The 288,358-nt window shown below is 35.9% G+C and overlaps 1 long non-coding RNA gene and 1 other non-coding gene across 3 annotated transcripts; both read left to right on the forward strand.

Annotated features, from left to right (window-relative positions):
- The first annotated feature begins 65,238 nt into the window (after window positions 1-65,238).
- Window positions 65,239-144,992, forward strand: LOC131506218 (uncharacterized). 2 transcript variants are annotated; one of them, XR_009258795.1, is made up of 4 exons: window positions 65,239-65,301; window positions 100,191-100,278; window positions 113,634-113,690; window positions 144,614-144,992. It is a non-coding gene; the product is annotated as an uncharacterized LOC131506218 (long non-coding RNA). The 2 variants fall into 2 exon arrangements; XR_009258796.1 differs by lacking the exon at window positions 113,634-113,690.
- A 45,654-nt stretch (window positions 144,993-190,646) lies between these two features.
- Window positions 190,647-190,749, forward strand: LOC131508243 (U6 spliceosomal RNA). The gene has a single exon (XR_009259942.1). It is a non-coding gene; the product is annotated as a U6 spliceosomal RNA (small nuclear RNA).
- Window positions 190,750-288,358: the final 97,609 nt, after the last annotated feature.

The raw sequence follows: 288,358 nt of genomic DNA on the forward strand, positions 1-288,358 counted from the left end.
TATCATACCAAGAACAAGCAGGTGCAGAGTATGCTACTCTCTTTCCAGCCTGTGTCTTATAATAACCTGTAGCTTCATTATAATATATTTACATGGTGGGTTTGATGTCCCCCTTCCCCCCTACCATGAGTGAAGATGGTCATGACTGCTCCAGCAAGAACCTTGTAGGGCCAAATACTCCCTCTCCTGACCAGTGTAAGGAGTCCTTCAGATGACTGGCAACAACTTCAGTTAGATATGGCGTTAGCTATGACCTATAACTTATGCAAACAACACAAGAAAAGACACCCCTAACACCACTATAGTTACCACCTCTCCCATCTTGAGAGTGTACTATCCTTTATCCTTAATAAATGGCTTTGTACTTGCTACTTTCTTTCTGGATGTCTTTATTTCAGCATGGGTCCTCATGTAAATCTTTCACAAGGAATTCAAGAACCGAGACCTTCATTCATACAATGCAGAATCTCCCATAGGGAACAGATAATTGATTGATCCCAGTCAAGATCAATCAAGTCTGGTCCAGATCAAGAGAACCACAGAGCAAACCTGTAGAATCTTAAGCAACAATAAATTTCTGTTTAAGCCATTAAATTTTAGAATGATTTATTATTCAGCAACGACTTTTGCTATACTCACTTAAGCAAGAAAAGATACTTAATTTTACATTCCAAGATATTTCAAGTTGGTTCCGATGCTTACCCTTAATGACCTACATTGGTCATAGGTTTTGTTGTTTTTGCTGTTAGTATTTGTCCTCAGACTGATATACTCTTATAAGATAACTGCTACTTTGGGACACCTTGGTGGCTCAGTCAGTTAAGCATCTGACTTAGGCTCAGGTCATGATCTCACGGTTTGTGAGTTTGAGCCCTGCGTTGGGCTCTGTACTGACAGCTCAGAGCCTGGAGCCTATTTTGGATTCTGTGTCTCCCTCTCTCTGTTCCTTCCCCACTTGCACTCTGTCTCTGTCTCTCATAAATAAATGAACACTAAAAAATTAAAAAATATAACTCCCACTTTTCAAAACATCGTTTCTTTATATACCACTTTTTAAGACAGGAAGAAACAATATTTCTTCTTCTCATTTCTATTTTGTTCAGGGAGAAAAAAAATCTATTCAGAAGTTCCTCAGTATATTTCTTAATGCCTTGTTGGTCAAGATTGAGTTAGTCACTCCAAATGCATTATGTATATAAATGAAATTGAAAGGAAATTGACAAGCTTACCTTACTATTATTTATTCCATGGACATATTGCCACTCAAACATAAATCAACATCTACAAATTAAAGAAGGTGGGGGTGCCTGGGTGGCTCTGGGCTCTTGATTCAGGTCATGATCCCAGAGTCATGGGATTGAGTCCCACATTGGGCTCTGTGCTGAGTGTGGAGCCTGCTTAAGATTCTCTTTCTCTTTCTGTCCCTCTCCCCCACTTGCACACACTCTCTCTAAAAAAATAAATTAAAGAAAAAAGGAAGAAAGAAAAGAAGAGAAGGAAAGAAGGTGAAAAAAGTTGATAGCTAAACAATGAAGAACAAAAGCAAAAACACTTTTATTTTATTTTTTATATATTAATTTTTTTCAGTGTTTATTTTTGAGATACAGTAAGAGACAGAGCATGAGTGAAGGAGGGGAAGAGAGAGAGGAAGACACAGAATCTGAAGCAGGCTCAGGCTCTGAGCTGTCATCAGAGAGCCAGACTTGGGGCTCAAATTTCAGGAACAGTGAGATCATGACCTCAGCCGAGGTCACTTGACTGACTGAGCCACCCAGGTGCCACCCCTACCCCAGAATAACTTAAAAAAAAGTTTCTGTTAATTATTCCATAGGCAGCTTATTTGAAAAAGCATAGAGAATAAAGAGAAAAGTAGTTTAAGGTGATCTTGGAGAAGAAGACAGGGTCAATTCATATAAGGTGCCATGGTAAAGAATTTAGATTTTTATTTTTTTTAATGTTTTATTTTATTTTTGATAGAAAGAGAATGAGTTGGGGAGGAATGGAGAGAGAAGGTGACAGAAGATCTGAAGCAGGCTCCATGCAGACAGCAGCAAGTCCGATTCAGGACTCGAACTCATGGACAGCGAGATCATGACCTGAGCTGAAGTCGATGGCTTAATACACTGAGTCACCTAGGCGCCCCAAGAATTTGGAGTTTTTAAGGGTGAGGAAAAGTTGTAGCAGCATTTCAGGTGACTGAGGAATGGATCTTAGGTGAATAATATAGGAGAGTAGGAACAAAGAAACCAACTGGGGAGAGTCCAAGTAAGAGAACAGGACCCGTGTGTTGTGGACCAGAGAAGTGCAAACAGAGAGTGGGAACGGATTCAGGATGATTCTGAAGAGAAGTGGTTGGATTCCTGGTGATTTTAGGGCCAGACTTGCTGACAAAGCACCTTCTGTGAAGGGAATAAGCCCTGAAGAGGGATTCCAATGTTTCAGCGTCGCTGGAGTTCACGGCCGGGTCATTTCCTAAAACAGATTATAATTGGTGCAAGGTTTGGAAGAGAGAAGGAATGTTTTGAATAGTATAAATTTAAAATATCTATTAGACATTCAAGTGGAGATGGTCAGAGAGCAATTAGATAAACACATCTATATCCTCTGAGGCTATAGGACTACAAATAGAGGTATGATCAAGAAATTCCATACTAGATATATATATATACTCCCCCAAAACTGAAAGCAGAGACTTGAACAGACATTTGCACACCAGTATTCATAGCAGCATTATTTGAAAGAGCCCAAAGGTAAAAACAACCCACAGGGACATCAGTGGATACATGGATAAACAAAATGTGGTATATACATACAATGGAATATTATTCAACTTTAAAAAGTATTGAAATGCTGATACGTGCTACAATATGGATAACCCTTGTAGTCATTATGCTAAGTAAAATAAACCACAAATTAGTCTATGATTTCACTTATATGAAGATCCTAGAATAGTTAAATTCACAGAGACAGAAAGGAGAAGAGTGATTAACAGGTTCTAGGAGGAGGGAGGGATGAGGAATTATTGTTTAATATAAAGTTTTACTTGGGGAAAGTGAAAAAGCTTTGTAGATGGATGGTGGTGACAATTGCTCAACAATATGAATGTACTGGATGACATTGAACTACACACTTAAAGTAATTAAAATGGTAAATTTTATGTGGGTGTATTTTAGCACAAAAACAAGTAATGGCACAAACTGACATGCGCAGTTTGTATTTGATACTGTTTCTGCCCCTTATTCTTTCTAAGTTGAAGCAACCTCTGTTACCACTAATAGACTCACCTTATTTTCTTTCCAAAAGGAGTCCCATGTTAAAATTTAATATTATTAGTATTATTAAAAGTAAAGTATATTTGATACAACATGGAGTCAAATAATACACCAAATAAGATAAAACTGTCAGAGTTCTTGAAATCTAAGACTTCTCCAGAAAAAAATAGCATTTGGATTGTTCTCTCTTGCTATATTCCTTCAGTGTTGATTCATCCAGTTACTGAGTCTTATCAATTCTATTTCCACCATATATGTTTATTCTGTATTTCTTTCTTTTTGTCAGGTTTTAAAACTTTTTACTTGCATATTTTTAAAGTGTGCATTCTGATAATTAAAATCATTTGAACAGAAAAATGGCACTGTAACTAAACTACATTTTATACCCCATGAGGCACCTCAGACCAGCCTGGTTTTGACTCTAAATTTCTCTGTCCATCACATTCAGCTTCTTCCTTCATCAATGACTGTGCAAACTGAAGTCTGCCTGCTTGTGGACCTCTAGATTTCTTTTCTAATCTCATTTGAGTTACAAGTCTCCATGAAACCATCGAAGTTATCTCATGGATGTCATGAGAATCACTAGTTTAAAGCCCTAAAATGGCTGCAACCACAAATGTGTAAATTCATCATAGTACCTATAATGCCTAACACAGCTCCAATCACATCCCAGTTGTTTAATAAATATCTGTTTAAATAAATGAATTAACATACCAGTCTATGGTCCCACTTCCTAGTTCTTGTTTAATTTTCCTTCACCTTTTCAAATTGAGTTTTATATGTGCTAGAAAAGAAACAAAAAGAAGGAAATGAAAAACGCATTACAGAAAAATAATAAGAACCCAGGTGAGCAGTAGAAATAAGTGGGATCTTGCTGAAAAATACTTCAGTGGAATCACACACTATAAAAACAGAACAAAACCTGAGAGTACATGAAGAGAAGCAGATTTTCCTCGATATGAAACATAATAGTACCACTTTACTCCACTCTGTCCTAATAACATTTTCCAGAGTTTTTTTTTTATTCAATTCTGGGCACCATGTTTGAAGAGAGGCATTGGCAAAATTCCTGAATTGAATGGAGTTGGATGTATTTGCTCAGCTCCAATTGAGTTTGACAAGCAGGAAAGTGATGTTTGCAGAGCAGACAAAGAATATTTGAAGTCCAGAAGAGTTGATTACACAGATGACCCCAAGAACTAAGGTGAATGAGGCTGGACATATGAGATGAACCTTTCTTTTGCACTTTCAAAACTGGAATATTTGATTGTGCTGGCAAAGTACTGTCATCTCCAATGGTCTTTAAAAATTCCTATTAAGATTCATAAGGTCCAGGAGGCTGGCGAGCAATTATTGGCATCTTGTTATCATTTTCCTGCCAATTCCTCAACTCTTACTCACCTGCCCGGCCATGTGTCCCCATTTAAAGTCCCATGCTTCTCTACTGAAAAATCAGTTAATAACTTGCCTTCCTGCATCCAGCCATTTGTAAACAACCTTATCTAACATTATTTATAATTCACTGGCACAGAAATGATAAGGTACTTGGATATTTTCTAAAGTAAAATTATGAGAACTTTAGTAATCTTATCAAGGTAACTGATAGGCTTAAACTTTCTGATAGACAGTATCTGATGTATTATGTTTGACTGGTGGGATACAAATTTGAAGAGACACATCAACAAATTAGAATGTGCCTGAACGTGTGTGTGTGTGGGAAATGTAACGTTGAAGTGTCTGGAAGACAAGGCATAAAAGAAATGACTGATCATTTGGGAATATTAACCTTTAAAAGGGTCATATCTAAGTAGCATTAATAGCAGTATTCAAATATTTGAATGGCTGTCCCATGGAGGAGTCAGTAAATCCACTGTAACTTCCAAGTAAGACACTAAGAATAATGGTTGAAATTTATAAAAAGAGATGAATTTGGCTCAAAATAAGGAAGGTGTTTTTAATAGTTCTCATTTTCCCAAAGTAAAACATTTAGCCTTAAGAAGGAGCTCACCAAAAGTTCCAAAATTTAAATATTGACCAGATGACCACATACGCAAAATTATGAAGAACAGATTTTGGAAGGATTAAGGGAGGGGTATTGGAGCATGCTTTATTATATATTTTATTCTTACTGTCACTCCATGAAGTAAATATTATTATTTCTATCTTATATAGAGAAAGCGAGACATAGGGAATTTAAGAAACTCGGTAAGTCTATACTGGTAGAAGAAGTTGGTTTTCAGTAGAATTGAGTTCTCTGTGACCATAAAGCCCTACCTTTAAACCCCATGTATACGGTACTGGAAAACAACAGAAAATACAGAAGGAATTTGTCAAAAGCAGTTTCTCTGAGTGGTAAAATTTGAAAACAAAAAACAAAAGAACAAACCAAAAAATAAATAAAACCCACACCTTTATTCCAGTATTTTTAGAAACTATCCATAAAAAACATTTATTATCTTTTTTAAACTTTTTTTTTTTTAACATTTATTCATTTTTGAAAGGCAGAGAGAGACAGAGTGCGAATGGAGGAGGGGCAGAGAGAGAGGGAGACACAGAAAAAGAAGCAGGCTCCAAGCTCTGAGCTGTCAGCACAGAGCCAGACTCGGGGCTTGAACTCACAGACCATGAGATCATGACCTGAGCCGAAGTCGGCCGCTTAACCGACTGAGCCACCCAGGCGCCCCTATTATCTTAAATAAAATTACGACTATTTTGTGCTTTAAAGCAAAATGGGAAAACTGTTTTCAATTAATCTCTTCTAATTGCACATCTTTTTCATTTCAGGAATCTCTCCTCCAGATACATAATTTTTAACTTTTATTATGAAATGATTTAAAACAAGAGAAAGACAGCAAGATGCAATAAAAAAAAAATTATAGCAAGAACTTCCTTGTTATCATTTTATCATATATGTCTTTTCTCTTTTCTGTGTGTGTGTGTTTATCTTCATAACTTCTCAAGTCCTACTCCAACACCACAGGATTCAGTGTAGCTTTTCATCTTTTCTTTTCTTTTTTCTTTTCCTTTCTCTTCCCTTCTCTTCTCTTCTCTTGTCTTCTCTTCTCTTCTCTTCTTTTCTTTTTAAAAAAAAATTTAATGTGCATTCACTTTTGAGAGAGAGAGAAAGGCAGAGTGTGAGCAGGGGAGGAACAGAGAGAGGGATACACAGAATCCAAAGCAGACTCCAGGCTCTGAGCAGTCAGCACAGAGCCCCATGAGGGGCTGGCTTTAACTCCCAAACTGTGAGATCACGACCTGAGCCGAAGCTGGATGCTTAAGCGACTGAGCCACCCAGGCACCCACCTTTCCATCTTTCTGTATTTATAACTCCTTTGTGCAACACTAAAAAATATGGCTCCCATTTTTAACAGCTATTTGCTTGCTCCATCATTCTGTATGTGACTAAATGCTGCTTCTTTAGTTCTAACCCACTGGCCATGACTATGCCAATTTCCCCCTCAGTCAGGGCCTTGTACCATCTATCCTACCAAAAAGAACAGTGCTTGCCAAATTCTCAAACTATCCAAGGTCTAGGAGGTAGTAAAGAAGAAAGGGAAGCCACTCCCAGTATACTCATTTTTTTTTAAATTTCATATATTCTGTTGTTTTAAAAATTATCTTTCAAAATGTGTAGTATTCATATGTTGGATCTTTGGCATTCAGTCTTTAAAAATAAAACTATCACCTCTCTTATGATTCTTACCTCTTTTTCCTTTTTGGCATTCTTACAACATTTTTCAAATGTATATTCTGTATCCATAATTTGATTTTCTGAAGTTTCAACTATGTTCTCTATTGGCTTCAATACTGGATTTTAATGTTGCTATTACATTGTAGCTAATTTGAAGGACTTCCTTACATCAATCAACAGGAATGAAACTTTTGTCCTTATATCTTATACTATTCTTCTCCAGTTTTGACTTTATCTCACTTGAAATCATGGGTCCTTATCACTATTAAGATGTCCAAGTAGATATTTTCCTTTTGTTCCTTTTATATTTGCAATCGTAATCAGAGGCATAATCTCTTTTTAGCATTTTTTTATTTTTCTCGTGTCTAGTAAATTGTATATTTCCCACGTCCTATTTATTTTCTGCCCTACCATTTATTGAAGAGCTTTCTCTAAATGTGATTTTTTTTTTTTAAGAGACAAAATGAGGATTACTTATCTCCGTTCATGATGCACTTGGGAATTCTAACATTTTCTCTTTCACATATGCTGCCGGAGAGTAGAGCAATTTGTAGAGCTTCACTCCCAATTTCCAGTGACTGGCAGGCATTCTTCTCATGAAGATCTGTTATTTTGATAGTAGAAAAAGAAACTTCATCTTCTTCGGTTGCCTGGAAATGACATTTAGCTCAGATGTACTAAGTGAAAAGTCACATTTTCTTGCACGCGCTATTTTTTGCATTTTCTCTGTCTCTGCTCCTGACTAGTTGTCTAGAGATAGCATTGGTGAGATGGCGAGGGATCACAGAGGCTTTTAGGAGCCCCACGGAGCACAGCTCTTCCCAATTCTAAGTGCATGGCTGACACACCGGCCACTTGGAAGGGACCACTGTAGTAATGTTTACAATATGATAAGATGTAAATACTACAAAGGACCGCTTATCTGTCTGGAAAGACAGTTGTAAAACATTCTCTGATGTCTATTTTTACCTCCTATTAAACCAAATGAATGTCTGTGTATAAGAAAGATTATCTTCTGAAATATACAAAGGGTGGTTCTCACTTAATCTTCATCAAATGACAGAACTGAATGTTTCTCACTAATTCAATAGCTTGATTGTGAATCTTAATTTTATGTGTCATTATAATCATGAAGACTTCCAAGAAAGAGCTGAGAGGGTAGAAAGTGGGAGTGAATTTAAGGAATTTTTTTTTTTCTAGAATTTCTAGTCTAGCATCATTTTTAACCTGAAAGTTTCATGAAAACAAATATTTCATGTTTTCCTTTCTAAAACTTATTTCCCAAGAAGAAATGATTTGTTCTATTTGTCCTTTTCAAAATGTTAATGTAAAGGGGCGCCTGGGTGGCTCAGACGGTTAAGCGTCCGACTTCAGCTCAGGTCATGATCACAGTCCATGAGTTGGAGCCCCGCATTGGGCTGTGTGCTGACAGCTCAGAGCCTGGAGCCTACTTCACATTCTGTGTCTCCCTCTCTCTCTGCCCCTTCCTTGTTCATGCTCTGTCTCTCTCTGTCTCAAAAATAAATAAACATTAAAAAAAATTAAAAAAAATAAAAAAACACAAAATGTTAATGTAAAAATGTCACCATGTAAACTAAGCATCCATTCGTAGGTACAAAGAAGCTGGTAATTGTAAACTATCTTGTACATCATATTATGCTATTTGTTTTCTTTTACTTTTTAATAGGTATAAGTTTCTAGATATTGAAGACAACTTAACGCCTATTTTTTTGTTAACTTTCAAGATATGATTAACACCAACAACCCTATTCCTTATAAAAAATACACAAATGTATTCATTATCAAATATTTACTGAATGTCTAATGTTATCCAGATTCTCATCTTAGTAATAGGTTAGGGATACAACAAAACTCTGACCTTCATAGAGTTATCATTCTGTTCAGGAGTTTTCAGTTTAGAGAATTATTTACCTTGTTTAATTTTGTGCAAATGGCTTAACGTTACTTTTTTTATCTACCTCTCACCAAAACCTGATTCTGCTGATAGCATTTTGTTACTGACAAAACTTTTCAGCATTTACATCCTACCTTGCTTTAGGCAAAGGCAATAAAGAAAGCATCAGCTGAATCACCTTAAAAATATGAAGGGATATCTCTGCCCAAAACTTTCTGTCATGTAACTTGCCTCTCCGTAAACATACCTCTTTTAAAATAAATCGACAGAGGGGCACCCAGGTGGCTCAGTCAGTTGAGCGTCCTACTTTGGCTAAGGTCATTATCTCCTGGTTCATGGGTTCCTGCCCTGCGTCTGGCTCTGTGCTGACAGTTCAGACCCTGGAGCTTGCTTCAGATTCTGTGTCTCCCTCTTTCTCTGCCCCTCCTCAGCTAATGCTCTATCTCTCTCTGTCTCTCAAAAATAAATGTTAAATAAAAATAAAATAAGATGAAATAAAATAAATAAAATAAAATGAAAGTACAGGTAGAATGTACACATATATCCACTTATTTACTTTTGCTTACATCAAAAAGGACAAGTATATATGCAAACCATAAATTTCAGCTTCTTCTTGATCTCACTGTTTTGCAAGGATCTTTGATTGTTGTCACTGAGCTTTGAGTCCTTTTCTGAAGTCTGCAATGTTCAACTGGCTATCATGCAGCAATCTTCATGCAGGTATTCTGTATTTCTGAAATAGTGTGTGTGTGTGTGTGTGTGTGTGTGTGTGTGTGTGTAATGACTGAAGCATACACACAGGGACAAAGTTTTTCATTTTCCTGTAGTTAATACTGTTGTCAAAGATTAGATGTATGTAAAATAAAACCACTATCTGATGTCACTCTGATTTAAGCACTTGAAACCTCTCCTTATAGGTGTGCCTGGGTATCTCAGTCAGTTGAGCATCTGACTCTTGATTTCCAGTCAGGTCATGATCCCAGGGCCATGGGGTCAAGCCCAGATCAGCATGGGGCCTGCTTGGGATTCTCTTTCTCCTTCTACCCATCTCCCCAGCTTGTGCACTCTCTCTCAAATATGTATATATATATATATATATATATATATATATATATATATGTATATATGTATACATATATACACACACACATATATATGTATACATACACACACACACACACACATATATATATATATATAAAACAAAAACAAAAGCAAAAAAGTAAAGTCCCTTATAAACATTAGAAAATCTAATGCATGTGATTCTATACAAAATAACTCAAAATATAAAAGAAGAAATCCCTAAGTGTCATGAAAGAAGAGAGAACCCAACAACAGATATGTGAGTTTGTGAGATCATAATGCAAGGCCACTAGTCAGCGTTAGAAAGGGTAGAGGAAAATGGTATGGGATGGAAATCTATGTTCTAAGGGAAGAGATTAGGCTTTATGACTATGATATACAGTGGAAATCAAGACTTAGGCATAGTGGGAACATACAATTCAACCAGACAGTGACATCTCTAAGGCATATGGCTGAACAAAGCAAAACAAAACAACAACCAAATCTGTAAGAACATATTCACAACTCGAGTCACATTTTGTTCTCCCATGGGAAAGAAATACCTGTCAAAAATGAGTTCACATTAAAAACTTACAAACCAGCATGAGTCAAAATTAGTAAGGCAATGAATAGGAAAATTACCACTGCAACTTGAAAATCATAAGAAAATGGAACAATATGAAAATGATTATAAAATACATCTTGCATTTTACCCCTTCCTCTAAGCATCATTTCTACAATCCATTCTTTTTTTTTTTTTTTTTTTTAATGTTTATGTTTTGAGAGAAAGAGAGAGAGAGAGCACGAGCATTTTGAGAGAAAGAGAGAGAGAGAGCACGAGCAGGGGAGGGGCAGAAAGAGAAGGGGGCAGAAGATCTGAAGCAGATTCTGCTGACAGCAGAGAGCCTGATGTGGGGCTCCAACTCATGAACTGTCGCTTCACTGACTGAGCCACCCAGGCGCCCCTTTATTACAATCTATTCTTTTTTTTTTTTTTTTAACATTTTTTTTTTAACTTTTATTTATTTTTGAGACAGAGAGAGACAGAGCATGAACGGGGGAGGAGCAGAGAGAGAGGAAGACACAGAATCTGAAACAGGCTCTGGGCTCTGAGCTGTCAGCACAGGGGCCCAATGCGGGGCTCGAACTCACAGACCGCGAGATCATGACCTGAGCTGAAGCCGGCCGCTTAACCGACTGAACCACCTAGGCGCCCCTACTACAATCTATTCTAAGCAACTATTCTCTCCTACCTCATTTTAGAAACAAACTCTAAATCAAGCTGCCACTTAATGGGAGCCACTTGACGGGGAGAAGTGTTCTCCCCATAGCAGGCAAAGAGAACATGCTCAAACTTAAGTCATTTAGCCCCTCTGCTCAGATTTCCCATTACTCGTCTAGTTCACAGTCCAAACCCACATCTTTGCAAGAGCTCAAGGGGTCCAACAGGATATGCTCCACACTGCTTGCATCCCCGATCTCGTCTCCCGTGGTCTTGACTTTGATTACATCCCTCAAGCCATATTGGCCTCCTTGCTGTTCCTTGAATATGTGAGGCATCTTTCCCCCTCAAAACTTCTGAGTTCACTTTCTGCTAGAAATATAGTCCATAGGATCTCCCTGAATTCCCCCAAATATCTACTAAATGTCCTCTTTGTTGTCAGCGTTCTATTGCTATCCAATCCAAAGCTGTAACCTGGCTCTCAACACTTTTGTTCCCTTTTTTGTTTTGTTTTTCTCCCAATAGGTATCACTGTCTAACATTCTGTATCTTATGCTTAATTATTTTTCCTACTGTCTGCCTCCTAAAATCTAAATTTAATGAAGGAAGGGGCACCTGGGTGTCAGTCGGTTGAATGTCTGACTCTGGCTCAGGTCATGATCTTGCGATTCGTGGGGTTGAGTCCTGCATCAGGCTCTGTGCTGACAGCTCAGAGCCTAGACCCTGCTTTGGATTCTCTGCCCCCCTCGCTGTCTGTCCCTCCCCCACTTCTGCTCTGTGTCTCTCTCTCAAAAATAAGTGATCATTAAATATTTTTTTTTAATTTTTTTTTAATGTTTATTTTTGAGACAAAGAGAGACAGAGCATGAACGGGGGAGGGTCAGATAGAGAGAGACACAGAATCTGAAACAGGCTCCAGGCTCCGAGCTGTCAGCACAGAGCCCGACGCGGGGCTCAAACTCACAGACCGAGAGATCGTGACCTGAGCCAAAGTCAGCCGCTTAACCGACTGAGCCACCCAGGTGCCCCATTAAAAAATTTTTTAAAAATAAGACAAAATAACTTTAATGAAAACAGAGTTTTATTTATTTTTTTTTTTTGTTTTAAATATGCTTTATTCACTGCTGTTTGGCAGTACAAAGAACAAAGCCCAAAACGGGTGTGTTCAATATATTCAATAAGTACACAATTGACTGTAATTATGCAAAACGTATAAAAATACAAAGTAAATATATCCACCAACAAGAAACAATTCAAAACAGTCATAAAACAGAATAGCAAAATAAAACTACCATAGCAAGCTTAAGGATAATCTTTTAGGAGAGGAAAATTGTCATTATGGACAAAGTTATATGTTTCTATTAAAGGAAATAAAATATATAAATAAATGGAAATGGATAAAAAATAAATGAGTAATCCCCATGAGTCCAAAGGGTCCACAAAGGAAGGGTCATTTTTATCCAAAATAATCTCTGAATTAAGTATAATTCCAATCAATACTCAGGATTTTTCCAGAGTTATTTCAATCAAACCTAAAACTAATATGGATGATAATAATACCAACAATGGTAAGAAATATTTCAATTAGACCAAAATAGGAAAGGAGTAGGAGGGACATGTAGGCCTGCTCTACCAAATAGCCTCTTGTAAATAAAATAGTATTTGAGAATGTGGTATTTTGGCAGAGATAGAAAACTAAAGCCACAGAAGAGGAGAGTGAACATATTAACATATTTCTTTTTGGAAATAAGTATATTTGGTAGGCAGAAGAGAGGTCCTCTGAATTTGCCGTGTCCTAATCTCTCTACTATGTGAATATGTTTCCCCATGGCAGAGAGGATTTTGTAGATGGGGTTAAGTTAAGGGTCTTGAGATGGGGAGATTGTTCTGGATTATCTGTGTGGGTCCAATGTAATCATAAGGATCCTCATAAGTAAAAGAGGGATGCAGAAGAGTTTGGGTAGGAGATGTGATGTTGGAAGCAAGACCCAGAATGATATATAAGTGCTGTTTGGAAGGAGCCAAAGAATGCAGGCTGCCTTTAGAACCTGGAATAGGCCAGAAAACAGATTCTCCCCCAAAGGCTCCAGAGGAAATGTATCTCCACTGACATACTGATTTTGGCCTCTGAGGCCCATTTTGGATTCCTGAACTTCAGAACTGAAAGATAACAAATTAGTGTTGTATTAATCACTAACTTTATGGAAGTTTGTCATAGGAGCAATAGGAAACTAATACAGTATATGATGAAAACCATTATGGTCAGTAGAAAAAGTTGAAACATTCAATAAATTACAGACTTTTTTTGTGAAAAGCAAGACTTTAATCATAAAATATCTTCATGACATCTGGGCAGAGTTTCTTAAGCAAGGCACAGAAAGTGTAATCCAAAACACTATATATTGAAAACCATAGCTATATTATAAAAAGATAACCTCTGTGCATCAAAAGCCACCACTTAGAAACATAAAAACCACAAACGGGCTGGAATAAAATGTATAAGTACAATTTACAAAAGATTTATTTTTTCAGACTATTAAAAAATGGCATAAAACTGAGCCAAAAGAACAAACCATAAAAACAGGAAATTCTCATTTAACATAAAGCAAATGGCCAATGGACGTGAAAAGTCATCCCAACTCAAAATTAATTGGAAACATCAGTTTTAAAGTTATGATAAAATAACATTCCATGATCACAAACTGATAAGTATGACAAATTGTTGAAGCAAACTTGTTTCATAGGATAAACCCACCTGATCATGATGTATTTTCTTTAAACGAAAATTATGCTTCCAGATGTCTTTTTGATATTCATTTTTATTGTACACTGTGGTGAAAGAACATACGAGGTCAAAGAACAAAGAAGGGTTTTTGTTTTTGGTTGAGACTATTGTGCACATTTCCTGGTTCTATGCCTGTGTAGTAACAATTATAAAATAAAAATTTATAGCTTCTTGATACAGGAATTACGCTGATATTGAAATAATATCCAAACTCTTTCTCCTCTGCACATCTTGTAAAGTCTAGGTTTCAGACTTTGTTAAAGCACGTCTACAGTAGTTTTTTTCTACGTTGTGGTCCTTACCTCTAAAACATGGACTTCTGTTGTCCCAGCCTAATTCCCAGTGGTATAAACAAGGTCTCTGTCTTCTGGTTAAACTGGAATCCCAGTATCTTCAGCAGTGCTCAACATTTAGGATTGTTTTTTTGTTTTTGTTTTTTTTTTTTTTTTTTTATCACCCTCAGTTTTAGAGCAACCACTCTTTGCTAAAACCTGCAAACACTAAGCCCAGCCTTTAGGCAACACATGGCAGGAGAAAACCCCTAACTCCCATAATTCTTTCTACTACTGCCCTTCTCTCTAGTATCAGGTGCCTCAGATTCTAGACACATCAGTAACCATGAATGCTGATTGCTGCCTCCTTTGGCAAGTGGACCCACTTTGTTCTGTTGAACTCCAGCCACCTGCACTGAAGTTGGAAACAAAAAATTACCAGGCAGAGAGGCAGGCAAATGTAGATTTTATTTCATGAGGCTCCTTATTTTGAGGGGTCATAGTCCTGTACTGCCTTTGTCCAATGACTAAGAACAATTGCCTTATATACTTGTTGGAATGTAACAGTCGATTATGATAGGGGGGACTAACTCCTTACCAGAATTTGCCAGAAGTCAATTTATTCACTTCTGAAAATTTTTATATACATTGTAAGGAAATATTTATTTATATTTAACATGTTTGAAGTTGAGTATTAAGCATGTGGAGATATAATAATGAACAGCACAGGCATGCTTTCTGTCCTAATGAAATTTACCAACTAGTAAATTCTATACAATTATAGAAACATATATATATATATATATATATATATATATATGTGTGTGTGTGTGTATCTATATACACACATATATATACACATATGTATTCATATAAATTTAGTCATTATTGAATTATTTTGCTATTCACTAAGGAGAAGCATCCATGCTTCCTATGATTATCTTTATATTCTTGAAGAGAATGAATGATGCCAAATATTCACCTGTCAAACTTCCTACCCAACAAAAGCCCTTAAAAGTAATAGGTCCAGAGAGAAGTGTTATTTTGTAATTAGTCAATTTATAGATACATACACTATTTTTCTAAATAAATCTTAATAATATATTTTTCAAATGGAGGATATGGCACATTTTTAATAAAATTATTTCAGCTTTCAATTTATCACTTATTCCCCGTAAATAATAACCAATAGCACCATTTCACCAATGCTGATAATCACACACACAATCTTTTAAACTATAGAATTTATATAATTAAATCCATAGCTTTTGCTTAGGAACGAAAGTTTCATTTCATGAGCCAGGCATACTGTTTGTTTATTTCACTGAATGGAAGTAGATTACGGACATTTCAACCACAGAAAAAATATCCAGTGTGATGCAGAAGAAATTAATCGTAAACATGATTTCTATATAAAGTATTTCCACAGAGAATATGGTAAGATTTGTAACTTTTAAAAAATAATATACATATTTCATCTAGGGAACAAAATCAAAATTAATTGAATGGGAACGTCCAACTTTAAGACTGCAACAGAATCATGACTTAATTAAAATAAAAATCTCATGGTGTCCTTCAAGTGACACTGTAAAGAAATATCAGTAGAGAGGAGTATGAAATTAATTAAACATCACAGTGAATAATAACTCACATATGCCTTTAGTAAAATAAGCTGGAGTTTAAGTTAAGAAGAAATCAGGCATTTTGCTTACCTATGGATAAAACAGACATTTAACATTTGGTATATATTGTGGGGATATTTTTATTGAAACTTACATAATTCTGTCTTTTTAATTCATACCTAATTGTTTTACTAATAGATTTAGAAATTTTATATTCCAGCGTTCGCCTTAATTATCCCCATATTTTACGCTGAGGAATATTTGAGAAAGAAGAGCTTGGAAACAACACAAAATCATACTGCAATCTTTCTTCTGAGTTTTGGTCCAGCGCAAGGTTATGTGACTAACTGTGTATGTCCTTCAAAATTTCCAACAATAGAATATAATTGGGCATCTTAATCAATGTTTAACCTTGGAAAAATTGGCTACTCCACTTACTAGCAACATAAACTTCAGCAAGTTCGTTCATCTTTCTGTGTTTTGTTTTCCTTATCAATACAAAATACATAATGTATTTACATTGTAGGACTCATGAAACTACAAAATAATAAGAATAATTAATAATAAAAATAATTAAAACATCTCATGTGTTTCTCTCGGTAATAGATATCCTCTCCACTACTCTTCCTTGTCTGAGAGGGTTCTCCTCTGTGAAAAGGAAAAAATTTGGACTAGAATCTCTCTCTCAATCTCTCTTTCTCTCACGGATGCACAACCTCCTTACACACACAACTACAACGCCATCACACACAATATATTTAGACATATTTAGATATGTTTCATATCTAATTTTAATTTCTTATTGCAAGCTTAAAGATCTACATTGCCACCTCTGTCTATATTGAGCCAATGATGTAAACTTAGACATGTTTTTGGCCACAGTCTTCTTGGCATTCAAATGTCATCTCTGAGACTCCAAGAGAGTTTTTATGCTATTGGCTTGGCATCTTCTCAAAGGAAACCCTCTGCTTCATCTAGTCTTTTCTCTTTAGCCCTCAGATCTGTCGTTCTCAATTCCCACTGCACATCCCTTGTTTTCTATGCCTGTAACATTCACCCCCTCCCCTCAAAGGAATTCAATTCTACTCTGCCTCAGGGTCCAGTTCAAATTCCATTTTGACTGACTGCTAGTACTTCCTGACAGAGATGCTCATTTAGACATTTTCTGATCACATCTCCTATTTCTTTGGACTGAAGTATAAGTCCCCTGAAATTAGTCCATGACTTAGGTTTCTTTGGTCTCGAGTAACAGGAATTAAACTCTATCCAACTTTAGCAAAAAAAAAAAAAAAAAAAAGGAAACCTATTGGGAGGTGTGTAGGTGTGTAGAATTTACTGGATAAGTGTCTAACTTGGATACAGGCTGGAAAACAGAACAGGCACTGCCTGACTCCCTTCCTGGTGTGAATGTTGTACTACGGCCTTGTTTATTTTTGTGTTTTGTTTGGTTTTCACCTGTCCTTCAATTTCTCTGCTGAAAAGTAAGTACTGGGGGCAGGTAGTGGGGGGTAGGAATAGTTCATTTAGCTGAGCTTGGATTACATTTTCTCTCTAGTGCTGTACCAGGATGATGAGACGAAATTCCTGGCCAATGTAGCCTCCAGCCCCTTTCAGACTTCTCAAAGAGTGGAGAACTCGGCCTCATTTACTTTTCCACAAAGACGACATGCAATATCAGGGAGAAAAATTCACCCCTCCCTAAAGTCTTTGGCTGTTAAGGGGGAAGAAAAAAAAAACAATACCAGCTACTTAAAACAAAACAAAAAAACAAAACAAAACAAAACAAAAACCTACTAAAGTTAAGAGACAGATTCTTTTTGTTTCACATACTATTTCAGCTATGCTATCATCTGAATGAGATGACTTCTCTGCAGTTATTGAGGAGTCCACCATTTAATATTAAGTGCACAGAGGGGCGCCTGGGTGGCTCAGTCAATTAAGCATCTGACTCTTGGGTTTGGCTCAGGTCACGATCTCACGGTTCATGAGCTCAAGCCCTGCACTGGGCTCTGCACTGACAGTGTGGAGCCTGCTTGGGATTCTCTCTCTCCCTCTCTCTGTCTCTGCTCCTCTCCTGCTTGTGCATGCATGCCCACTCTCCCTCTAAATAAATAAATAAATAAATAAATAAATAAATAAATAAACAAACATTAAAAATATATACCAAGTTCACAGAAAATGGTACACTAAGAGAACTCTGAAGGGAGGTGAAAGCAGGCAGAGGTGGAAAAACAACAGCTTTTATTGTTGCATTGTACCACATTACTTAAAGGAATTATTACCTAATATTGGTTAGCTACTACTCAACCAATTTGTTATTAACAAGTCACGGACCCTGTCTATTTGGAAAGTGTCGATTAGAAAGCTTATAATTAGTTCAGTTCACATCAACCCATTTTAGAATCAGGTGAGTAATCAGTAAGATCCTACTAGCCTAAGATATGATTTCATCTGCATCAATTTATCTGCATCTACCAACAATCACGTAAGCTGCCTTCTTACTTATTTAGTATAGAGAACTATTTCAATTTCTATGTAATGCCAAACATGTCACTTGGGTACTAGCCACATGTCACACCTCTAGCCAACTCCAGAAATTGCCACAGCAATTCCTCTTTTTCCTTTGCCAACAATTATGCTTCCTACTGAATCATTTTTATCAGGGTACAGTGCAGACTGAATAATGGACGCCCAAGTTGTCTGTCTTTTAATCTCCAGAAACTCCTTCTGTTACTTGATATGGCAAAAGAGACTTTGCAATATGATTGAGTTAAGGATTTAAAAATGGGGAAGTGTCCTGGATTATCCAGGTCGGCCCAATGCAATCACAGGGATTTCATAATAAGAAGGCCAGAGATGAGAGGCAGAGAAGAAGTGCTGATGGAAGCAGAGAGACATTAGAAGATGCCCTGCCACTGGTTTCAAAAATGGAGGAAGAGGCCAGGAGCCAAGGGATGCAGGGCAAACAGCACTACCTGTTGGAAAAGGTAAACAGATGGAGTCTCCCTTACAGACTACAGAAAGAATCAATCCTGCCAAGTTTTGGCTTTGTAAGACTCATTTCACCCTGCTGACTCCCAGAACTGTAAGAGATGTGTGTCCTTTGGGGACACCAAGCTTGTTACAGAAGAAATAGGAGACTAACACAGTGCACACACATGCTATTATCACTACATATTAAAAAACAAACACATAAAAACAATTTTTATAAAGGCTAAATTTCCCCCGCTTCCAACCCCCCAGTTTCTACATTCTTAAAAAAGTTTTTCTTAAAGTTTATTTATTTTTGAGAGAGATGGAGACAGAATGTGAGTGGGTGAGGGGCAGAGAGAGGGGGAGACACAGAATCCGAAGCAAGCTTCAGGCTCTGAGCTTTCAGCACAGAGCCTGACCTGGGGCTCGAACCCACGAGCTGTCAGATCATGACCAGAGCCCAGGTTGGACGCTCAACCAACTGAGTCCCCCAGGCACCTCATCAATTTCTACATTCTTAAAGGCAACAACAACAACAAAAACAACAACAACAATCTCTCCTCAAAAGAATATTCTGCTTTTGCTGTCTCCAATTCTTCTCCTAGCCATTGCCTCTTAAACACTCACCAATCACATTTTCACTCCCGTTACTTTTGCTAAGGTCAGCATTGGCTTGTCTATTGAGACATCCAGTGGCCCACACTTCACTTCTCATCCTATATGATCTGTCTGCAGAATTTGGCAGTTCTATATTTTTTTTGAAATTGGGCTTGGGGAAAAAATAGGCTTGTTTTTTTTTTTTTTAATTTTTTTTTCAACGTTTTTTATTTATTTTTGGGACAGAGAGAGACAGAGCATGAACGGGGGAGGCACAGAGAGAGAGGGAGACACAGAATCGGAAACAGGCTCCAGGCTCCGAGCCATCAGCCCAGAGCCTGATGCGGGGCTCGAACTCACGGACCGCGAGATCGTGACCTGGCTGAAGTCGGACGCTTAACCGACTGCGCCACCCAGGCGCCCCAAAAATAGGCTTGTTTTATTTATTACTTCACTTGTCAATTCTTCTTGATATCATTTGCTGATTCTTTCTATTCCTCCCAACGTCTTAATATTAGAGTATTTTAGAACCAGGGTTCTCATCTTTGCTATGCTTCTCCATATATTCTCCCTCTTTTGGTGATTATATGGAGTTTACTGGCTTCAGAGACCACCTCGATGCCTATATTACTTAGGATTTTCTTGCTCTACTTTGGGTTTCTCTTTTTTAATTCCAGGTTCATTTACAAAATTTCCTCCTTAAATATTGACCAATTATCTCAAGTTCAACATGTACAAACTTGAACTGATCTCCCACTTCTCCATTCTCCAAATGGATTTTCTAGTAGCTTTCCTGGTCTGTTGATAACAAACCCAACCAATCCCTTTCTCAGGCCAAAATAAATAAAATATCCTTCTGTCTTCTCTTTCTCTGGTATTCCACATCCAATTTGATAGAATTCCAATCCTTTATCACGTTTGTTCAATCCATCAACTTTTCTTTCCTATTATTATTTGTAGTAATGTCTTTCAACCTCTATTCGTGGGTCCCTATAGTTTATTTTCAGCAGCAACGAACCCTGCATCCCAAATTTTGTAATGTCCTCTTCTGTCAGAGTAAACCCTCAGTAGCCCAAAAATGTGTCCAAAGTGTCCTTTGGCCTCCATATCCTTCTGTACCTGAATTTATCTTGTATTACACCTCCTTCTATTTTAATTCAGCCCTACTGGCCTTGACCTTTGTGAGCACACAGCATGTTTCTGCCTTAGGGCCTTTGCACTGACTGCCAGTTTTTGTTTTTGTTTTTCTTGGAATGATACCCTCATCCACAGATAATCTACATTGCTCAGTTTCTTACCTCTTTAAAGCTTTTTGCTGGGTCTTATCTTGCCGAAAAGATTTATCCTGGCCATTGCATTATATATTGCTATCTGCCTTTTCAGTGTCCATGCAAGCAAGTCTTCATTAAAATATTTGTTGTATTAAATAATGCATACATCCAGAAACATAAATTTTACCACAGAAATTGTTACATTAGAGAAAATTATAGCTTACTCATTTGGAAAATATACCAAGTATGGTAATGCTGGAATGATTCAGAGGGACTAATCTAGAAAGTTCTGCATAACAACTTGAGCAGACTCATAGGAGCAAATTGACCCGTTCATAATCTTCTCTACCCAGAAGGCAATGAGAAGCGCATGCAGGAAGGAGCAAAGGAAATAAAAGCATTTCTATGGTGGAAATTTTCCTGTTTAAGTTAACAAAGGAGAAAAGTTAAAAAGCTAAAACCAGCTAAGTGGCAGGAGAATCAATTCTTTCCATGTTTGTGTAGCTTCAAAAGGACATCTAGTTACAATTGAAGAAATACAGCATCATTGAAACTCAAAATATTCTGTGATAATACTGACTTAGGGTAAGGATATTATATAAACATACAGAAACAGAAACACATTCTGGTTCTTCTCTCAGGTCTTGAACACTAAAAGACATGAATCGTTCTGCCATATACCTACTTTAAAAACTATCAAGTAAATAATAAGCATCTTAAATTGCCTGCAATTAGGCATTTACACAATAATCCATAATGACTCTAATGGAGTCTTTACATAGGATAGAGGAGTAATGCACAGTGTGTCGGTGATTAGGTATTTACATAATAGTATATAACAGCTCTGAAGAAACCATCACAGACTATCAACTAAATAAAGCAGGTTTTTGGAATCTATAATTTACTATTTACTAAATTTTGTCAACTCCAGTAAATACACGTAATAAGCATCCTTATCTTTTTTCTTTTGATACTAAGCACTCTGAAACTGTGCCAAAAGTCCACACTACAACTTATTCCCCAGCTAAGGGATTCTCCCCCTTACAAAAACACTCCTGGAGACAGAGTTCTAAATTTACTTTGTTCATGTCTTCATTTCCAATTCTTTTATTTAACACACTGCAGACATATAATCATAACTAGTGGTTCACCAGCCTTGGCAAGATCTCTTCTTGCTTAACCCGATACTTTATTCTCAGCTCTAATCTTACTTGAACTATCAGCAGTTAACACATTTGGTTCCTTCTCGATTCATTTTTATAACTGCTCCTTTAAAACTGTATTCTCATCAACCCTCCTGGCATCTCCTTCCAAATGCCATTTGCAGACTTCTCTCAACTGAGCTGCAAAGCACTAAGCACTAATTGTACAAATTAGTCCTACAAAGCACTAATTGTAAACTCTATCTTCAGGAGCCCAAAATATTTCATTTAAATCCTTTATGTTTGAACAGTTTATATTTTTGTAGCCCAAATTTGTATGCCCGAGCCCCAGATGTATGTAATAACTGCTTGCATGAAATCTTCACGTGAATATTTATTAGTGTGCTATAGGACTTAGGGATGATTTCTGTAGCAAAGAAGTCTAATAATATAAATTAGATATGCTCTTTTTTTATAATTATTTAAAGTCAACCTTACAACCAAATTAAATTCAATTAGATGTATTGTCTAAGCAACTTACTGACATATTTGAGACATGGAAAAATGATATTTAGTATTCTGAAATCCTGATTCTGATTCCAAGAAAAACTCATCTAGATTACATACCGAACTAAAATGCAAAAAAAACATTACACCTGGGAGTCACATTTCCATAGTCATAAATTAATCCAAGCTCTGATGTATTTGATGTTCTTTGACTTTTTCTATTCTCAAGTCTTTGTTAACACTGAATGGATATTCATATGCAGCCATATGTTTTCCAATACTTACAATGATTTGCTGATAATTCAACTTCTGAATATCTGTATACTTAGGAGACATGCCTTGAATAATTTTCTACATATTATCAGTCATATAGTATTGGCTTTCAAAATAGTTCATGAGGTTAAAATTGATGCTGTATTAGGTTCAACATGTACAAACACTTGATGATTTAATAACAATTACTTATTAACTGCCTAGAAAAACTGAATAGGCTTTTTCTATTTTTTATTTGTAAATGTATTTATTTATTTATTTATTTATTTATTTAGAAACAGAGCGTGAGCAGGGGAGGAGCAGAAAGAGAGGGAGACATAGAATCCCAAGTAGGCTCTGCACTATCAGCTCAGAGCCCAAATCAGGGTTCGATCCCACAAACCACGAGATCATGACTTGAGCCGAAATCAAGAGTTAGATGCTTAATCACCTGAGCCACCCAGGCACGCCCAGATGTATTTTTAAAGATCATGAAATGTGTATTGAATATACTTAAAATGTATTACACAATTATAGATAATTACTAAGACCTTTTCTTATACTGTGTTATTAAAGAAGTTAATGTTAAAAGGGGTAAAATACAAATCTTTTCTTTGTACCAAAATACTGCAGTTAAAGTATATTGTCATATCTCCTCAAGTTGTTGATCTTCTAAAATGTTGAGGTGATTTTACCCTTATAATGCACTGTTACCTCTTTTAAAATAGTTGTACTACTATTATGTTCAGTAACAGAGAAACTTAAGAAAAGTTAGATCATAAAATATTTATTTAATGTTTTCATGATAATGACCAGAAAAAAAGATGGGTTGAAAATCACACAAACCATAAATATGTGATTGGCTGCTTTAGAGTAACTGAATGAGACCACAATACCTCTGTGTTTTTCTTATTCTGAGTCATCATGCATTAGTGCCATGAAATATATTTACTGGGCTATTCCTAGCATTAAGACATAAATAAATAGAATAGAATGGAATAGAATAGGGTAGAGTAAAATGGCAAATATCCTAGTATATTGGTAAGATCAGCATCATTTTATATCATTTCTGTTTCATATGACTGTATATGTCCATCTCTGTTATTTGATCTAATATATTTTTCTTTGCTTCATAGGTCCTTAGTTTATAAATACATGCTTATAATTCCTGCCTTTTGAAGAACCATCAGGTAATTTAGTTCATATGACAGAGTGAAAACACTGATATTTGGTAAACAATACATAAATATTTAAAAATTGGCCATCATGATAGATATTTAAAATAGTAAGAGGAACTTTGCAAGAAACTACACAGCAGTAAACATCCATTGACCATGACTTTGACACATGCTCATGCTTAAAACAATTTTGCAAGGAGAATTCATTGATATGATTACATATCATATTAATAGATTATAGCAATTAAGTTTTAACTGCTTGAGACTGGAGTGTATCTCACTCTTTAGGCAAGCACATAGCTGCTAGTTAGGGAGTGAACAAAATTGACATTCTGTTAGAAAAATAAAAAGATTTGGGGCGCCTGGGTGGCGCAGTCGGTTGAGCGTCCGACTTCAGCCAGGTCACGATCTCGCGGTCCGTGAGTTCGAGCCCCGCGTCGGGCTCTGGGCTGATGGCTCGGAGCCTGGAGCCTGTTTCCGATTCTGTGTCTCCCTCTCTCTCTGTGCCTCCCCCGTTCATGCTCTGTCTCTCTCTGTCCCAAAAATAAATAAAAAACGTTGAAAAAAAAAATTTAAAAAAAAAAAAAAAAAAAGAAAAATAAAAAGATCTCCCATGGTTTGTTAAAAAGACAAAAGACAGTATTTGTCAAAAATATTTCAGCCCAATAGGTTTTTTGAAATTTATTAAAGTATAATTTACACAAATAAAATTTAGGAATTGGAAGTATATATTTTGATATGCTTTAAGATGTATATACACACATATATGTAATAATATAGGACATTACATCAATCTAAAAAGTTCCTTTCTGCATTTTTTTTTTTTTGCATTTAGTATCCTTTCCTCATTCTTGTCCCCAGGCAACCACTAATACAATTTCTAGATTTTCATATAAATGAAATCATATGCTATGTATTCTTTTGTGCCTATCTTCTTTAGTTAGCATCATTTTGAGATTTTTTTTTTTTGCTGCTGTTGCATTTATCTGTAGTTTACTCTGTTTAATTGGTCAGTAGTATTCAATGGTATGGACACACCAAAATTAATTAATTAATTCTCTAGTTGATAGCCATTTGGCTTATTTTCACATTCTTTCTAGTAAATAAATCTGTGATGAACATATGGGTACAAACATTGTTGTGGGCATGCTTTTGCTTATCTTTGGGAAACACCTAAATTTGTGTTTGATGGGTCATAGGGTAAATGTATATTTAACTTTATAAAAAAAACCCAAAAAACTACTAAACCATTTTCGAAAGGAACTGGATCATTTTGTACTCTTACAAATATACTGTACGAGTGCTTAAATTGCTCCTCCCCTTTTTTAAAGTTTATTTGTTTAGTTTTGAATAAAGAAAGAGAGACAGCAAGAACAATTAGGGGAGGGGCAGAGACAGTGGGAGAGAGAGAATCCTAAGCAGGCTCTGGGCTGCCAGTGCAGATCTCACGTGGGCTTGATCTCATGAACCGTGAGATCATGACCTGAGCAGAAATCAAGAGTTGGACACTTAAGAGACATCCAAGCACCCCGCTCCATACTTTCAACAATATTTGTTGTTGTCAAGACTAGACACATACATGCGCACACACAACATATATATACATACACATATATACAAACACATACATACACATGCACATATATACACACATATAAATATATATATGTATATAATTCTTTCAGCTTTTATTTATCTGGAAGGAAAAAATGGCTCTTTCAGCATGTTAAAAAATGTTGTCTTACTGGCTATTATTCAAACACATTTTTGTACCTCACACATTGTGTCTTTTTAAAAATTATTTACCTGCATTTTCATTTTTTTCTTACTATTGGTTCCTTTGCGGTGGGATTATAATGTGTCTGGATATGTGTTTTAGTCTTCTTCTGTTTGAAATTTGTAGGCTAAAATTTCAGAATGCATATACTACCTGATTTTAAGACTTACTTTAGAGCTATGGCAAGCAAGACAGTGCATCGCTCAATGCAACAGAAAATAAAACCAGAAGTAGACTCACATATTTATGGTAAGTTGAATATCAATAATGTTGGATGAAGAAAAGCCTTTTCAATAAATGTTGCTGAAAAAATTGGACAGCCATATGCAGAATAAAGAACATCGATTCATAACTTACATTAATTCAAATTGATCATTAATTCAAGTAAAAGTTCAAAACTCATCAAGGAAACAAATTAAAATATTTTTTCAGCCGTAGACTACTCAAATATTTCTATAGTTTGACACCAAAAGCATAAGCCATAAAAGAAAAAAAAAAAAGCTTGACAATTGGACTTCATCAAGATTAAAAAACTTATGCTCTTCAAAAGATACCGTTAAAATGATAAAAACAAAAAAACAGACTGAGAGAAAAAAAATTACACAACAAAAATGTAATAAATGAGATGTACAGAATATATGTTTGTATACATTTATATACTCAATAAGCAAAGAAAAGCTAAATAAAGATGGACAAAAGTTTTGAAGAGATGCCTTCATAAAGAATATGTACAGAAAACCAATAAGAACATGAAAACATACTCTCTTATAACTAAATGATTAGTCATTAGGGAAATGAAAATTCAAATCTAAATTTGATGCATACTTATATTATTGGAAGGATAAAAAATATGTAATACCAAAGCTGACAAGGTTATCAATCAACTGAATTTTTTTTTAAGTTTTAATTTAAACTTCAGTTAGTTCATATACGGTGTTACATTAGTTTCAGGTGCATGGTAAAAGAAACAATCAACAAAACTAAAAGCCATCCTACGGACTAGGTGAAGATATTTGCAACTGAAAATCTTATATGTTGTTGGAGGAGATGCAAAATGGCCAATCACACTGCAAAAATCTTTGGCAGTTCTTATGAAGTTATACATACTCTTTCCATACAGCCAGTCCAACCTAGTCTTGGGCATTTAGCCAAAATAACTGAAAAATTATGAAGACACTAAAACCTCTACACAAATGTTTATAGCCACATTACATATAGTATAATAACTAATAATAACTAATATAATAATAACAAATACAATAATAACTTATGTCCTTCATTTATTGAATGATTAAACTAACTGTGGTATATTCATTACATGCAATACTTCTCAGCTATAACAGGAAAGTATTGATCTGCAACAGAATTAAGTATATGTTAAATGTATTAGGCTAAGTGAAAGAAGTCAGATTCAAAAGGACTAATTCTGTATGATATCATATGGTATTTTAAAACAGGCAAAATTATACTGAGAGAAAACAGATCAGAGGTTGCTTGGTACAGATGATAACTGAACAGGATTGATTAAAAGGGACAAGAAGTAATATCTTGGGGATGATGAATCTATTATGTATCTTGATTATGATGGTGGTAACGTGATTGTGTTCATTTGTCCAGATTCATAAAAGTATCCTTAAAATGGTGGGTTCCACTAATGTGAGCTGTACTTAAGTAAACCTGACCAAAAGAAATATAATAAACATTTGGTCTAATAGGTGATTTACTACGTGACGATAAGAAACGTGGGTGATTGCTTTTTTTTCCTTTTTAAGATTTTTTTAACGTTTATTTTTGAGACAGAGCACGCTCAAGAGTGGGGGAAGGGCAGAGAGAGAGGGAGACAGAGAATCTATAGCAGGCTCTGCACTGCCAGCACAAAGCCCAATGGGGGGCTCAAACCCATGAACCATGAGATCATGACCGGAGCTGAAGTTGGATGCTCAACGGGCTGAGCCACCCAGGCGCCCCGATATGTGGGTGGTTTCAATTACAAAAGTACACAGTGTGGGTAGAGATGGAGAGTAACAGGGGCTGTGGTGCCTGGAGGAGCCACAGGAAGGCACCAAGTACCGAGCTGAGAAAAAAAATATATCAAGGAAAGAAGTGATGCCACCATCAGTCAGGTGTCACACCACACACTGACATCACTAATATGGCTGCGCTGAACGTTATTTTTCATAGCTCCATCCTCAATCTGTCTTCCACAATTTTCTCTTGCTAGATGGGAACTATGATCCTTCTAAAGCCTTATTCCCAGTTAGTCTGCTTCCAAAGTACTGGGCATGTTAGTCTTTTCTGTTTCTCAGCATCAGGATCAGGAGGTACTTGAATCAGTCTGTTGTGGCCAGTAGTGTCTGAGAATGATAGCTTGATGTGAGAGCGGTGTTGTTTGTTTGTTTGTTTGTTTTTGTGGTTTTTTGTTTGTTTGTTTTTTTCTTTTCTATCCAGATGCACCCTGTACCCAATTGCAGAAATCACATTGCTCCCCACCTCTCCCCTCTTTCATTCTTCTCTTTTGTTTTACTTCATAGACCAAGGAACTGCTCTCAGTCAAGATGAGGGTGCCACAGCTATATATCTAAAACACCCATGGGGCGCCTGGGTGGCTCAGTTGGTTAAGCGTCCGACTTCAGCTCAGGTCACGATCTCACGGTCCGTGAGTTCGAGCCCCGCGTCGGGCTCTGGGCTGATGATGGCCCAGAGCCTGGAGCCTGCTTCCGATTCTGTGTCTCCCTCTCTCTCTGCCCTTCCCCCGTTCATGCTCTGTCTCTCTCTGTCTCAAAAAATAAAATAAACGTTAAAAAAATTTTTTTTAAAACACCTTACAAGATATATGTGGGATAGCAGGAAGAAGAGTCATAATTCTAGAAGTTTTTATGTAATCCTTTAATCCTTTCTGACTCTGACATTTGTCTACTGGAAAGGCTCTGGGGAGGGCAGCTAGTTTGTGCCTTGGTGTTGGAGAATGTTGTTGATATCCCTGCTATATATGCTGGCTGAGCTGAATTCCCTTTGTTTCCTTTAGAAAGATAAACACCATTTGACATAACCTTACATTTCTCTGCCTGGTTATTCTGAAAAATCTGTATTTGCTATTGGCATTTGCCAAAAGAATGGGTGTACAATCTTCTTCTGAAAATTATTATACCTCCTACATCTGTTGCCCTCCATAATTATTGGAAATTTTACAGTGAATTAAGGTGGTCAAACAAAGCTCAGAGATTTTGCCTTCCAGGGTTTTTGAGGATCGGCAATAAAATATATATGTGCTCATAAATAAAATATGAAAGAAAATATGAAAGACACCTGTTACACTGCCTCTTGCTAATTTTTTTTTTAATTTTGAATAGTTGCATAAACATTATGAAACATCACAAAAAGCACAAAATTGTGAGCCAGATGGCTCTAGAACTATCAGCAACTCCCGTCACTAGTTTCATTACAGTTTTGGAGTTTTTGTATTCTCACTTCTAAAGTAAATAATTATGTTCCCCTTAAATAATTACATTTGATTTAAATAGTAATTGAGATACTGCCTGCAAAACGCATAGTGGACTTCCCAGTACTTATGTACCTGACAAGTACCATTTTCCTTACTTTTACAATAAGCAATGCTACTTTTAGTAATTTAACTCTTGGGAAGAGGAAAACCTTAGGAAAAAGTTGAATTTGAACTCATCGTAATTTTACACGTGCACTTTGCTCATACTGCATTAGAATAAAAATGGTGTGTTTCACTCATTTCTTTGTAGCTTTCATAGCTAATATTTTTAGTAAAATCATCCTTGTTAATTTAAGCATTCTTTAACTTGTATTGAATTTTGCAACCACAGGTGGGTAGAAACTTTGTTCCCTTGTCCCTTTGAACTTAAAACACAAAAACAAATATTCTGATATTATTGGAAGGGGAAACATCACCAGGGATGCAAAAGCAACCCTGAGCTTCCACTGAAGGTATACAGGGTGGTCCATAAGATTTTCATTGCACAGACTTGTAAGATTGCTCTGATTTTTGTTAGAAGAACCCCACTAAATTGAGAAATGCTAGGTTCATCGTACACACTCAAAACCATAATTATTCATCTCCCCTTCTCCTGCCCTCCTAGAATCTATCTGACACTCATTAAGTTTGGGCCACCAACTCAGTCATCAGTTACAGAAACATTATTTCCTACAAAATCATCTCATTCGTTTAAATATACGAGCACAGGAATAAATTCATTTCATTTCTGAGGTCCTCAGTGTGAAATGGAGTTTATGAAAATGTAGCCCTGATGTTAGGTCAGAGAATCTAGTTAACTGAATAACTACTACACTCACATTCCCATTTCAATACAATGATTCAAATTTATTATGATATTTTAGCATTTCACTTTCTAGTCTTAATGACTCTAAAAAATAATTTGGAGGACTCTGCAATAAGTGTGGTAAATGTTACTGTCTGTATAACCAGGAAGTGTTCACACGTTTTGTGTCAACAAGGATGAACTTCACTCGCATGATAAGAAAGCGACTAATGAAATGCAGGTGACACTGGTAAGATTAATGACATTATCTTGCAAACTCAAGCAACGCCTTAAGCTTGAAAATATATGACTCTCAAGGTAGCCCTTAATTACTAAAATTTTAAAACTTGTCACCCTAATCAAATCAAATTCTTTTGTACAGAAAGTATTTTGTGCTGATATTTGAACTTCCAAAAATAGAATTTGTCAAGATATATGCATTTTTGCAATACCACCATTCTATATAAATTCTATAAATTGCTTCAGTACAGGTCTTTTTCATAAAGACATTGTCAAAGCAACCTTAATAGGACTTGCAAAGTTCAACTTTTAAAAAATTTTCCAAACTGCAGGATTAAATAAAATGGATTTATCTGTGGGAATATTAAGATATTAGCCCACACATCGGCTTATGTAAGATGCTATTTAAGTCAGATTTACTGTCTGAAATGATTATATTTCTTATGGTGTGTCAAGTTAGAATTTTTAAATATTCTATATTCTGGTCTTCTACATCTGATAAAAGATGTCTGGATAATAATTGAATCTCAAATTCTTCAGAAGTGTTAAGATATAATATCACAGATAGTTCTAAGGCTAAAACTATCTCCTAACGTTTACATACTAAATTGTTAAAGGTATGACACATTTCACTCATCTTTATAAAAAAAAAATGCTACTGATAAACTCAGATAGTGTGTGAACTGAATTGAAAAGACAGCAGATTCATAGTATAAGCTGCCAAGAACAGGGTTTTCCAGGATGGCGATAGACATCTCCACCACCAATTTAAACTGGAAACCAGTCAGGGAAAGGGAATGCAGCCACAGGAGTCAATCATTGAGGTAGAGGGAAGGAATAAAGACCAGCTCAGAGCTGCCAGTGAGCTGTGCTATGGACCCCTCTGGTCCCTGCCGTGTGCTCAATGGAGGTGGGCCAAATGGTGAGCTCCTCCAAGGCTACCGTGGTTACACGGAGAATACGTCTAGACTTGTGCAAACACATCAGTATTGGTAGACTATTTTTGAGTTATTTCCTTCCATCAGCTCTGTTATTTACTTCCATAGAGTTTTTATTCTTTTGATCGCATTACAGGCCTTTTTAAAATCGTACTAGGAGGACTTGAGGTAGCAACCTCGAATGAAGCTTTTGTAGGAGCCACAGTGGGGGAAGACCCAGGATTCCTTACTTGAGTCTGGAAAAGAAGTAACAGCATCAGAAAACGCGTGGAGATGACCGAGTTCAGTGGACTAAGGCTGTCGTGAAGGTATTGGGAAGAGAATACGTGACCTGATGGCTTGAGTAGGGATGTCATGGAAGCCACAGAGAGCCTATCCCTAGACTGTGAAAAAGCACCCTGGATAGCAAAATAGGATACTTCAAAGGAAGTCTTATTTACTTGTGTTTTGAGAAAAATCCTTACCTTATGTAGGCATTGATTGCATTCTAATGATTGTATTACAGATGAATAAAATATGATCTCTATTTGAAAATTATACTGTAGACACAAACCCTAAAACTCCACACACTTGTCACGTCAAATTTGGAGTGTTTGTCGTGCACACAGCACAAAACTTCATTCTTTCAAAGTCTGTTAGTGAAATATGTGCATTTTTTTCAAAGTGCTGTGTCAGTCTCCACCTTCATTTATGTCAAGATTCAGTTTTCCTCACTCCAGTTCATTCGTGTGAGGAGAATCCACATCCTACATGTGTTTTTCTCTATTAATTAAATCCAAAATATCCTGATTTTTGTGGTAGGGCTTAATTATCAGTCAGATTTAGCATGTGTTACTTTCTTCGGGTACAATAATGGAAGGGTGGTACAGAGAAAAAATAGTTTTCGGTCATTTCTTCTGTTTCCTAGAATGACACTTAAACATTACCCTCCACTATAAATACTATACTTCGAAAGTAATTTAAGTAAATTAACATATTCAGAGAAAATTGAAAAGATTTGTAAGAAAGTTTAAAATGTTCCCATATGAGGAATCAATGAAGGAATCAGACAGTAAACTGAAAAAAAAAGGAATTCCCAGGGTGAATTCTTTCTTTTCTTTCGTAAAAGAAAGCACCAAATATATAAAAAACGTATTTATCTTTCTGTCTTTTCTTCATGGTTCCAACATAACAATATCTGTGAGACAAACTGTTAAACTTCACTGTGACAGAGTTAGTCACCTAATTTCATAATTGCCTTTGACGGTTTGCACATAAATCTGTAGTACTGGATTTTTGTATTTATTTGACGGGGTGTGTGTGTATATGATCCATTATGATGAGTTATGACTTTCCTGAGGTTGGGAACTTCATCTTGCACAGGTATATAAAAGAATCAGTGCTGGAGATTGATACGGCATCCTCCTCCTTGTCCTCCACACCATCATTATCATAACCGTCAACATCATTATCATCATCATTATCATAAACACTAATAACACACTCCTTGTATGATGGGTACGTGGTAGTCCTTCACATGCAGCACCTCGGAAGCTTATACAATCCTGCAAGGAAACACCACTATGACTATAAAGAAATTGAGCTTAGGTATGTTTAATCTAAGTTCCCAAAAGCTACATAACCATAGTTTGAGTATAGGGTAGTGACAAAGTCCAGGGTTAAGTAAAGTCCAACCCAAATTTGGTCTACAAAGCCGGATGATCAGTAAGGGTATATTATTAAAAACTAATGAGTGAAATATTTAATAGATTTAAAAAATGCACATTGTTTCAATTGTGTGCTTTGGGGCACCTGGGTGACTCAGTCAGTTAGACATCCAACTCTGGATTTTGGCTCAGGTCATGGTCTCACAGTTCATGAGTTCGAGCCCTGCATCAGGCTCCGCACTGACAACGCAGAGCTTGCTTGGGATTCTCTCTCTCCTCTCTCTCTGACCCTCCTCTGTTCCCTCTGTCTCTCCCCCCACCTTTGTCTCTCTCTGTCTTCAAATAACTAAAACTTAAAAAAAAATGTGTGCTTTAACCAATGAGGCTTACACTCAATGATGATATATTATCACCACTATTTCCTTCATTATGATTTCTCTTATCCCTTATGTGAATCTGTGTACTTCATTTCTCTATATTGCCCCTCCATTTGTGTTGATGTTGGTAATATATTCCTCCTTTTTATACAACCTCAATATAAATGAATCAAACACATGTAGAACCAATAAATTTGCTGATTTAATATTTTCAAGCTACTAGAGTTAACTTGGACTTCCTCCAAAGACCTAGCTGTATGTAGGACTTAATATGTAGGTTTAGTACACAAAATGTGGCAACAGAGTGCCTTTTCCTGGATATGTCATGGCACACCTTTCTTGTCTCTTTCTGTCCATTTTAGAGTCAAATGTGTGCTGAAATTACAAATCTTTTGTAATTACAAATTATATATATGTGTCTCTCTCCTTCCCCTCCTCTCAATGTCTAGACAGATAAGAAAGTTCAAATACTTTGCCTAAATTAACTCAGATGGATTACTGAGATATAGACGTGTTCCCAAAGATCCTCAAGGCTACATTTTTTTTTCTTTACATTATAGTATGTTAAGAGTTTATGAACAGACAATAAAAATTGACCATTTCATGGTTCTCATTATTCACAGAAAACATTATTTTGTTTACTTCTAAATCCTATTAATTTTTACTCAGTTGTTGGTCTTCAACACAGCCCTGCGGGGTATGTACTAACCTTATTTCTTCTCCTTTCAAGCCAATATTCTCCTCAACTTATGAAATCTATGAATTTTTAGCATGTTATCAATATCAACAAGATAAGGAACATTTTTTTTCCGTATCTCTGTTCTTCAACTTTGTCACTGTCTTTGTAAGACATTCCTTGGAACGATTATACAAATAAATTTAGGAGAATTTTGTTTTGTTTTGTTTTATATGTTGAAGATAAGCTTCAAAATTTCATGTGTATGTAATAAGATTAGAATAAAAAACAATGACAGACGCCTTGTTTTAGTCATAGTTATAAACCATTGCTTCTATTTTAATGTGAGGATAATTTCATATGGGATTTGTCTCTTTCAAATATTAGGTCCAACTTTTTTTTTTTTTCCTCTCCGGATAACCCACAACATTTATATTTTTATTTCCTAGGAGAGATATAATGAAAAGTAAAAAAAAAAAAAAAAATATGGTCTTATTTGAACAATAAGTACACACTGTGCCAGCTGGGACTGTCTGCAGGGAGACAAAGTGGGTCAGCATATTGTCCCATCAGCGCCTCTGTTCTCCAGCAAACCCACCTGGCTCGCCAGCCACGGAAACAGACTAGATGGGCCTTTGGTAACAAACTCTATTACTAGACAGACAACTGTTCCTTTCTGAGGCCTTGTTAAGTTTTAGTTTCAAAGGTAATATCACCGCCTTCAGCAAACCTCTTTTAGAGGACTCTTTCGCTGATGAGATACTTAATCAGGAGGCAGGATTGTACAGTGGGGAGATAATGGGATCTAGAATTAGGCGGGCTTGGTTGTAAGTCCTGATTGGTACACTTACATTCTCAGGGTAGCTACCACGCTACTTTACAACCGTCGTCTCTTAATGAATGGCAGGCATCTGGCGTGCACTGTGTAAAGGCTTGACATGAATTACCTCATGTATTTTATATACATAATGCAATAAAAGCTGTAGTATCTCTCCCATTTTACACGTGAAACAAACAAACAAACGGAAAACTGAGTGGTTGATACGATTGTCCAAAAGCCAACTGTTCTCAAAGACCTAAGGAGGGATTTAAACTCTGACACCCAGACTCTAGTTTCATCTTTAATAGAAATACCGTTGGCATATATACAACTTCACTGGTTTAACAGAAGCACAAACAAAAATTGGCTTGCCACGATTGCGTGGACAGCTAGATACATGGATAAATGCATAGATGGATGTGATTTAAACATTTTACATCTTTCTTTCCCTTAAGATGATTTAGAACTAATAGTAAAGCCCATGACAAAAGTATTATCTCCATTGAAATAACCTTATCTTGTGACCTTCATAAAAATAGTAGTTAATTTCAGCTCAATTAGACCCTTTTATCGGTATTACAAATTAAGACATATATTAATCAACTATAAGAAAATATTTGAAAACATTTTTCAAGGGACATCTATTCTACATCTTTATATCAAAATGATAAAATAATAATCAAGCCAATGAAAATTACAAAATATTTTCTAATCTCTAACATAATAAAGTAGACAATAAAATATTCACAGAAGTGAAAGAGAGATGTCCATAGAAGTCTGAAATTCAAAACTTAGTTTGCTAGACTATACTGCTGGATTGGCCTATAAGCATAGCTCCTGATGGTAAAAAGGCTAATTCAAGTTCCTTGTCTCATGAAATAAATCAACATATTCATATTCTGAAAAGTTATACCAGGAATGATGTTAGCTGTTCATAATTTTATGAGAATACTTATTAGTGATTCTTAGGAAATCAGTTTTCCATTGAAACAATATCCTGTTTAAATTTTCATGAACAAATTTGTATCTATTGAAATAGTTCCAGTCTTTAAAAAAAGTTATGATTTTTACTTGCAGTTGGATTTGTATTTTGAAAATGCATGCTGATTGATATTATTAAGATTCATCATTCCGGAACTCTTTTCAAAATAAGTATGTTCAACTACAATTCTATATAATTTTTGGCTGGGTAACAAATTTATGTCATTGAGTTTTTTTCCAAATTTATACTATTATGTGCTTGGCTTCATTGCTGACATTTTTGGCAATGGAAATGATTATTCTTCCTTTAGTATTTTATGAAAAAGTGAAAATAATTGTCTTCATTTTTGTGCTCAAAGTGTGATGCAGATTTATTTCCTAAAAGCACCTGACTTGCTTTTATCTATGGAATAGTTCTAGGAGGAGAATGGAGAATTGAGATAAATATTTTTGACTAAAATGACAAAGAGCCCATGTACCTGAAATTTCAAATTATTAGAAGCTTTGTTTTTTTTTCTGACTATGCATAATACCACCAATTATATAATTATTTGCCTTTATAAAATGCCTTCTCATTTTTATGGTTTATGCAAAATAAAACTCATGAATTATCTTTTAAAACATAAATACTACTTAAATCCTTGAGAGCAGGTGGTTTAATATTCTCGTTCATCACATTTTATAAATCTTTTATTGTGAGTTACATAACTTCTTTAAGTTCTCAAGACCAATGAATGGTTCATTAGTTAATTTAATATATATTGATGATTTATATATTTAAAAGAAATTTACATGATAATATAATTTATGAAGAACACTAATAGGTTTAATAATACAATAATATGGCCCTGATATTCTAAGGTCTCCACTAGTTTACTAATATTTTGATGGTAAAAGAAAAAAAAGGCAGATAACAAGTTATCTGGATAGCAATTGGCCTTGGCAAACACAGTCTCTTAAAAATGTTTCATAATTTTGATTGCCGTAAATACCTGAAAATATTATTGTTAATTCCATCTTCTTAAGTGTCTGTTTTCCTTGAGCTCTTCCCGTGTTCAAATGTCTTAATTCAGTAGATTTTCATGTTTATGACACTGTTTTACAAGGTGTTCCTGTAGGGCCAGAGACATCCTAGCACTTTCCTTGGGTATGGGTCTAAAGACCAACCCTCTCTAGATACATTTACATCCCTATGCCAGAAAGAATGTCTCTTTCTGTTAAGACAAATCAATTGGAGATAAATCAACTATTAGAAAAATATTTAGAGGGGCGCCTGGGTGGCGCAGTCGGTTAAGCGTCCAACTTCAGCCAGGTCACGATCTCGCGGTCCGTGAGTTCGAGCCCCGCGTCAGGCTCTGGGCTGACGGCTCGGAGCCTGGAGCCTGTTTCCGAGTCTGTGTCTCCCTCTCTCTCTGCCCCTCCCCTGTTCATGCTCTGTCTCTCTCTGTCCCAAAAATAAAAATAAAAAAAAATAAAAAAAAAAAAAAAACACTTAAATTTAAAAAAAAAAAAAAAAAAAAAAAAAAAAAAAAAAAAAAAAAAAAAAGAAAAATATTTAGAGATTCATGATATAAGAAAAGAGCTAAGGAAAGATGAAATTTGAAAACATTTTGAACCTACACACACATTGTCTGTGCAGAGGAATGGGATACAGATTCAGTAATATAGATAAATTCTAGAAATATATTTAAAGTAGAATGGCCACTGTGTGTGAGGCTAAAACCAGATGTGATTTTCCTAAATCTGAAGGCTCCTGTAAACCCTTTGCTGAATTTTAGTTATTCAGCAAATTGACAAGGTTAGGTAAGTTGGACAGCTCCTGTTGATGATTATTGTTGCTTTAGTGAATTAGTATCATTCAACAGATGTCTCTGTCATCTGGAGGGCTCTAGCTTTCCTTTCATTTTCAGATGCTCTCCTCATCCCCCATCTATTCTTTGGTTCCAGCGACTTAACATAAATATTACCCCACACAGAGGCTACCTTAACTACATTGGCTCCCTAGAATTAGATTCTTTTTCCATGTGTCACTTACTTATTGGTATAGATTGTATTCTTTGCCCCCGTTAAAGTGCCTTATTGAAATCAGACTCATTTTAACTTGCTTTGGTCATTGAAATAGGAATGGAAATGACACGTATCAGATTTAAGAGCTACTTCTGATTTTTATCTCTGGTTTTTCCCCCTTATGCATTGTTGCTGGCAACATTTCAGATAGGATTTGCTGCTTTAGCCTAGGTCCTGGAACAAAGGATACGTGGGAGCAAAACCATAGCTTCCCCACAATGACATATGATATGAGTGAATTAAACTGTTAGGGCTATAACCCTCTGAGATTCTATGACTGTTTGTTACAGCAATGTAATTTAACTAAAGCTGAATGACATCCGTTGTCTCAATTTATTAATTCTCACTGGATTTTTATTGCTACAAAGTAACCCACACCATTTAACCCATAATTTTAGCTGTACTTTGCTTGTGATTGTTGAGTTTTATGTACTATTTGTCACAACAATGTGATTTGTTTTATATATTCAACATTAAGTCTAGGTGAACAATGTGATATTCCAAAGGTCACCAAATTACAATTTTATAGAGCTGGGACTTGAATCTAAATCTTGGTAATGCTAACATTGTGAGATTTGCTCTGTCATACATATAGAAGATGTTCAAGTGTTAACTGAATGAAGGAATGAAGGAATTAACAAAAGAATGAGTGATTATATCATTTAAAGGCTATTGCACTAGAAACACAGAAAAGAGGAATGTACTACCTGTATTCCTAATTACAATTAAATACTTTGGGACGCCTGGATGGCTGAGTTGGTTAAGTGCAACTCCTGATTTCAGCTCAGGTCATGATATCACCGTTTATGGACATGGTTCACACTGACAGCAAGGGGACTGCTTGGGATTCTCTCTCTCTTCTTTTTGCCCCTCTCCTGCTCATGCACGCTTTCTCTTTCTCAAAATAAATAAATTATTAAAAATAAAAAAAAATAAATTCCTCATAATCTATGAGGGGGGAGACAGAAAATAAAATTGCATTTACAATAAAATTCTAGAAGGACAATGATAGCAATATGAGCAGGGTTCTAAGGGAAACCTGTTCCAATGGCTAGATGATTTCACACATTATCTCATTTTTTTAGTCTTCCCAATAATTTCAAGGAGTCAGGTATGCACCACTTTTCCTTAGGAGTTCAAAATGATAAATGTTTTGTTTGCTAGTCATTTTTATTAAAGAGTTCAGCTGTAAATATGTCCAAACCTAAATTTAATTTACTGAAGGAAATCATGTTCAGTTTTTCACTACATATAGCCTGCTAGAGTCCTTTGATGAATAGATTCTGAGGTTTGGGTAATTCAAAATGTTTTATATACTCAATTCATTTTTCCATGGTAACTTTTAACATAGTCTCAGGCACACTGGGCGAACTGCTTTGTTCCCTGCCCTGGCAACTTGCATTCTGAGTCAATTCAAGGTGAAGGCCAGCCACGAACACGAGTCTACTCCAAATAGATGAAAAAGTACTTTGCAAATGGTTGAGTGTTATTCTAAAGTCACTTTGTATTTTTATTAGTCCTGGTCTGAGAGCCCAGAATTATGAACAAGTCATGATATGGTAGAAGGCAGAGTAGAATAAAACAGATTTGCCTCTCTTACAAGATCTAACCAGTCCCAGTTATTTAGATTCTTAAATCTCAGTTACCCATCATAATTTTAAGGGCAAAATATGACAAAGACATAGTGTTCTTCTGTATTTTTATGTACCTTAATGGAATTATGTTAATATTAAATAGTATTTTTTTGTAAATGTGGTATAAAAACTATGCTTTTATTTGCATACATAATGAAATTTCACTAACGTAGCCAATAGAATAATTTATCGTGTCCTTAATTTATTTCAGTGAGTGAATGACAACCTTTTCCCCTTAGGACAACTCAAGTAGCAAATTGATGGTGTGCAATGCATTTCATGGATCAAGAGATAGTATGAGTCATATAACCACTACTGTCAGAAAACCTTCCCTGGAGAGTTAATTTATATTCACTGCACCAATGTTCCTATTGCTTTGAGTTGGCAAGAGTAGACTTACATTTTTTTCCTCCAATATATTCTCCCTCCGTGAATTCAAAGTCAAAACTGTTTCTAAGTATGTGCAGATATTTGTTCTTGAAAAGGTACATTTAGAAAAAAAAAATGGTAGCAGGCAATACAAATTTAATAAAATTAAAATATTGTTTCTATATTTGAAGTTATGCCATTTCAAGTCAACAATACATTGGGAACTTATTGGATTTTTTAGAAAAGGACTATCTCTTAAAACGATAGATTACATAAATTCAAGTAATTTTTTCAGGTTTATAAATTACTCCTAGGAAATAAAATATATGCTTTTTTGAAAAGACACTAACTGTTAAAGTTTTTTATTAGGCTGCAAAGGATGTTTGCTAACTTGAATACGAATTGCAATGCTTATACAAGAGCCTGGTATTATTAGTAATCATCTCTCATATTTACATAAAACTTTATAGTTTATAAAGATCTTATCCCTATATTACTTGAGTTCACCTTAACTGAAACTTTGTGTATGGGTACATGTTAAACATGTATTTCAACATGAAGTGAACTCTTCTTTTTTCATAAAGAGAAAACTATTGGTCTGTTTGTCTAGTTTCTCAGAGTTTGAAAATGATCTCACTATTAATTCCTGGTCTATTTTCAGGAGTCTCAGATAGTTCATTTATTTGATTTTCCAATACATAAAAACTGTGGGAAATAGGAAATAATAATGGCAATAATAATAATAATAACAACAATATGATGTTTGGGGCATCTGGGTGGCTCAGTAGGTTAAGCATCCAACTCTTGGTTCCAGCTGAGGCCATGATTTCTTGGTTTTGTGAGTTCAAGCCCCACATCGGGCTCTGCGAGGGCAGCACAGAACCTGTTTGGGATTCTCTATCTCCCTCTTTCTCTCTCTCTCTCTCTGTCTCTCTGCCCCTCCCCCACTCGTGCTGTCTCTGTCTCTCTCAAAATAAATAAATAAACTTAAAAAAATAATATGATGTTTACTACAGGTGCAATGTTAAGAACTACTATACATATTAAAAATGTGTGAGATACAGCTAAGTACCATTATTTATCCATTCAATGAATGAAGACTCTGAAACTAGGAGGTCACAAACTGTTCAAATCTCATAGCTAATGAAAGCAGAAATGCAATTAGAATTCCTTTCCTCCTATCACTATATGATAAAATTGTTACATGCTTCTCTGTAAATTAATAAAAATGAAAAGAAAAAAAAAATAAAACGATAATCAAGATATCCTAAAACCCCACAGTATATTTGTTAGAGGCATTTTCTTTTAGGATAGCTAAGGAGCACATTAGATTTTTCCTGAAATCAGGATGTTTATACTTGAGATCATCATTCTTAGTTCTTTTGACTTCTGTACAATCTAGGACTCGTTCCTTATCAGATTTAAATGGCTTTAATGGGCCTACTGTGGCAGTGTTACAATCTTAATGGTGTTAAGAGTTCAGGGAGAGCTTTCCAGGCAAGTTAGACTGGGCTCAATTATTCATAAAGCTTTTCAAGGAAAAACATTAAGTTTAAATGACTTCAAAGAAACAAATATTTTATGGAAGTTAGTATTTCTTGTGTTTATAACATTTTATCAGAATATTGTAGAGAAGAGATCTTCCTATGCAATTAATGGTTTAGTTCGCCTATAACTAGATTGCTTTCTGGAGGGTAAAGCAAGACCAAGGCAATAAAAACATAAGAGACTGACGTGCCATTTGGGTTATACAAATATTAAAAGTCCCAAGAATATTTTTTTCAACGAATTACTGGTTTCTTATGATAAAAACAATACCTATTGCAAAGAATTTAGAAAAGTTAGAAAAGTAGAATAAATTATTCAAAATGTCAGTCCTGAAATACAAATAGTTATGAACACATGGTTGGTTGCCTCTAGTTTTTGTCCTTGCCATTTAAAGAAAATGGTTAGTATAAAAGAAATAATAATCTGTCTTATATTTTTGATTGTGAGTTTTAATACCAGCTTCTCATACTTCATTAAATGTTGTTTTAAAAATATATTGATGGTTTCATGCTAGTGTATTCCATGGATAAAGTATCATATATTTACTACAATTTCTTACTATTGGACATTTCAGTTGTTCTCAAACAACTGTACCCTTAAAATTTTGTTTATTTTTATTTTCTAATATTTTACAGTCCACTTCCGAAGCTAAAATCTATGCACTTTTCAGCCTCCTGATTCATAGAAGAAAATAGCTCTCCCGAAAGATGGCATTTATTTACAAATAACATTAATCTTTTAAGTAATACTATCCATATTACATAAAACCTTTTAACTCCTGGCAACCTTCTGAGAGATATAACCTTCTTCCTTTCAGCCAATCCAACACCAACCTACAAAATCTATGACCTCCATTAACTTTAGTATTGTTTATCCAGATCTGTATTTTACCGTGTTCTCACTTGCACAGCCATGAACATATACTCCTCACAACCAGATGGAAGATGATTAGCCTGATTGTTGTCATTAGAGAAACTGAGGTTCCGAGTTTAACTTTTCCTAAGGTTGTTGCATGGTAGTATATAGAGCTAAAACTGTATCGATGACTTTGCCCAGCCCCCCTCTCCCCATGATATTTGGGCTGTCTCAAACTGCATCTTCCAACGACTAGGGTTCACACACAAAGACTACTGAAAATGTATTCCTGTGTGGCTCTGTATCATTCTTGTTAAGAATACCATTTGTCACCACTCTGTTGGTAATCTCATCCAGTCCCCTGTAATGAGACATAAAAGTATCTATACAGCCTCTACTCCCTAGGCTTTCTTATAAACCTCATACGGTTATATCTTAATTAGCCTACCTACTTAGATATATCTTATAGTCATTTTAAACTTCATGTGTCCAAAACCAAATACCAGATCTTCTGTTAAGAAACCTCTTTTTCTTCTCTTTATTTTAGTTAATAACTACTTTATCCTTTTGGCTCTTCAGGCCAAAAACTAGAGTCAAGAGCTTTTGACTCTTTTTTTTTTTTCCCTCCACACTGAATAGCCAATTTATCCCTCAATTATGTTGGCATTATCTTCAAAATATATCCATAATCCAGTCCCTCCTTACCGCCTTCCATCCTATCATCCTGGTCCAAAACTCCATTGGTTCTTACACAGATTTCTACCCCTGAGCAGTATTTCTTTATTGAGCTATCGTTAGTATATTCTCAGTAGCCTGAGTGATTTTTATAAAAAAGAAGAAAACATTCTGTGGCACAAAACCTTATATGACTTCTGGGAAGGCTATGCGTGACTATAAACGCTGACTCTCCTTACCCGTCCTTTCTCCTGTGACTCATCCCCGTCATCTTGTGTTAAAGCCAAATGGGCCTCTTTTCTCTTTTCATATAAAGAGCATGAGACTTTTAAGGGATCTGAGTAAATATCTAAAGTGTTCTCTTCCCTTTATTCTCCAATTACCCTTGTTTATTTCCTTCAAAGAACATGTAAGTCTCTGTAATTACCATGTTTACTCATTCATCTGTTCACTTTTCTATCCACCTTGGACAGCCAAGATTAAGTCCAAGTGTGTGGCATTTTTCCTTATTAGTATAAGGTAAAGGGAGGGCAGTGCAGTCAGCAGGCTTCCATAACAGTTAGAATTCTGATCCACTTCTGTAACCCAAATGATGATCTCCTATAATCAAATTTAGGCACGTGCAAAAGCCAATGGGAGAAGTTGAGGTAATATGGGTCTTTTGATTTATATTCATTTTCAGTGGCCATAAGTGCCGGAAAAATTATATACAGGTGTGCTTAGGTTCAGTTTTACTTATTTATACAAACTATGAAATTAGATTTCTACCGGGCACTTCCATTGAACATTTTACAATGCTACCTTCTCAAGGGGCTGTTTTAGGTCATCCTTATCATGCCATTTTATTATTATGAAATTATATATATATACACATACACATACACATACATTCATACACACATACTTTCCCCATAATAACTTGCTGATGTTTGGCAAGTTTAATCAGACCTACCTGTTATTAAACTGCTCCTAGTTTTTGTTTCGTTTTGGAGCAGAGACTTGTTTTTCTTAGGTTTCTTTCACTGATATCGTTTATATAGTACTGCAAGAATATTAGTTTCCCTGACCTATATTCCTAACTAAAATGTAAGTTGAAATGACATATATTTGTCTGTGTGGTTCACTAATTTATTGCCAATGTATAACACATTATCTGGCACATTGTAGGTACTCGTTAATTTCATTTATTCAACAAATATTTAGTGAATGTCGACTGTGACAGGAACTGCCTCAGGTTTTGGGGACACAATAGTCAGTAAACCAGAAAAAGCAGTTTCACATAATGGACCTTAAGTTCCGGTAGGGGAGATGGAAAACAAGCAAAAATTAAAAAAATAAAAATAAAGATATGACACATTAGATTATGAGATATGCTAAGGGGAAAAACATAGCAGGAATGAGCATAAAGAATGTTGGAGGAGGGGTTCAATTTCAAATAAGGTCTTATTTTCCCTGAGAATGTGAAGCATAAGTAAAGACCTGAAAAGTAAAGACCTTGAACAAGCCCAAACAAACTTGGGGTGGGCTGGGGTGAGAAGGAAATGTGGCAAGAGAAAATGAAAACAAGGGGTCCAGCTAGATATCCAAGAGCGGATACCCCTCTTGCATGCTTCTGTCTCTGGTAATCTTATTGGCCTCCTGCATCTGTCAACTGCCCGTGTAGCACAATTGATAAATGCCTCCCCTTTTTTCTTCCTTAAGCCCCTACAATCCCACCCGTAAAAGGTCAGAACTAGGGTTCAGGACTCAGCCTCTGGAGATGAATCCGCTGGGCCGGGACTGGTACAGAATTAACAGTCTTTTCTGATTCCCTGAGTGAGTGTCGCTTGTCTCTTCCTAGGCACCTAGCATTTGCTGTAACAGGGGAGAGTACAGCAAATGTACTGAGTATGGCGAATGTGCACAATCCATACCCAAGAAGTGGATATGACCGGGTGTATTCTAAGATTAGCAATGAGGGACTAAGGCTGGAGCATAGTTAGCAAGGAACGGAGCAGGAGACGTCATTTACAAAATTTGGCTTGTATTCTAGAAGTGATGGGAAACCGTTGGAGAGTTTGAGCAGGGATAACAGGACTGGACTACATATACATTTGCATTGACTGGATAAATAGATCAAATCACATAATTTCAACTGCATAATAAAGGACTAGTTAAGGATAATTAATTAATAACAAACCAGCACTAGAACCTAAGTCTGATTCCCATTGTTATCCTTATGCCACTTTGACTAGTATTTTCCTTTATCTTCTTTTAATACACACCACATCCCCAAATCTCCAGGGACAAAACAAATTAATTTATATTTTATTGTTGTATAAATGTCACATGCTTTCAAAGCATGAGCATTTACAGACAGAGATTTTATCTTTTAAAAATATCTCAATGTCTTCTTCAAGTAAATAATCTTCCTAAATATTGCTATTTGCCCTTTAAAAATAGATTTACTTTTATGTAAGAAAGATTATGTAAGAAAGATTTCTGTATGTCAGAAATATGTACAGTATGAATAAGAAGACAGTGTAATAGAATTCAAAGCAAGGAAAATTCTCTTTCTTAAGGCTGCCGGAAAACCCCAGTCCATGTTAGGCTTCAAAACTAGCCTTTGGAGACTAAGAATTATTGACCCCTATTTCTGAGAAGTAGCATTTAATTGGACTCTCCTTACTAACTCCATTTCCTGGAATGAACAGAGGCCCTTGTCCTCAGCTCTAAACCATTGAACATTATCAAAATGAAATGTTATTACTTAGGCACCTCTTGCAAGCATTCTGTTCGCCTTTATTGGTGCTGTAGTTCATATTTAAATCTTTTTATCTGTCATTTTCATTTCTCGGACAGGGCAATCTAATGTGTTTGCTCTTAACTCTACAAGCAGCATAAAGCAAGTTTAGTAAGCAGTAAAACTATATTTGCCAAGGAAGATAGTGGATGAGGATGTCGAGTCGTATTCGCATGCACTATGCATGCCAGGACATATGGTTGAGAAGATAAAAGTAAATTCTATTGTACCTTAATCATTAAATCCCACATTTGTCACTGAGCACACAGGGCAAAATGCACTGAAAACCCTTGGGTCAAAAAAAAAAAAAAAAAAAAAAAAAAAAAAAAACCTTGGGTCATTGCAAATGGAAAGATTCCTAAAACCATAATTCTACCTTTTTGAACAATATAATCATGAGTTTTAGCATCTCTTTAAGCGGATTTATAAACCAAGGTCTTTTCAGTCTGGTCTACTTGCTTTCCTGATTACCAACTGATGTGGCCTGAATATTTGTTTTCCTCTCAATTCGTATGTTGAAAACCTAATCCCTAAGGTGATAGTATCAGGAAATGGGGTCTTTCGGAAGTAACTATATGATGAGGGTCGATACCTTAATGATGGAATTGGTGCTCCTGTGAAAGAGACTCCAGAGTGCTCCTTGCCCTTTCTGAACCGTGAGGACATAAGATGGTGGTCTATGAGCCAGGAAGTTGGCTCTTACCAGACAATAAATCTGCCAGGACCTTGATCTTGATCTTGAACTAGCTTTCACAACCATGAGAACTAAATGTCTGTTGTCTCGTATCAACTTTTTGTTCATTTATTCAATCATTCTTTCATTCAAAAGTGTTTATAGAACACGATCATATAATCATTAGGATATTGAATTGATTATACTACATATATTCCTTATTTTGTTAATGCGTAACTTGTTTGGGTGTTCAAATGTTAAACCAAACTTATACATTATCTTTTTGCTTTTTTGATCATCTCTGTTTGCCTGTATGCATTCTGTTTTATTAGCTACCCTCCTAATTCTACACTGCCTTTATTATTTTGACATAATTCTAAACTTGATTTGTGAATTTTTAAGATTTTTGCGCCTATCTTCCTTAAGGATACTGACAGTTAATTACTTTTTTCTTTTTAGTATTTTCCCCAGAAAGATTACAGCAGCTTCCCAAAAAGAGATACAGCATATACATGCTTTTTATTTTTTCTGAAATTGTTGATGTAATATTAGAATTTTTTTTTCTCTTTTTATGTTTGGTAGAATTTTGAATTGGAGTTTTTTTCATAGAATATTTGTCTTTATTTATTTATTTACTTGTTTATTTATTTAAAGTATTTTTTTAAGTTTATTTATTTATTTATTTATTTATTTAGAGAAAGCACACAAGCAGGGGAGGGGAAGAGAGAAGGAAAGACAGAATCCCAAGCAGGCTCAGCACCATCAGTGGAGAGCCCGATGTGGGGCTCGAACTCACCAAACTTGATTTCATGACCTGAGCAGAAATAGGGTCAGATGCCTAACCGACAGCGCCACCCACATCCCTAGAATGCTTTTAATTTAAGATTAAACTACTCTATAAGATCTACATATGTTGAATTTGAATGCCACTATTTATGTCAGACTTGGTAAATGTAATTTGTCTATTTCATTTAAAGATTTCAAAATTATTGTCATAAGCGTTTAAAAATATATTTTATTTTCTTTTTAACGTCTAAAACATCTTAGATGCTTTCTATTGTATTCTTGGTATTGAGTTTTAAAAGTTTTATTTTCTTTGATCAGTTTTGTGAGAACTCTTTCAGCCTCTTGGTTCTCTCATCTGGAAAGTGAGGTAAAATAGTAATCATTTCACGGGAATGGTACCATGATTAAATATTATTTCGCATGGAAACACCAAAGTTCTGGAACTTACCAAGTTTTCAGTATAGGTTAGCTGATGACTACTATTCTGTTATTATTAATTCTTCATATTTTTATAATCTTACTAGGACCTGCTACAGGGTAAGACAAAGACCACACAATAAAAGAATGCAGACAGGTGACTGGGTGGCTCAGTTGGTTGAGAGTCTGACTCTCGATTTTGGCTCAGGTCACGATCCCAGGGACATGGGATTGAACCCTGTGTAGTGCTCTGTGCTGAGTGTGGAGCCTGTTTAAGATTCTCTCCCCCTCCCTCTCTGTCTGTGTCTTTCCCCTTCCCCATCCTCTGTCCCTCTCTCACATTCACACCCTTTCTCCCTAGGGTGGGGGAAAAAAACACAAAAAACACAAAAAAACAAAACACAAAATGTTGGTTGCAAATCAGAAAGAAGGTGCAGACAATTCACAGGAGCTCCAGTGCCTTAGACGGTTGTTTGTTAGAAAGCTCTTCAGCTACTGGACAACTATTCCATATTGAGCCCAAAGTAACTGAGATGAGGCAGCAGAGTTTTGATGAGCCGAGGGGGTACAAAACCCCACTGCAGGCAGTTAGTGATGAAGAGTATCTGCCTTCCCTCTACTTCTTTCCTACTATAGAGAGGTAGGGAGCAGAAAATGCTTGGGTGGCCTAGTCGGTTAAGTGTCTGACTCTTGATTTAAGCTCAGGTCATGATCTCACGGGCGCGAGATTGAGCCTCGCATCAGGCTCCACAGTATGCATGCTCTCTCTCCCTCAAATAAAACAATAAATAAATAATAAAATAATATAAAGTAAAATAAATATAATTTAGTCTCATAACCCACCCAAATACAGAGAACAGGACTCTTGCCCTTAATAAAAAGTAAGTAAAGAGTTATAGAATCTGATTAAGACTTACTGTATGCGAAATGTATATTTCTAATATAATATGTATGTTAGCTATGCAATTAATTAGATAGCTAAATAGAAAGATGATAAATAGATACAGATAAGTACACACAAATAATACACATTTACACATACATATTTGGGGAGGTTAGGGCAATTGCATGAGCAGAAGGGATAAATGTATTAATGTTGGTTATTGTACCTAAACCTTAAAATAATAATGAAGGATTATCATCATTCAATTTCAAAATGGGTGTTTCTGTCTTCTAAGTAGTGATTGAAATTCCAAGTATCTTCTATATAATAGCTCCCCCAGATCCTAGAAAACAATTTTTTTCTTCTGGTTACTAAATACTGATTTTATTCATCTATATTAAAAACACATTGGTGTCAATCCAAAGTCTAATGCAATCATGGCCTTCAGCTCAAAGTCCTAAATTACCATGTGGCAGAGGGACCTTTTTTCTTCTAAATGTTTATATCCTAAAATTACTGAATTCTATTTCTTTTTTTTTTTCTGTTTGCAAATTTTCTAATTCTAGTCTGTGTACATAGATTTCTTGTAATACATGTCGAAAAGTAAAAGTAAAAGCCAATGGCCGCTATCTAACTACATCTCTTAGAGCTATATGCTCTGTGTAGCATCTTCCAAGTCATGACAGGTAACAGTTTTAATAAATATTGTTATCACTGCATATAACGGTTTTCCATCTCTTGAGTCTCCAATATATTTCCTTGCTGTCTTCTACTCTATTACAAAGCCAAGGTCACCTATGTTAGAAGTAATTTTTATAGCCTCACATTGCCTATTTCTGTATTAAAATGACATCAGAGCAGTAAAACACAAGCCCTGTAATCTTTGTGGCTTAAGTCAACAGAAGTGCATTTTCTACTCACCTAAAGAGCCAAAGAGTGTTTCTGGTCAGTAGGTTACTTTCTTCCGAGCAGTGATTCAGGATCTTTGGTTACTCTCCTATCAAGGCTCTATACTTTCATAGGTATAGTGATTTTCTGTGAAAGAGCAGGTGAGAGGAAACTATACATGGGAAGTAACTGGCCATACTAGATGTGGTACACATTACTTCCACTCACATTCCATTGGCTAGAACTCAGTGGTGGGACCATTCAGCTCCAGGACCATATTTAAAAATAAAGGAGGGTGCTGAGAAGAGCAGATTTGTTATTTGTGCAAGGCAAAGACAAGGCATGTTCAGTGAACCACTGGCTGGTCCCTTCCACAATAAGCTAATAAGTCCTAGACATTTATTTTGACAAGTATAAGTTTACCCTGATATCACCTAGAATGTAATACCTATAAAGGAAGGAATCATACCTGACTTTTACATAATTATAATCCTCGCATTTGGCTTAGGCTATAAATGTGATAAAAACCATTTAATTAATGATAATCCAGTAGGTAGTTGGAAATAGATTTTTTTAAAATAGCCCTTAGTGAGGAAACTTAAGAAAAGTGGTTATTATTTGAAGTAATTGCCTGAGAGGAAGAGGGTGAGTACTAAGGCTTTGTGAAAATATACAAGTTCATGAGACTAAAGCCATCATTAAGAGTACGGTGATAGATCACTGATATGGAATTAAGAATTTATCTATATTAGGAGAGATGTTCATAAGAAGAGGGGAGGAGGGGAATGAACAGTAATCAATGTTAAAGGAAACCACAATCAATGTATTTACTTCCACATAGAGTTCTGTGTGCATACTAAAAACTAATCACACTTATGATTCATTCATTTTACTTATTTTCATTGTTTTACATACTTTCTTCCAATACATTATTAACATCTTCAGAAGTTATGACAGTCCTTTACTCTCTCTCTCTCTCTTTCAAAATAAATAAATTAAAAAAAGGGGGTGCTTGGGTGGTTCACTCGGTTGAGCATCTGACTCTTGATTTCAGCTCAGGTCATAATCTCACTTTTTGTGATTTTGAGCCCTGCATCAGGCTCCTTGCATTGATGGTGCAGAGCCTGCTTAGGATTCTCTCTCTCTCCCTCTCTCTCTCTGCCTTTCTCCTGCTCATGCTCTCTCTTTCTTTTTTTTTCAACGTTTTTTTTTTTTTTTTATTTATTTATTTTTGGACAGAGAGAGACAGAGCATGAACGGGGGAGGGGCAGAGAGAGAGGGAGACACAGAATCGGAAACAGGCTCCAGGCTCCGAGCCATCAGCCCAGAGCCTGACGCGGGGCTCGAACTCACGGACCGCGAGATCGTGACCTGGCTGAAGTCGGACGCTTAACCGACTGCGCCACCCAGGCGCCCCTCATGCTCTCTCTTTCTCTCTTCCTCTCTCTCTGGCTCTCTCCTGCTCGTGCTCTCTCTCTCTCTCTTTCCCTCTCCCTCTCTCTCTCCCTTTCAAAATAAGTAAATAAACTTAAAAAAATATGACAATCCTTTAAAAACATCACCGCCTCATAATGGCTATTTCTGATCTTCGTATATAGTGTATATCTAGGGAACAATTTAAATTGAATGAGGGTTTTTAAAATATCTCTTTAAAATGGAAAAGAAATTTAATGCAAATGTAGAATTCACATTTTGTGAGAACCAATACTTAAAGGATGAGCAAGTATTAGTTTAATTGCCGTTAATGCTATAATTTTATCACATTTTGGAGAAAGCAATTTTTAAATACTAAAAGATGAAAAGTAACTGACATGATACAACACGAACTTGACATTTTTCCACATTCCAAAGTTCAGAAAATAAGTCTCACTGAGAAGCACAAAAGACAACACATGGCATACTGTAAAGCATCACAATGAACAAGGATATTGTAATGCACTGATTAAGCATCAGTCCCCTTATTAATGTGAGAGGGAGCAGTAATTTCAGAGCCTTAGTAATGTTTATCACAGGGAGAGTTTGTTGTGACATTTTTGTCATATATATTTTAGTGCTTCTTGGCAGAAAACACATTGTTTTATATAGCAAATTCTTTAGAAGATGACTTCAACTTGAGGTGAAATGAAAAATGTACCTGGAGTTCATAATGTCGGCCATGTAATTAGTTCCCTGCTTCTGGCATTGTAGGATGTGAAATTATGGCTCCTATATCTGCTGAATCAGCGTTTCTAGCCCAATCTTAGTATTATTATTACTAATCCTTTTCTCTTTCCTTGGCGGGTCACAGTCCCATGAGGCTTCTCAATCAAGAGTCTCAATAAAAGACTGAACAGCTCCATATGGCTGTGCGGTGGTGAATATAGAATGGGCTATTGGTAAGAACATTCAGGGAGAGGAACACTAATAGATTCTATGCCTTTAAAGGTATAATTTCAAGTGATAATTAGAAGGAACTACAAGAAGAGAGTATGGAAACACATTCTATTTGCAATCTCTCCTAAAATAGAAAAATATCATCCAGGTTTTTGGGGAAAGGAAATAAAACACCAAAAATCATCTTGACTTTATTTGCATCTTAATATCAAAATCTTGCCAGCAACTAAAATCAAGTTCTTAATATAGATGTTTCAAAAGTCAAAACCAAAAAATGTTCTAATAGTGTTAAGTTTTATTGCAATCAAACAGACGTAGGTTTGAATTTTGTTACCTACTTGGCACATGAACATGAACAAAATCCTTGGTATTTATATTTTTACTTTTCTTACCTGTAAAATAGAAGTGTAATAAATAATTTGCAGTATTTTAAATTAATATAATATTTATACTACTCAGGATGTTTAGCGGCTAAACATTTTGGAACTAGATTTTTTTTTTTTTTTGAGATTTTAAAATTCAAATGGGACTGGAAATTATTCAGTAAATCTTAGATGCCATAAGATATGTTTTTATCATTTGTGAATGAGACGGTTTCTTGTCAGCTCCTTTGCTCCTAAGAACACCTAATCGGAATCTCTTTTTGCAGGCAGTGATCCCTGCATTGAGTGTTTGCATTTTGATCCACACATTTGAATTGAATATCTATTTGATGCAGACCCAATTTCTTGAATCCTAGTGGGAAAAAAAAAAAGTTCGAGTTTGAAATCCTCCAGTTCTCTTAATTGTAATTAGGAAAAGGAGGTGTTTGAAGAGACAATCTTTTAAAATTTGCCTAAAACAAGCTAAATGAAAGGAGAGATAAATTATGAAACCACCATGACAAAAAGAACCAAAAAAAAAGGCAAAAAAAACCCTACTGATCCCACAGTAAATATGTACATGCAGCATATCTCAATGCTTATTAATAAGCTAGAACAGTATCTTTAAAAAATCTAAACAAATATTTTTGAGTTATATCCATCCCTGCAAGTTTCTGGGTTTGTTTGTTTGTTTGTTTGTTTTTGATTTTGTTTCGTTTTTTTATTGTTTATGTTGTTATTCTTCTTCTAACCCAAGTCTTTCTTGTAAGCACACATCTGCTTTTTTTCTTTTCCCTAATTTTAGTGTATCTGTTTAATTTTGTCTTCTTAATTTATTAAGGGGAACCACCTTTTTCTCATTTGTACTAAGTCACTAATGGTGTGATACGGGTCGAAAAGATCACTTGAATGATTATCTAGAATCTCATGCTTTAGATAAGCCAGTCTATTTTTCTGCATTAAAAAAGTATGCATGTATTACCATGATTTTTCCTATGGCCCTAAGTTGGATGGTGAGATTAGAAATACAAATCTCCTAGAAGAAAAAAAAAGTTGGGGCTCCTGGGTGGCTCAGTTGGTTAAGCCTCTGATTTCGGCTCAAGTCATGATCTCACAGCTCATGAGTTCAAGACCCATGTCAGGCTCTGTGCTGACAGCTCCGAGCCTGGAACCTGCTTTGGATATTGTGTCTCCCTCTTTCTCTGCCCCTCTCCCACTCACGCTCTGTCTCTCTCTCTCAAAAATAAATAAACGTTAACAAAAGTAAATGAAGGAAGGAAAAAAAAAAGTTGGCTTAACATAAATATATGCCAAATACGTGGCAATGTTCATATAAAAATTGTACTATTGGCAGGTAGGAAGAAAGTAGATGGCTAAACAGGAGTTTTGCATTTTTAGTCTTGCAAAGAGAACCTCTCTCTGGCCAAAAAATGTCGGACCCTGACTGTATTTATCATTTTAAGTGGCATTCAGAAATATTTGGATAAGGTCTCTCAATGTTTCACCAAAATATCAAAAGAAAAAAAATTATGGAAATTAAAAACATCTTTATTATAAACATTAGTTTGCAACCCATCACCAGAATACTTTTGAGGTTTAATTTTGAAGAAATTGAGAAAAATGTATAAGGAGATAAAATGAGCTACACCTGTAGTACTCTTCCCTCACCAAACAAAATAGTTCCTCCTGCATTAGAGACTGTACGATAATATTCAGACCTTACTCCATTGTCTAGCTCATCTTTTGAAATACAGTTTTTCTTTTGCTTATATGAAAATGCTTTTAAGATGAAGAGAATTCTGATTCTTCTTCCTATTTTAATTCAAGTCTTTTCCCCCGATACTATTCTATACTTATTGGAGACTACTGGCAAACACCAACCATCGTGAAAAACAATAAAAAATCCTGATGAGGGAGCATAAGGCAAGCTGAGGGCAATAGCAGGCTAATAGCACCCACCCCACCCCACCCTCACCCCAGGTGGGATATGTGTGATACTCCTCAGACACTCCTGGCTGCCCAAAGACAGGGGAAAGGAAAGAAAGAAAATGGTTGACTGATAGAGATCACAGTCATGGAGGACAGGAGTCTCCTTCAGATAACAGATAGTTTAGTAAACTGCAAGGAAAAGGCAATCTTATCTATAGCCTAATCTCCAGAAAGCTATAGACTCCATTTCCTGGAGCCCTAATATCACCCTTGTCAAGATGTAAGGGGGTTTAAGTGCTTGGCATGGTGGTGTGAAAAACTAAGGCAAATGAAAAATTAAATCCCCTTACTGCCTACAGCCCATTGACAAAAGTCCTTGAAAGAGCCAGAGTGACCTCCCTCTAGGAGCTCACCTGCTTTGATGATGATACCTTTCTAGGGAGTCTTGGCTTAACATTATCCTGACCCCCAGGAACCTATAAGTCTACTTTAACATATAAAAATTCCTTTGGAAACTTCCAGTTCACCCAAGATATATGCTGGCCATCATACTCCAAGCTTATGGCCCCTTGATATACATCTGAAGGGTCTCGTGACTAAAGTTTTACTAAATGGCAATAAATGAAATTTTCCTAACAACAGCTAGCTCCTCAAAGTCCTGGAAACCTTGCTTCCAAAATTCCTTAGAGACTTATACTGTCCCTAGCCCTCTCCCAACCTGAGGTTATATAATCAGTTATCCGTCACAACCCCACAGTGCAGCTGTGCAGTTTCTACCCATGTTTCCTGTCCCCATGCTTGAATAAAATCATCTTTTTGCACCAAATATGTCTTTAAGAATTCTTTCTTGGTTGTTGGCTCTGAATCCCCATCACCCCCAAACCCCATCAAACTTGTCGAAAAGGCAAAGCTGAGTTTATAAGACTTAGTGAAGGAAGGGAGAACTATGTTGACATTTTTAGTCATGTCTCATAACAGAGAAATTAGGGAAGGATATTTGTTGCATTTTTGAGCCAGGGTAGTCTTACAAATTGGGGAATTAGTTGAGCAACAAGACATTTTATGACATAATAGTTTTGGATTAGTCATTTCAGTGAGGCAAGGGTCTTGAACTGAACCATCATGACCAAGCTGTTAGTACTGAGAAGAAGGCTATTTTAATTATTTCACTATTTTAACTTCTAGAAGCAGTATTTTCTGGGGATTTAGCTCAGTTGCTTTTTTCTTGGTCCTGTATTGTTTAGCATGTAAACAGAAAAACTCATTTGGTCCTTGTTTTAGTCTGTTTGGATTGCTAAAATAGAATACCATAAACTGGGTACCTTCTAAACAAGAAACATTTATTTTGCATAGTTCAGCAGGCTGGGAAGTTCAAGACAATGGCTTCCACAGATTTTGGGTCTGGTGAGAACCCACTTCCTAGATAGCTTTTCAAATATGTCTTTGGTTGAATAACTGAGAACCAAAGAATTGGAATAATTTCTGTAAGCAAAATGTTTTATAGAGTGAGAATTGGGGGAAACATTTATTCAGGGTTGTTTTGTTTTGCAGGTGAGTGAACGTCTACCCAGTTAGCTCATTATGATGGTTAATTTTAAGTGTCAGCTTGACTGGGCTATGGGGTGGAATGCCCAGATATTTTGTTTAAACTCAGGGTGTGTCTGTGAGGGTGTTTCTGGATGAGATTAACATGTGAATGAATACACTGTACTCCCCTACCTGGGTAGACCTCATCCAATCCCCAGAAGGACAGAATAAAACAAAAAGGCTAAATAAGGGAGAATTCAACCTCTGCCTGATTGTATTTGTGTTCTGATATCAGTCTTTTCCTGCCTTCAAACTCAAATTCAGACTAAAACTTAACACCATTGGTTCTTCTGTTTCTCAGATATTTGGACTCAGACTGGAAATATATCATTAATTCATTTGGGTCTCCAGTTTTTCAACTGCTGATCTTGGGACTTCCTAGCCTCCATAATTGCATGAACCAATTTCTAATAGTAGATCTCTCTCTCTCTCTCTCTCTCTCTCTCTCTCTCTCTCTCTCTCCCTTTGTTTAGACAGATATAGACAGGTGTAGAAGTTAATAAGGTGTCTGTATATCTATATCTATATCTATATGATACCTTATATCTATAGTTTGCTCTATATAACCTATTGGTTCTATTTTTCTGGAGAACCTAGACTAATATAAATTTGGTTCCAAAAATGGGGTGAAATCTGTTTTAGTCAGCTTAGGCTTCCATAAACACACACACACACACACACACACACAAGCAAACAAATAAAACTCCCATAGAGTGAGTAGCTTAAATAACAGAAATTTGTTTCTCTCAATTCTGGAAGCTGGGAAGTCCAAGATCAAGGTATTGACAGATTCAATTCCAGGTGATGACTCTCTTCAGTGACTTACAGAAAGCCATCTTTCTGAGTACTTTGTGCTCACATAAAGGAGAGAAGGAGGAAGAGAGAGAGAGACTTCTTCTTCTTCTTCTTCTTCTTCTTCTTCTTCTTCTTCTTCTAATGCTTCTTCTTGAGAGAGAGACAGAGCATGAGCAGAGGAGGAGCAGAGAGAGAGGGAGACACAGAATCTGAAGCAGGCTCTGAGCTGTCAGCACAGAGTCCAAGTGGCTCAAACTTATGAGATCATGAGATCATGACCTGAGCCAAAGTCAGATGCCTAATCAACTGAGGCACCAGGGGCCCCTGTGTTTCTTCCCATCATAAGGGCTCCACCCTCATGATCTCATCTAAAGTTAATTACCTCTGAGAGACCTCATCTCCAATACCATCACACTGAGAAATAGGGCTTCAACATAGAATTTGGGAAGGACACAATTACATCTATAGCACTCATATAAGGGACTTTATAGTATGTGTACTAAATATATATAGAACTTATATACAAAGTAAAGGCACAAAATATTTTCATAGTGTCTGAAGAAAGTCAATTAAGCAGACATGCTTCATTTAAATCTGAAAGCTACATGCACCTGATTGACTCAGTTGATTAAGCATCCAACTCTTGATTTCAGCTCAGGTCGTGATCTCCTGGTCATGAGATAGAGCCCCATGTTGGGCTCTGCACTGACAGTCCAGAATCTGCTTAGGATCCTCTCTCTCCCTCTCTCTCTGCCCTCCCCGACTCTCACTCTGTCTCTCTCAAAATAAATAAACATTAAAAAATTAAAATATATATACATATATATATATATATACCTGAAAGCTATGAGAAAGAAAGATCTCCTTTATCTCATAGGCACTCTGGCCTCTTCACCTCCTCTTCTTTTACCTCTTCCATCACCCTCTTCCTCAACATCATTTTCTTTTCTTTTCTGTGACAGCTTGCATATGATTCCCAAGAGACTTAATCCATGAAAAATATTTTTGACTTGTTTAATTACCAGAGGAATGAAATTGATTTTTCAAATTAATCTTTGACATCCAAGCTACAAGTTTTAAGTAGCTAGGCATCCCTCAGACGGAATGCATTTAGATCTAGTGGCATCCTTAGTCAAATCACCAGTGGTTTTAGATATGAAATCAGATATGCCACTTAGACAAAAGAATATAAGATCTAAGAAATTAATAATATATATGCCTCATAGAAGGTGCACATTAACTTTCCTTCTAGTTGTAGATGTGAGAATAAATTCTAATAGCAGAAGATTATAGATTTCAAAGTTCTTGGCAGTGATCAGGGCCAGGGCCACACAAGGCATGAGCAAACTACAAAAACTGAGTCAATGGGGCGCCTGGGTGGCGCAGTCGGTTAAGCGTCCGACTTCAGCCAGGTCATGATCTCGCGGTCCGCGAGTTCGAGCCCCGCGTCAGGCTCTGGGCTGATGGCTCGGAGCCTGGAGCCTGTTTCCGATTCTGTGTCTCCCTCTCTCTCTGCCCCTCCCCCGTTCATGCTCTGTCTCTCTCTGTCCCAAAAATAAATAAAAAACGTTGAAAAAAAAAATTAAAAACAAAAACAAAAACTGAGTCAAAACCTTCAAAAGAGTTTAATTCCTATCTAGTAAATTCTTACATTTCTTAGATGCAATCCTGTCAAATTAACTCATTTCACAACTGAAGTAGCAGACCAGAGATATAAAGTGACTTAAAGTGTAACAACAAAGTAGTGAATAAAATGAGATTAAAATCGAGGTCAAAAGGATCAGAGATAATAAATCTCATTCTAGTACACCATATATGATGCTTAACATGTTTTTAACCAAAGCACATATATGTGTGTAGTCAATTGCATGTTAATGATATATATATATATATATATATATATATATATATATATATATATATGATTCAGATGGATTAGGGATTTAAATGTTAAAAAAAAATTCAAACTAAACAAAATTTAGAAACTTATCCTGTAATTGGGAGAGTGTTCTACTCATAGAAGTATTGGAACTATTTATGATTTGATGAATTAAACCATATTTTAAAGCTTTTAGGTAATAAAATAAAATCAATATAAATAAGAATTCAGAAATATTTAAATAAATATAACAAAAGTAATTGGGAAAAAAAGAGTTTGTAAATAGTTGCAGAAGGGAAGGTTAATAATTAAACAAGAATTCCAGGGGCACCTGGGTGGCTCAGTTGGTTAAGTGTCTGACTTGGCTCAGGTCACGATTTCATAATTTATGAGATTTAGCCCTGGGTCGGGCTCTGTGCTGACAGCTAGGAGCCTAGAACCTGCTTCAGATTCTGTGTCTCCCTCTCTCTCTGCAGCTCCCTGGCTTCCACTCTGTCTCTTTCTCTCTTTCTCTCAAAAGTAAATAAACATTCAAAAATTCAAAAAAAAAATGATTCTCCAAAAATTCTGATGACAACAACAACAGAGGAGTACAAACACCATTTTTAAAACTGGGCAAATGGGGTTTCCTGGTTGGTTCTGTCGGTTAAACATCTGACTTCGGCTCAGGTCTTTATCTCATGGTTAGGGAGTTCAAGCCCCACACTGGGATCTCTGTTGTTAGCACATATCTTGCTTCAGATCCCTGTGTCCTCCTCTTTCTCTTCCCCTCCCCCAATGGTTTTCTCTCTCTCTCTCTCTCTCTCTCTCTCTCAAAAATAAACTTAAAAAAATAAAAATAAATAAAAACTGGGCAAATGATATTACTATTCAATTGTCATTAGAATGTCAACTGGTCGGTAACCATATGAAAAAGTGTTCTCACTTGATAATATTTTTGGAAAAGCCAAAAAATGATATCAAAAAATGACTCATCAGATTGGCACAAAATGTATTCAAAATATTCGGTATTGAAAGCATCCCAACTTCATCATTTCTTTCCAATAACAAGCACTATTCTGATTTTTAACAAGAAGTGTTTGGTCTTTTGCCTGTATTTAATCTTAATATAAATGAAGCCTTCTTTGTATACTTATTTTGCTAAATATTGTTAATTAAATGTATTCATGTTGGTGCATGTGCTATATATTCTTTTGGATTTTTTAATGCTATTTTAATTATTGACCTATTTTAATAATGCTAGTTATTTGGGTTACTTCCAATTTTTTGTTCTAAGTATAATTGCTATAAACTTTCTTATACTTGTCTTTTTGTGCAAAAATGCATAGATTTCTGCTGGACGTATTCATGTGAATGAATCCATGAGTCATAGATCATGCATATATTGAGTTTTAATGTTTTCTAAAGTAATTCTAACAATTTTCACTCTCAAGAACTGCATATGAAATACCTTAATGTGTCATCATGTCCTTTCCAACACTTGAAATTTAAAAAATAATTAGCAATTCTGTTATGTATGTGAGGGTACTTAATTTTCATTTTAATTAACATTTTACTGATTACTAGAGAAACTGATCATGGTTTCATAATTTATTGTTCATTTGGTTAGATTCTTTTATAAAAATGCTTGATCAAGTCTCTTAGTGAACTTTCTATTGAATTGCCTTCTTATCTGTTCTATGTATTTATATCCCTATCTACCTACTTACCTACCAATCTATATATCTTTATGTTTATATATATATATATATATATATATAGTGTTTAATATTCCTGCATTTTTTCTTGTATGTGTATTTGCATTGTATCTTTAAATACTTGTATTTACTTGTATTTGACTCTCTACAATAAGTTGTTTAATGAGTAGAAGTTTGTATTTGTAAAGTGCCACAACCCCAATGGATCCTTCGGTCCACTTTCCCTTACTTGGAAGCAAAGTATGCCTGCAGCCTAACTCTAGCCAAGACAAGGAATCGTGTTACAGGAAAGTTGCAGCAGGAAGAGGTAACAGTCATAATCCGTTTTCATGAAAATGGCTTAATTTGCAAACTTTACAAAGTGATATGACCATATGAAATATTGCTAGTGCCTTTCTCATGACTTGGAGTGGGTCCATATGAAGGGTCCTGATGTTTGTGCTCATTGGTTCCTGATTAATCTGTCTCTTCTATACAAGGAATGCATTTTGTTATTGTCTGTCGCCTCTAGCAGAGTATACTCCAGAGGAGGATAAATATTCACTTTCTTTTTTCTACCATTGCATCCTCAAAGTCTAGAACGGTATCAGGCACAGAAGAAGGCTTCTTAAATGTTGGTTGGAAGAATAAGGAAATGTAATAAACAAGAAAAATAGGTATCAAAAACAGAACCTGATGGAGGTAGAAATTAACAACATGAAGGATTTTATATCTAAGATTGATCAAGGAGAAACTGGTTACACTTTAAGGTTTTTGATAATTTTATTTTTATTTATTAAAGATATTTATTTCATTATTTTTCTCCTCAGTAAAAATGAGTGAATATCTCTGAAAGCTAAGCTCTTTTTTAATGCCATATTTCATTTTTCAATTCTTTGTCCCACAACCTAGAAGCTATGATATCCTGATTCTCCATCTCTTCCACTGGCAAAATATTTTAAGAATACCTGAAATCTTTTACAGGGCATTGCAATGGAAATTAAAAGACTTGCTTATAAGCAAGTATATCTTAAAAAGTTGCAATAAGTGCCTGGTACATGTTGAGTCTTCAATACATGGTATTTAATTGGATATGTTAACTGGACAAATGGGCCAAATACATTCAAGTGGAGATAGATGCTCATCTCAAAATAAAGTTTAAAGTCAATGGTAGAGTTTAAAGCTCTTCCATCTGAAATACTATTGCAGGAAGATTTTCCTTAAGGATATTAAGAAAAGAAGAGGAAAAAAAGTAAGTTAACTTCAGGTTTGATAATTTATTTCCTGAAGCGGCCAGAAATAAAATACCACAAGTTAATTTAATACACTCTCTGATCTATTTTCAGGCAGCTAGAGTCAGGTCACAAGAGAGTGAGGCAGAAAGAGAAAAAATCATTCAGACCAACTTGTCTTTCTGTCTGAGGGATGGATTTGAGGAAATCAGCTGAGCATAGTTTTCTTCTTGTAATCCTTTGGAGAAGAAATGGGAATGAAAAAAGGCAGGGATTGTGTAATGGGGGTTTTATTGAAACATGGTACTTGCCCTAACTGCAAATTAAGTACCGTTTGGAGCTGACGTATTGCCCTATTGATCCAGAAGTGGGGGGAAAATCATATGCTTCATGGGAAAATAAATTATGGATTTAAACTATCAGAAATGAATATTGTTCAGGCATTCAGTTTCAAATAATGCTAACTCTTTAGGAGTTGTCTTTATGGGGAGGAATAAACATTTCTATAATGAATTCAATAGTTTTTATTGAATTCATTTAAATAACAATGTGATTTACTTTAAAAGCTCTCCTGAATAAAGTTGAGATACGCTTTCTTATTGAGATAATATTTCTTATACCTAGCGCATGGAGTTGTAAATATCTTCTTTTTAGATTCCAGAAAGATGCTGTTAATAGGCAAGATATTGGCATAAAAATAGAGACTACATGAAAGACTGTAATGACCAGATAAACTGTTTTACAGCAAAACTACACGCAGAGCCTTTTATGAACCTATCTCTGACCCTCAGTTAGCTTCCTATAGTACCCATGATTATTTTGAAACATTGAGTATGATAATATTTTGTTTTGTTTTGTTTTAAAATGTTTTTTAATAATCAAAGAACTATATATGTCTTTGAATCACTCATTAATAAAATAATATTTAACAAATATTTGTTGAATGGCAATCTACTGCATATCTTTTCCACTTCATTCATTCATTCAACATATAATTTTTAAATGTCTACCACTTTCAAGCTTTGGTCTAGGACCCCAGTTCTACGCATGTTATACTGTTTTATTCCATCTTCTGCGTCTCTTAACCTTACTTCCCACCCTCATTCTCTTGTCTCTCCTTTCTTCATTTTACCTACCTTTTCCAAAACTCAAATTCATGCTTTAGTTAAGTTTGAGTTGCAGAAAAATCTAACCACAGAGACCTTAAATGTGCACACTGATTGAGTCTAGCTTTTCTATTTTGTATCTTTGGGTACTTTGAGTTTCCACAGATATTCTCAGATCTTATTATTTTCCTCAATAAACTGAAGTTTTAAAAAATAACAGCCTGGCATTGGTATGTTGAGCTAGAGGAGAACAGAAGCTGAGTAAATGTTATAAAATTTGTCTCTTTTGTTTTCCAGGCTTCTACAGCCATGCAGACCACAGCATGATTTAATATGTCAACAGATTACTGTGTCATGCTCTTTTATTGATGGACAATGGGGCATGGGGAAAAAAATGACCTCCATTCCAATGTCTGTATCGCTCTGTTCTCTCCTAACCATGGAGTAGGCCTGTGCCTAATTATCCAGGTCTTTATTTTGAGCCAGATTTTCTCCAAGACAATTAATTTTCACATGAAAGCTGACAGAGCTGTGGGAATGACAGTCTCAGAAGGATATCTAAGGGCAGTATACATAAAAAATAATTTTGCTTCCTTTTTATAAGAGAGTTTCACTTGGAAAGTTTCCTTATTCAGAAATACTTTCTTAAAACCCAGAATGTTTAGCCTAGGAGGAAACAATTTTTAACTCCGGAGAAGTGTTTAGTTGGCATTAAACAATTTGAAGAACAAAGATCTTTGGCTTAATGTCAACTAAATAAATACACATTCTTGCTAGATCATCCTCGGTCCCAAAATTTCATATACGTTTTTCTCATCCTTGAGGTCACCCAACTAATCATGACCTCAGGAACGAGGAACTCAGATAGCAGAAGGCAGTCACCATTTCTGTTGTCATTGCCTGTCTTTTTTCTTCCCTTCTAGGATCCTGATTGTTGCAGGAAAAGAAGGAAATAGAATCTGAGCCCCGTTTCTTTTGGGACCAACGTTGACTTCATTTCTTTTGCTTGCTTTGATTTTCCAAGGCTCACTCTCAGTTATTTTAGGGTCTCTGTAAGGTTATGCTATTATAAAATCCAGATATTTTTAAAAGGCAAAACAGGTCTTTATCTCACACTAGTCATCGCTGTGATGCTTTATGTGCAAATTTCATTGCAGACAGCAGTTCTATTGGACACATGTCCAGTTTGGATATAAGTATTTTTGTCTTGAATGGGAGACACTACACCAAGTTCTCAGCCTCCAGAGGTGGCATCATGGATTTCCACTGTTTCAGGAGCCTGCAGAAATCTAATCTTTCTTCCTGGCCTTCAGGAACAACTGAAATTTATCCTCCAAAATTTCTGCCAGTAAGCACATTGTACCCATCCCTCTTTCCAAACAAGCATCTACAGATCTAGCACTTCTCTTTCCCAGCATAATTCCCTTCAAAGAGCCTAGAATTCACTATCTAGGAACAACAGTGTCCTGAGGCAAAGGAACTAAGGTGTATGAGGACAAAAAAAGCTGCCCTTCATTTTGTCTTTCTCTAGCGTATCCAGGATGGAAATACAACTTTTTAACAGATTTTACCATTTTCTCAATATATTGGATTCATACAAAGTTGTTTGCAGTTCAGCTAAGTGCTATCCCTACTTACTGACGAGGGAACATAAGGCAAGCTGAGGGCAGCGCAAGCTAACAATCCCCCAACCCATCTGCCCCCCTACCACCCCACAAGTGGGATATGTGTGATATCTTGGCTGCCCAAGAACAAAGGAAAGGACAGAAAACAAATGGGTAAACTGATAGAGTCTCCATCAGTTTACAAACATTTTAGGAATCTTACAAGAAAAGGGCAATCTTATCAATAGCCTAATCTCCAAGAACTCCCTAATACCTTAATGATAATGCTTTGCTAGAGGGAAAAACAACCTTAGGTTGACAATAAGTAGGCTTCCAGTAATCTGTGAGTCTTTAGCATATGGAAAGCCCTTTAAGAAACTTCTTGACTGTCTCTCCCAACTCCATAGTATATAACCAGTCCCTCTTTACAACCCCAGGATAACCCTTTCTGCCCAAGGATCCTGTCCCAGTGCTTTAATAAAATCACTTTTTTTTTTTTTTTTTTTTTTTGCACCAAAAATGTCTCAACAATTCTTTCTTGGCCTTCAGCTCTGGACCCCCATGACTCCAAAACCCCATCACTTACCACTTTCAGCATTTCTTATCATTTAAATGCTTATCATTACCATTAATAGAATGCCTGCTCTGTACCCACCTGACTAAGCACTTTTTATTATGTATTTTAATCTTCATAACAACTCTATGAAATAAATATGATTATTATTTTCATTTCAAAGATAAACTAAAAAGAAGGGATTTTTAGTAGTTTATCTAAGATTACGTAACTAATAATTGATGGAGATGGGAACCTGTGCCCTTGTCCATTGAAATAGACTGCGTTCCTTTACCCTAATTTTTATCAACTTGTTGAGTTTTGAACTAAATTCTGAATCAAAGAACAAGACAAATCACACTCATTATTGAACTTTCGAATGAATATGCATATTCATTTTGTTACTGAATCATGACTGAAACACCCAGTGCAACAGTCCAAGCCAGACACAGACCACATACTTCCTAAATTAATAGAGCTAGAACAAGCAGCATCCTATTAAACCAACCTTATTTGGACTGTTCCTTTGCAAACAAGTCTTAAGAGAAAGATGATTCTTAGCTGTATTCACAGCAACATGATGCTCTAGGAACTTGCTGATTTTAAAGCCAATGGGGGGGTGGGGGTAGGGGGGCAAGAGAATCACAAAAGAAGGTTGTTCATCCTTCCTTACCTGGGAGCGTACCTTGTTGTCCCCTGTTGTAACCAGAAACGCAAGTTCATTAAACCCCTTCTTATTTTTGTTTCCTTCGATATAAGGATTTATGAAAAGTTTTAAAACCTTTGGACACCAACTCAGAAGGCTTTCATGTAAACGTTCTATTATCAAGCTTCCCAGCTGCATATTAAAACCTTTGGGTCCACAGAGGTGTATTTGTACTCCAGCTGCACTAAGTAACATCACTGGCAAATTTTGAGGTTTAATTAAAGAATACTTATCATAGCTGCATGGCACGGGAATGTTGGATGACAAAACCCTGGTGTTGTGAAATTAATTACATCACCGTAGTGGACTCTGTGCATGTGGAAAACTTGAACCCAAAGAAACAACTCATTAATCTTCACAAGCTCTTCTAAGGGAGGAGAATTATTTTGTGTGGGTGCGTTCACAACAAGCCTTCAAGAGGTAAGCCCTGAGGGATTTTTTTTCTTCCTTATAACAATTGTTTATGTTGCAGAAATGAAACCTAAGAAATACTAAATGTTAACAAATGCAAATAATTTTGGTAAGCGCCATTTTTTAAATCCTTGCAAAAAGGTCTTTTAAAACACTCTTAGGGATAACTTTTAGCTACTATTCGACACTTACTATGCACCTTCACACGCTGAGTCTTTACTTATCATTTTTAATAGCAAAACATTTCTAATGTTTGCTGCCAGTATCCCTATTTTGTAGATGGAGAAACTTAAAGCATATATTGGTCAAGCAACTACTTAAAGTTACTAAATTGGTCATGGTGAGTCAGATTATGAATCCAACCTCCATTCATTAAAACCCACTGCCTACATTATGAAGCAAAGTCAACAAGCAAACAAACCAGCAAAGTTTTCAAAAAAGACATGATGCAAGAGAAACTTGATGAGGTATTAATGAGTAGAGATTTAAAATGCTTGTGTTTCAGGGCACCTGGGTGGCTCAGTCAGTTAAGCATCTGACTTTGGTTCTGGTCATGATCTCATGCTTCATGGGTTCAAGCCCCACGTTGGGCTCTGTGCTGACAGCTCAGAACCTAAAACCTGCTTCGGATTCTGTGTCTCCCTCTCTCTCTGCACCCCCTCCCCTTGCTTGCTCTCTCTCAAAAATAAATAAACCTAAAATAAAATAAAAATAAAATGCTTGTGTTTCAGGTGATTGGCTTAAGGTTGAAATTATTTCACATTTATTCCCTTGAAAATCCTCAGTAATATTTACTTTAGACTATAGACATAACAAAATCACATTTATTGAAAAAGTTATGCACTGGGAATATATAATTCAAGTTTGAGGATTCTTTTAAGTAATAATATTATGTCATGAAAGCGGTGAGCCAGTATATTTTGGCAATGAGTTATGCTTTTTCACTAGCATATTGAATTACGGGAATTTAAACACAATGGGATCCTCATGTCTGCACAATTTTGAAGACACTGCTACTTGCTGGAGTCAGTATCGTCAATTTAGACCTAATATTCACAGCTGATGGATATTTGCCTCTCATCTTCTTTGTGCTCAGCATTTCCTTTAGTTACACTATATAGAATAGTTACCGTGTTCACCACTATTGATCTCAAAACCTTACTCTTTCAGACAAAAAGTTATTATGGTAGCCCATGACTTACAGTCGGTGTTGACATGCATCAGGCTTGCCCCAGGGTGTCCTCAGGAATTGTCTGATTTGTCCGTGTTTATACCTTACCTGTTATCAAATATTCATACTACTACTTCTGCTTTTATTTATAATAAATTAGAAAATACTATGCATGCAATCAAGACTCTCCATGACAGCATCCTCTCTAGACCTCTATCATAACATATAACATACTGTTAGAAAGTTTGGGTGTACTTTTTACCCTCCCATAATGCTCTGAGCTCTTTGAGAACAGCCAAAGTGTCTCATCAATGTTGTGTTCTTAGAGACTTACACAGGGCTTGTCATACCACAGGTATTCCTTCAATTGGAAATTAAACTCCACAAAATTTAAGTCTCCTATAACCTGGGCTATAGAGATAATGATAATTCCAATTCCATATTTTTCTGAAAGCCAGCATTTTCAAAGAAGATTACAATATTTCTTAGTGGTAGTCTGCCATTATTTATATTTATTTTTTATGCAAATGTGTTTTGAGAATATTACAAGCTTAAGGGAAAGTTCATCTTAAGAAATATCAGCCTGACAATCAGTTTCCAACCAGCGATGGCCCCTTAGTATGCTCTAATAAATGTTTACAAGGAGACTGCCATTGATCCCAAATTCTAATCAGTCCTTTACCATCCATTTCTATTGTTTTTTTTTTTTTTCCTTTTCTTTGGTCAGTTATAGTTCCAATAAACATTTCATTTATAACTTGTCAGAATCCCATTCTACTTATGGAATTTATATATGAGAATATAGAATCCTAAAGGATAGGGCCTTTGTCTTCTTCTTTGCTGCATGACTGAGAGTTTAAGGAACACACAGCACGTGTAAAATACTCAATTTAGTGCAGAATGTCTGGTCTTCTACTAGGTTTTTGCATTAAGATATTTCTGATATTCCCAACAAAACAGTAACTTATTTCAAAAATTCAAATTTAGTCATTCTGGTCAGGAAGGTTGTTCTATACTTCCTACAGCTCCTGTTCACTTCCTTTGTGACCTTATGCTATTTTGAGACTGACATCCTTCAACGTCATACTACTGGACCTCTTTTTTCCCAAACATGGGCATAGATACTTTTTTCAAACCTGTTTCCTAGATACAAACAACCTCAAGTCGCTACAAGCCTTTGAAATTGCCTTTTTAGTCTTTGCACCTTAAATACAATTTATTGAGTTGTTTCTGTGTGTTTACTCAGGACAGGGCATACAACCTTTATAATAAGAACTCGACACTTTTAAAATTGCTGATTCATTAAATATACTGCTCTTGCACCATGGAACTAACGTGTGCCACAAAAATACCAAGCCATAGTGAAGCCAAAAGTAATTACATTTCATGTGTGTATGTTGTGTGACCATATAGTATGATGATGCCTCTTGAGGTGGAGGACTAATCTCCCTAGAATTCTTTCTCTTGACCCTTAAGGTACTTCAAAATGTCCTGACGAAAAAGAAACAGAATTTGCAAAGCTGATGTAGCACTGCTTGCTTGGACCTATCACGGATGATTTGAAGCTAGAAGCTTGGTAGACATGCATAGCATTTAGTAGTTCAAAGTACAGGTTGAGAGCCAGGCAAAGAACACAGAAAAGGGGGCACATATTTGTTCATTTCTCATGTCTAAAAGGCTGTACGTGAAGAAACAAGGTTTTCGATGTAGCAGAATCATTGCCACAAACCGGGGAAGATAAGCCTACAAAGCGCAAATTCAAACTGCAGCACCCTGCCCCATCATCATCAGGATGGTACCTTTCCTGAATCCCTTCAGAAATGTGTGTCTGCCTCCAAGGTGGACTCTACCAGCCTGGCCAGCATCTTCCTTGCTGGGGTCAAATTGCAACAGCCGGCATCCAGAGTCCCACTTTTGCTAAGCCCCTACGTTTTATTGAAACGCGTCTATTTTTTGTAGCCCATGCATTTGCTTCAGGTCCATGGTCAAACAGACAGCAGCCCGTAAGTAATGGTTTTGTAATTAGTAGCAAGTTGGCAAGATCAGACTCCGTGCAATTTTAGTTGTAGTGCCACATGCCGGAGCCTCAGAACTTAAAAATAATAATCATATTGTATGACACAGAAACCTGCAGAATACACAGATCAAAGATGCTTAAAGACTATACTCACTATGGGGCCAATAATTCCTGTTACCTGTCCTGGCAACAACAGAAAGAAGCTTCAATCCTTCCATCTATATATTATCCCTTCAATTATTTGTAACAATTCACAACTAATGTAACAGATGTTAGGACAAAACTTGATTCAATTAACAGCATGCCCTTCCCTGTTTTGAATAATAACAATTCACTCTAGCCACACTTTCAGTTTGTGGAGGAAAACTTTATTCATTATAAGGGAAAGGGAATATAAGGAATTAAACAATTATAGTAAACATACAGAGGGAGAGAGATAGAGAAGAACCAAGAAGCCTTAATACATCAAATCGGGCAGTTACAACAGCCAACCTTCTGGCTGGGGAAACCCGGCAGTGAATAGCCCGGCTGGAGTCCCCATTGAGGCTCCTAGGCAGACTGTCCTCCCCTCAGGTGACACTTTCAACTAGCTATTCTCACCAGGAAAATATATATATATATATATATATATATATATATATATATATACTACCCTTGTGTTAGTCATGAAGTTTGCCTAAGTGCAGTCCCAAGCCAGTTGGTTTTTCTGTTTCTCTTATGGAATCACACAATCTTAGGAACCTGGGCCTCTGCATATTCCTCTTTCCTTCCCCATCCATTGTAGAGGGCCAGCCAGGTCTGGCTCAAGGAGGTGAGGCAAGTTAATTCCTGTTGGCATCAGGAACAGAGAGGCCAGTTCTGATCCCAAGGCTAGATATGCAGTACAAGCCAACTAAGCTCCCTATGATTTTGTATGTGCAACTCTGGGGAGAAATGCATGACAAGTCACATAAACGACTTCTATACAAAACATTCCTTCTCCTAAATTCTTAACCAAATGAGATAAGCAGAAGCCAAGCTGACAAATCTCCAAATATCACTTTTGTTTATCTACAGACTTTTATATATCTAAAGAAGTTAGATTCTTTTTTTAAATGTTTATTTATTTATTCTGACAAAGAGAGAGTGTGTTTGAACTGTGTGTTTAATCCCAGTTTATCAAAGATTCAACAAATTTGGTGACTAAGCGTGAGAAAGAGTTACTTACTTTGAAAAGGTGAGAGAATGAAAATTCCAGGATCAAGTTTCACAAGTAATTAGAGCAGGAGACCAGAAGAATCACAGAAGGAACCTACTGGTTTTGAAAGTTGCAAAAAAAAGAAACCAAGGCCCAGAAAAATCGAAGCACTTTCCATGTTATTGCTTTAAGAAACCTAGTGATTGCTTATTTGTGTCGTTTTATATAGAACTATTTTGCTTTTTTAAATTTTGTTTTCCACAAGGACACAGAAAATCATTTCATTTTAATTATTTAAGGAAGGCTTAGCATCGTCCACTAGATACTAATGAAATTTAGTCATATGTCACAGGCATTTAGATATTTTAAGGATTTCAGAAGAACCTGTTTTTAGGGGAGGGTGGGTTGATGGGTTTATCTTTTTTTTCTTGAATAATAGCTAAGTCCTATTTCAACATGTCAAGGATAGTTTTCCATGTCACTGAATGATCTACTCATTCTTTCTTATAGTTTCATATAATTTTATTTTATAGACATACCATATATTTTACCTAAATTATCTGGTGTATATTTTTGGATATATACAAAAACAAAGGCAGGGGGAGAAAAAAGATGAGCAGGTAATTTACCATAGAAGAAATACAAATGTTAGCACATGTGAGATAATATACAACCTACCTAGAATTGAACAAAATATAAATTAAAACAATGAATATTATTTTCACTTATTTGAACAACTATTTTTTAAAGCCATAAAATCCATTGTTAAGAAGAAGAGGAAGATATGTGTTCTCATAAGCTGATGCTAGCAATATCAAATTTTATGACCTTTCTGGAGGGTAGGGTTGTGAATTTTGTGATGCATATCAAAAACGTTGAGATATACACAGCATTCATCAGCCTACTACATAGTCCCTCAACAAATACGTGTTACTACACAACGACTATATAATAAATGTAAAAAATGATATTATTACTGCCCTAATGGATTTCAAAGTCCTATATAAAAAGAGCATGCACATACATAGCTATGAAAGTCTTAGAAAGTATTTTCACAAGAGGAGACACTTACGGAAAAGTCTCCAGTCTAGAAAAGAGCTTCCATTTCTTATGAAAATTAAAAAAAAAAAAAAAACAAAACAAAAAAAAAAAAAAAAAACAGAGTGATTGTCAACAGCTTAGCTAGGTGGAAAATGAAACATGAGCTCAGAAAAAGAGGTGAAAGTGAAAGCAAGTACAGTTTAAGGTGAAAAGTTTGGATTTTATTCTAAATGCTGTGTGTAGCTGAGGTCTTTCTTCTACTGGCCTCTTCTTGACTCTGAGTTATGACTGCCTCCTTCTAGGAATGAAAATAGTCTCTGACTTTGTTAAGGATCACCGACAGACACTGGCCTTTCCATATTAGATCCCATGACAGGAAGATCATGCAGGAATTTTCTGCTTTATTCCTGCCCATATAGCAAATTCTCTGTTGAAGTCATGGTCAGACCGCAATGTACCAACAGCGATTTCCATTTAGTACCTGTTTGCATTGCATCTTGGGAGATTTATTTTCTCTTACGAATTCATGTAGAGTGAAAAACTGAAGTGTACACAAATAGATGATTCTGAACAGATCGAAACAAGTCTGCAGCATATCAGATTTATGATGTTCTGGTCTGGCACTCATGGAGGTACATCACTGAGGATGACCTTTGTGAGAATCTGCTACTCCCTTCAAAACGTCTCCAGCTCTTGCACCGTTAGATCTGCCATAGCCCACATGTCAAAATCATGCCCAGTCTGCTTCCAGCAGATGACTGAGAGCCATGGGTGTACTAAGGTATGAGCAATCCTGCCAAAAGTGGGACCCATCTCATGAGCTATCTTGGCTCTGCAGTCCCATCAGCCTGGATGAGACTTCCTCAGAGCTGCCCTGCAGACCAAGGCTTCTCCTCCACAATCTCCCTTATTTCCCATGATCCTTTCACAGAGAGCATACCTGACTTGGAAAACTCCCTGTCTAAACCTGCTCCTTTTCCCCTTTTGCCTTCACAGGCATTTTCCCCCAAGAAGTAATTTGCCAAGTACTTTCTTCTTGGCATCTGCTTCTCAGAGGACCCAAACAGAAAACCTAGCTAACTTCTAGTGTAGACAATAATATCGAAGGTAAATGCTAAAAACAAGAGCGAGTCAGTCTTTCCTGGTTCTTTTTGACTGCTCATGTTACCACAGATGTTCACATGTGCATATAACATGTTTTCCAATTAAATCTCATCACATTTACTTAATGTAAATAGAATTTAAATATTCTTAATCCTAACTCTCCTAACTCTCATTCTTTCCTCTTCTCAAATGTACATATGGAAACTATGAGTGAAAGTTGGAAGAGTTTATGTTAGCCAAACAGCTATCATTTTTATAATTAAGGAAATACACTCATTTCTGCTAATTGATACACCTTTCTGACTATGCATGTACTTTACAAATCTATGCTACCCTTTTTATGTTGTGCCAATCATTTCCTTTTTATTTGCCGATATGCATGCAGCCAGGTATTTCTTTGATCCTTTGTATATTAAATAAAATACTCTTCAGTAAAAGCTGAACTATATAGTCCCAGAATATCACAGAGTTGGGGATCTCTAATATAATGGCCATTTTACATTTGTTCCAAACAATCAGAATGTTAGCAAATTGGAATGAAACAGATTTGTTGTGTAAAGAACCTATTTATTATATAAACAAAAGAGCATTTTTGTTATTATTAGGGCTCTGCATGTACCACTCAAGCTCAATTGTCCAAAGAGTAAGACCCACAGAGTCCAAAAGCGATGCCACTTGAACAAATAATTATTAATCCACTTTCATGTGCCAGCACCTTTTGTGGGAAGTGTGGGAGTGAGAAAGTAATCAAAGCTGTAGTCAAAGCGACTTACAATATGATAGTGAACATGTAAAGAAAAGAATAGGGTGTAATAAAAGCAATTATTGAATTTAAAAATCACCTTTGAAGCCCAGATTAAAGATCATTTGAGGATACTAGAGATAGTTTCCCGGAATGCTATGAAAAATATAGTTGCAGTCAAGTGGACTAATTCACACTGCAAGGTATGAGGGAGAAATGAAAAAAAAAAAAAAAAAAAAAGAAAAAAAAAGAAAAAAACAACAGAAAATGCCCTGACCTTTGTCAGACAATTCTCTAGTAAGGGGTGGGAAAGAATAACTATAAAATGGCGTGCCAACTTGTGAGGAGTAGAAGTTGGTAACTGTTTTGAGCGTTAGATCCCAGAATTTGTCCAATCCCTCCCTGACTTCGTTTTATGATATAGTTATAGCCCATAAAGATTAAGTGACTTTCCCAGGTCGTATAGTCTGTGTAAGGTTACGTTGATAATGGGACGTGTTTCTCCCATTTTATCCTGGGGCTTTTTTCTATCATTACCACGTGTAAGGGCCTAAAATGGCACTGTGTTTGCAACTTATTGTTTCCATAAGGATAATCTGTATGGCCTTGGAATATCATAGAGTGTATTCTTGGTTTATCAGATGAGCATCTAGAATCCAACGATAGATATTCCAAAACGAAACAATTCAGCCCCTCTCATTGGGTGATATACAAGATTTGCTCCTCTTTTAGCATTGCCTTTTCTCATTTCCCTGTTTGACTTGTCACTTGAGTTGATCCTCAATATTCCCCGGAGAAGCTAGGCATGAGAGAGGAGTCCATGTGCCACGATCTCTGTAAATCCAGATGCTAAAATATATAAAATTCCAATGTAAAAAAAAAGAGGGAGAGGCACCAGAATTAAGGACAAAAAAAAAAAAAAGATAAAAAGGTGATTTTTCATGTCCTTCCAAATGATATTCCCTTCATCTTCAGTTTACTCAGTGCAGTCACAATGGAAAGGGGATATAACTTAGAGAGTCAATTTGGCTTCTAAAATCTTTGTGAAATTTTCTAACTTTGAGTGGAATTTTGCATGATTCATACCACATTGGGAAGGTCGTGTAGTGATGAAATTTCCCAACTTTCCACCTTCAATAGTTATTGTCGTTATTTAAGCTATCCCTGGGGTCACAGAAGCTTCTGTGCCTGTTTCCCAGAATATATAACTCATTGGATTGAAAAAAACGGAGTCACTTTTCTCTCTCTCCATCTATAAATTGATAGGAAAAAAGCAGAGAGGAGCAATCTGGGAATAGGGATAAGAATATAAAGTAAGTTTTGCTAACTTTTAGCCAAGTACTCCAGCACTGGTCAAAATGAGTCATCTGAGCATTTGAAACAAATTGGTAACCTAGCTAATAGGTCATTTGTTTAAGATATAATTTTTTTTTTAATGTTTATTTATTTTTGAGACAGAGACAGCATGAACGGGGGAGGGTCAGAGAGAGAGGGAGACACAGAATCCGAAACAGGCTCCAGGCTCTGAGCTGTCAGCACAGAGCCCGATGCGGGGCTCGAACTCACGGACCGCGAGATCATGACCTGAGCCGAAGTCGGACGCTGAACCGACTGAGCCACTCAGGCGCCCCTAAGATATAATTTATCTGACTTCAAGGTAAGACTTTTTAGCTTATTTCTTTAATGCTCTTTAAGGTTCGAACACACGTTTTTGAAAGACTGGGTTATGTAAAAAATATGTAATGTGCATTATTAAAAAGAATTGGATAATTTTTGTAGAGAAATTCATTGTGGAATTTTGTAACTGAGAATTCTACTTCATCCTACTCGCCTGTGTTCTTTTAAATTACAGATGCATTCTACATACAAGGAGAGTCATCATCATTTGTCTGTTTGACCAAGGAGTAAGCACTGAAAGAATATGGCTATCACTGGTCAACGGCACAGTCTTCAGTGATGCAAATAAATATCTTTTTTTTAAGTTTTTATTTAAATTCCAGTTAGCTAACATATAGTGTAATATATTTTCAGGTGTACAATATAGTGATTCAACACTTCTATACAATACCCAGTGCTCATCACAAGTGCCCTCCTTAATCCCCATCACCTATTTCACCCTTCCCCCACCCCCACCTTCTCCCCTCTTATAACCATCAGTTTGTTCTATAGTTAAGAGTCTATTTCTGGGGGCGCCTGGGTGGCTCCGTCGATTAAGCATTAGCTTAAGACTTAAGACTTTGGCCCAGGTCGTGATCTCATGGTTCATGAGTTGAAACCCCACATCGGGCTCTGTGCTGACAGCTTGGAGCCTGGAGGCTACTTCGGATTCTGTGTCTGCCTCTCTCTCTGCCCCTCCCCTGCTCTCACTCTCTCTCTCAAAATAAATAAATAAACGTTGAAAAGAAATTTAAAGAGTCTATTTCTTCGTTTGCCTCTCTCTCTCTCTCTCTCTCTCTCTTTTTCCCCTTCCCCTATGTTCATCTGTTTTGTTTCTTAAATTCCACATATGAGTAAAATTATGTGGTATTTTTTTTTTCCTGACTGACTTATTCCACTTAGCATATTACTCTCTCCACTTAGCTCCACCCATGTTGTTGCAAATGGCAAGATCTCTTTTTATTCATGGCTGAGTAATATTCTATTTTTATAAATAAAAACTACAATGAGATATCACCTCACATACGTCAAAATGGCCAAAATCAATAATGCAAGAAATAACAGGTGTCGGTAAGGATATGGAGAAGGGAGAACCCTCTTGCACTGTTGGTGGGTATGCAAACTGGTGCAGCCACTCTGAAAAAACAGTAGGAAGGTTCCTCAAAAAGTGAAAAATAGAGGGGTACCTGGTGGATCAGTCAGTTAAGCGTCTGGCTCTTGATTTCGGCTCAGGTCATGATCTCCCAGTTTGTGGGTTTAGGCCTCACCTTGGGCTTTGCACGAACAGTCTGGAGCTTGCTTGGAATATTCTCTCTCTCTCTCTCTCTGCCCCTCCCCTGTTTGCAGTTTCTCTCTCTCAAAAATAAGTAAACACTAAAAAAAACCTTAAAAATAGAACTACCCTATGATACAGCAATTGTACTCCTAGATATTTCCCCAGAGAATACAAAAATACCAACTGAAAAATATTTATTCCTGCACCTTGATGTTTATAGTAACATCATCTTATAATAGCCAAATTATGGAAACAATCCAAGTGTCCAACAACTACATAGCTTAGTTTTTCCTTTTTCATCTTGACATATAATAAACATCTATATCTACATCACTTATGAATAGACATTGGTAGATTTAAATTCAAAAGATATGTCAGTCCAGTTACTACTGCAATTTTTGTTACAACATAAAATACTGAATTCTTACATTCATGTCATAGACATAATGAAATGGAAATAAAAGGGTATCTTCAGAGATTTGGGAATCCATTAGGCCACTCAAAATGTTAATATCAATATCTGAAAACAGTAATAATGGTACAAACATAGGAGGGTTAATCTACTGAGTGATTGGATACAGTGTAATTCTTTTATTTCCCCATTAACCAATCCAGTCACAGTCAATTATGACAAAAGTGGAGTTTGCTTTTAGCAGCCATACTCCTACAGGAAGAGACATGCCCTGATACTAAAAGTTAGTAACCTCGCTGCTATACGGCTTTATAGTTGGCAAGGCGCAATTTAACAAAAGTGATTTCTTCTGATCCTTTTAACAGCAGTATGTTTTAGCGATGAGCAAACGGAATTAGCTGTTGGTAGAACCGGGATGTAAACTTGTGTATTCTGAATCTGTGACCAGTATTATTTTCACTATAGCATGATGAAGGAAATAGAAATAAGTTGTGATGACAAATAGAAAGAAGATATATAGATTCACCGGGGCGTCTGGGTGGCTCAGTAGGTTGAGCGTCCAGCTTTGGCTCCAGTCATGATCTCACAGTTCATGAGTTCCAGCCACATTGCTTTTATGCTAACAGCTCAGAGCCTAGAGCCTGTTTCAGATTCTGTGTGTGTGTGTGTGTGTGTGTGTGTGTGTGTGTCTGACCCTCCCCTGCTCACACTATGTGTCTCTGTCTCTCTCAAAAATAAATAAAAATTAAAAAAATTTAAAAATATATATATAGATTCACCAAACCTAATTTAAATCATGAAAAAAATTATGACCACAGAACAAAAAGGAAGTGCCAATTAAAAGAAAAGATATACAAAATCTGATTTTGAGGTCCAGAAGAGAATGCCTACTTCAATCCATAAAGGTTATAAAATAATCACTAGAAGTTCACGTTGAGTAGATTACAAATTTTACTGATTCCACATCAAGATTCATATCTCATTGCCAGCACAGAAGAAAACACGAATATAGGCATTTATAAGTGCAGCATTAAAAGAAAGAAAAATAATTCAACAATTATTGAATATCTACCATGTCCTATGAACTAGAAATTTACATACAAATATTCATTTCATCTATAGCTTCTGAAAAGCAATTTTTAAAACAGTTACCCTATCTGGTCATCCATTATCATTCCCAACTTTGTGTTGAATAATATCGTGAGGATTATTTTCATAAAGGTACTATGTGTGCTTGGAATGAATATATACTCTGCAGTCCTTGGGTGTAATGCTCCCTTAACACATATCCAGTACTTTAGCATTGTCACTTGTGTTGTTTATATTGTTTTTACTTTACTGCTTTACCTTTCGTCACTCAGAGAATTGTTGTGAATTCTTTTATTTCTCCTTATAGTGTTCTCAATATTTGCTTTAAATGCAATCTAATTTTATCAGGATAGTTATATCTTTCTCATGAACGGAATGTTATAATTTTGTAGTATATATCACTCTAATAATGCTTTCTGCCTTAAGATTTAACATAGCCTAGATTTTTTTACTTTTTGACTTATTCTTCCATTCTTTTCCTTTCACTTATATTTTTTCCTTAGCTATTTTAAGGGTGTGTCTTGTATAAACATGTTTTACTACTTAATAAAGTGTAACAGGCTTGTTTCTAACTGATGAATTTAGTACAGTTACATTTAATGGAATTACTACTATATTACATTTACATCTCCCTATAATTTTTCTTTGAATTTTCCATTTGTCCCACTTGGTCTATGTTTATTTTTCTTTATTTTATTTATTGTTGATGAACTTAGAACTTTTAAAAGTTTTATTGAATTAATATATACATACAGAGAACTTCATATAATAATTGTAGAGCTTGATGTATTAACACAAAACAAATCTAGGTAATAAAAATCTCCGTCAAAAATAGAGAACTACTAGCAGCTTGAAGAACCTAGTAGTGTCTCTTTATAATCTCTTACCTCTCTTTCCTCCTTCCACAAAGATAACCACTCTACTGACTTCTGAGACTTTTATAAATTAAACTTGTCTGTGTTTGAATCATGGAGCAGGCACTCTTTTTGTCTGCTAAATATTGCTTTTACAACTTATTTTTATACTTGTGTAAAATTGTAATTAGCTTAGTGTCAGCGTTTGATGGAATCTAGTTATAATGTACTAGAATTTTTAACCCTACTAATGTTTATGGGTTTTTTTAGTTTACGTTTCTTGGTAAATATAAACACTGAATATATTTATAACATTCTTGTACATGGTTTCTGCTGCATAAGTACATGAATTTTCTAGGGTGGTGGTTCTTGACCAAGGGTGAAGCCACCTCCCAGGGGACACTTGGCAATGTCTGGTAACACTTATGTATGTGACAACTGGAGAGGGTGGTTACTACCAGCATGTAGTGGGTAGAAGATAAGGATATGGAAAAACATCCTCCAGTCACAAGATAGCCTCCCCAAACAAAAACTATTCTGCTCAAACTGTCAATCACTACATGGTTGAGAAATCTGCTTAAGGGGGAATACTTACGAAGTATTGTGATCTAGATTAAGTCGTCATACTTTACTCCTTTAGTTTGCCCTGATATTATTATATTTTGCATTTTTAGAAAAAGTTGCATCAGTGTTGATTTCCATTTAAAAAAATGGCTGGAAATTTTATTAGGATTGCACTGCACCCATAAATTGGTTTGTAAAAACTAGCTTTCTTTATATATTTTTTAAGATGTTTATTTATGTATGTTGAGAGAGAGAGAGAGAGAGAGCATGAGTGGGGGAGACAGAGAGGGAGAGAGAACATCACGCAGGTTCTGCCAGTGCCCCATAAAAAATAGACATCTTTAGAGGTGCCTGAATGGCTCAGTCAGTTAAGCATTGGACTGTTGGTTTCGGCTCAGGCCATGATCTCAGGGTTCGTGGGATAGAGCCTCGAACTGACACACCCAGAGCCCGCCTGGGGTATCCTTTCTCCCTCTCTCTCTGCTCCTCTGATTCTCTCTCTGTCTCTCTCTCTCTCAAATAAATAAATACATTTAAAAAAAAAAGTTTTATACATTATTTTTTACTGTAGAATTTTCATTTGCTCCCTGTTCTTTTTATTGATCTTATTTCTGTGTCAAAGTTTTCATTCTTGCCTTTTAATATTTTGAAGTCATTTGAAGGGATACTTTTTTGTTACCCATGGTTTTTCTTTGTGGTTATGCCTTTTGTCTCCTCTTATGCTTGGTTAGTTTTTCTACTGGGTTATGGTCACTGTGAATATAAAATTGTTGAGATAATTTGAGGTTCTGTATGATGTTATCTCCCTTAGAAGTTTAATTAAATTTGCTTTTGCCAGACTGGTAGCCTAAGGGCAATAATCACGTTAATCAAGTAAAGGATTAAGTATTTGAATTGGAGGGTTAGTCCCTGTGAGGACTGATCTGTTTCTAGCTTTCCCTCACTCTCCATGTCTAGGCCTTCTGAGACCAATTTAAATTTTGAGTTGTTACAGGGGATTTTCTCCATAACTGGATTAGTACTTCAATTTTTGTTCTCCCAATCCTGTAAGGAAAATATTTTGTGAATTTCCATATATTGTAAACACTTATTAAGTGGTTAGCTCTTATTAGAGCTTGTGTTAATATTAGTACCAGCCACTTCACAAGTACTTGTGGCTTACTCCTCCCTAATTAGATAAATTCTATGACTTTGGCTGCGAGACTATCTCCAGGCCCAGTTGAAGTTAAGACTGCTCGCAGATACATTATGTTCTCTGGAAAAGACTATCTCAATAACTGATAGGACTGACTCTGCGTTTGACAGACATCACAAATTTCAACTTTGAAAGGCTTGGGGGAGCAGGATCTGACAAGTGGAATGGGATGGAAGTCAGCTCTTTAACATTTTAAATGTACATAGTTATGTAAATGCACATAGTTATGTGTTAAAAAGCAACATTTTCTCTATTGAGTTCTCAGTGTTCAGAATAGAAACCAGAGCAAATTAAAATTATGTAATGAAGCAAAGATGTTTTTCTCAGCCAGGAAATCATTTGCCTTGTTTTCTTCCCCCATGATGATTCACATCAGAAGAAAAGATGTGAAACTGCTAATATGAAATTAGCCAATTAGAAACAGAATGTTGGAATCCATCAGTTTATGTGTTTCTTCCAGTTGCCTTCCTATTTGTTTTTTGTTTTTTTTTAATATTTTGGCATAGAAAAAGCTGTCATTTTCCTCCACTTGATTCAGTGTTATATTATCTCTCAAAAAATGGATTAAGCCAAATGTTGTCTCCTACCTACATCCTAGAAAAAAAAAAAAAAAAAAGCCAGTGGTAAAACCTTCTTTGTTCTAGTGATGATATATTTCCTTTGCATCTTTCCTATCTGCCATTTGAAGCAAATTTATTTTTCTTTATGATTTTTATAATGGTGGGTAGTCCAATTCTGCTAGTTATCCATGATTGCAGACTTTAAGAGAAGAAATTTTATATCTTAAAGTTTCCAGTTTAAATGTTTTCAGACCTTCAAGGTCTACATGCTTATATTGATATCATCTTGGTCACATGGGCCCATTTGGTATCATATGCTCATGTTGGTGTTCAGTTGCTTCATTTTCTGTATACAAAGATGTCACTTTGCCCTGAAGTATATATTACTTCCTACCAGTAGTTACTCCTTCATATCAGGGTTGAATTAGTTCTCCTAATTCAAGTTCTTCAAACTAATGAAATGGTAGTGTGGTGCTTATACAAAGGAGATATATACGGCATCTTGACACAAATATTCCATGTCTGTCACAGTCTACCATTTGGACTATCGGTGTTATAGTCATCTCTTTCTATGATATATCCTACGGTACACTGAAACTCACACTCCTCTTTAGAATATTCTCAATTCTATGTAACTGTTGTCCCATATATATCCTAAATTCAGTTTCACATTGCTAACTGGTTTCTACATTGTCCATTTGGATGAGTGATTGCTACCTCAAGATCACATAATAATTCAAAGTCATCATATTTCCCCCAGCCCATCTCCAACCAATTCAACTTTTTAAATTTTCTGTTTCTGGCAATTCTACCAATTTAACTGAATAATTAAAGTCAATAAACCTTATTGGGCATAGATATGTTTGAGGCACAAACCAATCTCGAAAAGAATGTATTATCTGTGACTCATGATGCAGGATGCAATTTTAAGTTACAGACTCAGCTTTTTGTCTAATTGATGGGCCTGGGAAATGAAAACATGCAATTCTTATTCTCCAGAGGATCTCTGGAATGTAGAACCTCCGATTTATCTTGTCACTGGACACAGGGTCTTTGAAAAATACATTAGTTTCAAAGAGTGTTTATGATGCCCATGAAAATGTTCGGGGTTCTTAAGATACAGTCATAATTAACCAGGCACACTGGCAATATTCATAAGTGAATAGAGTCCTGGCTACAAGACAAAAGTTGACCATTCTCTTTACTCACTAGTGATTGTAATGGTATACAAGAGTTGCAATGTGCTGTTAGATACATAATGAAATTTCCTTCTCTTAGGTACAGTGCTGTATTTAATACAGCCAGTACTACATTCACTGACCGATCAAGATTAATAGAATTGTCAGTATCAGATATTTCATAATTTTTCCTCTCCATCATGGCGTCACTTTCTGAATCCACTTGGAAATTACTTACGAGTTTGTACTCCTACGATGAACTTTATTTGTTTCACATATATTAAACACCGAGTGAATTCTTACTACCTACAAGGCTTCTGCTGCCAAGTGAAGTTTCTTTCAATTAGCACATCTGAATGTAAATGTGAAACATACTGAAAATTTAACAAATCCTTCAGGGATGATATCGAAATCATGAATTATTTCACCTCTAGCACATTCTGAAGAGATGCTATAAACTGGATTTGAAATCTAGGTCTCTTTTGAGACGTAAATCCAATCACAAAAATATGAAATAAGAACCACTTTTCCTCTTCGAGGGTTTAATACCGTGTGTTGTCCTGTCAAAAGAACACACTTGGAAGAAGAAATGACTAAATTTATATGCTAAAGGGAATTTCACAGTTTGTTTCTCTAAGTTTCAAATACTTCAACTTCCTTTTTTTCCTTTTTTTTTCTTTTTTTGTCTTTTTTTTCCTCTTGGTGGTCACAATCAGTGCAAAGCGCCAATAATAGTAAAGGCATTTGCACTGCTGCAAATTTTTAAGTGGAAACTCTTGCCAACAAACACCAGCTGTACTGTGATCTTTTACTGCTGTCTCATCTCGCTATTCAACAGCTTCTTTCTCCCTTTCTATCATAGCTTGGAAATATGTGGTGAGAATTGCAGATCTCAACACATACCAGAGAGTGTTTTAAAAATCATACAGTTGCCATGATAAAGAAATTTTCGATAAGCAACAACAGAGAAGAAAAACAAGTGCTGGCGGCATCAGTTTAATTACTTCCATATTCAAAGCACAAGCAGGGATTCTATCTGGATCTAATCTGTTCGAACAATGATCACTTCTGCCAGACGTTATTAAATGGTTGTGCAAGCTAACCAGCTCCATAAGATGTCGCTGCAGAGCTAAGTCCTCAAAGCACTCATAAATAGACCAAATAAATCTTAAAAGAATTTTGATAAGTTAAAAAAAAAAAAAATCAAGCTTTCTGAGAATTTTAATAAGCGATTGACTTTAAGACCCTTATTATAGAAACAACACAACTAATTTCCTTCTACTGATGCCTTATTTGGTTTTTCACTTAATGTTTAGACATTTATTTTACAATGGACAAGGCAAAACTTGCGTTTGCTTACTATGAAACAAGAGTATTTGTTCATTCATTATTTGGAATTATTTCATGTTAAATGAACCATATAATTTACAGTGAGACTTGAATTCTGTTATCACTTCAATCATCCAAGATTTCATTTCATTTCAAAAATTCCAAAGGGAAGAGAGGGCAAATAAACCATTAAAACTGTGGAAATCCAATGTGTCTGACTTACTTGACTGTCCTCAAGCAATATGATCGTGCATACTGACTAAAAGAAATGTAAAAACCACAGGCAGAGCACATACAATCTTTACTTCCAGGTTCAAAAGGTTTATGCTCTGGCATTCTCGAAGACCTAGTCCAGATCTTCTGACTGTGAGTCTCCTCAGCCTATGAGTTCTCGTTATACTTTAAGATATTTTGGGCTCTATCATTTCACATTTTCTCGCTAGTATCTTAGCTGTCTATGTGCTTGGCTTCGGTTACTCAAGCTTCTTGAGATTGGATATCCTGCCTTCTTCCTTCTTGTATAATAAAATGAACACTGCTTAAGCAGCAAAACAAAAACAAGTCTTAATGCATGCAGTAGCTTTACAGTTCAGATTTTTGTATCCTTACTAATCCCTGCAAAAGTGAGAGTCTGTTTTAGAACCATCTCCACTGTATCACTTAGAATTTGTTCCTAAAGTTACACAGAGACATGACTCAAATCTGATGACTCAAATTATAGCATCGTTCTATCCATGGAGAACTCTCATTGCGCATAGGAGGCACTGAATACAGTTTTCTCTTTTGCGGGATTCATAGCCATCACAAACAGCCCTTTCCTAAGCGTGTATGAATCTTATTTTTTGACACTTTGCTTACTCTCTGCTGAACTATAGAATACTTCTTCTCATCGTCCTATTTTGGGCTGCAACCAGCCTACTTTTGGGAATTTCGTAAATAAGCTTTCATAGGTTCTCCTCTATTGACTCTTCAAGGTTGTTTGACATCACCTCTACTCATCAGGATTCCTGGTTGGAAATCAAAGAAATATTCTCTATCTTAAGCAAAAATGGAATTCACCGAAGGAACGTCAGGAAGATCACAGGAAGATGAAGCTGTCCTGGGTGAAAAGAGCCACAGAAGAGCCAGGTAGAACAGGAGTCTTGTCAGGTTACTGGAACATCTACACTGCCTTTCACTGCCATCCCTGGACTCTGCCATTCCTCAGGACTGCCAGGCCCAGCAGTCATCCCAAATAATCTCTCAAGGACCCTCGGCTTTTCAGTAGTCTCTAAAAATGTCATGCCTTGAGTGGCAACATAGGCTTGGTTATGCTTAGGTAACTTGAGAGACTGAATGGAAAAGCCAACTCAATTTTCCATAAATGATGACGAGATAAGCCTGAGCTTCTGCTGCTGTGACACATACTTCCCAAAGTCCCCTACTGATTAGATACAAGGAAAAAGCAAAATAAGGGATCACTTGCTCTAAGAGGGTGAACAAATGAAATAGAATTTATGGTGACTGTGTGGCTCTCAGGCTAAACTTCCTGCTAATGGAGCAACTAGATATGGTGAATAAACACTAAATCAGACTTAAGAATATCTGTTACATAGACTGTCTTCTATAGCAAGTGTCCATTGCGGCATAGACGTAAAAGTCCATACTGGAATTCATAAAGGTTAGAAGTGACCTGGCCCTCCCCTCTTAGATTTTGGGAGCCATTACAAGTTTTCACACCCCGGATCTCTTGTCAAAGCTACTATTCGTGTGACTGTGCTCAAACTAGTTTCTACGAGGCAGGGGTGAAAAGGATATTATTCCCTTTAGAGGGTGTCTGCCTACACCTCAAACATCTGTATATTGATGAATGAGGCACAGAGCCATAACGTGAAAGTGGGATAAGAACAGGAATTCAAAATTAATTTTACCTCTTTAAATTCTTCTTGTACTTTATGCAGTTTGATCATTTGACTTCGATTTTTGCAGACATTATCTTTCACAGTACTTGACCTTTATTTGTAGATAAACTGCTTGTAAATATTTTCAAGTTATTGGGAGACTTCTGCTGGGAAAATGTATTATATTCCTACATAAATTATAGTGAGTATATAAATATTTAATGAGTTCTGAAGATTGAGATCTTCCAGAAGCACACGTTGGGGACTATGTAGGGCTTTGTTACCACTTGCTAAAGCTTCCAATTAAGAAATCCTTCCTTTGCCAGTGGGATTCAAAATAGTTGGTCTTTGGGGCGCCCGGGTGGCTCGGTTGGTTGAGCATCCGACTTCGGCTCAGGGCAGGATCTTGCGGTCCGTGGGTTCGAGCCCCGCCTCCGGCTCTGTGCTCACAGCTTGGAAACTGGAGCCTGTTTCAGATTCTGTGTCTCCCTCTCTCTCTGCCTCTCCCCCGCTGGTCCTCTCTCTCTCTCTCTCTCTCTCTCTCTCTCTCTCTCAATAAATAAATAAATAAACTTAAAAAAAATTAGTTGGTCTCCTTACTCCAGTTTTAACCAACTTCATCTGTCCCTCCATAGATTGGACAAAGATCGCTCAAAGAATAGAAGTCATTTTAAGTGATTTATTTGGTCTTCAATTTTCTCACTGGAAGACCTGCATGCAGAAAAACACTTCCAGGTCGCAGCGTTTCTAAGATGTTGCTATATATATTACTACGGAGGAAGAGAAAAATAATCATCTCACCAGTAAATAGAGGTAACACACAAATTCATTAGGTATTACATTTTTGCCTTTTATTTAAAGGCCTTAAAATTACTCGTTGATCTTCGATTATACAGCTCTTCTTCCTCTAAGAGAAAGGGGAGTATATGTTCCCTTCTTAAAAAGACTGGAGGGGATAATAATGTTACATTGTGTTCTCCTAAAGCAAAGGTTGAGTCATCTTAAAAATGTTTTTTTTCAAGATAAGAAATGATAGTTTAATGTTTCTTTATTCAGGATATTCACATTTCTACATTCCTTTTCCCACTACATGCATCATCCTTGTCACAAAATATAAGCTTGGCAAACTGGCTTTTTTCATATTATATTTCCTTTCAAATGAAAGAAAAAATGTCATAGACAGTTGATATAAAATATTAAGAAAAAATGGCCTTCTAATTGCAGGGGAGAATAGCAACACTAGCAAATATATGAGTTGAAATTATTAGTGCATGAAGCAGAGAGGTGATGCTGATCGGTTGACCGACCTCCAATTTCACACCGCCACAGTACATTCTTTGGTAAATTTAATGGAAGAAAGAACCAACCAACCAGAAGCAATCTAACATAGTGAAACACACGTCCGTTTAATAGATGTTGGTTCCTTAGAAAATGCTAATAACAATGCCACGTGTTGAGTTTTTGCAGAGTCAGGAGTTAACATGATTATTTTCCTGTTGGTCACCACATGCTGCCCTTGCCATCATCCTTGGTTCCTGCAGAAATAAAATGCCAAAGGGTTACCACAGGCTGACAGACAGAACATGCCAAATTATACACTGCATCACACCATATGCCAAACCACCGGTTAGGACACCGCAGCCCTGCCAAAAAAAAAAAAAAAAAAAAAAAAAAAAGTCTTCTGATTTTGAGGACTTTAGAGAAGACAGGTATTTTCTGATCTATCATCTGGAATTATTTTTGTGAAACTGATGATAAAATACAAATGACACGGCGTGAGTGCCAGTGGAATCCTAATTAGAAGAAACATGCAAAAGCCCAGCCCTGAAAAGCTCGCTAAGTTTGACGGGAGAGAGTCTGGATTCAGCTAGTGGCATTTGTTCTACTCTCATTTTTAATTAGCATCAAGGAGTTTAATTAGAAGTATAGCATATGAGAATCACAGGGAATGCAATAGCTAGAAGGGACCAAAGACTTCTCTGGTGCAGCTGCTTCATTTTTCCCAATGAGTCAGGGGACATGTGGGAGAAAGAGGAGACTTAGGGCATAGCAAATGCAGAGTCCAGACGGAAACATGCATGCTTGTTGGCCTGCTCGAAAAATACACACACACGTATAACACATCCATGAGACATGTATTCCCCCCCTCCCCCACCCCCCCCCTCCCGCCCAGGATTGTATTCTTCTTACGGATTGTGGTGAGATAACTACTGAGAAAGGAAATCACACAAATGACAAAGATCTTTATTAGTGTGTTTTGCTTTCTGTGTTTTCTCAGAACCCCTCCATAAATATGATGCACCAAAGCCAACTGATTCTCATTTATTTATTCAACAAATATTTCCGACCAACATTTATGCACCAGACTCGTACTGGGTAGGAAATAGAAAATTCAGGAGGGAAGAGAATGAGAATCTTCTGCACCATAGAAATAACTTTGAAACTTAGAACACGTCTAGGTATCTTATTACATGTTTTACTTTAAGTGTTATATCAGTTAAATTCAGTTCTACATCATGATATCAAGTTCCCCCCCAAAACTCCTGATGTGATAGTGTCAATGGGCCAATATGCTCTTAAGCAAAGAGCACTAACCCAGGAATCAGGAGTTCTGTATTCTAGTCCTTGCTCTGCCTGAACATTAGCTAAGGAAAAAAGAAAAAAAAAAAAAAAAAGTCAAATCTCTTAATATCAGTTTATTTGTCTAGAAAGTGAAATTGAATTACACAATTTTAAGTCTCTTAAATCTCCAATAGTTACTGTTTTTATGAATCTATTCATACCTAAATGGAGCAGAGCAGCCAAAGTGATATGGAAATGTGAGAGGTTTAAGGCAAGACTCCTTGATATGACTTATTAGGATTTTCAGGTTCAAATCTTTTGCCTGACAACTTCCTCTGCCCACATTTCTGGTCCTTTGAGAGTATCTGCTGAATAGTGTGCTCAGGAATATTTTCGGTTCAATTTCAGGTTTTGAATTCCATCTATTAAACCAAGTGATGTCTTGGATGAGAAGGTATCTAATAGAATTGCTTTCATATGAAGTTTTCAAATGGTAAACTCAATGAATTTGCCAGGTGGTCTTCAAACGAGGTAGAAAGAAGTAAAACTGGAAGGCGATTCCTCATGTATTTCTCATATTTCTAACTGATAGAGTAAAACCAAAGATGAAACTGTCTTCTGTACTAAAAAGAAAGGAGCCAGTTCAACAGAGTTTATTGATATCCTGCCATGTCACTCTACTTTAACCTTGTGGTACTCAACATGGCACTCTACTCAACGTTATGGTAGAGACAACCATTGTTAAGACCTATGTGGTAGAGACAATGATTGTTGCTATCCATATACAGTTACGATGTTTCAGACACTGTGCTCATTATATGTATTAACTTGTTTAATTCATGCAATCTTCTGAGTCTCTGATGCTTTCAGCAGATGGACGTGAAGCAGCAAGGAGTCATGAAAGAAATAGCTTTTCATTTTTTTTCTTGAAGTTTATTTATTTATTTCGAGGGAGAGAGCCTGGGCACAGGTGCCCACGAGCTGGAGAGGGGCAAAGGGAGAGACAGAGAGAGAGAGACAGAATCCCAAGTAGGCTCCATGTGGTCAGCACAGAGCCCAACACGGGGCTCGACATCACAAATGGAACCATGAGAGCGTGAGCTACATCAAAACCAAGAGTCGGATGCTCTTAACCGACTGAGACATCCAGGTGCCCCAGAAATAGCCTTTCAAACATCAGATATTTTGAGACATTCGACTCAGTTCATTTGATTCTGGTGTAAGCAATTCCCTGGAAATAGAGTGAATGTTTTTTTTTTTTTTTGTAGTATCTAGAGAAAAATACTGTATTAATAAGTCAATCAATATGTTCTGTGTACAAACGAAGCCATAGCCTGAATATGCTGAATAGGTTACCTCAAATGTTCAATCTCTAATATTTTTTGAAGCTATTATGTTAATTTCGTGTTATGGTTTTGGTTTGGGAGTAAACATGGTATCAAGAGAAAATATATTTATATTAATGATAAAAATAAATAAAAGTTGGAAGCATTCTTGTTTTTGTTGAAAGGACTGTACAGAGTTTGTTGGATTTATGACAACAAAGAAAGGAAATATACGAAAAACGCCTGATGTTTGTTACTATTAGGACATTTCGAGTTTAAAGAGTAAGAAAACAGGGGTGCCTGGGTGGCTCAGTCGGTTAAGTGACCGACTCTTGACTTCAGCTCGGGTCATGATCTCATGGTTCATGACTTTGAGCCCCTTGTAAGGCTCTCTGCTGACATTACAGACCCTGCTCGGGATTCTGTCTCTCTCTCTCTCTTTGCCCCTCCCCCACTTGCGCTCTGTCTCTCTGTCTCAAAATAAATAACAGTAAGCTTAAAAAAAAAAAAAAGAGTAGGAAAGCTGTTTAGAAACATGAAAATAATCCAGGAAAAATACTACTGAATAAAAGACTATAATAGAGACATTGAGAAAAACATTATGCTCAGGAATAATGCTTAAGTGACCCATATTATGTTTTTTTTTTAAAGAAGTACAACCTTAAAAGTTCCATAACTTAAGCTGCCTGCATTTAATTTAAAAGCCTTATGGAAAAATCAATTAGCATTCATTAAAAGCTGAGTTGACATTACAAAATTTGTGGGATAGCTGATTGAAGAATCTGCCACATGAAAAGCACAAAGAAGGAAGCAGAGGATTTTCTCCACCAAAAACCAATGTAACATGAGGGCATAAATATGACAAGAAGAGGGTAAAAACATAAAGAACTGTAAGGATGCAAAGGTAAAGAATATATATTATGGAGCCAGCAATTTTGAAAGCTAGAAATAAGGGAGATATATGTATGAAATTCTAAATTATTATGTAATAGAAAATTTCAAAAAAAATTTGTAATTTTTTTTTTTTAATTTTTGAGAGAGAGAGAGAGAGAGAGAGAGAGAGAGAGAGAGAGACTGTAAGCAGGGGAGGGGCAGAGAGTGGGAGACACAGAATCTGAAGCAGGCTCCAGGCTCCGAACTGTCAGCACAGAGCCCGATGCAGGCCACGAACCCACAAACTGTGAGATCGTGACCTGAGCTGACGTCGGACACTTAACCGACTGAGCCACCCAGGTGCCCCTCAAAATGGTTTCTAATACTAAAACTCAATCTCATCTCTAAAATTATTCTGAACACCGTACAGATGTAAATAAATTTTATTAAACAATAAGAAAGTAGGTGAATTAAGTTGTCATCAGAGCTTTTGGTTGTCAATTTTTTTCTGAGCCTACAAAGAAATAGCTATGATGATTATTTTGTTTCTCATGAAAATGGGAAATTGGGGGGTACCTGAGTGGCTCAGTTGGTTGAGCGTTCGACTTCAGCTCATGTCATGATCTTGCAGTTTACGGGTTGGAGCCTTACATCTGGCTTGCTGCTGTCAGCACAGAGCCAGCTTTGGATCCTCTATTCTCCTCTTCCTTCCCCTCCCCTGCTGGGCTTGCTCTTTCTCTCTCAAAAATAAATAAACATTAAAAAAAATTAAAAATGGAAAGTCGGTTAAAACTATTAATTATTGAGAATGCATATGTATCAACCAGCTTAGGCTGCCATAACAAAATACCATAGACTGAGTGGCTTAAACTCAAGAATTTATTTCTCACAGTTCTGCAGGCTGGAAAATCAAGATCAAGGTGCTGGTAAATTTGGTTTCTGATGAGAGTGCTCTTCCTAGTGTATAGACAGCAGCTTTCTTGCTACGTCTCCACGTGGCAAAGAGAGTGAGCTCTGGCGTCTCTTCTTTTTACAAGGGCACCCGCTCTATTGGATTAGGGTCCCACCTTATGACCTCATTTAAACCCTTCCTCATAGATATTTTATGATTCCAAATATAGACACATTGAGGGGGTATTTCTTTAACATATGAATTTTGAAGGGACACAATTCATTCCACCGCAACATAGAAATGTGCCATTGGTTCAGGTGCCTGGATATCACGTGCCTCATGCTCTCTTCTTCCATTTTTGCCATTAAGTCTTTTGGTACATGAGAAACACCGGAAGCATTTCATTTCACTTGAAAAACGAGCTATCAAAAGCAAGAATATGCAGGAGAAAACCAAGCTTGCCAGTTCAATTGTTTTCAACCTGATTTTGAAATCTGTCAATGTTTATTTTTCAATATGAAAAAGAAAATAAGACAGCCAAAAAACATTATTTTCTATTTTATCTTAAAGGGAATGGTGAAAGTAGATCGCCATGCTTCATGGTGAGATAAGAGCATGGTCTAATACGGCCCAGATAATAAAACATTCTGGTGGCAGCAGAACCTATGGAAATGCTGCTTCAGTATCATAATATAACATAAAATGACTTTGCCCATAAATGGGATATCTAACCTTGTTTAACGTAGACAAAATTTGACCCAAACTAGTCAGACAATTTTAAATAAAGCAAGCCATACCACTCGTAAAAAAGGTTCTCTGGGATCACCTTAGCTCAGAGAAAAAAAAAAAAAATTAATGCACGCAGACATCTAGAGGACATACCTATTTGAATATGCAGGGGAGAAATTTAACTTATTCACCAATTCCAACCGACTCACCACATCTTCTCTGGATTAATTTAAGTTTCAAATATGTCCATCCCAGTTTCTACTCTAGCTCTCTTAAAACCAGTTGTCAAAATAGCTGTCAGAGTGATCTATTAAAAATGGAAATCAGGTCACATGCCTCTTCTGCTCTAACCTTTCCAGTGACTTCTCATAAAATGCAAACTGTTGAACCTGATTTGTAAAACCCTACATGAACTGGTGTCTGCCTATTTCCATGTGTTCATGTCTTGTCACTCTTCCTTACCCACTATGCTCAGAAGGCCACACTGCACTTAGTGTCCTTGAATTCATCAAACTCATTTGGATTACACTCTTGGCTCAAGGACATTTGCAATGGATTTCCCATTAAAAATAAAAAAAAAAATCTCCTTTCTTCTTTCTGTCTTTAACTGATGACTTATCAGGCACATCTCAGCATAAATGTCATCTTTCATAGAGGCATTTCTGACCACCAAATCTGAAGTACCAATTAGACATCTTTATGCGATTGTACTATCTTAATTATCTGAGCAGAGGTTAGCACTTTCAGAAGGGTTATTTGTGTATTTATTATCTGTACTTGTCCACTTTGCTGTGGTAACAAACAATCTCAAATAATAATTGCTTGCAATAAAGTTTATTTTTCCACATCGTATTACATGTATGCTGCTGGAGGCTACAGTTACGTTCCACATTTAGTCTCTGTGCCAGTCTACGTTTAGGGTATAGATTTGTTTCACAAGTTATTACATTCCAGGCCTTAAATTAAAATCATTCTTCTTGTGCAAATATATGTATTCCTGTAACAGAAGGAGAGACTTGTGACATTTAAAACTTCTGCTTGGACATCCTGCATGCCATGTCTCCTCACATTCCATTGTCCAGAACAAGTCATGAGCAAGACCAAAATCAATGAGATTAGAGTATACGTGTATTATATATTTTTTTGTTCTTCTCATGAGGGTCAGGGACAAGTCTCATGACAACAACTGGGAATGTATAATCCTCTTAAAAGGAAGAGAAGAATGAAAAAGTACAAACAATAATACAATCTACAATATAATGTTTTAGCCACTTGAAACAGGGCCTTTTTTCTCTTGGTCATTGCTCTAATTCCTAAACCCAGCAGTATCTGACATCCATATTTGTTTAATAAATACACATCTGGGGAATAAATTATGAGTGAATACATGAATAGTCATGTGTTTCCATCATCCTGTGGTCCATCAACACTTCATTCCATTGCCAATTGGCTAGGAATCTATTAGTGGTTTCACGTTCTGCCTCATTGATAAAGAATCTTTTCCCCCATCTAGAGGGTGAAAATGAGTATCAGGAGCAGATTCTAGGATAAAGACATCAGCTAACCTTGTTGTCATTTTATTGTACTTTAAATGACAAATACAATGTGTTAAGCCATTATATATAGATGGGCATCAAAAATCTACTCTCTATTTTTTCCCCCATTAACTGGACGATCAGGATGACATTAACAGTCATGAATTACTAAGTTCTTACCATACGTCAGTCACTGTGCTAAGCAATTTTCATATGCTGTCTTTCATGTTGCCTTTATAACATTTGTTTGAGATGTATTATTCCCATTTGAGAGAAAAGTAAACCAAGTAAGCTAGTTGTACACAACTGATAATATGAAACAGGGCTGGGATTTAAACACAGATCTGATTAACTGAAAAAAAACCATCTTCGCTAATATTAACTACTTACCCCTAGGAAAAACTTAGTTTACGAAGCAAAAAGTAAAGGATATATTTTGCAAAGATGCTGATTATTTTAAACAAAGAAAATAATGACTATTTAACATTGACAAGAATTAAGAGTTCATTTCTAACATTTCCCTGTCATAGACAGCTGGACTTATTCATGAATATAGCCCCTGCTTACATAATTATGCTTAAAAACTACCCTGGGCCAACCAAGTTATAATCTATCATTTGTCAGGTCTTATGGCTTCAAGAAAACCTAACTGCCTCTGAATTATACATATTTAATTAGCTGTAAATTTAAGAGCCAAACACACACACACACACACACACACACACACACACAATAAAGCAAGAAGAAACTAAAGAAGAAAAAGATGAATACAAAGTATCCCAAAGAAATTTTCAAATATCACTTCAACATAGCAAAAACAAGGAAAAAATATGAATGTTTTTATTTGCTGCCTGGAAATAAGATGTAGTCTGGCTCAAAAATGATTTACTATTTAGCTTGTATAAAAATGAAAATCAATTTCTTTAGATAAGTTGTAAAAGAGTTTATATCGTAAACCAGAATGTCCTCAAATTTGTATTTTACACCTTTGAACAGAGACAGGCACACAACTTTTCTTGTGATTTCTAGGTGGCTTAGCTGTATGAAATTAAATTCCTGATTTCTCATTTCAGCAAGTTCTTTGTAATATGAATTAATAGGAAAAGCAAAGAGTTCCTCCTAAATCTTCTCTCTTGTGTTGAAATTCATATTGAAAGCAAAAGTTTTGCTGTCTAGATTAATGCGGGTCTCCTGAGAAGAAATCATGGATATACGAGTTACTGGGCTTGTGGTTAGTAATGGGAGTGGACCACTTTTGTTTGAACTATTAGATATCCAAGTACAAAAATATTCTGATACTGTCCAAGGGAAAGAAATCCATAATGCAGGTGTGTGTGTGTGTGTGTGTGCTTCCTGTTGTATATTGCTTTGTAATGATTTCAAATCTAATGGTTTATGACATTAGGCAAGTTGTTTTGGTCTAAGGGTGAATTTTAGAGGCCGTGTCAGGATGATATCAGCAGAACTGTTACGGCACCGGGTGCTTATCAGTAGGAACATGTAGTTACTATGATGTAGTGGGCATTTAAAGGTTAAACATTAAGAATTTCTGAGGACTTGCTGACAGTATTCAGTCGGAGTGAGGCTACATTTTGCTGATTTAAATAGCTCTCGGAAAAAAAAAAATAAATAAATAAATAAATAAATAGCTCTCGGAAGCGCATGAGACACTTGCACTTGCTGTGGCCAGTTTACTTTTGGTGGACAGTGGTGTTAAACCGTGCAGCAGTCTCAGAAGAGAAGGGATATCTGTTCTTGCCTCAGTGAGGCTACACGTTGTAGAGAGGGGTGCAATCGGTATCATGGCCTCCGGAACAAGAACCTGTAGAGCGAGCCACCTTGCCTGCCATCACCCGTGCCATTGTTCACTAGCGACACACCCTAGCAGCGAGGGACCTAAGCACCAGCAGCTGATACTCAGCTTTTCTTTTTTTTAATATCTATTTATTTATTTTGAGGAGAGAGAGAGAGAGAGAGAGAGAGAGAGAGAGAGAGAGAACATGACTGTGAGATCATGACCCAAGTAGAAATCAAGAGTCTGATGCTTAATTGACTGAGCTACCCAGGTGCCCCTATTTATTGGCTTATTAAGAGACTTTATCCTGTATGCTATTGGCTTGTAAAACATTATAAATTATAATTCCCACAGTGAACCTGGCAAAGACACATCTCAGTCTTGAGTATAATTTACCCTGAACAAAACACCCCCTTTATACTTCAGAAGTAACAATCACATGGTAATTTTCTGCTGATGTGGATGTTTAAGAATTTCATCTCAATTTTTCAACTATTTTTTATTTGCCTATATTTGTAAGCAAATCGGCACAAAATTCTTCCAAAAAATGTTAATATGCGTCTTTTAAAAGCAATTTTTTTTTTTCTAAATTGGGCTTTAGTCACGTATACACGAACAACTATTAAGAACGGGAGAAGAGGAAAACATTTTTAAGTCCCTGTTATAGACTGGGTGCTTTTGCATATTCTACATCATTTAATCTTCAAAAAAATCCTCAGGGGTAGGTATTTTTAGCTTGATTTTTTGCAGATGAAGAAAACGAGGCTCAAAGAAGTAGTGCTATGGGAATACAATAACACTAGTCTAATCAAGTCTCCGCATTTCCTCTTGATGAGTATTTTGATGGCCTTAGGAGAAATGAGTTGGTAACTTGCTTTTAGCCCTTGCTCCAAATCATCCGTGCCATAGCAACACAGCTTACTGCAAGGTGATCATAGATAGCAAAATTGTGTCTGTTTGATGTTGCAGAGAAAATAAATTTCCTAACCTCTCGAGATGATAGTGAAAATATTTTAGCTTCCTTTTAACAAAAAAAAATATGGTTTATAAGTATGACAAGAAACAAATGAGTAAGTAATAGTTATCTCAGAGTATTTAAATCAATTGGAAATACTTTAGACAGATTTTTGGGGAATATGTAACGGCAGTAACAGAAACGTGCATCAGCTCTTAAAAGCATTTACTTGTTTATAGCAGTCTTAGTAGAAGGTAATGCTTGGATTAAAATAAGATATTGAGCAAGACTTTGAAGTCCTATGAAGCCAGGCATGCCAAGGCCCTGGCATGTAAATGTGCTGTGGACAGAAGCAAGGAAGAGACTGCTTATCAGAAGGATCTTTTCACTTATAAAAGCAAAGTGAGACATTCTATTCTTCTATCTCCAGAAATGGAGTATGTGGGAAAGCTACAAATGTTTTTGGTTTTGTTTTTCAGTTTTCCCAGGCCTTCCAAATAATAGCAGCCTTAGTGATATCCCATTAAAATTGGGCTTTTGGGTTTTTAAGCACGGGCTATTCCTATACAACGAGCAATTGTTCTAACACAAAAGAGGGGCATGTTGGGATCTTAGGATTGTCGTATAGGCAAATATCATGCAAAACATATTAATCTGGTAAGACTAGCTAGACTCATATTCCAAAGTTCAATGTTAATATGAGAGGAATAGCCTCATGCTATACTGTTCTGGACTCAAAGACCTTTGATGACAATCATTTGAAAAATACTCAACTTATTCTCCATAACTTAGTTCATTTGCCTCTTTTTTGAAGTACATGCAGTTTTGTTTCTACTGAAGTTCACTTTCAATACCACTTTCATTCATTCATTCACTGGGGAATTGTGAACTGTGACAGGGATAAGTCCTAAATTTATTAATAAGTAAATTAATTAAAATATAAATGTATGTGTTTAAGCGCAGATGAGAGACAGAAATCATATGCTTTCTGAGTGTAGAAAGAGAAAGCATTGGCAAAGTGGGTGATTAAGAATGGCATCAGCAAGAACGTGGTATTTAGACTGAAATAAAAAGAGGTCAGATTTATACATGTAAAGCTGGCAGCTGAGGATCACGGAATAGTGATATCCAATTAACGAACGAGAGAGAGAGGAAGAGAGAGAAAACCAAGGAGAGGCTCAAGATCATACATGTTAAGAGGGTAGGAATAAGAAAAAAGAATTTGCAAAAGAGAAATAAAGGAAAAGTAAAATGGCAATATTTATTATCAGTTGAACTGACGTTTTAAAGAGAAAGTTTGAAGGGAAAGGTGATACAGATTGTAATTACTAGAGTGAAATGAAGAGAAATCTGGCAAGTTAAGGATGAAGAAAGCCTTTGACGTTCATTGATCAACGGAAATCGAGAAAACAGCTTTAGTGAAGTGGAAGAAGAAAGAAACCTTACCGCAAGAGGTTCAGAATAAGTCCACGGTGAGCCTGTAGAGTCAATAAATAAAGGTTTCACCTTTGAAAAATGTGGCCATGAAGTGAAGGATTGGTATAAGGCAGAAGCTTTAGACTAATAACTTGAGTGGTAGTAAAAGTATGGATTGAAGAGACTATGTTTTTTGAGTCGAGAAGACGCGTGAAAAAATTAGTCTTTGTTGAGTAAGGAACCATTACGGTGGGATACATAAAGATAGATTATATAAGAAAACAACAACAACAACAACATTTAAAGTCCAAGGAAAAGCTTGGTTTTCCTGTACTGGGAAAAGTTTTTCAGGTTAGTGAGAGAGAGATTAAAAACACTGCTGTAAAGTAGTGATGAGGCAGCTAATATTTTCCTAAGAACTTCTAATTTTATATATTGGCTAATTTTGCAACTTTCCCGGAGAATAGAAGGTCACGTGATGAACACAGAGGCACCAGGTGCCTGCTGCGATGGATCTGAGGGACAGCACATCGACTTGAAGGAAAAAGACAGGTGTTACTAAGCAGGGATTTCTACAGCAGAGCTGTTCTGAATGATGCAAAGGTACAAAATAGACGAATTGAGGAATGCTATAAAATGAGGAAAATCGCACCGCTGAGATGGTTGAGAAATCAAGATACAGCCTGTTGTCAATAAGGGTTGTCAGAGTGGCTGAGGATGATGAAATGGAAGTGGTAAAAAAAGGAACCTGTGAGTCGGGTGACAAAATCCTTTTTAAAAAAATGTTAGAGTGTGTCCGTAAATAGCTGATTCATAAAGTTTGGTGTGCTTTATAATCATTCTAGGAAATATTTAAACACCGAGCCATACCCTTGCAGATTAAAAGTTATCAGGTTTCAGGGAGAACTTGACCACTTATATTTTGATAGTCTCTTCCAATAATTAGTAGCCTAAATATTGAGATCATTATCTTAAATACATATATATATATATACACACATATATACATATATGCATAGAATAAATGATGAGGAAAGAAATGTTGAAAAAAGTGCAAATAATAGACAAAAAGTTAAAGTTTGTAGAAAGATTCCCAATGCTTTTCTTTTTCTTTTTTTAATTTTTTTTGTTTTTTTATTGTTTTATTATTATTTTTTATTTTGAGAAAGAGAGACAGAGAGTGAGCAGGGGAGGCACAGACAGAGAGGGAGACACAGAATCTGAAGCAGGCTGCAGGCTCCAGGCTCCAAGGTGTCAGAACAGAGTCCAACACGGGGCTCGAATCATGAACCGTGAGATCGTGACCTGAGCCGAAGTCAGATGTTCAACCGACTGAACCACCAAGGCGCCCCTTCAATTTGAGCAATTCTAAATGCATATCCCATCAAGTCAAAAATGCCCCTAATAGATGCCTAGTATGTGCTCAGAAGGCACCAAATGCTGTAGAATGGAAGTAGTGATTTATAATCCTTTCCCTCAGAAAGGTGAAGATGTCGTGAATATTTAAGTGAACAAAATTAAAAGAATAGAAGACCCAGGTAATGGGGACACTGGCCACTGGTTTCTGAAGTCTCACTCATGTGATTCTGGACACAGTGTGCTCTGAATTCTCTTAAAACACATAAAACCAATGCCGTGTAGTTCTTTGGAGTGGTCCAATTAATTAACTTAACATGTAGGTTCTTTCAAATTGGAAAATCATTCTAGGAGGACTAATTGACAATACCTCTTAGCATCCTAATAAATAGAGACCTTACCTAAATTTTAACATCTACAATTTTAGGATATTGCTTAACTACATATAATGATATATAAAATGCTCAAAAGATGTCTTTAGGGACGCCTGGGTGGCTCAGTCAGTTAAGCACACAACTCTTGGTTTTGGCTCAGGTCATGGTCTCACAGTTGGTGAGATCAGCACATCTGTGCTGACAGTGCAGAGCCTGCTTGGGATTCTCTTTTTCCTTCTCTCTCTGCCCCTCCCCTGCCTGCTCTCTGTCCTTCTCAAAATAAATAAGTAAACTTAAAAATTGTTTTAAAAAAATATATTTATTTATGCATAGGAAAGAGAAATTAAAAGATGGGAAATAAGTCTGATGCGTTAAAAACTTCAGTGATTCCTCTTAACCATTTTGGCTATACTATCTAGGCACTTTTACCTTTATGATCTGATTCCTCCATTAACAAATATTTAAAATTATATTTTACAATGATATTGGTATAAAGACAATATTATATATTAAAATATTTTCTTTGACTTAAAATTTCAGTTTCTTTGGATCTTAAAAGAACATAAAGGGACTCCTGGGTGGCTCAGTCAGTTGACCCTCTGACTCCTGTTAGGTCATGATCTCTCGGTTTGTGGGTTCAAGCCCCACGTTGGGCTCTATGCTGACAGTGCAGAGACTGCCTGGGATTCTCTCCCTCCATCTCTCTCTGCCCCTCCCCCACTTGTGTTTTCTCTCTCAAAAATAAATAATCTTAATTTTTTTTTTACTTTTTTTAATGTTTATTTATTTTTGAGAGAAAGAGACAGAGTGTGAGTGGGGCAGGGGCAGAGGGAGATACAGAATCCGAAGCAGGCTCCAGGCTCTGAGATGTCAGCACAGGTCCCAATGTGGGACTCGAACCCACAAACTGAGATCATGACCTGAGCTGAAGTCAGAAGCTTAACCGACTGAGCCACCCAGGTGCCCCTCCCAATGCTTCTTAAAAGCAAGGAAAGGGAAAAGTTTCTGAAGGGCCATGCAGTGTCCTAAAATGTGGCCTCATCCTTACATTTGGAGTAGCCCCGTATGGGTGTGATAGCTGAGGTTTTCCATCACCTGTATATAGTTCATCAAATCTCACTGCAAATTAAATTTCTCAGGGGCAGGGGTTGAATATTTCTTATTCTTATTTCAATTCTTAGAAAATTGCAGACTATCAACAAACATTAGTTTAGGGGAACTGCAGCCATCCATAGTGACTTCAACCAGACGTTGGTTGTGAATTGTGATTATTGGAGGAGTTAGGTCACTTATCTTGGTGCACTTAAAAGCAAAATCCTAAATTTTATTTTAGTAAGAGAATTCCTATTCAAAGTCACTACTGATTTCTTGTAACGAGGAAAGCAAAGCAATGGACGATGAACGTTTTTTGTATCGGTAAAATATCTAGAAGAGTCTGTTAGTTCACACCTTTAAAAAGAACATCCACTCAGGGTTCTTAAAATTATTTTTAATGTTTATTTTTGAGAGAGAGAGAGACAAAGCGTGAACAGAGGAGGGGCAGAGAGAGAGGGAGACACAGAATCCAAAGCAGGATCCAGGCTCTGAGCTGTCAGCATAGAGACCGAGGCAGGGCTCAAATACATGGACCTTGAGATCATGACCTGAGCCGGAACTGGACGCTTAACCAGCTGAGCCACCCAGGTGTCCCTATCCATTAATGGTTCTTGAATAACTTACTCAATATTAGTAAAATACCTCAAGTTGAGATATTATTTTGAGGCTTTTGCTTAAAGGTTGCTTCATGAAGAAGGAATGGATGTTTCTGAGTGAGGTTTTGTAATAAATGATTGTTTTTGTAGGTTGAGCAGAAAAGAGGAAATATGCTGAACATTTTAGGAGGTGGCAAAGCCCTGACTCTCAGATCTAAGAAGAAGCTGCTGGCAGTAGGTAAGGAGAGGGATGGGAAGGAGCAGGTATCAGACTGAAAGTTCTAGGCACAGGAATGGACACTTAACTTTAAGAAGCAGTGATGTCTGGCCTCCACTTTTGTACTTTCTTTTCAATGTTGTAAATTGCCTACATAGTATATGTATATATTTCCTCAAGTAGTTTTGAGTTACCAATGTCTTAGGGAATAAAGGAAAAGGTTGTGTCCATTTTCACAGGTAAAGAATGGACAAAATAACCACAAAAGCATGGCTGGATATAAAGGAAATGACTAGAAATAATGAAGAACCATTTGAGACAAAAATTCAGAGGAAGATGTGACAAGTAACCACTAAGACATATAAGCACTCCCTAGGGGTTCTCAGAATTATTCTGCAGGAAAGATCCTGATGTCACAGACTGGGACTTTATTTAATTTAGATATTAAGGGAAACGGTATGCAGAAACTTTGGGATGTGGAATCGCATTATTTAAATGCTACCTGAAATTACCACATAGACAATTTACAGAAATTCAAACACTGTAAATATCAAAATGAAGAAATCCAAGCACTACATGGAGTAAGCCAAACACAGTTCTAATGTGGAGGTTCATCTGACACTTTACTCATCCTCTATTTTTATTTTCCCCCAGTGGGTGACTTCCTAGAGGCTGTCTTCTATGACATGACATCTCTCTTCTCACACTGATTCCCCTCCTGTGGCAGAATCCCTACAAGGGTACCATCAGAAGAGTTTTAGAATTTCAGTGTAGTGACCAAAACAGATTAAAATATACATTAAAAAACACACTTCTATTTTAAACATTTCTTAATTGGGATAATGTGCTTCTGTGGCAAGCTACTAAAGTATACTTACTGTGTAATACAATGACTAATTAATCCTGAAAAATGTGTTAGGATGTAATTGTGAAGTTTTAGCAACTTAAATAAGCTTCTCAGATAACTTGTTCTAATGGGGGAGAATATCCCAGAAGAAGATCCTGTTAGTCATTAGGTGATAGGATTACATTGTTAAAATCATCTACTTATGTAGCTATGATTCTATCAACCTTTGTGTCTGCATGTATGTACGTGAATGGTTAAGCTAAATTACTTGGGTTTTTACCCAAATAATTTACCATTCAAAAAAGGCATGCAGTGACTATTTGTAATTTTGCTGATGCTGATGTTATTAAAAACACTAGAAACACTTGGAAAGTTATGCACTTTTTCTATTTATATTTCAACCTACACCCATGAATATATATATGGGTGTATATAAAATTTTAAAAGTTTTTTTCTCAAAAAAATAAAAATAGATCTACCCTATGACCCAGCAATAGCACTGCTAGGAATTTACCCAAGGGATACAGGAGTGCTGATGCACAGGGGCACTTGTACCCCAATGTTTATAGCAGCACTCTCAACAATAGCCAAATTATGGAAAGAGCTTAAATGTCCATCAACTGACGAATGGATAAAGAAATTGTGGTTTATATACACAATGGAATACTATGTGGCAATGAGAAAGAATGAAATATGGCCTTTTGTAGCAACGTGGATGGAACTGGAGAGTGTTATGCTAAGTGAAATAAGTCATACAGAGAAAGACAGATACCGTATGTTTTCACTCTTATGTGGATCCTGAGAAACTTAACAGAAGACCATGGGAGAGGGGAAGGGGAAAAAAAAAAGATAGGAGGGAGCCAAACTTAAGAGAGAGGTTCTTAAAAACTGAGAACAAACTGAAGGTTGATGGGGGTGGGAGGGAGGGGAAAGTTGAGTGATGGGTATTGAGGAGGGCACCTGTCGGGATGAGCACTGGGTGTTGTATGGAAACCAATTTGACAATAAATTTCATATTTAAAAATAAATAAATAAATAAATAAATAGTTTTTCTTTCTAGAATTTCTGTATGGGATACAGCCTTCTTGTGTTATTTTCTTTGTGTTGTTTTCTTTTGTTTATTTTATTTTATTTTAATATTTATTTTTAGAGAGAGAGAGTGGGAGAAAGTTGCAGGGGATGAAAGAGAGAAGGGAGAGAGAAAGAAAGAATCTTAAGCAGGCTCCACGCTTGGTGTGGTGCCTGACACAGGGCTCCATCCCACGACCCTGGGATCATGATCTGAGCTGAAATCAAGAATTGGATGCTCAACCAACTGAGCCAGCCAGGCGCCCCACCCTGTGCCATTTTCTAAACTCTGGAGACTCATTTGGATTTGTCTCACCTGTCTGACGTTACTGTGACTCCAGCATCTATTCAGCCTTCTCCCCATCCTCCCCCCAACCGCCATAGGGCAAAGTTGTTTTTTTTTTTTTTTTTACTTTTTTTGTTTCTTAAATGTTTCTTTATTTTTGAGAGAGACAGAGCACGACCTGGGAAGGGGCAGAGAGAGAGAGAGAGGGAGGCACAGAATCTGAAGCAGGCTCCAGGCTCTGAGCTGTTAGCACAGAGCCTGATGCAGGGCTCAAACTCACAGACTGTGAGATCATGACCTGAGTCAAATTCGAATACTTAACTGAGCCACCCAGATGCCCCAAAAGCTGTATTTTTTTATTTTAGGCTAATTTTTAAAAAGTAGAAATATAACTAAGGAGGGAACTAAGCAACATCAAGAAATTAAAATACACTAATGCTGCTTTGCATACATGCTCAATTTTTTATGACTGGACTCAAATGACTGGCCCTACAGAATTTTGTTTTAATGTGATCAATCATCTATTGTTAAATTTGTAATATTTCTCCCTATTTTGGCATCCAGTTACCATGAGTTACCCTTTGGATTCCTCAAATTCAGTTTTACTCATCAAATTTTGCTTGCCCTAGTGTCTTAATCCTTTAGTGCTTATTGATGTTACACTGATACAACAATCAAGTAATAAACTTATAACTTCTGTATTTGGGTATTTCAAAATACAGTTGAGTCACATACACCTACATTGTTCATTTATTCATTTAAAGATTAATTCAAATGTACTAATTTAATGCCTATCTTGTGCCAAAATTTGCATTGTATTTAGGGGCACCAAAACCAAATTCCTCTACTCTACATAATGGGAACTTCAAGAATGCAGTCATGAAATCCCAGTTAGAGTATATAAATAGAGAGCTGTCTTTTCATCTCCTTGTCTCAGTTTTGCACCAAGATACTAAGATTTTATATTCTGACCACCTGAACTATAACTTTCATAGTATATTGTCAACACTAAAAGTCACCTGCTGGTCTACGTGCCTTCTGTGGAAATATAATATTGAGGTTTCCTGTTGGGCCAAGATATTTTTATATATTATGTAGCTAGGTAGTTATATTTGTAGCCCCTCTGCCTGATTCTTGTAGCCCTTTGACTAATTCATTTAAGACACAAAATGCTAAAATTGCATTCTTTGTGGGACATAAAATGCCTACTCCAGACTCATAATCAGAACAGATCCAGCAGACTTCTAAAAATGATATGAAGTATATTTGGATGAAATTACTGCCTCCATGGCGCAACGTTATGACAGTATGTTTGTGGGTTTTTATTTTCTGTTTTTTCCTACCTTTAGTTTTTGGATTCATCTATGACCACAATAAGCCTAAACAACAATAAACTTCTTAATAACCACTAAGGAACTAAATAACTAGATCAATATCTCTGACAATGTGGGCTTGTACCTACAAAATTTATAAACACATATGGATTCAGGGAAGATAATTTTATTCAATATTGTTCCCATAAAATACCCAGAATTCCATCACTAGGCATTTATAAACTCTATTTTTCAATTGATAAAAATTTGTAATCGTTTTGGCCAGTAACTTCTCTCACCTGTGTGATGTGAATGCCAACTTGAAAGAAGCATAAGAAAACATTTTATTGGGGACTCCGAAAAAGATGATACATTATAACCTACTAAAAAAGAAAGCACCGAAACAATTCTCTGAACTTTTTTATTATAAGGGAAATATTGTGATGACATGTGAATTATTTCTAACGCTTGTTTATATACATGTGGAAATGAGAAGTGAGAAATTTGGAAATTAATCTGGGGTTTTTTTTTTTAGGTAGCTAATTCTAATTTCATCTTCAAAATGTACTTTGGAACATGATTCAATTTGTTTATCTGCAGGAATAAGTTAACTAGCTAGCTATATCTATACCACATCTCATATTTCTACTTTATTTTGTTTTCCCCATTTAAAAGTGGCACAATTATTTTAGAAAAAAATACTAAAAAAATTTAACAAGAGAACTTTGATAAAGTTCTACTGAGAAGAAAACATGAACTTTGTCAGTGATAATTTCACTGCAGTCCTTTATCTGTTCATTTTTATGCAGGTTAAGATAACCACATATATCTATATTTTTATGTTCAGATAATTTTCCTTCCAATCATGTAAGCTACTAGCTTATAAAAATAATTTTGATGGCAATATACCCTATTACATGAGAAAAACATAATTTACTTAATATCCAAATCGTAATGGGGTTTCATATATAAACTATCTCAGAGATGAGTAAATTATTTAATGATTAAACCCATGTTTTAATTATGAATATGTTAATATAAGACATGTACTCAAAATAAAAAAAAAAATGAATTCCTCAGTTAAGTATTTGAACCTAAATCTCCAATGAAAGCCAAAAAAAAAAAAAAGATACTTAGAAATAATGTATTTTATATGCTTTAATCCAATCAGGTAATAATTGTGTTAACTAACACTGTAGGTATTAGAATATTGTTATAAATTAATATCCAAACAAATTGTTGGTTTAGTGTAGTATATACAACATGTCTCCGTAATGTGGTTAACCAAAACAAAGATCCAAAAGTTCTAGCCACTTTGATTGGGCACATGAAGTTGAAATAATAGAACTTTACCTCACTGTGCTTCAATCACTTTCGGTTAAATAGGCATAACAGTAATGATACTTGCTGTCAACACCTTACCCCCCACCAGCACCAAAAAAAAAAAAAAAAAAAAAAAAAAAAAATACATAGAGATTTTGCCCGACATGCAAGCTACCTGGTTTTGTTTGGTCATTTTTTTCATGGATCCTGGTAGAAAACACGAGTGTCCTGTGTTAAAGTCAACGACTGCTTCATTACTCACAGCAATAGCTGGATTATTAACACTTTTGTGCTGGTTCTCTGAGCCCTAATTCCCACAGAACTATGCAAAGATGGCTTGATGACACTTGTCCAGTGTGTTGTATTATGAAAGAGGACCATGCTTTTAGGTAATTTGAATCTTTTATAAGCATTTGCTTCTTCTGCCCTGGAAGGAGATGTTATCTTTATTATCCTGGACAGTAAGCCTACCCATCTCATGCTCTGGAGGAAGGCACTATATCTTCCAAAGCTACACTCCTCAAATATCCTTAAAAGATAATTCAGAACGAAGGACAGTCCATCCCTTTAAGATAAGCACAAAAATAATGGACCCATAGAACACTACCTCTCAATGCTCACCTAGTAGGGTTTCGATGTATATATTCACACATTCATGTATGTGTGTATATACACTCATTTTTATATTTCATGTATATAAAGCATACAGTGACCTATTACCATTTATTATTATCCAATTCAGCATTCTCTGATTTTCTCTGTAGTACAAAGCATCCTAAAAGGTGTTGAAGATAAAATACCAAAAGTTCATTCAAAGAGGGTCACCTGGGTGGCTCAGTCGGTTAAGCGTCTGACTGCAGCTCAGGTCACGATCTCCCGGTTTGTGAGTTCGAGCCCCGCGGCGGGTCCTGTGTTGACAGCTCGGAGCCTGGAGCCTGCTTCAGATTCTGTATCTCCTTCTCTCTCTGCCCCGTCCCCCATTTGTGCTCTGTCTCTCTCTGTCAAACATAAATAAATATAAAAAAAATTAAAGTTCATTCAAAGAAATTGCATACTCAGGCTTTAGACAAATAACTACATAAACAGTTTTGAGTATATATTTTCAAAGGTAATGACCTAGGCTACGGTGGCCTATGGGAACCACTTATTTAATTTTAGATCTGAAACATGAGTGGAGCTAGGCAGCTGGCTTTGGGAACAGAGAACATTCTTAGCATAGAGATCAAAAGTTTCTAAAATGGAAAAGAACATGGCAGTCTCGAGAAATAAAAGCAAACAGATATGGCTTGCATATAGAAACCTGGAAAAAAGAGGTAGAGTATGAGGCAGGAGAATGGATTAGCTCACATCAGGCGAAAACTTTTTGGTCATGCTAGTATTTTGGTATTGCTTCTATGGGCAATGTAGTGGTATAAGCAAAATAAGGCATATTTCTCCTACCATGCCAAACAATCAAGACTGCAACTCAAATTTATTCACTCAATCACTATTCTTCATTCTGTACAGAAACCTGAGTGCAGAACAAACCCTCCTTGGTAGATTCAACCAAGTTGAAGTAATTGTGTTCTCCATGGGTAATGTAAGAGCAATTTTCAGACAAGTTTAAACCCAAGAAAATCAGAGAGAAGAAAGGAACTACAAAGTGTTGATTATTTCCTGGGATTACATATGAATTTTGTCATTAAAAGAAAAAAAAATGGATGTGGGGAGCCTGGGTGGCTCAGTCCGTTGAATGTCTGACTTTGGCTCAGATCATGATCTCTCAGTTGACAAGTTCAAGACCCGTGTTGGGCTCTGTGCTTCAGCTCAGAGCCTGGAGCTTGCTTTGGATTCTGTATCTCCCTCTCTCTCTTCCCCCACCCCCTCCCCCACCCCCGGTCATGCTCTGTCTCTCTCTGTCTCAAAAATAAACACTAAAAAAAAAAAAAAAAAAAAAAAAAAATTAAAAATGGATGTTACAAAGTTTTCTATGTGGAGTTAGTAAATTTTTGCAGAAATAAGCACAAAGGCTCTATTTTGGTGAAATACACACATGAGGAAAATGAGTTTTATCAACTACATTGTTCTTTCTAACCTCAAATTGAGAAATTAAAGGGCTATATTGCAAACAGCCTGTCCGAGCAAGTTCAGCATTGAATTAGGGCTTTGAAACATTTGCTGCCTGGAGTAGGCTGTTTTGAACTTGTTTCAAAGTCTCTAGAGGCCGAGGAAATTTTATTATGTAAATTTAGGCCCACAGAAACTAAATCCTTCCATACCCTCATTACTCTAGAGTAAGGGGGTGTAGAAGACGAATATATGCTTTTAATAAGCAAATAGATGTACTATAATCTTAATAGAGAGAATGAAGATCATATGTAATCTCACTGAGGTGAAATTTGGGCTTTTTCATATACCATAAGTCACTTTAAGAGCAGAGAGATTAGGTTATCATAATCTAAATTCACAGAAATGTAATTTTAAAAACATTATTCATACTTGATCTCTTCCCTCAGCTATAGTACATATCTCATGAATACTAGCCAGCTATTTTCTATAGACTTCTGCTACCTTAACCAAGACTGTTGTGATGATTACAAAAAGATAAGAGATAACTAGAAACCCATGATGAAATGTTAAAATATTGAGAATACATATTGGCTAAAATCTTCCCAAACAAAGAATTTGGTGGTGTCAATACTGTTAGAAAAATATACAACAAGAAAACTGTTCAATGCAAAATGTTAAATAATAACAGTGAGGGAGAAAAGCAGCCCGCTAGCCATACTGTAACAAAATGAAGCTGATAATTAAAACAAAACAAAACAACAAAACAGAACTTTCCAGAGTTTACTCATGTCGGAGACCTTGTATCCATATCCATGCTGCCTATGATCTCAGGAAATTCTCTGCAAAACGACAAACTTTACAACATGTAGGTACAATATCTTGAACTAGGGGCATCTGGGTGGCTCAGTCGGTTAAGCATCCAACGCTAGATTGTGCTCAGGTCATAATCCCAGGGTAATAGGATCGAGCACCATGGTAGGCTCAACGCTGAGCATGGAGCCTGCTCAAGATTCTCTCTCTCTATGGGGCACCTGGGTGGCTCAGTCAGTTAAGTATCTGATGCTTGGCTTTGGCTCAGGTTGTCATCTCATGGGTCCTGAGTTCAAGCCATGTGTCAGGCTCTGTGCTGACAGCAGGGATCCTGCTTGGGATCCACTCTCCATCTCTCTGCACCTCCCCTGCTCACTCTCCCTCTCTCCCAAAACAAATAAATAATTTCCTGAACTACATCCTATGGTTTACATGCTAACATTTTTATAGTATTGCAGAATATAATGTTGCAAAAACCAATCTTCTGACAATTGACATGTCAATAAGTCAGATACATATAATTGGTCTATAAAAGTACTAACAAAGAATTATAATTATTCATTCATTAGATAGTTATAGAGTTCTACTATTATGCTCGGCTCTAGAGGTATACAAAAATAAATGTCATGAAGTCTACCTTCAAAAAAGTTGTTAATAGGAAGGTAACATGCATAAACAAATAACCATGAAATCTAAATGAGAAAATGGCTACATTCGGGAGACTTCACTCACTTTTCTTAGTACTATGTCCTACATCAGGGAAGAAATCAGAATCATTCTTACTAGCACATAATTAAGGCATATTTTTAAGATAAGGCTGATTAATGTTACCAGGCTATAACTTCACATGCATCAAAAATATCAATTATCTTCTTGTTTTATTTGAGCCCTTTCAAATGATATTGTAACATGTTGCACTATACTTCCCATCTCTTCTATCCAGTTAGAGGCAACTATATAAAGTGTCTCTAACCCTTTCCAAAGTTCCATTTTCAGTCATTATTTCCACTGTAGTAAGCAGATTTTTAAGATAGCCCCCAAGATTAGTGGCCCCTTGTATACTTCCTTTCCTTTGGGTATATGCAGAATCTGTGCCTATGATGAAATATCATTCCTGTGATTTAGTTATTTACTAGTCTGTTGACTTTAAGTCATTTATAAGAGAGATGATCTGGGTGGGCCAGACTTAATCAGGTAAGCCCTTTTGAAAAAGGACTGGGTCCTTTCTGAAGTCAGACATTTCCAAAGTTTGAGAGGGGCCATCAAAGGGGTTATAGCACAAAGAACTGCGAGCAGCTTCCAGATGCTGAAGGTGGCCCCGGGCCAATAGTTAGCAAGTCAACCCAGGCTCTAGGCCTATAATTAAAGAAGCTAAAATTTGCCAACAGCTAAGTGAGCTTAAAAGAGTACCTGGACCTCTAAAAAGAAATACGGCCCAACTGAAAACCTGACTGCAGCTTTGTGAGACCCAGAGCAGAGAGTCTGTCCAGGCTTCTGCCCAATAAAAATGATGAAATAATAAAGATTGCTTTAATTTGCTGAGATTGTGGTCATTGGTTATATAGCTGTGTAAACAACAAAACCTGTTTCCTGCCCTAAAATCAAAAGGTGAAGCCACAGTTTGGCCCCTATTCCTAAAGCAGCTCCTTCAAACCGCCAGAAACTAGACCTTCTTAGCTCATTTCTCCCTTGATGATCCCTTTGTCAGTGTCCCCAAGCTGATTTTGTTTGTTTTGCAGACCAATTGTTCCTTAAGATCTCAGTTGAGAAGCTAAGTGTTAACCACTCTCTCTAAAGGCCACAAATGTCCTAATTTGCCCCACATTTTGATGGTCTTAAAGAGCTTTCTCCCTTGAGAATAAGTCAAGCTCTTCCCAGGAGGCTATGTAGCTCCCATAACATGGCAGCTGAGACTTATTATCACTGCCAGAAGGTCTTCATGGCAGCAAGGCGTCTATTTGTATTTTTGTTGTGCTCCTTTCATGTTGCTTGTGATTGTATAGCCCTGTTTAAACTTGCTGTGTAGTTTCATGTCTAACGTTTTGAGAGTCACTCACTTAAGTAGTGGTCTCTCACAATACATTATTAATGCTTTTATTTGTTGTTCTATGTTCTTTTTTTAAAATTAAAAAAAATAATGTTTATTTATTTTTGAGACAGAGAGACAGAGCATGAGCTGAGGAGGGTAGAGAGAGAGCAGGAGACACAGAAACCAAAGCAGGCTCTAGGCTCTGAGCTGTCAGCATAGAGCCCGATGTGGGGCTCAAACTCACAAACTAAGAGATCATGACCCGAGCTGAAGTCGGACACCCAACCAATTGAGCCACGCAGGCGCCCCTGTTCTATGTTCTTTTTATTGCTACTGTTTTTTTGCTGCACTAGTGACAAATCCAGGCCTACATTTTCTCTTTACAGAATCTTAATTTAGGAAGCAGAACTTAAGGAACTGAGAGTACTAAACAAGAGGAAGGAGAAGATGTAGGAAAAAAATTCCAGTCTTTCACTTATTTCTCATCAAATATTTTAAAAGGTCTAATCCAAGCTCCTTCCAAAAAACAGAGTCCTTTTTTCTAAGGACACCCTCCCCCCAGCCAGCCACACTGTCACATCTGGTTCTCCAAAGCCAGGACTCTACTCCAACTATGTGATTCTTACCCAAGTGCCTCTTTCTTTTCTCCCTCAGGGATCTCACAGCTTTTGTTGAGAAGTCTAGATCTTGCTAGATCTTTTTCTTCTTAAGACCAGTCTTTCCAGTCTTATCTCTTTCTGTTCAATTTTAGGCAGAATTCTGTGTCCCAGAATTACAGCAATCTGATATTTTTCTCAAAAGGAGAGTTGGGGCGCGTATGCAGAGAGATTTCTTTGGCAAAACGGTGATGTGTTTTTGCTTGTTTCTAGCCATAGAGTAGTAGAGATTGTTAATAAACTACTCAGGTTTTCTTTTAACTCTCCCGTCTGGGTAAATTGACTTAAAAATTCAAATTTGACATTCACAAATGTAGATTTAAAAAAAAAATGTCAAAAAAACAGTATGTAGCTCGAAGGATTCAGGTTTTGAGTCAATGTCTCTGATAAGTTCTTCAACACGGTGGGGCTGTCAGTAATGTTTTCATTCAGAAAGTGAGCAAAGTATTTCCCTTTGAATTAGATTTTCACACTGTAATGCTTAGAAACATGAATATATGGACTGTGCCCTCTAGGATATTGGTTGAGAGCCAGTTACCAGGAGGGACCACAGAGGAATTCTGGCTTGTTATTACATCCTTATTTAGGTAACCCAATTTACCATTGGTTTCTCCAGAAGTCTGAAACTACCAGAGACCTCCCTAACCTGACTTCAGTTGTGAGGTTTTAGTTTGTATTCTCCATGACATTATGTTGATAGGACCAATAGGAGTTTAGAATCTATAGAAGAGAGGAAAAGAAAGAAGATATCCCCAGAACTTATGTACAGCATGGTGATGATAATTACTATATTTGAAAGTTGTTAAGAGGGTATATCTTAAAAGTGCACACCATACACACAAAAAAGTGCCTATGTGGGTTGACAAATCTGTTAACTAAACTGATTATGATAGTCATTTTGCAAGTGACACATAGATCAGTATGTTGTACACTTTAAACTTATACAATATTATATGTCAGTTATATCTCAGGAAAGCTGGGAACAAAACAAAACAAAACAATAGCATGCAGAATGTTAATCAGCACAAATGGGAAGGATTTACTTTTTTCTTATTGTCTTCTAAAGGGTTTAACTAGTGGAAACAGATATCACATTCTGCATTTATAATAAAATACATGTTCGTAGATAGGAGGAAATATAACCCCCATGATATTGGTCAAAAAAGAAAAAAAAAATGAAATACCAAAAAGATTGGTCTAATTGTATACAAGGCAATCTAGATATTTTAAATGATGTTTTGTTGTGTTTAAGGCACTGACATTTATACATACAGGTACCTGCATATATGTGTTTTTAATGTGTGATCTATACATATATGTATACATATTTTATGTGTGTGTGATATTGCTCTGTCTATGCAAATTACACACAGGATGGCAAGATACTGTTTACAAAACAAGTAAGCCTGCTGGGTTTAATCACCACAAACAATAAGTCTCTCTGAACCTGCTGCTAGCAGCTTTTAGGTGTCCTTTATTAGTGGATATATAAAGACCCCTTTGAATTTTTAAAATCCATTGCTGCTGCTTTCCTTACAAGTGTTGTTACAGCAGTATTCTGACTTGACCTACATTCTCCAGATTCCTTTAATATTGTGAAGTTCCCTTTCTTACTACTAAAAAAAAATGCATCTGGGCAATGGAGTTGGTAGATTAGCAATTGCTTTTTCTTCCTAGGACTATGGCCAAATCCATGTTTTCCTTAAGCATCCCGTTCTGGGCAACACCTCTATGTCTGGGTGAAATAAATCTGCTAGCCTGCATTTCTCCTCAATTAGGTAGCTACATCCCACAAAGTGACCTGCTACTGTATCAGCCAGAATGTTTCTTTATGAATTCCAATCTCACTTTTCTCATAGTTCAAAGTGATTGTTTTTAATAGACTTATCATTTTATTTCTTGTGTAGTGACAGTACAGTGGCAACGATTGGTGTGTGTGTGTGTGTGTGTGTGTGTGTGTGTGTGTGTCTGAAATAAAACTCTTTCATTCACTGTTCAGTGTTTTCAACATTGCCCACAAATCGAAAGCAACCTGTGCTTGCAGCAGTAATCACTATTTCTAGAATCTGGCTCTGTTTGTGTGACTGCCTCTTCATTTTGGGCTCTAGCCAGTTCTTTCGTTAAAAAGTCTTCTTGTTTGGATTATCCTTCCATAAATAGATATACTTGCATCCTGTTTCCTAACCTACAGATGTCTAATTTTTACTCAGTAGTGAGTCTTTTAAGAAGTCTTTTTTCTTTCTTCCTGTCTTTAGCTGTTCCAGTTCAGATCACTACAACCAAGAACCCCCAAATCGGATAGTTGCCAGGTCTCTGTAAACAGGCAGCCAAGAATATGAAGAGCAAATTAATAGCCAGAAAAACCTGGATATATTTTCACTGCCAGATATTTCTCAGACTTGGGAAAGTTACTTATATCAACTTGCCTCATTGATCTCATTCATAAAGTAGGCACGGTGAATGCCTATCTTGTTTCAATTATGACATTATGAAAAGAAAATACATAATAAAAAGTTATAAATGGGAAGCATAATACAGCTAGAAAAAAGCTAGACAGTAGTAGAAGGCAAAGACCTTAGAATTATAGTGAGAAGACCTATAGAGAATTTGGAGCCCATTCTCTATAGGTCTGTTGTATTTTTGCCCCTTTTTGAGCAGAAATGATGACTCCATTTATACAAGAGAATCTTTCTAAGGATGTATATATAGCAAACAACCCTAGAAGATAGAGTATCTCCTTTTGAGAAAATAACAGGTTTGTTTAATGTTCAGTATAATAGAGATGTCTCCTTGTGGGAAAATCAGGCTTACTGCCCATTATAAAATATTTGGCTCCCCCTAAGATTGAGGCTTCTCTCCTATAACACAGTACATTGAAAGAATACGTGTCATCTGACCCTCTTCATGTCACTGTGGAAATTGGAACTCTGCAAAACTGCTGATACTCTGGCTACTGCTAGTGCTCTAAGTAATCCTTTTTTTTTCTCTGACCCAGGAGTCTCCAGACTTCCGCCAGCATCTATGAAAGTGTGGCAGGCCTACTTAATAGCTGGTAAACAGTTAAACTTCCAAACATTCAGCTCTTGGCTGACTGACCAGAAGGCCTAACCTCAACTGCAGTATTTATGATGACAATTAAAACAACTCACTTAAAATGATCAGATTTCAGGTTTTTCATATTATGGTACAGGGAACTTAGCCTAATACTTTCTTTTTTAAAAAAGTTTTTTAAATATTGTATTTATTTTTGAGAGAGACAGGCAGAGTAGCAGTGGGGAAGGGGCAGAGAGAGAGGGAGACACAGAGTCTGAAGCAGGCTCCATGTTCTGAGCTATCTGCACATAGCCTGATGCAGGGCTCAGACTTGTGAACCGCAAGATACGACCTGAGCCAAAGTTAGATGCTTAACCGACTGAGCCACCTAGACACCCTTAGCCTAATACTTTCTAAATTACATCAAGCATTAAAGACCATGGTCCCAGAAATGGAATGGCTGACAAATGGGGGAAGAGATGAAAAAAAAAATGGAGTTGTATTTATTGAACTTTATTTTTGATGGAGTAGTTGCAGTATCAGTTAGTACCTATGTGACCTAGGGAAGTAGGTCAGTATGTTAATAGTAATATTAATGCTAACATTAAAGATTTCTAATTTAATATCTCATACAGTTTATGATAAGAGCAAGATTCAGACTTAATCATATCACATATTTATTCATAAGATGGCACACAGAGTCACAAAAAGTATATTATGTATTTTATAACTTCCCTGAACTCTGCTTTTTTTTTTTGTTCTAATAGCACCTTGCATGAAAGTATTTCCAAAAAATTGCAAAGATATTTTAGTGGCACGATTCATCCTATAACATGATCAAGTTCAGATAGCAACAATGCTCAGAGTAGAAGGTGAAACAGAAGGAGGAAACTGAAAGAACAGATGATACCAATAAGAAAAATAGCAAAATGGCATATGTAAATCCAAGCCTATCAATACATTATTTAAACACCACAATAAGGCCAAGATTATGATATGGATAAAATGCCAGCTCCCAACTATGTATTGCCAAAAAGAAACCACTTTAAATATAAAAGTAGAAATAAGTTAAAAGTAAAAGTGCATCAGACTAACACAAATCAAAAGAAAGCTCAATTACTTATATAAAAGTCAAGGTAGATTTCAAAGCAAAGAATAATACTAGGAATAAAGAAAGTTGCTTCATAGTGATAAAGGGATAGAAAGTCAAGAAACCTCACCCAGAGGACTTAGCGATCCTAGATGCTTAGGTGGCTAACAACAGAACTTCAAAATGCATTAAGTAAAAATTGTAAAACTGAAAGTAGACATAAACAAATCTCTAATTATTACTGAAGACTTACACACTCTTCTCAGTAATTAGTATCACACATAAACAGAAAATCAGTTAGGATATGGCATCCCAAAACAGCGTTATCAGCAAAGACCCAATTATGACATTTTTAGGACTCTCCACTCAATAGCAGCAGAATATACATGCTCTTCACATGAACATAAAACATTTTCCGAGGTAGACTATATTTTGGCTCATACAGTAGGTCTCCATAACATCTAAAAGTATTCAACTAATAGAAAGTATGTTATCAGATCACAGTATGTCAATTCTCTGTAAACTGATTTATAGATGCAATGCAGTCTCAATCAAAATCCCAGCAGTCTTTGTGGAAAATAACAGCTAAATTGGTTCTGAAATTTTTATGGAAATACAAAGGAGCTGGAATCATCAAAAAAGGTCAAAAAGGGAAAAGATAGTTGGAAGACTTGTACCCTTTAACTTCAAGACTTATATAACTACAGCAATGAAAGAAGCGTGCTATTGGTGTAAAGATAATCAAAAATATCAATGGAATAGAAAAGAGAGCCCAGAAATAGACCCACACTCATATGATAAATTGATTTTTGACAGAAGTATCGAGTAATTCAATAGGAAATACATAATCTTTTCAAAAAGTGGTGCCAGAATCTTTGAATAGTCACACAGACAAAATGAATTTTAGCCCTTCCTTCACACAGTATAAAATATTAATTTAAATGATTAATAGATCTAAATATAAAAGCTAAAGTGTATTTCTAAATTCTAAAAAGATTTTTTAGTGTAAAATCTTCGTGACCTTAAGTTTGGCAAAGACTTCCTAAGTAGATACCAAAAGCACAAACTCTAAAACAATAAAAAATTAATAATAATAATGATTCATTGGATTTCCTAAAAGTTAAAACTTTTTCTTTTAAAAGGAAAACACTATTAAGTAAAAGAAAATCTCAGCTACAGATTGGGAAAAAAGTAATTGCAAAATACACATCTGGCAGGTTTTTTTTTTTTTTAATCTAGACTATTGTAGCAAACTCACAAGTGATAGTAAGACCAACGACCCAATTTAAAATAGCCAAAGATTTGAATGGTAACCTCACCAAAACTGAGGTTGACAAAACAGGTGAAGGTAGTCAAAGGTACAAACATCCAGTTCTAAGGTAAGTAGGTCCTGCAGATGTAATATACAACATGATGACTCTAGTTAGCAATATGCATTACAGATTTGAAAGTCCATAAGAGGAAATCTTTTAAAGTTCTCATCACAAACCACAACAACAACAACAACAACAACAACAAAAACCCTGTAACTGTGTGTTGTGATAAATGTTAACTGAACTTACAATAAACGTTACTGAACATTAAGTAAAAATTGATAAAACTGAAAGTAGACAAATAAATCTCCAATTATAATTGAAGACTTACACACTCTTTTCAGTAATTGATATTGCAAGAAAACAGAAAATCAGTTATATTTATATATATAAATGCATATATAAATATTTTATATTTATTTTATATTTATATTCATATATAATTTTTATTTATAAAATATTTATATATGCATTTATATAATATATAATATATTACATATATAATATACATTCATATAAAATATAAATATATATTATATATACATATTATAAATTATATAAATATTTTTATATAAATATTATCCATCGTGATTACATATATAATATATAAACATAATACAATAATATATATAATCACAATGTTGTATGCCTAAAACGAATACGATGTTATGTCAACTGTATCTCAATATTTAAAAAAAAATTAAAAACTTAAAAAATCTATATAGTCAGCAAACAATGACAAGAAAATGTATGCTATATTATTAGTTATTAAGGAATGCAAATTAAAGCCACATTGAATTTCTACCACACATTTAATATCTTGACTAAAATTTTAAAAATTGAACATATAGTGTTAGAAAGCATTTGGAATAACTGAAAACCTCATATGCTGCTAGCAGGAATATAAAATGGTACATTTGTAAACCTTTGGCAATTTCTTAAAAAGTTAAACACACTCCTGCCTTAATATCTAGAATGTCTAGCAGGTTTTATCCAAGAGAAATAAAAGCATATGTCCATAAAAAGTGTTTTGCATAATGCTCTTAGCATATTTGCAATAGTCTTAAAATGGGGGGGGGGGGTAAACAAAGACACAGCATCCATCAAAAGATAAAGGAATAACTAACTTTTGTTATATTCATACTGTAGAATATTATTTAACAATAAACAGAATGAACTATTGATATATGCAATGAGCATAGATTAACTTCAAAATAACTATACAGTGAAAGAAGACATACAAAGAAATGCTATATGATTCTATTTTTATGAAATTCTAGAATATTCAAAATGATCTACAGTGACAGAAGAAGATGAGTGATTATCTGGGGACGAGGATGTGTGAAAGAAGTGGGAAAATACTGAGAGGGGCTGGAGGAAATGATTACAAAGTGGCATCAGTGATGCTAATGAGGTACATTTATGCCAGTGATGTACAAGTTCATTATCATCATTGTACACTTTACATTGTACGCTTTCAATATGTACAATTTGTTGTAGCCAATTATATCTAAAGCTGTACCAAAGGGGAAAAATTATGTCTGTGGACATAAATTCTTGTCAGAATCAAGTATATCACATTCTGAAGTATATTGACTCCTGGGCTATCTAGATTCTCTTATACTGCTCATTCAAGAATGAAAGGAACTTATACATTGTTGGTGGGAATGTCAGTTGGTACAGCTACTATGGAAAACAGTACGGAGGTTCCTCAAAAAATTAAAAATAGAAATATTGGGGTTCCTGGGTGTCTCAGTCGGTGAAGCATCTGACTCATTTCGGCCCAGGTCATGATCTCATAGTTCACGATTTCAAGCCCTGCATCAGACTTTGCACTGACAGCATGGAGACTGCTTGGAATTATGTTTCCCTCTCTGCCCCTCTCATGTTCATGTGTTCCCTCTCTCGTGCTCTCTCTCAATAAATAAATAAATAAACATTAAAAAACTAGAAATATCATTTGATCCAATAATTCCACCACTGGGTATTTATAACCCCCCCCCCCAAAAAAAAAAAAACCACCAAAACCCTAACTAGAAAATATATATGCTCCCTTGGGGTGCCTGGGTGGCTCAGTCGGTTGAGCATCTGACTTTGGCTCAGGTCATGATCTCGTGATTTGTGAGTTTGAGCCCTGCATCGGGGTCTGTGCTGACAGCTCAGAGTCTGAAGCCTGCTTCAGATTCTGTGTCTTCCTCACTCTCTCTGCCCTGCCCCGACCATGCTGTCTCTCTCTGTCTCTCTCTCTCTCTCTCTTTCTCTCTCTCTCTCTCTCAAAAATAAATAAACATTAAAAAATTTGAAAAAAGAAAAAATTATATGCACCCTTATAATTCTTGCAGCATTATTTACAATAGCCAAGATGGAGAAGTAACCTAAGTGCTCATCAGTAGAAGAATAGATAAGGAAGATGTGGAACACACACACACACACACACACACACACACACACACACACACACAGAGGAATATTACACCACCATAAAAAGGATGAGTTCCTGTCATTTGCAACAACATGGATGGATCTAAAAGGTATTATGCTAAGTGAAATAAGTCAGACTGAAAAAGACAAATACCATACGATTTCACTCATATGTGGAATCCAAGCAAATGAATAATCAAACAAAAAACAGACACGGACCAATGAACACAGTGAACAAACTGATAGTTGCCAGAGGAAAGGGAAGTAGGGAGATGGGCAAAATGAGTGAAGGGGAGTGAGAGATGATAGCTTCCAGTTATGGAATAATTAAATCATAGGAATAAAAGGCACAGCATAAGGAATATAGCCGATGGCATTGTAATGTCACTGTATAGTGACAGATGGTAGGTATACTTGGGGTGAGCACAACATAATGTAAAACTTGTGGAATCATTATGTTGTACACCTGAAACTAATTTGACATTGTGTAGCATCTATACTCAAAAAAATCCCCCATATATATATATATATAGAGAGAGAGAGAGAGATAACAACAAATTGCAGTGCATGATCCCAAAGTAGAACATGGATTGGGAGAAAAAAAATGCTGTAAAAAACATTTTTAGGATAAGTGGAAAAATTTTAATATGGCCTGGATAATAATCTTGTATTACTAATTTTTAAAAAAAAAACCGCGAAGTATGTCCAATGTTATTCATGTAAATTAGCGGACGCTCTAGGGCTGTCTTGAGATCAAGAGAGCTGAAGCATTTGTAGAATTTTTGAGCCATCTCTAAAGTATGATATTCAAATTAGAAGCTTTCAATTGATATCTGACCACCCCTTGGATAAGTATTCTCTCTTACAAAAACTAACCATCCCTACTTTACAGATTAAACTTAGCAGGCACACGCGCATGTGTGAGCACACACACTAATATGTATATATCCATGTACAATAAATTATAAACAACAAGATCACTCATTACTTATTTTAGCCTTGCTTTTCACCTCAATAAAAGCAATGATATCATTTACATTGCTTTGAAGATCAAGAGACATATGTATATAAAGGAAAAAGCATGAATCATAGTAAGTATGCAGTACTTATTTAATGTAGACTAAACTTCTTTACTATAGCGAAGAAAAATCATCTCATGGAATATCCTCTTGCTGACTTTGCCAGTTCTAGGAGTTTCACCAGTTGTCAAGGGATTGCTTCTGTAACTTCAATGGGGACTATTAATAATCAGGAGAGGTATGAAAGTCTTTTTTCCCCAACTCCCATTCTCCTTTTCTCTGACTTGACAGAGAGAGAGTACTGCTTCTATTATACTATGTTCAAAAGGAGATAATAGAGGCCATTTATTTTTATAGCCTAGTGGTTTTCAGCCTGACTGAATATTAGAATCAAATGAGGACTTTTTAAAATGCCTGTAACTGTCCCCATCTTAGACCGTAGAATCTCCGAGGGTGTGGTCCAAGGATCAGGCTTTTAAAAAGCATCCTGAGCATTCTAATGTCTAGAAAAGAGTGAGAATGATCAAGTAACACAGTTTCTTAAGAACTTTACTACTTTACTAAATTAGTCCTCCAGAAACTCCATGAAATTAGAAATTCATTCCAGATATATATGTGTATAATATATATACATATAGAAGATATATACACACACACCTTTACCTAGAATAGCAAAGATACATGCATAGATGCCTACATTGTAAAAAGAACTTAGTCAAATAAAAAGTGAGATTTTTAAATGAGATTTTGAATCACTCTTTCCTGCCAGTAAATATTTTCCTGACATGTTCTTTCACTTTTGACTCTCTGCAAACTACCTATGTATTATAAAGAGTTGACATAGCCCATCTGATCACTTTTTGACTGTGTGCTTTAAAGCATTTATTAAATTTATTAAGCTGTGCTTACTGTGAGTACATCAAACCCCAAACTAAAATTAAATCAAGATGAATCAAACCTGGGGACTGGTAGCAGATGCTAGCCATCCCACTTAATTGTCTAACAGCATATGCAAAGAGACCATCTCCAAGGCAACTGAGACATAGAACCACCCAAAGATTTGAATTTGTTGATCGAAGTCAACACCTTGAATTGCACAATGAAGGAAAAAAAAAATAAAAAAGAAGCCATTCCACAGAATAGGCTACTGTCGGTTAGTGTGAAATACAGTAATCAAGACGTGTAGAATTACCATGGCGTGCTGAGGCTTAAAGCTCAGATTAATGCTGGGGCTTGTGCTATTGATAAACAGACTGAACCCTACCCAGGATGGCAAAAATACATAGATATAGATGTGTATGATATAGATATAGATATTCTTTTATATATATACATATACATATGTATGTGTATATAATATATATACGTGTGTGTATGTATGTATATGAGACAATTCTGCTATTTAAACTATCTACATCGAACTTTGGTCTAAAGACATTGTCCATTGTTCACTGGGTGTGAAGATATGTACTCTCAGTCTCAGCGAGGTGAATGACTGCTCTCAAAAGTTAGGAGCACTATGAATTTCCCTTATAAAGAGGTAAAAACAAGCAGAGTACTATTTAAAAATAAATCGCCAGTCACAACATAAGAGGAAGACAAGGTCCAGTTCATTATACAATGGAGAACTGCAAATGAAAGGATATACTGAGACACGATCATTACTTCAGTCTGCAAAGAAGAATGATTTACTTAAAATCCAACCTTTCAGCATTCCTCTCTATAAGAGATTGTCGTTAAACATGTAGTCTGCAACTTGGCTATAATATCCTGTACTTTATCATCGCCCGTTAGAGGCTGATGCAAACCACTTAAAAGTCTAGTTCCTTGAAATTCACAATCGTGTATTGAGCTCTTGATCCCGAGAGTTAATTTGGATTGGTTTCAGCTAGTGGAGCCTGAGTGGAACAGCCGGTTAAGTGTCTGACTCGATATCAGCTCAGGTCATGATTTCATAGTTCCTGTGATTAAGCACCATGTCAGGCTCTGCACTGATAGTATGGACCCTGCTTGAGATTCTCTCTCTCCATCTCTGTCCCTCTCTCTCTGCCCCCCACCCCAAAATAAATAAATAAACTGTAAAAAACATTAATGAATTGGTTTCAGCTACTTAATTCTCTCCCGGCCTAAGCTGGCCTCATTTATTCATCTGTGGTCAGCTCTTGGTCAGCTAAATAGATCTGTTTCTGGAGGTTGACTGAATGATGGCTGAGTAACAGGGGCCACTGGGCCACATGCTCTCTCTCATACAACAATCTAATATGGTCTCATCTACATGACAAAACGTTCCAAAAGCATCAGGTACAAATGCTTTCCAAGTTGACCCAGGCTTCCTACTTGCCAGTTTCCTTATGGCTGAGGCCAGTCACATGACCAGTGCAGATTCATGGGGTGGAGGAGACTCCATTTCTTTCTTTTTTTTTAATTTAATTTTTTATTTTTTTTAAATTTACATCCAAATTAGTTAGCATATAGTTAAACAATGATTTCAGGAGTAGATTCTTTAATGCCCCTCACCCATTTAGCCCATCCCCCCTCCCACAATCCTTCGAGTAACCCTCAGTTTGTTCTCCATATTTATGAGTCTCTTCTGTTTCATTCCCCTCCCTGTTTTTATATTATTTTTGTTTCCCTTCCCTTATGTTCATCTGTTTTGTCTCTTAAAGTCTTCATATGAGTGAAGTCATATGATTTGTGAGACTTCATTTCTTAACGAAAGAAAAATTGTGATCATTTACCATTCACATTATTTCCACGTGCAAATTATTTTATCTCCCGAGACTCAAAATTCCCATTCAGGCTTGGAGTCTAGGATCAAATGACACATTTCAAGTCCTGTTGCAGTGCTCTTCATCTAAGAAAACCTATGCACTTCCCACAATCTAAGTATATTAAATATCTCTCTCATCCCTGATAATCCTGCGCTTATATTTATTTTTCATTGCCCATGGTCGATTTTTTGTTATCTGAGTTTTCCTTCTAGACTGAGTGCAAGGGCAGGGTCAGTATTTCATATATGTCTGCATATACGATCCTAATCATTACTTTCATATGGGCATGTTCTATAAACATTTTTTTTGAATTCCAAATGAAGAAATGATTGAATAAATGAATGACAAAGTTCATAGCCTGATGATGGAAGAAGGTATTCTTTATATAATCTGAACTAGGCTATTTTTTGCAAGACTAATCTAAAGTTGAGCTTTATGGATTCACAAAGAGGCAAAAGTTCAACATGACAGTATCCAAATGAATCTCTAATAAGTGAGTATCATGTCATTTTTCAACCTTGGCTGTCACTGCCTGTTAACTCAGAAATTATACATAAACTCATAGGCATAAGAGGAAAGAATTGGGTCAATTCAGAAAATATCAAAGGTCCAACTTGCAACTTCTGATTTCTAGAGGTTTTCTATCGTCTTGATGTTATCTATCAGATCATTTTGGCCATTTGGTTTTGTACAAAGTGTAAACAAATACATGCGAGTAACAGTAAATCTTTTTATCTTTACACCTCTGATATTTGAAATCAGTAGAGTCCAAAAGACTTAGGTTTATTTAAAATCTAAAAAAGAGATTACAAACTTAAAAACAACTCTATATAGGTATTTTTATTGTAGAGCATTGATGGGCTTTGTTTTGTGCATCAATTTATATTTATTATTGCTACCAATGCTTTTACTGTATAAAGGCATCTTTATAAGTGGGCATATTTGTATTTCTCTGTGTTTCTTATTTCTGCATTCCTATATTATTTTGGTATTTCTATGGTGACATACAGGACTGTATATACATCTGCATAATAGAATTAAAGTATCTTTGTATACACTGTGTGTAAACGTGTTTCTTGTATATGTACGGGCTTGTCAAGGGATTGGGTGAGGTTCAGAAAATGACTTTATATGAGCACTTCAAAATTATATGGCTATAGTGTAGTTTGTAGCATGAGTCTACTTATGTGAGGAACATATATGTGGATGTACCTATAGACCCTCTATATCTGCCCTTAAAGCAACTATTTATCTCAGTTAAGACATCTGGCTACTGGAAATTTTTCAATTTTATTTATTTTAAAATTTAATTTAATTTATTTTATTTATTTCTAAAAGTATTAAGATAACTAGTGGAAAAAAAAATCTGGAGTCCGTCAGATTAGTGTTCTAATGGTTGCTTTACCATTTCTCAGTAGCCTCGAGTGAACTATTTACCAGATGTCAGTGAATTAGCACCACACATAAAATAGTTTTGTTAGATGGTTTCTAAATGCATACCTGCGGTGAATACTGGAACTACCACTAACTGTATACGCGACTTTGGACAAATTATATCCCTGAACTTCTATTTTTTTTTTCATTTGTGCAATGACTATACTAATACCTACTGACTCCAGTGTGTGACAATGACATAAAATAAAATCATGTAAGGATTGCGTGAAATGCATTAGCTTAAAGTAGGGCACAGTGTTTGGCATGTGAATGATGCTGAATAAATCTAAATAAGTACACTTCTTGTAAAGAGTAGTATAAAAGAGAGAATGTATATAAGGTTACAGTATTACTTTATTTGTATTGTTTGTACAAATACAAACAATATCCACTTTGGTACTGTACTAATCATAATTCATTTTTGTACTGTTCAGATTTTGTATTATACCGATTATTTTTGTTTGAACCAATACAAACAAAAGTCTACTATGGAATACCAGGAAATAAGAGATAAAGTCTTTTCAAAATATTCACCTTCAAAATTCATTAAAGAGATTTTTATTTTAATTTAACATGCACAGAGTGGTACATGTGTTACCAGTGATGAACCTACATTGACGCACACTAATATTATTTTTTTCATTTTTAAGTTTTGGATTTCTTCACACTTAACAAGATAAGTCCTTTCCATTTTCCCGCCTTATTTGCCAAGACTAGCTTCTCCACTACGGAAGATAAACAGTAAGGCACTCAGAATATTTACATTGATGAATTATCAGTTAATATTTCTTAAGTTTCCTTAAAAATTCTGTGTGTCAAAACAGCTAATTAGGAAACATAGATATTGACAGAGATGTATGATTTGTTGGTATAAGACATAAGCATATTGGATTAATTCCCAATTGGTAGCATACTTTGACTTTCTTCCTGGTATTTTTCAAACTCATTTGGGAAGATAGTCTAAGCACTTTTTCCCACTTCATATATAGTCTCCTTTTTCTGGTTCCATTTTAATTAGCCAGCTAGATTTTTTTAAGTGGATAATTTATACATCAAACTCTCATGGACTGTTTACCCTACTCTATTGTACTTTCCCATCTCCTTTAATGTACTCTCACAACAACTGGATTTTATTCATCATAGTAAGTACTATTTCTTTCCTTTCTTATTTATTTATTTATTTCTTTATTCATTCATTTATTTATTTATTTATTTATTTTTTGAGAGAGAGAGAGAGAAAGAGAGAGAGAGAGAGAGAGAGAGAGAGAGAGAGAATCCCAAGCAGGTTCCACACTGTCAGCACAGGGCCCAATGCTCCTCATGGGATTTGAAAGGTGCCATGCGACAAGGAATGTTAGCAGCCAGTAGAGGCTAAGAGACAGCAATAAACAAACAAACAAACAAACAAACAAACAAAACTTCCGTTCTTTTTTTAAGACAAGGCTGCTGAATTTGACCAGCGGCCTAAATGAACATGGAAACAAATTCTTCCAGTATATCTAGTTAAGAACCTAGCCTGATTGAAACCTTGATCTCAACCTTGTGATGCCCTTAGGGAGAGAACCTGGTTGAGCCCATGTAAGCTTTTGACCTATATAACTGTGAGATAACAAACATATGTTGGTTTAAGCTGCTAGTTTCTGGTAATCTGTTGCCTAACAATACAAAACGAATGCAGTCTAATTCAATCATTTTCAAGATTTTTGGAGCAGACCCTACTTTCCAAATGAAATCTTTGTAGATAGACAGTATATAAACCTTCTATAAATAGAATTTCTCAGATTAAAAAGGAGGCATATTTTACATGTCATCAAGGGCCCTCACTTTATCCCATATAGCGCCATCACGGAACCTCAGAAATCTTCAGAAGTCCAGGAGAATCCTTGACCACTAAAGTGAGTATTATTTGAGTCTGGAATACCAGAGCCAAAGAGTAAGGAGTTTCACATTAAGTTTCTTCCTCTGTTCCTGATACAAGATACAAATAACTCTCAATTAGCCTCCTGGATTTATCAAAGTCTAGATGCACAGCTTTTACCTATATCTTTAAAAAAATCTTCCTACATCCGAATTCTGGAAAGAGCCCTGTGTACTTCTTGAACTAAACAGAAAATAGCCTACTGCTAGTTCTAAACTTCTTTTGGGCTCTAATTGAAGGAAAGCATAAGAGAAAGTATGTGATGGCATATATCCCATTGCAGTGATTTCTTGCCAGCTGCAGATCATGCAAAAATAAAAATCTTCCCACACACTTCCAGAAAGCAATGGACCTTTTTATGAGTGAATTTCATCATTAAGAACAAAACAAAACAAAATACTGAACAGCTATGCTGTAGCAGAGAAGTCAACTCTTTGAACAAAGGATCCTCAAGAAAACAAATAGATTTCTTGAGAAAGCAACCAATTGTGAGAACTTAAAATTCTTTTCAATTGAAACACTGTGACATGCCTTCTAAGTGATATTCTGAGGAATGTCTGAGAAGGATCATCTATTTTTACACAAATTACTGGGTCAGTTATTAGCTTTTGACGTTTATTGGCAAATAGTCTCTATGCTGAATTCGTACATGCAGAATTTCTGTTTCCACGCACAACGTACTATTCTATTTCCTTTTCACTGAAAGATATTGGTCGAGCTTTTAAAACAGAAGTTCTTGGCAACAGATAATCAACTGAACATATTTTGGGGGATACTTTTCCTGTATGATAGAACATTGCGGCCGAGCAAAACACAGGGCTTGCTTTGGCAGAAGTATGGCTGGTACCTCTGTATGAATGTTTGTTCAGACTGTTTTTTGTTTGTTCATTTTTGGTTTTGTTTTTAAGTATTCCTAGTAGAGCTTCAAGCAGCGACTACTCATTTGTTTGGGATGTTTTTAATAAGATCCGTGTGAGTAATAGCGCTTCTAAATACATGATTTTTCTGTATGCTGTTAATATTTGAAGTAGATTAAATGCCGCATACTCATTTTGCTTGGTTTGGAAATACTAGGACAAAAAGCAAATGAACAAAAACCTTAAATAAATAAAAAAGACTGAGTATCCGGCCTAGTGCATTCTTCTGGGTTATCTGGTTCTATGTTTCTGTTATTGTCTTTGAATTCTACAACTCTAAGCTTTCGGGGAAACACACACACACACACACACACACACACACACACAAAACAAACAAAAAAAAACAACTGACAGCAATGTCAATTGTGTCACACAAATGAGTTTTATCCAGTGAATGTAGTTGATCCTTGCCCTGTGAATGTTGATCAGTTTTGCATCTAATTTGCAAATTCATTTTACCATTCCTGATTGCCTAACACATGAGTGATTCGAATTCTCCTTTGAATCAGTTGTAGTGTCTTATTGGTTTCTTCATTAATTAATATGTTCATGTCTCTTCTGTTGTTGCATAGCATTACCACAAACATAGCACAAAAACATGAATGAATTATTGCACAGTTTCTGCGCGTCAGCAGTCTGGGCATGGCTTAACTGGGTCCTCAGGTAATCACGATATGGCTCAGGTTGTGATCTTATCTAAAGCCCAGGGTCTTGTTGTAAGTTCCCTGGGTCACTTGCAGAGCTCAGTTTCTTGTGATTATAGGACTGAGACACCCCAAATCCTACAGACCTCGTGCTGCTCCCTGTCATGTGGCCCTCTCCACAACATGGCAGTTTGCTCCTTCAAGGCCAACAGGGAAAGGTCTTTGCTGCTTCCACTCCCTCTAATTTCCTCCATCCTAGTACTTGAGGTCTGCTTTTAAGAGGGTTCATCTAGTTAGGTCAGGCCTACCCAGAATGTGGAAGTCAGAGTGAAGAGTTATAACATGCACCAGAGCTCCAGAAAGAGAAAATAAAAAGACATTCTATTAAGAGGTAATGGCTGTGGGGCACCTGGGTGGCTCAGTCAATTGAGCATCTGACTCTTGATTTTGGCTCAGGTCATGATCCCAGGGTCATGGAATTGAGTCTCACGTTAGGCTCCATGGACCCTGCTTAGGATTTTCATTCTCTCTCTCTCTCTCTCTCTCTCTCTCTCTCTCTCTCTCTCTCTCCCTTTGCTCCTCTCCCGCACTTGTGCTTTCTCTCCCTCTCTAAAAAAGAAAAATAAAAAAGAGATAATGGTTGAAAATTCTCCAAGGCTGTTGAATGCACCAATGCTCAGGTCCAGTAAATTCCAAATGAGAAAAAAGGAAAAACATATTTTTCACATAATATTCCATATGGTAAAACTTAGGAACTCAAAAGAATATAAGATGGTTTGAAATTCAGCCAACAAAATATAAATTAACTACCACAAATAGATTTCAAAGTAACTTCTCTATATAAACAATGGAAGTCAGAAAACAGTGGAATAAAATCTTTAAGAGTCAAAAGTAATTTCTGGCAAACTAACTTTACACCAAGCAAAATTATCCTTTAAAAGTGAAGGTGAAATATGGGGGCACCTGGGTGGCTCAGTTGGTTAAGGGTCCATCTCTTGATTTCTGCTCAGGTCATGATGTCAGTTTGAGAGATAGAGCACTGTGTCAGGCTCTGGGCTTTCAGCACAGAGTCTGCTTGGGATTCTCTTTCTTCCTCTCTCTCTCTCTCTCTCTCTCTCTCTCTCTCTCTCCCTCCCCCGCCCTGCTCATGTGCACATGCACTCTCTCTCTTTCTCAAAATTAAGTAAATAAACATTAAAAAAATTTTAAAATGAAAGCGAAATAAGCACATTTTTGGACAAACATTAGCCAAAAAAAGTTAACCTCAACTAATGGTGACTAACAACAGTTCTAAAGGAGGTATTTCAAGAAAAAGGAAAATGACTCCCCAGTGTAGACTGAATTACAAAAAACATAAATGGATAAAAATAATAATAATTGGACAAATCTAAGCCATTGGAAATACAAAATTATAAAATGGCTAATTTAGAGTGATTTGGTATAAATAAACTAGAATTAATATACTGAACAGTGAAAGAATATATGCAGGGTAAGTCTTTTTTTTTTTAATTTTTTTCTTTTTAACATTTATTTATTTTTGAGACAGAGAGAGACAGAGCATGAACGGGGGAGGGTCAGAGAGAGGGGGAGACACAGAATCGGAAGCAGGCTCCAGGCTCTGAGCTGTCAGCACAGAGCCCGACGCGGGGCTCGAACCCACAGACTGTGAGATCATGACCTGAGCCGAAGTCGGCCGCCTAACCGACTGAGCCACCCAGGCGCCCCAATTAATTTTTTTTATGTTTACTTTTTTTTTGACAGAGAGAGAGAGACAGGACATGAATGGGGGGGAGGGGCAGAGAGAGAGGGAGACACAGAATCTGAAACAGGCTCCAGTCTCTGGGCTGTCAGCACAGAGCCGGATGCGGGGCTCGAACTCATAGACCGCAAGATCATGACCTGAGCCGAAGTCGGACGCTTAACTGACTGAGCCACCCAGGCACCCCTGATATCATAATTAAAAAGAAAAACATTATCAGAAATTAATGATATCACTACCTAGTGATTAAAAAGTTCAATTTACCAGGAAGTTACCATTTTAAACATGTATGTACCTAATAGTGTAACTTCAAAATATGTAAAAATAAATAAATAAATAAATAAATAAATAAATAAATAAACAGAGAAGAAATTGACAAATCTGTTACTAGAGAGATTTTATCACACCTCCCATGTTGATCTTATCTTACGACATAAAGCATGTCTTAATAAATCTCAAAGAAATGAAATAAAATCAACGTGACCCTTGTATACATCCTACCCTCCCCACTCCAACCATTCTCCAGGGTTTGGGGTGAGGCGAACAATGTTCATTATCAGTAATATATAAATTCAGGTAGATAAAAAGGAGGAGAGGAAATGGTGGGTGAGATATCTATTGCTTTGTGACACTCTGAAACTATGTCAAACTAATTATTCTGGTCCATGAGCCTCTCATAGTTCAACTCTGCTTTCCACCCTGGCCTCCACTGTAACCACTCCTTCTTGATGTTTCCTTGCTCTAGTCCTGTGATTTACTTGGAGTTCACAAGTATGCACCATATGTGTTAAAGTTTAGCTCATCTTCTGGACTCTTTCTCTCTTTTGAAATCCATTTCAAACATCGTATTTTATGGAAAAAAAATTCCTGAAACTTTTCTGAAAATGTATTTAACTTCTCACTTGAGTTCCTCAGCTGCTTGGTGCATTCTTTTTCTATTATAATATTCCAGTTGTTTGTTTACTTTCCCAGTTCTGTAGTGGGAGGAAAAAATATCTGATAAATGATCTTACAGAACAGGGACCGAGATGGTATCTTTCAAAACAAATCAACTCTTTCTTCATCTCCCATAGAACATGGTACCAACCACCTAATTCAAAATCACCAACCTTACCAAACCTTTCTTTTTACTCTGTTATATTTTTAATATGTAAAGTTTTATCATTGTGCTGCTCTAAAGTAGCATTTCTCAACTGGGGGTAAATTTTCCCTCTTTGGATATTTGGCAAAGTTTGAATACCTTTTTGGTTGTCACAACTGGAAGGATACTACCAGTATCTAATGAGTAGAGGCCGGGGATGTAGCTAAATATTGTATAATGGGGGCACCTGAGTGGCTCAGTCGGTTGAGCCTCCGATTTCCACTCAGGTCATGATCTCGTGGTCCGTGAGTTTGAGCCCCGCGTCAGGCTCTGTGCTGACAGCTCAGAGCCCGGAGCCTGCTTCGGATTCTGTGTCTCCCTCTCTCTCTGCCCCTCCCCTGCCCATGCTCTGTCTCACTCTGTCAAAAAAAAAAAAAAAAAAAAAAAAAAACATTAATTTTTTTAAACATTGTATAGTGGATAAGAGAAATCTCTACAAAAAAATATTATCCAGCCCAAAATGTCAGTCAATAGGGCTACTGTTGAGACACCCTTTTCTAGAGTGAAGGATATGCCTCCCTAAAGGCAGTATCCATATCTATATGTCTAAATAGAATATCTAAATCAATTTCTTTGAATGATTAAATGAATTTTATTTTTTCATTATATGCTATTTTTATATAGTTGTATAAATAAAAGTTCCATTTTCTTTTTCAAAGGACACTGAAACAGAATTTTCTCTAGAATATTGCATCTTTAATTTTCTAGATGTGTGTGACCTATATATATTCCACTGATTTTCACCTAATTTTAGTGCATTCCTTTTATAAAGGCTAAAATTTAGTTTTAAAAGTTAATTTGGAAATTAGCATCCAAGATGACTTCATTTGTTTCAAGACAGAAAAAGAAATACTTAAGGTGTCTTTCAGAGATTTTTTATAACATCACGTGAATGAAAATTAATTAGTACTTTGTTCCTACACCAGCCTTTCTTTTGTAAGCTCTAAGTAAGATACCATTTCTTCTACTAACCATGTAAAACAAATGAGACACAGTCTATTCCCAGTTTAGAAACAATAGAATGACAAAATAGAACACTCTTCCTCATTATCTACACCTGCATATATTTCTCTTTTTTTTAAGCTTTCTACATGTATTGCTGGCGGTGACACATGCAATGCAGAAAGGCTATGATGAAATTTAATAAGTTAAGAAAAACAAAAGTGAGAGAAAGATTAGGTTTTGCCTTATCCTTCTGTGATTTATGAGTCCTATTTATGAAAGAACTTGCAGATTTCCTGCAGCCCACAAAGCAGCAGACGTTCAACCTTTATGTATCTGAATGACATAGTGGTCATTTATACTACGAGGTAACATCCAATACTAATTTGCTTTTAACAAGATCACTTACTATGTATGAAATTCAGCAGATATATCCCTACTTTTGTGAAAAGTACAGTCACATAAGGGAAATAGACAAGTAAGCAGGCGACAAGTATACACTATGGTGAATGCAACGGGAAGACACCGAAAGGTTTGGAAGGTTTTATAGATATCCTGCCCAGTAGCCACAGACTCCTTATTCCTTGCTATTAGAGTCTGGCTTCTCTTCAGGAATTGAGGGACCATGTGCTGGGAGAAAGTGGTCCCCTCCCCAATTCCTGGAAGGAATGTTGATGAAGCAAAGCCCATAAAAAACACCCTTTACCCTTTTGCAAGTGACTGGCTCAGGTATAATCAGGTGACGTAACTGTGGCTATTGAGATAAATATAAAATTTGTTTTTGGGAACCTGGATAAAACTTATTCCTGATTAAAAAAAAAATACGGGGGGAAGGGATAAGGTCTCTTTCCCTTCCGCCAAGCGGGTTATGCTAGAGTGTGATAAGGAACTACAGCAGCATTTGCAAACATTAGGGCATCAGCCTGAATTTGAAAGTCAAAATGCAGAGGGAGGGGAGCCACAGAGATCCTGGCTCACGATGAGCTGGCTCTGCCTTACACAGGATTTCTTTTACCAATTTTTCTTTTAAAACTAATTGCAACAGTATTTTCTCTTTCTTACTGAGGAAGACATCTTAACTGATAAAGACACCTAAGCAAAGCCCACAGAGATCAAGTAAGGCTTCTCAAAGTAAATAACATCTGCTTACACCATGAAACCATTTGCAGATCCTGTTTAAGTTTCTTGTTCCCTGACCACTATCTGTGACAGAGATTCAGTAATCGGACCTGAATAAAGCACACACATTAGGGGTAGAGTGCAATGTTATCACCTAGGGAGTCTTTTTTCAAAATCAGAGACTCTACAGTATTAAAGTTTTGGAACCCAGAAGAACCAAGAGAAATACTAAATGACCACTCCATATGTATAATCACTCACTTAAAAGTCATTATTAAAAAAAATAATAATAAGAGTAGGGGCGCCTGGGTGGCTCAGTCAGTTAAGCGTCCGACTTCGGCTCAGGTCATGATGTCACAGTTCGTGAGTTCACCCCCCGCGTCGGGCTCTGTGCTGACAGCTCAGAGCCTGGAGCCTGCTTCGGATTCTGTGTCTCCCTCTCTCTCTCTCCCCCTCCCCTGCTCACACTCTGTTTGTCTGTCTGTCTCTCTTTCACAAATAAATAAACATTGACAAAAATTAACATTAAAAAAATAAGAGTAAACACTCGAAGATATTGAATTTCTCAAGATAGACAATAAAAATTGCTAACTCGCAAAGGTTATAAACATAAGAGACTTTACAGCTACTGCAAAGTGGTAATATTAGTAGCCCTAATATTCCACAACTGTGACAAGAAGCATCTAATAACATAGATTAGATAGATATAACAAATAACTAATAGATATAGATTAAATGTAGGTGATAGATATAGATATTGATGGTATAGATATAGAAATAGACATAGACATAGACATAGACATAGACATAGGTATAGATTAGATATAGATATAACTAAACTTTTGTGTACTGCCTAAAATGCACCTGCAATGATTGTATAACTTTATTTCCTGAAACTCTCCTAGTCATGAGGTGAGACTAGAAGATGCCAAAAGATTGTGTGCAATGAAAGAGATTTAGCTATAGTCGTGCCAACTGTGCTTGCAAAAATTACTCCGACGATTTAACCACCCTTTCTTTTACCCTAGCAAGGGACTATTTCATATTTCTTTTTGTAAGAATATTTGAAGGCAGAAAAAATAATACATCTTCGTCCTTCCTTGTACCTGCTCTTACAGCCTGACAGTATATGCATTGGGCTACTTTTACCAAAGCAGATGTTGTTACTCCTTGACCAACTAGTCTTTGTATTATACCTGTGGGGTCTAACTCCAGTTCCCAGCAAACCTGAAGTGACTAATGGTGGATGTTGTCCATTGATATTGCCACCAGTGTGCACAATTGATACATTGATAAAATAAGCATATATTTTGCCATATAAATCAGGATCCTTCTATGAGTGACATAGAAACTGTTCGTAATTTAACTGGAATAAGTGACATTGCCTAGGACTGTCCAAGGTCCTTCTTTCCTATCTGGGAAAGAAGCATCTATCACAAGGCCTTAGATAGTGCTGTCCTTTGACATCACTCTTTTTCAGTAAAAACACATATATTTTCATAACTGTATTCTGAAGTATTCAGCAAAATATATTTTAAATGCTAAATAGTTTTAGAAAATGAACTGATATATATGTAATAAATTTTATTGGCAGCTGGCATTTGAAAAGGTCAAGGTCGATTGGAGTTCCTAGGAAAGCTTTGTGGCAGAAATGGAATTTGAAATAGAACTTGTAGGATTCGTTGGGCTGGAAGGGTGGGAGAAGGATCAGTGATGGTGTGGAAACAATGTGAAGGGAGGGAAAAGGAATATTATCAGTATTATACCGATCAATTCAAACTGACTATTAATATGCATCACCTCCATAAAGTGGTAACCATTTAGCGATTTACAATGTGCACAAGCCTTTATGCCTGCCATTTGATATTTATTCAAATGGATTTAATTCTATCAATTCTTTTGGGTAGATGGGGAAGTTATAATCATTCTCATAATCATATTTAAAGAAATGGGGGAGGACGATAAGATATGTATCTAAAGTGACAGAAATTTAGTAACGTAGGCAAAAAAGAAAAAAAGATGTTTTATGATGGTAAATCTAGTGTTCCTTATACTTTGTAGCATCTCTTCTCTAATAATCAGAAGATAGTGCAATAATTATCTCTGCATGGCTGAGAAAAAAAATTGGAAATAATTCCACAGGTGCTATAAGACTGAAAAAGAAAAATGTAAAAACCATGGAAAGAAACCATGGAGGAGTCAGGAATAGAGCTGGGTGTGAGCCAGAGAGCAGCTTTTAAAAGTACAGGAGGCAAAAGGTAGGCCCTAATGTTCCATAATTGTGACATTAAGCTTCTAATAACAAATATATATATACATATATATGCATAAGTATATACATATATATGCAACACTTTTTGTGTGTGTATGCGTGTGTGTGTGTGTGTGTGTGTGTGTACATATGCATAAGCATACACAAAAGATGTTGGGTATAGAGGGTAAGAATATATTCAACTGTCAATTTAAATGAAGAACAATTGAGAATGCTGCTGTTTAATGTGGAAAATATTGTGGTCTAGTGGACCAGAGTCTAGACTGGGCTCTACTCCCAATTCAGTATTGAATCTGGCAGACCTTAAACAGATTGCAGAAGACTAGGAATTGAAAAGGCTTTTCTGGCTACTTGCCTACTTCTTTCTTCCATAGCCCTTGGTCTTTAACTGGATCTTGGAAAAACTGAAAATCTGCTCTCTAAAGTTATTAATCTCCCTTGAAAAAGTCTTGCGACACAAAGAATACAGATGGGAAAAGAGTCAAAAACTTCCCACAGAACAAATACAAGCATGTATAGGAAGGAGAAAGGCATATCAGCGAGTGGCTGTTATTAGTTTATAATTGAGAATAGCAAACTCTCTGCTGAATTTGTTAAAATGTAATGATAGGTTGCACTTGATTACGTGCCCTCATCCTTACTGGTTAGCTCATGATTGGACAGCACAAATCTCTTATTTTCAAATGCACAAGGAAATGATGATATTCCTTGCATGAGCAATTTTGTGCTTCATTGCTCTTAATTGCGTGCTTAAGCTTCACTCTTTGAAAGGCTGCAAAGTCTTGGAAAAAAAGGAGGTCAATATGTGAAATCTTGCAAAAATACAAAAAATCTGAAGAAGAGGAAAAAAGATATGCTGCTTGAAGGAGAAACTCATTTAAAAACACAGTCTATGCATTGAAATTAAGTACAAGCCTCGTCTATATGGGATTCAAAAGAATTTCATTACACAAAAAGAGTAGTTGAAATAAGTAACAAACTGCCAAAATCAACAATAAAAGCAAAGTGGTATAAATCAGCTCAAGAGGGAACTGAATCAATTTTAAAAAAGAAAGAAACCAGGGCCACTGCCTTGATTTTTATGGTAGGAAAAATACCTAAATCATCTTCTTCAGGTTATCACTGAATTTAAACTCTTCCTTACTATAGCTAATATCATTTATAATCATTTATTATATCATTTAATTTATTATATATGCTAAATAAAACTATAGCCTTCCTTTTACCTAATCTAAGTTCTCTGCAGGCAGAGACCCTGATTAATTTTTCATTGTTCTATCTTATACCTATGATTATGCTTAGCAAAGAGCAGATCCTATGCTGTTAGTTATTAAATGAACTATTGAAGAAATAACAGACTAGCTTACAACAACAAGGACCGCTATTACTGTTCCAACAATATCAAATCCAGAGCACTATGGCACAAGACAAAACTTAGTCTCTTTTTGTTTTGTTTTGTTTTTTAATTCTTGGGGGGGGGTGCGTGGGGAGGGACAGTGAGAAAGAGGGAGACATAGAATCCAAAGCAGGTGCCAGGTTCCCAGCTGTCAGCACAGAGCCCCGTGCAGGGCTGGAACTCCCCAGCGCTGGTACTAACCAAACCAGGAGATCATGACCTGAGCCAAAGTTCAACACTTAACTGACTGAGCCACCCAAAAGCCTCAACAAATCTTATTCTTGGAACCGTGATCTCTTTTATTTCTGGTGTGTCAGTTCTTGTTTACTTCTGCCCTCCATGTTTCTACAATAGTCACTCATTTATAACTTTCTTTTCATTTCTAAAAGAATTGAGGGTGGTACTTTTTATTTTTGTCTTCAATGCTTGCTGCCGTATTTCTTCTGTGAGTGGACGGAATAGACAGGCCAGCATTAGGTACCATGCTTCTACTGGAAGTATTTCTTAGGCTGTGTGATGCTCTCATTGCCTGACAGATTTAATGATCGTTCATAAGTTCCTTATTTGCTACCTACTTGAGCACTAGGGAGAAAAGAACTCCGTAAATCCTAGGGGAGTCTTTTTAAATCAGGCTATAATAAAGATCTATAAATGCACGTGTTGCCTGGATTCCTCTCATAGAATTCATTTTTAAAGTGATTTCAAAATGAGGTTGGTTTTATTTCACACTAATTAATTTCCAATTCTTTTTTTTCATTGTATATGCTTCCAGTTTTAATGAATCTAAATAGTAGGGAACTGCCTATATTTACTTGTAATATTTCCCAGTATAAATTCTATTACTCAATTTATTAACAATAAGTGCCACTTTACAGTGGAGAAAATTGTAGTCTGTGTTTGAGGTTGGGGTTGGGGTTGCATTTGGGGTTGGGTTATTTTGTTAAGGCATAAATTTTAGCAGTATTATGATTTTAGATACATGTTTGACTCTTCAGAAAACTGGACACTTTGTTTCCCTCCCTTCTGTCTTCTCTGCCTAAGACTTAAACAGCCTTCTTTTTTTTCTTTTTTCTTTTTTTTTTTTAGATTTAAATTGTCTACATTTGATTACACCACTGAAAAATCAGTTCTGTGAATATAATCCTTTCATGGTACTAACCACATTGGAAAATAAAATAATAAAAATAAACAAAAACTTAGTCACCCTTCTTTTTACTTCTTTTTATGAACACATTTCCCAGAAATAACAGCAGAGTAATTCTGGAAACCCAAAGACAGAAAGAATATCTCAATCACTTGTCCCTATAATATTTGTGTCACAGTTTGAATGGACGGTTGCAGTTCCTTTTTATTACAAACCAAACAAATTTGTTATACTACTTTGGTTTAGTGCTAAAACTTTTAGCAGAAAATTAACAATGAAGGTCTTCAGGGAACCTAAATTCTAAACTTGTTCACCAATTAAGTTACTGATATGCTCCTGGATAATCTCTTAGAGATACTATAATTACCCCCAAAACCAAGAGACATTATATACACTATATGTCAGGCAACCTGACAATAATAAATACACACACACACACACACACACACACAGAAAGAATTAAACAAATACTTTAATCACTAAAATACAACAAAAGGATAATCATATTTTTGACATGAGGTAAAATAACATATATAAGCCAACGATCCTTTGATGCACACCAAAAAAACACATAGACATCCAATAAATTAAACTGCGTCATACATAGATTTTATAGTGTTCCTTTTACTAACGGAATCTTAGTGTCACTCATTGTAGGTTAATGTTTAATCCAGGCTTCAATATGCTAAAGAATCAAACCCTCAAATAAACTCTCCAGTGCTTGGACCAACATATTAAATATCAAATCCTGGATTAGAACTACTATTTTAATAGTAATTACTCATATTTGGGGTGCCTGGGTGGCTCAGTCAGTTGAGCATCTGACTTCTGCTCACGTCATGATCTCGCGTTACTGAGTTCGAGCCCCGCGTCCGGCTCTGCGCTGACAGCTTAGAGCCTGGAGCCTGCTTCGGATTCTATGTCTCTCCATCTCTCAGCCCTTCCCCTGCTCATGCTCTGTGTCTCTCTGTCTCTCAATAATAAATAAACGTTAAAAAATAGTAATTACTCATGTTTTATTTCTCTTCATTATACTTATAGTGCTTCCATGCTAAGTAGCTCTTTTATGCTATAAGGTTCCAAATATTTAGAGAAGACAGGGATTTCAGAGAGGATTAATTTAAAGTTTTATTTTGTGTGTTTTTTTCTGTGCCCTTCCCCCACACAATCCATTCTCAAAGCTCTGCCCTTGATTGTTTGACAACTATTAATGGAATCACCTGGATTCCTTTAAGGGCAGGCTTCTAGTTGGGTTTCATTAATGAGAGAGAGGTCAGGTTTTCCTCCTCCAATCCAGGCTTGTTTCAGCTGTGGTTCTAACAGTGGCTGTGTGCTTCTATGATTATCCTTCATTGATGGAACATTCCTTCCACTATCGCCAGTTTTAAGAAAACTCAGCCCCCCTTGTCACTTTCCTAAAGTCTGCTCCCACATTTAAGATCTCTTCATTGAAATCCTTTCTATAGAACCATGTGAGTGGACAAGAACAGATGGAATTCTGGATACAGATTGATCATATATTAGTTGAACCCATGGATGATATCCTTGCTGGGGAAAGTGAAACAGTGATAATAATTACCATTGTTTGTGGCTACCTGGCTGCATAATTTGCAGCCCTTAATGAAAATGCCAACCCCCTTGTTTAAAATTCATTAACAATTTCAAGATAATAATAACAGAGCACTGGGGCGCCTGGGTGGCTCAGTCGGTTAAGCGTCCGGCTTCGGCTCGGGTCATGATCTCACGGTTCGTGGGTTCGAGCCCCGCGTCGGGCTCTGTGCTGACAGCTCAGAGCCTGGAGCCTACTTCGGATTCTGTGTCTGCCTCTCTCTCTCTGCCCCTCCCCTGTTCACGCTCTGTCTCTCAATAATAAAGGTTTAAAAATTAAAAACAAAATAACAGAGCACTAAAACAGGTGTTGACAAAGCTCTATGGAACTACACAGGCTGCAAGCCTTTGAAACTGACTCCAGGTAGGTACACTGGAGTGGAATACAAATGGAGAGCAAATAATCTTGTGATCAAATGCTGATTCAATCAAGTATGATCAACTTGAAAATTTTACTGATTGCAAAAAATTAGTGTAGAAGGTCTGTCTCTGTGCTGGAGGAATTTCCATAATAATAATAATAATAATAGTAATAATCCAGTAATTTAAGGGCCTTTAATTCTCAATTGCAGATAAAGGTGGGAAAGCAGAAAGCTTCCGTGATAGTCTTAAAACAATCTCATATGTCACAACTGCAAGAAAAGCATGCCGAAGATTTGGCTCTAAATTGAACTGTGTTAGGTTAAGAGTTTCAAGGCCAGTAAGAGACTTCCAAGTCTCTTAGGCTTGGGCTAGAATGCTGGTTGGGAATAATGGGATTTGAAGACTTGATTTGGGGGCATTTTTGTAGATACAAACAAAATTGGGAATCTTTCCCCAAAATATTTTTGAAATCTGTTTCTAAAAGAAAAAGTTCTTCTTCCATTCTCTTTTATAAAAATTCATTTCCTTTTATAAAAATCCATTATAAAATCTATTAATGATTTGACCCAGGGCAGTTGCTTGCAAGGGGTCCTTATTGTTCTAAAGATACTCCCCCAATATCTATCAGTGCCTCTGGACCCAAACGCTGGACTAAGAAATTTGGTGTCTACATAAGGAGATAGTCTATGTACCAAATAAAACAGCAAGATTTTACCACCTCTAAGTGTATTAAATCTAACAAGACCAATTTATCAAAACAATGGTTTTAATCCAGTGTTAACTCTTAGTATGTTGGCTGAAGCACTTGTGAGTGTACTTAAGAGTTTGACTCCTTAGCATGTTGAAGTCTGGGGTAAACAATATCATTCAGCCAAAAAAGCTAAGATTATAGACTTCTTGGCATGCTATACAGGAAAGAATCTGAAGGCTTAGTGAGATGGGCACATCGGAACAAATCTGAGTGTCCCCCAAATTAAGAAATCTGTTTTTGTCTGGACAGCCAGCATTCATGAAAAGATCTGTGAGTGTTCTCTGTAAGATGGAGATGAAAATGATCAACGATATCATGGGCTTGGACTCTGATTGAAATAGTAATAATTGCATCTCTGAATGGTAGAGGTCATTTGGCAGGGCGTCATGAACAGAAATCAGGTGGTTGTAATTACCCAATAAGCTTCATTGACCTAGTTTTAATCAGATTATTTCAACCAACTAGGCTCCACAATGGAACCTAACTGATCATAAGATCCCTAGCAATGAAAGAAATGGATAACTTATTAATGTGCTATTTTATATTTACAAGTAGGAAGCTATGTCTGGTGGGCAGAAACCCAACTTCAGGCTTCATAGAAAGGATTCAAATCTTCTCATGCAATATTAAGATCTAAACCAGTTCGTAGACATGGAACATAAATATTGAGGAAGGGAGAGGATTCCCTTTTAGGACAGATATCCATAGATATATACATTGACATCTGCTCCAAACTATATCCAGAAGAATTTGGGGCCATTTATAAACTGATTAGCTACTGGGAAACTGGAAATACAAAGATCCCTAAGATTATTAAATACTCGATTTGAATAGAGGCTGTGACCCATCATTTAGAGTGGAACTGACAGAGGTCATATGGTATATGGTCCAGTTGCCCCTCCTGTGGTTAAAGCCTGGCTTCCTGAGTGTGTAGTTAAAAGACACACACTGAATCACTAGCAAGATCCCTATAGCCCTTGTTAACATGGAAAAGACCAAATAGAAGTCATCAGAAAATACTTCACTTTATACCCTATCACCATCAAAACAGTAAGTGAAAATAAAATCAATAGCACATTTAATAGGAAAATGCAGTTGAATTGCTATTTCACATTTTAAAAATGTGAAAGGTCAGGATTGGTTGGTAATCTTTTCCTTTTGGCTGAGGAATGGTCATTAGATCTTAGAAAGTAACTGTGTATTATCATAAACTTGGTAAGATAGTACTACCCATCACTGAAGGTCAAGGTGTTATATCTTTATGGAAAAAAAATAGCACATTTCCTGATACCTCGCATGAAGCAACTTATCTGGGAAACGTTCTTTGCTTGTTTGCTTCTGTTTTCCAGTCCATTTTGTAAGAAACATTGAAAACAGCTCTCCTTCAGCAAGCAGGGATGGTTTTATACTTTATTCAAAGCTATGTCAAATCTGCTCTTTGTCATAATGTAATCTGCAGGGACCTTTGTTACCTTGTACAGGAGAAGCAAGTACCCTAGATATCTTAATGAGACACACACGAACTCTGAAGAATGGGAAATTAATCCATACAACTTTAGATGAAAGCGTTAGTATTAACTTTTCTAGGAGCCCAGTGGTCTCACAGGTTGTTCTTTCCAAAGGAAAACAGATTGTTCCCCTTTGCTCCAGGCATCACAAATAAAGAGGCTTGATGGGTATCTTTGGATTTTCTATGTAACATACAACATGTTTAGATTCACTCTCTGACCTACTTATCAGGTAAGCCATGAGGATGCTAGTTTTGAATAAACATGAGGAAGGAAAGGCTCTGCATCAGGTCCAGTCTATGATTCAAGCTGTTTTGCCCTTGCACTTCTAGCAGACAGACTGCTACTTGAAGAATCTATGGCAGATAAGGATGTTCCCTGAAGCCCCACTGGGAAAATCACAGTACCTACTTGTAGACTGTTGGAGCAAAGCCATGTCCTTTTCTGCCAATAACTATCTTTATCTAGAAACATATCAGGACCTATAACTCCTGTGGTAGAAATTCAATGCTTAATCTAGGACACCAAGTACATTAATATTTGCACTGCCCATCACACACTAGGTGGTATATGATACATCAAATCATTAAATTGTGCTTATACCACAGGATTTTATTAGTAAAATGAAACAGGGTATTTGACACCAGGCTCAAGCAGCTAAAAAAATCGTGATGAAGACTCATAAGTAGGCACCTCAGACTACTATAATAATTAGTTCTGATATTTTGCGGTCTCCTTTTAAATCAATACTTAACAGTTTTCTTTCTCTCTCTTCCTTCCTTCCTTCCTTCCTTCCTTCCTTCCTTCCTTCCTTCCTTCCTTCCTTTCTCTCTCTCTTTCTCTCTCTCTTTCTTTCTTTCTTTCTTTCTTTCTTTCTTTCTTTCTTTCTTTCTTTCTTATTTGAGAGACAGAGAGAGAGAGAGAGAGAGAGAGAGCAGGGGATTGGGTAGGGTAGGAGAATCTTAAGCAGACTCTACTCTCAGTGAAGAGCCTGATGTAGGGAATGATCCCACAATCCTGGGATCATGACCTGAATCGAAATCAAGAGTTGGACGCTCAACTGACCGAACCACCCAGGAATCCCACTAGTTTTCTTGAAACAGAAAAAGGATAAAGCATGGCATTACAGATGCTTCTACATGGTATACTGAATGACAGTAGTGAAGCACATTTTCTCAGAAGATAAAACGTAAACACAGGACATCTTGTTTTTCACTTTGTAAGTTAGATGCTTGAGGAATGGATTAGTACTACCTCCTAGGTAATGGTTGACAGAGTTGTGTAGCCATTCAGTGACTTATTTAGAACAAGTAGAATAAATAGAATAAACTTAACAGATTGGCAACAATGAGGTCTGAAAAATAAGTATGTAGATGAACTTCTTGGAATAGGCAACAGAAGAGGTCTTCCAATATAAATAATCAGTTAGACAAGAGGAACAATTCTCTGTATGCTAATCATTTTTACTCGTCTACTCTGGTGTTTGCTCAGTGAACCTACATACAAAGAAGCCATAACAATAGGGTTAGAGAATAAGATTTCATCACAATGTTTCTTTTTTTTTTAAATTTTTTTAATGTTTATTTATTTTTGAGACAAAGAGAGACAGAGCATGAATGGGAGAGAGTCAGAGAGAAGGAGACACAGAATCTGAAACAGGTTCCAGGCTCTGAGCTGTCAGCAAAGGGCCAGACGTGGGGCTCGAACTACAGACCGGGAGATCATGACCTGAGGCGAAGTCGGATGCTTAACCGACTGAGCCACCCAGGCGCCCCCATCACAATGTGTTTCAACCTAACTCAAATTGACCTGACTAGCCACCCTTGCTGGGTACCAAACTTGTAAATAGCAGAAAACGATACTGAGTTCTTGATTTTGCACGACTCCCAGATAGAACTGTTAACCAGCTTGGTAAGAAATGATTACAAGGTACCCCTTTATTCACTGAAGAGGCAGGTGTTTATCCTCTTGAGCATAACTAATCTAAGTATGTTTTTTCTTTCCACAACTCAAACAATTCTGCTAGCGTCATCATTTATTTACTTATTAATTGTTTCATTCATTACCACGTTAACCCTATACAACACTGCCTCTGATAAGAGAACTCATTTCACCATGATATTATTAGGCAATGGGTCCATACCCAGGCAACTGGTCTTACTATGTACCCTATACCCAGTAGCAGCCAACCTGATAGAACAGTGAAATGGCCTCTTGAAAGTTCGGTTATGAAACCAGATGGGAGACATTTTGAGAGGTTGGAGTGTTAACCAATAGAATATGGTATTATCTTAAACTAGCAGCCAACACATGATATTTGTTCCATAGTCAGAGTTGAGGGCAATGGGTATTAGGAAATGAAGGTAGGAACGGCCCCAATTATAAATACTTACCTATTTATGTTTATATTTTTGTTTTTGTTTTTGTTTGTCTGTTTGTTTGTTTGTTTTGGCTGCCTCAGCCATGACTTAGTGAGTTTGGAAGCTTCCACTTTCCAAAGGAGAAAAGCTTCCACCAGGTAACATATCTTTAATTTTATTAAACTGATTGCTGAAACTTTCCACTGGATACACTGGCCTTCTCATGGATCAAAAATGTAAACATGGGAGTTACTTTTCTGGCTAGAGTGATTGATTTTTGTCTTAGTCAGCTTGGGCTGCTGTATAACAAAATACCAGAGATGGAGTGGCTTAAATAACAAATATTTATTTCTCACCGTTCTGGAGGCTGTGAATTCTGAGCTCAGATTTCCAGTAAGACTGAACTTTTGTGGATTGTTGTCTTCCTTGCTTACAGAGAACCCCCTTTTTGCGGTGTGCTCACATGGCTAAGAGAGAGCTCTAGTTCCTTCATCCATGTATATGGGCCCCAAATATTCAGTCCACAACAGTCTTGGTTACCAAGAGAAAATTAGATTGCTGCTATACAAGGGGTGCAAAGTGACTCAATTAAGAGGATCTTATGGAAACAAAGATTTGTTACCCATTGAAGTAAAGGACCAGTCAAGCCAAAATGCTGCCAGACGATAAGGTGAATGTGAAATGATGGAAATGCCTTGTTTTATGCAAATCTGGGTTTTTTTGACTCATAAGTTTAAAGCATACAAGTCTGGATTTTTAAAGAAGTATGTCACCCAAAACAAAATACTGCAATGAAATGAATGCAGAAACATATAGGAGAATCGAGTTGTCTTCAGTTAAGTAAGACATTAGGCTATTTGCACAAATGTAAACTGGCAGGATTCCTTTCAATTCGATTTTCATTTTTGAGAATAAGGTTTTTTTTTTTTTTAAATCAAAATATGTAACATGAAGTGAGCTTATTTTTATTTCAAATTGACCAATACATATTTTAAGAATTAATCAATTTTATTTATCTTTTTAATTTTTTTTCATTTATTTATTTTTGAGAGACAGAGAGATGGAGCACAAGTGGGGAGGGTCAGAGAGAGAGGAAGACACAGAATCTGAAGCAGGCTGCAGGCTCTGAGCTGTAAGCACAGAGACCAACATGGGGTCCGAACTCACAAACCATAAGATCATGACCTGAGCCGAAGTTGGACGCCTAACCAACTGAGCCACCCAGGCGCCCCAAGAATTAATGAATTTTAATTTTAATACAATAAATAGTGATACATTTAATCCACATAAGCAAAAACTGCTCATATTCCTCAACCTTGTAAAGTGTGTGGGGTAGGTGTTTTTGTTGTTGTTGTTGTTTTGTGTTTTTTTTTTTTAATGCTTAAAGTATTTATTTTTAAAATATGTGAAGGAGGTCCTTAGAGAAAACACTTTGAGAACTGCTAATTAAAAAAAAAAAAATGAATATAATTTTGTTTCCTGACAAAATCCTCATTATGTAAGTATTTCCTACCCCTGGAATTTTTGAAATATATTTTTTAAAAATCCTTTACGTTTTATAGGGTAATCACACATACACAAAAATAAAATGTAATCTTAGCAGTGTTACAATAGATGTGAGACTAAAAGACTAACTTCGTTCAGAAAAAATCCTCAGAGTAACAGTTGAGAATCAGTTTGCAAAGTGAATGATAGTGCCTTTTTCTCCAAAGTTGGGATCATAAGGATACCACTAATATTAGTATCTATTAACTTTATTTCCATTTTATAATAAGGATGGCAGTAGAAAAAACATTGTGTCACAGCCACCAAGAGATCAACAGTAAATATGTCAGAATTTTAGCAGGAGAAAGAGGTAAAAGATACGAAAGACATTTTGTGATAACAGAAACCTTTTTTCAGGTGATGAAAATAATTTATATTCATCACCATTAATAGGAGTTATTACACATATTATACAGCAGAGAAGACTGTAGTTAAAAGAAGTAAGTTGCAAGCTCAAGGTCCAACACCAAGTGAATAATGGAGCCAGGAGTGAAAAACAATTAGATCCACGTCCAAGGTCTCTCCTTTTATCTTTACATCACACAATAATTTTGTCCTAACACATTAAAATTGCTCTGTTCACCCCTGGCATATACAATGTATATTTGAATATTCAAAAAAAAATTTTTCAACGTTTTTTATTTATTTTTGGGACAGAGAGAGACAGAGCATGAACGGGGGAGGGGCAGAGAGAGAGGGAGACACAGAATCGGAAACAGGCTCCAGGCTCCGAGCCATCAGCCCAGAGCCTGACGCGGGGCTCGAACTCACGGACCGCGAGATCGTGACCTGGCTGAAGTCGGACGCTTAACCGACTGTGCCACCCAGGCGCCCCTGAATATTTAAATTTTAATCTCTTTATTTCAATTCTATTCTACATGTATTGCAAAGAATGTGGATGGTGCATTGGTGTTAAATTTGTGTTAACGTGCACTGTGAACCTAAGCGAATGGAAAAATCAATAAATGCTAGTGACAACTACACACACACTCTATAAGGCTAGATCAGGCAATCTTTACACCATGCCAACCACACTGTGAGGGGAAAATCTAAGCTAATATATATGACTGAGTGCTTAGGGAACATGAAACAGATTATAGATTTTTAAAAAGGATTTTGACTTCCACGAACATTCAGTGGGCTATCACGGGGCATGTGGCTAATAATACAAGGCACATTCTTGCGTTAGTGTTAATAGGGTTGGACTGGATAGAGATAAGAACCATAGTGGCAACATAGACCCCCAGCTTTCCTAAAGGTCTTATAAAACTACTTTTAAATTCTGTATTTCAGGAATCCCTTCTCAAAATAGCCTTTCTCCATCTGCCTCCTGTCACTAATGCTTGGCACAAGTAAAAGAGCAGCGTCTTACACAATCATCCTGGGTGCGAGAAAGCATAGGTTTGGAAGAGAGACTTTGGAACTCAGGGTGTCTGGATTATACAAAGCTGCACCGCTTACAAACTGAGTGACTGGGCAACTTACTTCAACCATCTGTGTGTCAGTGTCCTTGTGGGCTGAAACAGGCATAGTGATGGTTTCGGTCTCATAGCTTTTATCTGATTAATGACAAACTAAATGACCCTGAGACAAGTTTAAAGGGCTTAAATTTTCATAGTAGCATGGATTCATTGTGGCAGATACTTTTCTGGGAGCAAGGTTTGCTCAGAGAAAATACAAGAGTCAGAAGTGGAAACTTTTATTTCTGAAGTAAGGAGAGAGGATAGGAACATACAGCACAGAATGAGTCCTGAAGAATAAAAGGGATTCAAAACTGCATACCTACCTCCGTGCATACATCCACGCATGGTTAATCAGCCGTCGCCCAACAAGCAACCACACAACTTCAGTGGCATGCAGTCGTACGTATTTATTTCTTGCACATTTGTGGCATTTAGACGGTCTTGATAGGGCCTTCTTGGGTTTTTCTACTTAGTTAGTTGGACTCTATCTTGTACCTGCAAATAAGCTGCGGTCCAGTTATTGTCCGGATTTGACTGGGATACCGTATCTGGAACACCAACATGGTTGCCTGCTCCTATGGCCAGATACCTAGCTGCAGTACACACTTTTCACGGTGATGTGCAAGAGAGGAAGCCCGATTTCCCAAGCGCTAGGTCGGCTCACATCTGCTAAGCCTGTCATTGGCCAAAGCAGATGTGGTACTTTGAGTAGTGGTCCCTAAAAACAGATGTCCACATTTCAGAACGGGTGAGTGTGAAGGTATTTGGTAAAAAGGTTTTGCAGATGTAACTGTTCAAAGAACTCAAGATGAGATCACTCCGGCTTGTTGTGGCTGGTGGGCCCTAAATCTAGAGACGAGTGTACTCAGAGAGAAGAGGGACAGACACAGACGCAGAGGAGTAAGCCCTGTGAAGATAGAGACAGAGACTGGAATGCTTGAAACAATTACCAACTGGAAGAGGCAAGGAAATGTTCTCCCGAGAAGCTCTGGGAGCAGTTGTAACCCTGCTGACAACCTTGATTTTGAACTTCTGCCATCCAGAACTTGACAGAATGAATGTCTGTTGTGTTAATCCACCAAATTTGTGGCAGTCGTTCTGACAGCCCTATCAAATTTACGTAACAGGTAACGCGGTTGAACTTAGATTCAAGTCGTTAGCAAAGTAAGCACTGTTCACTGTGAACAGGCACTGTAACATTGAATGGAAAAGGGCTGAATACAGACAGGTTTGAAGGACTAAGGTAAATGCACCACATCCGCCAGCACTCAGACTCTACTCTCAGGAAAATGAAGAAGCTTTATGACACTTTTGTTTTCTAAGTTCTATGAGACATTAAAAATAAATCACTGCCATGTACTCAGATGCTATATCACTTGATGCTACTTCGATTCATTACACGTCTAGTATAAGACTCAAAGGGACCCCCTATGATCTCTGCCTCCTAGTGATCAAGTGTTTATTTTAATCTTCTTTCTTCAAATGTAGGTGGGATCTGTGACTTGTTTCTAACCAACAGAATATGGCACAGGTCATGGGACTCCCACGACTCTGTTACCTAGAAGATTTCATCTTACCAGTAGACTAGCTCTAGAGATTTCTCCCTTGCTGGCTTTGAAGACGTACGCATCCATTTTTAGGAAACTCACACAGCAAGTTGCTAATGGAAGCCTCCAGGCCCTGAGAGAGGTCTCTACCTATCAGCCAGCAAGAGGCCAAGGAAGTTCTGTAGACACGTGGAAGTGAATTCTGCCAACAACCCAAGTAAGCTTGGAAATGGAATCTTCCCAGTTGAGGCTCCAGATGAGAACACTGTTTGATGAGGACACACATTGCAGCCTTATGATATCTAGAGCAGAGGGTCCAGCTAAGCTGAGCTGAGATTCCTAACTCACAGAAACAATGAGATAATGAATGTGTGCTATTTTAAGTTGCTAAGATTATAATGATGTATTAAGCAGCAATAAACAAATAATATAATATGAAAAGGGACATTTTCATACCCCATTAATCATAAATTAATCTCAATATTGAGGAAATGAATCCAACATAATCCACAGTTCTAAGATTTCTTTGTTTCTAAATCTGGCACAGGAATTTAAATAAAAGGGACAGTGATGAATTTTGAGCATGCTCAGCAAAGGAGTATTATAGTACAACAGTGGAAAACTGCATCCTGCGAAAAGAGGAGATTTATTTAGGGTAGTGAACAAAACAGGTGGAGAAAAATATTAGCTCTCTTCATAAATCTAGAGATTTTTTTCAGATGGAAGAGGGTAGTGGATTCATTTTGTACTGCTCTGGAGAGCAAAGCCATGGCTAATGAATTGAGATCATAAAAACACAATGAACTTTCTAAGGTAAATAAATGTAGACAATTAGAGAATAGGCTATGAGGTAGAATGGTGAGTTTTTTTGTTCCTGGAGAAATTTACGCAAAGATTGAATGATGAGAGATACATAGATAGATAGATAGATAGATAGATAGAAACATGATGGGTGTATAAATGGATGGTGAGACAGGCGGATAGTTGGATAGATGGAGATATAATATAAACAGAGTGATACATGGAGAGATGGAGGAGAGCGGTGTGGCTAAATGAGCAGATATAGCTATAATTAGAAATTATAAATTGACAGAAATTAGAGATGATATATAGATGATAGATACATAGATGGACAGATAGCTAGCTAGCTAACTAGATGCAGATAGATAGATTCATGACGCATACATGAAGTATATTGTCTACGTTTTTCTCAACCCTCTTCTTCCTTGACTCCTAACAAATTTCAAGTGTTTTCTTTCCTACTGATATCTTGCCTTGGGGATGAAAATACTGTAAGCAGTGTAAACTTCTTTGCTAAAAGCGTTATCAGAAATACACTATGTACCATGAGCAAAGGGGAGTGATAGCCTATTTATCAATCAATCCCATTCCCCTCAATGGTTGATATATTTCTTTTCTAGACTAATTTGTTTGTTGGATGGTGAGTGAATTACAAGCAGCACACGTTGGAATGCTTACTCTATCAAAACAGAAGTCAGCTGCTTTCTACAGCAATGGCTCATGCCAGCTGGCTAAAGAATGGCATTGGCTCCAGCTGTGTTTTCAAGCTACACATTTCATGTTTTACAGTCCAATCAGATGCACTGGCACTGAATGAAATGGGTCCAGAAAATACAAGAGAGGGTGAAATGAATAGGAAGAGGATAATGCTATGTAGTGAAATAAATTCTAGTCAGGATTCGAGTTAATCGGACACATTACACACAAATATTCACAGTGAATAATGTGAAAGCATTATTTCAGGTTCTATAAAGTCTTTCATATGCAGATTTAGTTAAATATACATATATTATATACATTCATGAGTAAGTTGTACAAGTTAGGAAAATGTATGAAGAGATGTCAGCTTTGGATTTGTCTTATTTGAATTTTAGCAAATTATCCTTGTATTTCTTTAGCACTTAAATAATCCATTCAAGGGGCGCCTGGGTGGCGCAGTCGGTTAAGCATCCGACTTCAGCCAGGTCACGATCTCGCGGTCCGTGAGTTCGAGCCCCGCGTCAGGCTCTGGGCTGATGGCTCAGAGCCTGGAGCCTGTTTCCGATTCTGTGTCTCCCTCTCTCTCTGCCCCTCCCCCGTTCATGCTATGTCTCTCTCTGTCCCAAAAATAAATAAAAAACGTTGAAAAAAAAATTAAAAAAAAAAATAATCCATTCAAATTTTAATTTTGTTTAATGTTATAAAAACAGAGTGACTTTTAGATTTCGAGTTAGTAACTGTTAATATAAAGTGTCTATGTCGACCAAATCTCAACCCTCTGAATACTCTAACATTTTCATGCATCTTTTCAAATATTGAGCACCTACTATGTGCCAGGAACTAGACTAAACATATTATAGAAGAACATGTTATAACCCTTACTTTTAGGAAATCACAAACTGAAAGGAGACACAGGAATAAATATTAATGATACATGGTAGGTGCTGGGATACAAGCTTTTCACTAAATGCAAAGCCTCAAAGAAAGGGAATAGTCAATTCTCTTTTGAGACTGGCAGTGTTGTTTAGAGAAAATAGTTTTACTGTGTCCTCTAGCGTGGGTAGGAATGACTAGGAAGAGAAAAGGAGAATGGCAGGAGGAGTTGCCAGGCCAGGGAGGCAACATGATGAATATTTAAAGGTCATGGTCATTTGGAGGAAGAGTGAGTAAAATGGTATATCTTCTTGCCCAGGGAGATCTTTTGATGCAGTTCAGAACGAAATGGAGAGAGGTGGAATATGAATGGGAAAGAGGAGAGAAAAAAAAAGGATGAAATGAAAGAAAAAAAAGGACATGTAAGTATGCTAAACTAGAAGGTGGCAAAACAAAATGAAGAGAACTAAAAGGGAAGGGGAACTGCCAGATGTACAGATGTGAAAAACATCATTCATCACTTTCAAGTAGTATTTTCTTTTTTCTTTTTTTTTTTTAACGTTTTTTTATTTATTTTTGAGACAGAGAGAGACAGAGCATGAATGGGGGAGGGGCAGAGAGAGAGAGGGAGACACAGAATCGGAAGCAGGCTCCAGGCTCTGAGCCATCAGCCCAGAGCCCGACGCGGGGCTCGAACTCATCGACCGCGAGATCGTGACCTGAGCCGAAGTCGGACGCCCAACCGACTGAACCACCCAGGCGCCACTCACGTAATATTTTCTGCAACCAAGATAAAAGAATTATATAGTCATATGTTTTGGGTTGTACCTATGTTTTAATGGTTTTTTTTTTTCAAAAATTAAAACTGAACCATGAAGAAAATGGCACCTAGTAATGCAATTTCTATGGGTTAATTTAATGGTATCCCTATTCATGTTCTAAGATTTTTAAGGGAATTTTTAACAGCTCTATTATTTATTGCTTATATTCATCCACCCATTCATTTACTTGACTATCACATAATTCATCTATTTATTCAAAGAGGTTTTATGAGCCTCTTTGAATCTAGGAAGAATGTCAGATGTTAGGGATAGGACAGTGAAAAGAATGGTCCAAGTTCTTGCCTTCTAATGAAACTGCCTTTTCTAACTAAAATGATATCAGACTTAATACGAAACTGCATATTAGAACACAAAATTTCAAATCATTTTGCTTGCCATTTAGAATTGTCATCACTTCTCGTAATTACTTTCATGGACACTGGCTCTTACTTCACCTCTGGAGAGTTCTGATTTGGCTACAATGATCATGTTTCATTTTTCTGAATGCAAATACAGATATTTGTATAAGGTGGTTTTGAACGTTTATTCTCTTTGTGATGTATTTTAGGCCACCTTGCCAAGGCCTTTAACTGAATAGAATTGTTATCCCTATATTTATCTAGTTATAATAATCAGTACCCTTAATTTTTATGCCAACTTTTCTCCAGAAGCTGCCACAGGAGGGTCATGGCAATTGAAAAGCTACAAAGAGGTGGGAATAATTACCGTGACCAACTTGTCATCAGAACAAATTCTATTAATCCTCAGAGAAAGTCCTGGCAATTCCGCCACATTTCTTTCCCACTGGGAGGGTAATGCTCTTCATCCTTTTTTCCTGCTCTCTCTAATTGCCGCCCCACATTTACTGTTGCGACTGCATTATTGGCCGGTGACCTGATAGTTTTCTCCCGCCTGCCAAATGGTTAGCAAACCACAAGCAGGCTGCTTCCTTTTCTGGAGGCAAAATTACCATACACAAACATCCGACTCAGGATAAGTAAATTACCTTGGTCAGTTGATTTACAATTTATCTGGGGCAAGGTTTTGATAGAGATATTAAAAGGGAAGTAAAATTGATGATACTGACAGAAAGCCCAGAATTCACTGCTTCTGCCAACAGCAGCCACTCTTCACACTCCACCAGGCAGGTTAACTCAGCCTTTTGGCTTATTGGATTTTTCCATTTCCAACAGTTTCATTTATGCTTTGGGCCTTAAATAACCTTCTTCTTAAGGCCCCATGTCCCCAGTAGAGTACAGCCTTGTGTATAAGAGAACAGCAGCTCCATAGTCCCCTGGGTGTGATTTGCAATCATATTATCCAGTCCCTTCCTTTGATTCCTCCTATTCTCCAGTAGGTGGTAGACAAGCAGTACTGTGACTACTTATTTAAGCTGCCAGAAAATGTGGGAATAGAAACCAGGGTATTTTTCCCCAGGCCAGGAATAGATCAGAATGCATTAGGTTGTTTGCTGCTTTATTCCTTGTTCTGGTCATCAGATCCTCTTTAAAAAGAAATGTATCAAGTCACATGCTTGTAAAGCATTACAAATGCTGGTGCAGTAGTATTATTCTAAACTAAACTAAATAAAATAAAAATAATGAAAGGACAATATAAATAGTTTTCTTAAGGTGGACTTTTTGGTTGTGAAAAATTTGGTATTTTGAGAAAATCAAGCAAAAGATAAACGATGCTATGTACCAGACTGCAGACCAGGTCCTTCTTCATATAGTATCTTTATTCAGTGTAGTTAACAACACGTGACAGACAGAAAATTCTTACTAAATTTACTTTAAATTTATCTTCTACATTTTCTCGCCAGGGTTTGAGAGCGAGGGTGGAGGGCTGGAGACAGAAAAAAGAGAAGGAAAAGAGAAGGAGAACGGTAGGACATGGCATATTTGGGAATGTGATCATGGACTGTCCTTAAAGTGTAAACTTTGGGGTATTACAACGGAGTATGAAACTTCCAAATTGTCCAGGTGACAGATCTTTTTCTCATGGGAATGTAATACGGTAACATTTTTCTTATTAAGAAGAATCAAACAGGGGTGCCTGGGTGGTTCAGTTGGCTAAGTGCCTCACTTTTGATCTTGGCTCAGGTCATGATCTCACAGTCCATGAGATTGAGCCCTGCATGGGGTTCTGTGCTGATAGCACAGAGCCTGCATGAGATTCTTCCTCTCCCTCACTCTCTGCCCCTCCCCTTCTCTCTCTGCCCCTCCCCCTCCCATTCTGTCTCTCTCTCTCTCTCTCTCTCAAAACAAATAAATAAACTTAAAAAAAAAGAGAAGAGCCAAATCAAATAATTACCTTTTTGGTTAACATACTACGTTGAAAAACTCTTGCTTGATATTGTTTGTTAAATCATCATGTAACTTTCAATTACTTGAGAATATAAGGAATTGTCTAAAAAGTAGAAGTCAAAGCTTTAAATACTATGCAAAAATGGAAGTTTGATAACTCTGTAAGTGTTCCCCTACATTGTGCTTTCTCTATAATCAATGTTAACTAAAAAGTATGGTTCCTTCTTGACAGAAGAATAATCATTATTATTTTATGTATGTATGTATGTATGCATGTATGTATGTATGTATGTGTGTGTGTATTTATTTATTTTAGAGAGAGAGAATCCCAAGCAGGCTCCATGGCTGCAACTCACGAAACTGTGAGATCATGACCTGAGCCAAGATCAAAAGTGAGGCACTTAACCAACTGAACCACCCAGGGACCCCCAGAATAATCACTATCGAAAGCAAAAGAGAAACCCAAAAATTGGCTTGGCTATGGTCATGTTCTGACTTCATTGTGTAAGTGTGCCATCGGTTCCAAATCTTCAACTCCACAGTCCTCATGTCACTTACTTGATTCCCATCTACTTCTTTGTATCCAAATTCAACCCCCCTGGTTGCCTATATCCTTAAACCCTATTTTTGCATATGGTTCCATTCCCCAGTTGAAACATCTAGACTTTATTTTTGGCCTTACAGGGCTTATAAGTTCACTTGAAATTATGCACTTAATGATGCCCTACTGTATTCAATTGTATTCATTTTATTTCTGTCCATGCTCTGTGACAAAATTGGACCTTGCTTGCCCTTACCATCTCATTTTACTTTTTCTCTTGATTTTTAACTGATATTCTGGAATGTGGTCTGACTTCATCTTCAGGGTTTGTGGTACCTCAAAAGCAAATTTGAGTGTACCAATCACTTGTTTATGTTCGCTATTCTGTGTCCACACTATTAATTCCATCTTTAAAATACACACTCCCAATCCCCAGCTTCCCCAGTATGACTTTAAAGCCACGATCCATATGGCACATATCAGGGCATAGAAATGAGAAAATAATCTTGCTTGAATTTAATTTTGGCAAATCAGATTTGAGACAGTAAGATTTCGAGACAGAGAATTTCCTTAAGATGTGCCTGATATTTAGTAAAAGCAAGGTATCCTTTAATAGCTTAGTGTCCATTTATCCTTCTTGTTCCAATGGACATTTAAGGTTTCCATCTTGACAGAGAGAAGAAAACTAATGCAGATGATTCAGAAGCAATGGCATCTGTGAAAACAGGATTACAGGTGGTAATGTTGAATTTACTGAGCTTTGTAATCATGGAAAACCTGCCAGTCAAGGAAACTCTCCCTCATTTTGTTCTTGGACATGGCTTGCTATTAAAAAACAAACAAACAAACAAACAAATCCACTCTTTTCCATATGACTCAGCTAAAATTCACAAATGTCCCCTTTGCTTATCTATGACAAAACCGGACATAGACCTACAAATTCGTAACTATCATCTCGTAAATGAATAGCTGAACTGCTTTGCTCCCACTAATTAATCAGAACTAAATGCTTATCACCTGACTTCAGTCAATATCCTCTACCATCTCCTACTCCTGAAATTGACCCATCCTCTGCCTGACCCACTGTAACAACCCTTCCATAATGGACCCTCTCAAAAACAGGCAGGTTTCCAGATGAGCTTTCAATGACCTTACCATTCAATCATGCCATCCTTGCTCATACCATTTCCCTAAATTTGGTTTCATAATCTTCAGTGACCTTTTTTATAAAACAGAAGATCTTTCTGTCTAATCTTTGCAATGCCAGCAGATCTCTTCATCAGAATATTCTCCCTATTGCAACAGACTCTCTCCCGTAGTGTAAAAGTTCCTGTCACCTATTTTGCAATAGGCCTTTTGAATACAATAAAGTCTTTCTTTATCTATATACGGAGGTTTTTTTTTTTTTTTTTTTTTTTTTTTTTTTTTTTTTTATTTAATAGTTCCTGGTGCTATGACTTGGATCAAGATTGAACCACACCTATGGATTCCTACCATCCCTACACAGGTTACGGTGCCTTGTGTGTCCTTTGAACTCCCTTGCTCCTAGGCAATTCAAGGATCCTTCAGTGAGTTCAATTCTCAAACCAGTTTTCCAGACATCTTTTTGTTTGAAATATGGCAAGAAATTACTTTTATTTTTTTCAGACAAAGAGACTATTCTTTTTTTTGCTCCTTCTCTGTGGACGCTGCTGTATATCCTAGGTTCCCCACATCTGGAGATCATACAGGTTATTCCCTCCTTTCCTTTGACCCCAGAGATTCCCTAGCAAAAGTTTTTTTTGTTTTTTTTTTTTGTTTTTTTTTTTTTTCTCTTTGGTTTAACTAGCTGTTAATCCCATAGGTCCCATAGGTAACTCTCACTCTCATTTTCCCTCTTCTCCTGGTGACTGTGTGCTTTGCTATTATAAGATTAATTCATTCTAATACCTCTGATAATGGTACTATTGTCCATCTTTTCTGCAGTTCCCTTGAATCTTAATATCTGACTCTTTTCAATGCCTCTATCTACTCCATCCCTTTATCCACCTTTGCTGGATGGTTCTTTTCCCACTCTAGCCCCTCAATTCCCTATAGTCATTTCAGTTTAACTCCCTTTCCTCTATTAGTGGCTCTCAACAGGCTTAAGGATCCCAAGAGCAACCATTAGAACAAATAGGCTAGATGTTTTACCCACTCAAAAGGACTTTGGAGACCCCAGGATGGCCCCCTAGTTTCTCCTCAGTCTTTGACCTGAAATTTAGTCTACATTCTCCATAAGATTATACATCGTGATGAATTAACTCTTAGAGGTTTCCTCCACAATTATTGGTGGGGAGCAAAATCAACGTGTCCCATTTCCAGAAACATTCCTCATAAAAATGCGGAAGTGGGGAAAAGATAGGGGTCAGATCTTTTATATAGACCAGTAAACTTTTTATTTTTGTGTTTATTCCTAAAACATAGTTAAAATTTTAGAGTTGAAGCTATAAGTTGTTATTTTTGTCTGTCTGTATGTGTATGTATACTTGCTTCAGATTCTGTGTCTCCCTCTATGCCCTTCCCTCACTCTCACTCTGTCTCTCAAAAATAAATAAATGTTTTTTTTTCTTTTTTTTAAGACAGGGAAAGAAAAGGAATTTATTTATTTATTTATTTATTTATTTATTTATTTATCTGAGAGAGAGAGAGAGAGAGAGAGAGCAGGGGAGGGGCAGAGAGAGAGAGAGGGAGAGAGAAAATCCCAAACAGGCTCTGTGTTGTCAATGTGGAGCCCAATGAGGGGCTCAATTCCACAAAGTGTGAGATCATGACCTGAGCTTAAATCCACGGTCGGGGGCTTAACTGACTGAGCCACCCAGATGCCCCAAAAATTTTATTTTAATAGTAATTACATTTTATAGTATGTCAGCTTGCATAAAGTTTTCAAGAATTTTTTTTAGTAATTTAAAACCTGAGACTTGTGCTAAATTAAGTATACACAGTACGCAATATGTTTTTGTTAAGAAAAAAAGGGTAATTTTTCATGAAGTAAAATAACTATTTTATTCCAGAATGAGAAAGAGAAACTTTAGAAAAATACTTAAATAGATATGGAAATTTGTGGAAATTTTTCAGAAAGAGGATTTTACTTGCCATGGTCAGCATTGGCTAAGGTTTGATGGGTTCGCTTGTAATATTTCTAAATGAGACTTAGCATAAAATATTGTACTCATAAAAAAAAGTAGAGTTTGGTTTTCTCTTCATTACAATGACAAAAATGTTTTTGACTACTGGTCTCCACTTAGTAAGAGTTTGTAAAAGACACTTCTTTACATTTTTAGTTATCTGCCTTGAAGGCAAAGATTCTGCACCTAATAGAAAAAAGAGATTTTCACACACTCCTGTCTTTGAGATTTCTAGAGGATCCTTGGAAAATCACAAAAGGTTTGTTCTTTCAGTTTGTGAAAAAGAGAGGTATTAAAATAACTTTATTTGATATGTCATGAGATGCATAGGAAGTGTTGTCATATCAGAAGAAATACTTCACCTTCCATTGGTTAAATATTTACCTATAGATTTAGGTAAAATATTATTAACATAAGTATTTCAGAAATTGAATAAAGTTCCTAGAGCTCTAACACAATCCTTGCTATCCATAATATTTTTAATTATCAGAGTCCTAATGATGATTTGCCTAATATTAAATAACAGTATAGCATTATCAGTCATAAGTACATTTATTTTTCAAAATGTACCATGCCACAGAAACAAATTTCCTTGTCAGTTGGCTTATTTTTGTACTGAACGTTTATCAGCAATTTAAAATCATTAGTAATCTACAGATAGTTTTATTTTGTTTTACTCTAATATGTCCAAGATTGTGGTTACAATCAGCCACAATCCAGAATTCAGTAAAAAAGGACTTTGTCAGAGATCCATGGTAAAGACTGTGCCAGGTATTTGTGAGCACAGTTTCTGATGTCACTGCTTAAATAATTGTAAGACCCTACCACTGAATGAAGTCAGGGTTCCGAGAATTCTAATTGAGAACCTGATGGATTCATTAGACTGCTAACCCAAGATGGTTGAAACAAGAATTAATTGCACAGGACTGAAAGAACTGATGAAGGATGATAATGGGTTTCATTTGGAATATCGCTGACACTTTAATGGCCAATTTTTTTGAAATAAGGAACCTCTTTCTCTTTTCTCTGAAGCTACCTATAACTCATAACAATTTAATATACTGTGATTTTGTAAATGGAAATGAAACATTTATGTTTTTTCTCCCTGCTAGATCCCCTCCAGAATTTGGAATCTCTTATATTCTTATCTACATGGGTTCGAGAAGAATCTGGCCTCCTGGTTAACAGAACATATTGGAAACATTGGTTATATAACCAAGGCTTTGAGTTCAATGTCATACTTAAGAAAGATAGTTGACTCAGGTATGACTAGACACTTCTAAAAAACTATGGTTGACTTCATGGAGCCAATGCTTATAAAGCCCTCTTGGGAAAACTGGCTCAGTCCTAGCCTGGAATGTTCACAACCTTACAGATGAAAAGGAAAGCAACTTCTTAGCAAATTCAGGAACCTTAAAATATTTTGAGGTCATTGTGAAGAAAGTAATTTACCCAAATTGATTGGTACCACAGGTTAAATCTTAGGATGAGTTTTTGGCTTGGCTTCCAAGCTTCAAGAGACTTTTAAAACTTGAATCTGAGATCCTTTATGAAAACATCTAGCAAAACAAATTTATAGAGGCCTATATATTAAATTACCATTCTTGCTGTACTTATCTAAATAATCAGGTTGAATCCTAATGAGATCAGCCTTGTTTTATTATCAAGAATAACCTTTCTTTGGCATTATCTTTGATCTAAAGGGAGGTGACTATACGGAGAAATTTTGTTTCAGTGAAAAACTATAGCACACTCTAGTGGATTACCAGATTCTGGCCCTATTCACTGTCTTGGAGCTATTTTGCCCCTCTTTGTCATGTGCGAGGAAATGATAGATATGAAAAACATTTTGTTACCTATCCATAAATTGGATCAAAATCTGTGATCTTGCACCCAGTGTCAATCTTTGACAAAAAGTCAATTCTTCCAGTTTCTTTCAGTGTCTATCATCCTTTGAACACACACACACACACACACACATATATATATATATATATATATATATATATATATATATTTTTTTTTTTTTTTTTCTCCTTCTCTTTTTAGTGAGAACTAAAATCTGACTACCTGAATCTTTACGGGAACTTCAGGTTGCCTGTAGGTTTACTTTTCTCCCAGATCTGAAGAAGTTCTGTGATATAAAGCTCAAAGACTTGATATATACCTCAGAGGACTCATCACTGAGGCCGGTCATGCATGGGCTGGACTTCTCCATAACTGCTGCTGGGCCACTGAGGAACTCTGGCAAAATGTTTAGGTCATTCATGCCCTTACATGAGAGGTAACTATGGCTGTGGAAAACATCACCAAGAGCAACCTCAGCTTTAAAAACTCAACAAGCATACTGAAAAATGGAAAAATTTTTAGTTCATGGACTTAAACTTTCATTTTCCTACATCACTGGGTAGTTGATATGTCTTTGGTTTTGCACTAGCGGTTGGTTTGAATAGAGAAGCCATATCAAAAATGTATTTCTTCAAATTCTAGAATCACCATCAAGGCTGTAAGATACCCACAGAATAAACAATACACAGAAATTTTAGGGAAACACCTACCAGTATCTCCCATTTTCCTCTGAGTATGTGTTCATTGACTTATGTAAAATTTAATTTTAATAAGTTAAACTCCTGTTTTGATGTGACTACACTGTATCAGAAGCTGCTTTTGTTGATACAAGAGTGGCGGGTTCATAGCTCCAACCTCTAAACTCTCCTGTTTTACCTTAACTCCTAAGAATTCAGAACTTCTATTGAGCATTAATTCATACCCCCTGATCTAGCCCAGCCACCCATTCAATAATCTGATACTATATAACAAATATGGAAACAAAGGTATTCTTATTAGCACACATAATTTTTTCATTGTTATTTTTTTTTTTCATTATAGACAAAATTCCTATATTGGTGCTACTTTGGGCTCTAAAATAAACTACTTTAAAAAAGGTTGTAATTGTCAGACTCTTTTGAGTAAGTCAAGAGCCCCCAGAATAAGAACTAGGTAAAGGCTATATTTTTCCTTTTGCATACCTGACTAGGAGTTGACATGCTGCATTGAAAATAAAACCTTGACTAAACTCTATTAAAGTGACAAATATTAATGAGCAACTAAGCACAAAACAACTGTTTCATTTTTTGATGTAAGCTTAGGGAAGTCCCTGCTCTCCGCCCATAAGTACTGTGACAAGCAATTTTCATAAGGGTGCAGTTCTGGGGCACCAAGCCAAATGAAACTTAGGACTTAGAACACCACTCAGAAGACTACTACTTTGTTGCTAAATTCTTGTATCCTGTTTGTAAACTGGAACCTGGATCATTTTTCTAATAAATCCTATAGAAATACAGTTTCATGCATGGAAAATAGTCTTTAACATCTCCTATGCCATTTAGCAAATCCTGAGATACAAATACAGATTCTGATATTTAAAATGTTGCCTATCTATCCGGAACTAAGACACCTGATTAGGTTTTTCAAAAACTATATAAACATTCTTGGATTGTATCCTGAATAGAATGCTTCAAATGCTGATTTCTGTAGTGTGTGGAATGCAATGAATTTATTCAGAAATATTTTAAAGATACCCAGACACCGGAAAAATAACAGGCCCAAGAAAGTTAAAGAGTTGACAGATGACCCAAATGCCATAAAATTATCCTAGCAGTCATGAAGGCATAAATTCAGAGTATATCTAGAAAAAACATTTTACCTATATTTTTAATTGATTGAGTTGGTTTTAGTCAAAAATCTAGCGATTTTTCCAATATATAAGTTAAATATTCTGTTTCTCAGACCTTGTTTGTACCTAGAGGGGCAGAGATAGAGGGAGACGGAGAATCCCAACCAGCCTCTACACTGTAAGCACAGAGCCCAAAACAGGGCTCGATCTCAGGAAACGTGAGATTATGATTTGAGCCAACATCAAGAATCAGACACTCAATGAACTAAGTCACTCAAGCCCCTAAGCCTTTAAGAGTTCTTACTGTTCTTTTGCAAACTATTACCCATTTTAAGAAAAAAAAAAAACATAATGTCAACATCTTATGATTTCTGAGGAAGTAAATTTTCAACTTTAGGGTTTTTTTTCTTATTCAGGCATTTAACTTACTCCATATTTTTTAAAAATTTTTTACCACTTATATTTCATATTCACAAGTTATATTATTTCAAAATGTTATATGTTTGTTCTCACTGGGTTTATGAATAAATATTAAAGATATTTTGTTAATTAAGTGAGATGAAAGTTTCTATTTCTATAAAATAAAAACCTTGTTTTAATTTTGTGTATGTTATTTCATATTTTATTATTCTATTGCAAGGATTAAGAAAAAAATACATTAGCTATCTTGAATATAGAGATGTTAATTATTCTAAAGTGTCAAAATTGCTACGAAATTTTCAAAATATTTTGTGCTAAAAGAATAGCAAATGCTATAATTTGAAGCTAGGGGGAATAATGTACATGAACACTGCTTATTTCTAAGTAAACATGATTAAAACAAATTTATGAATATTTTAACATTTGTAATGCAATGATGTTTTGATCTGTGAGCATATGTTGAACACACAAAAAACCTTCAGCACTTGATAAGGCAAATGTTTTCCTGCGAGACAATAGCTTTTCTTTTTATATATGCATTATTTATTATCAGATAAGTAAGATCAGCATGCTTTGAAGGGGCTCATCATAAAGTGTCAAGGCACTAGGTAACAAATCAATGGCTGTTTAAATGATTGTTTTTCCCTGAAGAACAATATATTTTGGGCTGAAGACCTAACTTCATTATGCCTCAGTACATACTGAGTGAAAAATACTATTTCCGTCATTAATGTGTTTATAAAAGCTTTTTGTTGTCTGCACTGAAAAGTCATTCGGTTGAATTTTTTTCTCGTGATATATTGTCTGGCAGTAAAAGCTAATGCACTCAGTAGCATTTGTAGACTTTCAAATTTTAACTAAATTTTTAAAGAGAGATACGTCTAACTATATTATTAATTATTATGAATTATCATACATCAATCAGAAATGGATATGAATTCAATTTTTTAAACTAAGCATACCAATCTCTCCTCATACATATTTTACACCGCTCAAGGAGAGATTTCAATAGTTTAATTTCCCCACAATGATCACTGCTACTTGAGATTTTCAAGCTCTGCTGAGTTTTCCTGTCTATTATTTTGTTTCTATAAAGATATTTCTAGAGAGAATAAATGAACAACTAATATTTGAACTATTGTTGATGTCATATTTGATTCTGTAATATAAATAATGTAAACTTTTAAAACTTTTTAGCTGATGAGTATTATTTATAAACACTCAAATGTATATACTCTTATTAGTCATTTGTAGCTACTCATCTACTTTAAAATATTTCAATATATATATTATTTATATATATACTGTATACAATTATACATTAATGTCCATGTTATCTTTAAAGTATTCCCTAGAGGGGTGCCTGGGTGGCGCAGTCGGTTAAGCGTCCGACTTCAGCCAGGTCACGATCTCGCGGTCCATGAGTTCGAGCCCCGCGTCAGGCTCTGGGCTGATGGCTCGGATCCTGGAGCCTGTTTCAGATTCTGTGTCTCCCTCTCTCTCTGCCCCTCCCCCGTTCATGCTCTGTCTCTCTGTCCCAAAAATAAATTAAAAACGTTGAAAAAAAAATTAAAAAAAATAAAAAAATAAAGTATTCCCTAGAAGCTATTAAAGTTTGCTGAAACCTTATGAGTAATCCACACAAAGATAGAAATTACTAGTTTCTGATTTTTATTTTTAATTGGAAAGAATATGTAGCATATTAAACAACATATATAAAAGATCAGATACATAATATTAAATATTACATCTCAAAGATATTTTCAGTCTTCCTAAGTTGAAGTCATGTAATGAACCATGCAATAATCGAGACTAACCCTTCTTAATTGTACCATATTCACACACAGTTCTTTGTGGTAGGGTTTCACGACCACAGTATCTTAGTCTCTCATCGGGTGCTTTGGTCACGTGCTTGGTATAGATGTTTTCTCAAACCACGACGCCTTAGGAAAGGGAAAAGCACACACCTGTAGCGGAAGCAAGTGTCATGGAGCATGTGGTTAATCACTGATATGAATGGTGCCTTTGCTGCCTCTGGTTCCTACCCCTATCTTGCTTTAAGTGTTACCGATGTGCAAATTAGAAAGCCCCAAAATACTGGCAGTGAAAACATGCCCTAAGGATACGGGCAGCTCTACCCAGTTGGCAATGAAAAAGGTGTTGTGACCAGAACTGGAACTAAAATTCATCTACTCTCTACAGGTGAGATGTAATTAAAGTTTCAATCGTTCTGTTTCAGTAGTTGTTCTTAATAATCTCTAAGACTGTTATTTGATTTCTACACACTTAGCCTGAGCACATTATGTTTGGAAACAGGGAGCTACCGCCACTGTATTTTCCCAGTTAGTTTGGAAATTCTGACTGCAACGAGCTGATCTAATGTTGCTTTTATAGCACTCCCTTCAATCTACATATCATAATTTCCAAAGAATATTATTTTAATTCATGTTTGGTTTGCCTAATATCTTTTTGCCATACTCTTGTGTTTTATTATAGATTTCCCTGTATTACCCATGTTAAGGATGCATCGGTTTTGATACACATCATCTTTTATTATATTAAAGGCTCAAATTTACCAATTATATTATTTTGGGAAGACCAAAAAACTTCTCCTATCGCAAACCAGAGAGTATAAACCCAACAAAAACATCAAAAAGCTATGTATTTTCAGTTTAATCTTCATATTGTAGTTCATTTTCTCAATTTTAAAAATTTGAGACATATTTTTATGTTGCATTTTTTCAGGTATTTGAATGCAGTAATAAGTACAAATATATATTTTTAGAATTCTTGTAGGATGATTAAGTGTCATCAGGTGGATAATGAAAAGCTACATAATTTATTCTCCATGGCATTTGAAAATTTATGATTTTTTAAATGATTGAAATAAATAAATTCTGGAAAGAAGAATAATCTTTGCAACAATCTTTATCCATTAGAAATCATGAAAATCATTGAATACTAAAAAAATATCTTGTGAATGAGTCAGATCTGTAGTTGAAGATTCAAGAATCATCACACATTTATTTATATAAAAAAATCTCACCTCTGACATTTTATGAAAAGGTAGAAAAACATTTAAAAAGATGATATGTATTTAGCATATAATATTTGTGAGGCAGTATTCTAAATATTGCACATATTACCTTATTTTATCTTCACAAAAATTCTAGAAGTCAAGCATCTTAAGTGACAATTTACACTTTAAAAACTGAGTTTCTGGAATGCTAAACACCATTTTCAGGGTTACTCAGAAACTAGTGAAGATAGAATGTTTTACCCATGTTCTGGGGCGCCTGGGTGGCTCAGTTGGTTAAGCGGCCGACTTTGGCTCAGGTCATGATCTCGCGGTCCATGAGTTCGAGCCCCACTTCGGGCTCTGTGCTGACAGCTCAGAGCCTGGAGCCTGTTTCAGATTCTGTGTCTCCCTCTCTCTCTGACCCTCCCCGTTCATGCTCTGTCTCTCTCTGTCTCAAAAATAAATGTTAAAAAAAATTGTTTAAAGAATGTTTTACCCATGTTCAGAAATCATCTAACTTGTAATTAACTAAGATATATACACTTTATCTCACAATTATATTATAAACTAAAATTTTTAGCATGTGATCTTACCCAATTTCCCCTCTGAAGTACATAAGGGGGCGCCTGGATGGCTCAGTCAGATAAGCGGACAATTTCAGCTCAGGTCATGATCCACAGTTCTTGGGTTCGAGTCCCACATCGGGCTCTGTGCTGACAGAGCCTGGAGCTTGCTTTGCATTCTGTGTCTCCCTGCCTGTCACTCCTCCCCCACTCACACTCTGGTCTCTCTCTCTCCCAAAAATAAACATTAAAAAATTAAAATAAATTACATCAGGAATGATCAAAGTGTTAGGCAGATAATTGGTGCTTCAAATAATAAATAAAACAAATACATTGTGCTTACTGAAAATGTCCAGGGTACGAACATCACGAAGGCAAGGACTTTTGTTTTGTTTTGTTTTCCCTGTGTTTTTCATATCCATTAAATAAAACTAAGTGCATATTAGGTACTTGATATACATTTTTTTTTTCAAGAATGAGTAAGGCCTAATTTCGAAGGACTCATTTGGAAACATCATTCTAAGTTTTTGAATCATTGACTTCTCCAAGTTTAAGAATTAAAATAACAAATATTACATATATCCACAGTTTGAGATATAGTCACACACTTAATCTCATTTATTCCTCACTAAGTATGTGAGAGCAAATACAGGATCAGCATGAAAGGGAAAAAGCTCAGTTTCAGAAAAGTAAAGTGAATTTCCTATGTCTCTTACACATAACACAACTGCACTCAACATAGTCTTGTGTGTCAAAATGTCTCTATTATCATCTTTCTTAAACTCAAAAGTTTAAATGTTGTATTTTTCAAATATACACTGAATATCTCCACTTCTGTCTAAAATATATTGGACTATCAGGATGCCTGGGTGGCTCAGTTGGTTGAGCTTCCGGCTCTTGATTTCAGTTCAGGTCATGATCTCGAAGTTTGTGAGTTTGAGCCGCGCATCTGGCTGCATGCTGACAGTGAGAATCTTTCTTGGGAGTCTCCCTCTCTCTCTCTCTCTGCCCCTCCCCTGCTTGTGAACTCTCTCTCTCAAAATCAATCAATCAATCAATCAATCAATAAAAATACATTGGACTGTTCTGCTAATTTCTTTTTTTTTGCAACTTGAATACCTTGATTAATCTCTAAAACTTCAAATATAGAGCCTGTTGATCATACATAAAAAACTGAACATTGACCAGTGTGTATTTGTCAAGAAGTATTTCCTAACTCTGTGGGTTTTTATTTCTTAGGCCACCTCAAAACAAAGTTTCGTTTCTTTATTTCCGATCCTAGAAGTTAACATATTCCAATCGCATAAGGGGCATTAAAGTTATATAAATAAAACTTAATATGTATGTGTGTGTTCTATAGATGTATATAATATAGATGTAGATATAGATGTAAAACACATATGTAACATATATGTATAAACCTATAATATATATGTGAATATATATATATACATATATATATGTATATATATATAATTTTAATGCCCAATTATATGTTTGCTATACTTACATGTTCAAATTTAGAGGAATAATTGAGACAACAATGTTGCTTACGATATACTTCTCCCTTCCTTATTTTTAATAAAGTGATCCTGAGATCTTAAAGTAAAGGATTCTTAACCCCTCTATAATCAAAGAAAGACAATTCATCAATCTAAAGACACCATTGCATTCTAAATCCTGAATATGATGGCCTAAAGAGGTATGGTGTCATTTGCTTAAGACCAAGTTTTTTAAAGCCAGGGAGACAAGGGTCCAAATTCTTTCATCCTCTTGATGTCTGTGGGTACATGAAAGCCCTTGATATCTCTGAGTATCATTTTATTATCAAAAGTAAAATAGACCTATGAATTCTCATTATTCAGGTTTGTTATATATTTTAAAACATCTGAGTGTTTCATTTGGAATTGGAGCTGAAAGTCTCGATTTATCATTTAGAGTATTCTTTGTATCAGATATACTTTGGTTAGTTTTTTCACTTCTCTTTATCCATTATCACGTTATTGTATCTCAGCTTCAACTTCACACTTTAATACCAGCTCTGTAATAAAGACTGGAATTTCTTGAAGAATTTCTCTTTGAAACTGAGCACAGTGTTAAACTTTGATGGTTGAAGGCACTGGAAAAACAACACAAAAAGAAGTAGGCTTCTCCTGCAGGTTCCACCTGCTGCATGATCAATCAGCAGCATGGATCTGAGGACATATGGTGGTGATCAGCTCCAGCCATGGTCTCTCATCAGTCTCAAAAACAAAAACAAAAACAAAAACAAAAACAAACAAACAAAAAAACCCAACCTGACTCACACTGATCACCACCTTTCTATGGTTCTCTCCGCAAGAACACATGGCTCTCTAGATCTCCTCTCCATAGTGAATCTCCTGTCCACTTGACTCTCTACATGGCTGCGTCCCTGGAATTCTGTCTCCTAAAGTCCTTCCAGTGTAGACACAGCAAACTTCAAACCATCACCTGCAAAGACACACAGAGTCTCTCTTCATACCCCACCAATGGCAGGAACTCACCTGCACTCCCAAGGATTATTTCCTGTTCCTCACCATCAGTGGGCTACCAAACACCCTAGTTGATGAGGTGTGAACACTGGTCTTTTGAAAGGCCCCCTCCTTCCAAGTTGTACCTTTAGGGTACACTCCCTCATCCCTGGGCAATTCTCTTAGAGAGTTATCTTTATTTCTAATTACCCTCCTATCAAAACTTAGTAATTCTTCACATTAAAACATTTCCTTTTAAGTCACTGATGACTTAAGTTCTGTGACTTGATTTGAACCAGACTAATACAATTATTCTTCAGATTTAACCACTTTTGCAACCCTCAGTTTTATTGCCTGTGACACGGGATGCTAAGGGATGAGATGCAGTCTCATTTATCTTTGCATTTATCTTTCCCCTAATAATTATTTAGGATTCATATAATTTTCATATTTCTCTTGCTCACTAATGCTAACCCTAATAAAAAAAATTCAAACATTTCCAAAATGTTGAATAAGAAATCTACCAGAAAGCATGTAGGATTCATAAGTAAGTGGTGCAAGTCAATATATGCTGCCTTCTCTCTGTCTCTGTTTCTGTCTCTGTCTCTGTCTCTGTCTCTCTCTCACACACGCATACACACAAATTAACTTTCTAAGGCCAAATTAAAGAAGGTCACATTGTTAGTCTTATTTTTTTCTCATTTCTGAGGATGGTTTTGCTATTTTTATAGAGACATGTTTATTAAGATCATGGCTAGGTTTGGAATGAGACTGAACTAGAAAGCAGATATACTATGCAAATCCTGATTTATATAAACTTTATGACAGATTATGTGAAGTATACTGATTTACATTATTCTTAGTCAAGATATTATTTTTCAAACCATGCTAGAATATATATATATATATATACATATATATATATATATATATATATATATATATATATACCCGTCCCAGGGCCTATATTTGTTAAAATGGGAATCAGTAGCTTAGCAATAACATATAATGTGAACAGGAAGTTGTCTGAAATATAGTAAGTGCTCAGTAAATAATAGCTGTCATTACTACTACTAAGTTATGTCATTTTCTTTTTTGGTTTATTTATATGTTTTATTCTTACATCCCATTCATTGTTGCTGGCTGTTTTTAATCCAAAACTTAGAGAGGAAGTTCTTGTAATTCAAGTCACATAAACCAAAGAATCAATAATAATTAATAATGTATTTAAATAATAACATTAGTTTCCTACTACCGCTATAGTAAGTTACCACAAACTTAAAGACTTAAAGCAATACAAATTTATCATTTTATGGTTTTATAAGTTAGAAGTCCAACTTGGGTCTTACTGAGCTAAAATAAAGTTGTTTACAGGGACTTATTTCTATCCGGATACTCTAGATGAGAATCTTTCCCCTTGTGGTTCACAGTTTCTGCAGTCTACATTGTTTGGCTGTGACCCTTTGCCCAACTGGGGAAGATTCTTCACTTTTAAAGACTCATATGAGCAGACTAACCTATCCAGATAATCCAGGATAATACTCACATCTCAAATTCAGTCCCTTTAATCCAATCTGCATACTCACCGGTTCTGTTAGGGCATGGACATCTTCGGGTGCCATTGTTCTGTGTACTACAAAAACCCGTAACTAATTTTTAAAGTATGTTTTTTGGATAATAGAAATCTTAGTTGAGTTTTGATTGCATATCGTATTAACTTTAATTTTTTTTAATGTGTATTTATTTTTGATTGAGAGAGAGACAGAGCGAGAGCAGGGAGGATCAGAGAGAAAGGGAGACAAAATCCAAAGCAGTCTCCACACTCTGCAGAGCCCGACATGGGGCTTGAACTCACAAACTGTGAGACCATGACCTGAGCCGAAGTCAGCAGCTCAACCGACTGAGCTTCCCAGGTGCCCCTTATATTCATTTTATTTTTTGAAATCCCAAACTCCATTTCAGCACATTTTTCTTAAAAAAACTGGCTGTTTAATTTCAGTCTATTACTGTATAGAACAACAACAAGGCATCAATAAAAAACAAGTTTCTGAACAAAGTATCTACATTTTTTAAAATTTAGATATTATTTCCTCTTCATGGTCAATTATGTTTCCTTGATACAGATCCTCATTTTCTTGCATTGTTTCAGGAAAAAAAATAAATAAATAAAGACAGCCTATTCTGCCTACTCTCTGTTTTTGTCTGCTTTCATCTTGTTCTCAAGTCAGTCCTTCCTCCATTGTGTTAGTAGCTACTTTCCTCTAATCAAATAGATTATCATGCTATGTTTTAAAATTTTTAATCCCATCTCTGGGTGTACTGGTTGAAATGAAAAGCTCATATTCATTAACATTACAAACAAGGTATTATTTCAAAATCTTGTCAAAATTTCCTGTCCAGACTCATCTGTAAACATTGACATCTCATATACTTTCTGTCTTTACATTCCTCACTTTTTTTTCTTTTCTTTTCTTTTCTTTTCTTTTCTTTTCTTTTCTTTTGTCTTTTCTTTTCTTTCTTTTCCTTTCTCTTCTATTCTCTTTTTTTTTTTTTTTTTTTATTTTCAGGCTCTCATGTGCCTTTCCAGTATAACATCAACAAATTTTACTCACCAACTCAGATGAAGTTCAAATATTTTTTTTTGGTAAAGTTCACTCCATTATTTTGAGCAGAAAAAACTACTCTCTTTTGTAAGCCTATAGTAGTTTACTCATACTTTTTCACATTATCAGATTCACATTGCTATTACCTGTTTATTTGTCTGTCTTCTATCTGGAAAGTGTGATTCCTTAAGTTAGAGACATGTTTCCTACAGTTATCTGTATCTCCTATATTTTTGCTTGTTTAATAAATATTATTAAATAACTAGCTACAAGAATAGGCTAAGAATTCACATAGGACTGAATAACAAGGCAAAATGTATTTAATATATGATATATGGAAAGATTATATTTTACCTAAGGAACAAAACATAGCATTTTTCTTTAGCATATATTTAGAAGAATTTATGAGCTCAAGTAGTTTTAATTGTAGACCAACATTGATGAGAAACAAAAAAAAATTAGAAAAAAAAAAACTATGTCAATTTCCATATTAGCAGGTATGTCTTTTTCCTTGACATGAATATGATATCTGTCTATATATATATATATATATAAAACTCAAGAATAAATACAAAAAGTTAAAGAATCATATAATCTCTTTTGTCTATGTAAAAAAAAATAGATGAATAGGTACTTTATATATAGTATGTGCTTTATAGTCAGTTAAATGTTACAAATGAATTCTGTTTTACCAACAGTCATCAATATGACTTCAACAGCATCACTATATATAACATATTTCGGGGTTATTGCTAATAATCACTAATCACTAATTTATATGTCACAGATAATTAGCATACACTCGCTCATTAGAAAAGATATAACTTCAGGATAAATTTAGTGCCTTGGCACAGAGAAGCATGACTCCTAAGTAAAATTATTCCAAATATGACAGCAAAGCTCTTTTCACTTCTCTGTTGAAAGTAAAAATTTGCTGATTTGAATTTGCCTTTTCACTACAGGAAGTAATTATGATAACCAGAGTAATAATAAAAACTTAAAACATTGTGATCATTCTGGGTATAGATGAGGCCAGAGATGTTTTAAACTGTGTAAATTTAAAGACTGTTAGACTGAGTAGCAGAAAGACATCTACCCTGGGAATCTAAGAATGTAGAGTTCATTGCTTTATTTCTCGGTTGAACATTAGTCAGATCTGCTAGTGGTTTTGGACAACTTATTAAAATTTTCTGGGTAAAATATGGAGGTTGGAGCAAATCATCTACAAATTTCCTTCTGGCATTATTAACTATATTATTCTTTCTAAGTCTGTAAAATCAGTTAGAATTAATCATCCACAGTAAAGAGGTGAATGTTTTCTTTTCTGAAAGGATGGCTAATTATACCCCCCAAAAAAGCATGCACTGCAGATTAAAGTAAATGACATGAGGAGCTAAGATTGTGGAATAGTAGCAGAATCCTAGGATTGCCTCACCCCTCAAACACTGCTGGATAAATATCAAATCATTTTGAATACCCAAGAAATTGGTCTAAAGAGTGACAACAAACTACACAACTAGAGGGAGAGAAGAGGCCACGTGTGGAAGGTAGGAGGTGCGGAGATGTGATTTGGCGGAAAAATGGATTGCTGGTGTGGTGGAGGGAAAGGAACCTTGGTTGACGGGACAGAGAGAGTAGGAGTGAGAGAGAGAGAGAGAGAGGAGACACAGGGGATCACACAAGTAAAATGCTTCCCTAAAGCCAATGACCAGGAAAACAAGAAGGGCTGATTTTCATGAGTTGTGAAAACTTTGAGTGGGGCTCAAAGATGAGTTTTAGGGGCACCTGGGTGGCTCAGTTAGTTAAGCGTCGGACTCTTGTTTTCAGCTCAGGTCATGATCTCACAGTTCAGTGAATTCAAGCCCCACATCGAGCTTTGTGCCGACAGTGCAGAGCCTACTTGGGATTCTTGTATCCCTCTCTCTCTCTGCCCCTCCCTTGCTCTCTCTTCCCTCTCTCTCTGTCTGTTTCTCTCAAAAATAAACAAATAAACTGAAAAAAAAATCTTTAAAAAATGTCAAAAAAAAAAAAGATGGAGTTTCAGATGTCCGCTCCATGGCTGGTGTGGAGTTTGGTAGACCCAGCAGTGCACCTGTAAAGAAGGAGGGCGGATAGCCCCAGTAGCAGACAGTACAATCTGAGGATCTCCTTGGACACATTGGGAGCAACAGTTCCCCTCATTGGAGGGCATCTGGCAGAGGTGGCATTGCCTCTCTGGGGACAAAAGAGCCAGCAGGTGCCATTTCCCTCCCCTGCCCCTCAGTGTAGGTGCAGAGATACCTGCTGAGGGCAGCTAAACTGGACACTGGCAAACCTGGATCAGTTCCAGCATGGCAAGACCGTCCCCCAGAGGACAAGCACCGGTCCTGCCATGCAAGATCCCTAAAGTCTGAACTTGTAAATTCAGGTAACCTGTCTGGGATAAAACACAGGTACGTTGCACTGCCAGGTAAGCAGGCAGTCAGACACAAAAAGAGCGGAAGCAGGGATCTGAGGGAAACCTGGGACACGTGGGGAAGACTGTAACCTCTTTGGGAGGACTTCCTGGACAGTGATGAACACAAACTCCCCTCTCTGGGGACTAGGGAGCTGCCTGGTGCCATTTTCCTCACCCACTCCTCAGCATAAACTAACTTCAGTAAGCAGAACAGTGCCAACAGTGGCGAACTAAAACACTTACGCCAAGCCCTGCCATCTTGTGCTCTGCGGGTGATGCTTTTCTCCGGCAAGTGTACCTGAGAACCAGCACAGTGGGTTTCTCCCTCAGAAGACCATCACAAACCTCTGTGCACACCACGTCTACTAAACACAGAGTTCTGCAAATCTTCAGCTCATCTGGAAACAGCATCAAATCTCTTTTAATCAGGAAGCCAAAGCATACCTTGTTAAAACTCACCACACTATGGCCAAGGTCCAAACACTCCCCATTCCGGGCAAGGGGAAACTCTGCAGAGCACTGACCCGAGGGAAAGAGCAGTCAAAACACAGCAACAGAGTGCACACAACATACACCAGAAACACTTCCTAAAGCTCCAGGCCCTGGACAGTATATGATCTACTCTTTATAAAGCCATTAGTCTCAGGAGCAGAAAACACAACAGGCTTTCCTAACACAGAGAAGAAGGCAGAGACCTAGACAAAAATGCCAATATGAAAATTCATCCCAAAAGAAAGGAGAAGGTCATAGCCAGGTATCTAACTAAAACAGATATAACTAATATGCCTGATCCAACATTTAAAGCAAAAATCATAAAGATACTAACTGGGCTTGAGAAAAGCATAGAAGACACAGGGGAGTCCCTTACCACAGAGATAAAAGACTTAAAACTAATCAGGCCAAAATGAAAAATCCAATGACAGATTCAAAACTGACTGAATGTGATGACCACGAGGATACAAGAAACAAAGGAATGAATAAGTGATATACAATACAGAAATTATGGAATATAATGAAGCTGAAAAGAAGAGAGAAAGAAAAATATTAGACCACAAATGTAGTCTTAGGTAACTAAGTGACTTCATAAAGCATAACAATATTCTTATCATAGGAGCCCATGAAGAAGAAAAGAGATAAAAGAGGTCAGAAGTTTTATTTGAGGAAATTATAGTTGAAAACTTCCCTAATCTGGAGAAAGAAATAGACATACAAATCCAGGAGATACAGAGAACTCCAAATAAAATCAACAAAAGCAAATAACACCAAGATATGCTGTAGTTAAATTTGCAAAATATAGAGATAAAGAAAAAAATCCTAAAAGTAGCAAGATAAAAAAATGTTGGTAATTTTCAAGGGAAGAAAAATAAGATTAGCCCCAGATATTTCCACATGAACATGACAGGCAAGAAAGGAGTTGCATGATATATTCAATGTGTTGAATGGAAAAAAAAATATACAGCCAGAATATTCTATGTAGCAGGACTGGATATACACACACATACACACACACACACACACACACACACACACATATATACACACACACACACACACACACACACACACACACACACACACATATATACACATATTACTCAGCCATGAAAAAGAATGAAATCTTGCCAACTGCAAAGACATGATGGAGGTAGAGTATATTATGCTAAATGAAATAAGTTACTCAAAGAAAGACAAATATCATATGGTTTCACTCATATGTGGAATTTAAGAAATAAAACACATAAACATAGGGTGCAAAAAGAGAGAGACAAACTATAAAAGACTCCTAACTATATAGAACAAACTTAGTGTTGATGGAGGGAGGTGGGCAGGAGGATGGGTTAAATGGGTGATGGGTACTAAGGAGGGTACTTGTGATTAACACTAGATATTATATATAAGTGATAAATCACTAAATTCTACTCCTGAAACTAATATTACACTATATGTTAAGTAAGTAAAATTTTAATAAATTCTTGAAACTATAAAAAAAGTTAAAAAAATAAAAATAACTGACTTTTCTCCAAATATAAATAAACAAGCAAACAAACAAATAAATAAATAAATAATGCATTTCTTTCTTCCTTCCTTTCTTCTTCCCTTTTTTCTTTCCATTCTTTCCTCACTTTTCCATCTCTCCTTTCTTTCTCTCTCTCCCTGCTTCTTTCTTTCCTTCAGAATTGGATAATTTAAAAAAAATAAGAATTTAAAGGGTATAAGAGAAAAACTAAATGCAGCTACATGAGTTAAGAATCATGAAAGAAGAAGAACAGAAAATGTTCACTACACTAAAATGTTCAATACAGGTTACTTCTGAGTAGCAAGATTATAGGAGTTTTTAATGGTCTTCTTTGTGTATTTTCTAAAGTGAATATATATTTTGTAACAAAAGAAAAGTTATGAAAAAAAGAGTAATGAAACAGGGAAAATCACATGGATAATTCTGTCAAAAGTCTTTCTTCAGTATAGTCATTTTATAGCAAAACCCTTAACAAAGACAACTGTGGAATATTTTTAAACCAAAAGCAAGAGTGAGAGTTTTGAAAATGACATAGCTCCCATTATTAAAATGAAGCATTTTGAATAATCATATGCTAATTATTGTTTTTCTATAACCAAATCAGAAAGGTCTCACAAAGATCTCTATGTAAATTTTGAAAGTTACAACCAAATATTGAAAAATATCCACTGCCAACATTTTCAATTTAATTAATGCTGAAGACAGTTTTTTAAACGGCATATGAACTCATTATGAAAACCAGGAACAAAATTTTAAGTTAATGTTTCATAAATATAATTTTATAGAGATCATTCATAATACTGGGGAAGAAAATTATTCTCTGGAATCCAACATATAAGTGGGTGGAGTTAACAAATTTAAAGCAGAAGCTGTAAACACAAATGTGCATAGAAATTAGGCAGCAAATAACCTGTAAAATGGTTAGGTGTATAATCCAGCACTGTGTGAGTGGCCAAGACTGAGTAGATGAGGAGAAACTAAGTTCACATAAAGAGTATGGTAACAACGTGATTCCAGATAATTTGTGCTCATGCAACTTAGTCTTTAGAGAAAGCTTAGATAAGAAATAAATTACAAAATATTTTGACCAAATTAATAATTGCAATAATTAATATTTTTATTTAAATATCCTTAAATAATTTATAATTCTTTTCACTTTTACCTATATTTACTACCACTTTGGAGTAAAAGTTTGAGGTCATAAAGAAAATAAAATTACTCGTGGCTTAAAGTAAAGGAAAGTAAAGGAACTTAAGAGACTTGATCAAAGTCAGGCCTGGGATTCAAAGCAAAGCTGCCAGACTCCCCTATTCATACACAGGCTGTTAAATCACACAACATTCCCTGGTTTGGACTCAGGATTTTACAAGTGTCTGCTGAATCAATATATGGAATAAAAGAAAACACACATACATACAAACTGTCATCATTGTTTAAAGATTGGCTTACACTGAACATAAAATGTCAATTACAGACCTGCTTCCCATAAAAAGACCTAGAATATTGTGTAGAGAAACTGATACTCATGAAGAGAAAGAGATACAGGGAGAAACCAAAAAATATATGTAGCTATGGAATGATTTTTCAAGTACTATAGGCAGGGAAAAATTTCTATGACATATTATATAATGATTTATTTTATATGTGATATAGATAATAAAAGTAAACATCCTAAATGGCATATTAAAGTTCAGGTTCGAATGGTATAGCGTATATTTATAATGCCAGTCATCAGTCCTAGCAGATGGACCCACTTAGTGTGCTGCAATGAGAAATTATAAGCTTGTGTTTTGAAAAGAAAGAAGGAAATGGGGAAAGGAGAGAGGTTTTTTCATTTCTTTTTTCCTGATGAACCTCACTAATATTATAGTTACCAGAATGCACATTTTAATATGTGTTGCCTCCTTGTATATATATTATGAATGTCTTTCTGCTTTTCAAAAATTCCTGTCTTCCAAGAGCTTGCAAGCCATGGAATAGTTCTCCCTGTATCTATATTCCTACAGATGGGAGTAATAAAAATTAGAATCTGATGAAAAAATTATCTTCTGAATTTACTGAAAGAAGCACTCTTACAAAGTAAAATGTTGGCCTTTAACAGAATCTCTAATATTCTAGCTGAACTATTGATTTGTTGAGAACTTGGGCAAGTTTATTCATTTTCCAAGACTCGGAGATGAGATCAAATATATCCTGAGGATAAAATGAAATATACATATTAGGCATTCAGCACAGGGAGGGGCCATAGTACATAATAAGTGTCAGGTAATGTGGAGTATGCTGTGACGACCCCACAAACTTCCTTCAAAAGGGAGTGACATTCACCCCAATTGCTGGCTCACATAACTCAATGGTCAGCCTTCCTCATGAATGTTTGCAGCTGAAAAGAGATGCTTCACCCAAGTCATGCCCCTTTCTGAAGGCGGCCATATTCTATGACTACTAGACTCAGGGATATAAAGGATGGTTCCTTGGCCCCACAAGGCAACACTGCAATGGGCTGTCCCAGGTAGGGTCAAGCTAAAGCTTTTTTTGAGACTACACTGCACCCCAATTTCATTTTCCACCCAATATCAGTTCTTCGTTTTCCTGATAGGTCTTGATCCTGAGAGCATTCCTCAAATAACTTCCTGGACAATAATCTCTGTCCTAGCACCTGCTTAGTTCCTGCTTCCCCAGGAAGTCAACCTCCAACGCGTATTATGCCTTTCACTTTTCTAGTTTCAAAATTGTGTATGTTAAAATAAATTTTTCAAAAATATTTTTTACACTGAGTACTTTTCTTTCTAACATCATGTCTTTAAGGCATGAAATACTATGCTTACTTCTTTATCTGAAAGTCTCATTTTATGACTTGAATTCTTTGGAATATGTGATACTTTACACACTTATTCTTTTAGGTCCATAAAGCAAGACTACAAGTACAAACTAGCCCCAAGGCTTTTTTTAAGGCTGGCTTGGGAAAATCAATTAGGTACTTACTGCCCTCAGAATATCCTACAGTATTCACTTAGAATTTAATAGTTCAGATGCATCCTGTCTTAGACTTCCTTTTCATAAGTCTCTATAACATTGCTTTTAAAAATATTTTATGCCACATTTATTCACTTTTATGATCCTAATTGGAAGCAAACTTCAAGACTCTGGTGTCAGTTTGGAAATGTACATTTTATCCAAATGCAAATTTATCTGAAAAAAAAAACAAAACAGAAAATGCGCTAAAATAGAATCACTCAATCACGTTAATTTTTTTCTAGGGAGTAGACACAAATGCAAGCAAAATCTCCACAGACCTTCAAAAAAGAAACTTGATTAAAATCATTGGTTCGACCAAGTATGTGGGCTCTCTTTACCTTAAAACCTGGCTGAAATGCCAACTTTTTAAAATCAAAACCATTTTTGTAGAACTTTTAATCTTTGTTTCTTTAACAGTAAACTGTATTCTTTCTTTGAGAGTTCTCCCAGAATTGTTAAGTATTCTCAAGATATGAATATCTTTCTTCCTAAAACCGGATCCTGAGCATTCTGCTTACTTGTGTTTGTGAATCTGAGAAACATGTTTCTGCCAGAACAATGTAAATAAATACATCCAACATTCAATTGCACATATTTCCTATTTGTTATTTAAAAACACTGTCCACCGTAGAATAGATTAAAATTTGAAAGTGTTCTAATTGTCAATATATAAGATTCTGTGTTTAATATATTTGTATGTTTTATAACTATAGACACTGTTCTATTTTCTGTGATTCAAACCTTTATCCTAATAAGAAGTTAATGCTGACAGAACGATATGCAATTTGTGTTTTCTGATTGATACAATTATTTCAAGAGCACTAGGCATATAAAAACTTCTTGACCACTGTTGATAGTAGTAACTTTTCCTCATTTCAAGAATATTCAATTAATTATTTACAAACTTTGTTAATAAATTTCCATTTGTACACTGTCAGAACAAGATTTTCTGTTGATTATGAACTAATGAGTTTGAGAAGAAAAAATATAAATATATTCATTTTGTTAATTTTTAAATTCTGAACTATAAAATTTCAGCAATTCTTTTTTTTTTCTTAATGCTTATTTATTTTTGAGGGGGAGAGACACATAGTGTGAGTGGAGGAGGGGCAGAAAGAGAGGGAGACAAAGAATCCGAAGCAGGTTCCAGGCTCTGAGCTGATAGCACAGAACCTGATGCAAGGCTTGTTATCAGGAACCATGAGATCATGACCTGAGCTGAAGTTGGATGCTTAACTTACTGAGCTACCCAAGCGATTAATTCTTATGTCTAAATGACAAAATGAGACTATGAATTAAAGACAGAATAAAACGTTCATTGCTTCTTAGAACTATGTTTTAACTTATAAATCATATTAAGGCTTGATAAATATAATTTAAAGAAATATATGGCAGACTAGATATCCAAAATAACATTTGCAAACAAAATTTTTAAGAAGGTTGATATTTTGCAGTGAGAATTGGTACACATTAGGGTTTGTAGTCTGAGAGAACACTATCTATGTTGTCCAAAAATCATCAAATAAAATATTTTAAGTGAACCTAAGTTTATGATGCTTTCAGATGATTGAAAGAAGTAATCTCTTTAGGCTTTAAGCATTGCCCACATATAAAATTTCAAGAAATATTAGCTTTTACACTTTAAAATAATGCACAGAAGAAGTCAGTGTCTCAGAGGTAAAACAGTAGCAGTAATTAACAGCAGAATTCAATTCTTAAAGAATTATGTTTTTTTTAATTTTTTAATGTATCATGTAATTTTAATACATTTAAATTTTGAGTTTCAGCTTAAAAACCAAAACAAGAAAAAGATGATATAAACCCCTAAATAGAACTATATGATATAATGTGAACTATATGATATATATAGAACTATATGATATAATGATATAAACCCCTAAATAGAACTATATAACAGAACTATAGAATTTATAAAATCAAAACAAATAAAACGTGAAATTCAGTGAATAGGTGAAAATTCACATCATATAGATTTGAAGAGAGAATTACCAAGGTAAGTATATTATGAAATGGAAGTTAGGAAACTTGACAAGATCATAAGTGGATATAATTAGGTTTTCTGAAGGAGATCATAGAGAGAATGGAAAAATGGAATATTCAATGATATAATGGCTATGGAATTTCTAGACTTGTATAAAGAAACCGATGCTTATGTCCAAGAATTCCAAAACATCCCCCCAAAAATTCAAATGCTAACACATCAGAATAAAACTGCCTAATTCGAAAAGGAAAACATCTTAATCTAGACTAGGAAAATCAACAAAAACAGTAAGATACTACAAAATGTAATCAGACTGAAAAATCAATTTAGTAACAGCAACGCTGAAATCACAAAGACATTACAATATTGTTCTTATTATGCTAAGAAAATATTTTTGACTGAAAATTCTAATCCCAGAAAAATAGTAACTAAAGCAAAACAAAGAATAATTTTAAAAAAAGGCAGCAACCAAGAGACTTTAAATTTTTTTTTAAATGTTTATTTACTTTTGAGAGAGAGAGAGAGGCAGAAAGAGAGGGAGACACACAATCCAAAGCAGGCTCCAGGCTCTGAGCTGTCAGCACAGAGGCCGATGTGCGGCTCGAACTCACAAACTGGTACCTGAAATCGTGACTTGAGCTGAAGTCAAACACTTAACTGAGTGAGCCACCCACGCACTTCCCCAAGGGACTTTAATATAAATACTAAAATATGTTTTTTAAGATTATATGTAAGTCAAAAAAGATGATGTGGGCTCCTGGGTGGCTCAGTTGGTTGAGTATCCGAATTCAGCTCAGGTCATGATCTCAAGGTTTATGGGTTTGAGCCTTGTGTCAGGCTCTGTGCTGATAGCTCAGAGCCTGAAGCCTGCTTCAGATTCTGTGGCTCCCTCGCTGTGCCCCTTCCCTGCTCACACTCTGTCTCTGTCTCTAAAAACTAAATAAACATTAAAAAAATTAAAAAAGAAATATGATGATCTCAGATAAAAGATTCATGGTGATAAAAAGTAATAAATGAATAAACAAATAACACAATTACAAAAGAAAAACAGATTATTCAAGAACTCTAGGACTACTACAAAAGGCATAAGACATATTTCTAATGGGATACCAGAAGGGGAAAGAGACAAACAAAAGCAATATTTGAGGCAATAATGATTAAGAATTTCCTCAAATTAATTTCTGATGCCAAACTACAGATCCAGGAAACTCAGAAGATACCAAGAAGGATAAATACGAAAAAAAAAAAAACAAAAACAAAAACAAAAAAACAACAGCAACAAAACACTATACCTACATGTATTACATTCAAATATCAGAAAACAAACTAAAGAAAAAGTCCTGAAAGAAGCCAAAAGAAAATCACTTTATCTATAGATGAACAGTTAAGAATTACATCAGACTTCTCAGAAACCACAGAAACAAGAGTAGAGTAAGATATTTAAAATGTTAAGAGAGGGGCGCCTGGGTGGCTCAGTCAGTTAAACGTCCAACTTCAGCTCAGGTCATGAACTCATGGTTCCTGGCTTCCAACCTTACCTGGGGCTCTGTGCTGACAGCTCGGATCTGGAGCCTGCTTCGGATTCTGTGTGTCCCTCTTTCTCTGCCTTTCTCTCCCCCCCCACCCAACTTTCTCTCAAAAATAAATAAAATGTAAAAAAATTAAAAAAAATAAAATGTTAAGAGAAAAAATCAGAATTCTGTACTCTGCATAATTATCCTTCAACAGTGAAAGAGAAATAAATACTTTTTCCACAAGAACTGAAGGAATTTGCTGCCAGTAGGCCTGCTTTGCAAGAAATATTGAAAGCTTTTCGGAAAGAAAGAAAAGGATGATGATCAGAGGCTTGAATCCACACACCGAAAGGAGGAGCTTCAGAGAAGGAATAAGTGAAGTAAAATAATTTCAAACAGCAAAGTTTCTCAGTGAGTAAGAAAACCACAGGCATCCAATAGATGGTAGTTGTTAAGACACTTCTCATAGGTAGCACTAAGTGGGAGCCCATATGTTTTATTCCAGCCAGATGAAAAACAAAACAAAGTTTTAGCAACCAAACTTTTTGTTTTTCCCATTCTCCTTCTTCAACCAAAGGCTGATGTCATCCCGTAGGCCATCATTTCTGGAAATGTGGTTCTTCACCATTGTCCAGGTTCCATCAAATAGATGGTTATTTGGAGAGGTGGGACTGAAGTCTATCTTTTACGTTGTTCTAACAACGTATCTAACGTATCTATCTAACGTATGTTCTAACATATCTCTTACGTTGTTGTAAGATGAGCTGTGGAGTAAACTGATATAACAATGGTTTCATAGTAGCATTTAATACTCTGTAGCTCGCATATTCGAGCAGAATAATATAGATAAGTACAAAGAAATATTTGTTCAGAGTTTATTGTATATTTGACCTCAAGATCATGTAGGATAACATGTAATCAGTGTAACAATGGCAGTCATACAAGCAAGATTTGCCATCATTATTTTTAATAATATCTGAATATTCCTTTTCTAATAGAGTTCAGTATTCTAGATATAATTTGGAGTGGAATTCTCCTTGTATGCTTCACATATTGAAATCCTACCAGCCAGAAGTTTAAATGTGTTTATTTTTCCAAAAATAAAATCCAACAATAATTAACGTGATTACATGGTATAAGGAACAATTCACCAAGCGATAGGGTGTAGACTAATACACTATACTGCAGTTTGTGACACTTCAATTTAAAAGTTAAAAGAAGAAGAAGAAGAAGAAGAAAAAAACGTGTCACTGAGGATAATTTGCTTGTCCAAGTTACATAGCATTTTATTAGAAGAATAAAATTTGGTAAATATTTCCATGAGACTAATTTTGAAATTATACTTTTGAAAGTTCTTCACTGTGCACATAAAATAACACAAAAAGCTAATAGTACTTAAATATAATAAAGAGGTAGATGGGCAGTCCATACAAATTTTAAGAAAGAACATGATAGGGGCGCCTGGGTGGCTCAGTCGGTTAAGCATCCGACTTTGGCCTAGGTCAGGATCTGGCCATTCCTGAGTTGGAGCCCCGCTTCGGGCTCTGTGCTGACAGCTGGGAGTCTGGAGCCTGCTTGTGCCTCCCTCCTTCTCTGCCCCTCTTTCTCTGCCCGTCTCCCACTCACGCAGTCTCTCTCTCTCTCTCTCTCAATCTGTCTCAAAAATGAAATAAACATTAAAAATAATGAAAAAAACAGAAAACCAAATAACAGGATAGCTGGCTAAGCAGCTGAGTTGTGATTTGAACCCAGCCTGTTCAATACACAGCCTACGGTTTCAGCAACTAAGTTATACTAAACTAATACAAAGTATCTAACTGACCGTCTAGTTGATTGTGATTATACCACACATAATCAACCTTTAGGTTGGGTTTCCAGTGTTAATGAGCATAAAATGATCGCTCAAATTTATTAGAAGCGCTAAAAAAATGAGATAGTCAATGAACAAAATTTGAAAAAAAAGTTTGGTATTTCTTAAGATTTTTATCCTCCTGAAAGGAACAGGTCACTAAGAGGAACAATGAATGCCCCTAAATATTTGAAAGTTCCCCAGGTGCCAAATCAGAAAATATTCTACCCCAGCCTACAGTTGGAAGATTACAAAATATCATCGCTTATATGAGAACACATAATTATTCTCAGGAAGAAGTACCATTTTGATCTACCAAGTGTCTTCTTGCTGAGTCTGAAATTGAGGAAATACATTTTCTCCAAGTGGCATTCTTTATAATCTACTAAAAAGTTTGATTCTGTCAGAGCAGATTAGTGAGATGGGTAATTTTGTGTGTCAGCTTGACTGGCTGTGCAGTTCCCAGATTAAACATTATTTCTGGATATTTCTGTGAGGGTGTTTTGGGATGACAATACCATTTGAATTGGTGGCCTCAGTAGGTAGATTGCCCTATCCAATGTGGGTGGGCATCATTCAATCCTTTCAGGGCCCGACTAGAAATACAGGTAAAGGAAGCAGAAATTGATCCCTTTTTTTTCCTGCCTCACTGTTGAGCTGGGACACCTCATTTCATCTTTTATGACTCATGGGCTCGGGTGGGATTTACACCACTGACTTCTCTGGTTCTCAGGCCTTCAGACTCAGAATGAATTATACCACTGACTTTTCTGGGTCTCCAGTTTACAAATGGCATCTCAAGATATTCTCACCCTCGTATTAAATTTCCTTATATACCTATATTAATCTTACTGATCTGTTTCTCTGGAAAATCCTGACTAATAAGACTAATAAGACTCACATCCCAAACCTTATTAGAAAAAGCTGGCCAATATCTGTCAAAAGCCAGCCTTCTCCAATTCCAATTATCCAGGTTTTAAGGATCTTGAAGTTGAATTCATTATTGACTGGAAGCTCTACCCAAGGTCTCTGCCATGATGGGAAAAATTAAAACATGCCCTCATTTCCTACATCTCACAAGCCTCCTCACATTGACAATTTTGAGAATGAAGTCCTGACTGTTTATAGCTTTTTTTTTCCCCCTCAGCTTTACTCATTATATTTAGATTGTGTAGTGAGCATAGGACCATGCTGGGTCCTATGCATAGAAAGCAATCTAAACATAGGTCTTGTTTTCTAGACCAGGGGTTGGCCATCTCTGAGGATGGCATGTTAACTCTTCTCTCACCCCGAGTACAGAGGAGGCAGGGTATGAACAGAAGATAGGTTGAATCCTGAACTTGACCTTCTGTCAACCTCCCCTAGAGAATCCTGCAGAGTCAGATGGCAGTGATTTTCATAAGGCAGTGAAATACACCTCCCCTAAGAGTCAACTTCAAACCAGAAGGAAGTGGGTGCAGTCTAATCACTATTATTTGTGGTCCCTGCGCAAGACTATAAGAGCAGATCCACACATATTCTTATCATTTTAACCAGTGATTACATTTTCACTAGTAAAGAATAAGATTTTGCAGAATTTCACCTGACCTACTAGAAAACAAAACAAAACAAAACAAAACAAAACAAAACAAAACAAAAAGTCAGGCAATTTACCTATCAGTAAATTGTCAAGATAAAACACAAACAACAACAACAAAACACACACACGCAAAAAAACCCAAAAAACAGAATCCGAAACAATCCATTCAAGTCCCCAGTGAGTAAGTCAAATAACAAAACCAATCACAAGCACACTCTCATACATGGAAAATACTTAATAAATATGACCCACCACAATTTTTAACTTACTAAAGTAAACAATTTAGCCTATCTTTATGTGGTCATTAATTGATATATGGTGGTTTTGCTTAACTTTCTTATTTCGTTTGATTATAAGGAATAAACACATCCTGTTATCAACTGTTTTGACAACACACATACAGAAAAAAATTATGGGGATATCAACCAAATGTTTAAAATCAGTCTTTATTTTTAAATAAACAAACCCTTCACATTTCCTATATAGTTGACATTGAAAGAAAATATGTAAGTGTGGGGTTGGAGTGTTTTAGGCTTTTATCACTTAATGGGGATCCTGTTTAGATTTGCCTTTCCCAAGAAGCCTTCTTAGATTTCCAAGGGTAAATTGAGAAAAACACATACCTTAGAGTGTGTCTTTATTTAGCAGAGTTTTTATTGTTTTCTATTATGGTTTGCTTCACATTTATTCCCTAGAATATATCAAGGGCTAGATAATATTTGTCAAATGAATGACAACATATTTTTTAGAAGAATGAGCATCTTTGGTTAACAGGCTATGGTAAATTCCAAAGTTGAATTATATAAGCTTTTCAATCCTATATTGTCAAAAAAGAATTCTCCAGCTTTCCTATGCACTGATGTGTTTCAGGGTTCCTTCGAGTACACATTATAAAAATAAAGAATGAAGGTAGCTTGGAAGGAAATTTCTTCCTGTGACTCTCCTTTATTCATTCTGAAGTATTTTAAGCTGATATTTTTCCTTGTTGGAGAAATATAATGGTAATATTATTTATACACACTTTAATAGATATAATTACATAAAGAATCATGATTGTAAGAATGTGAATGCTGTACTGTATATAAAGTTAATCATGAGTAAGCTATATTTTATCGTTTATAGTGGCCCATGCTGCTCAACTAAATGGGTGTAACTCATGGAATGTTCAGCTAATATTACGAACAATGGAATTTCAGCACTGCTATTCATGAATAGCATACCAAGTACTGAATTATAGCTTAAGTATTGTATTTCATTGTATTTTCATAAGTATTATATATTCTTAAACAAGAGCGTACAAAGGTAAAATATCATCAGATACTGTTAAAGGTACAGAAATTAGTAGTTTTATAGTATCAGCTTTTAAACAAAATAGAGATGTTTGTTATGAAATTTTTAAATACTTATAAATTCATATAACTATAATATACATGTATGTGCACCTAATACATACAAAATAATTTGAAGAATCAAAGTTACTGACGTTCATGGAGATGTCAACCTGTCAGGCACATTTCTTACCATAACAAATACCTCACTTCATGTAATCTTTGAGACAGCCGTTGGCAAGCATAATTTTTAACTTCATTTTATGTGAGAAAAACAAAATACAAAGAGGTAGGGTGACATTTCCAAGGTTAAATAACCAAAAATTGACCAAGCCAGTATTCAGATATCAACTTTCAGACTCAAAATAAGGTGTACAGGTAATCAGTCTCAAAATGTTTTTGAACACTGAAATTTAGCAATTACTACAGGCTTTTTGGGTTTGGAAGTTGAAACAATTTATGCACAGAAGTTATCAACACCACTATTAGGGATAAATATTTATTGAATACTTCTCAGGTAGGGATACATAGTGTGAAAAATTTCAATCTAAAATGGGACAGGACTCCTTATATATACAATGGAATACTACTTGGCAATGAGAAAGAATAAACTCTGGCCATTTGCAGCAACATAGATGCAACTGGAGGATATTATGCTAAGTGAAATAAGCCAGGCAAAGACAGATGTCACATGTTTTCACTCATATGTGGATCCTGAGAAACTTAACAGAAGACCGGGGTGGGGGGGAGGAAGGGTGAAAAAAGTTATAGAGAGGGAAGGAGGAAAACCGTAAGAGGCTCTTAACTACTGAGAACAAACTGAGGGTTGATGGAGGTGGGAGAAAGGGGAAAGTGGGTGATAGTGGGTGATGGGTATTGAGGAGGGCACCTGTTGTGATGAGCACTGGGTGTTGTATAGAAACAAATTTGACAATAAATTATATATAAAATAAAATAAAATAAAATAAAAATAAAATGGTACAGGAGGTCATGACTGGAGAATCTCACACATCTGATGTGCCCTGAGAAAAACAGAATTAATAGACTGACTTCCATTCAATGCTTGATTTAAGGAAGACTGAGACTTATTTCCTGACTAATGAACATCTCCCCATCCTCGAGCTACTGAACCAACTGCTTGAACTCTCTCTAGACTTCTCCCTCTTTGCACTGCTTACTCATAAATACAGCCTATTCCAAACTGCCAGTGGACTTGCCTATATCTTGCCAAAGCACATGTCTCCTGAATTTCGATTCCTCTGCTCTTGCTGAGTCAACTCGATTTCTGGTAATTTGAGTTTGCCTCAGTTTACATCCTTTATTTAGATGGACAATAGAGATACGGAACTGTGCCAGCTTTCAAGACGTTGTGCTTCATTTGAAGAATTACAACTTGGAACACAATTTCTTTCCAGAAAGGTATATGTGTGTTAGGAAAGAATGTATTTAAAACATTAATCATATAAATCAAAGTTTGGTTATCTGGAACCTGGGTTTTAGGGATTTCCACCACAGACCAACTAAATCAGAATCTGCATTTTAACGTCATACTCAGTTGATTTCTTTGTATATTATAGTTTGAGAAGAGATGAAATAAACCTTGCATTGCATTGTATTGTATTCTATCCTTATGTTCAGTTCCTCTGCTATTTTCTAACTAAAGACGTATTATAAAAATATTTAGTCATACCTTTCCTCTACCATAATTCCTTCTTTTCCAATCCCAACCATGGCAGGAAAGGGAATAATACTAATTTTCTCCATGAAATATCACAGAAATATGATAAATATTCAGTCCTCTGTATGTCTCTAGTGAGGTAACTAAAGTATGATCTTCCAGAGGACCTTAAACTCAGTATTATATTGTGTGTGGACGTCACATTTTGTGGAATATCATCAAAATGTTTTCATCTAAGACTTAATCATCTTGATTGACAATGAGATTTTGGGTCTTTTCCTTTTAGCCTTCCTTAAGTGTATTCAGAGAATCCAGATTAATTAAATCTGAGCCTACACTAAGTACTACTAAGAAGATGGTGTTTTTAACAAATACCACATATTCTGTATTACACAAAAAGATGTAAAAATTCTAACCATCCTTTCATATGATTATATATAGTTATGGTCTACTTTGAGGATCCAGAAGATAATGGATAGTTGATTATTATAGTTAATATTCGACATTTTTTTAAAAAATTGAATGTTTATTTTTGAGAGAATGAGAGAGAGCACAAGTAGGGAAGAGCAGGGAGGGGCAGAAAAGGAGGGAGACACAGAATCTGAAGCAGGCTCCAGGCTCAGCAGAAAGCCCTATGCAGGGTGGGGAGGGAGGAACTGTGAAATCATGACCTGAACCAAAGTCAGACCCTTAACCGACTGAGCCACACAAGGCACCCCGATATTTAACAGAAGGTAACTGGCTTTGTTTTCATGTTAAAACATTAATATTGTGGTGTAAACACCCTCAAGATAACATCATTCTTAGCAGAGTTTATAAAATAGTAAAAAAAAAAAAAAAAAAAAAAAAAAAGGAAGCTGATGTGTTTGACTAGATAATCTGTAATCTAGATGTCTCTATACTGTATTTTGAATTCCCCACTTAACTGGAATGACTGGGTGATCATAACTAGTGGTTCTTTCCCAAGTTTTTTTTTTTTTTTAATTTTTTTTTCAACGTTTTTTATTTATTTTTGGGACAGAGAGAGACAGAGCATGAACGGGGGAGGGGCAGAGAGAGAGGGAGACACAGAATCGGAAACAGGCTCCAGGCTCCGAGCCATCAGCCCAGAGCCTGACGCGGGGCTCCAACTCACGGACCGCGAGATCGTGACCTGGCTGAAGTCGGACGCTTAACCGACTGCGCCACCCAGGCGCCCCTCCCAAGTTTTTTCTTTCTCTGTTCTGTCTTCCTCTTTCTACTCTTCCAAAGTGCAGGCAGAGTTAGGACTTCCTATGAGAGTTCTATTTAATATTCCTTATCTCAATTACTTAACTTCTTTTGTCATGTGAATTACTGAGGACAACAGGACCTTGCCTCTCAAACTGAGAAAAATCTCTCAGCCACCATAATAATGACTATAAAATCTCTGCTCTAATTTAAATACCACTACTACTATGACTAATAGTAATTATAATTCATAGCTTCCTAGCAATGGAACAGAAAAACCTAGCTTGGAAGAATTCAGTGGAATTAAAGGAATAAGGTGCCAACTTTTCAACATGTTATAAGACAGAAGTCATTGAGGTATATAATTGCAAAGGCACTTGTTTCTTGCTCCCTAGGCGAATAGCTGCTTTTGTAAGGATTACTACTGTTTTCAGATTTTGTCAAATTTTATGTGGCTGTGAATTTATTGAACGACATTTGGACAAAAAAAAAAAAAAAACATATTAGGTAATTTTGAGTAATGAAATTTGGGCTAGATTTCCAAAGCCATTGAAACTGGAGTCTAGACTCATAGTGTCTTTCTCTTCCACTGAATCTCTTCGTAAATCCACCTGTCATTCTCACCCCAGATGGGTCTCATTGCATTATGAAATGTGCCCTGTTTGTAAGCCCACAGTGAGACCCATTCCGTTCTAAGAGCCTAGCTCTTACTGCTATCTGAGATGCTGTATTGTTAACTCATCTAATCCATTGACTATTACTATCCATCAAAGTTCTCCTGCTTCAACCATACCCATCTTTTTCAGATATCCAATTCAAAATCAAGACCTTCATTATATACTCCCGTAGTTTCATGCCACAGTGAGTCCCCAGGCCTTTCAACTTTGACAATATTTTGTGGCATTAATCACTGTTGGGCAGCACAGTCTTGTGCTCTTTGCTTTCATTTGTGTCACTACTTGAATGCTTGATATGGTCATTTCTTCTCTCTGAAATAGATTACAATTCTTTTTTTTTTTTTTTTTTTTTTTAATGTTTATTTATTTTTGAGACAGAGAGAGACAGAGCATGAACGGGGGAGGGGCAGAGAGAGAGGGAGACACAGAATCGGAAACAGGCTCCAGGCTCCGAGCCATCAGCCCAGAGCCCGACGCGGGGCTCGAACTCACGGACCGCGAGATCGTGACCTGGCTGAAGTCGGACGCTTAACCGACTGCGCCACCCAGGCGCCCCAGATTACAATTCTTTGATAAAGATTTATTATATTTTACATTGCTCCATATTTGTTTTGTCTATCTCAGTGTAACACTATATATAAATAAATATACACATACATATATAAACATTATATATAATTAAATATACACATAGTAAATAAATATTTTGCACATAAAAATACACAAGATACGTTGCAGAATATAATGGTCTTTTAACATGAATAATATTAGATTATGTATATATGTGAAATAAGTTTTATTATATCCTATTCTGTAGGTGACATTCATGAAGCCCAGGAACAGTAAATCATTCATCAAATTCACACACAAAAAAACAGTAAAATACAGAGTCACTATTCAAACCCAAATATTCTAATTTTATATTTGTGCTCAAAAAGTGCTGTAGCTAACTGTAAGCTATTTACAAAATTAACATATATAAAGATAGACCAAAAAAAAGTAAAGGAATTATATTGCATGTGTTCATATGTGCACATATGTGATCTTGGAGAAGAGATGCTTAGAAACATAGACTTGATTATATTCATAAATTTAGAAGTATGAATGTAGTTTTGATAAGTGATCTATGCATATTTCAAAAATTAAAAACTCCATCTTTCAAGTTGAAGTTGACAAAAATTTAGGTAGCATTTGCCATGATATTATTAAGAAAATAGTATAATTTTATGTATTTTAATGGATTTTCTTATATTCAAGGTATTATTGTGCTCACTTCAGCAGCACAAATATCAAAATTGAAATGATACAGAGAAGATTAACATGGCCAAAATATTATTAACTCTATCACCAAATATGTTACTTACCTTTTCTTACAATATTAAATCTAATTTCTATTACAGACAATTAAAGTCAATTATTTCCTCATCATATATTTCCCTTCATATGTAACTAGTATACAAATATTAATTATAAAATGAGATTTACTTGTCAAATTTTCCCAATCAGTCCTTTATTGAAAATCAATTCCAGAAAAAAAAAAAATCTGTTTTTTACAGACAGTAAAAAAGTCTGAAAACTCTCCCATGATTTAATGAAAATGTGTATGGCTATATGGTAACAAATATCTATTAGTTGGCATCATGTTTTCTAAGTTACCTGACACAAACAAACTTAATTCTGATTCTTTGGCACATGGTAAGCCTTGTAACAGGCTCCAGAAAAACTGGTTTTGAGACAAACCAACCTGAGAAAACAAATCTTAGAAAAGCCCTGGGTTTTGCAGAAAAAGTACCTGGGGCTTTTTTGAGAAACCTGCAAGCTTTTCCAAGATTGTTATAAGCTGGCTGCTCATCCAGATGGAACTTAGTCACAACTCAGGCATTATGTGACTCTGATGAGAACACGGCAGCCTTCTCCCAAATGTGGCTATCGAAATATGGCAATGACACGCAATGATCAATGTGTTAATTATTCAGGATTTTGTTATCACAACCTTGTCCATGGCTCCCTCAAAAAGAAGGAAGGAGAAAATCTAGAATAATACATATTTCTACTGAATATGTGTGAGTAAATTGGCCGCATTTTTTTTTTTTTCTGGAAACTATGCCATGACAGGAAAACTCAGGGGACTTTTAATCTGCTTTTAATTAACAGGAAATACTGGCCTTACAACAGGTAGCTTATCTGATTCAAAAGTTATTCTGGTATATTTTGCGCAAAAACAAGATGCATGTGTGTTAAAGTGAAAGGGGATCAAGTCTTTTCTTTTTTAACGTACTCTGCATTTCCCTGAAGAATGATGCCCCCAGACCAAAGCGCAAAGACAAGAATACAGAGAGGTAGATGTTACATTGTATGAGAAAATAAGTTTTGCTTCCGTGACTACATTTGGTTTTGACAGCTTCCAGCCCATTTTATAAAATTCATTATGCTGCCCAAGTTTCCAAAGAAATGTCTTAGAGAAAAAAATAGGCATAAAAATTAGTGAAACAATCCATGTTTGTATACTTCCAATACACTCCCATAGTAATTTTTGTTGTTGTTCTTCAACTAGAGTCCCTGACACATGCTTCCTTGTGCTACTTTCTCATCTTTCCCTTTGGTGAGTACCTGGAGAATTGGGATTGTGTCTCATTTCTGTCTCTTCCACGCAGTATCTGCAGAGCCTTTGCTTGAATGAACACTACATAAGAAAGCATTCAAAAAAGTACAGCATCCATTCTTGACAAACACTCTCCACGAAGGGGGGCGTAGAGAGAACATACCTCAATATCATAAAAGACATATAGGAAAGACCAACAGTTAATATCATCCTCGATGGGCAAAAACTGAGAGATTTCCGCTACGGTCAGGAACAAGAAGGGGATGTCCATTCTCACCACTGTTATTTAACATAGTACTGGAAGTCCTAGCCTCAGCAGTTAGGCAACAAAAAGAAATAAAAGGCATCCATATCAGTGAGAAGTCAAACCTTCACTATTCGCAGATGGCATGATACTCTATATAGAAATCCTGAAAGACTCCACCAAAAAAAAAATTGCTAGAACTGACATGAATTCAGCAAAGTTGCAGGATACAGAATCAATGTACACAAATCTGTTACATTTCTATACACCAATAATGAAGCAGCGAAAGAGAAATCAAGGAATTGATCCCATTTACAATTGCACCGAACCAAAGATACTTAGGAATAAACCTAGCCAAAGAGGTTCAAGACCTGTACTCTGAAAACTATAGAACACTTATGAAAGAAAATTGAAGAAGACACAAAGAAGTGAAAAAAACATTCCATGCTCATGGGTTGGAAGAACAAACATTGTTAAAATGTCTATACCATCCAAAGCAATCTACACATTTAATGCAATCCCTGTCAGAATATGACCAGCATTTTTCACAGAGCTAGAACAAACAAACCTAACATTTTCACGGAACCAAAAAAGATCCCAAATAACCTAAGCAATGTTGAAAAAGAGCAGTACAGCTGGAGGCATCACAATTCTGACCTCATGTTATATTACAAACCTGTAGTGATGAAGACAGTAGGTGGTCCTGACACAAAAAGAGACACATACATCAATGGAACAGAATAGAAAACCCAATAATGGACCCACAACTATACGGTCAATTAATCTTCCACAAGGAAATGGTAAAAAGACAGTCTCTTAAATAAATGGTGTTGGGAAACCTTGACAGCCACATTCAGAAGAATGAAATTGGACCACTTTCTTACACCATATACAAAAATAAATTCAAAATGGTTGAAGGACCTAAATGTGAGATAGGAAACCATCAGAATCTAGAGGAAAAGACAGGCAGAAACCTCTTTGACATTGGCCATCACAACTTCTTACTAGACCCGTCTCCAGAAGCAAGGAAAACAAAAGCAAAAATGAACTATTGGGATTTTATCAAGATAAAAAGCTTCTGCACAGGGGTAGCTGGGTGACTCAGTCAGTTCAGCGACCAGCTTTGGCTCAGGTCATGATCTCGCGGTTTGTGAGTTCGAGCCTGCATCGGGCTCTGTTCTGACAGCTCAGACCCAGAAGAAGCCTGCTATGGATTCTGTATCTCCCTCTCTCTCTGCCCCTCCCCTGCTCACACTCTGTCTTTCTCTCTCCCTCTCTCTGTCAAAAATAAATGAATATTAAAAAAACAAAAACAAAAATAAACAAACAAACAAAAACTTCCGCCCAACGAAGGAAACAACAGAACAAAAAGGCAACATACAGAATGGGAGAAGACACTTGCAAAATACATATCTGATAAAGGGTTAGTATCCAAAATATATAAAGAATTTATCAAACCCAATATTTAAAGTACAAATTATCCAGTTAAGAAATGGGCAGAAGACATGAAAGTTTTTCCAAAGAAGACATGCAAATAGCTAATAGACACATGAAAAGATGCTCAACCTCACTCATCATCAGGGAAATACAAACCAAAACCACAATGAGTTATCACCTCACACAAGTCAGAATGGCTTAAGTTAACACAAGAAATAACAAATATTGGTAAGGATGTGGAGAAAGGGGAACGCTCTTGCATTGTTGGAGGGAATGTAAACTGATGCAGTCGCTCTGGAAAACAGTTTGGAATTTCTTCAAAAAGTTAAAAATAGAACTACCCTATGTCTCAGGAATTGCACTATTAGGTATTTATCCACAGGACACAAGCATACTGATTCTGAGGGGCACATGCACTCTGATGTTAATAACAGCATTATCAACAATGGCCAAATTATGAAAAGAGCCCAATGACTGATTAGGATAAAGTAGAGGTATGTATTATACACACACACACACACACACACACACACACACACACACGTGAATTATATATAATATTTAAGAATATTATCACAATCATGTGGATGTAGCCAGAGTGTATTATGCTAAGCAAAATAAGCCAGTCAGAGAAAAACAAATACCATGTGATTTCACTCATGTAGAATTTAAGAAACGAAACAGGTGAACATAGGGGAAGGAAAGAAAAAGACAGGGAGGCTCTTCAAACTATAGAGAACAAACTGAGGGTTGTTGGAGGGGAGGGGAGCAGGGAATAGGCTAAATAGTTAATGGGTATAAAAAGGGCACTTGTAATGAGCACTGAGTGTTTTATGTAAGTGATGAATCACTAAATTCTACTCCTAAAACCAATACTATGGTATATGTTAACTAACTAGAATGTAAATAAAAAATGATCCAAGAGGAAAAAAAGATAAAATGAACACTACACAATTATTTTCAATATTAGATGAAGATGGGGTGGGGGTTTTCTTGTAAGTTTTGTAAATAACATTAAAATAGATTTAGTGGAACTCTCAAACAAAAGTATTTATTTTAATATTTCCATAATTTTTATGAATCTTCTTATTTTGAGATTTCAGATTGCATATGTGAAGTCAAAATAACCATGACTTCCTAATTCCAAAATAAAGCATTCAAAATTGAAAAGAAATGTTAATTTGTCTGCCCTTTTCACTAAGAGGACTGTGGGGAAATAGGTTCTTCTTACATAAATGGGTTAGAAAAAAGGTTAGGGTGGAAAGCTGCCACCACGGGGCGAAAATGTCCTAGCTAGTGAAATATTGTAACGGAATCACGAGTAACTTGTTATATCACCTGCAGGGAATTACTTTCCATCTGGTGCCAATGTACCTTGATCACAAACTCTCCTTGCCCCCCAGACCCTTTGCTTCTTACACACACAAGTTGATGATTACTGTCTGATTGTTTTCTCCACGTTAACGTGGGAAACATTGTTTTCTTCATGTTCAACCACATGGGTAATATCTTGTGAGCTCAATAAAAATGGAGACAAAACCCCTGTTTGGGGCTCTTGTCTCCTCCCAGATATTAGCTTATCTTGTATTCAATTCTGCATCTTCTCTCTTGCTGGACAAGACAGAACTCCAGACTCATGGTCTGCAACAGAGGATATAGTTGTCAAATGAATAAATCAGTTGCTTTTGATGTGATTTTGGTATAGCAATTTAAAAGTAATCTAGTTTTACTGTTACAGTCAAGATGATCAGATGTTAGATATTTTATGGACATATTCATTGACATCTACCAAAATATAACTGTAGATTGTGTAGATATAAACCATACCTATGATCAACACACCCAAACAGAAATAAGCAATTTATTATTATTTCTGTGTGTCTGTGAGAAATATTACATACTTAGTTTTATGATTCTGAGCATGATAATTTATCAGTTAACATGGATCCATATGTTCAAGTTTGTCCATTAAGTAATATAATATAAAGGTGGGGTAAACAATGTTTTTTTTTTAACTCAGAACTTCATGAAAATGGCTAGATGGCTTATGAAAATAACCTATAGTATATATTTGATACATCTTACATGATATAAAATACATTATTCCAGGCATACAGGTATATAGCAAACCACAGGGTCATTAAGAGATTTCAAATCTAAAGTTTTGACTTTTTATTATTATAAACAACTTGAAATCATTCATTACTGAAGCTAAGACATTACTGTCATTTTTCGTTTTATTTTCATTTATCTTTTAACAGTGGTATCACCTGTGAACAAACAACTCCAAATAAATGTAGGACTCCTTCAATAACCTGCCTCATGCAAAAATACCTCAGTATTTTTGTACTGAGTAGAGATCACTCTACTTTATTAGATACAAAAATAAAGTTATTTCATATGGTTTACCTAGGCTTCAGAGGGCATCTTAAGATTCAATGCTCCTGTGTTTCTCTTCCCTTATTCTGAAAAACCATCCCTTTACCTGTGAAACTTCATAGACACTATGAAAATATACCTGATTCTCTTTGACACAGAAAGTTCTATTCTTTCTCTTGGATTAAGGAGGGGAGACCATTTATATATTAAGCATTGTTAAAGACCACCTATGTATTAAGCATGGCTAAACCGTTGTGAATTAAGAAACACATATCTCTTTTGAATTTTGACATTTTTCTCTATGCTAGAGATAAATGCCATTTGCAGTATTTCTGTAGAGCATATGAGGATTTGTTTCATGCTCAAAGACTGTGAGTAAATAATTTGGAAGAATTGAGGGCATATATATCAATAATTGCAAAATTATAATTGATTATGAATAATCAACATTATTAATTATCAATGTCTCTACCTCTCATCACCAATGTCTATTGTACTTTCTCCTAAATGTTTCTTTAACCGGTTTTCCATATTCCTTATGTTTTATTACACTAGTATCATTTTTGGACTACATTTCCGCCATAACTTAAGTCCTAGTACTCCAACATTTGGTATGATCACCCTCATATCCATCCCAAATGGCACTACAAGACTCTTGTCACTGAGGTAAGAGTCTGACCAGAGCTTTCCTTCAAAGTACCCCATCACTGAAAAAAAGTAAGCCCAGTTTCTTTGTCAGATAGTACGTAGATCCCTGCCAAGTTTTCCAGACTCAGCGCCCTGTAACACTAAGCTATCAGAGCTCACTCCTAGAAGTTGCATGTATCAGTCTTGCTCAAACTGTACGACAAGTACATAAGGAGAGTGAAGTGAATTGCGTTGATTAGAGGAAAAAACTACCATGTCGGCTCAATAATTTTACATGTCTGGGTTTTCATCTTTACTTTCCATTTTATAATTGTGTGGTCCTTTGCAAATTATTTAATCAGACTGAACTTCTGTTGAGACCCTGAGAGGAAAGGTATGAGAGGGTAGGAAAGAAAAGAGGAGACTAGGGGAGGGGAGGGGAGGGCAGGGAAGGAGATTAAATGAGCCAGGGAGATTAAGGTGGTTAACCATGTTTAGGGCATGCAGTCTCTCAAAAAGGGATAGCTATTTTATACAAGATGGTGCTGTGGCAAAATACATTCACTGCTCTAAAAGGGAGAACAAAGACGGATATAATTGTGTAAGGTATCAGTGTGAATTATATAAACAAGTTAATGTACTGCAACAATAACATTTTGAGCTAAAGATTTCAATGCTTATTTCAAATATTTATTTCTTCTTTATATCAAAATGTGTGCATTGGTATTTCTAGTAAAACATGACAGGAAAAACAGCAGCATATTAAGAAAATGGACAAAACATCGCATGACTGTTTTTCCTAAAACTTCTGAAAGTGAAATGTTGGCTAAATACCTCAAGTTTTCTATGCTTGCAACAAACATCCGGATATTGAAAACATCTGGTTTAGTAATGTCTTCTGAAGAAAAAAAACAAATGGATGAAATATTGTCTATTACCTGGAGGTTATAAAAGCTTCCTAAAACAAAAGGGCAAAGATACCCACTTCGATTCATAGCATTTCCCCAATTAATTCTATGGTTATCAAACTCTGGAATGTGTTCAGCCTGCTACAGCTGTATTTGTAAAGTCACTTCTGGGTTTGCAGAGAGCCAGCCTCCTTTCCAAGACCTTGCAATCAAGGATCCTATCTTTCCATTTAATGTGAAGTATGGCTTGTAGGTGCCACTGATGTTCAAAAAGTCAGATGTGACTTTGGTAAGAGATTAAGCATTATCTTTAATTAATGGATCTGTGAAAAGAAAAGAAAATCCAGAGCTACAAGCCCTTCATATCCTAGACAAAGGCAACTTGACATTTGCATTGAAATCCCTTCATTTCGTCTTTTATAGAATAATGCTTTCCCTTTATCTTTTAAATTAAACAATGTATAATGTTCATTGAAGAACAAAATCATATTACTGTGAAAGTCATGTTCAAAGATGTGCTGTAGAATTTTAAGTGCAGGCAAAGAAATTTATTGAAGTGGACCAAATCAATACACAAAACTTGTATGTTTTGCCTTTGCATTGGGTCTCTGCATAACGTTACCAACAACTTACTAGACATCATTTCATTTTCTTCACATTTAAATAATTTGTAATACCATCATAAAGTCTTCTTTAAGGCATGCATTTAAAAATGTGTTTTTAATCTTTTTGCAAATTATAGACTGAATTTTGGGGTTCAGGCTGGTTACAACCCAAAGCATTTTAGCTGATACACTTCTATACTAAATACATATTTGCCTTATTTCATAATAGATTAACATATGAACTAACATATCAAAACATATATTTGTATACAGATTCCATTACTATATTTGTTTATATTATACACCTACTTATATGTACACATAGCTATATATATGTGTAGTTATTATATTTGGGAGATAAGGCATTTTATTTCCTTAAAAACAATGATCTTACCATAGTTTAATTTATATTAAAATATTTTAAGTGATAATCTTACTTTCAAGAAGATAAAGATTTAAAATTGACTGTATTTATCTTGAGCCGCATGTAGGCTCTTTAACTATAATGCATAATATGATAGCTTGCTCTTGGCTGGGCAGTTTGGAATTAGCCTTTTTAATTACTAACCTAATTTGCAGCTTAACTTGTGGCAAGTGTCCAGAGGTTATAGTTTTCAGCAAAACTGAAAATAATAAATGAGAAAGTACCTAGATAAAATTGTTCTTCAATATGGGAAAGAAGTCTGGAAGAACATGGCCAAGCTAATATTCATTTTAAAAGTTACTCCTCTTCTGTCTTATATGTGGTGATGGGGTAGCGGGAATAGCTGTGAGGGATAGGACATCACGTATCCAGTTTAAACTTTTTATATCCAGCTAATAATATTGTATATGTAAATATGTGATTCTGGTTAGTCAGTGATATAAGTTGGCTAATAATGAAAGAATTAACTCAGAAAATGCAAATCCCCAGAGCCTTTATTTATATTTTAACTAATAGCTAATTTTCAAGTTTGTACTACATGTCAAATACTATGTGTAGTTTAATAATATTTATCTATGACTTTTACAATTAAGCAATATATAGTCATTTACAAAAATTTAGAAAATACAAAAATACAGAAAAATAAAAAAAATATATTATAATTTTCATAGGCACAGTAGGCCCATTACCAATAATTTTTATGAGTAATCAATAATCTTGCAGAATGGATATGTTGTATTATTCCTGTGTCACTTGAAATGACTGGAGCTCCAGGGCTGAGGTCACCTGATTTGCTCACATAATGGAACCAGGATGCTGTGTAAGTTCAGAAGGACTTCAGATTTTTTTTTTTTTATTTTCTTACATAAGTTGTTTTTAAACTTGGAGATTGGAAAGATCATTCTTATTTTATTATTATAATTCATATTTTTCAAGGAGCACCTACACCTAAGAGGAAGCTTGTGCAGCAGCAAAAGCATATTCTCTGAAGGTGCAAATTTGAATCCTGTATCTTTGGTGTTCTTGCTGTGACTTTGGACAAGTTAGTTATCTTGTTTTTCTCTCCATTTACTCATCTTTAAATAGGCTTGGCTATTCTGTAGAATTCTTTAAGTAGTAAAGTGTTAAGATTTCTAAAGCAATAAGAACGCTGGCTGAGTATATTACATACTCAATGAGGGCTGGCCACAGGTATAGTCACTGTGGTCATCATTATCACTATCAAGGAACACAAAGGAACAGCATTAAAACAAACAAACAAACAAACAAACAAACAGTAAAAAGACTCTTCCAAATTATTAGCATCTATCATTATGAAAAATAAATTTTTAAATCAAAAAGAAAAATAATATAAAAACACAAAGAGTATTGGTTCCTATGAAAAGACAGTGGAGAAACTTGTACTGATACGTTTTTATTTTCTAAATAGCTACTGATTCTTAAATGTTTTCTTAAATATTACATGGAGTGACTTCAGTAAGATGGTGAAATAGGAGATTCCACCCCTCATTCTCCCCTAGAAACACCAATTTAAAAACCATTCATGGACAAAATTAGGTTGAATTCTTTATATTTACTTGGCTAATATGTAACTCCTGAAGTGTCAGTAAAATTATTAGACTGTGATCATGTGTCTATATCATTATATTTGAGGTTTTCAATGAATGTTACATTATTTTGCATTGCATCCTTTTCACTCCGGAAAAAGTGTGAGTGTTCAGAGATCATATGCAGAACAGTAAAATGTATCAATCCTTATGCTTTTTATTCAACAGGTTTTATTTAGAATTACCTATGAACCAGAAACTCTAGTAGGTTCAATATTAAAGCAAACTGAGGATTAGAATATCCCTTATAAAATAAAATAACAAAATACCCTATGGACAGTGGGTTATACCATTGAGGTTATTTATAGTTTACTTGGTAGGAAGTGCAAGGTTAATACTTTGTGCTGATAGCTCAACGATTTCTGCAAAGGCAGAAGATCTTTGGGGAAAGATCTTTTCCTTCCTTATAATTTTAATATGGTTGTTCTTATCCTCCTAAGTGTCACTTCAGACTTATAACATGGATATTACATCTTTGAGCATTATGCCTCCTATCTGGTCGAGAGTAAGAGGAAAATGACAGCAGCAGCAAGCTCTTTTCTTACATGTGTCCCATTTATTAGAGAAGAGAAGAAAACATTTATTGTATTCCAAAGGCAAAATTCTCATTAGCCAAAACAGAGTCACATGGTGAAATATAGCTATAAGGAAAAGCAAAAAAAAAAAAAAATCTATTGAAAATGAATAGGATTTTCACATTTGATTAGATTTGGGGATGGAGGTATGCAATATTTTTGAAAATGTCTTTTCTCTTCATTCAAAGACAGAGGTTGGGTAGCTGTTGGTTGAAATACAACAAGGTCTACTAGAGTTACCTAATTTTGTTCTAAACCAGAAGTACTGAGCATATTGTCCTTACTCATTTGATACCACCACGATAAATATTAAGTATCTACTGCATAATTTATAAGAAGGTCTGTACTAAAGTTTAAAATGTAATGTTCAACAAACAGAAGCAGCTCCTGACGTAATGACAAATAGGAAATTAAAATCCATTGCAAACACAGGCGAGTCCACATTGCATGGAAGCACACAGTAAGAATGTTAAGAGGCATTTCACTTACAATGCACTGTTTAAAACTCACTTCCTATAACAAGGGATGCCTATAAATAGAAGTTAGTTAGGTAAGAGTTTGATTATGCAAAGCAACGTACACTATTTTTAAAGCAAGAAGGACCATCACAAGGGTTTAAGCAGAACTAAATGTTTGGCTTTGGCTTTGGGGTGATATCCCACAGGTTCCAAAAAGAATGATTTGGAGGTGAATAGGACTTAATAGAAAAAGAACAATTAATTCACTATTACTGTAATGTTGATGAGAGAGGGTGGTGCTTGAAGTAGGTAGTGGAAGTGAAAATACAGTAAAATTGACAGAGTCTAGGGATATGAGGATGTATACCTGGTAGAATAGATTATGTGTTTTATGGGGCAATAAACAGGGAAAATACGTAGTGAAGTCTGAAGGAGGTTTAAGTTTGAGAACATGGTAACATCTGTTGAAGTAGGTGACGAGGAAGATGAGCCCATTGCTGGGGCCAAAGAATATGATCTTGGTGTTAGAGACGCTGATATGAACTGTTGGACATCCAGGGAGAAATGACCAGGGAGAAGTTGAGTCTGTAGACTAGAATTTGAATTGGATGGTCTTAGCAGGAGATTTAGGCTTGGGAATAATCTGTGTATAGGATATAGTTGATGTCAGGAGAGTAGACGAGAGTGTTCAGGGAAAATGTATCAAGTAAGAAGAGAAGGGTTAAATTAGCACCTAGAGGACTGAACGTGAAAATGAATTTGTCATCCTTGTTGGCTATAGCATTACTGAAATATGGCAGAAGGCATGCTCTTGGATAATCATACTATCTCTTGTCCAAGTGAAATGGAATGAGCTAGATAAATTGACATATTGTAAGACCAAATGACAGTGATTAAGTACGGACCATTTACTGAAAATCTGGATCCAATTACTTATTGTATACAAGGGGTAGAGTGACCTTTTGAATGAGACTATCTGTGGTAGAATAGCCTGCATTTGAGGTCTTTCTTTTTGTTCAGCTTGACAGAGATGAAGGAAAGATTTCAATACTTGAAAAAGGCAGAGCACACTTGTTATCAGACATAAAATAGCTGCTGATCAAAGGAGCTGAGATTCTATATGTTTAAAAGATGCTAGATTAATAACATGTTCTTATTCTGATCCATAAAGATTAGTCACGTAAATGTGTCCATTATTTGTCTTTTCTGAGGAAGAGGAAATTATGTCTTATTTTCACCATGTCTCCTGTGCTCTTTTAAACAGATTAACTATTATTCCAGGCATTATGCTGGGTCCTGGGGATGAACAGATGGAAAATAAAAGTTCCTGATGCTTGTGATTACTGTCCAGCCAAAGAGACATAAAGGTGGATAGCTAAATTAAAATACAACACGGCAGATTCAGTAATACAGGTGTGTAAGACTGTTTTATTGCAAGCATAAACTCCTTGAGAGTAGGAATCAGTCATCACTGCAAGTGTGGCAATATGCACAATGTCAGTGGAGGTATTTAATATTTAGCGATAACTTTATATCCCATCTTGCTCGCCTATATATATATATATATATATGTATATATATATACATATATATACACACACACATATATATACATATACACACACACACATATATATATATATATATATATATATATACATATATTTAACTCAATTTAGAAGGATACATGTAACAAGACAGTATAAAAAAAGTGGGTTAATAGAGGAGAGGAAGAAAGGGGTATAAAATAAATACAGAAACGAGGCCAGCTCTGCATACGTTAAAGACCTTTGACTCCACACTTTATTATTATCTGTATAAACACATATATTACTGTGTAGTGAATTACATTATTACATGGGAGGTAACATTTGAAAAGGTATTTGAGGAAAGAATAGATGTTTTTCAGGTAGACAGTAATAAGAGCACTTCGGACAGAAAGAATTTCACTTTGAACAGATGTAGGTAAATAGAGTAGAGTGGACTGTCAGAGGATGAGAAATACAGATATAGTAGGGCCAGATTAGAAAGGCCTCACGTACTTGGGAAAAGAATTTGCCATTGCTATTGGCTGAGTGGTATCTCCCCCCAGTTCATATGTGGAAGTCCTAGCTCCCAGCATGTGAGAATGTAACTATAGCTGAAGATAGAGACTTTAAAAAGGAAATTAAAGTAGACTGAGGTCATGTGGGTGGGCTCTAATCCAGTATGACTGGTGTCCTTATAAGAAGAGGAAACTGGAACATGGGCAACATGTAGACTGAGGGACAACCATGTGAGAACACACATAAAAGACAGTCTTCTGCAAGCTAAGGAGAGAGCCACAGAAGAAACCAAATGGACTGACACCTTGATCTTGAACTTCTAGTTAATGAAGATTAACTACAGAGACAAAATGGAATATGGGCAAGAGAGAAGAGAGACTGAGAAGGGTGCGTGGGTGGAGGGGAAAAATGAAGTCTTGACCTAAACTCAAGGTAATGAGAATGGCAAGAAGTTGGAATACAGAGATATTTTGAGGGTATAATTAATTGCCTGAAAAGTGGGGTAGAGATGGATTTCTTTTTTTCTTTTTTCTTTTTTCTTTTTCTTACTGTTTATTTGTTTTTGAGAGAGAGAGAGAAACAGAGTGTGAGAGCAGAGGAGGGGAGAGAGAGAGGGAAACACAGAACCGGAGGCAGTCTCCAGCCTCCAGTGATTGGCACAGAACCTGATGCGGGGCTCAGACCCACAGACAGTGAGATCATGACCTGAGCTGAAGTCGGAGGCTTAACCAAATGAGACACCCAGGTGCCCCAGAGATGGATTTCAATAACAAGAAAGCATTTGTCCATAGATTCTAAATGGCAATACTGAGTTGACAGAATTAACCAAGATAAGAAATTGAGTTTAAATTTTGTATTTTTTTTTAATTTGAAAGTAAGTTTCATTTGGAATGTGTCATGTTTGCATCACAATGCATGTGGTAATGAAATCGGTTTTAGATATATTGAGCTTATAGAGTCTTTAGGACTTTTTTTTTTTTTTTGCATTTCTTCAGCTATAAAATAAGTGTTAAGCTTGGAAAAATTGTTCTATTTAATATTCTGATTAGGAAAATGGCTGCTTAAAATGCAAGATAAGAAATCCATAAATTGGGGTCTGACCTTTTGCAGTTATTAGAAGAAATCCACAAATTCTTCCATCCTCACACATATCTATGCTCTAGTATCATCTGCATCAACTTTACTTTTCTCAAGGTATGACAAGCTTACTCCATGCTCCAGGAATAAGATGGCAATGTTATCTCTCCAAAAGTCACTGTTAAAATGTAGGAGTCATTTATAAGCAGACTATGAACAGACTGCTAACTTTCTCAAAATCTTACTGCATGATCAGTTCTACTAATCTAAACCCTAAGGTAGGAAATGATCATATAGAGAAATGGGGTTCTCAGAGTTCGCATATAGAGAATTTAAAAGAGAGAGAGAGAGAAGGAAGGAAGGAAGGAAGGAAGGAAGGAAGGAAGGAAGGAAGGAAGGGACATAAGGAAAGGAAGGAAAGAAAGGAAGGGACAGTAAGAAGGGAGGGAAAGAGAGGGAAGGAAGAAAGGAAAGGAAGGAAAGGAAGAAGGTAAGGAAGGAAAGAAAAAGAGAGGTAAGAAGAGGAGAAGGGAGGAGAGAAGAAAAGGAAGGAGGGAAGGAAGGAAAAGGAAGGAGAGATGACAGGAAAGAGGGAAAGGAGGGAAAGGAAGCAAGGTGGGAGGGTGAGAAGGAAGGCAAGAGGAAGAAAGAAAGTCTTCCAAAGATAGTCTTAAGTTACTTCCATCTATAGAACCAAGCAGTGTTCTGCTTGACATGAAAGAAGCACTCAATAAAAGCTTATTGAATTAATGCAGTATCCTCTTGACCTTGGACTCAAAGCACTTAGGCAAAGGAAAATGGGTGATTCCATGAGTAGATAATTTTATAAGTCTTTAAAAAGAATAAGGTTACTTATGCTAACATAATTATTTTCTATTCCTGACAGAAATACCGTGGGATTATTTATACCATAAGATTAGAAATGCCGTCCTCTCTAAGGTCCCTCTCAGATATTAGAGGCCACTTCCAAAGGAAGTGTTTACAGAGTAAAATGGTTTCCACATCTTCTTTTCCTAAAATCAGTGTTAACATTACTTCCAGGAAACAATATCTTAGGAGTGAACTCTGAGATGTACTTCAAAAGAATGTGTTATTTTTTCCTGTGTGGTTAGAAAACTTCACTCTCCATTAATTAAAATATAAATATGTTTATTTTGCATAACAAAGTTTAGAAATGGAAAAAAAAAACTATTAGAAATCTCACAGGTGAACACGCAGAGTCAAAAGCAAGCAAGTAGTTTTATTTTATAAATCTGGCAGAAACAAATGCAATTCAAGAAATGTTCCAAGAAAGCTGAGAGTAGAGGAAAAATAATGAAATCTGAGGATTCAATGAGAAGTGGTAGAACCTAGGATTTAATTAAAAGGTTTAAAATACTTTTCTTTTTTTAACATTGAGTTTAATGCACCTGTGTGTTCTAATGAAAAATTATTTTGAAAATGTGTATCTTCTATGATAAGCATGGAAATATGTTTTTTTTTTAAAGCAGAGTCAAAACGAAGTAAAAATCTCTCTCTTTGTTTTCATCAGGATTTATTAAAGAATTTGAAGAAGTTCGTAGAATAAATGCTATCTAAAGGAAGTAACATATAACACAAGCTGTTCATTCACCTACAAGACTTTAGATGGTGAACCAAGCAAGTAAGGACAGCCATGGAAAACACACTGCTCAATAAGTCCAGCTCCTAAAGGGGCATGCAGGTGGGCCTGAAGAGGATAGACCAGCAGGCCTAATGAGAAATGTAACATCCTTCCTGTACATGCCTTTCTGCTCTAGTTTTATTCTAATGGGAAACTGGGCAAGTCTAAACATGTTTATAGGAGGCACACACTTTAGAGAGGTCTAATAAAATCAAGACCAGGGAGAGAAAATGGGAAATATGGGAAGACTGTGACATTAGGAAATTCTCTGGATGCACATACTTTCAAAGTCAGCAGTTTGGAAACCAGTAGTTCAGGAAACGATTTGCAAGAGTGAATCAAAACATTTTAATTATCATCATCATATGGTTTTGACTTAATTGTCCCTGAGAAAATGAACAGTTAAAGGGTTTTGAACATTCTAATTTTCCCACAGAACCTGAATAAAGTTGTTCTTCAAATGAATTCCTTCATTCGCCAAAAATGTCTTTAGCAAAATAATACCAGGGGTATGGCTAAATAACACATACATAAACAACATTTCTAAATACAGAATATCTTAATGAAGCTACCAAGAAATCTTGCTGTGAAGCAGTGATAAACTTTTAAAATCTGCTTCAAAATGTGATGGGACTTTAAAACTTGGTTCAAATTATGAACATCTTATGATGTCTAAGTTGTTATCAAATATATCATCTGTATGGGATTATAGTAATAACAATTATAAAAAATAATCTGAACGGTCTAATTTATACATTTCACAGAGTATTCTGTCTAACTTGGCAATGATCATTTTCCCAAACTCAAGAATAGAATGTCTTTATTTAGTAAGAAAAGGATATAAGCTCCAATGTATAGCTTGCTGTTTCACTATATAATGTTCAAAAATACTGAAAAAAATGTTTAAGGCTGTTACATTCACAATAATTACAGTCATGACTTTAAAATCAAGTCCTTATTTTGAAGGTGTAAAGTTACACTGTAGTTGGGTTATTCTAGACGCTGACTTAAAATTTTATTCTGTATCATACAAGTCAAAAAAATATTGAATCTATTGTTAGAACTTTGGGAAAATAGCTAGATCACGATATAAACATTATTTTTCAGGCTATTCTAAATAAGGTCGACAAAGAGAAAAGAGCAAAAATAATACAGCCACACTAAAACAGTTTAGAGATATGAAAACGTTTGTACAAATTCAAGAGTCAGCTTGTAAAAATGCAAACCACATGGAACGTCTAGGAAAAAATAACCTGGCACATACAAGGGGCAGGTAAACCTTGTGTTCAGTGCCAAAGAGACTCAGGGGGTGATAGTAGAAGGCAAATTGTATACAAGCTTGCAATGAAATGTGGCAACAGAAACAACGTAGCTATTATTTTGTCATTTTTACAAGTAGAAATCACATTCAAGAATATGAATGTGATAATTCTTCCTCTATTTCAACTAGGAAGAAATGATTCTCAAACACTCACTGTATTTTCAATTAAAAATTAGGGTAAAATAGTTTTGGTAGATTCTAATAGGTCAACAGAGCATTAGAAGAAAATGTAGAAAATCTGATTATACTGACTAGGATAGTTTAAAACCATCTTTTGATGGGAAGATTTTGAGAAAATTATCATGCAATAAAGAATAACTTTTACATGCAGCAAACCTGAGAGGACTGACTAAAATAAAATAAAACAGTTATTTAAAATTTGACAAATTATAGAACAGATCCCCAAAGGATGTACAATAAAGTTTCAATACAATTTTGGGGAAGGTATTTATTCTGGTATTTCTACAATTGCCTATTTTTTCTTAGGTCATTACTAAATGTGATATCAGAAAGTTCTCCTTCTGAGAGTTCCATAAATGAGACTATAATTTTTAATTATATCATCCAAAATGTGGTTTTGAGGATAAGAGTTTCCCTGCTTCTTTAGGAGGCCAGGTAGGAAATTCATTCTTACTTCTGTTTTATCAAATATTTTAATCTACAAAAATCACACATTCCATACTTCTGGAAACTTCCATGATTTAAAGGTCTATTGTAGAACTAGGAGTTTTCTATGTAGAATGACAAAATATACTGGACAAGATCAAACAATTTATGATAAGTTATTGTTTATGAATCAAAAACCCAAACAATATTCATACTTTCAGAAATTATAATACCTGAAGTTTTGCTCACTGACCCTTTATAAAGAAATTTAGATAGATAAAAAGTATTGACATGGGTTTCTCTAAGGTTACAGAAAGAGAATATGAAAAGACAGGTAGAATCACATAACAAAGGCAGATTCTATAAACTTCTACTCAAGGGTAATTCAGCATCAAGATAAGGTATCCCTTTGGAGTTATGAGTTTTAGAGGGTCCAAAACAGATGACAGCCCCAGGGCTAGATTTCACAAAAATCACCCAATCGCTGGAAACAAAATCATGAAATTGATACTGAGATCTAGAAATTTTAAAGATTTTATTTTAAAGTAATCTCTACACCCAATGTGGGGCTTGAACCTACAACCCTGAGATCGAGAGTCACATGCTCCATTGACTGATTCAGTCAGGCATACCCAAGATCTAGGAATTTTAAAAAAGGTGATTTTGATTGTTGCTTTTTGGGTTTTGGATAAACACCAGGTTTAAGATTTCTTTGAAGTTAACACACTGAAATATTCTTAGGGCTTATAAATGCTGCTATTCATAGGTACATCACATGGAACCAAAGGCAGAAAGTAAAAAGTTCCTGCTTGAATTCTTCATTACTCCTTCATCAGCATCATCATATTTTCTTGGTCTATATACCCTTCCGTTTTTAAAAGGAGATGTACATTTTTTGATTTATAAAAGTATTTCTCTGGTCTTTTCATCACTTTAACCGCCCCCCCACCCCCCAAACAACTTACATAATGTACAGCCCCATGATTTTTGAACTGTAAACTTCTATAAGCACTATTTGATCTGATTTGATGGTACAAAACTCAAGACAAGAAATGTATCTGCTTGAACTTCATAAACATTTTTTTTTCAATTAATAAGAATGGTTTCAACCAGCTATATTGCATTGTTATTCTTATCAATAGTGTTAGAAAGGCTTTTAGGTTTTGTTCTCATTTCCTATTTATTCTTTTTTTTGTCTTCTTTTTTAATGCTTTCTTGTAACCAAAGTACTCATATTTGCTTTTTAAAACTACTACTATAACTAATAGGAAAAAAAAATGAGCACATGCATTATAGCAGTAACAATTCAACAAACAGAAGAACTATCTAAACAGACCTCTAATTTAGCTCTGCGCACCTCTGAAGCTAGCTTTAGAGTTAGATAGGTACACCCTCTGAGTAACCAATATATTGTAGGGAAGCATTAGGGCAAAGATCATTTTTACTCATCTCAAGAACTCATTTTGGTACAAATTATGTTGTCAAGAGCCAATTGTGAGTTTCGTAAGGTCAGAGATTAACTTTTACTCACTTTTTGAAACCCTAACATCAAAAGCCAAACTGAATGCCTGATGCATGGAAGAGACTGGAAAATGAATTTAATAAGTTTGTAAAAGAGAGTTTGGGAAATTGAATTCATTGAAATTGATTAAATGCTTTATTGCAGCTTTAATTGAGGATTTTTTTTTTGCAAAGTAAGCCACATATCACTGCTTACATGAAGTCAAACTGATTAAAAACCTTTGCTTTTCGAATATTGCATTATGATACACACATTTTTCAAATATGAATTTATCACATAACTTGACAATGAAACTAGCATACACCAAAATTCAAAAACCAATTTAGAAACATTTATGCTTTCTTATTTTATTGAATGAGTATTGTATTTTTATCAAGAATATTGAACATTAGACATTGTAATTAGTTACCAAATATGAAGAAACTGTTGTTATGTGGGCTAAGGATGGTGTGATTTGATGCCCATGAAGGACATTTGTTTTCAGTTCCTGAAATAGCTTACAATAGGTTAGTTTATTTGCATTGCTGGAAGCTTTTAAAAACTGACAATAGGGGCGCCTGGGTGGCTCAGTCGGTTAAGTGGCCGACTTCGGCTCAGGTCATGATCTCGCAGTCCGTGAGTTCGAGCCCCACGTCGGGCTCTGTGCTGACAGCTCAGAGCCTGGAGCCTGTTTCAGATTCTGTGTCTCCTTCTCTCTGACCCTCCCCCGTTCATGCTCTGTCTCTCTCTGTCTCAAAAATAAATAAATGTTAAAAAAAAATTAAAAAAAAAACTGACAATAAATTACTATGTAATTAAACACTACCTTCTTTTACCTTTTAACTACAACCCAAGACATACATAGTTCCTTTCTTTAAGAAATTTTAATTTAAATATAAAAGACAATTATACAATAAACATAAATGTTTACAAATGAATGAAATGCTTGGATTAAGAGAAAAACAAACAAACAAACATGAGGTCCTGGAACTGGTATAATTCAGCAACATTCTGCAGTTTTGCAAAGGGTTAGCAGGGACACATATCAAGTCTCTGTTGTACTTATGTGGATGATACAGTATTTTATTCCAGAACAAAGACATTTTTGTAACTTGTACAGAGATGTGGATAGGCTGGCACTGGCCCGGAGATTCAAAAGACTCCTGAAATTTGTTTTTAATGAAAACAACTTGATTCCTTACTGAGTCATATGTGGTTCTCCTCTATTTTTTCCCTTTTTATAAAAATTGTTTTCAGGGAGATCTTTTATCCCGGGTTTAATCCAGATAATAAGGTGAAATTATTTTTCTCCCATACCCATCCTAAATCTTTACAAGGAAAGAAAAATGTAACTGTGTCCTACAAACATCTATCTCAGTTATTACATGGAAGGCTTGTTTTCAGGAATTTAGGATTAAAATTGTTTAATAAATTTTAAAGCATGAAGCAATTGTTTGTTTGAGGGGTTTAAAAATTTATGACTTCTGAAATTTCATGTGTCTTTGTTGAAAATTACATGAAAGGAAAATTCAGTGAACAAACACTGCTCATTTTTTAATATTCTCTACAAAACTTTGAATACCAAAATTAAGTCCTTCTTCCTCCTTTCCTTCCATATTCAGTATTCCTAGAGGAGGAAATCATCCATGGCATTCAAAGTATTTATCATTTCATTACTCTTTTCAAATTCCGTCTCAATTTCTGTGACTTTTTCCATAAATGAAAATTCCCGGTATTAGACTTGGACTTCCTTATTTTTTAAAATGAAATTTATTGTCAAATTGGTTTCCATACAACACTCAGTGTTCCTTCCAACGGGTGCCCTCCTCAGTGCCTATCACCCACCATCTCCTCCTTCCCACCCCCCATCAACCATCAGTTTATTCTCAGTTTTTTTTTTTTTTTTTAACATTTATTTATTTTTGAGACAGAGAGAGACAGAGCATGAACGGGGAAGGGGCAGAGAGAGAGGGAGACACAGTATCAGAAGCAGGCTCCAGGCTCTGAGCCATTGGCCCAGAGCCCGACGCGGGGCTCAAACTCACGGACTGTGAGATCGTGACCTGAGCTGAAGTCGGACGCTTAACCGACCGAGCCACCCAGGCGCCCCTATTCTCAGTTTTTAAGAGTCTTTTACGGTTTGGCTTTCTCCCTCTCTAACCTCTTTTTTTTTTCTTCCCCTCCCCCATGGACTTCTGTTAAGTTTCTCAGGATCCACATAAGAGTGAAAACATATGGTATCTGTCTTTCCCTGCATGACTTACTTAACTTACCATAACACTCTCCGTTGCCATCCGTGTTGCTACAAAAGGCCATATTTCATTCTTTCTCATTGCCAAGAAGTATTCCATTGTGTATATAAACCACAATTTCTTTATCCATTTGTCAGTTGATGGACATTTAGGCTCTTTCCATAATTTGGCTATTGTTGAGAGTGCTGCTCTAAACATTGGGTACAATGCCCCAATGCATCAGCACACCTGTATCCCTTGGGTCAATTTCTAGCAGTGCTGTTGCTGGGTCATAGGGTAGGTCTATTTTTAATTTTTTGAGGACCTCCACACTTTTCCAGAGCAAAAGCACCAGTTTGCATTCCCACCAACAGTGCAAGAGGGTTCCTGTTCCTCCACATCCTCTGCAGCATCTATAGTCTCCTGATTTGTTCATTTTAGCCACTCTGACTGGCATGAGGTGATATCTGAGTGTGGTTTTGATTTGTATTTCCCTGATGAAGAATGACATTGTGCATCTTTTCATGTGCCTGTTGGCCATCTGGATGTCTTCTTTAGAGAAGCGTCTATTCACGGTTTCTGCCCATTTCTTCACTGGATTATTTGTTTTTGGGTGTGGAGTTTGGTGAGTTCTTTATAGATTTTGGATACTAGCCCTTTGTCTGATATGTCATTTGCAAATATATTTTCCATTCCATTGGTTGCCTTTTAGTTTCGTTGATTGTTTCCTTTGCTGTGCAGAAGCTTTTTATCTTGATGAGGTCCCAATAGTTCACTTTTGCTTTTAATTCCCTTGCCTTTGGAGATGTGTCAAGTAAGAAATTGCTGTGGCTGAGGTCATAGAGGTTTTTTCTTGCTTTCTCCTCTAGTGTTTTGATGGTTTCCTGTCTCACATTCAGGTCCTTCATCCATTTTCAGTTTATTTTTGTGAATGGTGTAAGAAAGTGGCCTACTTTCATTCTTCTGCATGTTGCTGTCCAGTTCTCCCAGCACCATTTGTTAAAGAGACTGTCTTTTTTCCATTGGATATCCTTTCCTGCTTTGTCAAAGATTAGTTGGCCATACTTTTGTGGGTCTAGTTCTGGGGCTTCTATTCCATTCCATTGGTCTATGTGTCTGTTTTTGTGCCAATACCATGCTGTCTTGATGATGACAGCTTTGTAGTAGAGGCTAAAGTCTGGGATTGTGATGCCTCCCGCTTTGGTCTTCTTCTTCAAAATTACTTTGGCTATTCGGGGTCTTTTGTGGTTCCATACAAATAAAAACCCTCGAGAAAGTCAGGATAGAAGGAACATACTTAAACATCATACAAACCATTTATGAAAATCCCACAGCTAATATCATCCGCAATGGGGAAAAACTGAGAGCTTTCCCCCTGAGATCAGGAACACAACAGGGATGTCCACTCTCACCACTGTTATTTAACATAGTGTTGGAAGTGCTAGCATCAGCAATCAGACAAAAAAAGAAAATCAAAGGTATCAAAGTTTGCAAAGATGAAGTCAAGCTTTCACTTTTTGCAGATGACCTGATATTATACATGGAAATCCCAATAGACTCCACCAAAAGTCTGCTAGAACTGATACATGAAGTCAGCAAAGTCACAGGATACAAAATTAATGTACAGAAATCAGTTGCATTCTTATACACGAATAATGAAGCAAAGGAAAGACAAATAAAGAAACTGATCCCATTCACAATTACACAAAGAATCATAAAATACCTAGGAATAAACCTAACCAAAGATGTAAAAGATCTGTATGCTGAAAACTACAGAAAGCTTATGAAGGAAATTGAAGAAGGTACAAAGAAATGGAAAAACATTCCATGTCCATGGATTGGAGTAATAAATATTGTTAAAATGTCAATAATACCCAAAGCTATCTACTCATTCAGTGCAATCCCTATCAAAATTGCACCAGCATTCTTCTCGAAGCTAGAATGAGCAATCCTAAAATTTGTATGGAACCGCAATAGACTTGGACTTCTGAGGACAATTGAAAATAGATTAGCAACGACGCCGACATTATGTTCATTTTTCTCCATTTCACATTTTGTAGAGGACCAGTGTACTGATCATGGTTTCTCATAGTCTACGTGAAAAGTCAAAAGACTGTACTGCACTGTTCTTTGTTCAACCAAATCATAGCCAGTAAATTAGGTTCCCCTTAAATAACCTTTGTTACCAGCTAAGATACGCAGTGAGACATAGAAGCACTTCAACGTAGGTAAGTAAATACAATGAATAACACACTATTCTGAATAATGATTCAGCATGATGTAACCAGTTATAATTCAAGAAAAATGTGTGCATATTGTGTATAATAAATTAATGAAAATATAACATTGCAATAAAGTAGCTAAGAAGAGCTAGCATACAGTAGTTATTTAACATATATATGCAGCAAAAATGACTTACCCGGCATAAACTGCTACAGACTAAAAGTGAATATCTTCATTCACACATTTTCAAAGTGGCTATTTTGTGATTCCCATGCTAAAAATATAACAGTTGTTACATACAAGTCATCCATATGGTGTTCATATAGGTATAGTAATTCAACATTGTCTCTGTATTTTAAACACACTTTTTTTCTTAAAATACCAACATGTTCCGCCCCCCACCCCCACCCCGTGAGGCTCCCATAACTGGCACAATTGGTTCTGCATAAAGACGTGCTTACAAATAGCCCATGATTTAAAATGTTCAGAATCAAATATATTCTAGGTAATGTAGGCAGATGCATGCCTCCTAGCATCTGTTTAGGAACGTTAAAAGCAACCTAGGACCTAGGTGCTATATTGCCCTCCTGGACTAATTTGAGATGACTAAGGTCATACTGAAATATCAATGTGTCATTCATTGCACTCTTATTTCAATTACTTTCACAGACAATTAAAGTAACCAAGTAGTCAATCGGGTCCAAAGATTGATATTGATAATTATGCTAACTGGGCAGCAGTGAACATAAATAAAGCAATAACTTGTTGAGTCAGGGAAACCCAGAAAGAAATTCTTGCTCTTGTACCTGATATACTCTGTCACCCTCTGAGAGTAAATTAATGATGATGAGCCTGTTTCTGGAGACAAATACCTGTTCTAAGCATAAAATATAATAACTTAGGAACTGCCTTTAGGGACGGCATGCAAGCATACAATGAAAGTTTCCAGTTCTTTATTATTTATTGAGGCATTAGACTCTAGTAGGTATATATCAAGAGCTGCAGTTCTGACTCTTTACTTTTTTTTCATCTCTAATGTCATTTTAATCCACATCAGTTGAATTATCCTTCCTTGCTTTCACTAATGCTTGGGCTGAGCCACAGCTTTTCCAGTAACTTTCAAATATTAATATGCAGTTTCATTCTCCAGGCATTACATTCTCTATTACAAGCTAAATACAATGTTTCTTCCTGATTCTCTATCTTAATTTTCTTATGTTGAAAAGGGATGTTTTCCTGAAAAGTGGGCCTGGTGTTGCCTTCACAGGTAAAAGTAGCTAATAGATTTTGGAGATCAGTATTTTTCAGATTTACCTATAATGGCCTGAAAGAATCCATCCCATGTCTCAGAGCCCTACTCCTTCTCCACAAATGCCATTCTCATGGTACTGGGGTTCACAAACATTTTCTTTAAAGGGAAAGGTAAGACCTATTTTATGTATTGTGACCCACTCAGTTTCTGTAAAAACAACTCAACCCTGTCAACTGTTACTGTATCATGTTAACCAATGTGGTGACTGTTCTGATAACACTTTATTTATAGAACGATGTGGTAGTTTGAGAGCCATAGTTTGCAAACCCCTATTTTCGCATAAGAGATTTGGCAGAATTTAGCCTTTAATAGAAACTGCAACTTTACTGACCTTGCAATTATTTTTTTTTACTTTATTTTTTTAATATATGAAATTTATTATCAAATTGGTTTCCATACAACACCCAGTGCTCATCCCAAAAGATGCCCTCTTCAATACCCATCACCCACCCTCCCCTCCCTCCCACCCCCCATCAACCCTCAGTTTGTTCTCAGTTTTTAAAAGTCTCTTATGCTTTGGCTCTCTCCCTCTCTAACCTCTTTTTTTTTTTTTCCTTCCCCTCCCCCATGGGTTTCTGTTAAGTTTCTCAGGATCCACATAAGGGTGAAACCATATGGTATCTGTCTTTCTCTGTATGGCTTATTTCACTTAGCATCACACTCTCCAGTTCCATCCATGTTGCTACAAAGGGCCATATTTCATTCTTTCTCATTGCCACGTAGTACTCCATTGTGTATATAAACCACAATTTCTCTATCCATTCATCAGTTAATGGACATTTAGGCTTTTCCTACAATTTGGCTATTGTTGAGAGTGCTGCTATAAACATTGGGGTACAAGTGTCCCTGTGCATCAGTACTCCTGTAACCCTTGGGTAAATTCCTAGAAGTGCTACTCCTGGGTCATAGGGTAGGTCTATTTTTAATTTTTTGAGGAACCTCCACACTGTTTTCCAGAGTGGCTGTACCAGTTTGCATTCCCACCAACAGTGCAAGAGGGTTCCTGTTTCTCCACATCCTCTCCAGCATCTATAGTCTTCTGATTTGTTCCTTTTGGCCACTCTGACTGGCGTGAGGTGATATCTGAGTGTGGTGTTGATTTGTATTTCCCTGATGAGGAGCGATGTTGAGCATCTTTTCATGAGCCTGTTGGCCATCCGGATGTCTTCTTTAGAGAAGTGTCTATTCATGTTTTCTGCCCATTCTTCACTGTATTATTTGTTTTTTAGGTATGGAGTTTGGTGAGCTCTTTATAGATTTTGGATACTAGTCCTTTGTCCGATATGTCATTTGCAAATATCTTTTCCCATTCCGTTGATTGCCTTTTACTTTTGTTGATTGTTTCCTTTGCTGTGCAGAAGCTTTTTATCTTCATGAGGTCCCAATAGTTCATTTTTGCTTTTAATTCCCTTGCCTTTGGGGATGTGTCAAGTGAGAAATTGCTGCGGCTGAGGACTGCCCTTGCAATTAGATTGTACTGGCTTAGTCCTTGGTTCTACTTGCCTAGTGATCATAAAGGAACAGAAATTCCTTCATAGCTGTGGAGATCTTCTGGTTCTTGATACAGGTTACAATTTGTATCTTCATAAATTTTCAGGGTTTTTTTTTGGTTTTCTGTATAAGCTCTCAGGGAATTTCAGAAGAAGTCAAGTGCCTATTAATGTTTGTATGTATCATTATTATGACACCTGTCACAGCCATTTAAATTCTTACCATTTTGCCCTCTGTCTATATTTCATTCTATATTATACCAGGAATTATTTGAATAATTGTGATGAACTCGTATGCCATGGACTACATGTCACATTTCCCCAGAAATAAGATTATCTCAGAACTTCTTGAATATATAAGGAAACCTAACCCGACTCCCATTTTTATTGTTTGTTTCATAGGGCCACTTTTGACATTAATTAATCAATAAGGGTGACTGTTGATAACAAGTGATATAACAAATTAAGATAATTTGAGACTGTTTTAATAAACAGCTACTCACAAAGGCATGGGCAGTGTATAAAGAAAACATAGTGAGCACTTTGGCAAATGTCTTATCTCAGATGCATTCATTTGTATTCATTTGAATTTCAGAAGTCAGCTTGGTTTGTCCTGATATTTTGGAAATCTTGGAGTCACATTATGATACTTTCCTACACAGTAATTCTAGACTGTTTAATATGTTACTAGAAAGTTGTCAAATTAGAAGCATTGGGATCAATATTTCATGGAATTTACCTCTCAAATCATTATAAGGTTAGAATAAATTCTGGTAAAATTTGGATTTTTGCTCAAAAAATTGCTCAAAACAACATTATACACAATGATTTGAGGGGCAGGGAGTGAGAGAGAGAGAATATACAACTTAGAAAAGCAACTATTTTTAGTAATTAAGGGAAATCTAAATCATGAAAAAATTTGGGAAATATATATAAATATTGTCAGTTACATGCAATAACTTTAGTGTGAGTTGTTCTAATTAAAATATTAAAAGTTTAAAAATTGCTTAAAAATGCATACATATTAAGTGGGAGATCCTAAGTGAGCATAGACAGTCCAGTACACAGCCTCTTAGACCCAAGGTCCATAACCTTCAACCCACTCCCAAGTCTTAGGGAACGTTCAAGAATTAATCAAAATGATTATTATCAACATGTCATCCAGGCCTGTCTTATATAAAAGAAGCTTATGAAGTACTATAAAAGTGGCTTAATCTCTAACTTTATGGGACCATTCTCTCTGACATATTTTATATTGGCATTTGAATACACATTATTTTTCGACCCACTAAATTCAGTTTTAAGTTAACCTTAAAAGTGGCCTCTTACCTTTTACTTTTTTACCAAATCTTAATTGCTGAAATCTAAGATTTGGTGGATATAATACTTACCTGTCAAAGTTAGAATTACTTTCATTATATTCAATCAGGTATTTTCATGATATTTCTTTTGGCCTGAACAACAATAGAAATGTCTAAAGGCTATTTTTCCATTTACCTATGATATTATTTTATATCAGTAACTCCTAACTCTAGTTTCATTTAGTCAAAATGAAAAAAGAAAAAAAAAAGCTTAAGATGTCCAGAAAAGAAGCTATTATACATTAGACATCTCAGATACTATTAAGATGAGTAAGAATGGAAAAGAAAGGTGGTAATGACCAATGGGGACAACTTTAGATTTAGGGAAACTCACACCTCCAATTATAAAAAAATGAATTTCTTGAATGATGTTAAGTACAGGAAATGTTTATCAAGGATTTAGTTGTGATTCATTGTTCATGTGTTAGATATTTGAATATCTCATGCAAAAAGTTAATACTCAAAATGTAATTATTAACAATCTTTTTAAAACTGAGAGACATGTAGTCTATACTACCCAAAACAATCTTACACATTCAATGCAATATCTATCAAAATGACACCACTGGGGCACCCGGGTGGCTCAGTTGGTTAAGCATCCACCTGACTCTTGATTTTGGCTCAGATCATGATCTCAGTTTGTGAGTTTGAGCCCCGCATTGGGCTATGAGCTGACAGCATGAAGCCTGCTTGAGATTCTCTGTCTTCCCCTCTCTCAGCCTCCCACTTCAAAATAAATAAATATTACATATAAATTTCTATATTAAATATTAAATATTTAAGAAATAAATATTTAAAAATAACTTCGGGGTGGCGGGATGGCTCAGTCGGTTAAGCATCTGACTTCAGCCCAGGTCATGATCTCGCAGTTTGTGAGTTCAAGCCCTACATCCAGCTCTGTGCTGTCAGCTCAGAACCTGAAGCCTGTTTCAGATTCTGTGTCTCCCTCTCTCTCTGCCCCTTCCCCACTTGTGCTCTGTCTCTCTCTGTCTCTCAAACATAAATTAAATTTTTTTAGTTAAAAAAAAATAAAAAATACCTCCAGCATTCTTCACAGAGCTAGAACAAACAATTCTAAAATTGATATGGAACCAGAAAGGACCCTGAATAGCCAAAGCAATCTTGAGAAAGAAAATCAAAGCTGGAGGCATCACAATTTCAGACTTCAAGATGTATCACAAAGCTGTTATCATCAAGACGGTATGGTACTGGCACAAAAACAGACACATAGATCAATAAACAGAATAGGAAACCCAATAATGGACACACAAATGTATGGCCAACTAATCTTCAACAAAGCAGGAATGAATATCCAGTGGAAAAAAGACAGCCTCTTCAGCAAGTGGTGCTGGGAAAACTGGACAGCGACATGCAGAAAAATGAACCTGGACTGCTTTCTTACACCAGACACAAAAATAAATTCAACATGGATGAAAGACCTAAATGTGAGACAGAAAACCCTCAAAATCCTACAGGATAAAAAATGCAACAACCTCTCTGAACTCAGCCACAGCAACTTCTTACTAGACACATCTCTGGAGGCAAGGGAAACAAAAGCAAAAATGAACTACCGGGACTTTATCAAGATAAAAAATCTTCTGCACAGCAAAGGAAACAATCAACAAAACTGAAGCACATTTGATGGAATGGGAGAAGGAATTTGCAAATGGCATACCGGATAAAGGGTTAGTACCCAAAATGTATAAAGAACTTACCAAACTCAACACCCAGAAAACACATAATCCAGTGAAGAAATGGGCAGAAGATATGAATAGAAACTTTTCTAAAGAAGATATCCAGATGGCTAATAGATACATGATGAGATGCTCAACATCACTCATCATCAGAGAAATACAAAACAAAACCGCATTGAGACATCACCTCACACTGGTCAGAGTGGCTAAAATCAACAACTCAAGAAACAGCAGATGTTGGCAAGGATGTGGAGAAAGGGAAACCCTCTTGCACTGTTGGTAGGAATGCAAATTAGTGCAGCCACTCTGGAAAACAGTGTGTAGATTCCTCAAAAACTTAAAAATAGAATTACCCTATGACCCAGCAATAGCACTATTATAAATTTATCCAAAGGATACAGGAGTGCTGATTCATAGGGGTATATGGACCCCCATGTTTATAGCAGCACTATCAACAATAGCCAAATTATGGAAAGAACCCAAATGTCCATTGACTGATGAATGGATAAGGAAGATGTGGTATATATATACACAATAGAATATTACTTGGCAATCAAAAGAATAAAATCTTGTCATTTTCAACAAGGTGGATGGAACTAGAGAGTGTATCATGCTAAGCCAAGTAACTCAACCAGAGAATGACAGATATCATATGATTTCACTCATATGTGGAATTTCAGAAGTAAAACAGATGAACATAGGGGAAGGGAAGGAAAAATAAGATACAAACAGAGAGGGAGTCAAACCATAAGAGGCTCTTAAATACAGAGAACAAACTGAGAGTTGCTGGAGGGAAGGTGGGTGGGGGGATGTGCTAAACAGATGATGGACTAGTAGGGAGGGCAGTTGTTGGGATGAGCACCAGGTATTTTATGTAAGTGATAAGTCGCTGGGTTCTACTCCTGAAACCAATAATACTATACTGTATATTAACTAACTTGAAATTAAATAAGTAAATTAAAAAATAAAATAAAAACTGAGTGCCATGTTGAACTGTGTTTTGTTTTATTTTGTTTTGTTTTTAGTAGAACTACGTTTTTTATGGCAATGCATTTTTACTTTACTATTTACCTTGCTCATACTGTCTTTTCTCTCTTTCTTACATAACTATTTGGTTCATACTTCATTTCGGTGCCATCTAAATGCAACAGATTTGGGGCAGGGTCACATTCCTGTTCCCTATTACTAAGGTTACTTCTGCCCAACTCCCATTTCTCTTTTAGAAGCACTTTGTCTTTTGCTATAGATCTATATTCTATACATATACGCTATACATATACACCTATACACACACACACACACACACACACACATAACCCAATGAGTCTCATTCTTAGGGTCAGCTCAGATCCTGCATTTTATGGATGACCATCAATGGCAGCATAATAGCTTTTTCTCCAGGAAGATATACTATGCAATCACACATAATCAAGTATTTCTTTCCAGCAAGGCTTGAGAAACTAAATAAAGCAATCATATAAAATGTCCAATGGCTGTAAACACTCTTTCACAAGAGGTGTTTATGTTTTCAATACATTTTAATTTAGAAAAAGGCATTAGAAGATTTTAATTTCATATAACAATGATGGAACCAAAAAACAAAATGAAGCACAAAAGAATTTAGCTATTTCACATAGAAGAGAATGAGACTTAGATTAAAATGTTTTTGTTTCGTTTTCATTTTTGTTTTTGTTTTTAACAAGGCATCTTATAAGAACTGACGAGACTGGAAAGATCATGTATGTAAAATAACACTTCCCAGAATTTGATTATTGTCTTCTCTCAGATTCACATGAGGGAGAAAAATTCTTTCCTCATTAGTTGTTCTAGTATCTCATATGTTTGTAGAATTGCAGTGAGGTCTTAATTTTGAGTTTAAGTGTGTAAGAATATAAAATTTAGTTAAACAAGCAAATAGTAACACAAATTCATAAATGTGTACTTGAATATTTTCATAATATAGAGTGAGAAGTGATGATAATATAGATGTAAATAAAGTACTAACCTAGTAAATAAGACTGATAGTATCACAGAAATTTTCTTGGAGAAACTCCAGTTGAATCTGAAGAATGCATAGAATTTAGCTACATGGAGAAGGAATAAGGTATTCTAGACAGATTATATGAATTTCCATGAAACATGGCATGTTCAGAGGGCAAATCATTCCACATATCTTGGTTAGAAGTGATGTAGCAAAATCTCTACTGGCCTACTAAATACTAATTCTCTTTATCTATTCCCCTATTAATGCTCTCTGACTCTCAGTCACAAGAATAATGAATTCTTCTTTAAATCTAGGTAGGGCCACATAATCAAGTTTTGGCCCAAAATATACAAGTGGTGATCAGTTTCATGTCATCTGGAATAATCCTTAAAGAAGGAGCATAACATTTGCCCTCTTTTCCATGCTGGTGAATGAGATTTGGATAGTTAGATTTAATTTTTGTGAGAACTAAACTGATAATTTGTTTAAAAAATATATTTTTTGAGTTTTTGTTACTAGAAGCTAAACATAATTTTAACAACTGGTATGAAGAGTAGAGAGAAACTTTAAGCAAAAATCATACGATGAAGATGCTTATTTGTCAACGAATTTTAATTCAGTAACTTCTGAATATTGGGACATCACCAATATATTCAAACAAGAGAATATTATGAATGGATTTGAATTTTGGAAATATGATGCAATAATAGTAAACTGGATTTGAATGTAATCAGATAGGAAATCCAGTTAAAATCTAGTGAGGTAATCTAAAGGTATCTAGGAAGACTTGAGGGTTTTAATTGAATGATAGTATCATTCATCAACATGGGAAGTAAAAGAAAAGTGTACATTTTGAGAATAGTAATGAGCTCAGCTTGGGGTATTTTGAAAATGGATATCTATAGAACATTCAAAAAAGCTCTATGGCTCTTCCTGATTCAAGAAGAAAATTCTGATAATGAGTAGTCAACATCCTTTTTTATACAAAGATATCAATAGAGCAGCTAGAAATCTGACCTTTTTCTATCAAGTCAAGGTAAGTCCTTCTCTACAAACCAAATAACCATGAAAGGTAGTTTAAATAAATAAATAAAACAAGATAAGGAATAAAATGGAGACCATTCTATCTCATTGATACAGGTGCACTTAGGGCTTATGTTCCTACTGCCTCATGTCGCAGAGAAAGTATAGACAAGAAATCACTATAATGTGGGTATATGAAGTATTGAAGTCTTTTTCCTGCCTCACCTATAATTCTGCCCTGTTTATAGAGTAAATTTTAAGAAAACAGAGTGTCCCCTTATGACGTCATTCTTAATCCCTTTATAGCCTTCAGAACCTGTGTGGGAGAGTTTGTAATGAATATTAATGTGGAAAGAATCCTGCGATAGCATAGATTAATTCAATATAATTTTAAACTAATGACTTAGAGTGCCATTTAATAATTTAGTAAATGACTCAATTCCTATTCCTATAGACTTTCTGAGATATAAATTTCAATTCTGTGTTTCTCTGGCACACTAAAAGTAAAATACATATGCAATTAAATGCGAATTTCTTATTCTAAAGGCTTTGTAATAGACCAATTCACTTATCTTCCCCTTCTCTGCCATTTATTTCAATTGAATAAATACAATACATTTCCTCCCTGTTTTGATTGAATGAGTGAGACAGTAATTCCTGCATTGATGTCTTTGTAATTCCTTCATTGATTAATCGAAGGAGTGTTCTTAGAATAGATGAAAGAGAATAAATGCAACTGTACCTAAATTAACAGATATGTATTCAGGGATTTTTTTAAAAATGAGGATGGGAACTGATTAGTCTATAATAATTTTTCCTAAGGCATAGGTATCTTAGGTAATTGTTTAAATTTATTTATGGAATTAGTTTTAAAATAGATTGATAACTTCCAACTTATTTCATGATTGTAAAGATATCCTATATTGGAATTTCTAAAGGCATTCTCATATACCCATAACATAAAATATCCGGAAGTGACTAAAATTATGATATAACATGTTTAATGTTAGAAAAACATATTCATAATTAGTAACATCCATAAAAAGCACATATATAACATATTTGGTGGAAGAATCACACAGAAGAATGCAGAAGAATGCACAATACTTACTGCATCTGTACTCAAAATTTAAGTGTTTTAAAAATTTAAGTGTTTTCTGGCGTATTTTGGTTATCTAATTTTGAATATCTCTACTTTCTTCCACTTTTATGATGATACAAACTTCACTTTTATGATGATACAAACTAAAGAAGCACACACACACAAAAGCTGCACAACAAATATTTAAAACATATATCAAGAAACCAAACAAAACTACTCAAAGTTTTGCTTCCATAAAATTCAGGAAGAAAATTTACTCATATATAATCTATTTAACAGACAACATCAGGATAAAAAGATGTAACTTTTATTATTGTAGGACAAGCAAAGGGAACGTAATATAACATTTACAATTAATCACTTGTAAATTCAACGTGGTTCAGTTGATTTCTTATATATTCAGAGGTATTCTCACACAGGCCATTAGAAGAATATATCATATTGGATTTAACATTCAAGTTGTTCTGTTACAATTTTCTTCTGTCTTCAAGCACACTATTTAATTGTCTCTATTATTTCCAAACTTGATCAGTGTGCTTTCTTAACCCTTTCCCTTGTCTGAGATCCATTGCCTTATTGATTTGCCTTCTAAAACTGATTACCCCTTCACATTCCACATTTCTTGTTCTTCTTCTTTTATTCATTCCTTAAATGTGAATAATCTGTGTTTTTTTTTTTTTATGAGTGACAACTAATCATTGAAGGAAATAACTATGGTAGGGAAGGAGACAAAAGGCATCAAGGAGCAGTATAATCAAAAGTAAATAAATTAGTGTATGTTAGAGAAACTACATGGTTTATCAGACCTGAATCATAGTGAATACAACACTGTGGTGAAGAGGTAAAGAGAAAATTAGCAAAGAAAGTACGTAAAAATAAGGAATGGGTTTCATTCTTTGAAAAAAAAAAAAAACACAAACAAAAAACAGTGAGGACAGCCAAAAACTCAGTAGGGACTATAACAAATGGAGTTAAACATATCAGTGGCCTGGGCAACAGAACCACCACCTTATGCTAGTAATATCATAGTGATAAAAACACAGATAAATGAAGTAAGTAGTAAGTAAGACCCATACTAGGCTGGTTGTTTTTTCCTTGGAAAGAGTTCATGGAGAAATTTGGGAGGATTTTCCTGCTAAAGTTCATGTAGGCAGAACATAACTAATATATTATAGAAAGAGAAAGACCTCCTGCCTTCCCAATCCCTCCACCTCTCTACCCTCTTGCCAGATACACAGCTCACCTCTGTGTTCTAGGTCAGTGCTAAGTAATAAATCATGTATTTGTAAATACCCATGTTGCTTTGGTTGATTTAATAAGCACTGATGGATGGATGGGAAGAAAGCTAGAATTCAAGGACCCAAAATAGGAAAGAAATGGACACTCTTCTCCTGGTGCTTTGTGTTGTCGTTCAGAGCAACCTAGGCAGCTGATATTTGCATTGCCCTTCTCTCCTTACACTCACCTTAAAGGGCTGTGCTCACTGCAGAATGGGAATGTAGATAAGGAGTCAGTATTTTGCCAAGTAACAGAAAATGTGTGCAACTGTCTGTGAGGTCTCTGGTAAAGAGAAGATTCAGTTAGACTGAAAAGTAGTATCAAGCATGGCAGCTGGGAAGGAATTCCTGGAAGAGTTCATCAATTTCTAAAATCTCAAGTCGGTATTTATTTGGTTATTTAATAGCACTTCATTGAAAAAAAAAAATGGAAGAGGTTGAGTTGTAATATCCCACGTGGTCATTGGGTAATTAATCCAAATGGTGAATTAAGATAGTGTTACTCTCACGGAGAAAAAAAAAATAAATAAAACCTTCGAAATATCTATAGTTCAGGGGAGAAAGATCCTTATAAAAAGTCTGGTTTTAACAATGGCTGGAAGGAAGAAGTAGAAACCAAAAATCCAGAGTTAAAGGAGATCCCTCTGCAGAAATCAGCCAATGTGAAGACTGAGGTAGTGGGACATGAAAACAGGTATACCAGGAAGACAAAGGTCACTTTCACTAGGAAGGTAATATACAAACTTAAATGTCAGAACCTCCAGTAGGTGTTGGAATACCCCTTCCTAGGCTTATAGCCAACTATCCTTGACTGTGGAGGATACAAAAGAGTGGCTGGTGAAATGAACCAACAAAAGACTGCCTTTGTGAAGAATAGGGACAAACCTGAAAGTTGTTAGCAATAAAGGAATTCTACAAGAGAAAAAGAGATACATGCAAAAGATGAAGATATGGAAATTATGGAAGAGTTAAAAAAATTCTAGCTTCTGTTAACACTCTCTGAGAATGCTAAAGAAGAGAACAATTCTAAGTTAGTGAACTACTGTAAGAATTCTGTGTGATATTTCATCTTATGTATACGACATTTGGCCTTAGACACTTATTTTTTTAAAGTAGTATAAGTAATTTTGGTTAAAATCAGTGTTGAAATATTTAAGAGTTTCTTAAGTAACAATGTAGTATTTCCCCAGGTTAATGGAAATTTCCTTTAGACAGTTTGTCTAAATTCTGAAACAGATGGGTTAAATGTACCTCACCTAATGGAATTATTGGATATTTGTAAAATATATGTGAGAATATAAACAGCCAAATATTTCTAAATACTTTGAATATTTTCTGAATAAAAAGCTAAATATTTCCAGGACCATCTTTAATTCCCAGGTATTAGAAATTAAATGGTCAACTAGAATGTTAAGTAACCAAATTGTTGGTTTCCTTTAAGTATTTATTTATTTATTTTGATGGAGAGAAAGAGAGAGAGAATGTGAGCAGGGGAGGAGCATAAAGAAAGGGAGAGAGAGAATCCCAAGCATGAGATCATGACCTGAGTTGAAATCAAGAGTTGGATGCTCAATAGATTGAACCACCCAGGCACCCCAAATAGTTGTTTATTTTTTCTGTTTTTGTTTTTCTAATAGCAGATGATGTTCTTGTCTGTGACATAAATGGAAGAGATTGACACTATCTCTTGGCTTTATAAATCTGGTAGAGGCAAGGGAAATAAAAGCAAAAATGAACTATTAGCACCCAATCCAGATAAAAAGCTCCTGCACAGGAAACAAAACAATCGAAAAAACTAAAAGTCAACCGAGGAATGGGAGAAGACATTTGCAAATGACATATTGAATAAAGGGCTAGTATAAAAAATCTATAGAGAATTTACCAAACTGAACATCCAAAAAACAAATAATCCAGTGAAGAAATGGGCAGATGACATGAATAGACAATTTTCCAAAGAAGACATCCAGATGACAAACATGAAAAGATGCTCAACATTGCTCATCATCAGGGAAATACAAATCACAATCACATTGAGATACCACCTCATAGTGGCCAGAGTGGCTAAAATTAACAACTCAGGAAACAACAGATATTGGCAAGGATGTGGAGAAAGGGAAACCCTCTTGCACTCTTGATGGGAAAGTAAACTGGTGCAGCCACTCTAGGAAACAGTATGGAAGTTCCTGAAAAAGTTAAAAATAGAATTACCCTAAGACCCATCAATAGCACTATTATAAATTTATCCAAAGGATACAGGAGTGCTGATTCATAGGGGCACAGGTACCCCAATGTCTGTAACAGCATTATCAGCAATAGACAAATTATGGAAAGAGCCCAAATGTCCATCAATGGATGAATAAATAAAGAAGCTGTGGTATATATTTACAATGGAATACTACTCAGCAATGAAAAAGAATGAAAATTTGCCATTTGCAACAAGGTGGATGGAACTGGAGGGTATTATGCTGAGTGAAACAAGTCAATCAGAGAAAGACAGATATCATAGGATTTCACTCATATGTGGAATTTGAGAAACTTAACAGAAGACCATAAGGGAAGGGAGGGAAAATAAGATACAAACAGAGAGGGAGGCAAACCATAAGAGTCTCTTAAATACATAGAACAAACTGAGGGTTGATGGAGGAGGGCGGGGAGGTGGTCACAGGAGGGAAAAGGTAGGTGATGGGCATTGAGGAGGGCACTGTTGGAATGAGCACTGGATGTTGTATGTAAGTGATGAATCACGGGCATCTACTTCTGAAACCAAGACTACACTTTATGTTAGCTATGTTAGTTAATTTGACAACAGTAAGCTTTAGAAGAAGAAGAAGAAGAAGAAGAAGAAGAAGAAGAAGAAGAAGAAGAAGGAGGAGGAGGAGGAGGAGAGAAAGAGGAAGAAGGAGAAGGAGATGGAGAAGGAGAAGGAGACAGAGAAGGAGACAGAGAAGGAGAAGGAAATGGAGACAGAGAAGGAGATGGGGAAGGGGAAGGAGAAGAAGTGAATTAGAAGTTTTGGTGCAAGAATTTGGGAACAAAGGTACTGTAGTAAAGATCATGGGAGCACCCATACTTACAGCAGGCTTTGAATCCTTATTGTTAGGTGGGCATTACCAAGATCAAGGTGAGAGGAATAAAGCAATTTAGCACATAAGGAAATGAATTAGTCCCACTGAATAAAGTTAAGCAGTGCATCCCTTGCACCCAAGTGGAAGCAGAAGCCACAGAGAGCACATGGGAGAGGCAGGTTCAGACAAAAGTTTTCTCGGAATGCAAACACTCCCAAAGGGGTAGCAAACTAAGCTCTTCCCAAAACAGATAATATGACCAAGGCGTCCTCTCTCCGGGAGACCAGCAGAATCCACAATGTAATGGCATGAGGGTTAAATGGAAACTTTTTGTAGGTGTGTTTCCCTTGCCTGAAGACAGTAAAATGAGAGTCAGTGTTTCCCACGGTAGTTAATCTGAAACATTTGAATTCCTGGGAATTACTTGGTTGCAAGAGAGTCACCTAGAACAAAATCCCTTGCAATCAAGAATTCTGTAATAATCCAAGTCACGGAAAATGCCTGATTTGTAAACAAAACGATATAGTGGAAATGGTATACAAAGATGTGAATATTCGCGCAGATTCCAAGTATTATGTAAATATTGGATGTTCTTCTTAGTCTGCCTCCTGGAGTAAGAAATAAATGCAGATTTCAAAAACTGACTTGGTTTATCCTCTGTCTCTTGTTAACTATGTTTTCAAAAATCATAATAGTCTATTTTCTTCAAATGACATAAAAAGTTTATGTGACTAATTGGTAATACTATTGTGATTCAAAGCTGAATATCAAAAGTTTCCATAATAGTATAACCAATGTAAAAATCAATATTTCATGGCATTTAAATGATGGCACATATAAATGGCTTTCTACTTTGACAGCGGTATATTTAGTGTGGAATGATCTATTTAAAAGAAACACTTATGATGGATGACAGGGTTAGAAATGAGAATGTGCTTTGGACAAACAACTAAGATTAAGACTAAGAAAACTGACAATGTTGAGGATTAACAATCAGCTGGAAAAAAAAGAATAAAGCTCCCCAGCTATAGCAATTGAGAATTGTATGAGAAGAAAATTAAACAACAACAACAACAAAAATAAATCCTAAACAACCAACAACATAAAAAAAGGCAAAAAGAAAAAAAGAAAAACTCCAAAAATATTTAAAAGCAGAAAATGTTGCTTTATCCCCATTCTACATCTTGTTCTTGCATCTTTTGGCCTTAAATCTGAGAGTAAAGATATTAATTTGAAGCTTGAATAATATGAAGCTTCAATTGTAAGGGGCAATATGTCTATTTAGACACATTTCTAAAGCTTTATTTTATTATAATGATTACATAAAGTACTTTTACAGAATATTTCAAATGAAATGATCCATGTTACATGCCCTAAATAGAGGTACAATGGCATGCCATCACACACGCATACAAATCACATATCTTTTTTGTTGGATTGAAATGATCATTACCTGCTGATTCCTTTAGTTGAATGAGAACAAGGTAATTTATAGTTTGTACTGATTCTTCCTTGAAAATTTTTTTGAAAAGTTAAGAAATATAAAAGGCATAAAAGAAAGATGTCAGAAGCCAAAGTGAGAAGTTAATTGTAGCTGAGAGGATTGTAGTGATCTTGGAATGTACTGAGCATTTAAATGCAACCATTTTAAATGGTGCAGCAAGGCAAAAAAGCCCATAAGGTTTTTAGAAATATCATTTTGTTCATTTTTTGTTTTGCAACCTTACCTCAGAGACTAGTAAGTTTATATAGCTTATACAATGATGCTGAATTTATACAAACAGTTTTCTTATGATCTCAATAATAAATATATTTACTGACACTATGGGAGATACTAGGTTGTTCATGTTTAAACAATTGATTATTTTTTGACATATAAAAATGGATCATAGACCCAGAGCAACTTAACTTTAATAATTCAAATAACATATTTTTTCTTGATCATAGAGATTTCCAGAAATAATATGAGTTTATAGTGAATCAAAATTAAAGCTATATTTTTGGTTGGATTATTTTTTTGCTAGGTTTTTTATTACACAGAATAACAACACATCAAAAAAATCCCTGTTTCTGTCTGTTTTTGATTTAATGTAAAATGCTATATGAATCACAGATGAACTAGAGAGACTGCATTACCTTGCAACAAACTTATGACTTACTGTATTTTATTTAAGGGAAAAAAACAAAAATGAAACCTCATTTTTGTAGATATAGTCTATCTTCCAGTATCATAATTCATCAAGATTTATTTACCAGCTTTTTTTTTGTTATTTGAATGTAAACAGCCATCCTGAATGTTTCATGCTTCAGAATTATCCAGGGTTTCAGTATACCTCACTGAGAAAAGGAAAAAGCACAGACATTTTTTTCTGTGTACTGCACATGAAGTAAATATTTTTATTCAATGTATATAAGTGAAACAGGCTGCTTCTTGTTTGGATGTAAGGAATGAGGTGGGGGCAGGAACAAAAGTCCATATACTATTGTTATCTGAATTAACAAGAAAAAAAAAAACTACTGTAAAAAATTTCTCTCCCATAGCTGCTGATTTTCCTTGACTGTCATTAATAATGCTAATAATTGGGGCCCCTGGGTGGCTCAGTCATTTGAGCGACCTACTTGGCTCAGGTCATGATCTCACAGCTCATGAGTTTGAGCCCCACGTCAGACTCTGTGCTGACAGCTCAGAGCCTGGAGCCTGCTTCAGATTCTGTGCCTCCCTCTCTCTCTGCCCCTCCCCCACTCACACTGCCTCTCTCTCTCTCTCAAAATAAATAACCATTAAATAAAAAAATTAAAAAATAATGCTAACCATAAGAGATCATTATGAAACACCAAATTAGATACTGTTCTAAGCACTCTACATCTAATAATTCATTCAACCCTGACAACAACCTCTTCTCAAGTTATGTCCAGACTATAGATAAGAAAACTAGACATACAGAATTAGATAATGGACCAAATTAGAATGGGGATCATGACTGTAAAAACAAATGACAAACAACACAACAACAACAACAAACAATTCAGGCTTTACATCTTTATAAATATATTATAAACTGGTACTTGAACAAGCAGGAGGAATTTTTCCTCGTGGTCAACAGACAAAGCTGATGTGGTCATTTTCTAAAACAACGTAGGGCGCCTGGGTGGCGCAGTCGGTTAAGCGTCCGACTTCAGCCAGGTCACGATCTCGCGGTCTGTGAGTTCGAGCCCCGCGTCAGGCTCTGGGCCGATGGCTCGGAGCCTGGAGCCTGTTTCCGATTCTGTGTCTCCCTCTCTCTCTGCCCCTCCCCCGTTCATGCTCTGTCTCTCTCTGTCCCCAAAATAAATAAAAAACGTTGAAAAAAAAAATTTAAAACAACGTAAACAAGGAAGCCAAAACAGGTTCCTTCTGGGGAGGAGTTTGTCTTCCCATTCACCACACTCTGCTGGAAACTGTTTTATTGTAAAGCTTAGACTAATTCTACCAGGACCCATGTTGCTGTTATTTTGACTCACATCACAAAATCTAAGCACTTGAGCCTTGTATCTTCCACTATACCCAAAGCTTTATGCTTCTTCATACTTCCTTTCCCTGGTCAATCTACTGTCTACTTCCTAACTTTACGAAACATTCCAACATTCCACCATGCAATTCTGGAAGCCCGTTATATGCTTGTAAACACAAATGCAGTGCACATCCAGAAAATACTCAGATAAAACACTATCAAAACAAAATTTGCAATAGAAAAAAAAATTCTATTAGAAATAGAAATAGAAGGCAGAAAGGTTTTGAAGGCCTGGAATGAGCCAGTGGAAAAGTTACTAGAGAATATTACTAGGGAGAGTGATCAAGGAGATATGTTGAACATACTGAGTTTTTCCTGAATTTGTAAATGTTTTTCTCTGTGATTAGATCATAAGTGTTTGCTAATTTGCACCTATGGAAGGTAGGTTCCTGCTCTCCCACAGGGGCTGAGAAATAGGGGTGCTTTCTTCTCTGGTTTCTGCTCAAAAGGATAGTTCTCAGGTTCTTGAGAAGACATCCTAGATTGTACAACTCCAGGTGACTTTTAAAAAGATTCATATCTCAAATAGGCAGAGAAATAATTTAGAATTGTAGGTTTTCTAAAGTCAATGCTCTAAGAAAAGAGAGGTCATGAGCCAACAGTCAGAAAGAAGCCTGTCTAAACTCTAGTCAAGCTGAGGGAAACATTAAGGTCATCTTGGTCAATACTCTCTGCCTCAGGCTCTGTGGTCTTAAATGCAACCAGATTTTTCTCTGAAAATAGTTTACTTTTCTCATGTATACTTATTCTCTTGCATTGTAAAGAACTTAGTGACGGAAGGTGTGGCAGTATTTTTCAGGTGCATGGACTAATTCGTACTCAATTGTATACTCATGGTGGATTCTCTGTGAATCTCTTCAGTTCTCTGGGTAGTTCTCTTCTCCCGAGTATTCTGTTCTGAAAACTTAATCCTCTTTGTCCTGGACTCTCAGCTTCATCTTCTCAAATGACTGAATCTTCCAGGCTTCTACTGATTTCCTTTTCCATGCACTACCTCCTAAAGATTCTCAAGATAGCCAGTTAAGGCAGTCATAGGGTTAATATTTTTTTTTAATTAAATTAAATTAAATCTTAATTTTTGCAACATCTCTGAGGATTATATCCTATATCTTATAAACTAGTGTTTTATATATTTATCTTCTTTGAGATTGAGTAAAACTGTTTCAGTTGGTTCTCCTTAATCCATCTTGACCCAAAGCAGAATTCCTCATTTATTTAAATATTTTTTTTTTGTATTCATAGATCACATTCAGGTTCCACTGTCTTATAGAACATTATAAATAATATAAAATGTACTAAGAATAATTTTTAAAAACTTACTATAGGGGACAATATATCTTTAAAATATTACCTAATTTTATGGTTAATGGTATAGATCTTTTGCCCCTTCAATAAAAAAATATTAAAAATATCCCATATACTTGCCCTTTAATTACCTTAGTAAGCATGATGGTTTCATATACTCATTAATATGAGGGTCATCGTTAAACATAATAGAAGTAAATCATCTTTGGATGGCTTTTCGTTAGATTCAAGCATTCAATTTTTTTTTTTTTTTAGCCCATAAGGTGGCTGATAAGAACCCTATGATAGTAGTAGGTAGAACATCTCTGCATACACTTCATGCAGGTTGTTCTCTATGTGCTTTCTCTTTTGTTGCATAGAAGCTGTTCAGTCAGCCCTGAGTTCTGATCCATAAGTAAGTATACTGTGGGCGTGTCTATGGGTGAGGTGAATTCCGGTAATCTTCTGTCATCACCTTGCCCTTGAAGCACCACACGTTGATTGTACCTACAGATCGTGCTAGGATTAACTTTGCCAGGGCTGCTGGAGGTAACCGTGCTTCAGTGCACTGCCCACTTCCGTGAGATGCAATTCTCACCGAGTCTGAGCCAAACACACAAAAGTTGACATTTGCTTCACAGTATTAAATGCAGTTTAAAATATTAAACATGTTTTCCAAGCTCTGTCCCTGAGAGATCCTAGAAGCAATGACACTTCTAGTAGCAGCAAACTTAATACCCAAATCTGGGTTTCTAATATTATTCTCAAATTAAAGGAACCAGAGGCCCTTAGAGAAATGGCTAGTTTTAGGAATGGGGTCAGGAATGTAAAAGATGAATTTGTAGTACCTTATGGTGCCAGAAGGTAAGGCAGTGCTCCAAATACAACCACCACCTTAATTAATACGCATAACAAAGGATACAACTAGAAAAGCTCCCAATGGCCAAAGCTAGACCAATTAGAGAGAAAAAAAAATGTTGAATTATAACCCAAAGTATAAAATAAATATCCATCCTAATATAAATTATTGAATAAATAATTGGGAAAAATAGATAAATATCTCATGCAAAAGAACTCCACATAATTTCTGCTCCCTTAAGAAAACGGAGCATAGGGGCACCTGAGCGTCTCAGGCAGTTAAGAATCCAACTTCGGCTCAGGTCATGATCTCACAGTCCGTGAGTTCGAGCCCTGCATCGGGCTCTGTGCTGACAGCTCAGAGCCTGGAGCCTGCTTCGGATTCTGTGTCTCCCTCTCTGTCTGCCCCCTCCCCCGCCCACACACACTCTCTCTCTCTCTCAAAAATAAATAGACATGAAAAAAAATTTAAAGAAAATGGAGCATAATTTTTCTGGAAGCTTCAACCTTCCGGATCGGCAGCAAGGGAACAACAGCTCCACCATCCACCAAATACTGAGCTATATGAGACCTACAAGAAAATACATGCAGGAGAAGAGGTTATATGCTGAAATACAACAAGATTACACCCTCTCCCATTCCTAGCAAAAATTATACCCACCAAAAACACCAACATGTCTACCATAACAGAGACAACATTTGAAGCTAGAAACTAATATATGAAAGAAAACCAATTGTATTAAGGCCAGACTCCACTGCTCAAGGCAAAATAAGATTGTATTTTTACTGTGATGTTTCGCAAGGTGCAGTTTGGGTATTTGTCATTTGCTATGATTTAGGCTTCATTGCCTACCCTGATTTCCTGGCTAGTTAAATACAATAAATGTCATATGGGGGCATATGGTATTGCCACTCTAAAGCCCAACCTGTATTTTGACTCAAACTTATAGTTTGTTACCTATATAAAGCACTCACACTTAAAGTTCTAAAAGTCAGTTCTAAGGGGATTTCCAAAGCAGATTAAAGAGATGAAAATTTCGATTTATTTATACTTTTACAGATGCGAACACCATCAAGACTGATAGTACAATGAGTAATAGTGCATCCTATATTTTCCAAATCATGCTCAGTTTTGGAGGGCCATAAACTAAGTTGTTCCAGTTCATGAGGACAAACTTAAATTTAAAAATTTACTGAGTGTCCTTACAAATACATCAATAATCTATATTCAGTCCCAAATTAACTATAATATTTCAAATTTCAAATCTTATTCAAATTCAAGTAGTATCTAGAGAAGTAGGATGGAAAGTATAATTGCCAAGTCTGGTCCCCTGTGTTCAAACACTTACCCTTTTCTTTGCTTTTTTTTTATTTTAAGCGTCCAGAATTTATTTGATATGTGCATGGATTTATGTCTCCCACTTTCTTTTTTTCAATGTTTTTTTTTTTTATTTATTTTTGAGACAGAGAGAGACAGAGCATGAACAGGGGAGGGGCAGAGAGAGAGGGAGACACAGAATCAGAAACAGGCTCCAGGCTCTGAGCCATCAGCCCAGAGCCTGACGCGGGGCTCGAACTCACGGACCGCGAGATCGTGACCTGGCTGAAGTCGGACGCTTAACCGACTGCGCCATCCAGGCGCCCCATATGTCTCCCACTTTCTATTTCTTTCTACCTTCTATTTATTTCCTATCATTCTCTTTTAGGTTCTTGCTCACTGAATGAGGGATACAAACTTTTATCTCCTCTGCAAAAAGAGTAAGAGGTATAAGCAAAACTGGCAGGTAATGCAGGAAAATTCCATCTAGTCCTTTCCTGGACACTCTAATATGATCAGAAGCTAAGAGTGTAGCAGTTATTCTAACTCATATCTTGTTCTGAACACGCACTCACTTGTGAGATAGATATTTAAAACGGACGTTGAAAGGATTAGGGGCATGTAAGGGATATTTACTAAACTGAAATCAAGATGTCACTGCATGCTAAAAAATGGGCGGAAAATAATAATGATGAAGACTATGTTATCTAAGAATACTGTGTATGCCAGAGAATATTATGCTCCAATCTTAGTGTTTCTTTGGTCCTTTGAATTTCTATTAGTATATGCTTTCTAAGTGCCAGTAGTTTCCAGGAAGTAGGAAATAGTTTAATCAGTATTTTTCACTTGTAATAAATGATTTTGTTAAAACCTACTTTCTGACTCCAAGACCCTGCTCCCTGAGCATTACAATGCTATGAAAATATAAATGATCAGTTTTTTGCTTCAGTGCTTCCAATAGATTATGATGTCTCAGCATATGAATTTCTCCTTTAATGAATGGATCTTTTCATCTAAAGAGAGGATGCTAATTCGTACCATATTTCTCCTTAATCCCAAGTGGCATGTGTTAAGACTAAAGTGCTTATTGATGTAAATTTCATTACCTGTTTACTACAAAATAGAAAATAGTCTGGGAATTGTTTTGGAAATACTGATAATGTAAGCATAAAAAAGTAACTTCATTGAAGCTTTATCGAAAATGTAATGTATCCTTAATGAAAAAGATGAATTAAAGTGTATGACCATATAGCTTCTACACACCTGCGCTCATCAGCATCTTCATATACAGTGAAATGACAATACTTCATAATAACTATTTTAAAAGAGGGGGGAACGTTTACCATGTATGTATCAGAGACAGTGCTATTATTTAACGTGTCTTCTGTTCAGGAGGGAAAAAAATCTCTTTGGAACAGGCTTTTCTCTGGAAAAACAATTCTAAGTTTAGAAACCAACTCTTCTTTGTAAAAGCCATATGTTAAACAATGTATAATACCTGTTACACAGAAAAACAACTTTGAGGGCATCTAAAAGCTTTGAAAATACAAGTAATTCCATATATATGAGACACAAGTATTGGTTTCAGATTAATTCTATGTTACAGGTATCACTGTGACATCAGTAGTTCACCACCTAATACCAACATGATTCCCACTCATGATATCAGAATGCCATTTTCTAATGCCTTTGTTAACTTTTCCCCTTTCCTTTATTTTACTATTACTAACATTTTATTAATCCTTTTATTTTAATTGAAAATCTTAAAGAGAATCCAATCTTCATTATGATTTGGGCATCAAATAAACCAAACCCAGTCTTTAATTCCAAGTAACCAGCTCACCGTGGCAATTCTTCTTTTGAAACCTTGGGTAGTCTACATGAGAGCAATCAAATGTGTCAGCTGGAAATCTCACCTCACAGCTATTGAACAGATGGATTTTGAATATATATCCCCTTGAAGCATCCTGAAAAGATAATCTAGTTTTGTTGTTAAGAAAAAAGTGTCCGTGTCTGAGCATGCCTATGTGTTTTTCTTTAGGAACCCAATGAGGGTTTGAAATTCACTAAAATATTTTAAAAATCTATAATACTAAGAATCCTCTTTCATGTGTTGTATTAGTTTTCCATTGCTGAGTAACAAATTACCACAAATTCATCAGTTTAAAAGAATACAAATTTATCTCATTGTATCTGTAGTCAGGAGTTTACCATATTCAATCTGGACCCTCTGTTTAGGGTCTTAGCCAGCTGAAATCAAGGTATCAGTTCACTATATCCTCAACTAGAAGCTGATCTAGACAGAGATCCACTTCCAAGCCCCTTCTGGTAGCTGGTGGAAGGAATTTCCATGTTGTGATAGGAGATACTGTTGTTTTGCTGGACACCGGCCAGGGATCACTCTTAGCTACTAAAGATTGTTCTCCAGCCATTGTGACATGGCCTCAAATATCTCAACCACAGAGAACCTTCCTATATACTTCAAATCTCTCTGACTTCCTCTCCTGTGACCAGATATTTCTGCTTCTAAAAGTCTTGTGTGATTAAGTCAGGCTCACCAGTTAAACTCTGTAATTAGTCAGAGTTCTCCAAAGAAATGGAACCAAATAGGAGATATATATACATATTGAGAACTAATAATAGTTTTTTTCTATAAAGAAAAAATTGACTCATGAGATTATGGAGAGTGAACAGCTCCACAATCTGCCATCTGTGAGCTGTAGATTCAGGAAGCTAGTAGTATAATTCTAGTTGGAATATAAAGGCCTGAGAACAAAGAGAGCTGATGGTATAAATCCAGCTCAAAGGAGAAGATTGATGCCAGCTAAAACTGGCAAAGAGGAAGCAAAAAAAAGGGTGAATTCTTCCTTCCTCTGCCTTTTTGTTCTAACCAAGATTTATTGATGTCCACCCACATTGGTGAGGGTAATCTACTTTAAGGACTCCATTGATTCAGATGTTAATTTCAACGGAAAACACCCTCACAGACACATCCAGAAATAATGTGGGACTCCTGGGCCTATTCAAGTTGACACAAAACATTCACCATCACAAGCTCCATATTTTAAGGTCAACTGTGCAGCGTAATATCACAAAATCATAGGAGTAAAATCCATCATACTCTTCATCTCAGGGATTATATAAGGCATCTCAGGGATTATATATATACAAAAGGTGAGAAATATTGAAGAACATCTTAGAATTCTACCTTCAACATGTGTGGATCAATTGTTTCTATTTAAAAAAATTAGTTTCAATTCATTTGTTTTAATGCACTTTGTAGAAGAGGCATTTAAAATAAACAAGAAACAAGAATTACTTATAAAACTGATTTAAGAAAGTAATCTCTAACAGTGATACAACTTAACCAACACTTCTTCTGTATGTGCATGCACACACACACACTTCTGTTAGTACGTGCGTGTGCACGTGTGCACACACACACACACATCTTGAAGATGTTAACCACATTTTTTAAGCTATTGGAGCTAGTTTCATATTAATGTAGATTCTCCAAATACATCAGCATAGCAATGTAAAGTAGCAGCTTCAACATTTATCTATAGTTTTCATTAAAATGTTATAATTTAATTTTTGCCATATGAGAAGTTACTTTATTTCTAAGCAGGTGTTAGCAGGACAATTATCTCATAGCATTAGGGTTCAGATAGTATTTAGCTCAGTTGTATCCAGACTATGACCTAGGCCAAGTTTCACATCTTCTTAAGGACTGGCTTTACTCATCTATAAATCTGGGACAATCAAGTTATTTTGATATTTCAATAAAAATAATCTGGTAGAGATAATTCTGAGATGGTCCCTATGACCCCCTCCTACCTTGTGTGATTTGCAGCCTTTTAGTGTGGGGGAATTGTTGATATTGATATATCACTACCCTGATTATGTTAAATCGCAGGGAAAAGAATTTGAGGCACATAATACATTCATTCTTGCACTTAAATTCATGTACCTAGGATTCAACTCAATCTTCTTAGTTAATAAGAAGGAGAGTATCAGGGTGGGCCTGACCACGTCAAGTGGGACCTTTAAATCAAGACAGCCCTTCAAGAATTCAAAGATATTCAAGGTGTAAGAGGGACTACATAAGGGACCGGGTGGCAAGTTTCATTTGTGTCTAACTGCTGAGAATGGGCTCTGTTCTCAAGCCAGTGAGTGACCTGTACTCTCAGTCCTCCAACTGCAAGGAACTGCATTTTACAATGATGTGAACTTGAAAGAGGACTCTAAGCTCCAGAAAGACAGGCAACCTTGCCAATATCTGGATCTCACCTCTTAAGGCAATGAACACAGAATCTAGTCACTAGTGCCTGGACTTTTGACCTAAAGAACTATAAGTTAATCAATAAGTGTTGTTTTAAAGCCATTAAGTTTATAATATTTTGTTACATGACAACAGAAAACTAACACTATTTGGCTCCTATTATACATATAATAAATGGATATATTTATTATTACTGTTGTCATCCAAATTAATGGCACTCAAGAAAATTTTAGAAAATAAAACGGTCAGAAAAAATTTAGAAGAGGTCAAATTTTTAGAAGACAAAAACATTACATTTTACATATCTCAGTCACAATCATTCCCAAGATTACTTGCCACACATTTTGCGTTTCACTCACAGAGTGGGCAGAACAATGATTGAAACTTATAATAAGATATGAAATTTGTTAACTCAGTAGGACACTTGTTTGGTTTTAATTAGCTTCAAAGAGTTTTGAGACCTAAAGTACCAGTTATTTGGAAAATACCTTATAAATTTGTTAAAGAAGGAGGAGGAGAGCAGAAGGAGGAAGAAGAAGAAGATGAAGGAGAAGGTGAAGGAAAAGGGGTAGCTACCACCATTGCCAAAGCCATGGACACTGCCAGGGAAAGAGATTAACTGTGATATTGAGTACACTGGAAAAGCACAAAGAAGGAGAGAGTTGGAATCAAATGGCTAGGAAGTTAAGATATGATTTCCGGGAATCTCCTTCAAAGTTTCCTCATAGAAAACCTCCATTGCTCATCACATCTGCCCTTGGATGCTTTTCTAACTTCAGACCCTACAAGTTCCTTCCATGAAAGAAGCTGGGCACACCAAAACCTTTTCTTGATTACCTAAAACAGTTCTTATTTCTCAAATATCTGTGCTCCTTTGAAACCTTTTTCTCTGGTCTAAATCCATTATAATCTCCAATTTATTAATTAAAAAGAGAAAAACAAAACCTGAGGCACCTGGGTGGTTCAGTCAGTTGAGCATCCAATTTCAGCTCAGGTCATGATCTCACAGTTCATGAGTTCAAGCACCGCATCAGGCTCTCTGCTGTCAGCTCAGAGTCTGCTTCAGATCCTCTGTCTCCCTCTCACTCTCTGCCCCTCCCTCATTCACACTCTCTCAAAAATGTAAACAAAAACAAAAAACTTAATTGCCACATTTTTTGAATACCTCTACAAATCTTAGATGTTGAAATCCTTTTTTTTTTTCTTAAGTTCTCATATATTTTGACTAAAAGTATACTTGAAAGGAATTTTGGAAGAATATTACAAATTGGAAGAATAATGTAGATGATGCTGGAGGACATATAAACTGAACATAATCAAATAACCCCCAAAAATGTAGAGAAAAACATATATATCCACAAAACCTCATATTAAATTGGGTGGTGTTGGAGAAAGAGAAAAAATAAAAATAATGTAAAACCATGTACAGGTTCTTGTCTTCAGTTAGGAATTTGTATGTTTTGGTAAATTTTATAAATCAGCAGGTATAAAAATAGATCAAATATAGGCCTTAATCTTAACCTGGAAACTAAAGAATTACAAAACATATGACTTTTTATTCAGCAGCAGGAAACTTGACGTATATAACTTGAGGTACAAAAATGTATACAATTGAAACCTGCAAGGAAAATAGAGAAAAAATAAAGCAAAGTAAGTGAAAAAATATGAAATGTTATTATAGAAACAAGTCCTAACTAATGATAACTATGTTGAATGTAATTAGTTCAAACACATTAATTAATTAACACATTAATTAATAAAAGGATAGAAACTTCCACATTCACAAAAATAATGAGTTACCAATATGTTGTTTATAAGATATATTTAAAAGATAATTATACAGAAAATATGAAAATAAAAGTTAGAAATATATGTGGAAAATAGAAATAATTTTTAAAATTAAATATGGAGGAAAAAAGCAAGGTTGTACTGGAATACTGTCCTTCCTTCAGTACATTGTGCCCTAGGAATTATTATACATTTGAACTGTAGAGCTCATCATATTAAACTATAATCATTTATGACTCTGTACCCTTCCATACATGCATTCACCTTTGAACTTTAATTGTTTATCATAGTGTCTGATACATAAAGAAATTTCGTAATAAATTTTAACTGTGTTCATAATGAATGTTGAGACTATTTATCTGCCTGATATATATCCATGGCATGTCGTATTGTGTAGACATTGTATAAAAACTTCTAAAAGTAGTTGATAGATAAGCATAATTAAATGCTCTTCTGCTTAAAACCTTATTCTCCCCGAGACACAGACAATATATATTGTTTTCTAGTGTTTTCCTGTTGTTCCAGTTCCAGTACAATACTGCCTCTGTCATCTTCTTAGAAACAAGAACGTTATCTATGTTCATTTTAGTTAAGAACACAAGTCATTTGAGTTTTCTTCATACTTTTTCATAATATGAATTTATTTTTATTTTTTTTTAATTTTTTTTAATGTTTATTTATTTTTGAGACAGAGAGAGACAGAGCATGAACGGGGGAGGGTCAGAGAGAGAGGGAGACACAGAATCCGAAACAGGCTCCAGGCTCTGAGCGGTCAGCACAGAGCCTGATGCGGGGCTTGAACTCACCGATGGGACCGTGAGATCATGACCTGAGCCGAAGTCGGACGCTCAACCGACTGAGCCACCCAGGCGCCCCATTCATAATATGAATTTAAAATTTATCTGGGGGCACATGGGTGGCTTAGTCAGCTAAACATCTGACTCTTGATTTCAGGTCAGGTCATGATCTCATGGTTTGTGGGTTCAAGCTCCACATCAGGCTCTGTGCTGACAGCATGGAGCCTGCTTGGGATTCTGTTTCTCCCTCTCTTTTCTCCTCCCCTACTTGCTTTCTCTCTGTCTCTCTCTAAAAATAAATTAAACAAACAAACAAACAAACAAACAAACACACTATAAATAAATAAAGTTTATCTGAGTTCCTCCCCACCCCACCCCCACCCCCGCCTTTTTTTTTCATGTTATCAAAGTCTGAAGCAATTCATAGTGCCTGGAAAAGTGAGGAACTATACCAGGAAAGGTACAGAATAGTATTAGACAGTAACTAATTGAGGTGTAAGTTACACATAGGTCCTATGTTGTTAATAAAAGGAAAAGATTATTGGAAATAACAAGCTTTCCAAAACAGTTATTACTCACACTTATTATTTATATACTACTTTAAAACTTACACATGAGATTGCCATTGTGCCATTGTCAATGATACTCAGAAATAGGAGGAAGTATATCCGATTTGGGTTCCCAAGCCAGCCTCTGTTGCTTTAAACCTAGTGTCTTCATATGTAAAATGAGAGAAAAGCTATAGGGTTTTGTTGATATTTTCCAGCTAGAAAATTGTGTGACTCTAAAACTTTCTACATCTAGACACTTTCTAGTGTCTCTGGGGTATTTTATTCAAATAGCAAATCTACACCGGATGTATTTTTTTTTCTTTCAGTTTCTTTTAGGCCAGTACCTCATCCTCATTTCATCAGGTCTCATTCTTCCTAATTTATCAATCTTGACAACCAAGTGCCTTCCATTGATGAATTAATCACCCCTCTCCATATGGGGATAGCATTGTTTCTGCTAGGAAAACAGCTGGAACAACATCTTACACTTCCTCTCCGAAAGCAAGACTATCTTCTGAGAGCTAGTCAGGCAAGAGGTGGTTACATTGATCAATTTGGACAACTCTGGTACAGCCAACTCTGTTTTCAATTAAGAAGGAGTTGATAACTTCACTTAGTATTGGTACTCTCCATAATGCCTATCTTTATACCTTATCAGGTTAATGCTTTCTGGTGTATATTTCCAAAATAAGCTTCCAAAATTCTCAACGGATATGGAGAAAGAGGTAGATAAACAACTGTGTAGCAAACTGTCTTTAAACTTAAGAAAATCTATCCATAAATCATTTCACTTATTGGAGCCAAATCTCAGATATGAGGTGTATCCTCTATTTTGAGTTGATAATTAATTATTCAGTGAATATAATTAGCTAGAACAAGGACTTACTTATATAACTTTTTCTTTTTCGTTAATGGAATAGCACTAGTTTGTCAATCTACACGCCTATGTTAGATAATTTAGTTTAGCACTCTGTCTTCAATAGCTGCCCAAATAATGTTAGCTAATGATTATTTTTATATCAAAACTACCAGCAAGAACTAAACGCTCCAATCAAAAGACATAGGATGATAGAATAGATTTAAAAAAACAAGACCCATCTATGCTGCCTACAAGAGACTCATGTTAGACTGAAAGACACTGCAGATTGAAAGTAAGGGAATGGAGAAACATCTATCATGCAAACTGATGTCAAAAGAAAGCCACAGTAGCAGTACATATATCAGACAAAATAGACTTTAAAAGAAAAATTGTAAAAGGAAACAAGAAAGGACACTATGTAATAATAAAGGGGACAATCCAACAAGATGTAACAATTGTAAATATTTATGCACCCAGCATAGACGAACACAAATGTATAAAAAAGTTAATAACAAAAATAAAGGAACTAATTGATATTAATACAATAACACCAGGGGACCTTAATACTCCACTTAAATCAAGGGACAGATCATCTCAACAGAAAATCAACAAGGAAACAATGACTTTGAATGACACACTGGAACAGATGGATTTAACAGATATATTAAGAGCATTCTATCTTAACATGGCAGAATACACATTCTTTCCAAGTGCCACAGAACATTCTCCAGACTAGATTACAAATTAGCCCACAAAACAAGCCTCAACAAATTTAAGAAGATGGAAGTCATAGTGAACATCTTTTCTGACAAGACCACTATCAAAAGAGAAGTCAACTACAAAAACAAACAAACAAACAATAAAACTGGAAAGATCCCAAATACATGGGGGTTAGGTAACATGCTACTAAACCATGATTGGGTTAAACAGGAAATACAATTTTAAAAAATGAAAAAGTACATAGACACAAATGAAAATGAAAACACAATGGTCCAAAACCTTTGGAATGCAGCAAAAGTGGTTATAAAAGCGACATTTATACAGGCCTATGTCAACAGGCTAGAAAAATCTCAAATACTCAAATAAACAACATAATCCTAGCCCCTTCTAGTTAAAGGAGGTAGAAAAATAAGAATGAAACCTCAAGGATATAATAAAAATTAGAGTAGAAATAAATGATATAGGAACTATAAAACAAAACAAAAACAAAACAACAACAAGAAAAACCACAATATAAAAGATCAATGAAACCAGGACTTGGTTCTTTGAAAAAAAATCTATGAAATTGATAAAACTCTAGCCATACTCATCAAGGAAAAAAAAAGATAAAGGACCCAAATAAATACAATTACAAATGAGAGAGGAGAAATAACCAATACCACAGAAATACAAAAAATTATAACAGAATATCATAAAAAATATATGCCAATAAGTTAAGCAAACTAGAAGAAATGGATATTCCTAGAAATATACCAACTGCCAAGACTTACACAGGAAGAAATAGAATATTTTTTTTTTTTTTTATTTTTTTTCAATGTTTTTTATTTATTTTTGGGACAGAGAGAGACAGAGCATGAACGGGGGAGGGGCAGAGAGAGAGGGAGACGCAGAATCGGAAACAGGCTCCAGGCTCCGAGCCATCAGCCCAGAGCCTGACGCGGGGCTCGAACTCACGGACCGCGAGATCGTGACCTGGCTGAAGTCGGACGCTTAACCGACTGCGCCACCCAGGCGCCCCGTGGAAGAAATAGAATATTTGAACAGACTGATAGCCAGCAAAGAATTGAATCAGCAATAAAAAAAAAAAAAAAAAAAAAAAAAAAAAAAAAACCTCCCAACAAAGTCCAGGACCAGAGGGTTTCACAGGCAAATTCTATCATTTAAAGAAGAGCTAATATCTTTTCTTCTCAAACTATTCCAAAAAATAAAATAAAAAAACAACTTCCAAATTTACTCTAAGAGACTAGCATTATCTTGACACCAAAAGTGGATAAAAACACTATAAAAGTGAAAAACAAAGCAAACAAACAAAACAACTAAAGACCAATATCCCTGATGAACATAGATACAAAATCCTCATTAAAACACTAGCGAAATGAATTCAACAATATTTTTTAAAAAAATCGCTCATCTTGATCAAGTGGGATTTATTCCTGGTTGCAATGGTGGTTCAGTATTCTCAAATCAATCAAAGTGATACATCACATCAATAAGAGAAAAGATAAACACCATAAGATCATTTCAACGGACAGAGAAAAGAGCATTTGACCAAGTACAGCATCAATTCACGATAAAAACCCTCAAAAAAAGTAGGTTTAAAGGAAACATCCGTCAACATTATAAAGGCCATCTGTGAAAAACCATAGCTAACGTCTTCCTTGATGGGGAAAAACTGAGACTTTTTCCTCTACGGTCAGAAACAAGACAAGGATGGATTTCCATTCTCACCACTTTTATTTAACACAGTACTGGAAGGCCTAGACTCAGCAATCAGACAACAACCAAAAAAATACAAGCCATCTGAATTGGTAAGAGAAGAAATAAAATTTTCACTATATGCCTATAAATGAATGACAGAGAGACTGCACTTACTCACCCCTCCCTCTTTCCTACATCTCCCACAACCAAACTGAAAACCAACAGCTTAGAGAAGAAACGATCACAATCTTTTTTCTTGTATGGAGCAACGTGTTACAAAGAGTAAAACTTTCGGAGTTTAGCTGGGAAGATGACGGCGTAGGAGGACGCTGGGCTCACCGCATCCTGCTGATCACTTAGATTCCACCTACCCGTGTGAAAACAACTCCGAAAATCGCCAGAAGACCAGCAGAATGGAGTCTCCGGAGCCAAGCACAGAGAGGCCAAAAGAAGAGGGTAGGAAAGGCAGAGAGGCAGTGCACGCTACATGGGCTGCAGGAGGGAGCCTGGGTGGAGTGGCAGCCTGCCGGCCAAGCAGAGGCCCCGAGTCTGGCTTGCAAAAATGGAGGGGCCGGAAGGAGTGTGTTCCGGCAGCAAGCAGGACTTAGCATCTGGGAGGTCATAAGTTAACGGAAAGCAGGAAGGCTGGAGGACAACGGGAGGGAGAGTTGTTGAGCCCCAGACGACAGAGCTCCGCTTGGCGGGGAACAAAGGCGCTCACCAGTGCCATCTCCCCCGCCCATCCCCCAGCCAAAATCCCAAAAGGAACCGGTTCCTGCCAGGGAACTTGATTGCACCACACAAAACGCTGTGCTTCTGCGGATCCATCCCTCCTGTGGGGGTTCTGACTCCCTCCCGGTGCCGCAGGGCCCCTCCTGAAGCAGATCTCTGAAGGAAAAGCAAGCGGAGACTACCCCTCCTGCCGCCCTGTGCACCTTGCCAATCCACCCCAGCTAATATGCCAGATCCCCAGCACCACAAGCCTGGCAGTGTGCAAGTAGCCCAAACGGGCCACGCCACCCACAGTGAATCCCTCCCCTAGGAGAGGGGAAGAGAAGGCACACACCAGTCAGACTGTGGCCCAAGCGGTGGGCTGGGGGCAGACATCAGGTCTGACTGTGCCCCGCACACCAATGCAAGTTATTCGAGACAGCACAGGGGAAGTGCCCCGCAGTCCTGCACCACTCTAGGGACTATCCAAAATGAAGAAACGGAAGAATTCCCCTCAGAAAAACGTCCAGGAAATAACAACAGCTAACGAACTGATCAAAAATGATTTAAACAATATAACAGAAAGTGAATTTAGAATAATTGTCATAAAATTAATCGCTAGGCTTGAAAAAAGTATAAAGGACAGCAGAGAATCTATTCCTACAGAGATCAAGGGACTAAGGAATAGCCAGGAGGAGCTAAAAAATGCTATCAATGAGCTGCAAAATAAAATGGAGACAACCACAGCTCAGATTGAAGAGGCAGAGGAGAGAATAGATGAACCAGAAGATAAAATTATGAAAAAAGAAGAAGCAGAGAAAAAGAGAGATAAAAAAATCCAGAAGTATGAGGGGAAAATTAGAGAACTAAGTGATGCACTAAGAAGAAATAATATACGCATAATTGGTATTCCAGAGGAGGAAGAGCAAGGGAAAGGTGCTGAAGGTGTACTTGAAGAAATAATAGCTGAGAACTTCCCTGATCTGGGGAAGGAAAAAGGCATTGAAATCCAAGAGGCACAGAGAACTCCCTTCACACGTAACTTGAATCGACCTTCTGCACGACATATCATAGTGAAACTGGCAAAATACAAGGATAAAGAGAAAATTCTGAAAGCAGCTAGGAATAAACGTGCTCTAACATATAAAGGGAAACTTATAAGACTTGTGATGGATCTCTCTACTGAAACTTGGCAGGCCAGAAAGGAATGGCAGGAAATCTTTAATGTGATGAACAGAAAAAATATGCAGCCGAGAATCCTCTATCCAGCAAATCTGTCATTTAGAATAGAAGGAGAGATAAAAGTCTTCCCAAAAAAACAAAAACTGAAGGAATTCATCAACACTAAACCAGCCCTACAAGAGATCCTAAAGGGGATCCTGTGAGACAAAGTACCAGAGACATCACTACAAGCATGAAACCTACAGACATCACAATGACTCTAAACCCGTATCTTTCTATAATAACACTGAATGTAAATGGACTAAATGTGCCAAGCAAAAGACATACGGTATCAGAATGGATAAAAAAAAAACAAGACCCATCTATTTGCTTTCTACAAGAGACTCATTTTAGACCTGAGGACACTTTCAGATTGAAAGTGAGGGGATGGAGAACTATTTATCATGCTACTGGAAGTCAGAAGAGAGCTGGAGTAGCCATACTTAGACAAACTAGACTTTATTTATTTTTTTTTTTTTTTAATTTTTTTTTTTTCAACGTTTATTTATTTTTGGGACAGAGAGAGACAGAGCATGAACGGGGGAGGGACAGAGAGAGGGAGACACAGAATCGGAAACAGGCTCCAGGCTCTGAGCCATCAGCCCAGAGCCTGACGCGGGGCTCGAACTCACGGACCGTGAGATCGTGACCTGGCTGAAGCCGGACGCTTAACCGACTGCGCCACCCAGGCGCCCCTAGACAAACTAGACTTTAAATTAAAGGCTGTAACAAGAAATGAAGAAGGGCATTATATAATAATTACAGGGTCTATCTATCAAGAAGAACTAAAAATTATAAATGTCTATGCGCCGAATACGGGAGCCCCCAAATATATACAACAATTAGTCACAAACATAAGCAACCTTATTGACAAGAATGTGGTAATTGCAGAGGACTTTAATACCCCACTGAGAACAATAGATAGATCATCTAGACACACGGTCAATAAAGAAACAAGGGCCGTGAATGATACACTGGATCAGATGGACTTGACAGACATATTTAGAACTCTGCATCCCAAAGCAACAGAATATACTTTCTTCTCGAGTGCAAGTGGAACATTCTCCAAGATAAATCTCATACTGGGTCACAAAACAGCCCTTCATAAGTATACAAGAATTGAGATCATACCATGCATATTTTCGGACGACAATGCTATGAAGCTTGAAATCAATCACAGGAAAAAGTGTGGAAAAACTCCAAAAGCATGGAGGTTAAAGAACACCCTACTAAACAATGAATAGGTCAACCAGGCAATTAGAGAAGAAATGAAAAAATATATGGAAACAAATTAAAATGAAAATACAAGAATCCAAATGCCTTGGGATGCAGCGAAGTCAGTGCTGAGAGGAAAATACATTGCAATCCAGGCCTATCTCAAGAAACAAGAAAAATCCCAAATACAAAATCTAACAGCACACCTAAAAGAAATAGACACAGAACAGCAAAGACACCCCAAACCCAGCAGAAGAAGAGAAATAATAAAGATCAGAGCAGAAATATACAATATACAATCTAAAAAAACTGTAGAGCAGATCAACAAAACCAAGAGTTGGTTTTTTGAAAAAATAAACAAAATCGATAAACCTCTAGCCAGGCTCTGAAAAAGAAAAGGGAGATGACCCAAATAGATAAAATCATGAATGAAAATGGAATTATTACAACCAATCCCTCAGAAATACAAGTAATTATCAGGGAATACTATGAAAAATTATATGCCAACAAACTGGACAAACTGGAAGAAATGGACAAATTCCTAACCACCCACACACTTCCAAAACTCAAACAGGAGGAAATAGAAAGCTTGAATAGACCCATAACCAGCGAAGAAATTGAATCACTCATCAAAAATCTCCCAACAAATAAGAGTCCAGGACCAGATGGCTTCCCTGGGGAATTCTACCAGATATTTAAAGTAGAGATAATACCTATCCTTCTCAAGCTATTCCAAAAAATAGAAAGGGAAGGAAAACTTCCAGACTCATTCTATGAAGCCAGTATTTTGATTCCTAAACCAGACAGACACCCAGTAAAAAAAGAGAACTACAGGCCAATACACCTGATGAATATGGATGCAAAAATTCTCAATAAGATACTAGCAAATCGAATTCAACAGCTTATAAAAGAATTATTCACCATGATCAAGTGGGATTCATTCCTGGGATGCAGGGCTGTTTCAACATTTGTAAATCAATCAACATGATACATCACATTAATAAAAGAAAAGATAAACATATGATCCTGTCAATCGATACAGAAAAGGCATTTGACAAAATTCAGCATCCTTTCTTAATAAAAACCCTCGAGAAAGTCGGGATAGAAGGAACATACTTAAACATCATAAAAACCATTTATGAAAAGCCCACATATCATCCTCAATGGGGAAAAACTGAGAGCTTTCCCCTTGAGATCAGGAACACGACAGGGATGTCCACTCTCACTGCTGTTGTTTAACATAGTGTTGGAAGTGCTAGCATCAGCAATCAGACAACAAAAGGAAATCAAAGGCATCAAAATTGGCAAAGATGAAGTCAAGCTTTCACTTTTTGCAGATGACATGATATTACATATGGAAAATCCGATAGACTCCACCAAAAGTCTGCTAGAACTGATACATGAATTCAGCAAAGTTGCAGGATACAAAATCAATGTACAGAAATCAGTTGCATTCTTATACACTAACAATGAAGCAACAGAAAGACAAATAAAGAAAGTGATCCCATTCACAATTGCACCAAGAAGCATAAAATACATAGGAATAAGTCTAACTAAAGATGTACAAGATCTGTATGCTGAAAACTATAGAAAGCTTATGGAGGAAATTGAAGAAGATATAAAGAAATGGAAAAACATTCCGTGCTCATGGGTTGGAAGAATAAATATTGTTAAAATGTCAATAGTACCCAAAGCTATCTGCACATCCAATGCAAGCCCAACCAAAACTGCACCAGCATTCTTCTCGAAACTAGAACAAGCAATCGTAAAATTCATATGAAACCACAAAAGGCCCCGAATAGCCAAAGTAATTTTGAAGAAGACCAAAGCAGGAGGCATCACAATCCCAGACTTTAGCCTCTACTACAAAGCTGTCATCATCAAGACAGCATGGTACTGGCACAAAAACAGACACATAGACCAACGAAATAGAATAGAAACCCCAGATCTAGACCCACAAAAGTATGGCCAACTAATCTTTGACAAAGCAGGAAAGAATATCCAATGGAAAAAAGACAGTCTCTTTAACAAATGGTGCTGGGAGAACTGGACAGCAACATGCAGAAGAATGAAACTAGACCACTCTCTTACACCATTCACAAAAATAAACTCAAAATGGATAAAGGACCTGAATGTGAGACAGGAAACCATCAAAACACTAGAGGCGAAAGTAGGAAAAGACCTCTCTGACCTCAGCCGCAGCAATTTCTTACATGACACATCCCCAAAGACAAGGGAATTAAAATAAAAAATGAACTATTGGGACCTCAGGAAGATAAAAAGCTTCTGCACAGCAAAGGGAACAATCGAAAAAACTAAAAGGCAACCAACAGAATGGGAAAAGATATTTGCAGATGACATATCGGACAAAGGGCTAGTATCCAAAATCTATAAAGAGCTCACCAAACTCCACACCCAAAAAACAAATAATCTAGTGAAGAAATGGGCAGAAAACATGAATAGACACTTCTCTAAAGAAGACATCTGGATGGCCAATAGGCACATGAAAAGATGCTCAACATCGCTCCTCATCAGGGAAATACAAATCAACACCACACTCAGATATCACCTCACGCCAGTCAGAGTGGCCAAAAGGAACAAATCAGAAGACTATAGATGCTGGAGAGGATGTGGAGAAACGGGAACCCTCTTGCACTGTTGGTGGGGATGCAAACTGGTGCAGCCACTCTGGAAAACAGTGTGGAGATTCTTCAGAAAATTAAAAATAGACCTACCCTATGACCCAGCAGTAGCACTTCTAGGAATTTACCAAGGGATACAGGAGTACCGATGCATAGGGACACTTGTACCCCAATGTTTATAGCAGCACTGTCAACAATAGCCAAATTGTGGAAAAAACCTAAATGTCCATCAACTGATGAATGGATAGAGAAATTGTGGTTTATATACACAATGGAGTACTACGTGGCAATGAGAAAGAATGAAATATGGCCCTTTGTAGCAACGTGGATGGAACTGGAAAGTGTGATGCTAAGTGAAATAAGCCATACAAAGAAAGACAGGTACCATATGGTTTCACTCTTATGTGGATCCTGAGAAACTTAACAGAAACCCATGGGGGAGGGGAAGCAGAAAAAAAAAAAGAGGTTAGAGTGGGAGAGAGCCAAAGCATAAGAGACTGTTAAAAACTGAGAACAAACTGAGGGTTGATGGGGGGTGGGAGGGAGGGGAGGGTGGATGATGGGTACTGAGGAGGGTACCTTTTGGGATGAGCACTGAGTGTTGTATGGAAACCAATTTGACAATAAATTTCATATATCAAAGAAAAAAAACAAAGAGGAAAACTTTCAGGACAATTTTGTTTCAAATTTTGTCTCCATATATTTTTTGAAATGTGACTCTAATACTGGCAAAAACTGCATGACCCCATATTTCTTACCTATGGCATTGAGGTAATAACCCTAACCCACAAGGGTTTTATAAAGAACTTGACATGTACTTGCCATTCAATCAAATTTAGTAACATTCCTTTTTACAGAAGTGCATACAGAGCTTGGATTAACACTAAATTATTATTCAAATATTGACTTCGTAGGTAATTAGTGTCCTTGTTCAAAATATTTGTCCTTCAGTTTCTGTAAGTCCGTAGTTTGATTTTAGGGTGATGGATGATATTTGAGAGGCCCTAGTAACCATCTTAAAATCACAAAGATAAGAAATACAAAAGTTGGAAAGACAATTTAAATGTGAGACATTTTTAATATTTTATATATATTATATAACAGGTATTAAATAGAGAACTATGTTCCCTGGTTCTTTCCCATCTCAACGTACTATCTAATAATCTGCCTTTATAATTCAATTAGTAGTATTTTTTCCTGTAAAATAAATATATACATACTAACATTGATTCTTCTCAAATAGAAAGTAACTTTTTAAAGGAGCTTTTGGGGTGAAATACCTGGGAACATTTGGGACATAATCTAAATAAAGAAGAATCCTCAGAGGCAATACTGAAATATACAAACATTAGAAATAAAGAAAAGAAACTTACTATATTGGTACCTGATATTATAACTTTAGTTCATAAAATTCCTCCTTTCTTTGCTCAAGGGCAAAATAAAATAAGAGAGATAAAAAAATGGCAATACAGTAGACCCCAAAGTGACCCTTATCTGGCATTCCAGGAGATGGAACAGGTAAAATCATTAACTTTACTAAGTTACCCACCCAATTATACAATAAGTGTATATGAAAATTTTAGGATATAATAATTTCAATAAAATATGCCCACATTGAAAATATCAATAAATGTTTATTTTTTATGTTTTGAATTTAATGATTTGCATTTTAACTTTAATTAAATAACTTTTAATGAGATAACAGAAAGTCTAACTTTTCCAAAAAATTCTGTTACAAAAATAAATTGTTTTTGGCATTCCAAGTGTTTTGACTTACTGTACTCCAATAATTACCTATACATTTTTCTTCATTTTAGCTCATTTGCTTTTCAGAGGTCAATGTAGAACATCCCTCTACTCTTTTAATATGACCACGTGATGTGTTTATATTAATCTAGCAGAAACTTATGAGTGTATGTTTATGAAACAAGTTAACAGCTCTGAACCTGATGTTCTTATTATATCTGGCTTAATTACAAAAAAAATGGATACAATGTAAGCAGATGCAAAAATGGTTAATCCTTCATCAACTACTACATATTTCATTATAAAACAGTGTTTTAGACCATTTTGTGTATGAACTTGTAATATCCGATAGAATTTGCAAAATATAATGTAATTAAGTCATGTACTTAGGAAAAAACCCCTCTGATTCAGCCTTTATTCTAAAAGTATTGAGGAAGGATTTCAGGCCTTATATTTTGGGGCAATTAAGACTTTCAATGTTTAAAAATATATTTTATAAGCAAATCTTGTCATCACTGTTTCAATAATTATGAAACATAAATGTGATCTTGACTTTTGAAATTCAATCACAATTTAAAGTACATATTTTAGGGGTGCCTGGGTGGCTCAGTCGGTTAAGCGGCCGACTTCGGCTCAGGTCACGATCTCGCGGTCCGTGAGTTCGAGACCCGCGTCAGGCTCTGTGCTGACAGCTCAGAGCCTGGAGCCTGTTTCAGATTCTGTGTCTCCCTCTCTCTCTGCCCCTCCCCTGTTCATGCTCTGTCTCTCTCTGTCTCAAAAATAAATAAACGTTAAAAAAAAATTTAAAAAAAAATAAAAATAAATAAAAATAAAAAAAATAAAGTACATATTTTAAAATTCACGACTGAGTTGCTTTTGATCCACAATTAGAGAATTTTAATTATCATAACAAAGAAATAGGATTTGTAAACACTTTAAAACTTTGACCCTAATATATAAGTAAATAATTGAAAGCTTTAGAGTTAAAGTTTATTACACTTCCAGTCAGTACTTTGGTGAGTGGTTCAATTCAACCGGTATTCACTGAGAATTTAATAATGTTTTGTTCTGTGTTTTTCTCATATGAAAGAAACATAAGCCGAGGTCCCTAACCTCAAGGAGCTTATAAACCCATTGGAAAGATATGATATATACACGTGAGTGAATTACATGAAAATAGGATGCAGGCTGTCAATAGATAGATAAACATAAGTACTACTGCAGACAGGATGGCTGTTCTGGTTTATGACCTTGCCTTCCACTGGGATACCTGCAATCATCTCTTCACATGTTCAGCCTCAGCTCCCACAGATCCACACAGAGAGAAGTTCCAAAGCAAATTCTCTTTCATTTTTTTCTTCTTCACAGATACTACATAGAGTATCTCAAGAATAATCAAGTCTTTCAATTCCACCTCTAGAATGCTTCAGTCCAACGAATTCTACCAATCTCAGTAACATAACCCTAGTCCAAGTTACCATCTTGTCTTCACTTTTTGCTAGACTGGTCCCACACCCAACAAATGTTTTTACCTACAAAAAGAGAAAGGACACTTTTGTTTGTTTATTTGTTTTTATTTTGTTTTGTTTATGAAGACTATTTTAGGACATTTTTTAGGTTCATGGCAAAATTGAGAGGAAGTTCTGGAGATTTCCCGTGTACTCCTTGGTCCCACACGTACATAGGCACCTTCATTATCAGTATCCCCCACCAGGGTGGTACACTTGTTACAACTGTTGAAGCTACACTGACATCATAATTACCCAAATTTCATAGTTAACATTATGCTTCACTCTTGGTGTATATTCTACGGTTCAAATAAATATATAAGGACATGTATTCACTGTTATGATATCGTATAGAGTGTTTTCACTGCTCTAAAAATCCTCTGTGCTCCTTCCATCCATCCTCTTACCCTAACACCTGGCCACCACTGATCTTTTTATTGTCTCTATAGTTTGCCTTTTCCAGAATGTCATATATTTGGAATTGTACAGAATTTAGCTTTTTCAAATTGGCGTCTTTCACTTAGTAATACACATTTAAGGTTTCTCCATGTCTTTTCATGGCTTGATAGCTCCTAGCTTTTAGCACTGAAAAATATGTCATTGTCTGCATGTACCACAGTTTATTTACCCATTCAACTGCTGAAGTACATCTTGCTTCCTTCCAAGTTTTGGCTATTATGAACAAAGCTGCTATAAACATCCATGTGCAGGTTTCTGTGTGGGCATAAGTTTTCAAATGTGTCCTCTTTGTAATGGCTGTTTTTGAGATTTTTTTTCTACATTGTTTTTCTTTGGTTATTTTTTATTTTATTTTTTTAATTTCAACAATTCAACTAAGGTATCCATACCTATGATATGTGTGTGTGTGTGTGTGTGTGTGTGTGTGTGACTTGCTTGAAGTTTTATGAGTGTTTGAGATTATTTAAAATTTTTCATTTTTAAAAAAAATTTCAGAGATACCTCAGTGGCTCAGTTAGTTAAGCATCCAACTCTTGACTTCGGCTCAAGTCATGATCTTGTGGTTGGTGATTTTGAGCTCTGCACTGGGCTGTGCACAGACAGTGTGGAGCCTACTTGGGATTTTCTTTCTCCCTCTCTCTGCCCATCTCCCCCTCTCCCTATCTTAGAATAAATAAATGAACTGAAATTTATTAAAAGTGTTTAATTAAAAATTTTAGAGTGAATTTTGGGCAAAACTTTTCTCTTTCTTCTTTCTTTCTTTCTTTCTTTCTTTCTTTCTTTCTTTCTTTCTTTCTTTCTCTACTCGAATGGTTCCCTTCATTTGTTCTGGTTCTAATTACATTTACATTAGATTGGTTGATATTCCAGCAGGACAGTGATTCTTTTTTAATCATTTTTGTCTCTTGTTTTTCTCCTTTCTTCATCTAAAAGGGTACACTTCCCTTTTTTCGAATATAGTACTCTGATATTTTGTTGATATAGCATCCAGTAAAATTTTAATTTTTCAAATATCATGTCTTTATTTCTAGAATACATTTTTGTTCTTCTTTATAATTGCAATTTTTTCTGATATTTTCCAAGTATTCTCTCATTATATCCACCTTTTCATCTAAATCTGTATTAATTTTTTATTACAATGTGACAAATTACCACAAATTTAATAGCTTAAAACAACACAGAAAAAGAAAACTGGAGATAGTAAAAATATCAGTGGTTGCCAGGGGATTAAGGGAGAGAGAGGGATAAATAAGCAAAACACAGAGGATTATCAGGCTAGTGAAAATGCCCTGTATGATACTATAATGGTAGGCACATGTCATTATACATTTGTCCAAACTTATGGAATATACAACACCAAGAATGAACTGGAATGCGAACTATGGAATTTGGGTGATAATGATGTGTCAACATATGTGAACAATGTTTATCAATTTTAACAAATGTTCCACTCAGGAAGGGGTTAATGGTAATGGGAAAGGTTATTCATACACAGTAGGTTATTCTCTACACAGTAGAGACTATGTGGGAAATTTCTCAACTTTGCATGAACATAAAACTTCTCTAAAAATAAAAGCTGTCAAAAATAACAATGCCAAAGTCACACATACCCAAAACACAAAGTTTCCATGTGTCAGGAATTTGGGCATTGCTTGCCAGATCCTCTGTTCAGGGTTTCACAAGGCTATACAAGGAGTTTCACAAATGTACACAGGGAGTTATCTTTTTATATAAGTTTTAAAAGTATTATATTTTATTGAAAATTATTATATTTAAAAGTATTATATATTATATCTAAAAGTATTATATTTTATTGCTTTTAAGCACATTCAGCTTGGCAAAATTCATGCCCTTGAGATTGATGATAAAGTACCCTGAATTCTTACTGAATCTCAGCTGGAGGTCCCAATCAATGCTGGAGATTGCCCATAGTTCCATAACCCTTGTTTCCATAGGCAGTTTATGACATGGATGTTTTCTTCTTCAAGCCTAAAAGGACATTCACTCTCTGATCTCATGAAATACTTTAGCCATCTTTTAAAGGGCCTATTTTATTAGATTATGCCACACAGAATAATCTCCTTTTTGAGTAATTCAAACTGTGTAAGGATCTTAACTTCACATGAAAAATTCCTTCTACTTTACCATAAAATAACCTAGCCATGAAATTAATGTTCCTTATATTCACAGATCTCACCCACGCTCAGTGAGATGGGATTATACAGGATTATACACCAGTATCTAGGAATCTTGGTAGTCATCTGTAAATTCTACCTATCACAACATTTTTGACAACCTTTAAAATAGCTCTGTGAAGGGATACCTGGGCGGCTCAGTTGGTTAAGTGTCTGACTTCGGTTCAGGTCATGATGTCATAATCAATGAGTTCAAGCCTTGTGTTGGGCTCTGTGCTAATAGCTCAGAGCCTGGAGCCTGCTTCAGATTCTGTCAATCTCTCTCTCTCTCTCTCTCTCTCTCTCTCTCTCTCTCTGCCCCTCCCATCTCTCACTTTGTATCTCTCTCTCAAAAATAAATAAACATTAAAAAAAATAGCTCTGTGAAACTTCTGGTCTAAGATTTCCATCTTTTATGTCAGTACTGGGTCTGTTTCTATTAATGTTTTTGGTTTTAAATTATTAAATATCACTTTTTCTTCCTTCATATATTTATTAATTCATATTGTGTACTCAAAAAGCTCATGGATACATTCAGTGCCTTCTTGTAATTATAATTATAATCCCGAGTTTTAAACATTTTTGTCAAATGTATTAGTTGAATAACAACTAGTCTTTTATAGGTAAAAGTGGAAATCTCTGCAATACTAAGTTTTAACATTTATTCTTCTATAAATTTTCCAGGATGAATTAAAAAAAACTCTTCATACCTGAGAACAATAAGAGCCTAAAATACAAGGACTCCGCAAGATTGAAATAAAGAAAAAAAAAAAAAGCATGTGAACAGCAACAGAAAATAGTTGGTGCAGCTCTACTAAACGGAAATCTTTAAGTCAATATGTACTACTAAAAATGTAAAACATTTCATCATGTACTATATAGCATGATGAAATGGTTAAACTCTACCAATATTGTAAAGATAGCATTTTTTCTGTATATTGATTTGTAGAGCCAATGTAAATTTAGTCAAAACCGATAAAGTGTGTGTGTGTGTGTGCATGCACACACGTGTACAATTGAGAAGCTGATTTTAAAATATGTTTGAAAATCCAAAATTGCAAAGATAGTTTTAAATAAGAACAAAGTTGGAGAGCTTACACAAACACATTTCAAGAATTATTATAAAACCAAAATAATTAAATTAGAATGGAACAAGGTAGACACATACATGAAAGAAAGAGATTAGATAATTAAGAAAACCCATACACATAAGGTCACCTGATGTATAGAAACAGATCACTAAAATATTGATATAGATTGTATTTTTATGTTTGGTTTTATATTTGTATATTATGATAAAAAATAATCGACCTCACTCTATATAATCCCAAAATTATATTCCCCATGTCAGACTCTGTGCTGTCAGTACAGAGCCTGCTTGGGATTCTCTCTCTCTCTCTCTCTCTCTCTCTCTCAAAATAAGTAAACTTTAAAAAAACAAAAGGAATTAATCATAAAGCAAGATCTGGTTACTTGTGCTTCATTAAAGATACCATTAAAAGAATAAACAGTAGGCTACCGTGTAGGATGATAGTTTCAAACATATATCCAACAAATTATTCATATATAAACAATTTTCAAAAGGCAGGTAAGTGAAATTTGACCCATAAATTGAATAGGCAATTAACAAAAGAGGATTCACCTCTTTTGTCATCATAGAAAAGTAAGCTAAAACCTCAATAAGCACAAAATTACTCAGTGTGCCCACCCAATGACTAAAATGAAAAACAAACAAAAAAAACAACCTAATAACAGGCACTAACAAGAGGGTAGAGTGACTAGAACTCTCATACACTGCATGTGGCAAGACTACTTTGGCTTCCTCTTTGACATGATTTATTAGCATGGAACCTAAGATCCCTAGGACTTAACGATATAACTCCTAAGGAAAAGTGAACACATATGTATATGTACAATGAAAATTAGTACATATATTTACCACATGGGCAAGAAGCTGATAGAAAGAACATCATCATCATCATCATCATCATCATCATCATCATAATAAACTGGAAATAACTCAAGTATAGTATGTCCATCAACAGTAGAAGAAATAAAAGTATTGTGTAATATTGACACAATGGAATAATATATGGAAAATAATTAATTGTTAGACACAACAAAGTGGATAAATTTTACAGATAAATTATTCAGAAAAAGAAAGAAACAAAATATTATATACTTCTGATTCCATTTACATAACATTCAAAGATAGATAAGATAATCTATGGAAATGGAATTCAAAATAATATTTATCTTGGATAATAATTGGGATGGAGCTTAAGAGATTTCTAGATGTTGGTAATGTAGTATATCTTGATATGGGTGGTGATTAAATTAATATGCTGACGTTTAAAATATTCTACCTTAAAGTAGGTATATATTTATAAAATAATTTTATATAACTTGAATATATAGTTATATCTATCCTACTATATTTATATTTTTAGTGATATATAGTATGTGGAACAATATAATTTTTGTAAATATTGTATGGTATATAAGATCACAAAGAACTTGTGTTAATAAGAATAGTGCATAACATTATATGGCTCCCATCCAAAAATAATAATGAAACATGTCTCACACACACACACACACACACACACACACACACATACCCCACTAATATGTGCCTATATTTGAATATTAGTCTTCCAAATCTTGAAGATAGTATTAATCAAGGTGATGGGGAACTCCAGAATTTATGATCAGATATGAAGAGCTCTTTTTCTCTAGATCACTGGTTTAAATGTTCCTGATACGCTAATAGAGAAAGTTCATTAACTTCCAATAGCTGTTTGGTGTTTTATGTAAAATGAGATGATGGCCTCAGCTGACACCATAAAAAGTCATGTCTATAATTTACATTATAAGAATCACTTTCCAGCCTATCTTCTCAGAAGCTGAAGATGAAAAGGGCACTGAGGTAGCAAGAACTCTCTTGCCCTTAAATTTGGCCTTCTGTATCTGTTGTGTAATATAATTTAGCACAGTGGTGCTAGAAACCTGATGATTATTTAAATAATTCTTTACGTTATATCTAGCTACCATTTTTGTTTCAAGCAATTCTTTTCCTTCTTTCAGGCTTGTTTTATTAATATAAAACTATTAAAACTAAAAAAATATTAATACAAAATTATTAATACAGAAAGGCAAAAAAAAAAAAATGATTCCATAGGCCACTGCATACCAAATCCTTAGCAGTTGTCAGGGGTGTTAGCTATACCTTTGGCTTCATGTCTCCACGTGAAGAAACTTCCATTAGAGTAACAATCCAGGCTCTTACTAGCTGTGAATCCTTCCCCAGGGAGAGGAAACTGATTTACTGTTTGTGCATAGCGGTCAGCAACTTCTGTGCCCACACTTTATGACCTGGCACCAGCAGGGAAGATACAGTTTGGGTCTATCTCTCCAAAGTGTGCAAAGTTTGGCATGACAGGCTCTGTCTTTGTGAAGTTTGGAAGGAGAAGTTAAATGAGAGGAAAATAAATAAACCCATTTGGCTGCCCCAAGCTACAATCTCTTCATACCTTCATCAATAGTAGAGATAATATTTTGATATCTATGTGCCTGACTCCTGTATATATTTTTGTTGTTGTTTCTAATTGTTTCATTAGATAAAGAATGTTTTTTTGGAGCCCATAAATCATAAATGCAAAATATCATGAAGTATTATAATTTTAGAACCTACTTATTCTTATCTTTACATGAGAAGTCCTCGTTCCCGATGTATTTGAAGATTTAGCTTCAACCTGGCTATGCCTATTGAATGAATGCGTTAAGACCCTAAAACGTGAGCATGAATTAGGTGTTTGGAATTTCTCACTGAAATAGGAAAGACCACCTGAAAATTGTCCAAGTCAGATTAATTACTATACTTTCAGGATGTGAACAACCATAGTATCAACCAGTTTCCCTGTTGATGTTAAGGGCATTCAGTAGAGGATGCCTGGGGCCCGATGCTGTGTCTTTATGACCCTGAAAGCTTACCTCCTTTATTCTCCTTCACCCTCAAGGAGAAATTAGCTTGAATAAGTTCAGGCCTGTTATGCATAAGATGAATAGAGTTAAAGAAATCCTTTAGTAAGTGCCAAGTGAAATGATTCAAACTATTGAATTACAGAATAAATAATGTCCTAAAGGTCATCGGCTGTTACTTTTCACCCCACATCAAAGTTAGTTTTGCCTAATCCTACAGAAAATGTATCAAAATTCCTTTTTTTAAATTCTACATCTCCTGAAATGGTTTATTCATAAAAGCAGCACCATTTCAAGGGTGTTTTTGTTGTGGAAACGTTTATAAGGTAGCCATTCCTCTTGTATTTTATAAAACTCTCAACTTCTGCTATTTAAATTACCTAGCTAATTAGGTCTCCAATGAAAAGGTATGTAAACACACTCATTTTTAACCTTAAAAATAATTTCGAACACTCCTGGGTGCTGTTACAAAAAACAGCTAATAAAAAAAAATTGCTTAAGCTTTGTGAGGATAATGCAGTTAATCAGATATCTCTAAAGAAAATCCTCGGGATAGAAACAATGTGCTGTGCAAGCTAATGTGAAAATGTTGTAATCCCAATGTATTAGAATAGAGAATTCAGTCCTTTAACTTAAAAGTAGATAAGTGGTGCTTGTGTCATTGCACCAGTCACATTAATCATTAAGTTTTCATACAGAGAAATATAGTTGAACACAGCAGCTGGTTAAGTCGTTAAGGATAATGACTTGCATAACATTCTAAGAATGTGAAAATAGTTTTCCTATTAAAAAATTAAGGTGAATTTTGTGTATCAGCTATACTCCTCAGATAAATTCTGGGAAATGACAATTCACAGCGACTCATCCTGCTCCCATTTTCCTTCCCCAATGACATCAGCATGTCTTTGTAGAGAGATGTTAGATCATCTTTCTTAGAAACAAATCATTTATAATAGCTCATCATATGGGTCTCTTAACTTTTAGTATGCAAGGTATTACCTTAAGAAAATGTACATGGCTCTCACTTTTTACCCAGGACATTCCAATTGCAGTAAAAATAATTATCTTGAGGCTCTAGAATCTCTATTTACAGAATTATTGAAGATGTGATGAACTCAATGGGGGGAAAAAACTTGTAAGGCAAGGGTTTTGAAACTTTGAATGTGTTCTAAGCTCTCAGATGAGATAAACAGTATTTTAATCCATGTTCTTAGCTTCAACCTGATCACAGAATTGACCACAAAACATCAGAACTGAGCTCAGAAAGAGGCAAAAACCCAAAGTGGCTTGGCATGGAAATCAGGAAAGGCAGCTATACATCATATACTTTTACTACTACACTGGACCCTAATATCCCTACCAATAGCAGGAAAGCCAATAGCCCTGGTAAAAACAAAACTCCTGCAGTCCATGGAGCCACCTAAACTCTTCCTGTGTATTAGCAATCTCTCAATGATGAAAGCCTGCCTAAGAGTAATATATTTGCTCAGCCTTTTTCAGTATCACTCCAGTTCTCATCCAGTGTGAGGATCCCTCCAAATAAAAAGGAGATTTATGTGCTCAGCATTCACACAGTTTCTAAATCAATGAACGCTTGTGTACTTTAAATATTAAGATGTTGCACCAACTCTTTATGATAGAGCCTGAATTTTGAATTAAATCAATAGGGCTAGAATAACAGGTTATTTCTGTATACACAGAGGAGTAGAGTGTCAATTCAGATTTCAGATGAATTGGGAGGTAGAAGGAAAGGGCGATGAGCCTGGACTGAGAATCCAGAAAGATGAGAAGTGAGAAAGGTTATTGAAGAATAGTTTCTGTCATTCACTTTAAACCACTCTTTAAATAACAACAATAAACTTTCTAGGCTACATCTGCTTTGCTCAGGAATAAGATGACTTTTAGTTAATTGCCTAGCTAACAGAACTCATTATATCTGTCTAGCTATAGGGTTAAAATTCAGGATAGGAGCTGGAGTAGCAGAGAAAGCCTAAAAATAAATATGCTCTGGGTCTGGTGGAGTTGTGGATGTGGAAGATTGGATAGATTAATCATATTAATGTCCCAATTCTTTTCTCATCCCTCCAATGTTTCGTAGTCTCACAGTGACCTCACATTCTGGCTTGGCCAGAATGACTTGATTTGGCCAATGAGATGTCAGCAAATGCAATGCAGAGGTTTGAAAAAGTACTTTCATGTTTCTGTTTGTCTTCCTTCTTTTCTGCCTTCACTACTTGCCCAGACTAGCCTACTGGAGAATGAGGGAAATAGGGCACAGTCACTCCCATTGCCTTAGAAGACTATCAGCTGACTGCCAGACATGTGAGTGAGCCCAGCTAGGATCAGAAGAACTACCCAGATAAGCCCAAATTAAATAACCCACACTCAGACTCCTGAGCTAAATAAGGGCTTATCGCTTTCAGCCAGTCAGATTTGGAGCATTTGTTACACAACACTGTTGTACAAGAGATAAGCGATACGGTGAACTTAATTAAGGGAGGGTACCACGGATACATTTTGTATCTATCATAAACTAGGAAACACCAACCATTGAGATGTACCAGAGTCATCTAGAAAGCTTTTAAAAATATACTCAGATCCCTCTCTGACTTATTGAATTGCTTGTTTTGGATACATGGTAATTGTTTTGTATAATGGGCATAGCTTACATTAAATTTGAGACCCACTGATTTAAGCATATTGTCTTAACAATTGGAAGGGAATATTTCTAGAATTTCTCACTGTCTAATCTGCCAATAAAGGGAACCAATTAAATTTTATGTTATGACTTAATTATCCTTACAGCGGTAATTTATTTTCTTACTATGTGGATAGTGGTCATGTGAGCATGGGCTGAAAAGTCAGAGGACCATAGGCAATGATGGACTTACAATCCTATTCTTGGAAAAATGCCACCTGGAAAAAGCTGAACAGTCATTTCCATCATCTTTATAAAGGCGGAAAAAGGATACGAATGCATTTAATCTGGTCTCTAAGAATAACACAAGCTCCCTTTCTGAAAAAAAAGGAAGAAAGAAAGAAAGAAAGAAAGAAAGAAAGAAAGAAAGAAAGAAAGAAAGAAAGAAAGAAAGAAAGAAAGAAAGAAAGAAGAAAGAAAGAAAGAAAGAAAGAAAGAAAGAAAGAAAGAAAGAAAGAAAGAAAGAAACAAGCTAGCAAACCAAAGCTCAAGCAATTTCTCCCCAAAATTTTCTTCCAGAAAAGTATCATATTTCCTGCCAATTATCCTATTCCTCAAATATGATAATAGCATTCCACCTTGGAGTTTTTCTCTCTGCTATCCCATCTTCCTGGGAATATTCTCATGCCTGTCTCCTTCTAATCACACAGACCTTAGACTGGCCTCTATGACCTCTCACTCTGTAAAGAAGTATCTGCCCATCTCTCTGTACCACCATTATACATCTTCATTTATACAATTACTTCTTTTTATTGCCTTCAGAGTTATCAGTATTGAAAGGGTGATTACATTTGTGGCATATCTATAGTCAAATTGAACACTAATAGCATATAATCCTGGGGAAAAGCTTATTTCACTTATTATCAGTTTACAAGTCTTACTATTGGTCAGGTGAGCAGAATTTGGAATATCAAAGCCAAGATTCTGCTTAAACTTGCCAGTGAAATTCATGTTTTGCTTGTACTGTCTATTCTTAGTTCCTCACTGTATGTAATATTCTTCATTGAATGAAAGAAAATTGCAATAAAAATCAAGATCAACTGAGAGTGGACATGATGCAGGTATGCCCAGTAGTCTAAGACCTTTAAGGCTATCATCATTATCAAATATATTGTGATTCACAGTACATCCCGGAGGCAGAATGTGCTGCTGGACAGAAGCACTGCAGTAGCCATCAGGAAACCTGAGTTCTCTTTCTGGCTCCGATGCTAGCCAACTGCACGATTATGGGAACATAATTTAACTTCCCTTTCCCCATCTGCAAAATAATAGGACCACGAATTGATCTCAAATTAGTCTGTATCCTATTAATGCTTTCCCCAGCATTTGGCCTTGCACCCGTACTGGCAGTTAATTTTTTGTTGGCTCTGATTACAGTGAGCTGCTTTGCTGAAGGAAGCAGCAGGAGGCAGCAGAAAGAGCACGGGGTTTGGAGTCAGATAGACTTGTGTTTGAATCCCAGCTTTGCCCTTCCTGGCTTCAAGATCTTGGTCAATTTTCTTAACCTTGCCAAGTTTTAGTTCACTCAACGGTAAAATGATGATAGTAATGTCTTTCTCACAGGGTTTTGAGGATGAAATGAGATAATGTGGAAAATGCTTGAAAATGTTATTTTCAGTCCTCAATAAATGCTAAGTCCCTTCCCAATGTTTCTTTTTTTGTATCTCTCCAAAATCCCTACTCTGTCTCCATCAAATCCTTTTCTTTCTCTACCCATCCCTAAATACAAACGCTTCCCCAGTTCAGTTATGGACTCTTCCTGGGATAAGCTTTTCCTAAGTAATCATCTTTCATGACTTCCGCTATAACTGTGCTGATTACGTGCAAATAAATATTGCCATAGTAAACCCCTCATTTGAAACTATAGTCACAAATTTCAATCTCTTCTGACCATCATGCCATAACTGTCCAAATAATTCCTCAAACCCATCACAGACTACATAAAACAACATAAAGCCACTCCCATTCTTTTGTTTCCTATTGCAATTTGATCATGTCATTGTCCTCCCCATAACTGAAGCTCCAGTCATGAATGAGAAACTTGCATGTTTCTCTTCCCTTGTATCTAGTAAATTACCACTGACTCTTCTACCTCTGCCCTACTAATTTTTTCATCCTCCTACCTCCCATTTGCACTACATTTCTCATGCTGTATATTAATCACAACTATTCCAACTATAAGTTATAAAAAATCAAATGCAAACCAGTCGAAATCCAACTCCAGGCATGAAAAACCATAATTTTATAAAGTGCATAAATTAATATAACAGAAAACACTAGGTGGCCTGAATCCAGACGCCTAAAGCAATCACCGAGATTCTTCCTTTACATTTCCCATTTACGCTTTTCTCTTCATTGACATAATTCATAGGCAAACTTTCCTCAGGTGCCCGTAAAGATGTTAATAGCAGCACTAGGAACATATCAAATGACCAACAAGGATCTCAAGGAGTAAGAGTCTCATTCAAAATGGGTTTAATAAGCTTTGCAAAAAATTCCGATTGGTCCTGCTTGTTTCTCATGCTTACTTCCATTTTAGACAATGAAATAAACACACTATGGCAAGGACAGCTGCCCTCTCAAAATCACACGGGTGCCAAAGGAGAGTGCCAATCAGTTCATTTACCTTCAAATTCTTGCCACTCTAATCCATCGTTCCTGGTTAGAAATGAATTAGTCCAGGAAGTGTCATTCTATTGGAGGTCTTTCCACATGAAAATAAAAGTATTTTAGGGCACTGAACTCCCCTTTATGTCCATCCCCTTGTTTTAAAAACAAAATACTACCCTAATATGATTTATGAGAAACATTGATAACCTCCAAATTTCAGTTAGAAAAAAAAATTCTTAATTGCATCCAGGTCATCCAATATATCGACAAATATTTTTTCAAATGTTTATTTTGTTACAGATACTGCTGTACATACTAGAGATAAAGACTAACAAAGTCAACAATACTGTACCTTGATGGAGCTCTCACTTGATGGACTAATGCAACTTCACCAAACCTTATATTTTCTGTGAAAATTTTGTCTCAGTCCTTTGGTATTGTGCTCAATGTTTATTCTGTGAATCTTTGGGGGATTCTGTATACTCTCTAGCCTAAGATCCCTTTCTCTCTCTTACCACTTTATCTGTTAAAATATGTGTTATTTAACTTTTGCTGCAAAACATCAACTTCAAAGTCTCAGTAGCTTACCACAAGAAACATATTTGTATTTCAGCTGGATTTGGTACCAGACTCCAGGTTGGGTTCAGGACAGGCCCACTTTTCTTATTTTGGGATGAGTAACCAATTGAGTAGGCTTTTCTCATGGTGACAGCAGAAGCCTAAGAGGCCGAAATAATCACACTAATTTATACAGTATTAACTAGCATTCCACTGGCCAAAGTAAAACATGTAGCCAAGCCCAACGTCACTGGGTAGGCTGATATATTGCATTTACTCTCGACTATAGAGGGAGATATTGCCAAGACACATATTAAAGGATGTGGATATACACTTCTATTAGAGAGAATAGAGTGATAAATTGGAAGGCATAATCAAGTCAACCATTAAATCCAATACATTTTCAAGAACTAGTTAATACATAGACTTCCTCATGAAAACATTTCCTATCATCCAGTCAGCAATTTGCTTCTAGGTCACCAAAGAACTTTGAGCCTTGATCAGTGCTCAGTCATTTTACCTGATACTATACTTAAGTGCTTCCAAACTGTATCTTGTGAAGAGAAACTATAGCTTGTTCCTTTTGCATCTATTGTACTGTCTAGAAGAGCTTTTTGCCTATAATATATACATAACTATAACATAGCAGCCAGTAAGACACCATGATCAAGACTTTCCATTGTGGAGACCCACTCATTCACTGCAGATCCAAGCTCCATACTTAATATGGAGATTAAGTTCCACACTTAATATGCCTATTAATATGCTCCTAGCATGTTAAGAAAACATATAAAGCACTTAAAGCATTAACACATAAGAAGAGCACAATTACATATATTTATTATTATTATTATTTGCTGGCTAAAAGATGTCTAAGTTCTACTCAGCACTAAAATTTTGCAATAGCTGGGTGTGAAAATTAATTGAGGTGCCAGCTTGATTGGCCTAAGGGATGCCCAGATGGCCGGTAAAACATTATTTCTATGAAATGTTGCATTTCATATGAAATGTTGCATGGAAGAGGTTAGCATTTGACTAAATTGACTGAGGAAGAGGATTTACCCGCGCTAATGTAGGTGGGCATCAACCAATACACTGGGGGCTTGAATGGAACAAAAAGGCAAAGGAATAGTGAATTTTCTCTCTTCTTGAGCTGGGAATCCATTTTCCTCTGCTCTCAGACAGCAGAGCAACTGATTCTCAGGCCTTCCTATACTGAGACTTACATGATCGTCCCACTGGTCCTCAGGTCTTTGAACTCACAGTGAATTATACCACCAGCTTTCCCGATTTTCCAGCTTACAAGTGGCAGACTGTGCGACTTCTTGGCTGCCATAACTGCATGAACCAATTCCTAAAATAAAGCATAAAGCATTCTCTCTCTCTCTCTCTTTCTCCTTCTCCATTTATATTCTGCATGTGGCCATATTAAATAAAAGCTAATAAGATATTTCTGAAGATATAAAAAGATGAGTCTATGAGAGAAAAATATACATATCTCCTATAGGTCCTGTTTCTCTGAAGAACACTGACTAATATACTGATGCTAATTTATGTTTTTCATGGAAACTGAATATCAAATATGTGCCAATTAAGAAATATTATTGGGGCGCCTGGGTGTCTCAGTCGGTTGAGCGTCCGACTTCAGCTCAAGATCTCACGGCTGTGAGTTCGAGCCCCACGTCGGGCTCTGTGCTAACAGCTCAGAGCCTGGAGCCTGCTTTGTGATTTAATTCACCAGAATTAAATAGTTATTTGGAGGACTTACACCAGATCAAATTTTTAAGACTTAAATGCATTATTTTTAGAATTGATGAAAATATTATTGTCCTTATCCAAAGTATTATTTCAGAATTCTCTTAAGTGTATCATGTTAATTTTTATGTAAGTGTTATTATTTTATTCACATGTGCATGGTATAAAATTTGCTTTCTTCTTATGAGTAAACAGAAACCATTTTTTGGCAGTTTTGAAGGAAAATATACCAGTGATTATTAGATGTTGTTCTAGACATAGAACTTGGTTTTCACATTTGCCATATCTAATCTAAAAATATAATCTTTTCTGAAGCCTTCTAAAGACAACATGCTAAATGGCATTCTTTGTTCTTTCATTTAAATTCTAACGAGAGAGTCTTTTTAGTCAACCTGCTACAACTGCAATTTTAGGTGTAAAATATTAATGTAACTGAAAATGAAACACATATTGTTTATTAATAAACTTACATGTGTAGGCAACATTTGCATAAAGTGATTTAAAATCATGAATGTCATCTAATTGGTATGGTTAATGGACAATAAAAATAGTCCAGGAGTAAAAAAAACAAAAAACGGGGGTAGGATGTAGGGCCAAGTAGCTTTAAAAACTGTAAAACAATAGATATAATCCTTAAAATTTCACAATAATGCAAATTTGGCTTTTCAAAGGTTTGCATATGTCATCTGTAGACTGTCAGCAGTAACCAGTGAGTTTGTGTTTGTATGTTGTGTGTGTGTGTGTGTGTGTGTGTGTGTGTGTGCCATAGCCAGTGTAACCCAAACCTTTGCTTCTTTTCCTTTTTTGTTTTGTTTTTGTAATGTTATTCTTCATGTCTGCAAAAGCTTGAGATTTGGGAAATGGTGGTGAATTGATTTGAATATTCTGAGCATGGGAACCAGAGAGAAGAGACCATCACATCATCTCTGAGAACAGACTGAAATGTTGCTCACGCTCTTGGAAATAAACCTTAATAACTGAAGAGAACCACAAGAGGTGAGAAGGTGAGAGGTACTGCTGAATGTTGGTAATCTGATTTACAGATTGTGGGTCCTAGATTCATACTTTCTAGTGCTCATATAAAACAACTTTTAAAACCTCTTCATATTTTGTCAAATGAATAATTTGAAATATTTGAGTTTCAATGAGTCGTAATTTATTCCATTTATATTCTGCATGTGCTCAAATTAAATAAGAGCTAATTAGGTATTTCTGAGGATATAGGAAGATGAGCCTTTGAGAAAACTATGGCAAATGAAAGTGCTTTCAGCAATTACATCTTCTTATTTGCCCAATTCAAGATTAATAAAAATGGAGCAGTTTATCAATGAGGCAATTTATCAATAATGTGAAATCATTAAGTGAGAGGCATGGGCATACATATTAAGACAGGCTTTTTAGATCACTGCTTTCTATTCTGCAGTGTTTTATAAAATAGAAAACTAGAAAACAGCTTATATTCAGAAATGCCTAAGAATATATAAGAAACATTTCATTGTTTTACTACTCAAAGCTTGCAGACAATAATTTTGAAACTCTTCCAACTGATAAATAATTATTGATGGCATACAGTGCTTCCCGAAGAGGTACTTTCACAAAGAAAAACGTCAGGCAACCTCACATAGGTCTCGCGGTGTTAAAGTCACCATTTCTTCGTCCAAAACATTTGCCTACTCTCTTTTCTTAAGACCATGGAAACCAAACTGTTTTTTTTTTCTTTTTCAGTTTTCTAAACTCACTTTACTTCTTTGAGTTTTTTTCTTTCCTCAAAATAACAACTGTCTCCATCCCCTCATCCTCCTTTTTATTTCCTTCTTAGAAAGTAGACATTGGGTATAATGGAGACACAGAAATGACAGCCATATAATAAACACTGTGAAATTAAAAGAGAATTCTACATCATCATAAAATTGTTAAATTAACAGATCCTTGTTTTTGTTCCTGACCTACTTTACATGACAAGAAAGCCCAATGCCTACTTACTTTTGTTTTTCAATTATAAGAATGTATGTACATCACATCTCTGCCTCTATATTTACTCTACTGTATTATCAAGCAGTAACGCCAGAATCACTATTCTTATTTTTCGTAAAAAAGCTAAGATTTAAAAAACCGTTTATGGCACATTGTAAAAAGGTCTTTTAGAGGACAAAATCAAGTTTTGGAAGCCTGGGAGGAGCTGAGAAGAGGGAGATGTCATAGCTTTAGTCAACACTGTGTCCATATGTGAGATTCAGACATGTCTCTATATGTCTAGCAGCCTGTTCCAGAACTCTATTGTAAAAATCCCCTGAGAAGCATCCTGGGAGAGAGCTCATCATAAAGGAAAAGTCAGGCAGTCAAGCTTGGCTTAGTAAAAAAGCTTTCATTATCAGCCAAAAGAAGCAATTCTGAGTACAGCATGATGTTCATCACTCATAGTTATCTTTGAGCCTAACCACCCATGGACTTCTATCTGAGTCCTATTAGGGAAAGAGAGGCAGAGTAAAAAAATGAAATGGCTGTTTTTCAATTAACACTCTGTAAGATATTGTGACATTAACTACTTTGATACATGTCTGTAAATGGCAGAATAAAGGTTCATCCCTTCTTGTGTAAATAACACAATGTGGATTCCGTGCCGGAAGTACTCAGGAAAATACCACAACTTGGGACTGTCTCACAAACTTTGTTCCATCAATAATAGTGAGACCCAATGAGAGAATAATGCCATTCCAAAGCAATGGTTTATCTATGAGAATGGCAGGCTGCCAGCCTACTTCTCCAATAGACTGGCATAGAAGGAAATGATAATGGTGGTAAGCCTGCATGTAATAACCTAAGAGACTTGCTTTGAGTATACACATGGGATATCTTGGGAATATGCAGAACTAATCACTGGGGAAAGGTACTAGAGCAGTAAATTTTATGTGTCACTTTGGCTGAACCATATTTCCAGAGAGTTGGTCAAACATTATTCTAGATGTTTCTGTGAAGGTGTTTTTACACCTTATCCTCCGTAATGTGGGTAGGTCTCTTCCAATCAGTTGAAGGGCTTAGTAGGAGGAAGACTGACCTCTCCTTGAGCAAGAAGGCATTCTGTCAGCAGACTGACCTTAGGCTTGAACTGTAACTCTTGCCTGGGTCTGCAGCCTGAAAGCCCAGCCTGCAGATTTGGGACTCACCAAGCCTCAATGATTGCATGAGTCAATTTTGTAAAATCAATACACACACACACACACACACACACACACACACACACGCACACACACACACACGCACATCCTGTTGATTCCATTTTTCTGGAGAACCCAGATAAACACAGGCACTTTGTCAGATATGACAGGCAGAATAATGGCCCACCAAACATATCTATGCCTTAATTCTCAAAATCTATGAATATGGAAAAAGGAACTATGCAGATGTGATTAGTTAAGGATACTGAAACACAAAGATTATTCTGTATTATCCAGGTAAGCACAATGGAATCACAGGGGTTCTTACAAGTGAACAAACAGGAGAATTAGAATCAAAGAAGGAGATGTGATGACTAGAAACAGGTTGGAATGAAGTAATTACTGGCAGGCAGCCAGAAGCCAAGGATGTAGGTAATCTCTAGAAGCCAGAAAAGGCAAGGAAACACATTTTCATGTAGAGCCCTAGAAGGGATGCAGTCCTACTAACACCTTGATTTTAGGTCCATGAAATTTGTTTCACTTCTGACCTCTAGAATTAAGCTACTAAATCTGTGGTGGTTTCTTAGAGCAGTAATAAAAAACTAATATGGCAGAAGTGCTGTGATAGTAGATGGAGAAAAGATCATGAAAAAGAAATGGAAGGAAAAAAAGGAAGGAAAGTAGTAAGGGAAGGGAAGGGAAGAGAAGGGAAGGGAAGGAAAGGGAAGGGAAGGGAAGGGAAGGGAAGGGAAGGGAAGAAAGGAGGAAGGAAGGAAGGAAGGAAGGAAGGAAGGAAGGAAGGAAGGAAGGAAAGGAGAGAGAAATATGGAACTGAAAATTGTATGAGGCAAGGAAGATCGGCAAGAAGAGATGATAAGTAAGAAGAGGCCCAGGACAGACAATATGAGTACCAGTGCTTGAATTGGTTATTCTTTAATGATTTTATTATGCTTATAGATATCCCTAATTTCTCTGGAGATTATGATTCCTTGGTACATTCAATGAGAATGTAATGTGTTTTCATTTTCCACTATTGTTTCCTTGTTTAAAATATATTCATATTGTAATTTTATTATTATTATTCCAACAGTCAAGAATTAAAAGAGAACTGTTTCTTACTGCAAAATATACTGCATAATTTGTGTAATGATTTTATGTTGTATGTAAGCCAGAACATTCCTAAAATTCAAATAAAGTAATAATGACACAGTTTTAATATGTAAAATCCTACATTTTGATCAAACAAAAATCCATTTTCTTCATTTGTGTACTTAATATCTCAAGGTTATTTTATTCTGTCACGTGTAGTTCTAACTTCTGCTTTCTTTACAGTAGGTATATAGCAATTTTGAAATGTTTTCAACTTTATAAAATGTGGTACCTGAGCAATTTCATGAGATTAGTAATGATCCCTGTGTTTTCCAAGTCTTCATTTTTATGCTATTTGTCTGTTTACATTTTTAAGAAACAGTAGTTCAAATATTTCATTATATTGTAATAGCAAAACAAAGGCAAGACCTCTGCTTATCTAATGTCCTTGGAAATTGATTTAAGTCAATGTCCGGAACTCAGGATGGTGCTATAATTTCAAATGCTATTTTCCAAAGACTTCTCCAAAGTGGATGGAAAGAAGGTAGGCTGCAAAGTGAGCAGAGCAGCAGAGTAAAAGTAAATTGGAATATGCACTCATGGCTGAATGATAATAGAAGGACATTTACTGTGATATATTTATTCTGGAGAGCTGGCTCTTTTGCAGTATTTTTACATTACTATATGGCAGGCAGTTTTGGTCCCGTGGCACTAAGGGAAGAGAAAGTAATTGGCAACGAAGTCAGAATTTTCTCATTCTCGAAGAAGAGATTCTTTGTTCCCAAACAGGAATTGCCTTTATATTCCTCCTCTTCTATTGACAATGTATGAAAGCAGCAATGCCATCTACGGCATAGAATTGGAAGTAACTGGTGATCATGATGGGCTCTAATTACAAATATAAGAATTTTCTCTTCCTTGCATGGGCCTGTAGATTTGGCATTAGTGCTGGCCACCTTCCTACCTCTTGGGAAGTGAAAGGCAACTGCATAACTTGTGGCAAATGAGATGTGTGTGAAAGTAATATATGTTATTTCCAACCAGAAGTGCTAAGATCCAGAAAGTGACTTGTTATGTCCACTCTTCCCTGTGTAGGTGACATTAAAACATGTGTTAAGTTAGGGCGCCTGGGTGGCCCAGTCGGTTGAGTGTCCGACTTCAGCCCAGGTCATGAGCTCACAGTTCGTGAGTTCCAGCCCCGCGTGGGGCTCCGTGCTGACGGCTCAGAGCCTGGAGCCTGCTTGGGATCTGTGTCTCCCTTTCTCTCTGCCCCTTCCCCCACTCATGTTCTGTCTCTTTCTCTCGAAAATGAATAAACATTAAAAGATAAAATAATAAAATAAAATAAAATAAAATAAAATAAAATAAAATAAAATAAAACGTGTTAAGGTGGAAGCCCAGCTCAAATGAATTTTGGACAGAGTAATTTAAGAGAATTCTAGGGTTGCCTTTTATAGCAGCAAATAGTACATAGCTCAAATTCAGGTAATATCCTGCTTGTTATTTTGTAATTCAGGTTATGATGTCTTGGGAGATCATTCTCTGTGGTCTCTGCTGTGCTTCCATGTTTTGTGAACAGAGACTCTGCCCTTTGTTCTGGGCTTCCCGCCTCCCCCCCCCCCCCCCCCCCCCCGCCAAGGATATTAGCATGGGAAAGAACCTTGGAATGTAGAAATAGTGTCTCCCTTTGGACTAAAGGTCGGTTTGCTAAGCAGCGCAATGTGAAAGATTCAGATTCTGTCCGCTTAGAGTTTATTAGTTGTGAGGCAAAACCACTACGTGCGCAGTGTCACGTGGGCACTTCCGTTTTACACTCACAGACTCGTGGAGTAAAGGGAACCAGTGCAACCATGGTATTCACGCAGCTGTGGCGCTGTGTGTAATAACATTCTGGTCTCTGTACCCAGAAGTTCTGCATCTTCTGCCAGCCTCTGTCGCCAACTTGCTGGTTAGAAGTAGTCAAAGTCTCAAATCTGTTCACTGGTATCAGCATTTTATAAATAAGAAAGCCAAAATAAAACATTATGACATTCATAGAAAAGACGACAAGAGCAAGTGAGATGAGAGAGGACTTACTTTTCATACATACAAGTTAGCATAGTGGTCCTCATAGGGCTTACAATTTTCCAAGTATACAGCAGAACACATTACATAGTATATGATCAATAAATGCATGGCATGAATTAAGTCAATTTTTTCATCCCTTCAAGAAAGGAAAAACTCAATAGTATCTTCTTCATAACAGAATTTTAGCCTCACTGCACGATGTATGCATATGATTGCATATAACTCTTATCCTACATTCATAAAAATGACAGCAGATCATATTTTAGTTCATGGACCACCCTGAAGATACCGTTTGGCTTTCAGTAACAATGGTAACAACAGCAACAAAAATCTACAGCCAAGAAAGATTTCCATCAACTTTACTATGCTGATTTAGACATTGCTAAATCATGATCCTTAGCATAAAGCACATTGATTAATCGACAATTAATGATTAAGATTACAGATGTTATTAAAACATATTGAGGGTTATATGAGAGAAACAATGACCAATGTCAAACTAATGTCCAAATATTTAATGAGTATGAATATAAATGAAAACGTTAATAATGATTGTTGCTGGAAATTTTAAAGTCCTTTTAAATATCAGAAATCTTTGCATATATTATCCAAAATATTATTTATAGTAAACCTGTAAATTCTACCCAGTGTTACAGTACCTATCTACAGATATGGAAAGAAAGGCTTTGTTGGTTTGAAACCTTTTATAATTAGCAATAGGACCTCATGAGTCACAGCTCACTGTTCTTTCCACACTACAGCATTAACTGCCTGCGTATCTAAGAGGTATATCACATAGGTACCTTGTATAGTTGCATTGTTACCATCTATAAGCTCACTAAATATCATCTTAGATCAAGACGAACAATTAAGTTCTGAAGAATTGAATCATTCCTTCCTTACCATTAACATTAAATGTTTCTCCAAATAAAGTAAAGTAAAATGCTGTCTAAGATGCCCGGGAAGAATGTGCACCATGCAGAGACTCAACTACTAATATCTAAAAAGATGAACTCTTCAGTCCTGAGGGTGATGGAAGGAACACAAGGAGATGCATAGCGTTTCATGATGTGCCAAAGGTATTAGTTATTAAAAATAGCCCAAAGTGCTTACTTTGTTCAGCAGTCATGATACATAGAGAAACTTATTGATTATAGAAATATTTTCCAAGTTTAACATGACTTCAATTATAGAATTCTGCCAAACTCACCAAAAGAGCAGCCACCTACCTCGGACCAAATATGAAGCATACAGAAGTGGAGCAAACTGTGGGAAGTGCCCTGAATGATCTTATTTCCAAACACAACTTAGGTATCATTTTCGTCTTCAAAAATGACGCGTAGAAAATGTCCACACAATATAATGTGTAAACTTTGCATTATTTCTCACCTCAATGCACCCAAGCTTCTATACGGCTATTGGTATCCAACTTAGTGACATTAAAAATTCATAGACTTTGCATCTCACTTACTCAAAACTTTGTGCATAAATGACTTTTGTATACAAAGATGCAAACCCACTCAAAACTGAGTGCAGAGATAGGGATTCTAGTAAGAGATTTTGCTATCAGATATATCATGCTATCAACATTTTTTTCTGTTGTTATTTTGCATGCTCAAAGAAACCCAAGTCATGCCATGTAAATAAAGCTAGTAGCTATTTTCATTTTATTTCAATGGTTGGGATATTTCAAAGATAATTTATGTGAATTAGCAAATGTTCTGAGGCTAAGTAGCCCTGCAGAGTGACTGAGATGTTATAAAAGACGTTTTCGGTTTTCTATTGGCTTTTCCATTTTCTCTGTGCATTTTCTTGTAGGAGGCAACTTTATCCCTATTTACTTGTCAATTTTGCAGGCTATTCATAGAATTGTAAATAAAGGTGAAAGTCAATGCATTTCATAGTATCCCTGGCTTTTATGATTTTAAACTCGTAGAACTGCACTGGGGTGGGGGTTGTGGAGTACCTGAATTTATTAAGGCTAAATTGAACATTCAAGCTGAAAGTATCATTATTCCAAATCATAATAACTAAATTATCTTTAAATGTTTTCAGCCAAATTACAACCTTATAGCTTTCCTTCCTTTATTCCTCTCTTTTTTGTTTCCTTCTTTCCTTTCTTCTTTCCTTTTTTTCTTTATCTTTTTTTTCAAGTCAGAATAATATTTAATTAAACAAAGAAATGCCCCACTTAGATTCAGTATAAGTTCTGACGAGCCTTATTACTTACACGAATATTGGCAATTTTCAGGAATTTATCCTGAGGGTAGATGGTAGGTAAGTAGATGGGCTTGTAAAACCACAGGAAGATAGCATTCTCCTTTGGGTCTTAGAAATGTCGAACACCAAGTTAACTTTTAAACTGTTTCTCTTTTGTTTCCAGTATACATGGTGGCAACCCGATGGCCCATTCCATTGGTTATTCATTTTTTTCAGCCATTGGAAAATCTATCTTAAATCCTTGTCATGTTCTCCACTGCTCAATGTACTTGCTAAGGTTTCCTTATCCTCCCCTCCCACTAGTACTCGGTTATAATCTTCTTAAATATCTGCATCATATATCACGTCCACTGTGAAGTTCTTTCCATTTGATATTATCCTTTTATCATCCCAAACTAATCTATACCACCAACAGAAAATACATATTTTGGTATTTTTCATGCTCTAATAGTCCTATATAGACATGTCTACATACATACATGTAACATATTACATATGAGTCACCCACACACTCATACATATATAATACCTCAGGAATTTCATTGTTACAGGTAATAATAAACCAATGTAATAATGGCTAATCACAGAGGATATTTTATTTTTCTATCATGTAACTAGAAATTTGGATTTGAAAATTCTGAGCAGATGCGCCAGCTCAAGATGTCAGTGCCAGGGTTCTTGAGTTTCTCTTGTCTTTCTTTTTTTCTTTTTTCTTTCTTTTTTCTTTTCTTTTTGACTGTCAGTACAGAAATGACTACTGGAGCAAGGTCAGCAATGGGAAAGTGAAAAATTTAAAATTGTAAGATTTCCCCTTACATCTCTTTCTACTTAATATTTACTTAAATGAGTCTAGTCCAATCCAACACTGTTTCCTAGCAAATGAGATGTTTATACTATCCTGCACGCTCTACACGAATGCAATTGTTAGTCAATTCTCAGCTTTTAAGCTTGATGTCTACTTGACCAGCCAAATGCTGGCCTATCTTCTGATATCTAGGTGTCATTCAGTACTGTTGTATTATGTATTATGATGTTACTTGTTCATACACAATCCAAAATGGATTTTAAACCTACCATGTGGCATCTGGAACAATGCACTAGGAAAAGGAAGATAAGGCTAAGCTGGTACATCGTAGGTACAACATCTCCTTTTACACACTATAGGGGTTTTTCAAGTCTCATATATTTTAGTGTAGGAGAAACAGTGAAAACACCAATTAACTTGGATTATATATAATCTGTTATTTTTGACATAAATGAACTTCTGGCACAATCTTAAGTTTTATATTTAAAAAATTAGAAATACCATTGGAAACAATTCACCGTTTTCTGGATCTTTTCAATTATGTGTGAAATATCGCGTCTGGTTTTCTTTTCAGCCAGATTTAGCTTCCGCACTATAGTTAAACTAAAACCAGATTTTAAAAGATCATAATGAAAGAGATTTATATTAGAAATGATATCGGCTTACATGAATGCGACGTGTCAGTACTTCAATGACAAGCCCACACATGTTAGGACTGATATTATTTAAAGGACGTTATAACCCCTGAGCTCTTATTCTGAGTATACACACACACTTATACATACATATATAAACTATATATTAAATATTAAGATATGTACACATACATTTTATATATAATATATAGAATATATATTTATATGAACATATATATCAGTAAAAATAATATTTTATGTTCACATATACATGCAACAATTATTTAGAGCTTACTGTAATATGAACTGTACAAAGTATTAGAAAAACAAATCAAATGGGTAAGACATGGCTCCTTCATGGTTTAGACATGGTCTAGCAGAGAAAATACATTTGAAGAAATAAATTACAATATACTATACAATAAAATGTAAAAAAAAGTGCATATAATGCAATAGTATAATGAAGACAAAAATTGACAATGTTTTGAGAAAGAAGGTATTTCACAGACTAAAGGAGTAACATTAAATTCTGAGAATAATTTAAATTATTCTGAGAATAATTTTGAAATTTGAATTGGTGTTTGCTGGGAAGAAAGCAAATCCGTGTTGCTGGGAACAAGCTGATGATTTAATTATTCTGTAGGCAAGTAATCATTAACTCTTATAATTTCCCCTCTTTTTTTAAATTTCTGTTTTAACTGCTCACACTTATTGTCTAGAAAATTTTGATTGTTTCCATTTACATTCATACAAAAACATGGCGATAATTTAAAAAAATAAACACATGTATAAGTGAAACCGATTTTGTGTTCACATTAGTGGCAGAATAATTTCAGCTTTCACTGAATTAATAGGTTATTTTTAAATTGGTATATATTGGTATAAATAGGTCAAAAGCCATATCTGAAATATCATTTGGTTTAATCACAGTATATTTCCTTTCCTTTTAACTTAAGTGTATATATATATACATATATACATATATATATATATATATATACATATATACATGTATATATATATATATATATACATGTATATATATATATATGGAGTTTGAGATGTGGGGGCCTCTCAAGAAAAAACATGAGCTGAGCATGAGATGATGATATTTATTGGGCCTTGCTTTTGTCTGCAGGGGACAGTGCCTCACAGCGGGAGTCTGTGCAGAGACTATGGCATCTGGAGTTGTTGAGCCCGGGAACTCCCAGGGGGAAAGGGAGATCAAAGAGGGGCCTTACAACTCTAGGTGATGTCACTTAGCAGCACGGTGGGGAGTCTCTGGTCAGAGATCTCTGAGTGGCAGCAGGAGGTTGGGATCTTTAATGTTTATGGCCTGAGGTTTAGCTAATTTATTTCTGTCAGATCTTCAGTAAGGTTTCATTGGATAGGCAAAGCAGTCAAGGTCTAAGTGACTATAAATCTTCTTGTTTGGGGTGTATTTTAAATCATTTCATTTGTAAAAAAAAAAGAGTCTGGTACCAGTAGTTCTTTATACAAATAAATCTTAGCCCTCAGTGAAGAAATAAATGCCTAGGGGTTAAAAATATAGAGACCATCTTTGGTTCTTTTGTATAACAGTATGCAAAAATATATATTGACATGGCTGGAAAGGTCAACTAACATTGGTGACATAGCAGGGGCAAGTCAGCATTGTTCTACCTTTAGGGTGAATCTCATGGATTAGCCCATTTTGACAATGTATCTGACTAACCACAGCTTTGAAAGACCAATTAAGGTTATAAATTCTTAACGAAGATTATGATCTTAATTTGTTGATTTAGTGCTTCCTTATAAACATGCCAGAATATGTTTGTCATACCTTCATATTCAAGGAAAATACCTGAAATTAATAGCATAACCAAGAATTTATATTTTATATCTATTATCGTAACCTATAAATAGATACATATCATACAGGTTTTGTCCAAGTAGAGTTATGATTGCGAAGCTCATCTGCCAGATATGGAAAATTATGTGTTGTGATGACTAAAATTAAAGAGTGTAATCACACCTTTAAATTATCAGGGCCAAGTGAAAATGCTTTAATTCATGTATTGCATTTTTAAAAACATAAATGGAAATCTCTCCATCCCAATTCTTTAGCCATCTGAATATATCTAATCTGAGCATTTGCTTTTTGGCATTACTGTCAATGAAGGGTGTGTGTGCGTGCGTGCGTGCGTGTGTGTGTGTGTGTGTGTGTGTGTACCGGGTGTGGGGTGATTGACATCATCCAGAACAACAGTTCTTTAAGTGGGACAAGAAGAATGGAAAATGTGAAGAACTTCAGATTTTATATTACCCTGCGATTCTTTCTCTCCTTTTTAGTGAGTGAGGTTGTCCTTACAACCACTGAGCTACTATATTTCACTTCCTGTAATGACAAATAATTATATTTTTATCACATCATTCCATTTTCCCCAAACAAACTGAATCTAAGTCTGTGCTCCCATTGCCTTGAGAAAAATGCTTACAAAAAAAAAAAAAAAAAAAGGTTCGTTGTTGTGGCTTCTTCCCCAGTCACTCCTCAGGCTATCTGAATGTCCAGGGATTTTAGATTTCTGTACTCTTGAGTCTTACTATCTTTGACCTATACTGATTCCCAAGTCTTGTCCAAGACTGCTGCATCCCCTGAAAATAGGCTTGTATAGCTGCTTTCTAGCCATAGTTGTGCATCCGGCCCTTTGCTGAGAATATGAATCAGCGGGTCCACATCCTGATACAGAATTGCAAGCATCTGTCTTCTAACCATCCTTAGTTCCAGACACTCCTGCCTCCTCATATCCCACATCAAAAGCCAACCATTGTCCGTGATCATGTACACCATACATTCAGCTCTTTAAAAAATCAAATCTTGTGTATGATTTGGAGATAAGGGAAGTCTCAGATCTGCTTGAACCGCGAAAAGCCCTAACTAGATGGAAGTCAGAGAAAAAAAAATATATATATATCTTTCTGATATTTCCAAAGTTAAAATAGAGATTAATATTCTAATAACATTTCCGGCTACATTCACATTGCTTGATTTACATCTACAAATCTGTCTTCTTGTCCTTGGAAAAATAAAATAGTTTTCTTTCTCACAACCAGGAAGTGAGCATGTTTCTTTTTCTGTAAAATACATAAAGAATTTGGTTTCCATATTTTGCAAACAAATAGTGAACGATAATGTTAGGTACTTATGTTTATATTACGTAAGGTTTTTGGAATTTCATTGTGGAAAATGATGTAAATATAGGTCAGTCATTATCTTACTCAGTTTGCCTCATCTTTGTCCTAATTCTTTTATTTTCTAGTAAGCCAGAGTTTTGCAAAACTGACTGTAAGAATGGTTAAAGTAGATACTTTGTTCATGCAGTGGGCTAGACAGTGACCATATGAACTTTTATCAGGTAATTTGGAAAAGCTGTCAAGATGAAAAGATGAGAAGATTGCACGAAAACTTGAGTGGAATAAAGAAAAAAACAAACACATTAACTGTATCTACCTGTTTTGACTTGAAATTGTGGCTTTGTCCAGAGGCATGAGTTTCCATATTTACCTGACCTCAGAAAATGCTGCCACCGAAGTGTTTTGTCTCCTCTACATCTAGAAGATGCCATCCTACCAGGGTACATTTTTATCCTTAATTTTTAATGAAATTTTGCCAATCTTCCTTACTTTCATTTTTGATCTACTAAACAAATAAAGTCTATGAAAGAGTCGTACAAAATTTATGCCAGGGCATGACTACAGATGAAAGACCCACTCTTTTTTTTTTTTTTTTTTAATTATGAGCTACTTAACATCTTACCTAGATACCTAGATTATCTATTTGATATTATTTGCTTTTACTGTTATTTCAAAATGTTTATTTATTTTTGAGAGAGAGAGAGACAGAGACAGAGACGGAGAGACAGACTGCAAGCAGGGGGGAGACAGAGAGAGAGGGAGACACAGAATCCGAAGCAGGCTCCAGGCTCTGGGCTGTCAGCACAGAGCCCCATGTGGAGCTGGAACTCATGAACCACGAGATCATGACCTGAGCCAAAGTCAGATGCTTACCCTACTGAGCCACCCAGGCGCCTCCGCTTTTACTGTTAAAGTTTATACGAGGTGCTATCTATACTTTAATTTTATTGCTTTGGAAAATAGAACATTATGCTTACATTGATTTTAAATATTTTTAAAACATAAGCAGTTATAAAGATGATATTGTGTAAATGAAGAACATATGGTCCCTGGAGTCAAACAGCATGAGTTTGAATTTTAAATTTGTCACTTGCTAAGCTGTTTAACTTGGGCAAATTGTTTTATTTCTTTGGACTTCTCGATCCTAAGTGAGCATAGTTTCTCTCTCTTCTGCTTGTTGAGAATATATGGTGAAATAGTACTTTCAGTAATACATTTTATATTGTTACTCTTGCTTAATGTTTAATGAGAGCATGAAAAGATATTTAAAGTTCTTAATATTTGCATCAGCTTGAGTTTTATGTCCCTTTGTGTTCTGATCAAAAACAAGTGTATTTATATATCAGAAATATTAAGTAAAATTATTCTGAGCTAATGCACATGTATAAAAGGTGGCAAGCTGAGTACAAAAGGTAAGTAGTGTAGACGGATCAGGCCAGGGGTGAGCTGCTGTTTATTTCAAAAATATTGCTAATTGCACTGACTACCGACAAAGACAGATCTGTCACAGACTTACAGAAAGATTACTAAAGGCAAAAATTAGTTGACTGACCTGCTTCTTGCATAACCTGCAAAACCAATCCCAGATTCAGTTCTATTTTTTTTTAAATACAAAAGTAATTATAAGACACCTGTGTATATTATCTAAATTTAATATGGAACTACAGAGTTAAGGAAAATGTTATTGCAACAGAAAATTCTACCAGTAGATTTGTCATTTGTATTCAGCATACCACCATAAAAAGTAACAATATCCTGAAAGCAGAAAACAACCACTAATATCAAAACATGAATGGGGCGCCTGGGTGGCTCAGTCGGTTGAGCGTCCAACTTCAGCTCAGGTCATGATCTCGTGGTTTGTGAGTTCGAACCCTGCGTCGGGCTCTGTGCTGACAGCTCGGAGCCTGGAGCCTGCTTCAGATTCTGTGTCTTTCTCTCTCTTTCCGTGCCCCTCCCCCACTCACACTCTCTCTCTCTCCTTCAAAAATAAACATTAAAAAAATAAAAAATGAAAATAATATGGTAGAATTCATTGAAGTTCATTGTGTTTTATAGCTTCCTCTTAATTAATGTTCATATATATATGATTATGTGTGCATACATAAACATATTTGCATGTTATTTAAGAAATTCATTCAAAATTATATTGCATGTGACTCTGTTTACTATGGTCTCATTATATGCCATTTTTCCTCATAGAGAACCCTATTTTTTGATGTATAATTTAATTATATTGAAATCTAAAGGACTGAATTATATAGTTTGAAGAGTCTTAGTAAATACATACACTTGTTCAACTCATATACTTATCAAGTCACAGAATATTTTTGAATATTCTAGGACTTCATGGAAACCATGTAGTATGCCTTCTCCCGACAGCCTTCTTTTACTCAGTGTAATTTTTTTTGAAACTCGTCCATGTTATTTTGTGTATAAGTACTATGTTCCATTTTGTACCACATTTTGTTTACCTATTTTCCAGCTAGCTATTTGACCTATTTCCATTTCCAACTATTATTCATAGCATTGTTATGAATAATCTTTATATTTCATAGTGGTCTCAATTTCCATGTACCCATAATAAATTTAGCTAACATCCATCACCTCTCATAATTACATATTTTCCTTGTGAAGAGAACTTTTAAGATCAGATTTTTTAGCAACTTGCCAATACATAATACAATATTGCTAACCATAGTCATCATGTTGCCATTATATGCTTACTATTTATTTTATAACTGGAAATTTGTACCTTTTCCCCACCTTTGCCCAATTCTCCCCCCCACCCCCCCCACCTATTGCAACCAAAAATCTAATCTCTGTTTCTAGGATCCGTTTCTTTTAAATTCCACATGTCTAAAAGACATGTTTCTTTTAAACTCCACATGTCTATAGTTTGTCTTTCTCTGTCTGACATATTTCACTTATTAGCTTAATGCCCTTAAAGTACAACCATGTTATCACAAATAACAGTGTTTCCTTCTTTTTTATGGCTGAATAATATTTCCCTGTGTTTGTGTAATACATTTTTTTTTAATCTATTCATCCATCAATGGTCATTTAGGTTGTCACTGTATCTTGGCGATTGTAAATAATGTTGCAGTGAACAAAGGAGTGCAGATATCTCTTTGAGAGAGCGATTTCATTTCCTTTAGATATATACTCAGAAGAGGAATTGTTTCATTATATAGTACCGCCATCTTTAATTTTTCAGGGAATTTCCATACTGTTTTCCAAGGTGGTTATATCAATTTAGATTCTCACCAATATTCCCTTTTCTCCATATTTTATCCAGTATTTATCTCTCACCTTTGATGACAATCATTATAATAGGTGTGAGATGATATCTCATAGTGATTCTGATTTGCATTTCCTTAATGATTGAAAACATTTTCATCTACCTGTTGGCCCTTTGAACATCTTTGGGAAAACATCTATTCAGGTTCTTTGCCCATTTTTTTTTTTTTAATTTGGTTGTTTGTTTGATATTGTGTTATATGAGTAAGGTATGCTTTGTTTCCATTTAGGTTTGTCTCAAGATATATATATATATCTCCATATATATATATATATATATATATATATATATATATATATTTTTTTTTTTTTTTTCCCTTTAAGTTTTTCATTGATCCATTGGTTGGTTAGGATTATGTTTCTTAATTTCCAAATATGCATCAATTTTCAGTTTTCCTTCTGAATTCATTGTCAGTTCACAGATGTCCATTTTTTTAGAGTCAGTTATTGGAATTTCATGAGTTGCCTCTTGTGGTGTCATGTTTATCTGATTTTTTGTGATCCTTCATTCCTTACGTTGCGGTCTGTGGATATGAGTAAATGATCTCCTCTTTCAGACTTTACAGATTTGTTTTGGCAGAGATAGCCCTTCACAATTCAGCTCAGCTTGGGGTTGTGAACAGGTCAGATGGCAACATCTTTGTGTTGGTGAGGCTTGCTATCAGAGTCTATTTTTGGGCAAGAGCACTGTCTGAGCTCTGAAGTTTGTTGCGTGTATGTGGGGGGTGCCACTGGCTGAGACCAGTTGGATAGAACTTCTGGCTAGCTTCCCTGCAGACGTGTAGACACAGAATGGGCTCCATAGGTGCCTGGAATTTCTGGTCAGGCTTCCCGGTCAGGCAAGACTGCTGTTATACTCAGCAGTAGGCAGAGCTATGAGTTAATTTCACTTTCCGGACAGGGCAATAGAACAGGCCATTAAGCCAGCATGGTTAGTTGTTTGAGGATCCAAATCAGTTAGAACTGGGCACCAAACTCCCCATTCAGCTTGGCTCTGTACCTGGGCAGAGCCGTTGGCTGGGCTCTCACTCAAGTGCTGGCGGTTTATGCAGCTTCCCAGGTGGTCCAGCCAGGTTGCTAGGTTGTGCAGTCCAGGGACTACAATCAGCAGTATGTGGGTCTATGAATTAGCTTCCTTGTCCAAGTAAGGTGGCAGAACAGATTTCTAGGCTGGCAAGGCTCATTGTTTGAGGTCCTGGATCAGGTAGTTCAGGCATCTAGTGTCCTGGACAACCGGGGCCACCATCCTGGTTCTGCAGCCACTGGCTATTTAGGCACCGTTGTGAGAAGGAATTCAGTCTCCCAATATCCTACTACTGGTTGATATAAGCTCCACCCCCTTTCTTCTTCAAAATCTGATCTCTAGTGGTCAAGCCTCACAGATTTTCCGCTCAGTCCTCAGGAAGTGAGATCTGAATAAGCTTCCTGGAAAGTGACCCTCAATACTGGGAGGCCTAGATGTCAACCATAGACTCTCTTGATCCCACTGGAGCAACTGTAGGTCCAAGTGAGATCTCTTGGGGTGGTTTTCTGTCAAGCTGGTGAGGTTTTCTGTCAACCGGGTCAAAGGTTAGGCACTCCACTTACCCTTGTAATGGTGTACTTCTCAGTATCTGTGATTGAGGGGGCTGATTCAGCCTCACTGTCACGTACCAGAATTTCTACAATGATACCTCATGTATGGAGAGTTGCTAGCTGGTCTTCTCATGAGGAGGACTAAAGTCAGGGACAACCTTTGTCACCTCTTAATGATGTCATTCTCCCTGAAGTTTTCATTTTAATGAAGTTTCACTGTTGGATTATTCCTTGGATCATGCCTTGGTGTTGTATCAAAAAATTCATTGCCATAAACTTGCTTATCTAAGCTTTCCTCTATGTTATCTTCTAGAAGTTTTAGAGTTTGGTATTTACATTTAGGTCTTCGATCGATTTTTAGTTAATTTTTCTGAAGGGTCTGTGTCTACATTCTTTCTTTCTTTCTTTCTTTCTTTCTTTCTTTCTTTCTTTCTTTTAATGGGTGTGCCATTGTTTCAGCATCATTTATTGAAAAAATTACCTTTGCTCCATTGTATTGCCTTTGCTTCTTTACCAAATATCAGGTGACTGTGTTTGTATGGCTCTATTTCTGAGCTCCCTATTCTAGTCCACCTTTATATTTGTCTATTATTGTACAAACCACACCATCTTGATTACAGTAGCTTTAGAGTAAGTAATGAAGTTAGGTAGAATCAGCCCTCCCAATCTGTTTTTCTCCTTCAACGTTGTGTTTACTCTTCTAGGCCTTTTGTCTCTCCGTATAAACTAAAAGCAGTTTTTGGATATCCAGCAATAACTTGCAGGGATTTTGACTGGGGTTGCATTCAATTTATAGATTGATTTGGGAAGAAATGACATCTTGGCCACATTAAGTCTTCTTATCAATGAATATGGAATACCTCCCCATTTATTTACTTCTTCTTTGATTTCTCTCATCAGAGAATTTTAGTTTTTCATATAGATCTTGTGCACATTTGTTTGATTTAAGTAATTCTTTGAGTCCTAATGTAAATGTTTTGTGTTTTTAATTTTTAAAATTTTGCTTGTTAATTGCTCACATATTAATTGCTTTACTTTGGTTCCATTTGTTCTTTACCATTTATACTTATCATAGTCTACCTTCATATATTATATGCCATTTAATCTATAGTGGAAGGCTTTTTCCTCTCACCCATTGTTTATGTTATTGATGTCA

This window comes from Neofelis nebulosa, chromosome 3, assembly GCF_028018385.1.
Source record: "Neofelis nebulosa isolate mNeoNeb1 chromosome 3, mNeoNeb1.pri, whole genome shotgun sequence".
NCBI classification, from domain to species: Eukaryota; Metazoa; Chordata; class Mammalia; order Carnivora; family Felidae; genus Neofelis; species Neofelis nebulosa.